This window comes from Borostomias antarcticus, assembly GCF_949987555.1.
Source record: "Borostomias antarcticus genome assembly, chromosome: 6".
Taxonomy (NCBI): Eukaryota; Metazoa; Chordata; class Actinopteri; order Stomiiformes; family Stomiidae; genus Borostomias; species Borostomias antarcticus.
The window spans coordinates 24,420,936-24,709,293 of record NC_140239.1 but is presented as its reverse complement, the minus strand read 5'-3'; the positions used below and the strand labels follow the sequence as shown (position 1 = coordinate 24,709,293).

The 288,358-nt window shown below is 46.3% G+C and overlaps 10 protein-coding genes across 12 annotated transcripts; 6 read left to right on the top strand and 4 right to left on the bottom strand.

Annotated features, from left to right (window-relative positions):
• The first annotated feature begins 67,583 nt into the window (after positions 1–67,583).
• On the top strand, positions 67,584–84,775 carry map3k7 (mitogen-activated protein kinase kinase kinase 7). 2 transcript variants are annotated; one of them, XM_084440254.1, is made up of 18 exons: positions 67,584–67,798; positions 68,598–68,734; positions 69,097–69,207; positions 69,297–69,362; positions 69,502–69,547; positions 70,040–70,178; positions 70,964–71,088; positions 72,156–72,284; positions 72,765–72,895; positions 73,073–73,154; positions 73,250–73,380; positions 74,909–75,059; positions 75,976–76,056; positions 78,300–78,367; positions 79,266–79,368; positions 80,654–80,715; positions 81,394–81,509; positions 82,085–84,775. In XM_084440254.1, the coding sequence occupies exons 2-18, from the start codon at positions 68,648–68,650 to the stop codon at positions 82,263–82,265; spliced, it is 1,809 nt and encodes a 602-aa protein (XP_084296380.1). In that variant the 5' UTR covers positions 67,584–67,798; positions 68,598–68,647; the 3' UTR covers positions 82,266–84,775. The 2 variants fall into 2 exon arrangements, with proteins under 2 accessions (XP_084296380.1, XP_084296379.1); XM_084440253.1 differs by having other exon boundaries at positions 70,964–71,092; positions 72,160–72,284.
• Positions 84,776–94,057: 9,282 nt separating this feature from the next.
• On the top strand, positions 94,058–161,254 carry bach2b (BTB and CNC homology 1, basic leucine zipper transcription factor 2b). The gene is made up of 5 exons (XM_084439563.1): positions 94,058–94,177; positions 143,106–143,360; positions 150,509–152,050; positions 157,986–158,192; positions 159,131–161,254. The coding sequence occupies exons 2-5, from the start codon at positions 143,118–143,120 to the stop codon at positions 159,644–159,646; spliced, it is 2,508 nt and encodes an 835-aa protein (XP_084295689.1). The 5' UTR covers positions 94,058–94,177; positions 143,106–143,117; the 3' UTR covers positions 159,647–161,254.
• Positions 161,255–165,339: 4,085 nt separating this feature from the next.
• On the bottom strand, positions 165,340–166,884 carry gja10b (gap junction protein alpha 10 b; the record flags this gene model as incomplete). The annotated part of the gene is made up of 2 exons (XM_084440091.1): positions 165,340–165,381; positions 165,484–166,884. 2 exons carry the CDS (start codon positions 166,882–166,884, stop codon positions 165,340–165,342), a joined length of 1,443 nt encoding a protein of 480 aa, XP_084296217.1.
• Positions 166,885–168,129: 1,245 nt separating this feature from the next.
• Positions 168,130–171,356, bottom strand: casp8ap2 (caspase 8 associated protein 2; the record flags this gene model as incomplete). The annotated part of the gene is made up of 3 exons (XM_084440089.1): positions 168,130–168,857; positions 168,961–169,060; positions 169,303–171,356. 3 exons carry the CDS (start codon positions 171,354–171,356, stop codon positions 168,795–168,797), a joined length of 2,217 nt encoding a protein of 738 aa, XP_084296215.1. The 3' UTR covers positions 168,130–168,794.
• A 1,310-nt stretch (positions 171,357–172,666) lies between these two features.
• On the bottom strand, positions 172,667–174,283 carry LOC311310578 (uncharacterized protein; the record flags this gene model as incomplete). Its single annotated transcript, XM_084440088.1, has 2 exons — positions 173,202–174,283; positions 172,667–172,671 (listed from the first exon to the last, which is right to left on the bottom strand). Exons 1-2 carry the CDS (start codon positions 174,250–174,252, stop codon positions 172,667–172,669), a joined length of 1,056 nt encoding a protein of 351 aa, XP_084296214.1. The 5' UTR covers positions 174,253–174,283.
• A 4,378-nt stretch (positions 174,284–178,661) lies between these two features.
• Positions 178,662–217,441, top strand: mdn1 (midasin AAA ATPase 1). The gene is made up of 102 exons (XM_084439814.1): positions 178,662–178,854; positions 179,172–179,398; positions 179,506–179,730; positions 179,848–179,955; positions 180,080–180,272; positions 180,382–180,591; positions 180,747–180,878; positions 181,000–181,103; positions 181,191–181,305; positions 181,484–181,689; positions 183,604–183,685; positions 183,875–183,970; positions 184,085–184,197; positions 184,913–185,061; positions 185,157–185,217; positions 185,331–185,542; positions 185,673–185,776; positions 185,968–186,112; positions 186,226–186,322; positions 186,436–186,549; positions 186,652–186,799; positions 186,893–187,000; positions 187,187–187,338; positions 187,792–187,970; positions 188,079–188,287; positions 188,377–188,523; positions 188,620–188,761; positions 188,903–189,037; positions 189,495–189,633; positions 189,749–189,887; positions 190,191–190,321; positions 190,426–190,564; positions 190,700–190,814; positions 190,912–191,172; positions 191,319–191,516; positions 191,652–191,860; positions 191,989–192,111; positions 192,262–192,459; positions 192,548–192,655; positions 193,036–193,224; positions 193,341–193,430; positions 193,551–193,814; positions 193,969–194,233; positions 194,373–194,532; positions 194,647–194,763; positions 195,040–195,248; positions 195,379–195,527; positions 195,933–196,132; positions 196,237–196,460; positions 196,658–196,771; positions 196,878–197,007; positions 197,098–197,204; positions 197,343–197,476; positions 197,568–197,728; positions 197,886–198,006; positions 198,117–198,330; positions 198,425–198,668; positions 198,790–198,913; positions 199,013–199,177; positions 199,278–199,492; positions 199,637–200,027; positions 200,176–200,288; positions 200,766–201,435; positions 201,580–201,741; positions 201,860–202,139; positions 202,283–202,521; positions 202,635–202,730; positions 202,875–202,969; positions 203,194–203,312; positions 203,431–203,586; positions 203,705–203,814; positions 203,940–204,013; positions 204,487–204,670; positions 204,878–205,031; positions 205,156–205,302; positions 205,488–205,614; positions 205,722–205,827; positions 205,937–206,052; positions 206,171–206,596; positions 206,737–206,966; positions 207,135–207,272; positions 207,850–208,052; positions 208,587–208,748; positions 208,908–209,045; positions 209,140–209,278; positions 209,382–209,557; positions 209,658–209,792; positions 210,080–210,218; positions 210,308–210,612; positions 210,693–210,848; positions 211,617–211,718; positions 211,940–212,138; positions 212,327–212,494; positions 212,617–212,777; positions 212,908–212,997; positions 213,236–213,351; positions 213,523–213,697; positions 213,801–213,874; positions 213,991–214,105; positions 214,269–214,335; positions 215,893–216,035; positions 216,188–217,441. The coding sequence occupies exons 1-102, from the start codon at positions 178,759–178,761 to the stop codon at positions 216,371–216,373; spliced, it is 16,647 nt and encodes a 5,548-aa protein (XP_084295940.1). The 5' UTR covers positions 178,662–178,758; the 3' UTR covers positions 216,374–217,441.
• Positions 217,442–217,544: 103 nt separating this feature from the next.
• Positions 217,545–218,868, top strand: lyrm2 (LYR motif containing 2). The gene is made up of 3 exons (XM_084439571.1): positions 217,545–217,632; positions 217,810–217,950; positions 218,379–218,868. Exons 1-3 carry the CDS (start codon positions 217,588–217,590, stop codon positions 218,496–218,498), a joined length of 306 nt encoding a protein of 101 aa, XP_084295697.1. The 5' UTR covers positions 217,545–217,587; the 3' UTR covers positions 218,499–218,868.
• A 191-nt stretch (positions 218,869–219,059) lies between these two features.
• Positions 219,060–240,867, bottom strand: ankrd6b (ankyrin repeat domain 6b). Of its 2 annotated transcripts, none has more exons than XM_084439569.1 (16): positions 240,545–240,867; positions 231,192–231,593; positions 228,525–228,623; positions 226,993–227,091; positions 226,580–226,678; positions 226,316–226,414; positions 225,802–225,900; positions 225,433–225,531; positions 224,727–224,804; positions 224,225–224,329; positions 223,959–224,072; positions 223,535–223,705; positions 222,099–222,251; positions 221,719–221,832; positions 221,196–221,493; positions 219,060–220,826 (listed from the first exon to the last, which is right to left on the bottom strand). In XM_084439569.1, the coding sequence occupies exons 2-16, from the start codon at positions 231,315–231,317 to the stop codon at positions 220,222–220,224; spliced, it is 2,358 nt and encodes a 785-aa protein (XP_084295695.1). In that variant the 5' UTR covers positions 231,318–231,593; positions 240,545–240,867; the 3' UTR covers positions 219,060–220,221. The 2 variants fall into 2 exon arrangements, with proteins under 2 accessions (XP_084295695.1, XP_084295694.1); XM_084439568.1 differs by having other exon boundaries at positions 219,065–220,826; positions 221,196–221,496.
• Positions 240,868–248,620: 7,753 nt separating this feature from the next.
• Positions 248,621–271,443, top strand: ube2j1 (ubiquitin-conjugating enzyme E2, J1). The gene is made up of 8 exons (XM_084439738.1): positions 248,621–248,887; positions 260,928–261,001; positions 261,147–261,278; positions 262,546–262,630; positions 264,878–264,983; positions 267,539–267,668; positions 268,144–268,272; positions 269,881–271,443. Exons 1-8 carry the CDS (start codon positions 248,857–248,859, stop codon positions 270,181–270,183), a joined length of 990 nt encoding a protein of 329 aa, XP_084295864.1. The 5' UTR covers positions 248,621–248,856; the 3' UTR covers positions 270,184–271,443.
• Positions 271,444–271,792: 349 nt separating this feature from the next.
• On the top strand, positions 271,793–286,317 carry LOC311310349 (gamma-aminobutyric acid receptor subunit rho-2-like). The gene is made up of 9 exons (XM_084439804.1): positions 271,793–272,181; positions 273,421–273,524; positions 277,690–277,757; positions 280,434–280,657; positions 280,810–280,892; positions 280,979–281,119; positions 281,310–281,462; positions 283,173–283,381; positions 283,553–286,317. The coding sequence occupies exons 1-9, from the start codon at positions 272,039–272,041 to the stop codon at positions 283,844–283,846; spliced, it is 1,419 nt and encodes a 472-aa protein (XP_084295930.1). The 5' UTR covers positions 271,793–272,038; the 3' UTR covers positions 283,847–286,317.
• Positions 286,318–288,358: the final 2,041 nt, after the last annotated feature.

The following is a 288,358-nucleotide window of genomic DNA, read 5'->3' as shown; positions in this document are numbered from 1 at the left end:
GACAGAACTGGCTCCATCTTTTTACGAGCCTCTGAGCCATTGCCAGAGATCATTCTAACCAAAGACATGCTGTATTTTCATCCCATCCATTTGGACAACCCTACATTATCATGACGCGTGTGTGCACACATACACCACTCCAATTTGCCATTATTCATAGTAATACCCACCCAGACTTCAGGAAACTTCTGTTCTTTTCCATTTTTTTGTGATTAGAGATGCAGCTCATCCCAGAGAAAAGTTTGTACAGTAAGTGTCTCTATAACAAAGGTTAGGGTTAGGGCTATAAAGGTTCTAAGTGTATCTATAACACCAATGCAATCTCAGCCTCATCAACGACAGAAATTGGTCACTGCCTTTGAGAGGGCACAGGTAGATCAATCAGCCAGGCAGGGTAAAGATAGCCTGGACACCCCAGATCATTCACTCATCAATAAAGGAGCAGGGCAATGGATGGTGGGGTCCAAACTACTGCTAACTACCCAGTAGCAACAGTGAGAGTGCTGCCCTTGGAGGAGTGGACCCTGCGGGACATGATTGCTCCTTCCCCCTTTCTTTTGGGCGGATGCACTCTTGCAATCAATAATACAGTGATGCTTAGGGCTAATAGATATGGGACCATTTTGGATGCCTGCCCCACCCCCTCCGGGCTTGTTTTTTGGCAGCAACACCAACATTTGCAATAACGATGGATGAATTGAGTGTATATTAATTTAGTCAGGATCCGTCTGTATAACCAGAGATTTTGCATAATCAATTTTTTCATAAATAAAGGTTTGAAATGAAATGAAATATTAATTTAGTGGAGTATCAAGGGGGAGAAGGAGGCAGTGTTAATGTGTTCACAGTCAACCATCCACTTCTCACCTATGGTCAGAAGCCAGATTGGTTACAATAGCATGATGCTGTAGGTGTCTCTTTGCAAAGATGAGAGGACTGAGGCCTCTTAGCAGAACTGATAACATCTTTGTCTGGTGTAACCAGCTAGTGCCGTGGCCTTGAAGCAGAGAAGTTGTCAGACTACAGGGGCCTGGACATTGTGATCCTCCTAATTGTTAGATTTCACAGCCATGCAACATCCCAGGCTTAACAAAGTGGATCTCAAAGATGGAAACCAGAGGGCTAATTATGAAATAGCAAGATTTTTTTCTTCTTTGCTGCTACATTTTTTGGCACCCTCGTCAGCTTCATTATCACAATGCCTATGGAGTGATTTTGGGAATCCGGCGAGTCCGAAGAAAGCTCTGTAAATCCCCTCCACTCTGCCACTCTGACACCCTAGTTGAACCCGGCCCCATTAATGCTGGATTATACTGTGAAGAGGCCATGTTTTCTTGACAGGGGAATGCAGCTGCATAGTTGAGCTGTGATGATATCATCTCCCACTTTTTAATTGCTGCAGTATCTCTTCATGCACTTTCAAGATGTGCCAGGAAGCTTTTCAGGTGCCGAGGGAAAAGCCAGGAGTTCAGCATAAATAGTTGTTACTGTACCACATGCTACTGCAGCATTAACGTTATATGGCCTAGAAATCAATAGTCCTCCTCACTGCTATGATAAGATGTGTTTGATGCTAAACCATGTCATAACTTACAGTGTCCTTATAGTAATGTGTTAGCATATTTCCATTAACAAGTGCAATCTCCGTTCAACTTGCCATGACATTTTTGCCCCCCTTACAGTACATTATACTGTGATGTACAGTAGGCTACTGTACAACCAACACCAGACCTGTGTGTGTTTACCAACCTGCTGCAACTGCAACCAATCTGTTGGTTTGAAAGCATCTTGACAGCAGAGGTCCCCTGTTGTATTAAAATTGATGTAGCTAGCTAGCTAGTAAGCTAATTTCAATTCCACTGTCGACAACACAGCTATGTATGTGTTGTGGACAGGGGACAACTTTCCTCCTAGGGGGATCATTAAAGTATCTATTTATCTATCTATAACCACTGAACACGTGCCTGTGCCATTGGGTACCGATTAATCATTGCACAGAAGACATTTACCTAGAAGGGAAGCTAATTAACAAGAAAGAATGGCAAGCTAGACAATGTAAACTATATAGCACCATAAGGCAATCGTCCACTATTTACTGAAATATCCAAAAGGTTCCTCATGGAAAGTGTGCTGTTTTCACAGTGTTGTAGACAAGACAAAGACTGCTCTCTGTGTGTCTGCCTGTATTAGCTGGGGAACTGATCCTGCACGAGTCCGTTCACTGCACGTGTTCAAGTCAAGTCAAACTTTATTGTCAGTCCATTATGCATGACGTAGCCTACATACAGGAAAAAAAAACATAATTTATCTCAGACCACAGTGAAGCACACACAAGACGACAACTGTGTGTTCAAGTCACCGTTTGTATCAACTGGATACAGTGCCGGGTTCTATTCGGAGCAGTATTTCTATTGGCTGGCTTGACTTCGGTGCATTAGATATGTATAGCAGTACATTGTGAAAGAATTGTCAGAACTCTCCACTCTACATTGTGTAGATACTCAGGATACAGACACACAGCATTATACACACACATCATAAAAGTAAAGATGCTTTTCATAAATACAGACCACTGAAAGGGTGTATCCTCATCAATGGAATGATGATATGTAATTACATAAACTATTGTACTGGGACTGTAGTTACAGTAGTATGCAACGATCATTCAGTGAGGCAGGATCTGTAATGAATACCTCATAAATGCAAGCCAAATACGCTGCTATCTTGATGTAAGATTAAACCTGGCATATACTGATACTGAACTAGTGATACAGTTATAGTACCTGAATCCTCCTCTTAGAGAATGTATGGAGACAACGTTGCTAATCTTCTCACACCCTCGTTAACTGACAAATTAAGAAGCACATTCTGTGCAATGCAAATGTTCCAATTTTCTTGTCCAATCCAATCATGCTGTCAGTGCGTACTGATGGGAATAACCACCAATGTACCCTGGATTGCTTGTGATGTAGGCTGCTGCTGATAGCAATAATGACAGCAAGTATGGTAGGTCAAGTTAAAACTTTCAAAGATTCATTGTAGATTCCCATATGTGCGGTGACTGAAGCCTTTGCTTGACGCTCCTCTATATTTCCTTTCGTCGTCGTAATTAAAGATTCCACGAGATAACTCGGTTAAAAATTAGAACTGTTTAGTTAAATAAAAAATGTTTAATACAATAGGCTTATCCTAAGAATTACAATACCAATATCAACGAAAGAAAATAATAACGATAGCGAGAGAGGTCTAAAAACTGTGTGGCTCCACTCTCTCCGCATGCCTAACTGCAGGCCTGACCAAAAACCCCCCAAATCCTTTTCCCGCGAGAGCAGGCCCATAAAAAGAGAAATCAATGTTAGCAACCACCAGACAACATCCAAAATAATACCAATTACTAGATCCAAAAACTCATAACTCAAAACACTGCATTTAGGCTCTTACATTACCGGCCCCTAATTGTTATCAATGTCCTTGAAACAATTACTCAAAAATAAATAAATAAGTAAGCTAGAGGAGCCTACATGCTGTTACTACGTTTAAATTCAACTATTTAAAGAAATCTTCTGCTTGTTCTTCGCCCCGTCCTAAACGAGGACTTTTCTTCAGAAGTGTTCATCATTAATCCTCAGATTCTTGAAGAAGACATAGCTTTGTTATTGGACGACAAAGCTCGTTGGTTTTGGTCTTGACTTTTACTTGACGAACAAAGCCTTTCTTGTCAGGAAAAGTCTCTACGATTCTTCCAAGAGGCCATGAATTTCTTGGTGATGTGTCATCCACAATCAGCACCACGTCACCGACACAGAAGTTTCTTCCAGGTGTGGACCATCGTTGACGTTCTTGGAGTTGCGTGAGATACTCTTTGCACCAGCGCTTCCAGAAGACATCCGCGAGGTACTGGACTTGCCTCCATCTGCGATTAGCGTATTGGTCATCTTTATTGAATACTCCTGGTGATAGCTCGGGCTTGACTTTGAGTAACAACAGGTGGTTGGGCGTTAAGGCCTCTAGGTCATTGAGGTCTGAAGATGCCTTTGTGATGGGCCTGCTGTTTATGACAGCCTCAGCTTCACACAGTAAGGTATGAAGACCTTCTTCATCCAAAGGTTGTTCTTTCACTGTGGTGTTCAAAACCTTTCTCACTGAGCGGATCAGACGCTCCCAGCTTCCTCCATGGTGAGAACCTGCTGGAGGGTTGAAGTGCCTTTGGACACCCTTCTGTTGCAAGTCTTTTGTAATCTTGCTGGTGTTCCATTCCTTAATTGATTTCTTCAACTCACAGTCAGCCGACCGAAAGTTTGTTCCATTGTCTGAGTACATCTCCTTTACTTGTCCTCTTCTTGCAAGGAATCTTCTAATTGCGTTGAGACAGGCATCAGTGTCAAGTGAAGAGGCGACTTCTAGATGTACGGCCCATATGGCGAGACATGTAAATATGACACCATATCTCTTTACCTGACTTCGTCCTCTTTTTACCAGGAAAGGACCGAAGTAATCCACGCCAACTCTTGTGAATGGAGGATCGTCGGGCAAGACCCTGCATTCTGGTAGATCTGCCAGGAGTTGCTTGCCAGCAGTCCCGTGTAGCCTTTTACAGGTGACGCACTTGGCCAAGAACTTTCTGATGGCTCCGTTCGCTCCTGGGATCCAGAATCTTTGATGAAGTTGAGCCAACATATGATTCCTTCTGGCGTGAGCTGTAACGTCATGAATGTGTCTCAGCACAAGCTTTGTGATGTGCGAATCCTTTGGCAAGATGGCTTGATGCTTGGAATCATCGGGCATTGCTGCTCGGCTCAACCTTCCTCCAACTCGCATGACTCCTTCCTGAAGTACGGGATTCAACTTGTAAAGTGAGCTACTTTTCTTCACTCTTTGATTTTCCTTTAGCATTGCCAAGTCTTCTTTGAAGCTTTGTTTTTGGCAGTACTTCACGATTTCTGTTTCTGCTTTGTTCAGATCTTCACAGGTTAGGTGTGTTCTATTGAAAGCTGTCTTGAACTGATTCATGCTGCTTTCTCCATTTGACACGCTTGGTTCCTTTCTCTTTGCTTTCAGTTCCTTCAACAAATCCTTCAGTTTCAGAAACCAGGCGACTGCACGTTTTAGCTTTGTCCAGGATGAGTAGTGGATCATCAACTGGTCTGTCGCATCTTTGGACTCTTGCGCCTGACTGACATGCACTTGAACTACTCTTTTTACCTCTGGGTCGTCAAGGTCCAGCATTCTGGGATCTGGATTTTTGGGCCACTGTTCTTGTGTGCAGAGCAGGAAGCTTGGTCCTGAAAGCCAGCTTTCATTCTTCAAGAATGCTTCAACAGTCTGTCCTCTTGAGACATGATCAGCAGGATTCAGAGTTGTATTGACATATCTCCACTGTGAAGTCTGAGAATGCTCCAGGATTGTTGAGATCCTATTAGCAACGAAAGTCTTGAATCTTGTGCTTTCACTGTTCAAGTACTTTAGCACAGCCGTGCTATCCGTCCAGAAGATGGAGTCATGGAGTTTCAGTTCAAGCTCTTTCTTTAGAAGCTTGTCCATCTTGATTGCAACTGTCGCCGCGGTCAGCTCCATTCTTGGTATGGTTGGAGACTTCAAGGGCGTGACCCTTGCCTTTGCCATCATAAGGGTGGATTGAGCTTCTCCAGATGCAGTGCGCAGCAGTAAGTAGCTTGTTGTCCCATAAGCATCTTCACTCGCATCGGCGAAATGATGTAGCTGTGCGAAGACTGGCGTACCCAACTGCTTTGTCTTGATGCATCTGTCGACTCCAAAATTCTCAAGCAGTTGCAGCCCAGAGATCCACCTTTTCCAGCTCTCAACGACGTTGTCTGGCAGGTCTTCGTCCCAGCCATACATCTGCCGGCATAACTCTTGCAGGATAAGTTTGGCGGGCAGCACTACAGGAGCGAGAAAGCCCAGCGGGTCAAAGATGGAACTGACGAGGGAAAGCAGGCCTCTCCTAGTGTGTGATCGATCTTTGAGGAGGATCTTAAATTTGAACTGATCTGATTCAGCACACCACTGGATTCCCAGTGCTCTCTCCATCGGCAAGTTGTCTTCATCCAAATCCAGATCTTGGAATCCTTGCGCTCTTTCCTCTTCAGGGATTGAGTTAAGCAACTCCCTGCTGTTGCTTGACCATTTTGTTGGTCGGAATCCACCTTTCGCCAACATGCCTCTCAGATCAGCGCAAAGGGCGATTGCTGTGTCTACATCAGTAGTTGACTTAAGACAGTCGTCTACGTAAAAGTTTTTCTTTACTGTTTTGGCAGCTTCCGGGCCAAATTCATCCTCGAAGTCAGTTGCGCATTGCTGGAGCGCAAAGGTTGCAACGCTTGGCGATGATGTTGCACCAAAGATGTGGACCAGCATCTTGTGTTCCACAAGCTCCTGTTCGTAGTTCCCACCGGGCCACCAGAGAAGCCTGCAGAAATCCGTGTCTTTGTCATGGAATTTAACACACAGTCTCAAGACTATTCAGATTCATATCTTTTCTTTCCCCTGCAACCTCTAGTTTCAATCCCTGTTGTAATTTTAAACACCTCAACTCTCCCTCTTTGTAAATGTAAACACCGCCTATCCTCCTCTCTTTGTTTAAGTCAGAAAGGCCACACCTTATGTCCTTCCGCCCTCCCTCAGACCTTTTGTTTTCTTTGTCTATATTCAAAGTGAGTTTCATCCCACATTCATTTCTACCACTGTGTGATATCCGTCACCTCACGATGACGCGTAGACAACTCAGCCAATCAAATCCACATCCTTGCTGTTGGCAGATATAAGGAGGATCCGGCGAGCTCATGATTTACTTCTCTGATAGAATCACTCTGTGTTTTTACTATTGAGGTCCGGTTGCAACCGTATTGTTTTCTTAATAAACCTGACTGAACATATTTTTGAGCGAACCCAGGCTTTGGCAAATACTTTCATTTTTAAGCAACTACATCTTCATGGCTGACTCTGACCTGGTGGAACATGGCCTCCACGTCAGCCATAACAGCCACGGTCTCTTGTCTGAACCTTGTGAGGACCCCCACTAGGGAGCTAGTTAGGTCCGGTCCTTGCAGGAGCTGTTGGTTCAGCGATGTTCCTTGAAAGCTTGCACCGCAGTCAAAGACAACACACAGTTTTTGCTTGACTGGATGTCGGACTCCGTGGTGAGGCAGATACCATGTGCGCCCTTCGATTGGCATGCGTTCAGCACTGCTGAGTTTCATCATGTAGCCTTTCTTTAGGATGTCATCCATGAATGCGACATATTCTGTATGAAGCTTGATATCCCTAGAGAATCTCTTCCGTAAGTTCAGTGCACGCTGCTCGGCGACTGATCTGTTGTTTGGCATACACAGTGACTTGTTCCTAATTGGAAGGCAAACACTGTAATGGCCATCCTCAAGCTTTGAAGATTGCGACCCCATGTTAATAAACTGGCGATCTTCTTTGGACATTTCGACATCTTCGTCTTGTCCAGCATCAGGAAAATCCTGCTTGAACTGCATTTGCCAGAGCTGTTCTAGCTTGGCTACTGAGATTCGATTCGCAGTGACTCCTGTCCATTTGTTTGTCTCCATATTGTTTCCACTTCTCAGTGCTCCATTTACTGTCCAGCCTAATATTGTTCTCACCGCGTATGGTCCATTGTTCATGCTGCTGACCACTTGTAGTGGCTCCATTGCCTTAGGAACATTCACTCCAATGAGTAATCCGATGTCGGCTTGGATAGAGGGAAGTTTCACCTCTTTCAGGTGAGGCCAGCGGTTAACATCCTCCTGGAGGGGAATATTATCTTTGGTTACAGGGATGGTTTTCTGTGAAAACACCTCTGAAAGTTCGATGAAATGGTTGCTGTCCATGTCCAGGCTACTGATTTCCATTCCTGTCACAATCCAAGTGTTCACAATGGATTCTGTTCCCATTGTTCGTAGCAAGATGCTTGTATTGCGTCCACTCATGCCAAGTTGGTTTATCAGTGACTCTGTAGTGAACGTAGCGGAGCTACCTGGATCCAAGAATGCGTATGTTGTCACTGTTTTGGTTCCCTTTTGTGCCTTTACACGTACTGGAATGACTGAAAGAGCACAATCTTCCTTACCGGCCCCAGTAACACCAAAAGTTTCTGTCATTTGTACAAGAGCACTTGATATGGATTGTTGTTCACAGTTTCCCTTTGATGTTTCTTCTGGTGAGTCCCTAGTTTTAATATGCAGCAGTGTGGGGTGCAGCCGAGAGCACTCTTGACATTGAACTTTCTCTTTGCAGCTGCTACTCATGTGACCATGTTTAAGGCATGCAAAACACAGACCTTTACTTCTCAGGAAGTCGATCTTTTCTTTATGTGGCTTGCTCTTGAATTTTCTGCAGACTGTGAGGCTGTGTTGCTCTCCATTGCAATAACCACAAGGCTTGCTGTTTGCATCCACTGAGACAGTTTGTGTTTTTGGTGTTGCTTGTTTGTCATTTTCCTTCTTGACTTTGTTTTCGATTCTGGGTTCATCGACAGATGTTGTAAATACCCGCTTTGGTGTCTCTAGTTTTGGTTTCTGTCGGACTGGTTCTTTTGTGCTCATGGTGGTTTCTTTTAGGTTTCCATAGAGCGGATGTAATAAGTATCTGACTTGCTTGTTGACGAAGTCGACAAAATCCTTGAACTTGACTCTTTTCTTTGTTTTATCTTGGGAATCGCAGGCGGACTTTCTCCAGGTTTCTTTGAGTTTGTATGGGAGCTTGTTAGCCAGTGCTTTTATGTTAGATGTGTTGTCCAAGTCTTCCATGTAACTAATGTCTGTCATTGAGTTGCAGCAGCCTGTGAGGAATATTGCGAAGGACTGTAGTGCGGCGCCATCTTCTGGCTTGATTGTCTGCCAATCCAAAGCTTCCTTTATGTAAGCTTCTGCTATCTTGTAGTCATCGCCAAAAAATTATTTTAGCATCTCTTTTGCTTTAGCATAACCTGCTGAAGGTTCCATGTGGATGCAGCTCTTCACCAACTGTGGTTGTCCACTTGTGTACTGCATCAAAAATTGTAGGCAATCACGACTGTCATCAGTGCGGCTTTCAACTCCATGTTCAATAGACCTGATAAAAGAGTTGTATTCAAGCGGGTCACCCTTAAACATCGGAATGGTGAGATCAGGAAGTAATGACGCTTTGTGATTCTTCACAAGGTACTCAGTGACATTGGCTTGTTGAGAGATTGCCTTGCATAGACCATCAAGCACTGGTCTGTCGTTGGAGTCTGTGTTCAGTACAGGTGAAGCTCTTTGAGGCATGGCTGGTGACTGAACATTGTGTTTAACATTGGGTGTAGGTGAGGCTTGCTGTGGTAGTGGTGGTTGAAAGGTAGCGGTCACCTTTGTTTCATTAGCCTGTTCATTCATTCCAATGATGCTCCTGTCCTCTTCATATTTTTGCAAGACCTCCATTTTTGCATCTGACTCGGCAAGAGCAGTCTGTATTTCATGCATCTCCTTTTTAGCCTTTATGGCTGCTTCTATTCTTTTTTGTTCAACCTCAAACCGTATTTCCTCAGCTTGCAGGTGAGCCTCCCTGCATCTTTTTTGTGCCAGCCACTCTGCTTCTTCATGTTCTATAGCTAACTTTTCACTTAAAGCTGCAGCCTTTGCCTTTAATGCTGCCCGCTCCATTTCTACCTTCATTCTGACTGAGGAAGATGACGATAACACACTTCCACATTGTGATTCAGATCTACCTGAGCGTTTAATAGTCCTATTTGTTGATGTGGACCTACTATCTATGGGTGTTACTTCTTTATCACACTCTTCAGCCTGCTCAGAGTGTTTCATCACCTCTTTCATCCATTCCTCACATTTCCAGAAGAATCCATGTACTGATTTATTTTTCGGATCAAACCAATTCTTCTGATCATCCAAAAATTCGTCCTCAGCCATAAATCTTTTCAAACCTGAATTTAGGTCTAAGAATTCCTGATGCACACCACTAAAGTCAACGCGCAATTTATTCTTAACGGCATCGACATTTGCATCATCTTCCATTAGCTGCTCAATTTGCTTTTCCATGCTAGTTAGCTGGGATAGCTTGTGCCTGCGTGCCTGGACTTGTCTGGCTGCGTGGTCTCCTAAAGCCTTCTCTGTCATTTTTACTATCCGTTTTTCACTGTCCAGTTCATCCATTATGAAGCAAGATTTCCCACACTTTAATTAGTAAAATGTAAAAGAAGCACGATAGAACGAGGCGATCTATGACTTGCGTTCCATTTCCTCATAAGCCCAAACGTGCAGTCCTCGTAGCTAGCTTTCCCTTAGCAATCCAGGTTCGCTTCAATTAGCGATCTGCGGCAAATCAAGCAAAGATATGACTTACAGTTTGTTGTCTTCTCTTCCCAAAACCACCATAATGTCCATGTAAACGTTTCCTTTTCCGTGAGTCAGGCCGTTCTCATTCCATTAATTCGTGAAGAGCAAGTTTTTAGACTAATGTAGATTCCCATATGTGCGGTGACTGAAGCCTTTGCTTGACGCTCCTCTATATTTCCTTTCGTCGTCGTAATTAAAGATCCCACGAGATAACTCGGTAAAAAATTAGAACTGTTTAGTTAAAAAAAAAAAAATTAATACAATAGGCTTATCCTACGAATTACAATACCAATATCAACAAAAGAAATAATAACGATAGCGAGAGAGGTCTAAAAACTGTGTGGCTCCACTCTCTCCGCATGCCTAACTGCAGGCCTGACCAAAAACCCCCCAAATCCTTTTCCCGTGACAGCAGGCCCATAAAAAGAGAAAACAATGTTAGCAACCACCAGACAACATCCAAAATAATACCAATTACTAGATCCAAAAACTCATAACTCAAAACACTGCATTTAGGCTCTTACATTCATCATGATGTATTGTAAAAATAAAAATAGCTCATTAAAATAAATGCTGTACTGTACGTTTCGATCAACGATCAATAATCACTATTTATTTAGCAATGTCCGTCTCATGCAACATAAAGATCCTACTCCTGTTGACGAACTCGACTGTCATTTTCAAATATCCAGTGGTCCAGTGGTCATTTCAGAGAGATAATTGATAGGAGCCTCGTTGACTTTGTATCCTTACAGCAGCCGATAATAATCTGCCGATTGTCTGCTAGGTCACGTTCTGTACTCATTCATTCGATGATTTCATCTTTTACCATATCCCAGGTGTGATCTCTTTTTTGCCTACCAGACAAAAGATTATCTCGTCTTCCTTTCATTACAGTACATCCACTTTTACTGGTCTGCTACACCATTATGGATTGTTATTCACTCAAATCCAGTATTTATCTTTAAGAATTCGATGAAGCTACCTAACAATGTTAGTGACATGGATTTCTGGAGTCCATGGTGACATTTTTTCCCAGAGAGAAACCGTATTCTCTGTCCTCTTAATTTAAAACAATGTCCCTGTTTGCTATAACTGGAGAGCCCAGTCACCCCTGGAGAGGTGAGGCTGGGAAGAAGCGAGCTATTTGTCATTCGACACCAGATATAGTGCAACCTTGGCAAAGTGCAGTACATGAGTTACAAGGCAGATCATCACAAACTAAAGTTTTTTACGAAATTCAATGACATTGGCCAGGTCTCTAGGGGGCCGAGCAATGCTTCAATGCACTACAGTAGAACGATAAGGGGGTTGAGAGTAATGAGTCTTCGGCATCTTTATTTCATAATATATACCGTGCATAGACATGCCCCTATCTCTGCTCTTACCAGAGAGGCAGACCTCAGATTAAATATTGAAAACATTAAAGAATGGAATACTGGACAACAGTTTTAAAAGTATTACATAATCATTGATCTTTCTCCCCATATTTTCTCATTTGATTTTTACTGAGAGATCATACTGTACTAATGAATCTTGTCAGAGTTCAAAATGACAGATGAAAGATTTTGCCTGGTAAGACAACATGCTTGGCACAGTTTCAGGATCACGTGGTAAGCCACTCAATAGCATGACCTTTTATGCTCAGCTTCAACCCAACATTATTTATGAGATACAGGGAAGTTCATGCTTGCACTGATTTTATGAAGCCTATGTATTCATCTCCCAGATCCTTTGAGATTTTTGACTGAGGGTGACATTAAACAATTGCTTTCATACAGTATACTGGAAACCCCAATCCCCTGGTTGTCTATCTAAAATCTCCCCTCTGCCTTTGAAAAATTAAGGTAGGTCACCTTAAAAGAATAGGAGCTATGGTAATCTGCTTACAATGAAGCAGAAATGGAAGAAACCAGCACCACATGGGAGCAAATGAAATGGCAGCAGATCATTGTGGTCAGTAAACAGATTGGTGAAATTGATGTTAGCCACAAAGACAGCTTGGATCTTTGTGTTCTTGGGATTTCTGAAACAATGCAGTATAGTCTCCAATGGCAAAGGTGGGTATTTGTGGCATGGTCCACCAAAATTATTTCAGGACTGAAAATAAAATCTGTATCCCTTTGCTAAGCCTCAAAAGAACAAAAAAAAGGTTTTTGAAGAGACAGTAAATTAACTATTCACCACTGGTCTCTGAAGAATGTCGACTTCTGGCATCGAAAATTACACCTGTCATCACTACTTATATGTCAAGAATTAAAATTGAACACACTGCTCAAAATTGGATCCAGTGGTGCTCATGAGACCTATGGTGGATTGGCTTGACACTGACCTGTCACTTACCATACAGACAATTACCCTTAGTAATGTACAGTCATAAATAAAGGGGCTACACTGTTCTATTAGATGTGATTAGTAGCTAATGAATGAGTGCCAACCTATGTTGAGGCAATTCATTAATCTGACTGATAGAGGTCTGGATCTCTTCGGGAAGGTGACCAAAGGAAATGTTTTATTAGTAAAGCCATATTAATGACAGGAAATTACCCTGGAGAAGAAGTACATTGTAGTTCTTAGTGTAATCTGTTCTCCAGGTAGAGTATCATTTCACCAAACATTGATTGAAAGCAATATTACGAGGAAACTCAAATGAAATGTTTACCAAATTTCAGAAAGTGTTGATTTGTAGGATACCATATCCCCAAACAGAGTGTGAACCTAGGAGCACTCAGGCTGGTGAGGCATTCATTGTCAATTTAAGGAGTACTTGTGTGTCCATCTTGGTTTGGAGAGAAAGCCAGTCGAACGTTGAAATTAAGTGCCCAGGCAAGGAGAAGCTGAAGATTCTGTCCAACAGACTTCAGTAAACAAGGTACACCATACTGTGTGCCCTATCTGCTTATTGTCCTATCTAGTTGTACATGAAGAGACACCAAAATGTAATACTGGGCAAGGTGTGGCTCTTCTGCAGCCAGATGGATTTGTAGCATAAAGTTGTTCATTACATGAGGGAGAAACATTATGTTTGTCTGGGCCACAGGTGCTCCTGTCGCGTCTCTGACACCGGAGTCCTCTGGCTTCCTCTTGTGTTTCAATCTGCCGGTGAATTGGTCCCTGGTTTATTTATTAGCCTGTTGGTGCACTGCCCCACATAAATCACTCTAACACACAGGGGTCAGCGTTCTGCAGGGCGGAAATGAATCAAAATCATCAAAGGAGAAGAAATGAACAGCTTGAATAGACATTCAAACATGGTGCTGTGTCAAAAAAAGAAAGAAAGGTTTGCTCCACTTTGACAGTGAAGTTTGTGCCACTTGAGTTTCCCGACAGTTAACACTAAGCATTGAATGCAGCATACAGTATACTGTAAATCACATCCTATGTAAAAATAGGGTATTTTGAATCCATGCTAGCATTTGAAACATTGTTTTCCCAGGTTCCTGGCAGGCACATATGCAATCGGAGCAGAGCAGCCTACTCCTGGACTTATTGACGGCTAATTTACAGTAATAAAATGAGACAATAAAGACCTAGGCAGACACTGGCGGAGTCTGAACCTCTCAAGGACAGAAGTGCTGCCCATCAGAAGGCCCTCTACACTGTCAAGGTCTGCAAACTTTACTCCACCTGACAACCACTATGCCAGTGGTTCTCAAACTTTTCTTATCCCTATACATAATTTTTTCATCCTTAATTAGTGTGGTTGCCCCGAAGGGCAACACACTCTAGTACTTGGTCAACTTTATTAGTTTGTTTGTTTGGTTGGTTGGTTTGGATCTAGAGCAACCCCAAACGTTTGCCACGCTACTCCTCCCACAGTTCTAACGGCACACACACAAGTCATATGTCAAGTCGACCGGCTTCATCGGGAATCAGGAAAGTTTAATTTATATTAATTTATTAGTGAATTAAAATTCCCCATTGACTTGAATGGGAATAGGGAAAATCTCCAGTTCTCGGATCTCGGAAAGCTTAAGGCCTACAGTTACAAAACATGGTAGAGAGGTTAACAGTCAAGAGTCCTCCGTGTGAAAAAAATAATTACACTGATGGGCCTCACGGTGGCGCTATAACAGCTCACTTTACCTTTTGGTCTGTAACTCTTGAACCATAGGTTGTAAAATCAAAATGTATTCTAATTAATTATTAAAATCAAAGCCATTGTAGGGTTGAATGTAACCCAGAGGAAGAACTAAAAGTGCATGCACACAACATCCAACACACACAAGCACACACTCAAGACACACACACACACACACCCAACATTAAGTAATCTGACAGAATGGGCAACCACACTTGCAATTTCCCCAAATTGCACATTTCTAATTAGTTTTCACTCTCAGCATTTTATTTTTTATTTTTGCCACTGACGTTTAGCATAACAGTATGATAGGGTCTGGCCTACTATAACTATTATTGTTATTATTATTACTATCATTATTATTATAAGAGGATGGCAACCACAACATTCAAATTACTTCATTTTTTATTTAGTACATCATCAGATACAAGCATTAGCCAACTTGGTAAATGGTAAATGGACTGCACTTATATAGCGCTTTTATCCAAAGCGCTTTACAATGAAGGCCTCTCATTCACCCATACATTCACGGCAGCTGCCATGCAAAGCGCTAACCTGCTCATTGGGAGCATTTGGGGTTCAGTATCTTGCCCAAGGACACTTCAACATGTAGTCAGGAGGAGCCGGGATTCGAAGCGCCGACCCTACGATCATTGGACGACCACTCTACCTCCTGAGCTATACAGCCGCCCCTGTTAACTTCTCCCTGCAGATCAAGAAGTGTGGACACATAGTAGCACCACTTAAGCTACCATACTTGAGGTACAGTCAGTGGCTAACACATTGTAAAGCCACAGCTTTGGCTGTTTTGCTGCACCTGGCTGGACGGGCACGGCCCCAGATGGTGCTGAATGGGTGCAACATTATTTGTTCTCTTAAGAAACTTATCCATATTTCCCCGTCATGTGGCTATCTGCTGACAGGCAACGTTAGCGAGCGCGTGTATTTTTAGTACATAGGCCTACGTTGTTTTCTTATGTCATATGTGATCGTCTTTGAGAAATATAATTCTCTTAATAGCCTAAAGACGTGGTTGTTTGAGATGCTATGGATGATTCAGTATGAACAAAGAAAAGCTCACAGCCGACTAGTGCTGATTTTATTGTCCTCTAAAAGACAAACCACACAAAAAGGCTCTAGAACATCTATTTTCTATTTGGCCAAACCTTAATTTGCTCTCTGACACTGCCCCACACCCGGTGCCACCTGCCTGGGTCTTCCCGTTTACTTGAGTGTGAATGTCAATACTCACAGCACTGTATTCCACCGCACATCCAACTCTCTGGGTTCACTCATTTGGACCTAAACTCCAGCTCTATTCCTCCCGAATGCATGGGCAGTCTGCAGCCAATCTACTGCCCACTTATCTTTTGTGAAAAAGATACACAAAAAAACACCCCCACAGGTAGCTGTATTAAGAGCTCAAAGGCAAAAACCTCTACTGAATTCAACACGTGTTGTAATAGAGAATCGACTTGTTAATTTGGAAACTGGCTTCATTCAATGAAATTGAATAGCCTGGGGGTTATTTGTTGTCATATCCCTATGGCAATAGTGTTGCTGCTTTGAAAAGAACAGCCTGATAACTTTGGCCAGTGGGTCACATTGTCTCCATCCCTTGAATCACAAAGGCCCCAATTAGCCATTATAGGTACAGTAGACAGAAAATCACTTGTTATTGCTCCCTTTGAATCTCATACCGTGTTTTAATGTTTGGGTTTTCAGTCTTTTTGAAGGGTAAGGAAAATAAATAATGCCAAACCTACCGAACAACAGACGTTAGCCTGTTGTGCCAGCAATGTTAGTGCGAAAAAACATGAATCAGTCTCTCTCTCGCTCTGCTTGTGCGCACACGGAAACAATGAGAATGTAGCCTACAAGACATCTAGTCCATGTTGGGGTTGTTTGGCCCATCCTCAAAAGTGCTTGCAAATATCCTTCTTTGTGCACAAGACTACCCTTCTTGAACGGGACTACATAGGTGCGTAGCTACCCAAGTCACAGAAACGTATGAATGCACACGTTATCCTGCTGAATAGAAGCATGTCATTTTACATGTATCCACTGTGTGACTAGTCTGGTTTAGCACTTTAGACATCTTTGATAGTCTGTCATATCTTAATGAAACAGGGTGAACCACAACAACCTGTGTAAAAAATGTATACTTTATTTTGGAAGTCATAGCCTATCAGTGCCTGTCCAAACTGCCTTATATTCATCACTGGTAACAATACTGCTATTGCATTACAATAAAAAGCTGCTTTACTTGTTCAGTTAAACTTAAAGGACAATGCTCGTTTTTGACAACCTGGACCTTATTTACGACATATTATAAAACGTTTGACTCACCGAGATCACTTTGGTGTAGTTCGGAGGCATGTAGAAGAAATTTAAAATCCAGCCACAACAGGCCTATGCTCTATGTAAGCACAACTAGCAATTCATCAAGACAGATTGATGAAAACAACCGTTTCGCGGCAGAAAATAAAACTGCATTCTAAGTGCCCCGACCACCGCCATTACATGGATATACTGGCTCGCGCTGGATTTTAAATTTCTTCTACATGCCTCCGAACTACACCAAAGTGATCTCGGTGAGTCAAACGTCTTATAATATGTTGTAAATAAGGTCCAGGTTGTCAAAAACGAGCATTGTCTTTTAACAGTATTGTTAAACTTAACAGTATGAGAACTGTTCAGTTAACTGTTCAGTCCTCATACTGTTATACTTAACAGTATGAGAATTACTCATTTACAATTTTGTTGAAATTAAATTTCATTGAATTTCATTTTTTTCCATTATTGTTGTCATTTTCAAAATGGTTTATGGTAAGGAAGCTCAGTGGCCTTGTGGTTAGTGTCCACCCTGAGATTGGGAGGTTGGGGGTCATGCCAAAGACTATACAAATTGGTACCCAATGCCTCCCTGTTTGTCACTCAGCATCAAGAGTTGGATTGGGGGTATGGCCCAATCCCAATACCCCCCCTTAGCCTTAGCCCTTGGCCCAACCCCTACATTTTGTGTGTTCCCGCGTAGGGTAGTGTGCCCCCATCCTTTCTGCTTTTAGGCCTAGGGGGCATATCGAGGGCTAGTGGATGTTCAAACAGCCCTCCAAAATGAGGGTTTTCAGATGCTGACTTGAAACTGTGGGGTAGATGAAAATTCACACAATGCTTTGCGAACTGAGGCAGTGATATGAAACATAGCTGCCAGTGCCGTGAAAAAACATGGGAAAGAATATCTTCGCAAATAATCATTCATAAATTGTAAAATCCATGGAATAACTTAGTTTAATGTAGATGCAAATGAACATGACATTGGATCGTTATGGCACATTCAGAAAAATGTACGATGTCAACTGCATTTCATTGTTAGCCTAATTTAACAGCATTTGACGTCCCAGTAAGTTACTTGTAGGCTACGTACGGTGCAATGTTGAATCTAATCCAATCAATAGAACTTTGTGTAAACAACGATTTTTGAGTGACAGTTGATTCCATGTCCCGTTTGTGAAGTCCGAAAAATAATCCAACAGCATTTTTTTTTTGTACTTCCCTGCTCATCTGATATCAGTGCATTTCTATGGGCAGGACATATGTTAACATAACCCCTTGTGGCTCCATTTTGAAGGGGCACTACCCAGTCAAGGGCACTCCAAAACTAGGGGCTAGGGCTAAGGGGAAGTATTGGGATTGGGCCTAAGTCTCTGCGACATACTAGCGTTATATCCAGGTGGTGTACTTGAACATCAAGCTTCCTCGCGCTAAGCAATCAGGGGATAGGCTCCTGCCCTATGGGCCACTTGGACACAGACTCAAGAACCATTGGTTATCAAGGCTACTTACTTATGGTAAGGAATGGTGAATCTATTTCATTTAAGAATGATTCATTTTGACAGACTGAAGTTGATAGTGAATCGATCATTCTCATTCAGATGCAGATCCTTGATTGTGAAAGTAAAGCAAATGCCTGTCCAGTGGGAAAAGCTTAAGTGCGGTTTTGTTTCCCTCTGATGAAATGATTGTTGAATTGTTGATTGAATTCATCTAATGTGGGATTGATTCTGGGGATAAAAACATAATGAAGACAAAATTGATCTTGTTTCTAAGTCCAGCACCTGCATTGACTCTTATGCACAGAACTTCCTGTTTCACCTGTTTTCCCAAATCTGGACATTCTCCCTTCCATGATCAGATCTGATGCAGTGGTCTGCCAAACTGTCCAACTGCCGTGCTACAGAGGCCTTTCACACTTTAGCCTGATTGTTATTGGAGCAGTGGAGCAACATTGCCATCATACTGTAACCATCCAGCAGAATGAACAACAAGCTAATGAAACTTGGACAGAGCACAGAATTATTATGTCCATTTATTGTTGTTCTCCTCCCGGTTTCAACAGCAGCGAAGTCTACCTGTAGGAGACTAAATGCAGATATACTGTAGAGAGTTTAGATATTCAGGCAATAATTTAAGTTCATATAATAGACATTACAAAAGTGATTTACATGGTTAATTTATTAGATTAGATTTATAATAGTAAGGATTATTTACAGTATTTACAGATTGATATGAGTTCATATTTACATTAATGCAATGTGCATCAGAGCTCATTTATGTTATATTTGTAATAGCCAGAAAATAGGTTATTATTTTTCATGTGTTCTAGCAATTGCGCACTTTGATTTCCCTTTGTATACTCTTGCGGGAAAATGTTTGGACTCAGTGTTTTTAGACCTCTCTCTTTCTCTCTCTCATTGTTCTTTCATAATTTTGATTGTAATTTGACATCTATGGAGTGGATATTGTATCAATCATGTTCTTTCACTGACATGTTCGATTTTTTACCACGTTTTTTTTACCACGGCCCCTATGATTATTGCATGACAGATTCAACTCTCTCCTCGGTTTTCAGATACAAGTCCATGAGAAATCACACAGCCCTGCTGTATAATTCACAATGAGTAGGAGAGGATGTGATCAACACAAGACTAAGGACAGGATATTCAAGCATTGTTTATTAACTGAATGGCTGACTGAGTTGCTGAGATGGCAGACCCTTAAGCTTGGAAATTCTGAAGAAAATCTCTAGAGAGTCAATTGATTTGATACTGAATGATGGACCGCACAGTGAGATGAGAATGAACTTCTAGCTGTTTATCATTCTGTTCCCAAACATCCTCTACTTTGAAACACAGAACAAAAGGACTGTTTTTTGTTTTTGCTATTTGAGGTGATACAGACGGCAGTTCGTTGTCTATGGGAGGTTTATGTGGTAGGATGATGTATCCAATCAGCAGCTTCTCTAGGTTTTGAAAATTGACCTTTGACCATCTTCTACAATTGGATTTTTGTAGAGAACAAACCTTCTGATGGGAACCCTCAGAGCATGAGTACTGTAAGTTTTGGATCAGTAAATCTCATCTAAAAAATGCAGAGGTGCCTAAGGTGAATATCAGCAGCTCACACTTGCTGCAAGATCGTGATCAAAGAACCTCAATCCCAGATACATCAACTCACTTTATGCAGACAAATGTTATGAGTTACATTAGGTGCTACGGTATATATCACCAGAAATGTGACAAGTATTCAGAACTGTTTGCCAGTTATAGTGTATTACATGACCTCTTTACACATTTAATTACATCTCAAGCAAGGTGTTAAGTTTGGACCATAAATTAATATCCTGCTTTGGACCAAATCTATAGTTTCAGAAAATAAATGGAGAGCCATTATAATTCCCACTTCAGTTTTCTGAAGTGTAAAGAAATGTGTTGCCTGGAACCCTCCCGTGCTGGGTCATCTTGGAAGATTAGCCAATGAGCTGAACGAGATCTAAATCAATCAATCTTCACACTTGTGTTGGAATTAAAAGTTGCTAAGAGTCGCAGTTGTTCACACATGACATGGTCATGCCTCGTAAACACCCCATGTGTTAGATGGCAAACAAAATCCACTCAGTTCAACACCACCAGTGGAGGCCCGCCTACTGTATAACATCAGGCACGTGATGACATCAAATATTCATAGAGATTTATGTTACATGAGGTCACACTGAATTCCTGATAAATATTAAGTGTTATTTCATAATTTACAACTGACTCAAAACGAAACCCAGATATGCCACAAATGTCGAAAGTACTGAAAAAGATGCCATGCAGAAGTGGAAGCTTCCTCTGCACAAACAGACTGCAGTGATTAGGTACTAAAATACTTTGGGGCAGACAGCCTATTATGGTATTCTCTTTCATGTCTTTGGAATTAACTTATCACTTTAATGCTCTTTTCCAGATCTCACATTGATTCACATCCCCTTCGGCTTGTCAGGAAACTTCAGATGGAGATGAAAAGAGACAGAGAATAAATAGTCTCTCTGATATTCAAGCCTCCCTAATCAGCCTTATAGACAAACAGTCGAAGTTCAACCAAAGGTGAAGCCGTGATGTGGGAGTGTGCCCTCATCAACAGATCCCCGTCTGGTCTGTTTCTGAAGCTGAACAGTGAAGGTGACCCTAAGATACCAACCAGCTGTTTCAAGCTTTGAGGCCTTGCACTGCATCTCCTATTGGCAATGACCTCATGAGCAACAGGCTTATGATGATGGGGACAGAATACCCAGCTAGGCAGACACCTGCTTTGTTCAATTTGTAAACTATTCACCTCAACTATTGTATTGTAATCCATACCTGGTTACTGCACATCAATGCCTGTTATTGAAACAAAGAGTGTCAATGATCGAAAAGAGTGTATTGAATACAGTAGCAAGTGTCCTTTTTATCAGTACAGTGTTGTTCTCATGGCAGGCCGAGGTCTCCATGGTTCAGATTTTCACGAGAGCAAACCCCTGAGTCTTACCTTGATCTATTTACCTGCCGTGTTTTTGAGATCTGATCCATGCTTTGATGAGGTCATACATATTTCTGGCTCACAACATGGCAAACAATGGCTTCAATCTGAAGTCCACGTCAAGGTTGACTGACATGGAAAACAGGATTTCCACTGCAGTGTTTCCATTCAGGTATCCTAATGTCATAAAGCTGAAGAATTTCTGCATTGAGGCGATCTCATGTGGGGCTTCGTGCACATCTGATAATTCCAGTTCTGTTAGATCAAGGGCCTTGGCTGCCAATTCCCTCCCATGCGGCTGGGGCTGGAATGCCAATTCCAGGTGAAGGAAAAAACGGCAGAAGTTTCCCATTAATCCTCACAGCAGGCCTTGGGCTCACTGGCTCACTGTGCTACAGGTAGTCCTCCAGCACCCCCTGATCAGCTCAGGACACAGGACTGGGTCACTTCCCCAGGCCTGACAGGACTCCTCTTACCTCAGAACTGGGACCTGACAGGAACACCAGGATCCCCTGGAGCTCAACGAGGCCCAATTAGTCATGCGACCCAACTGCAAAATGAGCAGAACAGGAGGGGGAAGTACATTTATTACTTGATAAAGATTGAATGTACTTTCTGTGTGTTTTTATGGTCAGTATTACTGTATCTTAGCTTGCCTCTCGGATTAGATCATTCAGAAAGAATATACATTTTGTGACTGTTGTAACTGTCTAATCAAAACACTATTATAACGATTAAGGTTTAATCTGGAGATCTGAAGAAGCCAAAGGCTAAAACGTTTCATATAACGGATAAGGAAATAAAAAATGAATTTCATATCTTATCTATATTTCCCCTGATAGATTACGGTGGTATCAGTAATTCTCTCTTTAATATGACTTCCTGGTCCTCAAGGGGGGTTGGCAGAGGAAAATCGTCCCAGCTAGGCTTGTAAATTCTGATGGAAATAAGGCTGGCTGGAGTACTCTGGATTTATGTCTCCCTGTCACACATAGGGTTATGAAAGCATGGTATAGGTTTTGTCACAAAAGCAATATTTACCTGTGAAAAAAACATTGTTTTTACAATGGTCATCAATTATAGCGGTCCAGTTAAACTTTTAGACACATTTTTCTTTGCTATATTATTAATTTGTTGCTCAGGGCAAAGTTATGTCTAGAAAATCCATAAAACGTGCACTGGTTACAATTAGGTGTAAATTAATCAGAGTCGCGAGCTTGCTCAGCCTGTAAGGGACAGATCCAGGAACAGCCTGTAAACCGAACGAGAGCAGGAAAGCACAAGTCAGGAGCAATTCACAGATCAATCAAAAGGCTTTTATGGAAATGGTCAAAAATGGGAAAGATCAATGAATACACTAGCGGAGGAGTGTTTGCAGGAATCGATGCCAAATAATTCATTTCTGAGGTCATGATGCTAGCAAGCTGAATCTCCGGGGAGTCGCAACCCTTTTATTTGTAGGCAATACTGCGTGTTCGATCTCCACTGTCCCTTCCCCAGGAACACAGACCCTTGACTGGGATGCAATGACACACAACTAATCGAGACACCAATAAACCTGTTGACACAAAGCTAACTTTTCAGTCCTCAGATATATCACACAATCACCTACTTAGTGGTGGGTGTAACAGTAACAGAAGGAGTCAATTCCTCACTAAATTAGAGCACAATGAAGCCGGGAGACAGCCCTTATCAATCAGGGAGGGACTTTGAGAGAACAATGGAAAAGAGAAACATGCATGTCAATACAGAAACTAATGATTACGACATCCTTTATATTATAATGCAGTCATTAAGCAGACACTTTTATCCCAAGTGATTTACAATAATTGCATATAACATAGGTAGTAAAGTGTACTCCTACTCGCCAGAACTCACAAGTGCATCTCGTTTTTTGACTAAAGTCAAAGTGCAAGAACAGCTACAAATACAATAGGTGCTATCTTGTGGCATCAGTGGCCAGGGCAGTGCAGTATGCCAGTAGTTAGAGAAGGTACAGTAGGTCTGGTACTGGATCTGAAGATCAGAGGGCAACGAGATACTGTAGAAGATTCCTCCAGTGAGTTTCTGCACCACTGTATCCTAACTATCCTCGCTCTGGGGCTTGTCGTCTTGCCATTCTACTCATTAATGCAGTGTAAATTGCAAGTGCTGTCCTCCACTTCAGCCCGCTCGCTCTCCCTGGGTTCTGTGCGAGATATGGTGTCACTCCTCTCCATGGTGTGTGTGGAAGCGAGTTCCCCTGCAGACCTGGTCACTGCCAGGCCACGTAATTGAACGGTTCTGCTTCCCAACTCAATTTTATTCAAAGTGAAATAAGCACTGAAGCTCCTGGGATAGCTTCTCAAGGTGCAGGGGTGTGATTCTGTCAGCTCGCTGGGAGGGGGTGTAACATCTTCACAGAGTATTGGACGGGAAATCTGGACAGGACCCATGTTTACATTTTGGTTGATATGTCCAGGCCTTTAGATTTGGTTTGGTTCATGTCTAATACAGTATGGCTGGTTTTCGCCACCCCTGGACATGTTGAGGAATTCATTTGTACTGCATTTCCAGCCCTCCCTGAAGATGCTGCCTAGTTAAATGAGACAGTGTAAGCTCTACACCCTCGGCTCCCTGTGTTGAAAACCCCTCACTATTTTTACCAGTCATTACTCTCGCATATGCAGAAAAGAGATCACCAAGGCTTCCTCTCATATTGCCTCTCGCTCTAATTGAATTAAGACACACAAACATTCTGAATATCAATTAAAGGATTCAGAGTTTTTCAATATTGCTTTGTTGAGATCTCATTCAGTGTGCCAGATGCCTTTTTCTCATGTTTGGGAGGGGGGAAATAAGCATGGGTTTTAAATACAGTAGCTTAATGTGCCCAAGGAGGTCCATAACAATTATATCCTGACAAAACATTTAATAATAATAATATTTATTTATATAGCTTTATTTATGTCCTTTCTTCGCTGACAAAGCTGATCTAGCAGGCTTTACTGTAGCTCTCCCAACACCTGAGCCAGGCACAGTGAACAAGAATACTGTATATCACTTCACCTCATCCGTTTATGCATGTCTGCAGCCTCAACTTAATGTAAAGTCAGGTAGACTCAGATATTGATTTAGCATTTAGAGGTATTTATTTGCCTCATGTAAGCATTTTATCTCATGGGTCTGCTTCAGAAAGCTCTCTGCCCTAAAATGCATGTGATTGTACACGATCAACAGCGATAATCAATGTGAAAGGCAGAGACACATCCATCAATCCTCTGACAGATAGGGTATGTTTTTTGCGCATTTCATGAATTCCTTATCCCTGTTTCTGTTGAGCATTTCATGAATTCCTTATCCCCTTTCGGTAGACCTATCACATTTTCCTTTATTTTAAAGAGCATCCACAAGGATCCTGTTTTGCACTCAGGCCACTCTCCGACTATTTTATTCCCCCTGCATCTTGGCAATAACTGAAAGCAGTAACTGTAAGATTACAACGAAGCAGGCCGTGTATATTTCTATTACTATGTTAAATCCCCCTGCCTCTGGCTTCGAGGCCCTCCATAGTCTCTGTCACCCGTGTCTAGACTCGTAGTATAACGTGGAAGCCTGATGGCCATCAGTTGAGAGGCTCTTCTGGTGGTCTTATACTCCCATCCTCCCCAGATTCTCCCCTCCAACCACAACTCTGGAGCAGGAAGAGACCTTCCCCAAGGAAGCCACTCACTGCCTCAAGCAATCCGGGGACAGCAGGTTCCGACACATGTACAGCACAGGCCAGGCTGTTGACGGTAGCTGCTTGTTTGCAGCAGTAGATTAGGGTGCCTTGAAGTTCCGCTCGCTGTGTGTGGCTTGTGATGGGGGGTAAACAAAGAGAGATCATAGACACTGTTGGATTGAAGAAAGCAGCGGATATGAGCCAGATGTCATCTCCAGTGGAGGGGCCACAGGGTATTTGTACTAAAGGAGCAAACTAATTGTGAGGGCAATTCTTAAATCTGTGATAATTACCAGTGATCAGGGATGAAATGTAGCAAACCAGGAAGTGTGCCCTGAAGGACAGTGGAGGTGGCTATATTTCAACCTGATGTGACCGCCAGCCCTGTACTGCGCACAGCACCACTGTGATCTTAATAAGAAAATAATAAGCAAATTACTTGTGAAAATGCCATGCCCCAGGCAGGCCTTTTTTCATCAGATTAGCCCTTTGGGGTCATTCATCCATTCTTCACTGGTCAAACAGATCAACTGTGGTTTGAAGAAAATACTGGATTGTTTATTCATAATGCCATGTTGTAAATGACAGGTTTATGAGCCAGGGGTGGACACAGATGCATTTATTTTCTTAATCAACCTCAGATGAGTCTGTGCTCACTCCTGCACCCCCTTCTCTTTCTCCCTCACAGAGAGAGAGAGAGAGAGAGAAAGAGAGAGAGAGAGAGAGAGAGAGAGAGAGAGAGAGAGGGAGGAGGGGAGAGAGAGAGAGAGGGAGGGAGAGAGTATTGTAACAGAATGCAATCATTAGCACACAGCCATATCATCCATTTTGTCAGCTCTGACAAATCATTTAATGGGATGCGGTCTGGTCATGGATCTGCAGAGTGATATCTCCTATTTAGTGTCCCCATTGCACGCTCCATGATTCGGCCCGTAAATTTGAATCAAACAGAGGTGAATTCTGAATAACCGGGAGAGAAGGACAGAGTAAGAGGGATTTTTATGTACCATATTCCCCTTTTATCTTCCTTTTATTTTCTCTCCTTTCTTCCTTGTTCATAGTGTGCCCCCTATAGGGGAGAAGGGGCATTGCAATTCCCATTTTGGGTTATAACCAACCCTTCTATCATCACACTGAGACAACAATTACAGGACAGTCAGATTATAGCATTAACATGCATTTCATGACACTTTTTAAAAAATGTTAGCACACATTTGATTGCAGACAAAGGATTTTTTTTTCATCAAACATTGGGTTCATATGTTTTTAGTTTTTTTTAAGAATCTCGATGTTCATATTTTTTTTATTGAATAACGGCGTGCACATAGACATTAGTAAAACAGCATCAGTTTCACATTACAAATGTGTAGTACATCTCCACAAAGCAATAACTGAGCATATAAACAGTTTGAAAAATGGCAAAAACAGAGTAAAAGCAAAAACAGAAAAAGAACCAGGGGGGTCACAGCATACTGTACATCTAAAGCAATCAAAAAAAGAAAGTGACAAAGAGAGTGTTCTACACAAGCAGCGTTAGGGGGAACACCCCAGTCAGACAGCACTATACAACAAGATCCAAACAGCACACAGCAAATTTGTCTTACATTTGTACCCTGCATTCTTAAGAATAATCCACCAGACCCTTCATCACAATGGCCGTCAGTCTGGCACCAGTATACTCTAGGAATGGGGACCAGATTTTATAAAATACCTTGACCTTACATTTAGACCTAAAAGTTAGATATTCCATAGGTAACAATCGAAAATAATTGTGTGCCATCCAGCTATTGTAGGGCGTTTGCAGTCAATCCATTTCGGCAAAATATTTCTCCTTGCATGAAAAGTAAGGATACATAGGCGCCTTCTGGAGTGCATCGTCTCTAATTGATTGTCTGGTAGCCCAAACAACAGCCATATGGGGTCCTTGTCAAATCTAACATCTAGGATAAGGTAGAGTTTATCTATTATGTCCTTCCAATAAGCATCTACAGTATATATCTACAGGTCCAAACACAATGAACAAAGCTCCCAACCTCAGCATTACACTGACTTACATTCTGATTTATTATTATCAATCTTATGCCTCCAGTAAGTTGGGGAGTAATATTTGTTTAAAAGTTGCATCATTGATATCTACAGTATATTCAAATCAGTATGCCAATTTTGGGGAATGAATGCAGGTTTGTCCTTGTCATATTTGGAGAGTGCTCTATATCCAAGCCCCAGTATGCCCCTCATATTTGCAACAGAAATTATTTTCTCCAACATAGAGAGTTGATGGAGAAGCCTCTCCCTTCGGCTGTTCAAAAAACTCTGTATCTGGAGATATCTAAAGAACTCAGTTCGAGGTATGTCATGTTTCTCACATAGCTGATCAAATGAGAGCAGTATCAGAATATACATGTCCAGTAGTGACAATCCCCTTGCTTTACCAGAGCTCAAAACCCTTATCTATAACACCAGGGGAGAAGTCTATGTTGCCACATACTGGTGAGAGGGAGGATATTTGACCCTCTAACCCCTCCAGTCTCCGTATATCCTGCCAAGCTTTAACTATCATATCTATTATCATGTTGTCCCCAGTGAAAGGTTTACTCTTCTTATAATCTTATGAGACCAAGATCGATCGACCTGGGAAGCTTCTAAATTCAACCACACAGAATCTGCGCTATCATTCTTAATCCACTCAAAAATATAATGTAACTATGAAGCCAGCTGATGAAGCCTAACATCAGGAACTGACAGACCACCTCTTTCCTGTGGCTTCATAAGCCTGGCCTGCTCATACGAGGTCTCTTCCCTCTCCAAATGGAGGTACTAAACCCACCGTTTATTTCTTTGATCAATTTCTGAGAGAACATGATTGGCCGCATCTGGAATGCATAAAGAGGTTTTTGAAGAAAGATGACAGAATGGTCAATTTGAGTAATGAGATCCTGCCTATGGATAGCGATAAGGAGTTCCATCTATCAAGATCATCACGTATATGCTTCAACAGAGGAATAAAATTACCTTTATGTAATTGTTGAAGTGATGGGGTTATCACTATACCTAAATATGTGAAACCTTGTACTGTCCATTTGAATGGGCAAGATTTGGAGGGGGGGGGGGGGGGGGGGTGTCACAGAGACTTTCCAAGGAGAGAGCCTCTGACTTGGAAAATAATATTTTGTAGCCCTAGAACTGAATGAAGCAACTGATCAGATCAAGAACAGCCGGTATTGAGACGTCAGGATTGGTGAGAAATAAGAGCACGTCATCAGCATATAAGGAAATCGTATGAGTCTTGCTCCCAGCTGATACACCTGTAATAGAAGAGGCAATTCTAATAGCCTTCCCAAGGGTTTAATGGCGATCGCAAATAAAATGGGGGACAGGGGGCACCCCTGCCTTGTACCACGAACCCAAGTGGAAATAAGATGACCTCAAGCCATTTGTTAGGACAGCAGACAGCGGGTTGTTGTAAAGTAGCTTCACCCAGCCAATGAATGCCTCCAGAGTGGAAAAAAGGTAGGGCCATTCGACTCGGTCAAAGACTGCGTCTAGGCTACCAACTACACAGTCAACTTTGCCAGATTGGGAGAGCTGAATCACATTGAGAGGTCTCCTCATATTACAGCACGAGTTTCTGCCAACAATAAATCCTGTTTGCTCCTTATTTATAATAGAAGGCAGGACTGTTTCCAGATGCAGAGCGAGGATCTTTGAGAGCCACTTAAGGTCAGTGTTCATTAGACTTATTGGCCTGTAAGAGGTCATAAGACATGTTAAATAAGAGTTGTATCAGTAGAGATTTAAATTCTTTATAAAACTCACAGCCCAGCCCATCGGGGCCTGGTGCCTTGCCTGATTGTAGAGAGTTCAGAGCGTCCACAATCTCCTGTTCTGTTATGGGTCTATTAAGCATTTCCTTTTGTGTATTTGTCAACATAGAAAAGCTCAAAGAATCTCTTACTACACACAGGTTGCTCACTTTTGTACAGTTGGTTATGAAATCCTCGAAAGAGAATCTGGAAAGAAGAGATTGGAAATTAATAAGGTCCTCCTCCAGGAGTCTGCCTTTTCTCCATTTACGCTCATCTTTTCCTACCTTCGTTCCTGTGTCATTCGTTCAGCTGTGTTGCAGGCAGCAAAATATCCTAAACTAGCCTATTCCTGATTTCTCTAAATCTTATGGTACGAACAGACGTCACCTAGAAGCTGCGTCAGTTATCGATTCATATCATTGTGGATGGCCACAAGTTAAAAATGCCCATTCCTTTTTCAACATAGGACTAATTTCACTATTCATTTCATTTAGGCTTCTAGCCTACTATATGCATTAATCAGTAAAGTAACGCAGTACTTTTTAGTAACTTGCCCAACACTGCTCATTATACAGCTCGGCTGGCACTCACTGACGCAATTTCTGTTTTTGTGTCTAGCAGCCTCCATGATTCACTGACGGTCGGCGAAGTTCTGGAACCTGACGATCATAATGCAGGATTGCTTAGACGTCACTGGGCCAGGTATACTGTGAGCCCGGTCGAACTTAATTCGACCAGCTTTGGTATTCATGTTGAGGGTCTGAGGGATCCACTTCTCCATAATCTCCACCACCTCACTGCCTTCTGTCTTTTCTCACAGTCCCAGGATTTTAAGATTATTTCGGCAGTCTCGGTTTTCATGGTCCTACATGCGTTCTGTCAGCTCCTTCACACATTTAGTTAGGAGATCCGTTTCTCGGCCTCTGATGCTGTGTTCTCTACCAACATTATCCTTTCCTCCGTTTCACCGAACTGCTCTCTGATCTGCTTGACATGCTGGGTTATATTGGTGTTGTATAATGCTATGTAGAATACTTTCAAGCTTTTTATCAATAACAGAGGTGATATTAGCCATCATTATCTCCATAGCTCTGGCCATGCCTGTGTCTAGTTCAGGTGTGTTGTGAGTGTCGCCGCCATCTTGGGCAGAGGAACTAGCTTCGGAGCCAGGGCTTTCAGTAGTGAGCGATTTCTTGCCTTTTCCGGGCATTTTGCTGACAGAACTGTCCCAAAAGAGCTCTAAAGACATTCTCCGGAGATAAAACCCCATAATAAATAAACCAGGCTGTCAAAAGTAATGATATACAATTATAAAATAATAGGATATGCCAAAGCTCTCGGAAAGCGTGACTACTCGTCGCTTGCATCACCAGAAGCCAATATTTTGTCTTTAATGAGGCAATCGTAATATCATTCTATATCACAATGAGATGTCAATACATTATATAACAATGAATACAAACAATTTGTAATGAACACCAATTTAAGAGTAAAAGTATTGAAGAATTCCTATAGCTGAGGCGGTGCAAAGAAATAGTGTTTAGCTGGAAAGGGACTACTGTTCCCAATGTGGTATTTTTTTTCTACAGTAGAAATAGCCTAACAAGAAATGCCCGCAGAGAAAAGTCCCTTCCCTCCCTGGTGTAATTGGTGTTACCTCTACTTGATCCGTCAGTCAAGGCAGTGCAGCATATTTACATCTTCAGCCGGTCAGGTTGCTACCCTGTCCCAGTTACTTCCTCTGCTACCTTTTTATCTCTCAATACCCCTCAATACCTCTCTCAATATTCTCTACACAATAAGGTCACCTGCTAAGTGAACTCATTCCATAAGAGATTCATACCCATTACTTGACAGGGCTTTCATTTGTACTGTTACGGAATGAAATGGCCAGTAATTATCTTAATTTCAACCTGCAACGATAGACCCCTGAAGTCTCTGAAAGGCTATTATCAGACACACACTGTGATAAGAATAGGATCCAGCTCTTAGATTGCTGGATTCAGAGTCCAGGATGAAAAGTGGACTGATTGATGGAAGGATGAATTATGTGTCCACATTAAAAGACGGGACTGGTTTGAAAAGAAAGCCTATCTAATCTGTTAGCATTGTGGTAAAATATATCCATAGAAAGGTAACCCCTTTTTTATGCAAGCCTTCACAGTACAGTATGTCACCTGGATTGGGGGAAAAAGTTTCACAGAGGAAAAGTTCTCCCACCACATTCAGTACAGTATGTATTTCGAGAGGATGCAGCAGTAATGGATTCTCCACTCCTGACTACCGTGTATGTGTATGATTAAAAACATTGGCAGGGCCTCTCAGCAACAGAATTCATCATTTAGTACATTAAAAAACTTAATCAGGTTCCCGAGTGGCTCTATAGGCACACAATGAGCCGATGGAGTAGAAATACTCCCAGTGTGACTGAGACCCATGGCTCACAAAGTAAGAACGGCAGAAAGCAATCGTGCAGTCAATATCACTCCGTAAAATGTCTGCGGGTGAAACCTACTTTCCTAAAGTGCTGCTGAATATATTCAGTTTAATAACAACTCAGGATCCCTTGGTACAGGGCTCTTATTGCAATAAGATAACAGACAATACATTCAAGTAAGTAGGTGGGAGATCAACACATACTGTAAGCCTTTCTTTTCTATTTTGGTCCCCAGGCCACCAGGGCACACCCCAGGAATGTTATCAAGATTCTTTGTAATTATTTCCAGCACCGGGAAACTATGGTTTGAACGGCGTAAAGTGGACACAGCGGGCCCTCTGTTAATCCTGTTTCCAAATGAGAGCCACTTGTCAAGGTCACTCAAATCCCCTATTAATTTGTCCCTTCACAATAACTTCCTGGGGTTTCCCCAGCCATCCTTCATCAGCCCAACCCAATCACTTGCCCCGCATGTTTACAGAAATCAACAGCAACAGTCACCCGCAGACAACCAATTGAATTTCGGTTTCTGCGGGTGACTGTTGAATTTTGAATTACTGGTAATTCTACAGACTGATTGCGTGGAGATGAAACAAAAAGGTGGTTATAGAGATACGACTGCCCGTTGTACATTCTATGTGAGATCACACACTAACTAATTCATCATAGCTGTCAATACACATGGAGTGTCTACAGTCTTCTGGGATACCACTACTTTGTCTTCTCCTTATGTGTTCTAATTTCCTCTCTTGCCATCACTATAAGAATTCCTGCTCCTTGTCAGAACCAATACTGCCACCTCACACATTTATGTGGCTTGACATTCTGGGGAAGCACACCATCAAATGCTGTCCAGCTTTGGATATTGGAAATGAGCCATGGAGGTGGGAGCAGGGGAGAGAGAGGAGAGAAAAATATACTGTATCCATAAGTTCCATCTGTGTGATTTGTGCAATGCATGTGTGTGTGTGTGTGTGTGTGTGTGTGTGTGCGTGCGTGCATGCATGCGTGCGTGTGTGTCATTCTCCCAAGTGTCCAGAAAGAAGACAAATAACAAATAAGTCATTTCGTGAATAAAGTGTGTTGTGGTATTAAACTTCAAAGGGACAGAGTCGTAAATCAGCACAGTGATGATGTGAATAACGCAGGTAGTGTGGAGATACTGAGGATAATACACTCACCTTACTCAAGATAACACGAGAGACTCACCACATATGCCACAAGACAACCAAGGACAAAGGATAGACTTTTTTTTTCCACTTGCTGTACAGTACAACTCATTCTGAAGAAACATCATGAAAGGACAAAAAAAAAAACATCTATATTGAGGTCTGAGAAGGTTTATAGATTTCCTTACACATTTATGAGGTAGCTCTCAGCAGTGTAGAAGAGGAAATAACTCTACCGATTCTGCTTTGCAGCACGTGACCTGGAGATACTGCAGTAGGCCTTCTCCTAATTTTGCAGACCTGATATTATGTTGCAGGCCATGGACCCATGGGGTGTAGAGCTGTCACATGGATAATATTCCAGACCACATTGTGAAATTCAGTTCTAGCTTTCCTGCATTTTCACAGCACATAATGGATGTCCTTGCAGAGATAATTCGAGTTCTAACTTCTTCTAACTTAACTATTTTAATTAATTAATTGGTGTTCCCGTATTGTACTATTGAGAGATTAGCCCTGGGGAGCAGGCAGTGTGAAAACACCAGTTTGTTTGTTCATTGATTAACACTCAGACCTGCAGGCCGAGCTGGCCAGGTCTGATGCTATCTGCTGTTCTGTTTGCCCCTCCCCCCGGCTCTGAGTGGTCAGAGAAACACTGAGACCATGAAAGAGTGTGGGGCTGCGAGGGCTTATCCCAGTGTCTGCGTTCAACCACTTGGGACACTTGGACCTACAGTTGAGTGGTACTGTAGCTCGTTGGACATACAGTAGAAGATCTTTCGTCTTCTTATTCTGATCTGTAGTTGATAATGTGAAGTACAGTAAACGAAATGGGAGAATAACCAAAACTGGGAAGTGATAGTGAATAGAGAAATGTAGTAATTGCATACTTTTGATGAGCACAGATGGGTCCCTGGGACAAAATAGTATTTTAGAATGAACTATTCATGATAGCAATTTTAATATTCGACTGTATATCTATTTGACTAGTGCCAAGACTACATACTGTACTGTAAAAGGAAGCGATGCTCACGGATAGTATAAAAAATATATTTATTCAAGTTCTTTGCACGGGAATGCTGCGGCAACAAACGTTTCGGCCAGGGGCCTTCTTCAGTGTTACACATAACAACATGTGTGTTCCCCTTAAATAGTCACTCCGTGTGTGGAACAAATAATGCCAAATAAAATACAAATCAGCTGCATACATACAGTACAATACAATACCCTGGAAATAGCAAACACACAAATTCATACTGTACTGTACCTATTGCTATTCTGAAATGTTCAAGTAGAGGTAGATATAAGGGGTAGATATAGTAAGGTGATGTATGTCTTGGGGGGGGGGGGGGTAAGATGACATGTGACTCCAGGAATCCAGAGTGATTTTCAATGGAGGGGGTGAGATTCCTCCTACACGCTGTCAACTGACACTGCTGCCTGTAGGCTCGCCCGAGTTGGCCTCTAATTTACAATCTTCCAATCAACATGGCCGCCTTGCTCGTTGATGGGAATAATTGTCCAACAGGTCTGTCATGACAGATGGTGAGATAGTTTCTAGCTTTCAACAGCTGGTGGTTCCTGTGGTGAGAGTGCAACTGCAGCAGCTGTAGATGTGATGGAAGAGCTTGTTGTTTTCATTAAAAACTGATAAAACTGGGCAGTTGTGTGTTGCTTATATCTTTTTAGCAAATGCACCGTCAAACTGTTTTCACAGAATCGTGTCAGTGTGGTATCACATCAAATGGTGGAGTAAACTATGGCAAAACAGATTCTGTTCTGCAATTACGTATTTGCAGATGGTGCACATTCACCATGGGCAAACAACGGTACGCTGTGAATAGAAGTCACGCGACACTGCCTGAAGTATTTCACCTTGAGTATTTCACCTTTCACAGTTATTCTGTAGAATGCTATGGGTGTTCCTCGATGGAATCTTGATAACGACATACATTTGTAATAAATCACTACCTGCCAATAAACTTCATCTCTGGCGAATGCCAATCGGAGACGCTAACGCATATCTCATTAGGCTGGCAACAATCACATCACCCACCAGCCAATATGTCAGGTATGAGGGACACCAGGCTGGTGGCAGCCGCTTGGTTATGAGGCTCTTTATGTCACCACATCTTCTTCCATTTTTATGGAGCATATTAAAAATCCATCTATATATCAAGAACTGCCTGTAGTGAAACTGCTCTCATGAGATGGGTGAGCAGCAGCGGTTAATTCTCTACGAAAGGTATCTCTTTTATTGGAGGTGACAACTTGAATGACATCTCTTTCACAGGCTGCTGAAACCTCTGTCTCACCGATGGCAGGTTCACTGCTAGAGGCACTACCTGCCTTACCTGCTGCCTGCAACCCCCTCAGTGTTAGAACTCTCACCCAGACACTGGCAGCTGAGGGATGCAGTGTAGCAAACTACTACCGCATGCAGGTCTCTATCTGCTAGACGCTATGCCACTCATACCAGCATGATTTAAATGGAGGTTCTTATGCCTAATAAAGAATTCATGTTACAGCTAATATGCCATTAATGGGAGTCCTCTCTTTGACTCTAATCTGAAACGGGGATGAGGATGTGATGGGAGGTCATCTTGTTCGTCTTCTCCTCTCAACGCTAACATCTGTGTGGATGAGACATGGCAGATGTCCTCACACATCCTGCTGACATCTTCACTTGCTGCTCACAGGCACTCTGTAAATCTTTTGGAAAGGATTATATTCTTGCCTTCTTTTCCTTCCTTTATGGGGGTTGAAATCACCATATTTTGGCTAGTGGCAAAATGCAATCCTATCCTTTCTGATTCAGTTAGGTACAGTATGCTCACCGTTGAATACTTTACACCTGGAGTGTCAGGTCTCTCTTGGTGGGTCAGAGCCTTTCTTGGTGGGCCGTGTTTAATTTCATGTTCAAAGTTTCTCCACTGTCTCATTTCCCAGATAGAGGCAGTTTGAAAAATGGGAAATGTGTTTAGTCGGAACTACTGTATTACCCAGAGGTCGCAGTGACAGAGGTTGAACCGTGACGGTATACCCCGTCATTCCATTTATAGAGCCACATGCGGCATGCTGTTGTGCAGGCTCATCCAAGCGGCAAGGGACCGCTGCAACTGGTGCGCTTATAAGGTGAAATACCTGCTCTGCCTCCAGGGAATGGGCACGACTGAGCAACTTTCAGAGTTATAACAACACACTCTGCCAAGATAGCAGGGCTGGGCCGGCCTCTACCTCCCATCTAATCACAAAGGAAGCTGCACCCAAAGTGATGAGCGAGCATTCCTTCCTCATTATTTTTTCAGCGCGACACCAGTTGTCACTTTGGCTCGGCAAAGTCAAAAATACAATTCTAGATTTTTTTCTCTTTTTTCCCCATCCCCAGACTCGCATAGTTTTGGGTCTCCACAGACATCTTCATTACTCGCTGGTGAATAGCTTTGCCGGCACACAAAGTTCCTGTTTCTGACAGTCCTCAGACTTTGTTCACTGAGAGCTATTCAGTTGATATAAAATATAAAAAAAATAGTGTGCAACATCCGATCATCTGTTCCATTGCCATTTATTTCAGATAAAAATTGAACAATTACCCTGGAGAATACGGTAACTTCTATTTCAGGTCATAATGTTCCTGGGAGAATGTGCTCATCAATGAACCAATAGAATTCCCACTTAAACATTCCCAGTTCCCTTAGTATACAGCAGTGCCAGAGCATCTAGATGGGATCGTTTCATGTTTATCTTTTGGAACCAATGCTTGAGCAGGTGAGAAAGCTACTTGAGGTGAGAGTGGGAGGGAGAGTCGTTGGTCCCTTGATATATCTGAAATTTTAATTAGCATTGCTAGCAGTTTGGGTCACCAACATAGACATCCATCTGAGACTGCTCAATATTTAATTAAATGGCTGTTGCTTTACACCTTTATTCTCCCAGGACACAATTCCCTGGTACACCTTTTATCAGGCCTCCAATTAATCAGCACTGAACACTTAATGAGAAACTGCTCTGTCAAAGCAAATCCTCAATACTGTATGTGACAAACTATTGTATCGCTGACATCAGTTTGCAAAACAGAAAATGTGATGGCATTATGCTATACTGGCACATAGCAGCATTATGCTATACCGGCTCTGCATATGAAGCACTCACTTTAGTATAATAGCACTACCCAGTACCCACACATGCTAGGCCTTTATTCTAGATGCTGTAAGTAATATCATATAGCCTAGTTATAATTATTTTCGTCAGATTGTTTCAGCAGTCATTTTGAAGGTCAGAAAAGGTTTGATTATTTAGAATTTTAGACAAGATGGTGCCGCGGATGGCCATAATGGTGTGCCATGTTCTGTGTTGTTTTCGTTAAACTTAGTGTTTTGAAACCAGTCCGAGCGCTCCCTCACCAGAGAGGACCTCCTGAATATCAGGGAAGCTACCCCTGTGGATTTAATTTGGGATTTTCTCATCCCGACCGTGGACATTTTGGACATTCTGGTCAAAGCTACGCTCACCTTTGTCCAGGCTTTCAGGCGGAAGCGGTGGAAGCGTGGGAAACGAGCTGGAGTGCTTGTCCGGCTTCGGAAATGTGGTTCACACAGAAAAAGAAGAAGAAGAAAACTTTCTTCATTAGTTCTGTTGTTATTTTTTACCCCTAATATCTGTTGCTATTGTTTGGGTGTCTTATGTTGGTCACTATCTTAATGGAGGCTAGCTAGAAACTAAAGTGGAGCAGTTTCCTGATGCTAATTTTGTATTTTGTATGGCAGAGATTAATACAAGGCCTGAGACCGAAAGAGAAAAATGTTGTCCGGCTTCGGAAATGCAGTTCACACACACCTCTACCTGGTGAACTCTAGCTACTAGTGGCGGAAAACAGAGACTTCTCATCATCCTCGATCCTGGCATTTACGGAGACATGGCAAGGTGATCATATCCAAGACGCTGCTGTACAGTTGGATGGCTTCCAGCTGTTTAGAGCGGAATGGGATCCTGCTCTCTAAAAGCTGTGGTGGAGGTATTTGTTTTTTTCGTGAATGGCTCGTGGCTCGCGGAACAGATTATAAGTGTTGAGTGAAACCAGCCCGATGCATTTGTCATGGTAGTCGGAGATTTCATCAAAGCTAATCTCAGTCATGAACTCCCAAAATACGGTTAGCAGATCAAATGCCGGACCAGGGAGGACAACATACTTGACCATTGTTACACCACAATAAACAATGTGTATCACACCATCTCCCGCGCTGCGCTGGGACTCTTGGACCACAAAACCGTCCACTTGATCCCTATGAGTACACAGACACTGTGATGTCATTTGTCAGCTACTGTGAGGATCTATGTGTTCCAACCCGCACCAAGGTCAATTCCAACCACGACAAGCCCTGGTTCACAGCCAAACTCAGGAGGTTAAGGAAGTAGTAAGGAAGGAAGGAAGGAAGGAAATGAAGGAAACTCTGAAGGAAGGAAGGAAGGAAGGAAGGAAGGAAGGAAGGAAGGAAGGAAGGAAGGAAGGAAGGAAGGAAGGAAGGAAGGAAGGAAGGAAGGAAGGAAGGAAGGAAGGAAGGAAGGAAGGAAGGAAGGAAGGAAACTCTGGAGAAGTAAGGAAGAGTGGAGATAAGGAATGGTTTAAAGAGGCCAAGTATGGGTTTAGCAAGGCAGTGAAGGAGGCTAAACAATGTTTATCCGAGAAACTACAACATCAGTTCTCACACGTCCTCTGTCTGGAAAGGCCTGAGAGGAGGGGCTCTTGAGTGTCCTTTCTTCTTTTTGATCACAGGGATTATTTGCCGGTTTACTCTGTTAAAATCTATTTCGCTTTCTCATTTAAGTTTTTATCATTTAAATTACTTTTTGTAATTGCCTTGGTGAATCATAAAATAACCTGTGGTGAATAGCTTTACTCTGCATCCACGCTCTCTCTCTCACTTGTGTTGTCCTTCCTATTCACTCTCAATAACAAGCAAACACAAAGTCCTCCAAGATCCCTGTCAGGAATTTAGCTCACTTCAAGTGTTTCACGTCGCTGTTGGCAGTCTGACTTTGATTTGCTTCTAGTGACACACAGCAATTTAATTTTGTTAGTCCTCTACATCAAGAAAATATTTACCAATTATTCACACAACCCATGGGAATGGGCTGTAAAAAGCAGACAGTGCTAACATGCTGGTCATGAGCCGGCACAGAAGTGTGTGTGTGTGTGTGTGTGTGTGTGTGTGTGTGTGTGTGTGTGTGTGTGTGTGTGTGCGTGTGTGCGTGTGTGCGTGTGTGTGTGTGTGTGCGTGCGTGCGTGCATGCGTGTGTGTTCGTTTGGCTGTGATGTAAGCCCACTGGAGTCATCCCGCCTTTGAGTTCCTTATCTTGTAGTTGCACATAAGCACTTTCACAACGTTCGGCTGCGGCATGGCTCCCTATTCAGTCCTGGAGAGTGTGTGCCGGAATGCCAATAAAGCGCAATTGCGTGAGGATACACTTATGTGCTGCCAGATATGCATTGATGTACCAAAGGCTGTCTCTTTACAGCTAGGGCCAATAAAGACATCAGCAGCTGCCAAAGGCAGAAAATTAACACATTTTCACTTATTTTCACAAGCTATCAGGACAATCGATATCTATCTATATTTGCACTATAAGTCCAGCTGAATGAGCAATCATGCACTTCACCACCTAGCCACCAGAGGGTGAAGTGGGAACGTCACAGAGAGACACGGTTTGGACTGGCAGAAAGGTCTTGTCGAAACGAACGCAGCAATATCAAACATGTCCAGCTTGCACGCACATGTGCGTACACAGCCAAAGCAATATTTTGAGCGAAGCCAGCTCCCCGTGTGGGGGCGCTAGAGACACAGGTTTTGGACTGGGGCGTGTGGGGGGAGAGCCCCGAGTGCACTGAACTGCTCCCCACCAGCTCCGATCCGAGGGGGGTGACACGGGGCCGCCCAAACATGGCCGCCCATTCACCTTCATTTATTTGGACTTGGGCTCAGGAGACGAAAATTCCCTCCATTCATTGTTAATGGGGGGGATTGAAACAGCCATATCTCAACATGGGAAGGTCGCATACACAAGGGGTTTGGCAGAAAGCTCTTGATGTAACAAACCCAGCAATACCAAAACATACATATCACACAGAGACAAAACTAAACTTTAAGTGAAGCCAGTGTAACATTGTTAGAATATAACTGTATGAAGAAATATAATTACATGAAATCTTATAATTATTTGATGTGTTGTTTTTTTTATTCATTTATTTTACACATGAGGAAACGTATTGTTATTCCTCCCTATTTGTGACCCCATTTCCTGTCTGTCGCCCCTTAAATGTTAGCATCCCCTCACCTCTGCCTCTTTCCTGCATGTGTGTTGGTGGAAAGAGGTATGTGTCTTCATTAGTTCTGTTGTTATTTTTTTACCCCTAATATCTGTTGCTATTGTTTGGGTGTCTTATGTTGGTCACTGTCTTAATGGAGGCTAGCTAGAAACTAAAGTGGCGCAGTTTCCTGATGCTAATTTTGTATTTTGTATGGCAGAGATTAATACAAGGTCTGAGACCCAAAGAGAAAAATGTCTGCCTCATCTATTCAAGAAGAAATACACAACGCAGACAGACACCGGTCACACCAGCTCCCCATGTGGGGGGTGCTAGAGACACAGGGTTTGGACTGGGGTGTGCAGAGAGAGAGCCCAGAGTGCACAGAGCAACCTCCCTGCTGGCTGCGCCCCGAAAGGTGTTCCAACGAGCTGCCCGAACAAGGCCGCCCATTCATAGATAGATAGATAGATAGATAGATAGATAGATAGATAGATAGATAGATAGATAGATAGATAGATAGATAGATAGATAGATAGATAGATAGATAGATAGATAGATAGATAGATAGATAGATAGATAGATAGATAGATAGATAGATAGAGTAGCTCCACAGGCACTCTGCACTAGTATAGAGACCCTTAAAATGTTAGTTTGTAATACAAGTATTGGGCAAATGATTATACATATGTTTGGAATAGCAATTTTGTTCCTCAAGGGAAAGCCTGCGCTGTCCTGCTGAAACAGCAAAACAGCTCTCACTTAAAAGAAGCTGTTGGGAAAAGAACAAATGATCCTAACTCCAATAAAATGTATTAAATCTTGAAATAGAGAGTTCTGAATTATACACCTCCCATCCAAAAAGTCATATATAAAACATAATAGGCAGAGGAAACTAAGCCTTGATTTAAGAGGGGGTTTTTTTAGTCCCCATGGGCACACATTACCTTAAATCAGAGCTTTCTAGAGAGCATAAAGGCTATTTTTATTACAATGTCCCAGAGTCAAGATAAGCCAGTGGATTAATATGGCATCAAACACTCTTAAAATATTGTCTGCACTCCAATGATAAGGGAGCAGTATGTAACAGCTAATATCAGGCACTTGCCATGTAGTGGAGGGGAAGAGAGTTCAGTGGTGTACATTATAAAATTGGGAGAGAGAGGGGGGGGCACAGATCTAAGGGCTGCCTCTGAAATGCAAGGGCCTTATGTCATGGCAATTAAAGACAGAGAGAGCTATGGGAGTTCACAACTATGGAATACCAAATGTGCCAAAATTAAATAGATAGATAGATAGATAGATAGATAGATAGATAGATAGATAGATAGATAGATAGATAGATAGATAGATAGATAGATAGATAGATATGGCTATGAAATGGATAAATATGGCTACAAAATAAATCCAGAAATAAATAAATGAGGTAACATATATATAAATCTTCAAATAAATGTGAATACAAATATATAAATGAGTTAAAGGGGAACGCCGCTGTCATAGCAAGTTTAGCTCAAATGTCGCTTTGTCCTCAATGAAACCGATCCATACACACCAACATTTAACAGATCGGTGCAGTAGTAAGCTAGCTCCTTTTTCCTCTATGCGCGCACCTGTTACGGCTGGAGTGTGGTGTATGTGGTGTCTCTATGGTATTCTTCCCCCCAGGTACTTGCCCTTCCCCCCCCCTGGTACCTGGCGGAGAGGTGTGTGCGCGCGCGGCTGGTTCCAATCTGCTGATTGTGGCCGGGGACATAAAAGAGGGAGAGAGGCACCAGTCGAGGCCCGTTGCCATTGCATAACGTTGTGCTGTTTTTGTGTTAGGGCCGAGGCCTGTGTGGCTTTCCTTTTTCTAGTTATTGTTGAGTCTGTTGAGACTGATTCTTTTGTCATTGTTACTCTCATTTTTTGGATTAAATTATTCAACGCATCCGTTTTTTTTCCTGCCTCCTTTGTACCCCCAGTTTAGTTTGTTCTGTGTTACTCCCCCCTTTCATGCCCCTAGACGCCTTTCATTTTGGGGGACGTAACAGCACCCCCTTTATAATGGAGGTCTATGGGCCTCTGCTGTCATGTGAAATATATCGCATTCTCAATATATTTATATCAATATCATATTGAAATAAAAGCTCCATTTGAGCCAGAACTATTTCGCCGAACGCACTACACCATACCTTTCGCACTGTAAACTTCCACCGCACGTGGTAGAGAGCGCAAGCATGCGCGTGCGCGGTAAAGCTAGATGATTGTTTACATCCTCCTAGCCATGCCTAACACGTCAACACATGGGGATGGCGATTCATTTCACAAGACAACATTCTACTGAGACCGGTAAGGGGCTTCCTGCCTTGAAAATGCATGTTTATCAGAGTTTTTATAGCAGAGGCCCATAGACCTCCATTATAAAGGGGGTGCGCGCACAGAGGAAAAAGGAGCTAGCTTACTACTGCATGGATTGGTTAAATGTTGGTGTATACGGATCGGTTTCATTGAGGACAAAGCGACATTTGAGCTAAACTTGCTATGACAGCAGCGTTCCCCTTTAATAAATAAATAAATAGGTTTTTATTTCAAAATGATGTTTTTCATAATACCACATTTATTTATTTCAGGGCATTTTTATTTCATAATGCCACATTTCATAATGAAATGCCACATTTCATAATGCATTATACTTTGCCAATCATAATAGTCAAATGAATGGGGCGTGGTTATCTAAGTCAGACCTAACCTTGCACCCAATACAGCATGAATCATAAAATGTGTGCTAGTTTAGCTGAGCGCATCATGGCTTCATCACGATATGAAGAAAAAATAAGTTGGATCGAAGGTGTGGACCCATACAAAATTGATGTAGCTGCCAAGAGTAAAGATCACTCATTATGGACAATTATATCCAGACATTTATAACTATATCTTGTGCATGCAGTGAGATTATCTACTGACAGTGATCATTCAATTAAAAATAAACCAATTCAGTCAGTACTAATACCGAGAAAGTTTTGGTGAAGATCAGTCTTGTAAAAAAAAAAAAAAAACTGCTAAAACATTAAATACCACCAGAGCTTTTCTCCACTTGGTCTCCTGATGTCTGTCAGAGTGATTCATAGTCACTTCGCTGACGTCAGCTGTCTGGGTTACAAGTCATGTGGAAACAACTCAAGATCACTGTGCTGTCCCTGCAGCTCCCTCACTTTACACTGAATTCAATTGTTTCAAATGAGAGCTGCCTGAGACTCTCTGCTGCAAGTGCCTCCTCCTCCTCCCTGCTGACCCCAGGGACGTATGTATGAACCAGACAGAGAGCCAAGTCAACATGAGCAGTTTTGTCAGGTAGGAGAAGAGAGAATGTGACCTGGTTAAGTGTTGACATTGGAGGCAAGCTTTCTCCAAATCGTATCACTGTGGGCCTGCATTCAACTTGGATAAACTTAATGTCTCTGGTGAGGTTATGCACTTTCCTTTTATTCACTTTGTAATGTTTCAACATCTTAGGGGTTTGTAACTAACTACAAAATGTCTCAATTTAGGCGAAGCACATATCCTCTTGACTGAACCACCCACAAGCATACAGTATATCAGCTATGCCATTTCAAATAATCAGATAGTATCCTAATCAGATACTGTACTAGCATGAGGGTCATCAATTGAATGAAGCATCTGGACATGATAGGGCCCTACAGAATGCCTTGGCTTTGTGCTACAATGAGGTCCTCCAATATTTGTGATATGGGCCTATGCCTTGCAGGCTGAGCTGAATGGAGCTGGGTCGGGCAATGAAGAGTGACAGCATGAAGGAGAGGAGTGCCATCGCCTCATCCTCAATTACTGTGAATTAATTTGGGTGAGATGGAGGAAGTCTAATCAGTCTCGCTGGATCTCCTGTGGATCCTGCTCTATTCACAACAGCAACATCTGCTCCAACTAGCACCGAATACGGCACTTTAGGGCTTTCGCTTTTGAACGTCGGAGCGAGAAACACACCCTCTGCTCTATTTCCTTTGCGTCTGTCAAAACACTATGTAATTATGTTGCGAAAGGATGTCACAATTTCAGAAAGGATGATGTTTGTTGCTATCTTTCCAGACGCAGCTGTTCTGGTAATGTTTTCGGAAACTTCCGAAGTAACAGCAGAACTAATGTAGAGTAATGCGAATACTACAAAGGCCAAACCCCTTAATTTTGTATTGGACATTCAAACCAATTCATGACTGGTATTCAGAGCATGATCTGCACGCATCAGCTGAAAAGTGAAATATTTTCCTGCAGGCATTACTTCAGGTAATTTGTTTGCTTTATTAAAAACATAATATAGAGTAAATTTGTTATCTGGTATCTCACAAGGGTGTATACAAAGACCTTATGTGTTCAATTCAGAGATATACAGTACATTGACACGGTCATAATTCATATCAAAATCAGGGTTGGACTATGTTCTCAAACTGTTGGCTGTCTGTTGAGCTATATGGTTGATATGGTAGATTCTTGAAATCTGTACCAACGTAGCAACACTGGGAGAGAAGAGCAACAGAAAGCACATGCAATCATCTTGTGTGGGCCCATTTTATTTTTCACAGAGATTAGAGTGTTATTTACTCCAAAGCTGCCTGGGCCTGATCCCCCCTCAGACTAAACATCTCTCCTCTCCTCAGCTTCTCACGTCCTCCTCACCACTTTCAGGTAAGGCTCCATTTTCCTCTATTGCAGCACTCAATGGTGAATGGTGTATTTACAGCGAAAGAACTCCAGCTCAACCACCTCTCAAACAGATGGTTATGTCAAAGAATTCTCTGGGAATGCTCCAACACGGCAGGGGCTGAACTACATGTCTCCCCAAATGAGCTCTTTATTCCAGGATGAACTGGAATTTACTTGTGCAGGCTTCTTATAACTGGCCATCAGTGAGATCTCCCGCTCCAAAAGAAATCCACAGAAGAAATGTGTTCTGTGCTTTCAAGTGCATATTGCCTGGCAACAGTTCCAGTACCTTTCCAGTCCGATTGTCCTCTGCTTCCACCAGAGGAACTTTTGTAATGACTGGGCAGAGAGATGATAGGCCATATTTTCTGTATGGGAATGTGTGGTAATTACTGGAGTTGGATAACAGGTGCGAGATGAATCACACTGCAGACCTGGAAAGACGATAACAACATACTGTAACACATGCTGCAATGAGGGACTATTACAATATTCTACATCAATACTTTTTAAATGATGGAAGTATGGGAAATCAAAAACATGGGCAGAAAAATGACAAAAAGGAAATCCCCTAATGAAATCCTCAATGTATTTGGGGAGACCCAGGGCACTGTACTCTTGGCCAGGAAGGTGCTATTGCTTAGGGATTGGTATCCCTGTGTGAGGGGGACCATACCTAGGTTGCATACCCATATGTGGTTCTCGGGGCAAGTTATAGGAGGTGGAAATCCATGTGAGGTTCTATGGAATGGTACAAGGGGCCAAACAGATCTTCTTACACAGAATCATCAAAATCTGTATTTTGGACATCCTAAGGATGGCAAAAACACAGATTAGAAAAAAAATAATAAGGGGGGTGCGCTTGGACCCCTCTGAGGTACCCTACTAATTAGGATGGTATTAAATTAGGTGGTTGGACCCATAAGCATGACTCACTGAAAAACTCACAAGGGCACTTTAATGAAGGGGAAAATGCCTGGAGGGCAGGGGGCAGGTGTAGAGGTGAAGGGACCACAGGAGGCAGGACAGTAACAGGGTCCTGAGGTAGAGGGAGAAACGGGGTGAGGCAGAGCACAAGTGAAACCAGGCGTATCGCCAGCCCTCATTCTTAAAGGGGTAGGCTCTTTTTCGACAACCTGGACCTTATTTACGGCATATTATAAGACGTTTGACTCACTGAGATAACTTTGGTGTAATTCGGAGGCCTGTAGAAGAAATTTAAAATCCAGCGCGAGTCAAGTATATCCATGTAATGGCGGCGGACGGGGCACCGAGAATGCAGCTTCTAAAAAATGTATTTTCTGCCGCGAAACGGTTGTTTTCATCAATCTATTTTTATGAATTATTTTTATGTCTGTCCAAGGTGCATTTAAATGCTCCCATGCTGCTGCTGTGTGCATATTTGCCATCCACAACATGTCAGTAACGGATCAAGATTGTTCGTGGAAAATGCCAGGACAATGTAAGAACATGAGGTCAGTTCAAGATTTGTACCCACCACCAAAAAAGTACAAGGCTTTGACAAGAGAGGTAACCGCTCAGGAGAAGGCAGACTTTCAAATGGGTCTGTCTCAGCTGGAGAGGTTCACTGCACTAGGGTGGATTATGTCACCAGCCAATTCAGCCACCCCCAATTGAACCTCCAATCCCAACAGTGCAAAGTGTGATCAAACAAAACACCAGGGTTTGGCACCTGTGCTGTCCACTCTTGTTCTCACAGAAGAGCAGCTTCTGGCTATGTTCTGGCTGCCAAGCAGAATCGCCCATCCAAGTCACTCTTAAGAAGAGTACTGGTAAAGACATGCTTGGAGGGAGTGAAGTCTATTTAGTGGGGTATTTCCAACGAAAAAGAGGGAATACAGTGTCTCGAGCAAGCTGTAGGCGTGAAGGTGAAACCATCTGGCTTGTGGCTCACCTGTTCCGGCATACTTGGGGCATCACCTGACGGGCTTGTGGGGGCCTCTGCAGTCGTTGAGGTGAAGTGTCCATCGAGGAGGCTGTTCAAGAGCCAGACTTCTACATCCAGAAAAGAGGGCCTGCAATACCAGCTGAAAAAAACCCATCCATACTGGCACCAGGTATTATTGTAAGGTCTACAGTATATTACGGCCACAGTCGTCCACATTAATAAGTAGATATTACATCATTACTAGATGACTGATGAATAGATTAAACAGACAAAAAAAAGGAACTGATTAGAATATGTGGCCATAAGAATCCCAATGTACAGTACTGTACCTTGTCTCCTAGTGTATATGGCATGTATATGCTCTATTCTCTTCTACTATAGGTACAGGGCCAATTGCATATCGCAAAGAGAGACAGCTGTTTCTTCATTGTGTGAACCACCAAGGGGTGTTTGGTGATGAGCATCAGCCAGGATGAATCATGGGTATCAAACATTTCTATTCTTGAGTGCTTTTTCAAAAGACACATGCTCTCATTGGTCATGGAAGACAGCTCTCTTGATGTGTGATTCTGACAATATACACGACGAGTTCCTGGTGATATGTTTTGATAGCATTTAAAGTGAATTATACAATAATCAATTACTGTAGCTATACTTACTGTTAACTCAATGGTTTTTTTTTCATTTGTAAATTTCTACTGTAACACTTAAACTTATTCAATGTTGGTTTGAAGCCATTCGAATATACTTAGTCATACCCTCTATGTGTGGGAAGTTTTTTTTGAGGCAAGACAATTCATTGCTGAACATTTGAAATAACTTAATCACAGTTGCTGTCACAACCAAGTCATACATTCATTTTTACTCTTAAAGGAGTAGTAAAAGGAAAATGCATGTTTAGCCCTGTTTTAAGGTTACTTATGATCATATAAAATGGTTCAGATCAAAACGTTGACAAAGCTAGCATTTTCGAGAAAGTTGATAATTGCTCTATCACCGTTTTGGTCATACAATGGATGTGGATGGGCATCTTGAAAAATCATTCAAAAACATGTTAAACTCTCGATTTCAAAGACAAGAAGCTCACCGAGGGTGTAATTGGTGTCCGTTGGTGTTCTGACATCGAATTCGCCGCAAAGTATGAATCCTGTAGGGTTTTATTGATCATTTTATGAAATCCATTGACTTGTATTGAAGCGACCGTTGTAGATGTGTAGATCAATCTGCAGAGGGGATTCAGGAAGCGGAACTACTTACGGTAGCTATTGTTATTGTTTATGTTGCTAGGCTACCTAGTTTTCAGAAGTTTACACACGTATGTGCTGCGACTAAATAGTTCTATTCTAAATATTTAAAAAAGCCTTTGCAGATTAACTTGAATCTTACTTTATTTTACTTGAAATAGAGAGTTTAACATGTTATTGAATGATTTTTCAACATGCCCATCCACATCCACATCCACATGACGGTGGAAAACAGGTCCCTTTGCCTTGCCTTCAGGGAAATGGCAGTTGCAGATCCGTGAGGAGAGGCCTGGTCTTCTGTCAGCTCGTCTGAAAGACAAAAGTTCTGATTTACTTTTCAAAATTATTACATTCACCCAACGCCTGTTATTTATTTTGCTATTTGGTTAACACCAGAGGGTGTTGTGGAATTTACATCCAAACACCTTAAACCTTTGTTCCTCTCTCTCCTTTTGTAATTCACCACCTCCCCCAAATATTCACATAGCTGTGCTAAACCTACAGAATGGCCTCCAGGAGGCCATACACTTTGAATCTGTCTACAACAGAATAACCATCCTTTGTCATCCTTTGTCCCCAATTGCCGCCTTTTTCTCATGTCACATGTCTGTACTCTTGGCCACGCCTGCCATTTCATATGACGTACAATGGAGTAGCCAATCACATCCTGGAAGCACCGTACCTGTGTTTTGATTGCATATAAGGCGCAGCAAGACCCAGGGCCGGCACTTGTCTGGATAAACCACTCTTGTTGCGTTGTCCAGAAAGTCCTTGCGCTCGTATGTTTTCACAATAAACCAGACTTAACCTTTTGAGCGAATCTTGGTAAATCCTTTTTTGACTAGATCAGTTAAATTCCATTACAGTTGGCGACGCGGATGTAAAGGGAGGACTACCTGTGTGTGGCTTCGGGATTCCAGTGGATGAATTGGTCGACAGACGTGTCGGTCCATAGCGGGCTTGGAAAGTCAATTTTCTCTCTTGCGCCAGAGCGCACGCTGAGATTATTTCCTCAGTTCTTCCACTGGCTTCTTGAACTCACAGGTACGTTTCAACGAACCCTCTTATGGTTTTGAGTTGTATTTGCCTTGTTTTCGTTTCGGATTGTGTTGTGGGTCTGGCGTATTGTTGAAGGCAAACTCCCCGGGGAAGGTGGTGGCGATAAGGCGTTGTTTTTAACAGTGGCAGTTTAGGATTGGTGATATTGCATTGTTCTCTGACTTCGTCCTTGTTTGGGCTACCGGGGTTCTCTTCAGAAGAGGTGTAATTTTGGTTCTGGGACTCGCTCCCTTACAGTTGATGTAGACTACAGTTTAGATTGTTTGTCGGCTCGGCTGTAGTTAAGAAGTGAGAGTGCACTTCTAGGATAACGTTTTGGGTTGCTTTAGTTCGATGTTCCAGAATTAGCACAGAAGGGAACCTGTTGAAGTTCGCAGTGAGTGCGATTTCCAAATTGTTGAAGTTTGCAGATAGTGCGATTCCCACAGGGTTGAAGTTCGCAGTGAGTGCGATTTCCAAATGGGTTGAAGTTCGCAGTGAGTGCGATTACCAGCTAATCTCCGGAGTGTCTGTTTTTGTCCCCGAACGGGGTTGTGTTGTCTTTGTGTTTGTCTAGCGCTATTTCGCCGGCTCAGTGGGATTTTTGATTGCATTTTTGAGCTTCGGCTCTTGCCTTGTATTGTTTGTTAAGCGCGCCTATTATCCAGGTAGGTATTGTTCACATTTTGTACACTGTTAAATCGTAACTGCTAGATTTCCAGTAGGCTAGCTGGTTGTCTGGGAGACAAAGGAAACAACAACTACTACTCCGCTCTCCCGGTGATCCCGCCCGAGCCAGAGGGACAACAAAGGACCAGTTGCTGGGTTGATGTGCCACACCTGGGAGTCGACTTCTCTCGAAGAAGTTGTTGACCATTTCCGCTATGCGGAGCGTCTTCGTGATCACATTGAAAAGAGGGAGTTGAAAGAAATGAAGCTAGGTGCAGCCAGATTGCAAGCTGCTCAGTTACGACAGCTGGACAATCAAACTGCTGGTGCGAGGTGGAACCGACAACGACCACAGTGGCGACAGAGAAACAATAGGAAGCGTTCTGGTAGGGTTAGGCGAGGAAAAAGGTATAATCAAAGTGAAGATAGAGACGATTCATGCTTCCATTGTGGTCAGTATGGCCACTGGATTGAACGGTGTCACAGTTACCGCAAGCTGAATGAAAAGGAAGAGCCTCAGATTTGGGGTCGAGCGCCACCTGCTGGAGTTCCCTTGAACAATCCACAAGGGAGATTTTAACTAGCCAAGATAGAGCCATATTTTTTAAGGTAAATAAACAGGAGAAGACAGATGTAGCTGAGGACGTAAGGTTTGTGCATGATGGTGGGAGGATAAATAATGTTTGTCAGTGTCTTAATCTGCATGCAGCATCTCCTAACCCAATTATATATTTTTAAATGGTTATGTTAAATATCTCATGTTTATAGTTTGAGGCACATTCATCGGGTCTGAGTGTTTTTCTGAGTGTTTTACAGACAACTGTCGTTCCGGGAGTGATGGGTGAATGCCGAACCAGGAGACGGGCACAGGACCGGAGGTGGAGATGGAGGTTACCGGCCTGCTTCCCTACAGATGGGCGACCTGTGGTTCGTGGGATGCAGGGCCAACGCCATGTCACCGACTCACCGTGAACGACAGATAAGTATGACATAGGGAAGAGACCAAAAGAGAAGAGAAGGTTAACTATGAGTAGGCCTACAGTAAACTGCCTCTTGACAATGTAGGCTATTATAAGTGTGTTCTCACAGCTAGCTAGCGATGAGTGGTACAGTTAGTGAACCATCAAAAGCAATGTAGCTAGCTCTCTGCATACAATTTGTAACTAATCTGCATTTTTAACTAATTACAACTAAATACCATATGTAGCCTATAAAAGTTATATTGAAAGTGATTTCTGTTCAGTTCACTTGACAATAAGTTAGCCCTACAGGCCACCAATTCACTTATGCAAAGCTGCCAGCTAGCTACATTATGTACACAGTGATAAATTTGGTAATTTTGCACTCGCTTTGAGGTCAGATCTTTTGTTGGCAGGAGGATTGTCTGTGGCATCTGCTGCATGTTTACAGTGCTGCTACTGTCTGCACTGCATGTGTTGCATTTCTGAGGGGATTATTCATAGGCATCTATAAATGTTGATAGGTTACTGTGGTAACAGTAACAGAGAAACAAATAAGCAAAATAAAAAAAGGCGCATAAATAGAGATGAGGATTTTGTTCTGAGAAATGAAACTTTGAACTAAATCAGTTCTCTGACCCTCAAATATAGATCTAGAAACTTGATTTTCTTATCTTTGCTTGCCTGCATACAAAAATATTAGGGGAAAATGGTCCAAGAAGTGTCCAAGATTGGCAATTTGGCGGCCATGTTGATATGCAAATTAGAAGGTCAAAAACGTTTGCTTGGGAACAGTTTTTTTTTTTTTTTTGATTCAGCACCCTTGAATTATGTAAAATACACCGATTCCCGACTTTTACCCCGAAATGCCTCTCACTTTCAAATTTTTCAGAAATATCTCTAGACTATTATCATCCGTTCAATGTTAATAATCATTGTCAATAAACCAGGGACCAATAGGCGAACGTTTCTCCTTCTTAGCATTTCACCCAAATCAAATGCTAATTAATTCCTAATTAAGCATTAGAAATGGCCTAATGGTCTCATATTCCTGCTCCTCTTAGCCACCAGTCGGTTGTAACAGGGGCTGACTGAACCCATAACGATGCTGGATACAGTGCACTGCTGTAGCTTGGCACAGCCCAGATTGTTCTTTAATTAAAATCATGCATACTGTATGCCATGATTATTATTGCTGAGAGAATCTGGGCTCATATCCGTTCCTAGAGCCTGGGATCATGATGGCACCTGCTTTCCCCCTCTGTCACTCCCAGGAACATAAAGATCATCCAAAACCACTTTTGGTCTTAAGGTTTTGTAAGCTCAGTTTGTTTGGAATATCTTTCCCAAATATCAGTTATTGGATCATTGCTGCTCAACCCTTTTCCTTTTAAGGTTGTTTCCACTTTCATCTGGTACTGTATTTCTCTATTGTTCACAAAAGCATACTTATGTGCCTCAACTATTGTCTACTGCATCATGAGTCAAGATCCACGGATCTCATTATCAGCGCAGGGCGAGAGGTTATGCTTTCAGTGGCGTGCATGCGTGCATTTGTTTGTGCATGCATTTGTTTGTTTGTTTGTTTGTAGCAGGATTACGCAAAAACTACTGGACTGATTTTCACGAAACTTGGTGGAAGAGTGTAGCATGGTCCACCTTACAAACCCATTTTGGAACAGATCCAAATCACCAGTCCGGTCCACAGGCCGGCCAAGCAAAGCCGGACTGGCCATTCACCCATTTGCTTGGGCGGCCCGTGGACCGGACCTGTGATTCGGATCTGTTCCAAAATGGGTTTGTAAGGTGGGGGTATCATGGGCAACCTTAGAACCCACATTTTGGAGCAGATTTGAATCATGGGCCGAATCCACGAATGAAAACAAAACCTAGAACGAAGCCAGCTCCCCGTGTGGGGGTGCTAGAGATGTAGGGGCAAATTCACAAAGGAATTGCATGGGTTTTTCAGCTGCTATACCTGTGAAAATAGCCCCAAAAATAAACCTTGCTATTCACAAAGCACACGCAAAGGGTGAAATACTGTGCTAACTGTGTTGTCATCATCACAGCATTTCACTTGTGCTATTTGCGGATGTTTATGGGAAGAAAATGTGCCCATTTCTATGCAAATGAGCCTCATTGCAAAAACAGTCCAATTTACAAAGATCGGCGCTAATTGCCACAGTTAAGAGTGAAATTATTTGTCTTCAGAGAGTTGGTGGTAATTGAAGCACATTCATGGCCAGCGTTTCCGGTGATCATGGCAGCAGGTATTTTAGCCAGCCGAAGACATCGTAATGCTAGGCATGCGGGTCGGTGGGTCGGTGCACAACAGCTACATGTTTAGGAATATCAGTCTGTACGGAATGATGCAAAACATGGATGACAATCCCTGGTTACTGGGTAAGAAAGTTGTTTTGAGAAAACGTTTGTGCTGAATATTATTCATTGTAAATGTGTGGGGGGAAAAGTATGTGCTTTGGTACTCACATGTTCAACTACTTAGGTTAACACAGTTCCTACTAAAGTGAAGTTTATTCATTATTCTACTAAAATACTATATGAGAGTAATACAGACATGTGATTGATGTAATACAGTATGATACAGTATAAAAAATATACTACAATACTATTGCGTTTGGAAACTGTGCTCACAGACTGGGATATTAAATCTCAAATATGGTTATTAGCTGTGAGTTTGATTTTTTTGCTTGTGAGGCATACCTGTGGAACACATCCATCAGGACTTCCAGTTCGCGCTCGGAAAAAAGTAATCTTTCTTTTGTGCGTGGCTGAAAGCCAGCGCACCATAGGTGCGTGGCTGTAAGCCAGTGTAGCATGGAGAGCAAATGTCTCGTTGTCCTTCTCTCCCTTCCCAATTAATACATTCCTATGTATTCCTTGTTAACCTGCAGTTCTATGTTGCTACCACAAGAGGCAGTGGTCCCAGAACATCAAAACAAAACACTATGACACCATAGAAGCTATATAAAAATGCGGTTACCTGTTGGTTCTATGTCAGTTATTGAATTTATGTGCAGTAATTGAACATATGAAATACTCCTGTTTTTAAATTATACCTACAATATGTGTCTCAGTAATTACCCATTATATATAGACCCTTTTACTGTTGGTAAACAATTAAGTGTGCGGGCGCATTTTGGCAACCGGTGGGGGCAGGTGGGTAGCCCAGAGAGGGGTCCACAGCCCCTGACCCAATATGACGCGAGGGGGCAGAGTCTTGCCACCACGCCACTGTCCACGCCACGGACCCCACAAATCAGCCCCTGAGAAGGCTAGAGAAACACGGTCTTCACTGGTGGGGGCAGGTGGGTGGCCCGGAGAGAGGTACACTGTCCATGACCAGCTCTGACCCGAGGGGGCGGAGTCTCGCCATCACGCCACTATCCACGCCACAGATCCCACAACTCAGCCCCTGAGTGGGCTAGAGACACACTTGTCTTCACCGGTGGGGACAGGTGGGTGGCCCGGAGAGAGGTACACTGTCCATGACCAGCTCTGACCCGAAGGGGCGGAGTCTCACCATCACGCCACTATCCACGCCACGGATCCCACAACTCAGCCCCTGAGTGGGCTAGAGACACACTTGTCTTCACCGGTGGGGGCTGGTGGGTATCCCAGAGAGAGGTCCACAGCCCCTGACCCAATATGACACGTAGTGGCGGAGTGGGCTAGAGACACAGGGTCTTAACTGGTGGGGGCAGGTGGGTGGCCCGGAGAGAGGTACACTGTCCACGACCAGCTCTGACCTGAGGGGGCTAGAGAGAGGGAGTCTTACCATCACGCCACTATCCACGCCAAGGATCCCACAACTCAGCCCCTGAGTGGGCTAGAGACCCACAGTCTTCGCCAGTGGGTGCAAGGAGATTGCCCATTCTGCCACAGAGCCGGCTAAATACAGCCACCCATTCCCTCCAGTAATTCTTACATCAGCCCCAGCGAGTCACAGGGCAGGTCCACAAGCCGCCCACGGATTTGGATTAGGATTGCACAAAAACTACCTGACGCTTTTCATGAAACTCTGTGGAGGGGTGTAGCATTAACTTTTGGCATGCACTGAGCCCCGAAATGCATTCAGGGGCAGAGGTCTGTGCTCACTGAGCACCATTTCTAGTTTCACACTGTCATCTCTGCACACAATATCAGTGACACTTGTGGAATGATAACCAGACAAAATAGATAATATTATTCATGAGGATTTGCTGCCCTCTGAACTACATCGTTTATGAGAGAAAAAGTAACGCCCGTTCTTGATGGTGCACTTCAATGGACATCAGAAATCCTCTAAACCCATTGTCCAACCTATAATCTAATGCGTGGAGTTGGGGGATTCACTCATAGTGATGGCCTCAATGCTGTCACATGGTGTTCTTATTAAGGATTAACAGGATTGTGGGCATGGTGTTATGCACAGGTTGCCCCTTCTGACTCTTCCAAGGGAATCCAAGGCTTCTATTGTGTTTCTTTCATGTCCCTAGACCAAAGTCTGGGTAGGATCCACTGTCTCCATCTCTCTCTCTCTCTCTCTCTCTCTCTCTCTCTCTCTCTCTCTCTCCCCCCCCCCCCCCTCCCTGTCATTCCCTTTGTGGCTGCATAATAAAAAGTGTGACATTTGAGATGTAACAAAGTCGCTAGATCTTTTTTGACACTCTTCCCATCTTCCTATATCCTAGTGGAAACAAAGGGAGGATTAACTTTTTACCAAGATTTAAACAGCAGTGTTCTCAGCCATAGTTGATCTAATCCCCAGTTTGAGGTTCACTTTCTGCCCCCTTGAGCCATTCTTTTCATGCAAATAGAACATGCTGAAACTTTCTGTGTCTGTCTCTCTCTCTCTCTCTCCCTCTGTCTCTCTCTCTAACTCTTGCTTTTGCTCATGCTGATGCTCGTAAAGGCGAGGCCGTTTTCTGTAATATTTTTAAGCAACATTGCATGTTTCATATATAATACTAAGCAACTGTTAGTCAAAAAATGTAACGATACTGGAGATAATCAAAGTCCACAAGCACATTATTACGTTACATCCAAAGCTTGGGCGAGAGGCTCCGTTGAAATTCACTGAAGAACTATTACTAAGATACAAATAGGTACACTCTATGCACAGGGGGGAAAAGCACACGCCTGGGCAGCAGCTTGTCAGCTTACACATATGTGGCATTCAGGAAATTGAACACTGATTTACATAGTCTCCATTTCTCAGCATGAGCCCGGGAATAATTAGAGGAAATGTTTCCTGTGCACACCCACGGTGGGCCTGCTCTGTGTTCGGAGCTGTCTGACAGAGAGGGAGGCACTGGAAACACAAGTGGCCTCAGAGACATACTCATGTGGGTAGCGTCTGTACACCGCACCCTAAAAACGCTCCAGAGAGAATAATTGGGTCCAGTCTAGCTGTGAATTGGGCTGTGGTACAGTTTTATCCAAACGCGGCAAATGCCTTGCGACTAGTGCTAGATTGCTTGGGATGTAATGTCTCTGACAACACGGGCTGATCGTCGTCTGTACTGGACCCCATCTCTTTTCTGGATGGTGGTAGAGGCAAGGTAAGGTAAGTCGTCATCACAGCAAAGTGAACTGGCTGTGTGCACATCCAACCTATACTTTAGGCCAGGCTGAGGATAATAAATGTGAATCTATAAATGCAAAAATAACCGCTCACTAGATTATAGCTTTTAACACTTTCTTTAAGCAACGTTTCAACCCCACAGGGTCTTTTTTTTCTTGACATTTTGCCTGAAGAGTTTGCTTATATAAACGCTGCTTAAATAAAGTGTTGGGGAGCTATAATCCAGTATGCAGATATCCTTTTCCATTTAAAGTCATCATCACACTCAGGGGAAAGACATCACTAAGCAACATCAATCAAAGAGGTGATGACATCTTCTCAGATGTGCCATGCTTGTCATTTCCAGTGGTCAGTGGAGATCATGTGAGGGCACTTTACAATCTGTGACAGTTATCTGCTTCTATTTTGGAGAAATGCTAAACATTTGCATAAACAGACAGTATGCATTGGAATGTCTAGTCATTACCTCCGCCCCAGCAGCAGCGCAGTGCATTTGTGCGTGCGTTTGTTTGCAAAAACTACTGGACCGATGTTCAAAAAACTCGGTGGAAGGGTGTAGCATGGTCCAATTTAGAACCCATTTGGTGCAGATACAACGCACGGGTCGGGTCTACGGGCCACCCAAACACAGACAGCCATTCACCTCCATTCATTTTTTTAACCAGGATTACGCAAAAACTACCTGACCGATTTTCATGAAACTCGATGGAGGGGTATAGAACCCATTAAAACCCCTTAAATTTCGGAGCAGATCCGAATTACAGGACGGATCCACAAATACATTTAAAAAATAAATGAATGAATAAAAAAAAAATAGAATGAAGCCAGCTCCCTGTGTGTGGGTGCTAGAGACACAGGTTTGGACTGGGTAGAGCGGGGGTAGAGCCTGGAGTGTACCGCACTACCCCCACCGACTGTGACCCGAGGGGGGCGCCACAGAGACGGCCAAATACAGCCACCTATTCACCTCCAGTCATTTCTACCTCTGCCACAGCGAATCACGGGACGGGTCCACAAACCGCCCAAACACGGGCCACACGGCCATTCACCATTAATTTTTTGGACTAGGATTACGCAAAAACTACCAGACTGCTTTTCATGAAACTCAGTGGAGGGGTGTAGGATGGGCCAATTTAGAACCCATTCAATTTTGGCATGCACTAAGGCCCAAAATGCATTCAGGGGCAGAGGTCTGTGCTCTCTGAGCACCATTTATAAGTTAAGATTTCTTTAGCTCAGACAACAACTCTCTTGAGCTTTCTCTCTGTAGGAGAGAAGTACACAGGTCATGTTTTGCTGGGACAAGTACCCATCTGGGATAATTGACATTTTATCCTATTGAAGCAGCAGGGTGTCAGGCAACGCTGATGGAGAACCATATTGTTCCAATGGGGTGTGGAGAGAACGTCTGTTTGCTATCAGTCAGTGTGTGTGTGTGTGTGTGTGTGTGTGTGTGTGTGTGTGTGAGAGAGAGAGAGAGAGACAGAGAGATAGAGAGGGGGGGGGGCGAGAGAAAGTACGGTATACTCGGGGAGTATGGACTCTGAGGAACAGAGTCTTGCAACTCACCATGTTACAAATTAGATGTGTTTCTCTAATCTAATACAGCAACAGCTTTTTCACCAAACAATTCTGTCCTTAATCTAAAAAGAGTTGAGTAGCAGCGGTAAGCTACCTGTGCTCTCCAAAACAATTAGCCACCTACCAGGTGTAAAGCTGTGATTGAACCTAGATGTAATGAAAAAAATATGACTCATTACATGTTGCTATGAATCAAGGGTGGTGAATATGAGGAAGAACATGGGAATCATTCACCTTCAGAGAGAAGTTTTTGTCATGGTAGAAATTAGCACAATTAATATATTCTTAATTTTAATAGCCATAGGGGTGAGGTCACAGGTGAATGCGATGAAAAGGAAGCTCAGATTGTTGTTGAAGGGAATATCGAGGCAACAATTTTTTCAATAGAGTGTGTTCTTTGGAGTACATAATCTACTTTTCATTTGAATAAAGAGCAGTTTCGGGTCAACAAAATGCAATCACGCAGGTGAGACTGTGGATCCATTTGAGGTTAATGAGAAACTAGAAGCCAAAGACATGTCAGAGAAGGAACTGTGGAAGGGACAAGGGTGCAAGAGCCTCCTTCCATCTATCAGACGGGGCATAGCAACAAAGAAAACATCAAAATGCTTAGGAGAAAGTTGGTTCGATTGATGTACTCTCTACTCTGCTATCCCAGAGGTCTTTCTCCATGTTTTGACAGGTGTGTTGTAATTCTATGACCGGAATATTGACTCTTCTGCAAAAATCTGCAAGAGCAAGTCCTGACAGGTTCTCTTAAAACCGCTGATTTATTGCTTTTACATAGGGGGAAAGATGTGTGCTCTTGGCCACAGAGAATACTGCACCTTGCCGGAGCTAGAAAATAAGCAATTTTGAACTTGGCTTCGGGCCTCCGTGTAGGCAGTGCTCGGTGTGACCTCTGCTTGACAGTTTTGCTGATGTGCTGGCTGAGGCTGGCATGTATAAATGAATCTCAATTTCCTTTATTAATTTCACATGTCACTATAAATTTGTTTCTAAGTGAACCTGCCCCGGCAATTCAGCTGGCTACAGTACATCGGCAAGTGCCTCCATCATTTTCCCTCATGCAACAGCATACACAATATTTTCTAAATGACATTGCTAGTATATACCTTTGACCTCAACCAACAAGAGCTGAAAACAAGTGACAGTCTCTGAACATGCAGTTTGAGTGACAAATGTAAAATGTCTTTTTCATATGTGATTTTACAAGACCCTAACTTCCAAACATGGCAGTGGCCATCTGGGTTCAAACACCAAACCATGGCATAACAGACAATCTTAGCGAAAGGGTAAACTTCACAAAGACCTTGCTTCCCAATCCCTCTGTTTGCAAAACAAATAGAAACTGATCTCAGAATAGCCTCCCACGTGACGGCCGATGGCATATATATTCCGTCTGCCAGAGCTGGTATGCCGAAGCAGAGAAGGGAATAACTTTATCTGAGATGTGATGGCATCTGTCTCTCAAGCAGGAGACTCCTCATTACAGGCAGTTTCTTTGACTGGTTGTTCAGACATCAGCTGTCACAGTTCATCAGCCATGCCAAGGTAGGGGCAAAATAAACAGCTGCCATGTGGCTCCTCAGCAGCACTGGAGCTGCAGAGAACTAAACACTGTGGCCCAGCGCTGCCCTGCAAATGCACCGAACCCAGTTAGAACATTCTAAAAAATAAATCCCAATTTTGATCAAACTAAATAGAAGAAAATTACCCAGGCATACTAAAGGCGTGTGGGCTTGTAGAGGGCGACGGGAGGGGTTGGTGTTTATTTGAGAAGCGCTGTGAGGAGGTCCAGCAGGAGACCTTGCAGTCCTCCTGGCTCCTCCCTGACCTGGCCGTCGTTTGATGCTCTGTCCGATGCAGCGCCTGCAGGCCCCCCCCCCCCCCCCCCCCACATCGCGTTGGCATGGACGACACGCTGCTCTGCAACAACTGGCCCTGCTCTGAACACCTCCCAGTGGTCCCAGACCATATTCCAAGAGCACGGGAAGAAAAAGCCGCGGCTTTTCTCAGACACAGGTGTTAAAGCAGCGGTCAGGCGAGAGAGATGGTGCAAAGGGGCGGTCATAATCCCTCTAAACCCCTGGAAGATTGTATACCTGACCCAATGGCACTGAAAATAAATTAGTTCCCCGCTCTGTAAAGATTTCTTTTTTTTTATGGACGTTTCAACTTGGCTTTGAGCTGTGCTATTACTGTCTCTATTTGTAATTTTTTCTTCTTCTCGCCTCAGTTGCAGCCAGGCAGAGCATTATCGGCAAGGGGGCTTGGGGTTTTCACAGGTGGGCACACTTTTTGACATGGTCCAACTCCTAGATAGTGCTATATAGTTATTAAGTGCCTGCTGCGAAGGCAGAGCACCTCTAGAGTAACCCTGCTGTGTGCGTGATGTTGTTGATTCGCTCACGCCCCCGTGTTCCCATTATAACAAACACGTACTGTATGCCAATGTATCACATAGCCTATAAACAAACTGATGCATATACCAACCACAATCAAATGGACTGTATCAATCTATGCACAAACAACCTACTTCCTGACATTATACCAAGTATAGTAAGTGTAGTAACTGGTTATAGACTTACAGTACACACATGATCTTCCATTGCTGCTGTCTCTACGGCAGGTCAGAAAACTGTTGCTTAGTGTGTGTCCACAGCGGAGACTAACATCCTGGCATTAGGCAAGGCAAGTTTATTTGTATAGCACATTTCAGCAACAAGGCAATTCAAAGTGCTTTACATGAGACATTAAAAACATCAAGACAAAGTGCAAGAAACGCATAAAGGTCATATAAAACGAAATGCAAAAAAGGACATTTTAATTTAAAAATAAAATACAGGAATAAAGGTTACAGTGCTGTGTATGAATGAATAATTATTTGATTTAATAAAAAAGCAGTGACAAAAAGAAAAGTCTTCAGTCTTGATTTAAAAGAACTAAGTGTTGCAGTAGTTTTCTGGAAGTTTGTTACAGATATGTAGAGCATAAAAACTGAATGCTGCTTCTCAATGTTTTGTTTTAACTCTGGGGATAGAAAGCAGGCTTGTGCCAGACGACCTCAGAGGTCTGGATGGTTCATAACGTAGCAGCAGACCAGAAACATTTTTTGGCCCCAAACCATTCTGTGCTTTATAAACCAACAGCAGTATTTTAAAGTCGATTCATTGACAGACAGGAAGCCAGTGTAAGGACCTCAGAACTGGAGTGATGTGATCCACTTTCTTAGTCTTAGTGAGGACTCAAGCTGTAGCATTCTGAATCAGCTGCATCTGTCTGATCAATTTTTTAGAGAGACCTGTAAACACACCGTTACAGTAGTCAAGTCTACTGAAGATAAACGCATGAACAGGTTTTTCCAGATCCTGCTGAGACATAAATCATTTAATCCTTGATATATTCTTCAGGTGATAGTAGGCTGACTTGTAATTGTCTTAATGTGACTTTTGGAATTTAGGTTAGGATTATAGTCCCCTGGTGATATGGTGATATAAATTTGTGTGTCGTCTACGTAGCTATGGTAACATATTTTGTTGTTTTCCATAATTTGAGCTAGCGGGATCATGTAAATGTTGAACAGAAGAGGCCCCAAAATGGAGCCTTTGGGAACTCCACAGGTCATTTTTGTCCGCTCAGATTTGTAATTGCCTACAGACACAAAGTAGTTCCTGTCTTTCAAGTAGGATTCAAACGAGTCTATCACTGTGCCAGAAATTCCCAGCCAGTTATCCAGTCGGCCGCGTAATATGTTGTGGTCAACCGTGTCGAATGCAGCACTGAGATCCAGTAATACTAAGACTGAAATTCTGCCATTGTCTGTGTTTAAATGGATGTCATTGAAGACATTAACAAGAGCAGTCTTGGACCCGGTGCTGTGGTGTGGTTGAAATCCATACTGGAAGACCAAGATCAAAACAATTATTTAGTGCCAGGAAGTTGTTCAGCTGTTGAAAAAATGCTTTTTCTATGATTTTACTTAAAAACGGGACGTTTGCTGTGGGCCTATGATTGTTCATTTGTAAAGTGTCTAGACTATTCTTTTTTAAGAATTAAGTGTTTGTGGGAACACACCTGAAAGAAGAGATGTGTTTACAATTTGTAGTAAATCAGAGTGATATATATTTTTGAAAAAGCTTCTAGGCAGAATATCAAGGCAACAGGAGGAGGATTTCTGATATTTTATAATGTCCTCCAGGGTTTTATGGTTGATCGGATAAAATTGTGTCATGGTATTGATTTTAAGTGGACACTGGGACAACACATATCCTGTACCTGATATTGAGGCACTGACTGCTTGTCTAATTTTCTGAAATTTTGTCAGTAAAGAATGAGGCAAATTCATTGCAGGCCCTGGTGGATAGAAGTTCAGTGGCTACTGACACAGGAGGGCTTGTTAGCCTATTGACAGTGGCAAACAAAGCAGGTGCATTGTTATTGTTTTTGGTGATGATGTCAGAAAAGAAGGACTGCCGTGCATTTCTCAGCTCCAAATTACATTAAACCAAGCAAGTTAAGCATTGAGTGGTTGGCTTGGCTAACTGTAATAGTCAAACTTGAATATTCCCAACCTTGCTGTGTGGCAGGGCCAGAAGCGCCTTGATCATGCTCGATGGAGTTGCCTGGGATTTGGAATCTGGTTGTGGTTCTGAGTAGATCCTGCAGTGGTGTCAGGTGGGTAAAAATACTGGGTAAGCCACAGACAGGCCTATTGATAGAATGTGCAGTGATTTATTTATTTTTTGTGCACTCACAAGTTGTGCCCTGACGGGAAGTTTATAAGTGTTTGTCAGCACCAGAAGGCCTGAGAATGGTGTGTAAGCATATACTCTCTTGCTACTGTTGTTAAATTAAGAACGCAATATTTAAAGGACAATGCTCGTTTTTGACAACCTGGACCTTATTTACGACATATTATAAGATGTTTGACTCACCGAGATCACTTTGGTGTAGTTCGGAGGCATGTAGAAGAAATTTAAAATCCAGCGCGAGCCAGTATATCCATGTAATGGCGGTGGTGGGGGCACCGAGAATGCAGTTTCTAAAAATCTATTTTCTGCCGCGAAACGGTTGTTTTCATCAATCTGTCTTTATGAATCGCTAGTTGTGCTTACATAGAGCGTAGGCCTGTTGTGGTTTTTCACATGCCTCTGTAATATGATCTTTAGAAACGTCTTTCGAAACGAAATAGCTTCCCCACTTGCTCCAGCAAGCATGCGCACAGCGCGCAATCGTTGCTCCAGCACGCTGTAAGGAAGCTATTTCGTGTCTAAAGATGTTTCTAAAGATCACATTACAGAGGCATGTGAAAAACCACAACAGGCCTACGCTCTATGTAAGCACAACTAGCAAATAATAGAATATAAATAATAGAAATAGCATGTCCTTATCTTTTTTGCCAGACAATTTGTATGATAGTGCTGTCGTTGAATAACAGTGTAGCAAAATATCATCAATGATACCTTGTTGAGTAAAATAATGTACTATGTCTTAGGTCAATTTTCAAAATAAATCTAAGTTTAAAATGGTTCTAAGTTCAGAATAGTTTAAAAAGTTACAAATAAATTCTGAGTCCAAAAAGAAAACAAGTTGAGTCACGCAGAAGTCCAATGCAATGACTTTATTGCTTTTTCAGAAACAAAATAGCAGTAAAGCCGGTGCTTCCCGGGAAAGAGACACACCCTTGTCTTTGTGTTTACCCCTTAAATAGTCTGCCACCATCCCCCCTCTTTCTTGACCACATCCCACTTTCCAAACCTCATCCCTACTTTGGCACAAATCCAATGGTGTCTAATATGCCGACTCAGCACCAACCTATGCCCAAATATGTCCCTTTAGTACGCCATTATTTCCGGCAAGGGGGGGGAAATAGGGAGAAAGTTGGGAACCCTATCGGTACATGGGAAATCGTAGACTGTTTTTGTAGACAAGACTGCAGTGCCAGCATAAATGTATTCAATCTTCTGACAGATCAGGGAGGAAAAGAGGAGAAAATTGGGAATTTAACAGGAAGATATCGGGGTATCTAAGCGGTCAGGGAGAGCAGACTATTCCAGCAGACTTAGACTGCTAGCCTCACCATCTATAAATCTTGACAGATCAGTTTCCTATGGCTACATCTAGTGGTCATATCTGATATTACTATTGAGCAGTTTATTATTGCCACATCTAGTGGTCCCCTCTGATATTACTATTGAGCAGTTTATTATTGCTACATCTTGGTGTTGTGGCTGTATAAAACAATCATACCATATGATGATTATGATTACAATATTATGAGATGATTAAAATGCAGGGGAGCTAAATCAAATTAAATCACAACAACCTCTATATCCAAAAGATCAGGAAATTCACATAAAAGCAATTCACAGTGAATGTCAGAAGATACCAAAAGAGCTATTTTTAGAGGCTATGACGAAAAGGATGAGAAGAATCAAACACAGCATCGCCATCAGGCAGCGCCATCGATTTTGATTTTGACCTTAAATTGTATACATAAATGTTCCGGATCCCAGACGCCTGGCCATGATTTAATGATATGTATTTTGTAATCATTTTGTGTGTATATTAAATATTTATTGTCTGCTATATTAAATGTAATGTCTATTCTATTATAATGAATTTGGTGGGCACAAAAGCCCATTGGTATTGGCCTCCTCCCCTGCTGTAGACAAACAAAACAACACTGTCCTTGATCTATGCTTGACCCCGTTCTTGGAGACTGGCACACTCAGTTCCTCTGTATTTTTGCAATGATACTGTCCATTTGACTCAAGGGTATTACCTTATCCCTGTCCCCCAGGCCTACTGACACAACACCAAAATGCTGTTTCTTTAGAGAGTGCTTTGATGTTGATTAAACGCATCATGTTTATCACAGCCGTGATCTTTATCACAGCCTGAATGGATGACTACAGAGTACCAAATGAGAGGATGAGCAACAGTGTGGGAAAAGAAAGGCAGCCACAGTGATGTTGCAACAGGAACATTCGCATGAATCAAACAGCCAGTCTATTGTAGTATTTTTTTATACTGTATTATACTGTATTACATTAATCACATCTGTATTACTCTCATGTAGTAATCATTTTATTAGAATAATGAATAAACTTCACTTATAGTTGGAACTGTGTTAATTTAAGGAGTTTAACATGTGAGTTACAGATCTCTGAGTCAGCATTCCTTTGTCCTGTCCTGAGTCAATAAGATAGCAAATGGTCGCCTCTGAAGTGAAGTAGATTACAGTTTGTAACGTGATCCCAGGAAGGACTCAACAGCCCCAGTGTCCGGAGAGGGCCAGAGCTCAGCTGACCCATTGACCATTTAGAATACTAGTTGAACTGTTCGTGACCATATCTGTGTTAAATGAACATCCCATGTATGCAAATTTGTTTGTCATGTGATTCCTGGCCTGAAGCCAGTTAAAAGCCAAAGTCACGACACTGAGAATTCAGTATTGCCGAAGTTCTGACCCAATGTAATAGGCTTGCTCAATAAATTGTTGATTTGACCGTTTTTTCCCCTGAAGTATACTGTTTGACTCAAAGTTTATGCATTCGAAATACACTGCACTATTCTCTAGCATAATTCTTAGCAGTTCTTAGAAATGTATGGTTAACATTGATTAATTGTCCTATCAGCATCTTTAGGGGAGTGATCTTGATCTCATCCCAGGGCTGTTACAGAAAGTTATTTAAAGCCATGCCATCTATGAGGCCTGACATACGAGGCCTAAGTCATAAAAACATAAAACATTTTGAAGCAGTGCACCCAACAGACATGAGTCATTTGATTCCATTATGATGTATTCAGCCTAAATAATCTCACAGACAGGCTTGTTGACCTACTGGCTCCAAATGGAAAGGGTGTTTACTGCTATGGACCTCGTGGGAAAACTTAAGAACGCTAATCTACAGCACTTGACATTGTCCATGAGTCTGAAATCTGTTTAAATATGATTGATCCTCTTTGAAATCAGATATAGGTACTCCGAACGAAATACAGGAAACAAGAGAGAAAATAAGCAGTCTTTCACAAATACCAGGGTGCTCTACTGATATCTAACAGGCATGTTTCCAGAAAATGCCAGATAATGGTGATGCCCAGACTGCTGGAATCTGGTTTCCTACACATACTAACACGCCATTCTCAGACATTCTATGTTCAAATGCATAGTTCCCTCTGTTGAATCATGTTTCAGTAATCCTTTACGTTTACTCAGAAATCCTAGTTTGCTGCTTTGATTGAATACTGTAAATCATGTGCAGTAAAAGGAATGCAGAAGTGCAGCTAAGGACATGCATTTTCCTCATTAAAATGCATTATTCTAACATGTCTTTCAATAAACAATTAGCCTCCTGTCAGGGCCACCTCTGAGAGATGAAGGCAATGTCACATTTTCATCGAAATGAAAATGTCACACGCTTCCCTCAGTTGTACCCTCTTAAAGCCTGAGCTGAGAAATGATCATAGAAGACAATGAGACAATGGAGGCCTTATCATTGGGATCTGTGAGGGGGCCTGTATGAGATGGCAGCATGGCACGGAGAAGGGGTGCTGTGCTGGTCCCTCAGCCCACACACACTCTGGGCCACTTATCAAGCGTGATGTATCCGAGCCCATGTGGAACAATCCGGAAAGGTCACTCTCAGCTGGTCTCGCCACTCAGCAGTCAATCTATGTATGGGTAAACAGCAGCCACCAGCTGTGCAGGGGCAGAGCAGCTTTGTCACCTGGCAGCCAGGGGGCCTACCAGTCTGATTCAAATCAACTCTGTGAAATAGAATAGAGAGCTCTCAAATAACAGTCTATTGTGCTGACTCCCAGATAAAAAAAGAACCCTGAATTATCTATCAATATGGCACATTGTATTTGGGGCTTTAAATCTGCCTTGCTCTAATAGACCTATTGGTTACAACTTCCATTCAGGCGGGCCTGTTTGACTCACAGGGCTATTCTAGTGGGTACTCAGCTTCCTCAGACTGCCGGCAGAGCACCTCAGACTAATACTAATTAGTCAGTGGGACTATTTTTCATCTGATTTATTTAGTCTGTCAAATATATTCAGCGTAAATGAATGGAGCATTTAGATAAAGTTAAAATGATTTAGCAAAATGACTGCACAGTGGTCCCTGGTGCCTGCAGTGTTTACTTGTCGGGCTGCTGGACTGGGTTTTGCTCTACTTACGGAAAATGATTCCTGTGAATATTTGCAAAGAGTGGTGTTTTTTTCCACCACTCTAATTAAACAATGTTAGTCTTATTGAGGACATAGATATCCATAATGCCAACCTAGAGAGCTGGTGTTACCTAAAAGCCATAAACAGAAGACAAATGTTCATCAGCTGCAAGAGTGTTATGCAATCTATCTTGAGACTTATTGGAGGTAACAGATTATTTCCACCATAAGAGTGCTGACACTAACATAAGGATATTAATGAACATATTCTAATTGTGTGAGATCTATTCATATAACCTAATGCCTGAAGTGTACCTGGCTGGTTTCACATGTTACTCCATAATGGGAGTAGATAACAATCAGGCCAGACCCAGGAGGGAAGCCTCCCGTTGGAAGTACACCAGCAGCACCCTGTGGTCTGAAAAGCCCATTACACACACAAACACGCGCGCACACACACACACACACACACACACACACACACACACACACACACACACACACACACACACACACACACACACACACACACACACACACACACACACACACGACCTCTTGGATTGCTAGATCACCTGCATGATCAGTAGCCCAGGTTACAGCCAAATTTAGGTTGATCAAGTGGGATTTTGTGCTTTCAGTTGTGCAACTACCCCTGAAGTCCTTATTTCAGTACAGGTAGTCCCAGCTAGAAGATAGTTTCAGTTTGCTTTGCAAAAGTCTTTGTGCCTACATCATTAATCCACTGAGAACTGTAGAAGTAGGGCATGCGAATCCAAGTTCTAAGCTACTTTGATACATACAGTAATAGACAGTAATAGAAATAACAGAAGCCTTAATAAAATAACATTGGGTCATATTCACAGCGGTACAAATGCCTTGAGGCTACGTTGAAATGATGACTGTAGTTCAACAGTGTGTGGGATCTGGTACAGTAGCAGTTGCAACCCCACAGAGCACAAAGCTGGTGGTGCCGCCGGCTGTGGGAGGGATCACGCACTTCCTGGGGGATGGTGAAGCTGCTGCCAGCGACAGTGGGGGAAAAGCTGAAGTGTTGCTAGCCAGCTAAAGCTACCTATAGCTAGCTATCATGGAAGCGGAGTCGTCATAAAGTTATGTCTGCTTGTCAAATGATTAGAAAAAGGCACAGTTGGAAAGAGGACACTTTTCTTCGGTTCCCCACACGTGAATAGAGAAAATCACCCCATGTCTCGAGCCAGCATTGCGCCCGTGGAGTTCACAGATTGCGGAGACAGGTTGGTAGCTACTGTAGCTAGCTTGCGCTACTAATGGTGCGTTCGTTTGTGGTCGGAGGTGGCAAGTCGCAAGTGGCAAAATACCTACCTCCGACCTGTGTGCATTCGAGCTATATACCATTATATCACAGTTACCTAGTTATATCTAGTGCATTCGAGCAACTGGGGGCTGAGAAACATATCCGAATTTGCGAAGAGGAAGTGCGAGTTCATGCGGTGTTTTATTTAATAATTCCTAGTAGCAAGTCGCAATTTGCCACCTCCCAGTTATAAACGAACGCATCATAACCTTAGCTAGAGCTAACCAACCAGGCCAGCTAGCTTGCGTTGGCTAGCAAGAATAGTTAGCTAGGGTTGCTAGGTTAGGTAGCTATCTAGCGGCCTGTGGAGCTGCCACTGGAGGTGTCAGTCCTGAAGTTGTTACTGCCACAGCCACCCAAGCAAGCTAGCAAAAAAAAGTGACAATAAACAGGCTGGCATTGTTGTTGATATTCATAATGTGATAGCCAGCTAGATATGTAGAAATGTCACTAGTAGCTCTCAGTTTCTGCTGCTGTTGTTGTTGTTGTGGTTGTTGGCTAAGCTAGCTATCTATCTGGTATCATACCTGAGCAATGGCTGGCAACTGAACTATCCATGCAAGCTAGTATTTAGCAGCACAATCACCCTGTGTCTTTTTCATACTTGTTCGTGGAAGTTAAGTGCAAGTCACTTTTCCTGAGAATGCTAGCTACTGTAGTTATGCGTGTCTGGAACTATAGCTGGGTAACGTTAGCCAACTAATCTTTGTTTTCCTCAGTCTTTTTTATTAGCCAATGAGAAGATAGCCAGCTAGCTAGCAAGCTAGCAATGTCTTTGCCATCTGCCGATATGCTCGAAACTCCACCTGGTTATCCCTTTGAAGAAATCGATTATGTGGATATTGAAGTTGAGGAGGTAAGTAATTTAGAGATGTAATATCTAGCTATAGTAAACAATAGTGTGTCTCTGACAGCTGTCATAGATATGATTGAAGTTCTCACACACATTGCCTATCATTGGGAAGCATGCTAGTTCTAAATACTCACTTTGTAACAGAACAATAACTACTGAACAAACGTTGTCCACTACACAGGATATGCAGATGCATTCCATTGCCTTAGAGACTTTGTAACATATATATTATACAACAAGTATACCTAATCATTAGCATCTATTAGTTATTACTAGACACAAATAAAAAGTGTGTATTTGTTAGTGAGAGAGGGCGAAATCTTAGTAAGAAGAAGCCATGTATATTAACTATATATTTTTTCCAGGTGGTGGGGAGAGGCGCCTTTGGTGTTGTCTGCAAGGCAAAATGGAAAGGCAAAGATGTTGCAATCAAGACCATAGAGAGTGAATCTGAAAGGAAAGCCTTTATAGTTGAGGTATGATTATTTTGCTGCCACCCCCAGTTCCCCACTCAGGGCTGGCAGACTGTGATATATAATTATATCTACATCTCTCTCTCACCTAGCTGCGACAACTTTCAAGAGTTAATCACCCCAACATTGTCAAGTTGTATGGCTCTTGCAACAATCCAGTAAGACGTTTATGTCATTAACGCTACTTCAAAATATCTCATTGCTGTCATCACAGCCCTTTTATGGTGCCATTAGAATACCTATGTGTGTGTATCAGTATGTATGTGATTATTTTCTCATACACAATGTCCTACCTAGGTCTGCCTGGTGATGGAGTATGCTGAAGGGGGGTCTTTGTATAATGGTGAGTCTCATTGCAATAAAAGACTTACATTGCATGTTGTTGAGTGGAGCAATAGTGTACTCCTATGGCCACCTAATAACAACACTTCTGCAAAATCTAAATTCGCTAAAGAATTCTTCCTATTAATATGCCTATTTATTGGCATGTGTAGCATTTAAGCCTGGTCTTATTTCTGAAAATTGGCTAGTCCACTCTCTGCACAGTGGCCTACACATAAGGAAGTGTACTGCTCAAGCACTTTACCCTCCTGTCGTCATTCCCCTGAATATCAATCAAAGTGGCTCTCAGGTTTCCTGTAAGCATAACTTTGATGTTATTCAATGGTTGATTTCATTCATAAGCGAATGTGTAGGCCTACCCTCTTAGAGGTAAGTATGTGTGGATGTGGATGGAGTCGGACAGCAAATGTGTTATTTGCAGTCTCTATGGAGGTATGTGTGTGTGGTGTATTTGAGGAGTCTGTGCAGTAGTGACTGTGTTCTCTGTTCACAGTGCTGCATGGTGCTGAACCTCTCCCCTATTACACTGCCTCCCATGCCATGAGCTGGTGTTTACAGTGTTCCCAGGGAGTCGCCTATCTCCATGGCATGAAACCAAAGGCTCTCATTCACAGGGACCTCAAGCCACCCAAGTATGCTCCTCCTCACCTCTCACTCTCATGTCTCCTGTTTCACTGCAGACAAACTGCCTTGTATTCCCACTCAGGGTTCCATCCAGTAGCATGTTTAATGTTGTAGCTACATAAGCACTAGAAAGTCTTGGCTACAGTATCTGACTTTGTGAAGCGAAATAGCAAAGGTCTTTGCACAAAATGGAAGTCATCTTCCATTTCTCTGTCGGGGTCTTATTTTCTGTTCCTCTCTGCCCTTTCCACCCCATTTCTGTTGGTTCTGGGAGGCCTGTTTTATATAGTGTTACAGATGGAGGAATAACATGGCTGTACAGGCTACAGAGGTTATTTATTGGGCTCTGACGGGAAAAAGTCCCTGGCAGAGATCTATGAGTGTGACCAGCTGGTCTATTTCCTAGAGAGGTGTCCTGGAGTTACTGGGAAGAACTGGGTCACGCTGGGTCATGCTGGGAAGAACTGGGTCGTCAGACCACCCGACCACACCGAATGCTGTTCAAAATCTGCCATCCAGTGTTCAAAAGTGTCGGTTGCCAGACCTCTGTGTTTGTATTGCTCTGCTTCTTTCAATGAGGTCTACTACATATTATTTGTATAGACTGGTTTTATCTGAGATACGTCCCTGCCGTCAAACCAGTGCAACACTCTCCAAAGTTTTTTTTGATAATGAGGAATTCTTGCATTGAAGCCCAGGTATTTTCAGTCACCATTCAGGTCTAAGCTACCTAAAGTAAAGAGTGTGACATGAAGTGGGCCTTTTTGAGTGGATGTCCGTTTGCTTGTTCCAGCCTTCTGCTTGTTGCTGGCGGCACCGTGCTGAAAATATGTGACTTTGGAACAGCGTGCGACATTCAGACCCACATGACCAACAACAAAGGAAGTGCAGCGTGGATGGCCCCTGAGGTGTTTGAAGGCAAGTATGAGCCGCATGGCAGAGCGTTCGCATCGCAGAGCCAGAGATGCCTGGATGACGGCATCTCAGAAGCACAAATCAGTCTGCCGAAGCAGCAAATTTAGACATGGCAAACAAAGTGAAGCCAGTTATGACAGATTGCAAAACAATAATATTAGTTCCATATGTTTTTTTTGTTTGTTTGTTTTTTTTAAACCCATTATTGCGTCCTTTCAGTATTGTGTTCTCAGGAATTTCAGTCAGTTTGCGATTACAGTAAATGTAACCCCTGATTGAATGTAACTGTGGTAATCTTTTAACATTTCCCCTTTGACTTTGTCAGCACCTCGATCACAGAAAACTAATTGCAAACAACACTTCTGAGTTGCTCTGTTCTCAATTTGTAGCCTACAATAATTATTCAGTCTTGCTGTCATTTTTTTGCTCCCAATTATCTCTAGTGATAAATGCCACTGATTATATGTATTGAGAAGAAAATGGAAAGATGCAATTCAAACAGTTCCATTAGCCAAGAGAGATTGGAATGTTGTTTTTGTCTACATTCCGATGGTAGTCAACATTCTTCTTTTTTCCCTTTTTTTACAGAGCATATTAATCTTATCAAGGGGGTCAGAAGAAAACACGATTTAGGAGATAGTCATTATTGTGTTTGCTTAGGGAGTAACATGACTCCTCTGCAATTTAACATCTAGCCTTTGCCCCTAGAATGAGCCCCTTCAAATTTCAATTGCATTACTTAGAAAGGTTATCAAAAGGTCGCAGCACAGCAACTTTTAAGTGTGTACTGTATGTGTGATGAGCACTTTAATTCTGCAGTAATAGGCACGATAAATGAAGCATGTCTTGCAGTCCTCGGCCAAATTACCTCCTATTTTTCATGGTATTGAAGGCGCAGACCAGATAAAAGCTCCTGTGCCTTACCAATCTCATGCCCCCCCATTCATTTTAAACACACCACAGGGGATTACTTTGTTCAGTCAATCACCTTCTATATGTCAAGCCACATCTTATTTCTCTTTCTGTTTTAAAGACCTTGAATGATTGTGTGTGTTACTCTGTGCTTTTAGGAAGCAATTACAGCGAGAAGTGTGATGTGTTCAGCTGGGGGATCATTCTCTGGGAGGTGATCACTCGCAGGAAGCCCTTTGATGAGATCGGCGGACCAGCCTTTCGCATTATGTGGGCCGTGCACAACGGTGAGTCCAGGGAGGGGAAGAGACGGCCGGGGAGAGAAAAGGAGGTTGGGGGGGGGGGGGGCGGGGGGCTCAGGGAGTCCAACGCAGCGCTGACATGTCAATCACCCCGGCTCCCAGAGCATTCTGCCCAGCCGGGCACGGTGGGAGATTAAATGAGTTTAGGGACTCGACGGCGAAGAGCGTTTAAAAGATACACTCGGCCGTGTACAGCCGCGCTCCACGCCGTCCCCCCACACGCAGGCAGATGGAGCGGAATGCTGATGGGTGACAGTGAGAGAGCGCACCTGGGGACAGACCACTGCGCCCGTCTATCTGGCACAACCCCCATCCATCATTACCGCCGAGGGGCTCTCCGTAATAGACCTTTGCACAGTTGTGGGTGTCGCTGTATCAGTCAAATTGTTGCTGATGACGGGTTTTAGTGTAACCCTTACCATTGAATTTGACTTATTACTGTCTGATCTTTGTGTTGATGTTCAGGCACCCGCCCGCCTCTCATCAAGAACCTTCCCAAGCCCATCGAGAGCCTGATGACTCGCTGCTGGTCCAAAGACCCCTCCCAGCGGCCCTCCATGGAGGAGATAGTCAAGATCATGACTCACCTTATGATGGTAATAATGAATCCTGTCACCATGATGAAGGGGTATCATCAGTACTCTTTTCATTCTGCTGTGTTCTTCTACTGCTCTGATGGACAGCAATGTTTTATTTAACCTTTACTGAGACCTGTCCAAGATGGCGGCAAACAGTAACATATAGAAGTACGTTTCCATCATCTCTTTCTACAGTACTTCCCAGGGTCTGAGGAGCCGCTGCAGTACCCCTACCAGTATTCAGATGAAGGACAGAGTAACTCGGCCACCAGCACAGGTACAGTAGTGCAACAACAGCTACCTGGGAATAAAACAGTTTAGACATCAGTTGACTCTTAAACTGGAAAACTGTTACTCCCTGGGATTCGACAGGTTCCTATGTGGATTACACTTGCACCAGCACTAGCAACAAGAGTGACGCAAACATGGAGCACGGCGACTCGCAAGGGAGCAACGACACTATCAAGATCACGCCTCAGTTTGCTCCTCATTTCAAACCAAAGGTAACGCTGCTTCCCACACCTGCTGAATTGGCAGTCTCTGCCTCAATGGCTAGCCTGAAAAACCTGTCAGGTGGAAAAACAGGAAACGTAGGGGAAGGGATAGATTGATTCCTAGGGGGGAAATTGTTGTGTTACAACAGTAAGCATGATCAGGACTTGATACAAATGTACAGTAAGTATACAAAATATATAAAATCACACCCTGGTTGTGAAGTAAGCGGTGCAAGAGCAATCTCTACTGCCCTCTGCTGGTGTTCAACAGTATTGGACGTGTTAAAACAAAGGATCTCAGTATTGAATCTCATGCTATGAACGTCACACACACTGACAGACACACATATTACTTATAGAAGCGGCTGCACCGCTTAAAAATTATGTACAAAATCTAAATAGAGGGAAATACAATAAACAGTAAATAAGCGTAAGGAACCTCGATGCAAACTTGAAAGTGCCCTTATATATATATATATATATATATATATATATACATAGAGATTACAATTTTAAGGAAAAACCTGAATAAATGAGTGGAGAAGCATAACAGATGCTTCCATATACTGTAGTGTACTGCATGATACAATTAAGCAATTAACATCCTATTATCCTCTCTGGCATGTATAACAATGCTGAGGAGGCCCAGTTGACCTTGATTTTGGATCAAGTTGGCAAGAGGAAAAGATCGAAGTGACTTAAGAGGGTTCATTGTTGGGGCACAGATGGCAGGAGCTTCAGTCACAGACTGCTGAACTGGCAGTATTTCTACATTCATCTAGTATTTCAATAGGATCAGGGACTAAAGTGGCATCTGTAATTCGATTCAGATCTATGGGAAAGACATTAGTATAGCAAATTGTGGTCAAAGGCGCACATTGAATGATCTTGTGCATTAGTGAAATATGTAAGGTAAAAAGAAATGGTGAATGGACTGTACTTATACAGTGTGGGGGGCATTTTCCTGGCATGGTTTGGGCCCACTTGTCCCCTTAATGGGAAGGGACACTGCAAATAAATACAAAGTTATTCTGAGTGATCACCTTTATCCTACAATGAAACATTTCTTTATCCTGACGAGAGTGGTCTCCTCCGGGATGACAATGCCCCCATCCACAGGGCACGAGGGGTCACTGAATGGTTTGATGAGTATGGCCATAGCCAAGTCACCAGCCAACCACCAACCCAATTGAACACCTATGGGAGATTTCGGACTGAAGTGTTAGACAACTCTCCACCACCATCATCAAAACTGAGGGAAATGAGGGAATATCATTTGGAAGAGTGGTGTGCCATCCCTCCAGTGCTAGAGTTCCACAGACTTGTAGAAACTATGCCAAAGCATAGCTGCCTTTACGCTTCCTATTAAATCTTTTGCATCAGAGCTAAGAGAGTGCGGCGGCCTTCATTAGTTGCAGGCTCGTAGTCACTCCTCACTAAGACATGTTCAATATATATATATATATATATATATATATATGATATTACTGTATGTGGTGAGAGATTGGCAGTGTTCTTTCTTTGGCTATGCTTACAGGGAGACCCATTGCGGGCTAGTCTGCCTCTGTCCAGAGGGGGCAGTGTGGAGAGCCTGTCGGGGCGAACCCAGTGCCTGGCCGCCTCCGACAGCAAAAGAATGAGCGCCGACCTGTCTGAGCTGGAGCACAGGATGTCATTTGCACCTTCAGGTAATGTCAGAATCTGCACCCCCACACACCACAGCTTAGAAATATGAACCTGGAGAAGCACACCGTCGTAAATAAACAGTAAGTCACATTCACCTAGACACACGCGCACCCCTTGGGTATTGCCTCATAAAAAGGCCTGAGAGATATTGCGCCGAATGCTCCTGGCATTGTGTAGGAGTTGCACGTACGGTGCTGTTGCATCAGCTACTGAGGCGTGTTTCATGGAAAGACCTCTCATCCTATCTGCTGTCCCCTCGCGAGTCAAGTCCCATTTCATCTGCTTACATCATTCCCAAGGTGATGCCTCTTCGTATAAGCGCTCCATACGCCCCTCAGCATCGAGTTGCATTCTGGCCATGGTGCCAATCATCTTCCCTCCTTCACATGAGCTGAGGCTCAAAGAGAATGTGTCATATTCATTCCTGTCATGTCCAAATGAACCTTCTGAAGCTTTCAAATACTGTAATGGCTGTTTTTTCATTTATTTGAGGTGAATCCTCTCCATGTTTAAAGCAATTTCAGATTCGATAGGTCCTCTGTCTGCAGTTTCCTCAGCAAGGAGCACAAATGTGATTCTAAGCCAAACTAAATGAACTGAACGTTTATCTGAAGCTCTGTCGGTGTGTATAAATATTCTGTTTGTGTAACAGCTTGGAAGCCGAACGTCTGTCATGTTTGTCCTGAGGTTCCCTGTGCAATGCCCGTAGCCGGCTGTCAGACAAGCCCTCGCAGGCCCTGGAATGGACTGGGGGTGCATGATGCCCTTGCATGTATGTGCTCTGCATGCGTGTTGTTGGAGGCGGCGGGGAGCAAGGAAGCCGCTCGTTCGTCCAGACGTTCATGTCCGGCTCTGGACCCTGTCTATAGTGTGCATGCCTTTGTACGCAGCTGTGTGTGTGTGTGTGTATTTTTGCAGCACGCCCCCCCTATAAAAGAGGCCACCGTAAAACGGCGTCATATGGCACCATTCTGGACGTTCCCAGGATCGTCGTGACAGGTACCAGCGCGGCCCTCCCGGTGCCTGGATGTAACTGGCTTGACTCAAATCAGCGTGTTGCTCTGCTCTGCTCTGCTCTGACATGGCCCTCTAGTGTCTGTTACTCCGGGTCATTAACAACACACTGCTCGTGCCAATCGGCCCTTAAACACTTCCAATCAGCCTTAACTCAAATCCAGTTCTTCCTATGTGTGTTTCCTACCTGGTGGGATAAACCCCTTTCACCAGTGATATCCTGTCTCAAATGAAGGTCTGTTGAATGATTTGATGAATGATAAACCCGGAGTAATGGACACAGAGTTCTGTTTACCTCTGTCCTTTGTGGTTTGATTAAGGGGCATGAGTTTCCGTCTTTCATTTTCATTCATTTCACCTTCTAGCCTCAAGATGCTGTTTGAGCCTCTTTAAATCTCAAATATTATCTTCTTTATATTCAATCCATGGACCTTTTATGTCACCGCTGCCCAAACATTAAGACAGCGCAGTTGATTTAGGCCACAGAAGGCTCTATGCAATCAGCATCTTGATCTCAGAGCGGGGAAGTGGCTGCGATAAGACGTATAACTCATGACCCCGCCTCTCCTTTGTCCTTCTTGCTTGACTGCAAATCACACCGAGAGAAGTACTGCGTACGAGTGGCGTGGCGCTCTGGATTTAAGCACGTCCTTGCCTTTCATGCATAGAGGACGTTGTGAAAGCTTGGCAGTTCTTTTTTTTTTTCTTCAATCTTTACATCCATTAACTTTGTAAAAGTCACTTTGATTAATTTCGCTCGCATTGAGGGTCAGGGCTATTATTACCAGCAGAGATATGGATGAAGGAAATGAGGACAGCACTGGATATCACAAAAAAAGGGCGTCTATTAGGAGCTGCATGAGACGCGTTGAATGAGCGCCTAATTAAATGCTCTGACTAAGTGAGTCAGCTGACGTAAGCTGTTATTAAAAGTATGACACAGTTGCAGCTGCATGTGCACACCTGTGTCAGTCATTTACACGGTTTAATTTTGTCCTCGTCTCGATTTAGTCTCCATCCAATTAGCGTGAAGTTCCAGATTGGCATTCCAATTACAAATCCTTTCCATGTTGCCTATAATTCATTTTCGTCTAAAGAGTGTGACTTAGGCCTTTTTGAACAGAGCATTATTCCATTTGGGATCGCCTCACTCAATAGCAGACAAGGGCTTATCTCTCTAAGACGAGCATTCATTCTGTAAAAAGAAGGTATCTTTAGAGAAACAATCACTGTGGGGACAAATGAGCTCATGTTTCAATCCAACATTCAGTGAATTGTTTGTGTGTGTGTGTGTGTGTGTGGTGGGGGGGTGTCTTGCCTATTCCTTAGCTATCTATAGTGTGTTTGTTGTATCTTAAATGTATCCCCTTTAATGTTCTATATATATACTGTACAACCTGTCTTGTCAGGAATGAAACACGAGTAGAACAACTTAGGAGAATTATAGGACCTAGAATAATAATATTACTGTAGTTAGTTTCCACCTTCATGTGCCTGATATTGTAGAAGTTCACGTGGTTTTGTGGGATTTGATAGCAATGAGTGGATAGAAGGTGGAAACACCACAATGCTCTCATAGCTAGATAATCCCCAGCAGGTGTTATATCGTGATCCTCAGACAGGAAGATGTGACTGCGCAGACATTGTTGAAGTTATCCTACATTTAGCAGCCAGCTGACTGGAACCTTTCCTGTTATTCGGAAGATACAATCAGGTATCTGCAGGACAATACAGGACAGGGCAAGGCCTGCTACAGAGTCACCCAGGACCCCCGGCTCGTTGGCCCTGTCTGTCTGAGGCCCGTGCCCGTGGTGTATCGGCCCTGAAATAGCACAGCCTTGACCGCCCCAACCCAAACAAGCAGATCTGCACGAAAACACATGTGGCGCGAGCCACGGTAGCTATTCATGTGGTAGGCGTGGTGCGTGCGTAATCCGCGTCTGTGCGCGCGTGTCGTCGGCTGTGCCGCGGTCACGTTACGGCCGTGCCGGAGCACATGTTGACAGGCCAGGGAGTCGGGGGGCGGGGGGGGGGTTAAATCTCTGCAGCTGTCCCCCCCCCCTGTGTGACTCTCACTGCGGAGCCCCCTCTTCCCGGCAGACACACGGGACACAGACGCGCAGTCCCCCCTCGGAGCCGCGGGTCTCACGCCGCTCTCCTCCCCTCCGCTCTCTCTCTCTCTCTCTCTCTCTTTCCCTCCTCTGTCGCTCTCTCCATCCTCTCCACAGCCACCTCGGAGCAGCAGAGGCGCAGGTCCGTGCAGGACCTCCCGGGGATAGGCACAGAGTCCGGCCAGGTAAGCCGCAGTCCACGCCGGGCCCAGTCGGTCTACGCCGCCGCCGCCGCCTTCACAGGGAGCCGACGAGACCGTTCACGAGTCTGCTCACTCTTCCGCTCAAGTACCGTAGAAGGTAGTCGGTTCTCTCTTTTCCCTTTTGTATCCCGTGGCGCGGCACCGATTCGGCACTCCCTGCGTGAATTGCTTTGCGTTTCTGAGTGACGGTTCATGGGGTGGGACCGGCCTCTCAACGGGACTAGATGCATGCTCTGTTAGGAGAGAGGTACCCTGGGGATTATGTCGGCCTACAGGATGTATCAGAGCAGCGTTTGATATGTCACGGTTTTGGAAGATGAAGATGTTTCAGGTGTAGGAAGAACATCCCTTCTAACCCCGATGGACAACCTTCAAATAAGCCCCCCCGGTCAGAGAGCTTCCTCCTCCCATCTTCCTCAACCCGTTTCTGTTCGTTGAAGGGCACATGTTCCCTGGTGCTGTGCAGTTAAGCTACAAAGCAGCAAAGTTCACTCCAAGTTTAGGAAGAAAATACATTACGAGGAAGAGAATAGATCAATATTAAATGATTTGTCTCACTCCTTTTGTAAATTGAAAATGAGCGACGGATATCTGTGGCGATCAACTTGGGAATGGCCGTCACAGTAGCTCGATGGTATTTGGTTGATATGTGATCTCGCCAGGCTCAGCCGTGTTTCTTACATGCGAGTGATACAACCACAGACTGTTTTTTAAGCGTTGTGTTGTATTACAGCACACTGACTTAGAGAGAGTACAGTTCTGTTTCCATCTGAAGCCATGTGACAACAAACCTTAGTCAATGTTGCCTGACAGTTGAGACCCCCCTCCGGTAGCCCCTGATTGGCGGTTGTGATGATTTCACCGTGTTGTGCTCTCACAGGGGAGCAGGAACAGCAGCAGATCCTCCAGTCCCAGTGTGAGAATGATGCCACCTGACAAGAACAGCAACAGAGGCTACAGCTTCTCTCCTGATGACCCCACAGGTAGTCTCGCTCACACACACACACTCACACACACTCACACACTCCGTGTCTCATTGTCACCACTGCAGTAGTATACTGATAGATTGTGTCTAATTTTCGTTGTGGAAGTGCACTCAAAATTAAGGGTGGGCATCACAGGGTAACTCACGATACGATAGCCTTAGGATATTTTGCCACGATATCTGTTATCTTTTATCACGATATCTGTGTTAAATGAAGAACAAATACATGTACAGTACCACTATGAAGGCAAAAAGATAGGAATTATGTTTTTTATTCATTCACTGCAGCATTGTTGTCGCAGGTTGAGGTGAACAATGAAACAAACAATACATTACATCTTTCTTACTCTTAGCTTGGTGTCTCTAACACACACACACACACTGACTGCAACTTGTCCATGTGTGCCGGCCATCATTGATAAGAGAAGAAAGGTCCGCACAATGTTTAAATAGCTCCCAAAGTGATTTAATAAAGCACAATGTTTCGGCCAGCATGGCTTTCTTCAGGTGCAAAAGGCCACACCAGCTGAAACGTTGTGTTATATATATTTTTGGTCGAGCACCTGTTACTGTTCATTCTTGGATGTGCATGCATTTCTCTGCTGCTGTCTGCCATCATTCCAATATAAAATAAAGTGCTAAAAGGCCCTGAGAGCAGGAATTAAAATGTTTAAAGGAAGTACTTGTTACTCCCCGGAAAAATCTGCGCTATCCGGCAACGTGTATCGATAATCGCAAGAGGCCACGATACGATGATCGCGGTATTGATATTTTGTCCCACCCCTACTCAAAATGGGCATACATTTTGAACGATGCCCAGGAGGAAACCTACAGCATTAGCTAGTTATCTCATCGACTTAGAGTACAAAGTCCTCAGCGTTTAGCAACATAGTCCAGCCTGTCGCTGAGCTTTACGCTTGCACGGCTGTGCGCCAGGAAGACTAGAGAGCACTGGGAACAAAGGAAGGTTGAATTTAACAACAGGTTTGATTGAATGAAGTCGTCGTCTCCCAGCCGGGGCTGCAGAGTAACGGATGGTGGAGTAAATCACTCGAGCAGCTCCGCAGACATTACGTCATCGTCATCAATGATTTAAGGCGCTGGGCTCCCGTCACCCTAGGAAGGACTGGCGGGGGGGGGGCAGTGGCTATTTCTGTTGAAGGACTTCTGGTGACTATTGATAACCGTGCCCACCAGACTCCAGCCCCCCCGCCCACCCCCGATGCTGCTGTCAGAACAAAAACAAACTGCCTCTCTCTCTCTCTCTTGCGTCTCATGTCCAGATACCAACGGCTCAGACAACTCCATTCCGATGGCATATCTCACCCTGGATCACCAGCTGCAGGTAAGGGATCCCCCCCCTGTCTCCACAGTCCTGCTCTTGGAGTGCAGCACTGTCTTGCATCCCATGTTACATCCTGTTCTGCGCCTGCTGATGTTAGCACGCTTTTTAAGCTATATTTTACCCTGGCTCCAGCCCCTGAATCGCACGCCCACTTTAATTTAACTTCGAAATGTGATACAGGGTCTGGAAAAGCTCTTGTTCAGAGTGATTTCCTGATCAGTGTCCTTTGAATGCGATGTCAAATGGTGATTGGTTAAGGAATGAACTAATTCACTGAGGAACCCCTCTTCGGCAACGCCCACCTCAGAAAACGGCTGCAGTAGGAGCTTGTTCAGGCTGATTAATGAAGTGAAAGGAAATGGCAATTGAGTCTGAGTGTCAGGCTGTATTTAGCTATATTTCAGATTTTTGTTGGTCAGACATTCAGATTTTCTGCCCGTCAAAGATGATTTGAAGGACACAATTCAGATTTTAATTAAGTTGGGAGTAATCCTGGTTTCAAGATGAGAAAAGGGTACTGTCTACAACGCGGGATGTCCATATATACACGTTGACAAAGTCAGTGAAACATTTAGTGTATTTTTAAAAGCTCAGACGATTCTGATTGCCGATATAAATATGTCTAACTAGCTATAAGCTCCTAAATCAGTTAATGACACCATGCACGGTTATTTCCAGCCCCTCGCTCCTTGCCCCAACTCCAAAGAGTCCATGGCTGTGTTCGAGCAGCACTGCAAAATGGCCCAGGAATACTTGAAAGTGCAGACCGAAATCGCCTTGCTGATCCAGAGAAAGTAAGTGAACATGTCCTCACGGCATTTCAGCTACAGACGCAGACACTGAGGTCATATTTCGTCGTTCATTTTGAACTTGTAAAGGAGACTTGCCATGCTGTCCAATGTGCAATCCTCTGTATCTGTATCCTCCGTATCTGTGCAACCAAGGGGACTTCACGTCTCCTTATATGAAAGCTGGGCAAACCTAGCAAGCACCTCCATATTCAAGAGCCTTCAGGATGGAAACGTGTGTTTGAAACGTGGGTGTCTGGATGAGTACGCAGAAATCCAAGACAGACAGCCGTCCTAAGCTGTGGAAGTAGGGCATCGTGGAACAACTGGTTCTGTTTGACTAACAGCTCATCTCATATTTATAGACCATGACTTGAGTGAGGGATCTAACATTGTTTGTGGAATCAGTGTTTTCACACAAGCTGTTCAATGGCTGCCAGCAGCCTCTCAGTGGCCTCTCAACGTGTCAGGACTGCTTTCCTTCATCTTCAGAAGTCGAGAGTATCCCTCTGCCCTCTATCTGCTCATTCTCTGCCTTGCGTCGTTATTTTCCTCACTGCTCCGTTCTCTTGCGTCTGCAGGAAAGAGCTGATCGCCGAACTGGACCAAGATGAGAAGGACCAGCAGAACACGTCCCGTCTGGTTCAGGAGCACAAGAAGCTGCTGGAGGAGAACAAGAGCCTGTCCACATACTACCAGAAGTGCAAAAAACAGCTGGAACTGATCCGGGCCCAGCAACAGAAGAGACAGGGCACCTCATGATGGCCCTTGTACGCCCTTTCACCACGCCCCACCCCCGCCGCGCCCCGCCCTGCCACGCCCGCGGTCTTGCTTCGGAGACTCATAGACTGGCCCCGTGTTTCATGCCCTCCCCTGCCACACACACACACACACACACACCTTTGTTGGATTTCACACTATCCCCCTACTCCTTGGCCCTTGTCAACCGACCCCAGCCTGGACCCAGCTGCCCCTTGTCCTGTAGGCTCCAGAGGGTCTTGTTTCCCCTTGTACTGTAGAGAGACCTGCTTGACTGTGTTCCTGCATGCTATAAGCTGGCTCTTACCGGCCCGCTGATTGGCTGGTTGGATATGACACTATATATATTTTTTGTCTCCAATCCAGTCCAGTCCACAAGTGCTCTGGGGGTTGATTTGGGAGCAGGCAGTACAGTGTGTGTTCTCTCAAACCCCTCCCTGAGTTCCCCATGGGCCACCGAGGGTGTCCTTGCGAATGTGAATACCAAGACGGCTTTTAGACGAAAAAGTGTGAATTATGTGCAGAATTTCCTGAGAATGAGATGTTTTTATGAATTGTGAGTGGAATCTGTTTCAGGCTTATGTTTGAGGCTTAAAGGAGTAGTAAAGGGAAAAATCATGTTTAGCCCTGTTTTAAGGTTACTTATGATCATATACAATGGTTCAGATCAAAAAGTTGACAAAACTAGCACTTTTGAGAAAGTTGATAATTGCTCTACCACCGTTTAGGTCATACAATGGATGTGGGTGGGCACCGTGAAAAATCATTCAAAAACATGTTAAACTCGATTTCAAAGACAAGAAGCTCACCGAGGGGGTAATTGGTGTCCGTTGGTGTTCTGACATCAAATTCGCCGCAAAGTATGAATCCTGTAGGGTTTTATTGATCGTTTTATGAAATCCATTGACTTGTATTGACACGACCGTTGTAGATGCGTAGATCAATCCACAGAGAGGATTCAGGAAGCTGAACTACTTACGGTAGCTATTGTTATTGTTCAAGCGGAGGTTTACACACGTATGTGCTACGACTAAAATGTTCTATGCTAAATATTTTAAAAAGCCTTTCCAGATTAACTAGAATCTTACTTTATGGCGAGTTTCTTGTCTTTGAAATTGAGAGTTTAACATGTTTTTTGAATGATTTTTCACGGTGCCCACCCACATCCATTGTATGACCAAAACGGTGGTAGAGCAATTATCAGACTTTCTCAAAAGTGCTAGTTTTGTCAACTTTTTGATCTGAACCATCTCAACCATCTTTACTACTCCTTTAACTTAGTGTGTTTGAACCTGTTTATGCAAAAAACAAAATCCACTCTTACATCTTTGTGTGTAGTTATCACCTTCTTATCCCCTTATTTGTTGACGTGAGCATGACCCCGTAGAAAGACCTTAACCTGTTGACCTGTCTGACAGTATTTGATGTATGTTGTATTCATTTTAATGGGGGATGTATTTTAGATACTGTATGCTTTTTACATCCATTACATGACACTGGCTAAAAGAGGAATGATGTGAGGATAGCTTGTTATCTATCTTGTACCTCTACTGGTGGTAAACTGGGTTTGCCCTTCATCAAGGATACAATATTTATCATCTGCTTTCATTATCTCAGCAAAAATCAGGCCTTTTATTCCCCAAACTTATTAAGGAATATGTTTGGGATCGAAAGGCCCAACATTTTTATTATGACTTCAGTATTCTTTTGTGTTTGATGTTTTGTCTTTTTTATTCAGTAGCTGACTTTGTATGATAATTAAGATATAATTTTTCCATTAGGAATTATACCTTTATCTGGTATGGTAATGCAGACATATACAGTACAAGAATGAGAGGCCTATCCCTCCATATATATTTTGTTTGTTTTTAGTTCACATGTTGCCTTAGAATTTGATTGCTCGCATTTTAAGTACCTGACAGGTTTTCTGCTTTATTAAGAAGAGAGGGGAAAAAAAGTGTTCACTCACACCTCATGTAATGTAATGGACAGTCAGGGGGAATGGTGTTTTGGAAGGATGTGCGTATTCCTCAGTCTCCCAGGGAGCAGAATGTCAAATGTATGATGTCATTGAATGAATGATGTCATTATGCCGCTAAGGTGATCATAATCAATCCCGTGATGGCCTTTCAAGGACCGATCCTTTTACTATCCTTTTAGCTTTTACGTTCCCATGTGGACAAAAATGCAAGAGACACTACAGCAAAGTGAGGATTAGACATGATCTTACTTTCAACGCGGCTCCTTGTTCTGTTTGACCAGACCTGACTTGGCCACAGTCCCTCAGAGGTTTTGCACAATCATATGGTTTTACTGGTCACATGTATAGTAACTTGCAATTGAAGTCTTCTACTTTTACCTTTCGATGTCAGGGAAAGACATCTGGGTGTTAATTTACTGCAGTGAGTTTTACCCCTATTTTTCACTCTTAAAATTGTTTTCATTAGATGAATTTATTTACCATTTTACTGTTTTTGATGTTTCTTAAACTATTGGGAACATGTATGTGGCAGAGAGGGAGATGTCATGAAATAAATTGAACAATGAGAAGTTCAACTGCCCTTGTTTCTGTGTGTTTTATCTCATCACAGGTGGGAGATGACCAGGGGGCCTGTCTCATGGGAACCAGAGCATCTCATTTCTCAAGGTATCAGGGCAATATTTAGGCTTTCCAAGTTGCAGACTGGTTCACTCATCGTCACATGAGCGCTGTTTCAAACCACCTCTGCTACATCAACGTCATACTGGGGCACTGCACACACAAACTGCACCTGTCCTCCCACTGTGGTGTCATGTTACATTTTGGCCAGGAGATGGCATACATGATCTAGACACGTTTAAGGTCCTCTGTCCAGGAACTCTGGCTGTTTTTCACAGACAAAGAAACTCAGTTTTGTTAGCTTTTATCAATAGAGGGGAATAAACCTGATCCTTATATGATGATACATGGCCCAGGTTAACCTAGTTTATTGATAGTGTGAATGATTGTTCTTTTGAAATGAGGCAGTGATGTATTTAGGACGGAACAAGGGTCAGTTACACAAATCAACAACAAATCTGGTCAGTTTAGCCTTTGATATTGCTCAGCTAATGATCTGATTTCTCTTTCAATGGTGAGGTGTTCCTACCTGGAGGTGTACGTTTCACTTTAGAAAAATCTCCATTCTGCTGACAAAGGGTTTGTTTTCATCCTTACAATGGGTTGTCTATTTAGTACGTCTTTGAAGTTGACAGCTAAATAGGGCACAATGAATCACTTCATTGAGGAGAAATGATGTCATCCTCCTTCAGCCAGGTATTGTTTGCTCTGGCCTGCCCATGTTGAACTGTTGAGCTCAGTTGAAAATAGGGAACTAAGCATATTGTTTCCAGCTATCCTGTTCTCAGGAGGAGGTTCTCATCAAGCGTCTGTTGTAGCAGAGAGGAAATGGATCATGAAGGCCTGTGTGTGACCAAGAAAACAAAACGGGTCTTCACCTGCATGTTGTGCTAGGTATTGGTACTGGTTTCCAGATGCCACATTTACGAAAATGGTAATGAATCTGTTGTTATAATAAACTGTAGGACAAATAACATTTATATTACGTGTAAACAGATGCATGGTGCCGTCAAACTGCTGCTTACACACAACTTTCCTTTTGTACACAACCATAATGTGTGTGTTTGTGTGTGTGTGTGTGTGTGTGTGTGTGTGTGTGTGTGTGTGTTTGTAGCCTACTTCTTGTTGGCAGTGCAACATGCAAGTGAAGATATGTTATAATTACATTAAATGTGAGTATATTTGAAGTCACTCATGGTGCACGGAAAAAAAACTACTAGAGTAGAAGTCAATTAATGTTTGGAGGCAGCATCATTCATCTTTACTCTCCCTGAAAAGGAAAGTTAAAGTTTCATTTGAAATGTGCATTCGATTTTATCTATCGCATGGTAGCCATGGAAACTGGGTGACATAAATAGGCTAGAAATGGAAGAGAGATGTTGCAGTTTTTAATAATGGACAGAATTTGGGTCATAATATCTTGTATGTTGGTCTATAAATTGCTCTGTGTGCCAGATTCGTATTCCATTAATCTGTATGAATCCCTGGTCGCCCTTCAGAGTGCCTGTGGGTTATTATTTAAGAACTTGTTGAGTTCTCTTTTACAGATTCAAAGGCATTATTAAGAAAGATGTCTCCTGTCTCCAGCAATGTTCTCTTTGTGTATTTTCTGAGAATCTTCAATATGAGAATGTAAGTAAAACAGATTTATTAGGACAGTTAATTAAATTCGGACACACTTTTTCCACAGAAAAGAAAGTGTCTAAGATTTCTCATGCCATCTATTTATTTATTTATTTATTTCAGGACATTATATTTTCATAATAGTTTACAACGTAGATGCTCATGTTTCTCCATTCAGAGAATGGAGTCTATATTTAGATGGATGCAAATGAAGACAGGGAAGGATTGTTGAGGTACCATCTCAACACCTTGATTCCACAATCAAACAGTCCTGAGATTTTTACTGCTGTCTTCTGGGAAATCTGTATTACCTCTACCCCAGCGACAGCGCAGGGCGAGAGGTAATGTTTTCGGTGGCATGCGTTTGTGCGTGCGTGTGTGTTTGTCTGTTAGCAGGATTATGATTATGGAAAAACTACTGGACTGATTTTCACGAAACTTGGTGGAAGGGTGTAGCATGGTCCACCTTAGAACCCATAAAATTTTGGAGCAGATCCGAAGCACGGGTCGGGTCCACGAGCCGCCCAAACACAGCCGGACTGGCCATTCACCTCCATTCATTTTTGGACTATGATTACACAAAAACTACCAAACCAATTTTTATGAAAATCGGTGGAGGGGTGTATTGTGGGCCACCACAAATTGAACCCATTCAATTTTGGAGCAGATCTTAATCATGGGCCAGATCCACGAATGAAAACAAAACTTAGAACGAAGCCAGATTCCTGTGTGGGGTGCTAGAGACACGGGGTTTGGACTGGGGTGTGCGGGGGAGAGTCCAGAGTGCACCGAATTGCCCCCCGCCGGCAGTGACCCGAGGGGGGCGCCACAGAGTCGGCCAAATACAGCCACCTATTCACCTCCAGTAACTTTTACCTCTGCCACAGCGAATCATGGGGCGGGTCCATGAGCTGCCCAAACACGGCCCAGACGGCCATTCATCTCCATGCATTTTTTGGACTAGGATTACGCAAAAACTACCAGACTGCTTTTCATAAAACTCAGTGGAGGGGTGTAGCATGGGCCAACGTAGAACCCATTCAATTTTGTCGTGTACAGAGCCATGAAATGCATTCATGGGCGGAGGTCTGTGCTCTCTGAGCACCATGTCTAGTTTATTTATAATAATAATAATAATAATATAAACCTTTTATTGATGAGGAGGTAGATTTTGTGTTGTTGTTGCTTTTACTGCGCTGCGCCTCCCTGGGCGTTGTTTTGGTATGGCAAGGTATGGGTTTCTAGCCAAATGTTAAAAGGAAATACGTTTTGTCATTTTTTGTGATTTTATCCGCTCAACTCAACCTCCCGGCTTCTCCTCACTTTTAGTACACCTCACCACCCAGCCTATAGATGCAAGTGTGTAATGCAGCTGCAGTTGAACTGGGAGATAGAATTTAATCGTTGTCTGTTATTCTCATTAATTCAGGCGGGACAATTTCAAATGTAGTATTCACGAACAATGTTGTGTCAATATGAACACGTGCTATGCTAGTTCTGAGTTATTTGAGTTATATGAGTTATATGTGTATATATTTGAGTTATATGAAAAACGTTTTGTTTTTCAACCTAAACAACCTATGGTGTTTACAGGACGACTTCAGAGCTTGGTAAGCATTAAACCATGTAATTCCTGAACTTGAAATCCACGTATATCATACTTTTTAGAGTTTTTCGAGTGTGCCCATAGCTAGCAACGAGCCAGGGTGCGCGCGCCGACGTTATTGACAGAACTCGGTAGGCTACTGCACAAAACAGAAATATTTTAACCTGTACTAGTCAGATACATGCCAGGGAAGCCAGGAATAGGCTAAACATGAAATTTAGTGTCCTTAACCTTTAACCCGCGACTGTGAAGCTAGCTACTTAATGGGTATGTCAGCCTATTCTCAATGATTTCACTAGTTTCAGTTGTTGACCCCTGTAGCCTACTGGGGCCATGTAACACCAACTTTTGTCTGAGTAATATGTTATATGAATAATAAGCATGTTTTGATACTGTCCTCCCACTTTCGCTAGGTGACTCAAAATATGCCGCAAGGGCGAAAAAAAAGAAAATGACATCCGGTCGTTAGTCAGAGGGCAACAGGGACACAGGTGAGTTCACGGTCGACAGCGCACCATTCAGTTCAGAATGTGTTTATTCTGTTGAACACACAGCCTACCTTAAAACTAACCTGACGCGCCAAAATGGTTATAGCTTCGCAAAACGAGAGAACCAGATGAGCTCTCGAGATCAGGATGGTCTCACGAGGCTAGGAAAATTGGCTATAAAATACAAGTTACTGTAGTTATCTTGTTTGTTCATTAATGTTACCTAAAATGTATGGAAACAACTCACCAAGATATACTATTGATGTAATGTGTACGGTTTGTACGTTTACATGCTTCAAATACTCTCCAAGGAGTTTCCGAATGGGTATTCGAATACTTTTCCTCAAAAACAGTTAGCCTTGGTGTTTCTGCAGTTCCAAATGGATCCCGTAGGTGGCAAAATGGTATAATAAGGCTATAGGCCTACCGGTGATCAGCAATTAAGAAAGTAGGCTAGCCCAAGTTCAAATGTGCAAGGCATGATGTTTGAAAAGCTGAAACAACAACACCAGTCACTTTCACAGCTATTTTTTATACAACGGGTAGCTCTGTTGATTTGATTGATTTATTTGATTCAGGGACATTGTACATTAATCAACAATTGTAATTTTTTTTGTAAATGTGCCAGGATTAGCCAACTAATTTTCACCTGTTGTCCCTGGCCTGATGTTAAAGCAGCTCTGACCTTTCAATCTGATTGGTTGAGCCGTTGTATATGTACAATATGCCACCTGTAAAGCCTTACAGTTCTATATGAATTATTACTGTGCCGCATGTTCTATTCTATCCTTGTGTAGCAAATAATGTGTCAGTATCATTAGCATCTAGAGAGCAGCAGAATCCCCACACTCATCGGATACATTGCTAATGTTTTGTGTTGGTATTCTAGGATACCCCTTGTTACAATGTCCTCCCTGACGGTGAAAGGCACAGACAGTTCTCTGTTCTTCTCATGCTGTGATTTTAACACCTTCATCACATTTGAAAATGACCCAGATCAGAAAAGGTCAAAGCTCTATGCGCTGTATGGTCTCAGAACAGAAGACATGCGCTGCTGAATGATTCAATTTCCAGGTCTGTTGACTAGTGGCTGCCGCCTACCAAGAGAGAGGCAGAGAGACAGAACCTACAAGGTGTATGAGACACCAGATGAAATGTGTTGTCATGGAAAGAGTGGTGCGAATGGAAAATGCTATACACAGGCTATGTTTGTTCCTGCGTGCCAATGTAACACCTGTCACTGATGTGCTGCTTTTGTAAACAGGATTTCCGAGTTACAGAACCTCCCTGCTGGAATGGCAGACTGTGACTATACACTGTGCAGTGTGAGTGGGAGGTGAGGCGAGGCGTTTTTGTCTTTGCGTTACATGAGCACTGCATGCCACATCTTCTCTCCAGATGCCCTTTCATATTAGGTGAGCATACGTGGGGAGAGGAGGTTTGCCAGTAGCTGTCACATTCAACAATAGGACGGTCAGATTTAAAAAGTGTATAGTGTGTGCATTTGTGTGTGTGTGTATGAGAGAGAGAGAGAGAGAGAGGAGGACCACTGAAGCGCCGAGTTGTGAGTGGGACAGTACGACAGCCTGTTATTACAGCCCATGTGACTGACAGTGTGTGGGCGAAAGGTAATTGCTGAAGTATGCCTGTGGTGACGAGGGCCTCGAGAGGAGCGGATGTGCAGCAGACTGAGGCGCGCAGCGACAGCGCGAGAGAGAGAGAGAGGGAGCTCAAAAGTGATGACTCATCCCTCACACCCCATTCACTCTGTTTACTCCGCTCATCCGCCGGGCAAACGCCGCGACGGGGCAGCGTTTCACACCGAGGGCCGGCCTGAAAGGATTTCACCTGTTAAGCTACACGGCAAGCAGCTCGGACAAGCCCAGGGACACTTCCCACATAAACCCCCCACCCCTCCCCTCCCGCCATCCACGCAGCCGGCACGGTGAAATCCTCTTCTTTCTTTCTTTTTTACCGCAGTCTTCTGGAAACTCCAGACGGCATTGTAATCTTTACAGTTTGTGAAGTCATCAACACCAGAACTGTGGCACGATCATGACAATTCCCTCTCGCTTATCTGATCCAACTCCCCTTTTTTTTTCCCCTGGGTGGATCTGGCAGCCGCTCAGGAATTCCTCGCCCTGCTCCTCACCAGCCAAAACTCACACATCAGTGGCAATAACTGCCAGTAAACAAAGCACCGTTATTGTCTGACTGTTTCGTTTTACAGCATGAGCTCATGTGCCAAAGCCCTGGTTTGGCGTAGGTTTGAACTTTGCAACCCCAATGAACAGCCCACGCACATAGCCTACACTCACTTGTCCACACTTGACAAACATGAAATAACAACCTGTCAGCCAGGGAGGCTCTGTCCTTTTTTATCTTTCCTCATCTCGGCTATATCGAAAGTTCCAACTTATATCACCTCAGATCTAAAACTGCCAGACTATCGTCAGAGTCCCGAGGCAGGGATTGACCTAACATCTCAAGTCATACCAGTCAAACAGTAGTGTTTTGGAGAAGACACCCAGACAGGGTATCAAGGAGAGTGCACCTGTGGTATTTTGCAATACGACTGTGTCTGTGCGTTCATCCCTGCTGCATGTGCGTGCCTGCTGCGGGTGTGCTTGTACGTAGTTCGTACGTCGTGTGCATGTATGCACGTGTGTGTTTATATAGCTTTGTGAATATTTCTATCTGTCTGTACTGGAAGAATGTGCAGTATATATGGTGTGTTTGTGTGTTACCTGTCCAGAAGGTAACCTGAGACAGGGAAGTTGGTCTGTGGCAGGCTTAGTTATGAATGGCGGTTAGGAAGGTCCCTGCGGCACTGTTAGAGTTGCAGTAATTGACGTAATCAAGGTATTTGGCTTTGGGTCCCATGCTGGCTGCAGGCTGACAACAAGGGTGCATTTACGTCTTTGTGCCTCTGCCTGGGCTTGCTGCTCTCCTTAGCCAGCAAATTCACAGATGTACTTTGGCTCCGTGTCCTATCACTGTGACCGCAAACCCAATGAATCTCTATGAAATGAGTCATCCTCGCTCTCAGATGTGACTCTTTGACCGACTTGCCTCTCACATTTTGTGCAGAGCTTTTGTTGTTGGTTTTACTCCGAACACTTTTGCTATGAGTCATCTATTTAGGCAAAAGCAGGATTATACATGTGTCTGCTTTGCTTGCAGTCCTATGTGGCCGGCTAAACTATACTTAGGCCTTCAATATAATGTGCATAGATTAGGTATATGCAAAGGATAAAGTATGCTCATACTGTAACTGTTACATCCAGCCTATTAAAAATGACTGAAACGAGTCTACCCTCTGCTGTCTTTTTGTACAGTAGTCTACAACAACTATCTTATTATTCTTAGCAATTGTGTCTGCATGCAGTGTGATGAGGTTGTACTTTATGAATATTATTAGCAGAGGTCCCCAGTTTGTAGTTATTGTGTCCTCAGGGGGATTTTCTCCTGCCCATTGTTTACCTCACACAACACAGAGCAACATTCCTCCTCTCTTGAGCAACACATGCAACTGCCTTGTCCTCACAACTGAGAGGTCATCATTTTTGAAACTCAGCTGCCAAGTTCACACAGATTCAAACTCTGTGCTACAGTACCTACCCATGTCCTGGCCCAACGGCAGACATTGCACATGCTGTTTTTATTAACTCTAATTAGACTTCCTGACATAAAAAACTGTCCACAGTGTGGGTGGGAAACCCATGCATTGCCATCCTCTGTAGACTGTTTTACCCCCAACCCCCACCTCCCCATCACAACAGCCTACCTACCCCCCCCCCCACACCACCCAACTTCAGTCAGCCCCCTTTGAAAAGGCCCCAGGGAAAGGTCACTGAGTGCAAGAATGTCACTGTGTGTGTGTGTGTGTGTGTGTGTGTGTGTGTATTGTGTAATGAAATTCTCCTCATGCTCTTAGCATTCTGAGCATAGGCAAGATGTTGACTGCAATAGCACCCGTGAGACAAAAAGATTGAGCCTTGACTCCCAATAGTCCTCCTGAGATACTGTGCTTGCTCTTTCTGAAGGCCCCCAGCACAGCTTTGGTGCTTAACCATTTTGGTTGGGGTATTAAGGTCTTCAAATGTCCTGAAGGCGTGTGGGTGAATATGAATGTATTCACTAATCTGGAGGATTAGCTGTAGATTGTCAAACGGTGTGTCTAGACCTCAAAAAATCTCCCACTCATTGATTTCCTGGCTTTTCTTTTTGCTATACTGTACTGTCATTTGATACTTTTTTCCTAATTTTCTCTAGCAGGGGTCATGCCATCTTTGCCCTATGACACTGATGTAAATACTGTATGAATGCTATTTCACTTCAAATTATAATGTCATGTTTTCACATTATCATGTCATGTTTGCTGTGCATTCCAAATTGTTTGGCTGCTGTGATCTTTTTTATTTCCCATTGGTTGTTTTCATTCATGAGAATAGTGTGCATGCCGAACTACGCAATACCCGTGCAATCCTTTGAGGTCTCCAGGTTCATCCCTTGCAGGGAAAATGTTTTATAGTTTGTGCTCTCATGCAGTTAGAAATATTGAGAAACATCTCCCAGTGCCCAGAACACCTGTGAAAATAATTGTGTTTATTGTTAACAGTTTTTCAGTTTCACTGGTCCAGTAACTCTCTGTCTTAGCTTCCAAAATGTTGTTACTGTTCATATTCAGTTCCCCTATTGCTCTGCTGTTGCTGTCACAACAAATGATTTGTGTGTGTTTTAATGTCAGTTGCACCAGTTAAGTTGAGCGTGGCAACATCGGTTGTTACGATTCTACTCCCTTGGAGTAGAATCTTACATTAGAAATCAAAATATTCCAGCCTACAACTATCTTTCATATGGTCACATTTATTTGTGTATTTATTTCACCTCGATTTCACAGCTCTTTGAGTTCAGGCCTTGAGATGTAATTTTGATCACAGCATCACCCTAATTACAGTTTTTATTGGTGTCTTGCATCACGGCCTAATGTTTAGCATAATATTGGTTTAGATATATTACTTTTAGATAGATTATTTTTGTGTAATTTAACTAAATTTCTATTCATCCTCTTTATTGAGCCCTACAATTCCTCGCTTTATCATTGACTGCAATATACAGAGTATGGGGTTGCTGTGTGCTGAACATATGGAGGGTTACGCGCTGCGCGCACTCGCTATACAGCAATTCACCATCTCATCTGCGGACATTTTTTTGAGTATGTGCCTAACTGCCCCGGGCGCCAACGCAATCTGCACCGCGTAATGTTGTGAATGAGGGATACAATGACGTCAGTGGCCGAATGTCAACAATGTAGCGATTGAGAGTAGGCGTTCCAGTCGAGTGTAACAAACAGCGGAGACGGAGCAGCACGCTGCACTGGATCATCACACTGACATTTGCCGAAGAAGAAAAACAACAGTTTTATAACCACATACCCCCCCTTTTTTTTAAGAAAGACACAACATAATTGTGCAGCGTAAAAGTAATCTCCCTGTAGCCGGGGGCTTTAGGAAACGACAAGGAAGTCATCATGTGAAAAAAATATTTGGTAAACGGAAAAGGGCTGGATTACCAGGAAAAAGGAGAAAGTTATAAGGTGAGATGCATTAATATTTTTACATATTAAGTGTACCAAAATTCGTTCTCTAATGGCCTTGTGAACTGAATGTGCGGTTTTCATACATTTATAATAGGACTTTGTATGTACCCTGGCAGCGAATGGAGTTATAAACTTGCACGTTGAGTGTGTAAACCACAGCATGTTCTGTCAAAGACGTTAGCCTACTCGCTCCAAAATAACCCATGCTTAAATCTCAACTGTTTGGTCGTGTGCATTTGGTAGTATTTGTTTTGGGTGTGAATTCTGGTTTAAAGAGTGAAACGTAAGGATACCACATCCTGTTATGCTCTGACTCAGTGAGCGCGCCGATCTGAGTGTTTTGCAAGTAGTGTGGATGCTTTGCTATCCCGGGGTGGAGGAGGCGCGTCGGAGTGTCGGGGTCAGGCATGGCCCTTGTTTTCTCCGAGAAAGAATCTCTGAGAGAAAAGACGCTGTCACTTGAAAAGACCTTGACCGATTAAGGGGCCGGGGCGATGCATAGAGTCCCAGTCTCACTTCCCGCCTTCATTCACTGCATGGCGATAATGAATGAACTCGGACTTGGAAAGTGCCCTGGAATTACTGCAATTGGGATCATGAGTAGCCTAGCCAATAAGTCATGAATTGACTTAGTTTTAGACTATATATTTTTATATTTTTTATTTTAGGCTTTTGGTGGTTATTGATATCGTTAGGCTATTATTGCCATAGGCCATTAGATTAGGTGTTACTTTTCCGTTAACCCATCTACCATCCGTTTGAATCTATTGAGCGAAGGGAAAATACAATCACATTTAAATGCATATCATGAACGAAAGCCTTTTCATTCTGCACGTCAAATTACACACTTGCACAATTAACATCCATCTTAATCACCCATTAATCCACATAAAAAAATCAGCAAAATATTTGCTGTGTAAGGGACGACAACCCTTATTTGGTTCAGCAGCCAATGCAATGGGCTCGGTAGCCAGAGGGTGTCATTTAAAGAACCAGAGCATATATTTTTGTGAAACGGCGATACCAGAACTATAATTTCAAGTAAGATCATTTGTAGCCTTTGTATGTGGACCCAAGCCTGGTATCTTTAAACAAAAAGCAGCGCCTTTACGATCGGTCCTCATGCATTGTCATCCCAGTAGATATTTAATTGGTGACTGTGTAAATTATCATTAGTTTGATAATGGAATGTAGGCTATGTTGAGGCTGCTCCTTAGCCCACATTTTGTTTTTTAACAACGGTTACTCTGACTAATGCGTTTTGTTGGCATCTTGAATTAACCGACAAATTATTTTCATCCGTACATACACACCCTCTCCATGCAGTATATGGGCAATTACGTTTGCCACTCATGTATCACCGGGGTGAACGAGCTCACGGCGCCACACAGTCGTTTTGGAATCCGATTCAATGATTATTCCTATAGCTAAACTTTAAAGACTGGATTGCATGCCTGGTATTGTTTCACTTTGTAATGCCTGAAACCAACGTTTCGAGTGGTGCTGAAATTAATGCAGTGATACAGCAGTTTATGGTAGAGTGACACCTAGCAGCCAGACATTCCTTTGTCTAGTGCTGAGCGAACGTGGACCGAACTGCTGATTTCATGGAATCTGTGCAGTCACTGTGCGGTGAGCCGACCGTGAATTTTGCTGTCGAATTAATTTGGCTTTTTCGACTTATTTGTGGTATTTGCAACACATTTTACATAAAAGGAAATTAGTTTTTAGTACAAATATGTTTTTTCCTATTACATTATTCTTAAATGGGGAAACTACAAAAATATAAGGGTAGCAGATGGCTATAATATAATAGCCCCAGTCTACCATGAGACTAAAGAGTAATTTCATCAGTCAATGGCGATGTAGTAAGGCACGTGCATCGACGTTCATGTGCTGCAGCCACGATGACGCCATTGTTCTATAGTGCCATATGTTCCCTATAGTTGTGTCGGGACTGTGCCTATAATTCCATGTTCCTAGGAATTCGATGCAAATTTGCAATACATCTGTCAATCATTATTCTATTTTCCCCTGCCTACACAAGTATTTTTGTGGAGAGCATAGGTCTACAGAGGCTAATAAGTTGTTCTTCGCTTTGTATAGTTATGATTTATTTATTTTAAATGAATATTTTATTCAGTATTCAGTATTTAATTGTTCTATAGCTTACTGTACATTTTTAGAGGTACAGAAAAGAAAAAAAAGCAACGCATGTCCTAAATGAGACATACAATTTGCAATTAATATGATTTTAATTGAACAGGACAGTTAAATAGTCACAGACTACAGTCACAGTCTCAGACATGAGTATTCATGAAGTGATGAGATTTCATGAAGTGATGACCTATGTAATAAGTTTGCTCAATTTGACCCCAGTTGTTTTGGGGATCCACACATAATTAGTCCCGCAGGGTTCCCAGCCACAGCTGAAATCTCACACTGGAACAGGATCTCTTCATCTGACACTGCTTGTCCCCCCTGCAGGCTTTCCATTCTGAACCAAGCGCAGAGCAGAACCTGCTACACACTTCTTCTGCTTTCCATTGCTCTATGGAAACCCTTTGATGTGCCTGCAATAAGGATGTCTTGCATAAGCGAGATGTCAACGTACACTTAATGTAATTAAAACAATGGTGTCAGTGAGAGATCACTCAATAGTTAATGATTCATGAAATCGCAGTCCCCAGTTCTCTTTTGTTCTGTGATTCTTATATAATAGAAAGCAGTGAGTAGAGTTCTACTCCACTGTGAACATTTTGTGAGCATGTTGCATGCACCTAGAATCTAGAATGTAGATTGCCGCATGGGAATATCACTGCGTGCTGGAGATTAAATGGATGCTTTATGAATTAGCAAACATGGAAAGACTATAAAAAAGCAATCTGTCAAGTGCAAGTTTTCACACATACTGTAGGCTACACCATGTTTTCTCCAGGTCATTAGGGGATCGTTCTTTTCACTGCAGGCATCTGAGTGGACCCCTACCCGGCAGAGCTCCTGATCTCCAATCAGATCCGCGAGTAGAAAAAACACGTTCCCATAGTTCTCCCACGTCAGCACAAAGGCATGTTTGACTCGGCTCCAGCCAGTGTGAGACATAGACGGGACAACGCTGCTGGGAGAAACCTAAGATCCCGCAGCTCAGACGAAGGGCTTTTGTTTTCCCTCTCTCACTCTCCCTCTCTCTCTCCCCCGACTTCTGTCTCTCTCGTCCACCCTCCATTGCTCTCTCTCTCACCTCCCTGCACCCCTCCCCTGCATCCCCCCCCCCCCTCCCTTTACCCCTTCCTCACTGTCCCGGGCAGTGATGCTTACTGGCATTATCACTCACCACGTGAAATCAGCCTGCATTACCCTGCCAGACCCAGCTCTCTCTGTGGCCGCAAAAGCCCTCTGTGAAACAGCGATGCCTCTCAGCTCTCCCCAAGGCTGCGCACAGGGGCGTTCAAGTGCCAAGAAGCTATCACTCTTAAAAGGCCACAGGCGGGATACTGATTGCTCTGTTTTGTTTGGAGTTTAATGTGCTGCCTATGAGTGATCATCGGGGCTGCTAAATCGCCCCGATGCTTGCGTCAGATGACTGTGATGATCCCCTGCGTCAGCCGCCTGGAGAGAGGGACTAGATCCCTTCCGAGAATTCAGGGGTCCCGGGCTTAGGGGCAGGATGGCCGGCAGAGAGCGCATTAATGCTAGTTAAGAACTCATCTCGTGGTCATACATTTCGGTTTAATGGTGCGAAATGCATTCTAATGTTACTCACATCTACTCTGGGTTGGATTTAAGTAAGAACAACAGTTTAAGGTTATGGGAGGAATTAAGTGGTTATCCGGGGAGGAGCTATGGAAACGCCAGCCGTGTAAAGAATTACTGTACAAGCTGGTGAAGTGGGACAGAATTGTGATAATCCACCTCCTTCAAGCATAAGTACAGTAGCCTCTAATGCAGGTCCTTAAGATCACATCAGTCTGCACACAGGATAAGCACAAGGTCATCCTTGTTTGCTCATCCTCCTCCTTGCCTAGTAGCTGTGTGTGTCTTGTGGCGAAGGTGTCCTTAGAGCTGTGTTGTGTCCTCAGAATAACAGCGACTACGGCACCGTAAAGCCAGCACAGCTGCTTCTTGGACACAGTGAGCTCCTCACGGTAAAGGCTCCAGCCCAGAAGTGCTCTAGAGAGAGAGAGAGGATTGTGCGAAGGAGTGGGCTGCAGTGCTCTCGACCTCAAGTAGCACCTCAAAGAGCCTCGAGGATTTGCCCTTATCAAAGGGCAAACATGGGAACATCTGGCCAAAGGCGTTATTTTCCAGTCGCTCTGAGCTCAATATTCAATCTGTGCAACTAGACACATTTTTGTTACAATAGAAAAAATTAGGAGGGTATGACTTCTCAGTAAAATTACTGAGGTGTTTTTTTTCCATCGGCAGGGATTTTATCAGGCATTTATACTGAGAGAAATGTCCGGTAGGTTTTGCTTGTGATTATTTGCCGATATACTTCTGCCATCATGCGAGAGCCTCGCAGTTCGATGATGCGGCATCACGTGCATGTTTTCAACTTCAGTCGCATTGTGTGTGGTCCTCTCCTCCATACGTTTGAGGACTTGGAAGAAGTGTGTGATACTATTCTTATTGTTTTTCTCTCGAGTCGACTGGGATGATGGCAGTGTAAGAACCACATTAAGGGCATCAGCTGTGCCAGTCATATTTGTGTCACAAGCAGCACCATTCTCATGCTTGCAATTCACGGCCCTAATGCATGATTCATCTCCTAAGAGTGTCATCTCGTCATAGTCGAGCACCCAGACGGTGGGGTCCCACCCTTATCATGGTGATAATGACATGCGTGTTACACACCTGATCTACTTAGGCCTGTTTTGCTGTGAATTCGGGGCGGAGCCGGCAGCGTATGTCTCTAGGGCCTGTGTGTATGTTTGTGTGTGTGTGTGTGGGTGGGTTACTGTGTGTCCTCAGGCGGAACTGTGAAGTGGGTAGTGGGAGTCTCATCTAGTTAAATTTAGCATCCTCGCGCCTGTCAGCGTTTTCCCTCTGCAGCTGCTGAGTCAAATGTAGAATGGAATCGGAGCCCCTTTGACCACTGACCACTTTTTCACCACCAACTCTCGCCGTCCCCGGCAACCTCCCTCGCATGCACGCACACACTCATTCACACATATCCATATCTTTTCATTCCTCTCAAACGGTCGGCCTTACAGTTGTCTTTTCCTGCGTAAAATGTTTTCATTCCCACTACAAAACAAAAATGTATACTCACAAACGATGATGAAACCCACCTCCACCCAAACAATGATAAAAACCCAGCATTAATCATTTGTTCACCGATGTGTTCACTGGCAGCTATTTGTGTTTGTCAGTGGAGGTTGTTCTCCATCCTTGTATGGTGGGCTGGATGGTTCAGCTGTTCAGAGCCCACAGCCTGACACGATAAGAGCCAGAAGAATGCCCTTGTCTGTTGTCTTCCTCTCCAGTGAGGTCATATCCTTACTCTTATGTGTGACAATCTCTTTTGTTCTGCTCTTCAGCATCGCAGGACTTATTGTTCTGGCCAGAGAATTACAGCTAACCAATGGTCTCGGGTCAGCAAAATCACCTGGAGACTTCTATCCCTCGCTGAGGTAACATGAGCAGGGTTACGGTATAGTCTGGATGTGACTGTCTCACACACACACACACACACACACACACACACACACACACACACACACACACACAAGGACCAAGAAAACCTGAGAGGAGACATGGGAGATGCATGACTGGTTGTGGTTTCTGAAGGCAGAGATGACTCATATAGGCCTCTGCATGTCAATATCATGCTCTGTCTTCACATACTGTAACCTACTCTGGTGTCTGCATGGATGATCAAGACTGAATGGCACCCCCTTTGATTAAAAATACATAGATGTTAAAGTGATATAGTTCTTTTTTAGACGGTTAGAGTTGTACTACGTCTGGGAATATGTGCAGGTCATTGGAACTGAATTATTTATGCTCATGGTTTCTTATTGAGGTGGTAGAAGTCATAAACAGTCATAATGCCAGTGTCTCTATGATCATCATTCTACAGTACCACAGAGATGGTACCAGGTGTTGAGGTGTTCTTGCGTTTCCTTACCTTTGGCAACCCATTTCATCATCGGATGCCTCACACTTCTGCCAACGAAAACTCTTTCACAGAAAACGCAGATCTATTTTTCCATGTGCTCTCAGAGCCTTATTGAATTACAAGGGTTTTGTAGTCGCTGGTGGTAATTTAAAACAATATTGGTTGAAAGCCTGAATGGACCCAAAGTCCCAGGCTTGCTAGAGGGCTTGACGTTTCCTGCCAAGGTCACTTTGTTTTCCCCTTTTTCCCATTTCTCTCCCCAGCCGATGGGAAAAAGGAGCAGCAGTCTGTCAAGCATATGAGAGTGGAAGGTATTTAAAACAATCAGCGGATTCCTGGTAGGGGGAATGAGATCATTGTTTTAGCGAGGGAGGGGGGCGAGTGAGCAAGGGAGAGCAGGGATGACCTGGTGGCAGGCTGTTGTTGTCTGTCTGCCAAGGCCACTCAACGAGCACGGCGAACTCTGAGGTAACACGGGCTCTGGCAAAGGTCAGAATTCCTGCTAGACTGATTTATTTGCACTGCTTTGCCCATCAGGAACATTCAGCGAAAACAAAACATTCCCGTTGTGTATGCGAGGGACGTCGAACACGCAGCTCCAACATCTGTGCCTGACGAATGGCGTACAAATACTAATGAGACCCTCCACCAGGGTCACAGTAAACAAGTCCCGACTTTAACGTTGATTATTGATAAATCTCTGGTTTTGCGGCCGCACCATGTTTGTTTTCATGCGTACTATATTGGGAGATTTGTCCCACTTTGAACTCCGAGCGTGTTCCGAGGAAGTCCAGCGTGCATGCTGTTCAAATGGGTTAAAAGTTAAAGGACTCACATCAGTCTTTAAACATTTCATACTCATGATATGACCATTTGCCTGTGGTTGAAGCACACAATTAGTCAAAGCGCACATCCTCCATTAAATGGTCATTAATTGCATACTGCAGTAGCAGCACCACTTCCCGTAAATATTTTTCATCATTGCCGAAGCAGCGGAGTGTAACAAAAGGAGAAAACATGTCTGATGCTGGGTTTTGGTGAGGCGCAGCTGGAGACGACTTGTGTGTGAGGAGGGTGTCGAGTCAGGGCGGGTGGGGGGTGGGGGGGGGGGGGGGGTCTGCATCCTGTGAGATGTTCACAGGTGGTTGGTGGGAGGGGAGAAGGCGGGCGTGATGGCGCAGGGGCGTAGTTCCCACTTCCTGGCCCAGAGCTGTGATGTACTGTAAACCAGTTGGCTCACAACCAGATCAGAACAGGATTCGCTTGCGGTGACTTCTCGCTGTTTCTCGCCGCCGTCGGTAGAACACTCGTGCGGTGGGGCTCGGTGACGTGCCATGTTCTTTTGTTTGTTCTTTCCTTGATGAAATGGCAGCAGTTGAAAAGACCAGAGATTCAAGATTCATGTTTTCCCCACCAAGAAAAAGCTTTGCATAGATATTTACCCCCCACAAAATGGCAGCGCGAAATGAGCAAACGAGAGTTCATAACATGGCTGACAGTGGATATTTCCATTTTGTTTGCACACATGTGGAATGGAAAACATGAGAGTACAGCACAGTAAAATGCACATTCGCTCTTGAGTATGACACGTGGAATGTAGCTCTTCCTGTGGAGAGTGTTCATAACCAGGATTCTTGTCTCCCTGCATTAGTTGACAACAACCTGCAATGGTTGTAAAATATGATGTATAAGCCGGTAGCAGCTGAGGCTCATATTTAGGGTAAAGGCTACTCATTATGCCCCTCCCCACGTAGATAATCACAAACACACACTAGCCTGTGGTGGATAAGCAGGCTCAGTGATGGTCAGTCTCAAGCCAGGTGTACAGAGGACTTATCTTCTCTGCTAACTAGACAGGAGTGAGTAAGCACAGACAGGTTTATGTGCTTGTGGTCACGTGTTGTGGTCCTATCTGCCCCAGCGGTGAGCCAGCCATTGGGTCTGGGTCAGGTGGTGAGAGCTGCCACCAATCCACTGAGGATTCCCTTAGACGGGTCTGTACATTTCTATAACATCATCCCGAGCTAGGAAGCCGCCGTACAGTATGTGAATGCATCCGACATAGTTGTGGTATTTTTCACATTTCTCCTTGGTTTGATAGACGGCTGGCAGAATTGCGCTAGTAGCTAGTGCAGAAGGGGGACATTTGTATTTGTTTAATGTAATTGAGCAGAACGTGCATGTTCCCTGTGCGCTTAAAGGTCAGCTATTAATCTTGTATTCTATACTGAAATAGACAAGAGAAGGAGGCTAGACACTGTACTAGACTCTTCTAAAACTTTCAAGATCAGTGTGGTCGAATCTCTGCTCTATGAAAATGAACAAATAAAGGGCAATACTTTCTTGTCAAGTCTTTATAAGGATGAATGGCTTGAATTTACATATGTCTGTGCTGTTAGTAGTTTGGCCCTGTTTCTTCACCCCTTCCGAAAACAATACCTCTGTTCACAGCTGCTTTCCCCATTATAGAGAGAACGAGAGGGAGAGAGAAAGAGAGAGAGAGTATGGGTTTACTGTGCCGCCTGCATGAAAGGCTATAGTGGCTGGCCCTGTAGATGGATTACAGGAGTGCTACATACCTTTCATCTCACACCCAAAGAGTCAGGAGGGAAGGAGGCAAATTGCTCCTCATCATGCTTAGCGTGCACTTTTACCTTGCACAGTAATGCAAACTCCATGATTTCATACAGGGTTCATAAGGTGGCACTTTCAGTCTCTCGCAAGACATTCTACCCCAATAACAACCACCATTACTGTAAGTAGCCTAATGGCAACTCTATATTTGAAAGTTGATATTGACATCAACATCCTGCATTATCTACAATGTGATTTATTCATTTGGAGGAGCTCTGTAGCATCTCAAAGTATGAATCATGAAGAGATGGCTGTCAACAGTATCAGGCATCTGAGCCCCAGTGAACAACGTCATATTGCGGCGAGGATTGCAGCTCCGAGCACATTTCTTGGTTCAGTGGTTTGATTATCATGTGCAGTTGACTCTGTTCATGTGCGTATACGAGATTTTGCAGCAGATTTTAATCTTATATATATGTGTGTGTATTTTTTGGGGGGTTGTAATTTTTCTCAGAATCTTTCCTTTTATCTATTACATGTATGTATATTATCTGTAGCTATTCCACTGTACTTTTTCCAACTGCTGAAACTGAAAAATTTCCTCCATAGGGATTATTACAGTATATCTTATCTTTCCCATCTGAAGAGGGATGATATCAAAGTGTAAGTCATCAGCTACTCAGATCTCATCTTAGATGTGGTGTTAGGATGGTACAGTACGTCACAGTTTTATCTCAATGTTTAGTGTGACATAAACCCACACATGCTTATCTGTTTGTGCACATTTTAAATGTTTCTGTCACGTTAAGATGTTGATTTATGATTTGGTAGTGTTACATCCGTGGGACAAAAGCAAAGTGCCGTCACTGTATTCAGCAACATGGGGTTTAGAAGAAGTCATTGTTCTGTGCCAGTGACACTGGGGAGGATGCTACAGGACGGGTTACCAGTATTTGGTGAAGCCCACGCTATGGCCCCCCAACCTGTCAATCATGTGGTTGGCAAGCACCTTCATGAGAGAGATTACCAGTGTCAGAGACTCACTTCTGGTGAATGACTGGTTACACAGTCACAGTCACCCAATGGAAGACCAAGCTGTGAGTACCGCACGCTCTCTCTGTCTACTGATGTTCTAAAGGTTTGATGCGTGTTGTCAGATTTTAGGCTTTAAACGCATTTGTTTTTCTGGTCATGGATGTATGAGCACAATTTTTGCTGCTGTGTGAAAAACGCATACAGTGCAGACCATGTTGAAGTCTGAGTTAGTGTATTTTTCAACATTTTTGTTAGTTTAGGTACTAAATTGTAGATATTGTCACCCACATAATTTAACACAAAGTACATATAATATGCCTATTAGTGATGTGCTGATCCAATGAACACTTAAATCTGTTAATGAGTGCTCAAGTTAACGAAAGTTCCTAAAACAGTATGACAAACCTACAACAAACTGTTGCAAAGGAAATAATGCTTCCTTTAGTGACTTCCTCTGCAGGTGTTAGACATTTTTGTAGAACTTATTAACAATTCATTTATCTGTTCATGATCATGTCTCTTCCCGTATGCCAAGGTGTAAATCTCTATTAATGGTCCAAGCTGTTCACAACACAGAGAAAAATGTGTGCTCTTATAAATGGCGTCTTTTTTCCCTCTTGAAATGTTCAAATCCAGACCCATTGAATGTGTTTTTCTAAAGGGGAAATTATGACTCTGTAATAGTAAAATGTGACTCCCAAATCTCTTTATGAAAGCTCTCACGTGTGCAATGTATGTATGCAAAGTCAAGGCTCATATCCCCTCTATATTGGACTATTAGCAGCACAATGGAATCCTCTGTCTCTGTGCTGTTAGTCTCATAGTCGAGGATCGTGGCCCAAGGTTACTCCATGCTGGAGTTAATGCCATCATAGTAGGAGTACAACTCTACAAGAGTTCTTAGCGGAGACCACGTGAAAGACTGGCTCCTGTGTGATGTGTCTGAGAAGAGCTCAGAGTAAATGTTGGGTCCTACAGAGGCCATACACTGCTCTAGTGATCCTGACTGGAAGCAACAATCCCCTGCAAAGTATCTCTCTGTCCAGATAAAAGGTCCTAAACTGTCAGCCTGCGTGTTTTTCCTCAAGGACAACGCTTTCATTGATGCCTATCTTTCAACGTGACTGTTTTGGAGGAACTGAACCATGTAATTCAAGTGCAGATGCCTCTAAGTAACAGTGACATTGCCTGTCGCTTGGCTCCTTTTCGAGTCTCTGAAGTATCCACATGCACTGTACAAGCAGTCTGCCTGTCTGGTTCCCATGATGCACCTCTTCACCGGCCGCATGGGGAAGCCAGTGAAAGAGGCCATTGTTCTTGTCACTCTGAGGCATGTTGCATGCACTTATGACACAGAGTGGGAGAAATTATTCCCATTATACATCTGGAATGTCTTTGAATCAATCAATTGTATGAGAACAAATATGTTTAGCATATCTTGCTTTTGCTGACTACAATTTGAAAGGCACCCACTCTTGTGCCTTTCAAATTGTGAGGATTAAGATGTTACTGTTTAACATATAAGTTTAAAGCAAGAAATGTGTTACAACACTGTAACAAAAAATACGATGGATGTCACAAAGAAAACATACATTTACATGGTAACTTGAAGAGTAAAAAATATGTTTAAAAATAAACCCAGAAGAATGGAAAAACCCAGTTCTCTCTTTAAAATCGACAGTGTGGCAAATCATTTTTCTTACTTCCTCATGAACAGAAGAAATAGCTCATTTTTGGAACATGACTCAGGGGCTTCTTGTTTATGGGTTTCAGAATGAAGTTGTGTAGACCACCTCCAGAGCCCAATTCAGATGTCTGATCCATTGACTCAAGCCTTCCGGTGATGCCTTGAGAAAACAAATGGCTTTCAGGGCTTCTGTTCCTCTCCCTCAGTCTGGTCTTTCACCAGGCATTGATTGATGGGCAGTAGTCCACTCTTGAAAGGCCTTCATTTTTCACAGGGATTTTTTTTTTTCTTGCACGTGATGTTTTGATTATCCTAAACATGGTCAAATCGCATGTGTATCACTGACATCAAAAGCAAAGACCAGGCCGTGTGAAAAGGAAGAATTCCACATCTTGACCACGTTGCCCGTTTAGACACCGTGGATCTTAATTGAACAGACACGGACAACAATGGCGAGAATGTCGGACGTGACCGTTCTCATGCGTAAACGGTATTTTACAAGGGGGGTAGAAGCGGTGCTTCTTACATACAGTAGTAGGACTTATTTCCAGTTGTTTGGGTGCATCTGTGTCTCGGGTGCACCTTGTGTAGTGGCACCGCGCCCTGAGCTGCGTTGTACGAGTCTGCCTAAGACGTCACCTCTGCAGGCGTGTAAACCAAGAGCGGAGCGCGGAGGTCATAAAAAACGTCCGTATCCGTCAGGCCGAGGTCTATTTCTAACCCTGCTGTATCACGTATCGCGCCTTGCCATTTTGGTCTTTTGTTAGGTGAGGAGGATATTTCTGGACGCTCTCGGGTAGCCTGTGAGGCAAGATGACAATCCAAGATTGTGTGTGCGTACGACGTATGCCTGTGTTACGGGAGGTAAATCGAGTATCTGTGCCTGACCTGTTGTGATCCCAAACGCCCTCCTTTATTCATTACCACAGCTCAACTGGTGTGTGCTGCTACCAGCTCTTTGACATCATCTGTACTTAAGCGTCCAGATAGGATCCAGATGGCAGACTGGAACACCCGTGCAGACCTCATTGGAGTTAAGCATATGGTAAACAGTTAAGAAATAGTTTAAAGGAGCCAGGGCATCATTCATTGTATTAGCAGCACACGGCAGGGCCTTTATCAGGGGGCTGCTGGTCCTAACACATGAAGCAGTGGCGGGAGTGTGTGTGTGTGTCAGGGCGACTCAGGCCCAGCCAAGGGAAATGTCTGCCGCACTGTTGTTTGTTTTGGGTTGGGTTATGATCCTCCCCGTCTAGCAGTCGGCTCTCATCGCACGGCTCTGTTTTGGACTGGTTTCTCTCTCGTACAAATCCGGAGGGGGGGAATGTGTGTGGGACGGGCCGAAGAAGGGGTCCTGGGCGTGGTGCAGAGGAATTCCCACTCGGTTGGCTCATCGCGTATTCGCCCCGCTCCCCAGCCTCACAGCCCCCTCCCCCCCCGTTCCCCTCCTCGTCCCCTCAGCCATTCCTGCTGTCGGGCTGGGAAAAGGGGGACGCTTGTTTTCGGAATACGGCGCTCTCAGCCGTGCCTGGCATCAGAACATCTTTGTTTCTCCCCCCCCCCCACCCCAGAGCCGGGTCCCGGGGACCCCGCGCAGCGCGGCGGCGAGCTGTCACAGGGGGGTCCGACCGCCAGGTTCATTCAGCCGCCTGTCACGGGCCCCGCTCTCTTTTTATTTTTAGCCAAATCCATCAGGCTCGACAGGCGGGTAATTTGAGCCGGGGCCAGTGCCCCTGGTCGCTTCCACAAAGTCATTCTTGTCCTCTCCTCCCTCCTGGGAACGACCGGGGACGGGCTAGTCAAGGCCCGGGGGTTTTGTCGAGTCATGTGACATCATGTACACAGAGGCAAACTAGCACACTGGGATGTGGGACTGTGGGGTTAATGGGGTGGCTGGGAGGGAGGGGCGAGGGGGGGTTGAAATCTGCTCCCTGACTAGGACAGGGAGGAATGCACTGGAGCGAGCCTTGTATAAGGTAATGTCTAGTGAACATGCAGGGGTGGGACGTGCGCACAGATTTATTTTAATACACTGCTGGCAGGGCCAGAGGGGAGGGACGTCAAGCCCGCCAGCTCGTCCCGGGATCCCACAAACACGCTCCGGACAGGACGGGACTTTTTATTAGGCAATTCACCGCAGAAGAGAAAAAAAAAACACTCAAAAGAGGCAAGTTTCAGCTGACGTTTGACCTTTTCATTTGCATGACCAAAATTGGGTTGCTTACTCGTTCTCCTGTATGGGGGGTTGCATTCCTTTTCCACGGGGTTCTCCGAGTCTTGAGAAGTTACCCCGGACACCAGCATGTTTTTTGAGTTAATTGCCCTCCAGACATACAGTATCTGGGTTGGGCATGTCAGTCTGGCGTTTAGCATTGCAGCGATGTGCTGTATACATGTATGTGTGTCGTAGCCATAAGGTGGTTTTATGTAATACTGTAGTGGTAGTTTAACGTGTTGCCCAAGATGACTTCAGCGTTCATGTGCTACAATTAAAGGCACAGATACATTATTGTGTAGATTATACATTGCACTCAACCCCAAAGCTTCTCTTAAATCATTTACAGTCGCTTTTGCCTTATCTTATCTGTTGATAGTAAATGGACTGCACTTTTATAGCGCTTTTATCCAAAGCGCTTTACAATGGCCTCTTATTCACCCACTCACACACACATTCACACACCAATGGCAGCAGCAGCTATGCAAGGTGCTAGTGCAAGGTGCCAAATTGCTCCTCATTGGGAGCAATTTGGGGTTCAGTGTGGACAGGAGGAGCCAGGATTCGAACAGCCGACCCTACGATCACTGGACTACCAGCTCTACCTCCTATTATACATTAATTAATACATAGTATTATGCAAAACAGAACAATTTTAAAATGTCTATTAAATAATTTTAAACTAAAATACCTTTTAGGTATGCTAATACCTATCTGCTAGTATAACCCAAAGCTTCCTCCAAAATTAGCTGTGAAATGAGAGAGACCACTGTCCTTAGGCCACCTCCCAGCAGTGGCAGCTTCGTAGTGACACATCTTCTACCTGGGATATGGTGCTGCAGGTGGTTCTGGGGCTAGGGAACGAGCTGTCCCACTGACCTCAGGGTCTCTGCTCACACCCCACACTCCAGGCACCCTCATCTCGGCCAGACGGAAGGATGCAGTGCCCTTGCTAAGGATAGCATGTCTCTCTTTCTCTCTCTCTCTCTCTCTCTCTCTCTCTCTCACTACTGTAGATAAATGAGCATTAACAGAGGCCTTATGCTGTAACCCAGGAACCATAGACTCAAGCTACTTCCACCATAGTTAATGCAATGCATGAACAAAAGCCTGTATCTCCGGTCTGTGTCCGTAGCTGGGACTGGGGACCTTTACTCTGCCGTGCCCCCCCATCCCCCCCCCCCCCCCGTCACGTCACGTCACCTCCGTCTCTTCCCCTCCCCCACCCTGAGAAGGACTCAAGGTCATCCAGCAGGGGAGTTGATGATCAAGCACTCAGGGCATCTTTAATGAGCCTTAAGCACAAGTGTTATTTAGGTTTCATTAGGACCCAGCCGCTCGCTTCCGTTGGAGCTGTCAAGAGGCCGTATATCCTCGTCCGTGCGCGTCTCCGTGTCAACGAGGACGGGGGCGGGGGGTGACATATTCCATGCACACGACTCCCGGACCGAGTCGGCCATGACACCCGCCGTGACACCTCGCCTCGTGACCCCTCGCTAAAGGGTTCACGGACAGGGTCGCCACCAGCTGCCAACTTCGGTTAGCGAGGGTCCGACAGCCAACAGGCCTGGGAGGGCATAGAGAGCTAGCGTGGGCGTTCCAGCTATGCCTCCGGTCAGAATGTCTCACACAGTTCGCCCATGTTTCCCCGTCCGTCTGTGACATGGCCAAGGCTGCGTCGGCTCCGCCTTGCTCGGCGCCCACCTCCTCATGCGATCTGACATGAATGCACTTGGCTATGTAGCTTTCTGAAAAGCTCTGCTTGTTTGTGGAGTTTGAGCTTCAATGCCTTCGTCCACTGTCTCCTTTCTACCGGTTCCCTGTTGATATTGTATATTTCAGACATTTCACAGTGCCCCCCACTATTGTCTGTTTTCCATTGATTGTCTGGTAGGATGCACTGTGAGGTCCCAGCAGAAAGCGAACAGCGCATTGTTAAGGCTTTGTTTCATGTGCATTCATTTGTCAATGATTCCAAAACGTCCTGAAGGAGGAACGATAGGATATTAAAACCGATAGTATGTGTGGTCTTATTTATTGAAACTCAAAACTCACAATTAGTTCAGCTAAACCCTTTGACTTGGATTGATCCTCTCAGAAATATTCAACCTTGTGATGTATAATCATTCCAAAATTATTCTAATGTGTGGTGCTCTTTTTAGCTCTGGGATTATGTTGAAGATTTTTTCTTGTAAGCTGGAGACCTCTGCTCTATTGATGCATGGAAATTCCCGCTGTGTTGTGAAGACCAGAGGCTGAAAGGATGCCCTTGGGAACATTCTTTCAGGATGTTTGGTGCTCTGGCCACTGCTCCTGGGAAAAGAAGAGAGATCTTTGGAACACAGACAAAAAGGAGCAGTCTTTTTTTGTAAACTGTAGTTTGCTTACCTTCTGACACCAAATAAAAAAGAGACCTGGAAAATCTTTCATAGTGGAAGTAGCAGTTGGGTGATTGTTTCTCCTGGTTCATTTCTGGATAGCAGCCCTGGATCTTAAGCCTGATTGCCATGGAAACCATTATGTGGGCCAATTGGCGTTAGAGCACTTTAGAAATCTCTTCAGAATATATTACTAGTTGAGTTGCAAAGACCCCTCTCCCCTCACCTTCAACCTCTCGCCATTGTCTCAGACATAGTTTACTTCAGTGGCTTTTCTCAGGATTTCAGGACAGGGCTAGGGAATGTGCACCTATACCCTAGTTCCATGTTGAAGTGGGAACTAGCCAACCTCTATGGGAAGCGGTCGGATATCTTTGACGAAAAACCTTACAAAACTCCTCCTCCTCCTCACATGCAGCATATTTGCCTTAGAAAAATTAAACCTTCATCAACTGCATGAGCAGAACATAGTCGCTAGAGTAACAGCAATGAGAATGTTAAGATGGATTTAGCCTTTTACATGGCATTGGCTCGAACTTCAATTTGGTGCCTCATCAGGGAAGTAAAGTGGCTTCTGCAACGGACCTGAATAACTACTCATCTTTTCCCTGACGTGGCAGAAACCTAAATAAAAATTTGAAGACTTCATTCAGAACAGATGTGCTGATATTCACATTTCACTGTGAAAGTGCTGCTCATTCACTATGTCCACTCTGTGAAGTGTCAAAGCTCCTTGATGAGTGTGTGTGTTGACACACCAGTTATTACCTCCGTCCAGGCAGCCAAATGGACTCTGGAGTCGTCTGAATATCCGAGTTCTAGCCCAATTCCTTTTTTGGCCTTCAGAGACACTTAACTATGCTATTATAGAAGCTTAGGTCACTCAAACGTAATAGACTGAGGAATCACGCGTGCTGGCTTCTGAAATGGATCGAAGGCGGCCATTTTCCTTATTGAAAAGAATGGGTAAAAACAATAATTCATTCCTGTTGCACCCCTATATGTGGACCTGTAATAAACATATTTATGGTGCAGGAAAACAAGCTTCCTCAAAGATCTGCTAACCCATCTGGCTGAGGTGATTAGCGAAATCCGAGGCAGATGGCGCCATGGCCAGATACTGCATAGCTTCTGGCGCGTATTAATCTGCATACACTACCACTGCCGACGACAGCCTTGTTTGACTCGCCCCTGATTATTTTAGTGTGCCGCACTACTAACTATGACCGAATGGGAAAATCTGAGGAGAAATACAAATTTTCCAGCGTTGGGTTTCTGGTGGAAGCGTCCCAGCAGCACAAGGCTCGTTTACTGCGGTGAGCTGAATGACTGGGACCCTCAGGATGTTTTTGTTAGGGACAAGGCGGAGGAGGAGGGCGGGCGGGAGGAAGGGCGGGGGGGGCGGGGAGGAGGGGTGAAGGCGGTATGCGGCCTCCCCGTGTGCAGTGAACACGCCAGACTGGATAAGCCACAGCCCTTCCACTGGCAGTCCCGTCTGGAAATGTTGACACACCAGCGGAGAGCAGCCCCAGAAACCCCAGGAATCCCCCCCGAGAAGAGACTCGGGACGGGAGGGCGAGGCGGAGCCTTGGAATGCACTCTGAGCAGTCAGTCACTTATTTACTAGCTGAACTTGGTGAACCCGGCCTGAGTCAGCGACTTCAACCCCCCCCCCGCCGCTCCGCCACCACCCACCCCTTCATTCTGTTTCTCTCCTTTTCCCTCTCCCTTTCCTCGTCGTCTATCTGTCTCCATCCCCCCATCCCCCTCATTGATCGAGACCCCTGCTACCGCTACAGCGTTGGCTGGGCTTGCCCATTTTGAAAACGGCCCCACCTCCCCCACCCGACCCCACTTTACTTGCCCTCCAGTCCCAGCGTCGAGGTCAAGACGAACACATGCTAAGGATGAGCGATGAAATATCAGTGCGAATGTGTAGCGCACAACAGCCACGGCCTTGCAAGTGATCAGCCTGGCAGACAAACGGAGCACATGCGTTCGGTTAAAGGGATATTAGTTTTGTGGACTGGAATGACTGTAGCCCCACCCATCTCTCAGCACAGTTTGTTAACAGGGTCATCTGGTCGGTGACCTTCTCAGTCACACTGCATACGAGTGGATCCTCATTTGACACTGAGGCACATCTGTGTATTGGTATAATATATTACAATAGATTGCAATGTTTTCTAATGCATTTGAGAAGCAAGTTGTGTTGATTTGCTAGGTTAAGATAGGATTATGGAAAATGCAGTGCACATTGGCCCGTGCACAATCAAATATTTTAAAGATCTTTATAATGCTATTTGGAGGCGCTCTCAGCCAGAGCAGACACCCCTTTGTGAATACTGGACCGTGGGAGTCCATTTACAATCAATTCAGGGTTGAATCAGATTGTGTTTGCTGGCTTTGTTTGTTTGCAGTAATACCCCTGCTCCCCAGTCGAAGAGAGAGGGAGAGTGTGTGTGTGTGTGTGTGTGTGAGAGAGAGAGAGAGAATGGTGTAATGATTAATCAGTCTCTCTCTCCCCGCTGATCTGATGGAAACGATAATCCATGACACTGCGGGAATTCTGTACAGTTGTCAGTAATGCTGCCTGAATGTCAATCACATTCACTGTCTGGGAAAATGTTGTTGGGATCCATCCAAATGGATCAGGAGACCAGCGGGTGCAAGGGTAAGTCAAACATGCCCTGCTACTGTATTGCAGCACGTTTTGCAGTTTGCATAGTTCTTTCTTGTGTGTTTAGTTTTCTACTTAAATGTGCTGGTGCTAATCTATCCAAAATGAGATACTGGTAACTTAAATCAGATTTCTCCCAAACCACACAGAGTGTGTTCTAGTGCACTTGTATGTTGGTTAGTTTGTTGGCCAATGCTGACGTGTTGGTGGATATTGAATGAACTGTCAGGAGACAAGCTGTTCTCTCATAGGCTGCAGGCAGCAAACCAGATAGGCGTATGTCATCAATGCGCGTGCGTTCGTCACCTTCCTCTGGCTGGGTTAAGCTGATCTATGACTTTGGCCTCCACTTTTACAGCCAGCTTTTCTGTGGGGTTTCTTTTGGTTGGGCGGTATTTTCCTTGGCCGGCTGCTAGACCCTGGTGGGTTGTTTGCACCCTGTGTGATTTCCAGCTTATGTAATGCACACAATTACAGTCAAAACAACTCAACTCCACAGTGCCAGGGGCTGATAAACAGGGTGTGGGCACAGTCAGAGTTCACAGGCAGGCAAACAGACAGACAGACAGACAGGCAGGCAGACAGACAGGCAGACAGACAGACAGACATGCAGACACACAGACAGAGAGGCAGGCAGACAGACAGGCAGACACACAGACAGACAGGCAGGCAGACACACATTCAGACAGACAGGCAGGCAGACAGATATGATAATTGCTCTACCAGTATGATGAAGGATTCCAACCCAACACACCACAAATGTTTTTTGATTATGTTTTTTTAGATGCCATGAGATCAAGTATCATTGTCCTGCTAGGATAGGATGAAAACAACTTGACTCCATGAGTTCCTGATGTTTCACCGGTACCTAATCCTGTTGTGTAAGCTGATGCTATTGCTGAGTGTCGCTTGTGTAGACTTCTTTGAGTGGCACAGGGGCCCTTTAGTGGTGCTGAGAATGCATTAGTAGTAATTGCATTGAGAGAGTCTCAGCATCATGATAATTGTGATGAGGGAGTTCTATCTTTATAAAAGCAGATCATTAGGCGCGGTCGGTCTCTCCACATGTTCAGTTATCACCGTTGAACCATTAAATCATTCAGAAAGTCTTTCTCTCTCTCTCTCTTTCTCTCTCTCTATGCATAATACAGAGATCCTTAGCTGAGAGACAATTTCAGTATTCATTGATGATTGTCAAAGATCAAAATAAGCAGCACCCCTGTCATTTTTACAATGTGAGCTATTTTGGTTGTTTCTTACATTTATTTATTTACTACATTGTATTAAATCAAGTAAATAAACTAGCATCTTAGCAACAGATATTGTTTTTTGTTGTTGTTGTTGTTGTTGTGGAGTAGGGAGATTCAGCAGTCAGAGAAGTTTAGTCTTGTCCAACCAGCACATTAGTAAAACATCCAATCAACGAATCCTTACACCACCCTTGGTGTTTCCAAAGCAAGCAGTGACTGGGAGAGGAGTATGTTTAAAACATGTTTTTATTATTTTCTTTTGACTCTATTCAGCCCAGCAGAAAGTAGGTCACGGGCTGACCGAGGTAAAGTATGAGGCAGCAGTTTGTCAGCTTGCCCCTCCGAGGCGGACTGCCTCTCCAGGAAGCTTGTTGCAGAGGAGACGTTAAACACAGAGTTCCTGTTTGACATCTGTTTCCACCGAGCCCAATAGGCCAGGCTTTAGGCTGGCAAGCAGCTAGGCAGGGCCTCTCAGTCTCTCTCTATCCGTTCTCAATCTCCCTTGTCAGTTGAACTGCTCTGTGACCCCTTCCTCCCCACCCTGGTGGAAACTGACAGGATTCTGATGACGCTCCTATTGCCTGACTGTGTGCCCAGAATAACGAAACCTCGAGATCAAATCAGGCAAGATAGGTTATTACACATACCACTAACCTGCCAGACTGCAAACCCTCAGGACAGTGAATAATTAACTGGCTGTAAATTCAGACAGAGAAACGATGCAACAGGCCTGCAGGTGTGCGGGGAGGTGACTGATTGCATTTTGCCAATTTACAGTTTCCCAAAAAAATCTCACTCAATCTCACTTTTTACTCAAACACAATTTACATGAAGTCACTTACCAAAAAAAAAAAAAACGTTGTTGTTTCAGATATTTGCAGTTGGAGGTATCTCTTCAAAAAGTGTGTAGAAGGCTTTCATGAACACACTGCATATCGCATAGCGTCAGATCAGGTCACTTGGAAATATATCTTATTTGTTTTTCCGTCATCAATATGGCCGACTTAAACCTCAGCCCGCCGCGCCATGGGCTTCCCCACGCGCGCAAGCGAGGACACGCGGCGTATTTTTAGCCCAGGCGATAGTGTGACCCGCCAGACACTAGAGGACCAATTATCCACGTACTACACCTTACTTTACATGAAACCCTAGAACGGGCGAGCGCGAGGCGGAGCCGGAGACTGCAGCGACGTCAGAGCTCAGGGTGAAAGACGACCCGAGTGGGTGACACAGCAAGGCCCGGGCAGGAGGCCAGTCCTGCAGGGAACAGCCACGCTCCCAGGGCCTCACGGTGAGAGGCGTAGCAGCAGCACTCCGCCCTACCTGGACTGGAAGTGCACATATGAAGAAACAAGACAGATCTATTCCAAGAAATATATTCTGGACTGTCCTCGCTCTGCCAGATTGGTGCGTGTGTGTGGGTGAGGGTGTTTGTTTTCAGTTATGAGATCCCAGTTCTGCTCTGTGTTGCTGCTGGTTACATACAGCACAGTACATACTCATCTAGTTACTCATCCTTATACTCATTAGGTATAATTGGTGCTTTAGTTTTTCCCTTTAGAAGGTGCAGATATCCCTGCACTGGGATTACAGTTTCTAATGTCATGATTATGTCATAAACCCAGTCAATTTTTCCTTTGTGGAAACACTGAGGGGTAGGTGCAGCCCACATTTCCACTGATTTTTGCATTCAATAAATGTTACAGTTATATGATTCAGACTTTCCATTTACTGTAGAAAGCCCTTGGCAGATAAAGATGCCTTTGTCTGTGAGCAATTTGTATGCTACACGGTGTGACACCACATTAAAACATTTTTTCTGCGCCTGGCAGCAGGGCAACAATTATCTTCACATCTGGTCAATTTGATATTAGCCTATTAAAAGCCAATGTCATTGCCACCGTTTAACACAGAAAAGTCACATACACATAATGTGTATTATTTCTGCTTATTTGCAGTCATGTGGACATCCGACAGCAGAATCAGCCTTCAGAGAGTTACCTTACAGAACAAAGGTAGCCTGAATACATGTCTGTGGAATTTAAAGAATCAGTATCAGAGTCCGTCTGCACACAACCTCTCTCTTTGCTGTCCATAAAGCTCAATCATAGTGGATAGATGATCATTAAACCTAGAACCTAGATTTGCAAGTGGAGATTTCAAGAGGAGAATCTTTCTGCGTACCCTGTCTGTGTGAGAGGCAGTTGGGGCGAAAGAGAGATAGAAAGCGCGAGAGAGGGAGGGGCTAACCGGGCTGTCGTCGCGGACGGCGGCACATCCCTGTAGGCTGAGATCAGCGTAATCAATAGAAGGGATAATGTGGAGATGAGTAGTATGACATCAATATTAGGCGCGCAGGCCCCAGGAGCGCCATTGTGTCTGTCTCTCCCTCCCTCCCTGTGCTGAGTAAACAGTGACTCCCCAGGGAGAAAGGGACTCATTGATGGCCGCCTCAGAGCCTCTGTCCATTGTTAATCCCTGAATGCACTGTGACCTCATCGACAGGGAGCCCTACCTGTCCTCACCGCTGAGGCCCGACCCAGGAAGAGGAAACAGTTGGGCAAGATTTATTCGATAACGCGATAAAATACGATGTCAGTGCAAGGTTTTTGACGTTGAGTACCACGGGCCTCTGGCGCTCGGTCGTTTTTTATTGGATCGTAAAAATAAGCGTTTTGGCCCAGAGGACCAGGGGGCAGTGTAGCGTTTCTCACGGCAGGTACAGTTTCACACGGCTCTGATGAGCATATTCAGGTGATCATACAATACCCTGCCGTTGACAACAGAGAGGAAGACCTTGTTCATCTCCATTATGAGCACGCTGCACTGCCACAAAACAAATCCCTTTCATAAAAAAAACCTCCGGGGCAAGATTAAAAATCTGTATCGGTGAAAGGAGATTTTCTATCGGAAAACCTTGGAACTAAATACACAACATTCCACCGCACGGTAACTCAATAATGCAGGCAGGAGTAAATTAAACGAGTCGATATTGCCGCGATGTAACATGGTGAGCTCTGACCCCAAAATATCACCTACTGCAGGCAGAAATGATCTCAGGCCACGAATTCTGCTCCGCGAGACCCTAAAAGACCTTGGCATCTGGCTGCCAAAAGGCACTGTGAGATATATTGGAGTTATGCGCTCCGTGTTTAGTTTGGATTATTTCAAGAAGGCCTGCTCTGCGATGTATATGACTGCCGGAGAGCCTGACTCTTATAAAATCACTGATACTTGGGCACGCAAGGCTGACAGCTTCCTTCAACACGTCGAACAAAAGGGCCCTTTCACTTGGAGCTATTATTCTTATTTTTTCCGGCTCTCTGCACCCGGCGTTGGGTGAATGGTATGACTAAGTTGACCGCACTTCAAACAGCGGTGCGCTTGTAAGGCTGCCCGATATTTGATGAATGGCTCCAATTCTCCCATGGCTCACATGGAAGCAGAAAGGTATTGTGGGAGTATTCCTCCTCCTCGTCCGCCTCCTCCTCTCCTCCCTGCAGAGAGAGCTGCTTCTTTGTAGTGCACTAAAGTCTCCATCTTCCTGAGGCTTACGGCCGACATAACTTACAATTACATTACTGCACAGCCCTGATATGCATGGAAGAGACAGGAGGCTGAGTATGACTTAAACCTTTATTCTTTATTCTATCTAGGCCGACAAGTAGTCTCAACCAACTGGTTATTGAGTTATCCTAAATGCAAAATTCAATCTCACCCCTAGTTTAATTTCTCATGTAAAATTAGGCAAGGGCATGTGTGTAGACTGAAGGATGTGCAACTGGCAGGCTGTGATATGGACCCTGGGGTAAGAGTGTTCCAGATCCCTACTGTACATCAAAGAGTGGCGGTGGTAGCAGAGGGACGTCAAGGTGCTCCCGTAGCTGTGTTCCTCCCTGGCCCTCTCAGGGGGAGCAGCTGTCTGGAGAGAAGCCTGAATCAATAATTACACAGGACCCTTCAAGTGCCACGCCCTCTCTGCGAGGCCCCAGCCTCTCAATGGGGCAGGGGATACCCAGTCTAATTGGAACGGCTTTGATGTGATGCACGTTCTCTAAGCCACTCATTTCGGCACTTAACAATACATTTCTCTTTCATCTGCAAAGCCAATTAATTTGTTGCGTGGAATAGAATTTCAAAGGGTAAAAAGAGAGGTGGTAGTGTGTGTGTGTGGGGGTTGCATATTGCCATGTTATATTTATTTCTAGTATTTTAAGCTTTCCATTAATCATGAATTAACATGGCAATCAGAAAGGGTCATTGGCATGGAATCCTACTTCTGTAACGGATGCTGTGAGCTCATGGAGGTAGTAATTAACTGATAAATAGTAGCAATAACAATAACAGTGCATAATCACCAGGCTCAAATTCAACCGTTTCATAAAAGTGATTTACCCTGATGAGAGAAAAATAGCCAGTGCGAAAATCATTCATGCAGCACTGAGAATGTACTATTAGGCTAGTGGAATATTCTCTGAGTCATTCCTGGCTTCCTCAACGAAATTATGACTCAGAGGGGAGGGAGCGAAAAAAGTTTCAGACATCAGAGCATTCTTGCTGTGTGTATGTGCGTCTGTCTGTGTGTGTGTGTGTGTGCGTGTGTGTGTGCCTGCGTGCGTGCGCGCGTGTGTGTGGGCGGACGAGCTGCGAGCTGTGTTTCTGTGGAAATGTGGAAGTGAAATACAGTCGTTCGGTTTTAGTGTGTGTGTGTTTGTGTTTACAGGAGAATGGGAGCTGCTGCCTCAGCCCTTCGCTGTTTACGACTTTCCTATTTAGCCTCTGGACCCCTCCGCTCTGCACACCCAGAAGGCATCGGGGACCCGGCACTGCCTGAGAGAAATAAAAGGCCACTGTCTCTATAGTAGTAGTATAGGGGTAGTAGGTTAAGGATCACCAGCAGCACCATGGAACACAATGTCCCCTTATATGTACTTCCCATTACAGTCAGCTAACAACATTCAGGTGCTGTACTGAGTTGGCCTCAGCGGGTCCAGGGAGCATTCTGATTGGCTGACGTCAGCCCTCCCCTCAGACGACCTCCAGGCTGCGGAGCGCTGATGAATCTACCATGACTCACCGCTGGCTAGCGCTCTGACAGGTGGAGTCTGGGCAGGGCGGTTTTTATGAGCTCTCCTTGCTATAGAGGTGAGAGGCGTCGAGGGAGGGAGGGAGGGAGGGAGGAAGGGAGGAAGACGAAGGCCCGGGGGGCTCACCCTTTGGCAGGACGACTCCTGTCTGCTGTGCCCTGCTGTATCCAACATGCCCGGGCTGGTCCGGGTACACAACACATTGCGCGTCTGGGGTCTTTGACTCGAGCCTTTGTTCACTGCGGTACGCCTGTGAACACATCTGTTGTTGCGACTTTGTTTTTGACGGATCGCCCTGTACGCACAAGTTTGACAGACAGACAGACGGACAAGGATGACTCACGTGTTTCCACCACAAGGCATGTCGCGTGTTATTGAGCCGCGTTCCAGGCTGCTGATCGATGCCTGGCCATGCATTAGGTCTATCTATTGAGCAGGACTGGCGGTCCGTGGAACAGATAGATAGATAGATAAATACTTTATTAATCCCCTTGGGGAAATTCGGGTGTCTCGCCAGGTAGTGTGGAGAGGCAAATATGATGACTTCAGTTCTTCTATTCATTCATAAGTTCTCAAGTTGAGCAACATGCCTTGATATAGATTCACTTCTAAAAATTTGATATAGATTCACTTCATTACGCAGCGTGTGCAACCGTTGGGCAAACGTGACCCCACTGTGGTCTGTCCAGCTTTCTCCTCTGTCCTGTCTCTGTGTCCTGACTCCATCACCATCCTTTGACTGCTAATCATCCATCCATCCAATCATCCATCCTGTGTGAGTCATCTGTCTGAGTCCCACTGCCCCCTGGGGCGTGACTACACAGCCTGGCAGCAGACAGAGAGCGGGATAGTTGCCCTTGCATAACCACCAGAGACGTTTTGATGAATGTGCCCCATGCATCAAACTCTGGGGGTATAAATCACCTGGTATCACTTCATGGCTGAGAGAATGCTCTTATCGGGCTGCCACGTGTAACGTTTCCTCCAGATCAGATGGAGATCTTACTTCCTCCGGTCTTTGCGTGTGACGGGCTGAGATCTGGAGTCAGTGTTACTGCATAAACATGGCATCTCACTGCTTACTGTATCTACACTGTTTCTCCATGACACATTTATTCACTGCCCTACTATTACTACTACAACTACTACTATTATTACCACTAGGAACTACTACTACTACTATTGTTGCTACTACTACAGTATACTACTACTACTATACTACTACTACTGTCCAGATTTTACCAGACTAGGCTACTCTGTCTAATAAACTCCCCTCTGGAAGGGTCTTCAAGAACGGTACGGCGGATTGGCTACAACTCTGGTTTCTTTGTAGTGACGTTTATTGCGCTCATGCACACGCACACATACACGTCTCCCACAACCGTTAGCTACAGTTGGTAACTTAGAAGAAATAGAAATCGTAGTTAGGTTGTAAACCTGCAATACAACACAAACACACAAAACATACTTGGTATTAATAACAGGAATTACAACAATTAAATCGTGTATATACATTTTGTGACCCGAAACACTAACCATGCTAGCCTCAACACTCACCGACAAGCATACCGGTCCTGACAATCAGGTTAAAATGAAAAACCAACTGAAGTTAACGTCACCTAAAAATCCCTACGCCCCGGCGAACTACGCATGTCCTAACAGCCTGGAGATACGATATAGTTCCAATAATTAAGAAAGCATAATCAATCATAACATAACTTATTCGTAGATCACTAACTTCCCTGGAAAGTTCTACACCTCCCACTTGGTCTACTGATTTTCTATAAATCCAAGGAGACCACTATAAGCAGTCCAAACAAACTATTAAACACAAATTCACCCCATACTCAGGCATATAACATCACATTCTCAGATGTGCTTCATCACAATATAAACAACGGTTCAAGGTAGCCTTAAGGTCCATAAACAACACACATTGTCCTTAACTTGTCCTTGACTACAACACTGTCACGTCCTCCACCGAAACACACCACCAGCCTCCGGGGAGGATAGTGGTGGGGAGGTCTTGGTCCAGTACCGAAACACACCATGGTGGGGATCCTTTACTGTCCACCAACCGAAACACACCATGGTGGGGATCCTTTACCGTCCTTTACCAACCGAAACACACCATGGTGGGGAGCCTTTACCGTCCACCAACCGAAACACACCATGGTGGGGAAGTCTATTGTTGCTCCTCCACTGGTAGTAGAACCACCAGTCTCCTCACATCTCTGTGGAGAATGGTGGAGGGGCATTTCTCCACCCCTTGTCTCCTCTTGGACTGTCCATCAAAAACCGGAAGGCTTTGGCACGTCCTCACCTTCACGTCTCGTACCACGCCCTTCTCATTCGAACACGCCTCCACGACTCGACCCAGTCTGAACCGGCCCCTCAGTGCATTCTGGTCGGCTAACCACACCAGGTCCCCTGCCGCGACGTTCCTAGCAGGCGTGTGCCACTTCTGTCGGATGAAGAGACCCGGGCCCGCCAGCTGGCTCCACCGCTCCCAGAACTTGTCGACCTCGATCTGGATGGCTCTCAGCCGTACAACGGGGTAAGTTGGATACTCAAACCCTCGGGTGTCCCCGCTTGGTCCCGCACGACCAAGCAGAAGGGAGTTGGGAGTGACGACTTCTACTGTATCATCTTGGACCTGGGCCCTGGCACCAATTGGTCTCTCATTCGCCAGGTTAGCAGCCAGGTAGAGGAGGGTCTGGAACTCCAACGCCGTCAAGTTACCCTCTTCACCAACGCTACCTAACGCTTTCTTGAGCACACGGACTGCCGCTTCAGCTGCCCCATTTCGGTGGGGAGAGTCAGCCGGATGAAACACCCATGACCAGTCAGTCCCTGCAGTCGCTGCCTTCTTCTGGACTTGATCCTTGTCCACGTTACTCAAGAACTCGTAAAGCTCTTGTAGCACAGGCCTGGCGCCAATGAAGTTGGTCCCTTGATCCGACCAGAGCTTCCTTGGGTGACCCCTGAGAGCTGTGAAGCGTTGGTACGTCTTCAGGAATCCATCCGTCGACAGGTCTTCCACGATGTCTCCATGAACTGCTCTTGAAGCCATACAGCTAAAAACCACACCCCAGACTTTCATCTTGGTTCGTCGTTTTGCCGTGTCTCTAACGATGTAGGGGCCGAAGAGATCCATTGCCGTGAACTCAAAGGGTGCAGCTGGTTCACTTCGTTCGAGGGGAAGCTCACCCATCACTTGTTTGCACATCCTCGCCCTGGTCTTTCTGCAGTGTATGCAGGAGTCAATAACACTCCTGGCGATCCTGGGTCCCTGCGCCACCCATGCTTTGGACCTCATTCGGAGGAGTGTACCAGCAACTCCTTCGTGGTTAGCCTCATGAGCCTCTCGCGTGAGAAGGGTGCTGATCCACACTTTGTAGGGAACCAGGGGCACACCTGTCTTTCCCTGGTTATCGGCCTGGACTCTACCATGACAGCACAGAAGCCCTGACTCTTCATCCCTACTGACAACGAGTCTGTTCAGTGTTGTCACAGGAAATTTCACTCCCTCTTGGGCAGCCAGGCACAGGTCATTGAACGCAGTTTCGAGTTCTCTCACTGTCAACACTACCTCCCACTTTGCTGACACAGGGGCTCTTCCTATACTGGCCAACCACTTCTTCACAGCCCTGCGGACATAGCCGACTACTCCACAGAGCTTAGCTAGAGAACTGTACTTCGTTGGATCTACTTGGTCTATGAGCGCAGCTCCCCACAGCTTCTCCTTTTCCTTGGTCTCAGTCGGAGTTGACTTTGCCTCATTCTCTGAGGACTCTGGAGACCCACTTTCACCATCTGTGACTACTGCACTCTCACCACCAGAAGTGACGGGGCTCAGCAGACTTTTGGCTTTAGCCCTAGTGAGCACTGCAGAAAAGGCCTTTCTCTGGAGTTTGCTCACCGTCTCCCTAGCATCGGCTGCCACTTCCGAGGCGGACTTCATGGGCCAATCTTCGACTGGACTAGACAAGAACCCGGGACCATTTTGCCATGCAGAGTCTTCCTCCAACAGTTCAGGAGAGCACCCCCTTGTGACAAGATCAGAAATGTTGACCTCACCTGGGATCCACCACCAGTCTGTTGTAGGTCCAGCCCTCTGAATCTCTCCGACTCTGTTTGCAAAAAACGTCTGGAACCCGTAACTCTCTCTTTGGATGGCTCCCAGCACTGTCTGTGAGTCGATGAAGTGATACCACTTCTCCACGTCCAGTCGCCCGTGCTTCAAGATGTATCCCTTTAGGCGTGCAGCAAAGACTGCCCCACAGACCTCAGACTTGACCGCGTCGCCCTTTTGGTCAAGGGGGGTCAACTTGGCCTTCGATTCCACCAGCCGGGTGACCACACCATCTGACGTCTCCCATCGCAAGTATAGCACAGCGCCATAGGACTCGCAGCTCCCGTCAGAAAACGTGATTCCCCAGGGTCTGCTCATCCAGCCAGGGGGTGTGAGGCTTCTATGGAACCGGATGCAACTGAGGCGAGCATACTCCCTGAACAGCTCAATCGCCTTCCTGCGGAGCTCGTCAGAAAGGGGCTGATCCCAGGTGTCCTTCGTAAGCTGGCCAGCTTCCTGGAAGGCTCTTCTCACAAGAATCACTCCTTTCTGTTTCACTGGTGTTGCTAATCCGATTGGGTCGTACAGACCTGCAACCTGGCTCAGTAAGACACGACGAGACAGTGGGTTTGGTGTCTTTGTTTCCACCTCTTCCTCAGTGAGGTCAATCTCCGTTCTCATTTTCTTGTTCCTTCTGGAGAAGTTGATAGAGACCATCACAAAGAGTTTGTCCTCTTGCACGAGGTAACCAACCCCCAGGGCTTTGTTTTCGTTCTCCCTTAGCTGGTTGGGTAATACCAGGGTCTCTGGCTTGGGCCCTGTCCCGTCTCGCCTCCCACTTTGACCGGACCTGACCCAAGGCTTGAGGTAGAAGCCTCCTGTTTCCAGTATCTTCTCCACTCCCTCTAGGATCTCGTCCAGGCACTGCGGGTCATTATGGGATGTGAGGAGATCATCGACATAGGAGTCTTCTTCGATGACCCTTCTTTCCTCTTTCATGTCAGAGAACTGGGGCAACCCAGCGGTCTCTCGCATGGCTACCTGCGCGATGCATCCCGCCGGTTTGTCTCCCATGTTCACTCTCACGACAGCGTAGTCCTCAATCTCGTCTTCTGGTGAGTCTCTCCATAGGAATCGATGCACATGAACCTCCTGTTCCTCCAGCCACACCGAATTATACATCTTGGTGATGTCTCCGATGGCCGCGTGTTCCCCCTCTCGGAACCTGAGAAGCACTGCCCTGATGGGATTAAGGACGTCTGGGCCTTTGAGCAATATGCTGTTCATACTCACTCCTCTGAACTCTTGACTGCTATTCCAGACGAGGCGCACAGGCGTAGATACTGAGTGGGGATTCGGTGCGGTTAGGTGGCTCACCCACCACACAGCACCATTCCAGCCGTCCATCACATCCTTGGTGAGCTTGATAGCGGCTCCCCTCTCCACCATCTCATGAACTTGTCTCATGTAGGCCTCTTTCCACACGGGGTCTTTCACAAGCCGTTTCTCCGCCCTCAAGAACGTTGCTTCCACAGCCTTCCGATTATTTGGGAGAGAGGCTGGGTCCTCCTTCCAGGGGTACTTTGCATCCCAGTGTGGCTGATTGCTGTGCTTGTCGCTCTCTCTGAAGGTCAGGCCTGCCCTTATTATCTCCAGCTCCTTCTCATCAGCCAGGGACATCTCCTTTCCTCCCGGAGGACACCTACCACAGCGACACCCTCCACAGGCAGGGTTGCAGGCGGCTCCTATGCTGTCCCATTTTAGCCATTCAAGGACCTCTGCATTGCATGTTGCTGTCGTTCGGACTTCCACACTGCTCCCCGTCTCTCCTATGAGGTGCTCTTCGACCTTGACAGCTACCGCTCTCATGGTGCGTGCGAAGTGTGTTTTTGAGTGCCGTGTCGTCACTTCCACTGCCTCGAAGAGATCTGGATGCGTACCACTCACGATCTTGCCAAGAGGACCATCCCACAGTACCAAGTCCCCCGCCCTTTGAAGTCTCTGCGGAGCTAACCGACCTTCTCTGGTACTGATCAGTAGATCGATCTTCTCTGGGCGAGCCAGTTCTCCTGATTTGACTCCTGGGAAAAACTGCTCCAGCCGCTCGGACGTCATCACACGATCCACCCTGGCGATGTCTTCCAGCCCGTAGCAGATCATTTCGTGGAGCTTCAAGGTCCCTTTTGAGGTCCACACTTTTATCTTCACAAGATATCTTTTCGTATCCACCTTCTCTCTCATCGTGCCCACACCATACACCACGAGCGAGATCGGTTCACCAGCCAGCCCAAGTCTTTCTGCAGCTTGGTGCGTAATGTAGTTGGTGTCGGAAGCGAGATCCACCAAAGCACCGAGGCTGTCTCCTCTCTTTGACGTGACCGGCACAAGCATCATGAGGACTGGATGCTCCTTTAAGCCACTCTGTCCTATCAGGCTCTCGCTGGAACACACAGTTGATGTTGTTTTGTTTGTACAGGCTTTGCGGACAACTTCAAGCTGGTGAGGGGTCAGTCCTAGCTCAGCGAACACAGCCTCTTGCTCCTCTGTTGGACCACGAGTTCCCCTCTTCTCCATTTTATTTTCCCCCTTAGCAGCCTCCTTCGTCTGTGCCTTCGGGCAGAGGAAATAGTGATGGTCCACTGAAGCATTGCCTTTCTTACACTCCTCCTTGCGACAGAGGAACTTTGGAGTGCAGGCGCCGTCGACCCCGTGAACATCCAGGCACTTTGTACACGCTCTCACTCTTCTCACCTGAGCTTTCCTCTCCGCCAGTTCGGCCTTCCTGAAGGTTTTGCAGCGAAACAGTTTCCCACCGTGTTTTTCATCTCCACACAAAGCACATGGCACCTGCTGAGAGTCTCTTTTCACTTCACTAGCTGTAGTCTTAGTGAACGACTTCTTCTCTTTCCACCTGTCTCCCAGCTTTTCTCTGTAGCTAGGTTTCTCGGGAGCATTAGCAGGCCATGGTTTGCTGGGCAGCAACTGCTCCAACCTCACGAGTAATGACTTTTGGTCTTCCAGGAACAGTAAGAGCCTATCAAAGCGGTTTCCTGGTTGGACATCATTGATGGAGTTTCTTACATACATGAGCCACTCTCGTTTCATGACATCAGGGAGCTTGCTCTCTAAAGACCGAATCACAAGCTGGTTCTGCAAAGCGTCTATGCACCCCAGGTCCATTAGATCTAATGCTGCTCTCTTCACTGTTAGGATCAACTCTAATGCCTCTCGTGGCTGATGGTTCTTTACAGCAGGTCGCGATTGTAGCTCCAACACAATCTCTTCTGCAGTTTGAGCTTTATCTCCATAACGGTTTTCTAGTTCCCTGAAGATATCGTATGCATCTCTGCAACGCAACAGCCTGAGTTCACTCTTCACAGTCTCGTCTATACTGTCTAGTAAATGTAGTTTCTTACACTCACGTGACCCCGTTGGCTCCGCTTGCGCCTGGATACTCTCCCACTCAGTCTTCCAACGCCAGTAGTCCCTCCTTTCCCCGGAGAACTTGGGCAGGCTTATGGGAGTTAGCCTTATTGTAGGCCGGGCCCACTGAGAGCTGCTATTAACCCCGGCGTATGCACCGGAGCCGCTGTAAGGTGCGCTACTCCCTTGTCCCATGCTGAGGTTGGCAGGCGGAGCAGCTGGAGCGCTCAGTGCTTGTGACGTGCTGGCGTGAGTCGGAGGTAGAGAAAACCCAATATTAAGTCCATCGTCAGACTGTCGTGACTGCGGGGTGGGATGTAATGTCTGTTGGGGAGTGCTATTGATGTTGCTTGCTCTTTCAGTAGAAATGAACTGAGGGCTTGTGACGTGTATAGTTCCCTGCCCGTAAACAGGCGGTGTGACATCAGCAGACTGGGTGTTAACGGGTGGAGTGGTAATAGCAGGAGTTCCAGATTGAGTAAAAGTAATATTATCTGCAGCTCTATGGCTGTCATTGGCTGCTGTGACAGGCCCGCTGCCTGCATTATCTCCTCCCACATCTTTATCCTCTTCTTCCTCACCCCCATCACCGTTACCATCATGCTCTGTACTGTCCCTTTTAATACGACGTCTGCATCCCCACTCATCCATCAGTTGCTCCTTGTCCTCTTTCAATGACAAATAGAGCATCCATTGTTCCTTTCCGTGAGGCCAATAATCTTTCCACAAACTTACAGTGTTTCTCAGATCATGGAGTTTTCTATCCAATTTGTTGGTTTCGACCCCTTGCTGCATCCATGATACTACTCTGTCTTTCCCGAGTGCCTCAGCCTGATTAAAAGCCGACTTGAACTGTTTTACAAGAGTGTCTATGTCTGGCGCTGCATACTTGGACCACAGCATGTCCATGATCGTGTCCTCGGCTCCAAGGAATTTCTCCTCACTGGCGTCTCTCCTCGCCAGGGCATCCCGCATCTCAGTGTCGTTGCCTGATGGATCTGCTTGTCCCAATGCATCAATATAGTCATTATTGGCATCAAGGAGTTTGTTATAATCATTCCTCAATCTTGCTAACTCATCTGATAAATCACCTTCACGTAAACGGCCAGCGCAGACACTTAGCCGGTTTATTTGTGTTGTGAAGTTTTGTTGCACATTTGAACGCCTCTGCTTAAGTGTCTCTAGGTTTGACTTGTCCTCCATCATTGTTTTCCCCAGATGAATAGAACCACCAGTCACTTTGTTTCCTAATCACTAGAATTACTTCAGTAAAAAGAGTCGTTCAAAAGATTCAAATCGGGCAAAAAGAATCGTTTAAACGATCCGAACCAGGCAAAAAGAGTTATTTAAAGGATTCGATTCTTTTGATCAGCCGTCCGGTTAGTTTGTCCAGAACGCAATTAGCCCCGACAACAGTCAGTTTTTAGCGTTTGCGTTTATACTGTCCACACAGCCTTATCTACGACTGGAAATTACTTCAGCCTTTCGGCGACTTACTGCCCTTTAACGGCCCCGTTAGCTCTTGGCTCCGGCTCCTCCGTTGTGATGGCGTTGTTGACGGCCGCTGGGGATGGTCTCTCAGCCTCCTGCTTCAAGCCTCTAGTCCCGCGACGGTCTTTTCGATGTCCGCTCGGGCTCTCGTACTCGCTGGCACGGCTCCGACGACGGTTTACAACTGTCCAGATTTTACCAGACTAGGCTACTCTGTCTAATAAACTCCCCTCTGGAAGGGTCTTCAAGAACGGTACGGCGGATTGGCTACAACTCTGGTTTCTTTGTAGTGACGTTTATTGCGCTCATGCACACGCACACATACACGTCTCCCACAACCGTTAGCTACAGTTGGTAACTTAGAAGAAATAGAAATCGTAGTTAGGTTGTAAACCTGCAATACAACACAAACACACAAAACATACTTGGTATTAATAACAGGAATTACAACAATTAAATCGTGTATATACATTTTGTGACCCGAAACACTAACCATGCTAGCCTCAACACTCACCGACAAGCATACCGGTCCTGACAATCAGGTTAAAATGAAAAACCAACTGAAGTTAACGTCACCTAAAAATCCCTACGCCCCGGCGAACTACGCATGTCCTAACAGCCTGGAGATACGATATAGTTCCAATAATTAAGAAAGCATAATCAATCATAACATAACTTATTCGTAGATCACTAACTTCCCTGGAAAGTTCTACAACTACTACTATACTACTACTACTATACTACTACTACTACCACTAGGAACTACTACTACTACTATTGTTGCTACTACTATACTACTACTACTACTACTACTACTATACTACTACTACTACTACTACTACTACTACTACTATACTACTACTACTACTACTACTACCACTACTACTACTACTACTACTACTACTAGGAACTACTACTACTATTGCTGCTACTACTATACTACTACTACTACTACTACTACTACTACTACTACTGCCACTAGGAACTACTACTACTACTGCTACTACTACTACTACTACTACTACTACTACTACTAACACTAGGAACTACTACTACTACTGCTGCTGCTGCTGCTACTACTATACTACTACTACTACTACTACTACTACTACTACTATACTACTACTACTACTTCTACTGCTACTACTACTACTACTACCACTAGGAACTATTACTACTGCTACTACTATACTACTATGACTACTACTACTATTACTACTACCACTAGGAACTACTACTACTACTACTACTACTACAACTGCTATTACTACTACTACTAATGCTGCTGCTACTACTATACTACTACTACTACCACTAGGAACTACTACTACTACTGCTGCTACTACTATACTACTACTACTACTACTACTACTACTACTACTACCACTAGGAATTACTACTACTACTATACTACTACTACTTCTACTACTACTACTACTAATACTACTATTACTACTACCACTAGGAACTACTACTGCTACTACTATACTACTACTACTGTTACTACTACCACTAGGAACTACTACTACTAGGAACAACTACTACAATACTACTACTACTACAGTACTTGGTATTTCATGTTGTGCGTGTGTATCGTATCGTCTGATGCTGAGAATGATGCTGTGAGACTAGACAGCTTCCAATTGGATTAGGGCTGACTCATTAGCCAGACAGCAGCAGACGGGGCATGTGTCTGTCCTGGGCTCTGTCATAGCAGGCGAGGGGCCGAGGAGCTCGCCAGCCAGGGTGCGTTCGTTTGTGTCTTCGGGGCTTAATCTCGAGGTGGGAAACGCCTGGCCTGTAGAGAAGCAGCAGATTATCTGGACCGCAGTGTGTGCGGGACGCAGGAGGAGTTACGAAAGAAATCGGTGAGAGATGGACGGAAATGCTCCGAATTAAAATGCAGTTGTTTGGGTGATATCCCTCTTCACACACACTGCTTCATCACCGGGGTAGTTGTCCCAGATAGGTCATACGACACCATGGATCTAAATATAACAACGTCTAGAACCTGAACATTTGGTGCAGGAAACCAAAGGTACTGGAGCTGTTGTTTTTTTAAATGTGAATTGCGTATGTTTAAGGAGCTAAGTAATGACAGATCAGACAAAAACCCAGGGTACTCTTTTTTTGTACTCTTGTTTTTTCATCTGCAAGGTCTGGGCCATTATAAATCCATTGAAGGATTAGTCAGCTAAAAATAGCAGCTTACAAGGGGGGTGGGGTGGGATGGGGGGGGGCTTAGTGCGCAGCCTGAACCATAAACAAACAAACGGGAGTTGCTCTGCTGCTCCGTCTGCCTGCGTTTCGGGGAGTAATTTGCGGTTCGCCAGAGGTTGACCTCGGTAAGGAAACGGCGGTTGGATAAAGCGGGGCCGTTTAGCAGCAGGGCAGGCCTCCTCGCAGGGCTGTGTCCAGTGCGTTGGCGCCTCCGGCCCACAGACGGGGCTGAAACGCTTAGGATGCAAGACCATGGCCCGGCCCGCGACGCGCATCAATCAGGCCTTCCAAGAACCGCGCGCCGCTAGGAAAGCAAATGTCCCGCTCCCTCCCGTCCGCAGACCTCCATCCAACGTGTCATTTCAGCCAGCTCCGCGCCTCGTCTGTAAATAGCACTGGCCCTGCATGTGCCCCGCCCCCAACCCCCCCCCGGGGCCCCAGTAGGGAGATTGAGGCCTTTTAACCGGCCATTGTTGTGTTTGCTCTGCTGTGCACTTGACTTCATACAGAGTGTGAGGAGACATAAAGAGAGTGGCCTTTGGGAAGCATGCAGGGACAGGTATAGCCACCACACGACAAGCAGCGTGAGAGCAGTTTAGAATCTAGAGGGTGGTTGACTAAAGCCTGCCTTATAAACCTCTCTGCTCCATCTTCTCTCTGGCTGACTGATGGGAAAATTGACTTTTCTGTGTGATGTAGGTTAGCCTGGTAAGGTTGGACTTTTTTTTTTTTTTTTTTTTTTACCTCTTTCCACCACCTACTATCACTTTAGTTTTGTCGCACAGAGAATAGATGATTTGAATATGAGTTGTGTTAATTCCCCAACATGCATAGTGAATATAACAGGGAATAAAAAAAAAAAAAAAAAAAATCCCTCACTCTCGCCCCCGTTAGTGTTTACTTTGAACTGGAAACGAGCGCCTGTAAGAAAAATAACCTACAGTATATAAAAAAAAAAGAGAAATTGAATTGGTTTAGTTAGGAAATACCACAGATCAATTCATCTGACATCAGTCAAACTTTTACTCTTCAACGTCAGACAGTTGAGTTCTTGTTCCTGACAATGGTAATCAAAGGAGGCTCGTCTGCAAAGCAGAATAGAGTAATGAATGGGACTTCTCCACTTGGTATTGAACTACTGAGTCATTGAAAAACCCAGACTGTAATAGAATACTCTCACAGCCATTCACACAGGCTCCAGATGAATGTACTGTAGAACTGTGCTGCGGCCGTCTCATTCTCAGTGTGTTCATTTCATATACAGTCACAGCTTGCCGATATATACACTGGTTGGCTGAAATGTACAGTGCAGAAATAAAATGATTTATTCAGTCTTGTTCATTTAGGTATTTGTGGCAAATCTCAACATTTTCAAGGGCGGTGGTGGGGTCGTAGAATCAATGTGAAAACATTTTCCAGGGCCCTACTAAGGGGGTCTTGTGTAAGTATATGGTTATTGGATTTCGGTTATTTTAACCAACTATGGAGGAAAAATCAATCTCCTATGATGTGTTAAAGTATGAAGTTTCACCACCTGTAGTTCGCTGTATTGAGCTGGCATGTTTCTCCAGTGTTCCCTCTCAGAAGACCTTGGTTGCCCTCTGCGCACTCTCTCCTTGGACTTGTTAAGATTCAGTGTTTTAATCAAGAAGAAATCAATAGATCCAGGGGGATATATTGATCTACCAGGCTGGAGTGTAGCAGTCATTTGGCCACTGGCCCTATTCTAAGGCCAGACAAATGGATGCTGTAGGCTGGTTTGAACCTGGGGACTTCCCTGGTGTACCTGTAGGCTGAAATATATGCAGATCAAGTTGAAGTTCAACTGTGTTGCACCATGTATCATTTCTCATATGCCCACAGCCTATTTGCCACATAGAGCAATGTTAACAATATCTAGATTAGAATGGAAAAAGAAAATACTGTCAAAGGTGGGTGATAACCACAAGATAATATCAGAACAATACTGACAAATGTTTTGACCTGATTTATCAAATCCATTCACTGGCAGCGCTGACACAATATTACTACGGTTAAACGGGGGAGCGCTTGATACAGTATTTCCACCGTGTCTCCGGGGGCAAAGGGTCCAACTGGTGCATGCGCGTCGACTTTCTATTCTCACTGTGACTCATCGTGACTGCCGAGTCAACCCACTAACCGCAGTCTGTGTGTCACATCTGCGCATATTCAAACCATAACCTTTCATTTTCTGCCCTCGTAATTTATTTCAGACACATGTGGGCTGTGTTTACGTAGCTCTGTATCTCTGGCTCGGCAACACTTCGAGGTTATGATTGCCTCTAGTTGACCTTTTTTTTGTGTTGCATCTTTTGAGTGTGCAGAGAGCTGCCAATACCAGCTCCATCACATATTGCAGTAGTACCGATATGAGCTGAAAACACCACATCGGCATGCTGATACATGATCATATGAATATGTGTAAAACCCACAGCTGCTTAATAAATGCTAATATGCGCCAGGGTTTTTTAATGATGAGATCATGATTTTGCACCTTCTAGCATACTGTCGTGAGCACCGCCCTCCCCCCTCAACACATTCACCTTGGCCATCCACACACACATGGATGTGTACACATGCAGCAGCCCCACATCAGCTCCCAAATTAGCTGTCTTACACTCTGCCAGGGCGGCTGCCAGCAGGTCCTCTGACCCGGTACGAGTAATGTGAGCCGGCGTAGCTTGGCAAGGGACACTTCACGCGCTTGGGAGTATGTGTGGCAAAGCAACCCCACCCACACACACACACACACACACACAGACACACACACACACACCCTGCCAGAGCCCCGGCCTGTATGAACTGACAGCAGCGGGTGTTCCATGTATCCCTAGAAATCACTGTATGACATGTATTTATGTGACCTGTCCAATTACCGGCAGCAGAGGAGGTGTGATCGGCGCGGCGGCCCTGACAGCCAGTTGGCTGGATATAGGTGGACCGTGCAGAGTTATTGTGTCTCCTCCGCGTTCGCCCTTCCATTCCCTTCCTTTCTTCTAATGAAGGTTTTTCTTCTTCTTCTTTATGTTGACTACTTACACAGACAGGTACTGTGCATGAGATTCCATTTGTTGGTGTAAAGAGGAAATGTCGGTGTCAAAAATGAACGACAGCCTCACTATCGGTCCCATTTGAGAATTGTGAGGCTTGATAAGAAGAACTTCATCTGCATTCATGAACAAGCTAGTTTTCTGGTTTTATGAATGGGTGAAGTCCGTTTTGGAGAAATTGTTCTTTTGGGCTTTCTCTCCATAGCATGATATTTCCCTGTGAGGCATAAAATGACAATGAGGCATCATATGACAATGATAAATAGCCATGGAAATGCAAGGATTCTCATGTCAGTGTGACTCGTGAAAATGCATCACTAGCCCGGGTTTCTCAGAAGTGTATATGTCTCTGTGCTCGACATAGATGCATTATTACAGTCAGTCACATCCGTGATGATGTCATTCATCCCGCACCCCCTCCAGGCGGCCTTGGCAGTCCTTTGATCTCAGTTGGAAATCTTGAGCATGGCTGTGGTTGGCCCATATATGCAAATACAACAGAGGGCACTGCTATTTTTTCTAACAGCTATAGATATCACACCTACAAGGCAGCCAAGCGAATAGCTCTTTTTTCACTTCCATATCTACGGTTACGTACCCCTCAACCCACTCCCACATGCGCACGCACACACATGTTCACACACTCACACACACATACACACACTGACATACACAATCTCAACCTCAACGTGGGTGGTTTTTCTTTGTCACCTCCCTCCTATGGGGAGACTTTCCATTTGTTTAGTTTTTTCCATGAGTGGTTGAAGTTTTATTCATGGACAAACATCTCATTGATATGTCTGGATGCCTTTACTCTGTATTTGTTTTATGTAAAGCCCCCCCATTCTACAGCCCCTTCCATTGGGCACCATTAATAATGCAGCAGATTATCCCGTCCCTGAAGCTGTCTTCCCAGCAGCCCCCTGGCCTGCCAATCACAGGCTTAATTAGCAGAATGGAGCCGAGGCGCCGAGCGCCAATCCACCAGTGCTCTGGCGCTGAAATTCCTGGCGGTAACCAGATTCGACTGACACATAACCCTCCGCCCCCACCACACCACACCCCACACACACACACACACACATCCCTCCTAGCAGTTTCAGGCCAAGGTTTGAAGTGTTTTGCTGACATCAGACCTCAGTGTGGTTAATGTCAGCAAGGTGTTGTGGTCGAACAGTGAAATTCAGTTGAGGCGTTTCCATGCTGGCTGAACTATTGATGATCACACAGAGACAGAGATTCAACAAAGATTGGGGCTCAACAAAGAGGCAAAGGAGATGAGAGAAGAATTTGCTTGAGGTGAAGATTAGAGCTGCTCAGTAATTACTCTGTCATTGTTACCAATGCTAACACACTCCTGAGGGAACAGACACACAAACACGTGTCACCAGTCAAGTTTTTAATTAGGTATTTCAAGAAAATGTTGAGTAATCATATAACGGTAAATTACATTTTAAACAAATTAAAAAATATATATATAGGCAGCACGTTATATATATAACGTGCCTATATTTTTTCTTATATCCATGAGTGTCTATTGATTTGACAGTGTTATTTACATTTTAGATACAGCAGGCATACTGTAGGCCCCAGGTCTATAGAAAACCCAGTGTTTCTGTCATGTGCTGTCTTACCATATAAGACAGCTATATGACTCACCCTTCTTTCTGACCTACAATGTGGGAAGCCATGATTCATGTAGGCTGCATTTAAGCAGGCAGGGACCAAAATACACGTCACACACACTCATGCGTACAGTATACTCATGCGTATGCAACTACTTCACACACACATACACACACTCTGATGCGCGCACATGTTCGGTAACACATTGTGAGACATCGAGTTAGCGGTGCGAGAACTGGATTAACAGGATGACTCTGTCTGGTCCATAGTCCCTCTGAGGTAAAAGTAACGGCACATATCGTTTGGTTTATAGTTCAGTTCAGTCTAGGTATAAGCAGTCGAGCTGTTAACCTGAATTTCTCTCAGGATGTGGTGTGGCTGAAGACTTGCTGTGTTCTTGTTTTTGTGAAGCCACGCGATTTTGTCCTCAAAGCGTTTGTTGTAAAGTTGTGAACAATTAATGCTTGGCAAAGCATGAATTTGCTCAAAATGTCTTAAAAGTTACTCAGAATGCCTGCTTGGAAATGACGGCACACTAGATGTTAGATTCACAGCTACCAGCCTGTGCTGTTAAAGCCTGACTGCTTTCTGTTGTTAGTGATGTGTTAACTGATGTGTTAACATTGTAGATTTTAATCCCGTCGTCTTTGATAGAATTTTTCACTAATTATTTCTCTAAGAGGGTAAATCCCTGCAGTGTCTTTTAGTATTGATTCGCATGGTTAAGGTTATGGCCCACACGGATGAAGAGATGAACTACCTCTGGTGTTAATTAGAGGGCTGAGGAGTGTCCAGGTTCTTCTGAGCTCCTACAGATGTGCAGATGAGATCTCCTCCCTCTCTTACACTCTCTGCTACCAGACAGACAGTCTCATTCATCACTGTCAGCCAGGCTGGAGCACCATGGTCTGGTCTGCAGAGCTGTAAAGAGGCCCCTGGGGACTCATCCCCGGACTCGACACCGGAACACCTGGCCATGCCTGGTCCGAGCGTCAGCGAAGGCCACCACACCTGTAAGCAGGGTTTGTAAAGTCGGTTTTTAGAACCAAAATTGTATTATTTCATGACTGCCAATTTGGAACGTGGAAAGTTCTGCTGTTTTCAAGAGTCGACCTGTCAGATCTTTACGGAAAGAATGAGTAGAGGCAAACTTTCTAAAACTAGAGTCTCGACGTGGCTAGTGTACTACTGTATGTCAACCCGGCTTAAGACCTACCTGCGTTAGGGTCTAACTATTGAACAGCTGGAGTATCTCTCCTCTCTTATCTACTCACGTTGTTAATTATGAACAAAACCTTAATCGTCAGCCAATAAAATCCTAAACATGAATATTTATGCTCCCAGGCAGCCCACCGGTGGAAAATTGATATGCTGTTTTTGCTTGAGTCCAAGGATCGAAGTGTGGAGGAGAGAGTATTGATTTCTGTTCAGGCGAAAGGCTGTGGATCCATTTGTAGATTGAGCTAGGCTTAATGATTCCAGACGTAGCCTGACTTGACTCTGTCTTCAGCGCTAGTCTTACTTTGAACCTTCAGACCCCCCCCCACCGTCCTGAATGCCCACTTTCTCTGCTGCTCGCAATGTCGGCCGTATCCGTGCCCACTCAATAGGGGCTGGAGGGAACATTTCAGGCATTCACGCTTCGCACTCTCCTCTCCGTTTATTCGATACACATTTGAATTTAAGATGAACCGTCGTTAACGAGGACTCGGATACAGCCTCGGCCACCACGAGCTCCTGAATGTAAAGAACCTGTGAAATGCCAATTTGTACCAATTCACTTTCAGAAGCAGCATGGGGATAACAGGGTGAGGTGTTTTCTGTGGAATAACATTTTCATCACTGGTGGCGTGAGCTCTGTAAAGGTCAGCAGAGATGCGTGTCTGACGTCCGTGTCTCGCATACATGATCTCTGGAATCAATATGAGCACCTGGTTGACCTCCTGACATCCAGATAGTCTGGCCTTATCTCCAGTCTGAGTGCAACGGACCTCTCTGGCCTCTGATGTCACTGACCTGTCTGCGGTCGCAGACTCAGCTGGAAAACCCCACTCGGAATCCAGCCTTCCTTTCTCTTAAACGACATGTCCTCTCCCTATGAAGGTATATTTGGTGCAAAACAGCTGAGCACCTGTAACAGTGAATTTGTACTTGTAGAAAATAGCTACACATGTGTAACAGTAAATTCGTAGTTGTAGAAAAAAGCCACACATGTGTAACAGTAAATTTGTAGTTGTAGAAAATAGCCACACATGTGTAGCAGTAAATTTGTAGTTGTAGAAAATAGTTGTAGAAAATAGAACTTGCAATTTGTGACTCGTAGCAGCAGATTCAAGCGGTTGTAGTTAATGACTTGTATTTATGAGAAAATATTCTACAGGTGTGCAACTTTCCCTCTGTGACTATGAATTTACTGTTACACATGTGTGGCTATTTTCTACAACTACAAATTTACTGTTACACATGTGTGGCTATTTTCTACAACTACGAATGTACTGCTACACATGTGTGGCTATTTTCTACACGTGTGGCTATTTTCTACAAGTACAAATTTACAGTTACTCATGTGTGGCTATTTTCTACAAGTACAAATTTACAGTTACTCATGTGTGGCTATTTTCTACAAGTACAAATTTACAGTTACTCATGTGTGGCTATTTTCTACAAGTACAAATTCACTGTTACAGGTGCTCAGCTATTTTGCACCAAATATACCTTCATATCTCCCCCTCCTTCTCTCTCTCTGTCTCTCTCTCTCTCTCTCTCTCTCTCTCTCTCTCTCTCTCTCTCAGTGAAGATCCTTTCTGTTGACAGGCAGTATCAGACATGGATAGAGATCAATGTGTGATATGTTTGTTTATGTCTGTGTGTGTGCGTGTGTGCGTGCGTGCGTGCGTGTGCCTACATAATGGCCAGAAAGACATCTTAAGGTCAGATGGAGGCCGTAGTGGGGAGTCCATTGTCATTAAGAATCTCTATTTGCCGTCTGATACTATAGTGATCCCCTTTTCTCCCAGATCCTCTATATTCTATAATGAGGCAGTATCAACTCTCTGATCATTGCTGCATTCTGTGAGATCGGCCGTCATGGGAGTGATTATCACAGTTATTGCTGAATATTAATGAGGCCGATGTGTGAAGTCAACGCATCACTGTTCTCTTGCTAGATCCTGCCACCACCTTAAGGGCTTAGGAGTCTGCACCCAAGAATGATTCCCTTTCATTAATCTACACAATTAACTTACCTAAAGCCCCAGACCAAATCCGTTTAACAGGCTGAAGCAATAATTACCCTTGATGGCCGAGAAAACACGTAGCAATGGGACCTACCATGCCAACATAATTTCAATATAAGATGTAATAGATTTAATATAAGCAATTATAATTACCCACAACCCCCTGCAGGGGGGATGAAGAATGCTATCGTTCCCCGTGGGAGATAAATAATACAGACTAGTAGTATCAAAGGACAGAGCAGTATCTGAGATCATTGAAATTAGGAAAATGCCACTTTAGGTATAATGACAATGGCCATCATGGCTGACCTTGAACTTGCCTGGTAGTGTTTCACTTGTTCACTCAAGATAAAGGATGACAAGGTGCCAGACAACATTTTGCGAACTAAAGAGGTGAAATCTCTTGAAACATCTGCATATTTCATTTCTCTTGGAACATACAGTATCAGTAGGTAGACTTTCCTACCAGTCATTGTTTGTAACAGTAGAGGTTTCGCCGCTTTGACATTTGCCTCCACAACACTGAGCACATTTGTAACTTGGGCTTAATTTGGTAATTGCAATTAAACCCATGCTCATCCCTGGAGTAATTGCAGACATCTGGTGGTACTCCTCCCCTCCCGGTTGGTACAATGTAACACAGTGTTCCTGCGTCTCTGCTCCAGTCTTAGCTCTGCAGCACTTCAGAACGGGCGTTCTACTGGCCCCCACCAAGGAGCCGTTTTGTGAATGAACAAAACGTTTCCAGGGGTAGAACCTCTTCCACGTTTGAGACACTCTTTGTTGTCCTTGATTGCCCATAGTCTGCGGTGTGTCTTCTGTGTCTGCAGCGCTGGTACGCACACGCGCCTCCAACAACGACAACACAACCGTCAGTCAGTCGGCTACGCGAGGACAGTCTCATGATGAAACATGTCAAGCTCCATCTGCACAGTGCCATATTATATGTGTGGTATTAATGCCCGTGGATTGGAAATAATGTGAATTCCGCATTAAACGGGTTTAAGGAGAGCCCCTTGTTATGTGCACTGGCGCTGTCTCTGAATGGGAATTCTTACCCGTGAGTCAGTGGAACAAGAGCATTTGTCATAGAGTCCTATGATTAATGCCTAGTGGAGCTTGAATGTAATGAGCCATTGAGTCTGATTCTCTGTCAGAGCGGCTGAAGGAAATGTTTTACTGCACGCTAGACTGGCATTTCTAGCCAATGAAAAGAGCCCAGTGAGGCCCATCTTTTAGAGGAAACGCCTGTGAAGATTGTGTACTGGTTACAGGGCTCTAGGACAACCGTCATGGAGTCGTCATCAGCTATGCTTACTGAAAATGCAAGTAGGCTTATGGTTTTTGCCTTCATTTTAATGGTGGATGAATGACAACTGGATTCTCAGCCCCAGACTCTCATTCCTTGCTGGCTAGGATACGGCTCATACACATACTATATACATACACATATACATATATATATATATATATATATATATATATATATACACACACACACACACACATACTGTACACATGCTGTATACACATATACGTACATATATATGATGTGCCGTATCCTAGCAAGCGCCATATATATTTATATATAGGGTGGAAATGGCTGGAGAAGCATGTCTATCGCGGAGTGCGTTGTCATGGCATCCTGCTTCTGACATGAGTCACGTGACCTCTCCTGTCTTGAGTGCGGCGCTCGTGGCTTTGTTCTGCGGCAAGAGACCCGCCAAACCCGCCCCCGCTACCCTCGCCATCTTCTCCCTCCGCCCTGTAGGGCCTCGCACATCGCTCCTCCCAGGAGACGGGGAGGAGGGATGGAGGAGGACACACTTCGCAGAGCCCATCATGACGCTGTCACTCCCCCTCTCTCCCCCGAGCCAGAAGACATTGCATAGTGCAGGCGGAGGTGACAGGAAGCGACAATGGCTTAGTCCTCTATGGAAGGTGTTTTTTTTTTTTTCTCTCAGCACCGCAGAGGGCTTCAGGGACAGATGGGAGTTACTATGTGTGTGTGTGTGTGTGTGTGTGTGTTGGGGGGGGGGGGGTCCTGTGTTTGTTAAGGCCTGTAACGGCTGGTGATTGCGCACCTGGGTCGATGCAGATGTGACCTTTTGGCAGGTGCGCTGTAGTGACCGCGTGAGATTGAGCAGTCAGTTGAAAGGCCTTCGCAAGCGAGGAAAATCCTTTGTAGTCCCCATGAGATGCCGCCAACGCTCTGCATTCAAAAGCCCAAGGCCGTGGCAGGCCGCAGTCAAGGCGGCGTCCATGAAGGGTGAAAGTATTGACAGTGTGAAGTGTGTATGGGTGTGCGTTGCCCGCCAGCAGCTCCTTTCTCAATAAAGACAATACCGACGGGCTCTGCTATGGATCAATGACAGTTTACGTGTGGGCTAAGCAGAGTATAACCCATTAGCCTGCTACCTTAGCGGGTGTGGTGGGTGCAGCATGGAACGCAGCGCTAACTCATCGCAAACCATATCAGTCTTAATCAGCGTCCCTCGGATCAGCAGCCCCGAACGAGCTGCTAAGCCCCTGAGTCAGCGCCGTCGACGGGTGTCAGAAACCCGTCACCACACACTGCTCTTTTCATCCGAGCACGAATACCGGTCACAGAGCTGGCTAGCTGCGGCGGGTTAGCGCAAAAAAAAAAACAGCAGACGGGGAAAAATGCCCTTGGAAGAAAAAACAGCAACAAACACAAAAAAACAAGTCAAGAGAGCATTGCGTCCCTCAGCAGTTCTAATCAGAAAGCAACCATAACCCCTATTTTGTGGTGCGCGTGTGTGTTGGTGTGTATCATCCCTGCATATCCTTCCCCCACTGGCAAACGGGCGTCCTGAAATCCAAGCAGGGCAAGATGCACATTCCAGGGTTGAAATAGCATGTTTGGATTGTCATGAACCTTGCAACCACATCTGGAAACATTATTCTTGGAAGACAGGTCATTATCTACCCGAGCCAACTGCAGAAAAAAAATGTTTTTGTGGAAATAAAAAGAAGAACTGAACGATAATTGGGACTGGCCACTCAGACAACCACTGCAAAATGTCTGGACAGACAGAGTGGTTCCAAATCTACCCCCGCACTGGCCCTGTCTGGCCAGAGCTAGGTTTGGAGGCCAGTCTCAGCGATGATGGCTGGTACATAAAGAGTGGTTAGGTCTCCTCAAAATTTGATTTGTTTTTCAAAGCTGGAGATTGCAAGCATACAGAAGTCTCTTCGTTTGATGAAATCATGTCAGGCTTCAAGACCTGTTAGGTCATTAAGTGGAGGAGATGATCGCAAGATATCTCACATCCTTGACAGGACAGACGGGTCCAACATCAAGCCAATAGAACTTTCCCGTTAGCCTATACTTTCCATCGATCACAAAACGTCACTTTGTTCCCCATCCACTTCCAGTTGGGTTCTAGGACTTTTAGATTTTTCAGTGGCGGGGACGCTACCATTTGCGCAGGGGGGGGGGACAGGGTCTCCATTTTCACGCCAGCCGTAGTAGCGAGTGAGGCAGTGCGTTGGAGCTGTATGAGGATACAGGATATAGTCGCAGACTTGGAGCCAAGGCTCCCAAAGTGGCACCGTTTCAGAAAGTCATTGAAGGCACGCCGCGGTCACGAGGGAGCGCATTTAATGTGACTGATCACCGTATTTACAAAGTGTTCTGTGTTGAGAGGGAGTGTGGAGCAAGGAGGAAGTAAGCCAGCCCAGGAGGCAGGAGGGTGTAACGTGTGTATGGAGTCATCGAGGGAAGACAACTGCCTGTCTGTCACCACAGAAGGAACAGAGAGACAGAAAGGAAAGTTTCATGGAAACATACAGCCCATTCCCAGTGCAGGGCTCCTGGGGGTGTGTGTGCGTGTGCGTGTGCGTGCGTGCGTGCGTGTGTGTGTGTTTTTGAGATAACTTTGCAATCATACAGCTCAGATGTGAAAACTCATAATGGGAAGGAGCACAGATTGGCAGGAACTCCATGCTACTGCTAGTTTCTCTTTGATATTTATGAGGCTCTTCTCTACGTCTTTTACTTAAGTCTCTTATCCTGTACGGACCGTAAATGTGTGAGAGCAGTGATAAAGGTACTCCTTCACAGAAAACCAGTTTCAATTATCCTCGCCCATGCTGTTTAAATGCATTTGAATATTCTGAAATTATACATTTTGTCGCTTGAGTAAATGACTACAGTATGCACGTGGGTGTGGAAGAACCAAAGCCAAATCTCTTTAACGATTAAAACCTGTATACACCAGCTTGGTTTGTACGAGAGCGCCTGAGTACCATTCTTAGATTTCAAACACCTGTGGACCTTCTCCTCAGTAGAGGAAGAATAGCAAAAACCCTTCAGATCAAACCCACGGGAGACTGTTTGATTATACTTATAAAGTTTGAAATAACCTGTGTCTGGAGAATGTGGTTAAAATGTGTGTGTGTGTGTGTGTGCGCGCTTGTGCGTGCATGTGTGCGTGTTTGCGTCCGTAAAAGAGGATATGAACAAGTATGAATGTGGAAGGTCCTTACAGACGGTGTCACACTGTGTGTGTGTGTGTGTGTGTGTGTGTGTGTGTGTGTAATGTGTGTGTGTACATAGGGGCAAGAGCGTGGAGCAGGAGGAGGCTGTCATGGTGTATGTGTTGAATCATGGGGCTGTGTTGGGGCCGGGGCAGGGCTGATGTCAGCCGTGCGGTATGCGCTGGCCGGCTGCCCCATTGGGCCCTCCGCTGTAAGCTGACCCCCCCCCCCTCTGTTGTGCTTCTATTTCCAGGGCGTGAGCGGAATGTCCGTGGATGAGAAGCCTGAAGCCCCCATGTACGTGTATGAGTCGACGGTGCATTGTACCAATATCCTCCTGTGCCTGAACGACCAGCGGAAGCAGGATATCCTGTGCGATGTGACCGTCCTGGTGGAGGGCAAGGAGTTCCGCGGGCACCGGGCCGTCCTGGCGGCCTGCAGCGAGTACTTCCTGCAGGCGCTGGTGCGACAGGCGGAGAATGGGCTGGTGGTCAGCCTGCCCGAGGAGGTACGTCACCGGTCCGCGCACGCACGCTCGAACGACGTCGGCATCCGGTTCCCGCCGTGGTTTCGGCGTCAGGTTCTATCCGACGAACGGATAGAGTCGACAGCAGTTTGGTTTTGGTTTCGCCGGTGTCGTCTGAGAGCTGAGGGGTGGCTTGGGGGGGCTGGGCAAGGGAAGTGTTGAACAGCGACAGGGTGATGATGCAGACCCGCGCCTGCCAATTAGCACCTCTCGCCTCGACACTCAGTAAGCAGGTAGCACTTTGCTCTGTGAATGGCGCCTCCTCCTTCTCTCTACACCCCCCCCCCCTCCAAAGCCCCCGTCACCGCCCCCACCGCACATGATGAAAGCTCTCCACTGACGTATTGATGTCTCACACACACACACACACACAAACACACACATGTGCCAGCAAAACTGGGGCGCACACCACATGTGCCGGGTAGCTGCGCTTCCTAGCACAGGCTAGGCACGCATTAATAACGCAACGCCTGTCAGAAGACTTTGTCACCACGCTCACTAGAAAAGCAGTCATCATCATCCCACCATCGCCTTGGAGATCTCACTGAGAGATCAATCGGTTTCTGCCTTATGTAAAGGGAAGATAATAGTCTTTTTTTCCTCCATAACTCTGAGAAGTCCTCAAGGGAGCGGCTTCCCAGCCCTCAAAGCAGAATCCCGTTTGTTCACTGTTTCTGCACGTGAATAATGCATGAGCTGCTGTGTTTCAGGTGTGAGAGTAAGTGTGGAAGATCTGCATCTGACAGAAGCGCGTTTTCTGTAACGCGCCATTGAGAGAGTTAGTCTTGTTGGGGTTTCAAGCCAGCTTCCCTTCATCCAATTGCTTTTTAATTTGACAAAATTACAGAAAAGCATCAGTTAATGTACTGTAAATGAACAGACAATTATACAGATAATGAATGACTTACATTTCTGTACCATGAAGAATTTCGGAAGGAAAAGTCTACAGTGTGTTCAGTTATAAACAATTTCTATTACAGTCAGCCTTTGTTATGAGCAATTATGGGATGGCATTTCTCTGTCGGTCCCCCTGCGAGTAGATGATATTTCTCTCACGTAATCCAGACAGGTCACTGTCTTGTAATGGAGAAATGTCATTTCAACAGTCATGTCATGACTCAAGTTTTAGGGTCCCCTGTCGTGCCGGTCTTTACGGTCCCGAGTCTCACAGGCGATGACACATGGCTGTCTCTCCTATAGAGTAGGAGGCTCTGGGGTGGGGAGGGGTGGGGGTGGGGGGGGGGGTGATGAGTAGAGAGCCCCCCCCACCCCAAGCCCTGTACGTCTGCGTCAGCACAACGGGCTTTAGCTGTCTGCCTCCAGCCATCCTCCCAGCACTACTGCCACCTATGTGCAACTGATCTCACTGCAGGCAAGGAGAGAGACAGAGAGAGAGAGTGAGCAGATATAATGTCAAACAAAGACCCTGGTCCCCCTTCGCCTTATCACTCCTCCCAGATGACCTTGCTGTTCCAGCGCTGCGGCGTGCTAGTGACATCATCTGTTTAATGTCATGGCGGGTCTCAGAGACCGGGGGCCTGTTAATCGAGGCTTTGTTGGGAGGATCGGATCATGAGAACCCAACAATTACGCCTTGTCTCCCTTTGCGCAACGTCCCCCTTAACCAGCGAGAGAGGGACGGGGCGGGGGGGGGGGGCACAGACAGCACCGCGGTTTGCGTTGGACGGCGGAGGCTACACTCACATTCGAGCGCTTCTCTAGACCACAGCGCCGGCCAGCAGGAACAAAGGGGGATTCATGCCCTTCGCACGAGCTAAGGAGAGGCGCTTTCAAAGAAAGAGCCCCCCGCCCCCCCCCCTCTCGCCGGAGAGGGGCCGTCACGACTGCGGTGACGGCCCGCGTCGACCAGCTCGCCTGCCCGCGGCTCTCTCACATGATGAAACCGCGTGCAAGTGCAGAGTCTAGTTCAGTCGGCGCTATCAGTCGCGCGGCGCTGACCTACTTGTCCCCGATCGCCGCAGCCCCCCTCCCTCTAACCCCCCTAAACAGATAGGGGCCGTGGAAATATCGCTGGCAGCAATTTCATGCCTGCTACTGAGGGTGGGATTACTATTTGTAGATTGCATTAGGAGTCTAATTCACTGTTTAATTGGGATTTGGATCACCGAGTTACTTAATGGACTGAGTGGATTCAAACGTTCATTCGTACAGTTGCTGGTGCGCCCCGCACTTGTTTGTGCATTCCTATCTGACCTCGGCTTGGGAAAGCGCTCGGCTAGCCTGAATAGACTCACAGACTGGTGTGTGATTGATTCCAGACCGGCGGAGGGGAGGAGGAGGAGGAGGCGCAGGGCTCTGGTCTGCCCCGTGCAAACAGGAGAGGCCAGGCAGTGATTCAGCAGAGGGCAGCTTCACACACAGACCTCAAACCACCTCCTGTTTGTCAGCTCTTCCCTCGGTCTTCGCCGGGACCGCCGCACATTTTTCCTCCCCACAGAAGGAAAGGGGGAACGAAAAAAAAAAACACACACAAAAAAAAAAGCACATAGCATTTTGCAGTCATTTGAGCGGAACAACAAGGTTTGAGGGCCCGTTGCCATGAGAGAAAGAGCTATTCTGGGCAGGACAGGGCAGGTAAGGGGCTCAGAGAGCCTCAGGGGCTGATGCACAGATAGCTGACGAGGTCGGGACCCGAGGACGGAAGGCCAATCTGGTGGGGGCCAGGGGCCGAGGGGAAGCGGTAGCAGGCCGACACAAACAGCGAGCCCAACCAGAAGCCTCTCACACATTTACAGCTTATTAGACAGATGGCGGGGGCCAGGAGACCAGCTCTGTACTGCCTCCCCCTGCCAAAGGTGGGGGTGGAGTGGAGCGAGGAGGGGGAGGAGGAGGAGGAGGGGCGAGCAGTTACATCCTGGTGTGTAGGCCAGTGCTTATGCATAGCCCCTTGGTCCTTTCCTACAAGGGTACGTCTCAGCAACCGACAGCTGACAGATAGGACACAGGCCTACCCTGTCTGCCTGTGCGTGAGAGACCGGCTACGTGAAGCACCTCGAATCTCACCGCCAGACGAAGCGCACCCCGCCCGAGAGCACGCAGAGTGACCCCCTGTGTATTTACGGCTCTCCCGTCTATAACTCTCCAGACACAGACAATTAACCACTCGCTGGCTCGCACACTCCTTCAGCGCCCGGGGGTGTCCAATAGGAGAAGACAGGTCATACAGGAGGACGCCATTAAGAGCCCTTTGGCGGAGAGGGAGATGGTATAATGTCCCCGGGAGTGTCGTCATGTTAAAGACACGGGGTCACGTCCTCCCCATTGTCTCGCCACATACGATAAGCCTCACTATGAGCGGATTAGGAAGTACAGTATCTGTTTTAATCCACTGTCAGGGAAGGGTTTACTCACAGACCGGCTCAGCACTCTACCCGCCCGAGTGTCTGATGTTTGTTGCCGCACGAAACGCCTTGTTGCCCCCCTTTCGGTATCGCTGTTATGCGAGATTATGCGCTCATGTTGGCTATGAGAGATCGGCTTCCTGTAATTATCGGGTAAATGGCTTCAGGTCGACTTTGAAGCTTTGTTGTTCTGCGTCAGTTCATTGTCCGCCGTGTCTCCGCCCACCCCCTCCACCCCCCCGTCCTGCGTAGTCGAGCGGCGGATGCGGGGGATCGGTAGCGTACCCGTTTTTCCCATCTGTGTTGTTCGTGACTCAGACTCCACTTAGTTCGCCCGGGAAGCTAGAGGTTACCGTCGGGTTACTCAGCAAATTTGAGATTTAAAAGCAGCGTGGGCTGCAGCCATCTCCTCCATTGGAGATTTCGTTTGGTGCGGGCTCCTCATTAGGATGCATGACATGCAGGAATTCGCCAGAGCACATTTGCATAAATTAGCAGTCCTCCACTACAGAGAGGCCGATGTAAGAGCTCCGAGCTCCGCCAGAGAGAGAGAGAGAGTACAGAGGGCGACTATTCCCGACTGTTTATGAAATGATATCTGGCAGGTTTCCCAAAAATGGCATGTGATTCATCCGGGTCTGTGTTCTACTGTGCCTGTCACTTCCTGCTCTGTAACAGAACCGCCTCGCTAGACGCTAGCAGTGCATGGCTAGACCGGGCCCAGAAGTCCACATTAGCATAAAATGGCCCAGATCTGTCACTTTGATGAATTTACCCCTTTGTCTTAACTCAAACAATAAGTGCTACTAACGGCTGGAGCGCTTCATACGTCACAGTCTACCTGCTAATGACCAGGAAACAGCCGTTATATCCGCTGTCTCTTCTCCCACCTCTTTCATTTTATGTCCCTTTCATCCTCCCAATCTTGCGACCATCTCTCTTTCTCCCTTTTTTCTCCCTCCGTTCCTCCCTCCTTCCTTCCTTCCTTCTATCTGCCCTTCTCTCTCTCTCTCTCTCGCTCTCTCTCTCTCTCTCACATTCTTCATTAGGCTGCTGTGCCGGTCGAAACACCAGAGCAATCACATATGGCGCAGGGGCACACGTAAAGATGCGCTCCCCACAGGCAGCAGCTGCTGATACAGGCTGAAAATAGACCCGGGGCGCGGCCTGCGCCTCTCCCCCCCCCCCCCCCACCCCAGCGGGCTCGTCTGCTCGCCGGCAGGCCTGGAAACGGCGCGGCCAACGACCGCACGGCCTCTACTCGAGCCTCTTAAAGAGTCCGCCCTGCCCTACCTGCGTGTGTGAGGAGGGTGAGAGTGTGTGTGCAGAGAGGGGCTGTGCTGCTCACCAGTATTACATTACATTACATTACAGTCATTTAGCTGACGCTTTTATCCAATACTACTACTTGCCAGAACTCACAAGTGCATCTTCTTTCTAAAACAAGTGACCAAGAGCATAATCTAGTGCTGAAGGCAAAGTGCAAGAATAGCAATCTAAAGTACAGTGCAATACAATACAATACAATACAATAAGTGCTTAGGGGCGGACACAACGTCCAGTTGAAGCCTTTCCCCTCCCCCAGCCCGCCACACACACACACTCACCCACCCACTCAGCGCACAGCACACCCCACCACCACCCCCACCCCCCCGCCCAGAGATGGAGTCAGCAGCTTCCTCTCAACTATGACGGATGGGCACTGAGCTGTTGCGATGTCCTGGTGAGCAGCCTCGCAGGGGGGCCGGCGGACCGGCTGGCTGACCGGCCGGATGGACGGCTGACCGGTCAGCTCGCTGCAGGCAGGGTCCTTCAGGACAGAGACAGGCTGTGCGGCCTCAGCCCTGTGTACTTGGCTTGTGGGGACAGAGGGAGTCTGGAAAGGCATCACTGGAGTCTCTGTCCTCATGGCAGATCATGGGAAATATCCAAATAGAGGCTGAATATCTGTGTTTGTTTGCAAACAGATGTGTACTTAGCATAACGAACATCTGTTTCGGTGGTGGATGAATTCCTATTTCAGATAACAATAAACAGTGAACATATGCCTCCCATGTGCCTCTGCTTTTATTAACCAGAGTATTAATGTAAAATGTTTAAAAGCCTTTGAGGCACGTTGTCTTTAGTTCTGATAAACGGAATGCCCATGTTGCACAGTGGATGTTTATCAAAGGGTAGGGAATATTTGCAGACATATGTAGTGTGCTGGCTGCTTGTGGCGCATGTGCTTGTGCTTTTGAAACGGTGATATAATCTGTCCACTATAATCAAAACCTATCCTTATGATTTGATTCATTCCGCAGAGGCTGAATCAGATGACCTCAAGCCTGTTTTTCCCTGCCTGTTTGCTTTCCTCGTACACACGGGCCTGCTTGTTTTTCCCAAACGGAAAAATCCACAAAGCAAATTCTGTGGTTTTGGGAACTTGATTTCTGAGGAGGGAAAATCCTGTTTTACTAGCAGGGAGTCTGGCATGGAGCTGCCGCTGTATGGCTCACAGAGAGAGACAGGGAGGGAGAGAGAGATGGAGGGAGAGAGAGAGTGATGGGGGGTGGAGGAAGAGAGATGGGAGAGAGGGAGAGAGATGAGGGAGGGAGAGAGGGAGAGGGATGGTAGGAGAGGGAGAGAGAATGAGAGAGAGAGAGATGGGAGGAGAGAGAATGAGAGAGAGAGAGAGATGGGGGAGGGAGAGCTAGGGAGAGGGAATATCCTACCATTCCACCTAGAGGTAATTCATCTTGCGTTATTCCCCGCAACAATAGAGCGAAACAATCAGTAAACAGGTCGTTAAAATCTCGCCTCCCTCGACGCGTGGCCTGTTAGCCCTCGTAGGGACGGCTTCACATCACTCAGGCTCTGAAAAGGTGCTTTGTCGAACACACAACGGCGTCCCGGATTCAAAGTGAAGTCGTCGTAATTGCGTTGGCGCACGGCGCACCTCGCCTATGCGCACGGCTTGATCACACCCCCGCAGCCTGACAGGGGCGCTTTTGTCGGCAGAGAATGAGCCGGGCTGCAGCGGCGCGATCGGGCGGCGATTAGGGCGGCGCGCGCTGATTAGGGCCGCGTGCGCATCCGAGAACACGCTGTGCGCACGGGGCCGAACACTGATCTCTAAGCCGCAGACAGGCGTAGTAAACAGTAAATAGTAAACAGTTCCTCTGCGTGTGTCTCTGCTCCACAACAACAGCAATGGGGGGGAGGGGGAGGGCGTCCGGGCTTGTGCCGGCTCGGGGGTTTATGTCATTATCTAGCATTACAGTAAGTCTAAATGGAGGGCTCCCCCCCCCCCCACCCGCTCCACATGGCGATGAGGATCAGCCGCCCGTCTGACCGCTTCACCCCGGCCCGGTGACGCGGAGGGAGTGACGCAGCAGCGGCGTCCGCGCGGGGCGTGTTCCTGTACACGACACGACCAGACACATGTCCGTTGACACAGTATGGGGGAGGGGGGCGGGGTCTCGGTGGGGGTGGAGCGAGAGGCTGACAGTAGGGCAGGCCATGGTGAGCCGGGGGAATGTCACATGGGCTATTGGGAGGGGGGCAGGGGGGGGGGGGGCACAGAACCAGCGCCCGGCCAGCCCAGCACCGGTTTTATTTACCCCCGCATATAGAATGTTCGGTGCTGACCCGATGAAAGATTAACTGGTACTTTACTGGTGTTTGTCTTTGGCCATTGGAGCTGTCGGGTCGTCTCACCACACTCCAAGGGCTCTGGACAATGGCAGTGCTGATGGTAATGCTGGCAATTTCCCTGTTTGTCCGCAGGTCACTGCCAGGGGATTCGCCCCATTGTTGCAGTTCGCCTACACCGCTAAGCTGCTGCTCAGCAGAGACAACATCCAGGAGGTCATCCACTGTGCCCAGTTCCTGCGCATGCACAACCTGGAGGACTCCTGCTTTCGCTTCCTAGAGGCCCAGCTGCGCAGCGAGGACGACCCCCGCAGGGCGCCGGCGGGCGGGAACAACTCGGAGGACGAGAGCATGCAGCCGGAGGCCGCCAGGGCCGCCTCCCCCAGGGCGCGGCGGCGCGCGGAAGCCCTGGCCTCGGCCGCGCGGCGCCCCCAGCCGCGGGAGGAGGAGGAGGCGGCGGCGGCGGAGGAGGAGCAGCAGCTGGGCGCGGCCGTGCCCGGCGACTTCTCGGGCGGGCGGCTGGACTTCGACCGGCACGGCGCCTCGGACCTCCCCCGCTGCCCCAAGTACAGGAAGTACCAGTGGGCCTGCAACAAGCACAATAACGACACCTCCTCAAACATCAGTACCTCAGGTTTTCCAAGCACATTAAAGGAGAGCGGCGGGGGCGGGGCGACGCCGCCGGCGGCCCAGATCAAAGTGGAGCCGCGGGCCGAAGAGGAGGCCGTCTCGCCGGGCCGGTCCGGAGACGAGCTGGACGGCCAGGACCGGGACGGCGTGACGGCCATGGAGATGGACGACCCGGCGGCGGCGGGCCAGGCGCAGAGCGGCAGGTCGCCCGCCTGCCTCCGCGCCTTCTTCAAGAAGGGGGCCGAGCCGCCGGCGCCACCGCCACCCGCCACGCCGCAGCCGTTCGCCGGCAGACTGGGCTTCCCCGCGGACAAAGGGGCCTCTCAGGGAGATCACACAAAAGACTTCAGGCCCTCGGCCGGGGAGCCGGGCCCGCCCGCCGCCTCCCCAAGGGACGGCGACGGCTTCCCCGCGGGGCCGCCGTTCAGGTCAGCCTCCTGCGACGGCGTCTGCAAGCAGGAGGCGGAGCTGGACCGCCGCAGCAGCGTCATCTTCTCCTCGGCGGCGGCTGCGGCGGTGGCGTGCGACCGCCTGGGCACCCCGGCGCACTCCTACCCCGGCGGCAACTCCCTGGAGACGGAGCTGTCGGAGCACGCACCCAAGGGCCTGTGGGCGGGCGCCAGCCAGTCCCTCCCCAGCTCCCAGACCTTCTCCCCGGCCCCCGCCGACGCCCCGCTCCTCTGCCGCCCCCGGCCCAACACCAGCTGCCCGGTGCCGATCAAGGTGTGCCCGCGCTCGCCGCCGTCCGAGACGCGCACCCGCACTTCCAGCTCCTGCTCCTCCTACTCGTACGCCGAGGACGGCAGCGGCGGCTCCCCCTGCAGCCTGCCCCAGTTCGAGTTCTCCTCCTCGCCGTGCTCCAACGCGGTGCGCTGCCTCCCCGCCGACCAGCAGGGGGAGCAGGGGGTGGGGGGCGACGCCCTGTTCGGCCAGGGGCGCCCCAAGATCAAGTGCGAGCAGTCATACGGCACCAACTCCAGCGACGAGTCGGGCTCCTTCTCCGAGGGCGACAGCGAGTCCTGCCACGTCCAGGAGCAGGGGCCGGAGGTGAGTGGTCGACGCCCCTTTCTTTTGCACGTCCGTCCGTCCGTCCGCGGCGCCTCGCCTCGGCTAATCGGCTCCTGGTGACCCGGCCCCTCCAGGTCCGTGTTAGCGGTCGCCGGATTAGCGTGTAGCGGAAGCGACGGCGCGTCGCGGAAAAAGGTTTACCGCTGCGCCGCCGAAGGGCACAGATGTGCTTTGATATTATTAATCTGCTTCACGCACTGCTGGATATCGGTGTAATGAGTCTGAATATGAGAGTCCAAATGCGCCCAGAAACAAACGGGAGCGCCCTCTCGAGAGGAGGCGACGGTACGGAGAGTGTGTGTGTGTGTGTGCGTGCGTGCGTGCGTGCGTGCGCGTGCGGAGATCCGTCATCTACAGTCCCATCAATATGCATATTACGCTCATTCTCAGGGTGCTGAGCTGTGACATTTCTGGTGGATTGCCAATTAGCCGCAGCAGTGACGGGCGCGTTGCGAGCGTGGCCAGAGTCCAGGCGCTGGCGGAGGGACGAGCCCATCGGAGGTTCGGAAGCCGTAGACGGGAGAGAGGAAGCGGGCGGCGGAAAGGTCCGGCGCGTCGTGTGGGCGAGGCTGCGCGGGCGGCGCGCTGACAGGGAACCATCGGCCAATCCTTTAATCATCTTTTAATCCACCCGAGCAGACGTCCTCCAGACCGCCGCGGCTGTTTACTCACGGTCGACGAGGACGGAGAACACAGCTCGCTACTGTAAACATCATCAGGATGCAATGAAACTGAAGCGGGGGTACAGTATGGAGGGGGGGGGGGGCTCAGCCGAAATGTATTGCATCAGTAGCACATGCTTTTGTTGTAGGCAGAGTTAATTTTCTTTGTGCCTGGAGGAGAGAGACCTTGAAGAGAGCAGGGAGCCTTGTGTGTGTGTGTGTGTGTGTGTGTGTGTGTGTGTGTGTGTGTGTGTGTGTGTGTGTGTGTGTGTGTGTGTGTGAGAGAGAGAGAGAGAGAGAGAGAGAGCGGGCGAGAGAGAGATAGCAGAGCGAGAGAGGGAGAAACCGGTGCGTTGCCATGGCAATCAGGTTCAAAGAGCAAGTCCCCGTGTCAAGGAGTGACGTGAAGGAATCCGGTCGCCGTGAGGCACAAACAGAGCGGGCGAGATAAACGGGTAATTATTACCTCCCTGTCACGGCAGTCCCCCCCCTCCCCCGTCCATATTTACGGCCCGTTTGAAGGACCGCTGAGCGCCGCCGCCGTAAACAACACGGCCCCAACGGATTTACAGGAGTCGGGCCGTCGGCCAGCGGAGCCGGCCCCCCCAAAAAAACGTCGGGGAGACGTTTCAGTTCCCCCTTATTCGTCACGCCGCGTGACTCAGATGGTCACTCTCCGGGCTGTAGGTCCTGCCCCTTTCACGCATGTCACACAATAACGTCCGCCGTCAAATCTACATTGACCCGCCAGGAGTTATCTGCCTGCCCTCCGGTCACTATGACCCGCCGGTGATGGCCGGCTAATATTTATTGCAAGCGAGCGAGCGCACCCCCCAGCACTCAGGTGCCATTGGCTGTATGACACGACCTAATCGACGAGGGCAAAGCGCCGTACTTACATAATCGCCGTCAACAAACCCTGACCTGAGTCCCGGCCTCAGTCTCATCTGTTAAGAGAAATGCTACCTCATGCTTCCTGGGGGAGGGGAGGAGGAGGAGGAGGGGGGGGGGAGTGTCCCCCAAGTGAATCGTCTGTACAAACAAACAGCACCTCCATGGAGAAGCCTTCACCATTCCCTCTGTGTGTGTGTGTGTGTGTGTGTGTGTGTGTGTGTGTGTGTGTGTGTGTGCGTGTGTGCGTGTTCGTGCGTTTGCCGAGCAAATGCTCTGCCCCCACCGAGGCAGAGTAGTGTTGGTAAAAAATAGCTGTAGCCCAGCGCTGGAAACAATGAATCCAGGCAAGGAAGGAAGTTGTTAAACTGGAGGCTAGTCTGACCGAGGCGACAGTCATCCAAGGTAAAAACCCGAGTCACATGAGGTCTTTGGGCAGCTCCAGCTCTATGGTTATGGGGTGTTGCAGACACATGGTATAAGCAACACTTTCACATGCAGCCTGCCCTACCCCATAGGGGGTCCGGCTCGTTTAACGGCCACGATTTTACACCTTTACTGCGTTGTGCTGCTTCTACGCCGCCCCCCTCACCTCGGAAAGTGGGGGCTGAAGAGTGCCTCCCGACCCCGCCCTCTGTCTACAATGTAGACCAGTGTGTTCAGCACAGAAACAGGTTCTGAGATGTATCTCACAGTCATAAAGGAGAACGTAATGGCTGATACCTTGTTATCACAAGCACCAGGATCTCAATGGAGGATCTCTGAGCACCCGCCCCCTCGCTCTCTCTCTCTCTCTCTCTCTCGCTCTCTCTTTCTCTCCTCGCCTCCCGGCGTAGGTGTCGAGATCAATATGGCGCATACGTCTGGTCACAGAGGTGCAAATATCGACGGCGCGGCGAGTGGGAGTGATTCCTCAGCACATTGTTCTCTCTACATGCGATACGCGTGTGAGATTTCACAGGAAGTATCGAGACACAAATATCAGTTCCTGCCGCTCTCCTACGGTCTGTAGAAACCCTCGCTCTCCACTCCCGGTATGATGCGTCTGTGGTCGAAAGATATCTATTTGGCGCTCGTGAGTCAGCACAGTCACAACAGTTGTGACTGTTTTTTTTTAAAGATATTTTTTAAGGGCATTTCTGCTTTATTAGGATTGGACAGTGTAAGGACAGACAGGAAAGGTGGGAGAGAAAGAGAGAGAGAGAGGGGGGGGAAGAAGAAGCAAAGGTCATGGGCCGGATTCGAACCCATGCCGCTGCGGTAAGGACCAGCCTTTACATGGTACGCGCCCCAATGACCCATTGAGCTACCGGGGAGCCCCTAGCGACTGGCTTACTCACGCGCTCTGACCGGGGTCTGGCCGTACGGGCGTGCCGCGGTGAGCGCCGTCGGAGTAAGGAGGCTCATTCCGAGAGCCGCGATGAGAGCAGGTCAGCGAAGCGGACACGCATTAGGACGCCGCTACGACCTCACGTCGGGGAGTCCAGTAGCGGTCCGCCATTGGTCTCGTCTGCAGAGTGTACGTGCGGCGGTCAGGTTGCTGTGACGACGCCCGGTGGAGATGGAACATGCTGGGATGGCCGCTGAGTTTCGACCGGCTCTGTGCAGCAACCTAGACGAGCGCACGCACACACACATTTACACACCACCATCCCCCAGGACCTTACATCCTGTGGTACTACATTGCACACACACACACACTCTCCATCAGTCCTCAGGGTATTCTGGTAGTAGTGTTTATGCACAGGGAGAAGGCTATAACTAATGAGCTCTTTCATGATGTTATCTTACCCCAAGATCTACAGTATACAGTAGCTACATAGGACATGTGATGTTTTATAATCTCATTACACATCACATTAGATTTATCACAGGGTTCATCACAAAACCAGGAGCATACTAGATTCAGCACAGATATACGTTCTGTTCACAATGATTCATCTCATTTACCATAAAAGGCCTCTTTTATATTCAGAGATAAAGATGTTTAGCTGCAGCACTATACAGTAAGTGTTGGCAGGGAGACAGGTTGCGGGGGCGACCATTTTAGAAAATCGCTTCACCTTTTAAAGGAAATTGCTGAGAGTATTTATTGTTTATCGCCACGGGGCCTGTGTCAATAGCTGGTGCTGGAACAGAGTGGGAGCACAGCTGGGAACAGGAGTCAGTGTTGTTGCGCTTCAGAGTTCAGCGGGAGTCACGGCCCCGCAGGCGGTCCGGCCCCTCAGAACCCGCCGACCCCCCACTGTCATCCGTCAGTCGTCCCTTCGCCCCCCCTCCCCGCCCCCGGGCGGGACCCGGGGCCGGGGCTTCCAGAGGCGGCCAGCTGCCCAGCCTCAACCTCAACACACCGCTCTGGGACTGAGGGGATGCCGGGGGGGGGTAGGGGGTCTGCACCAACCAGGCGGGCGGTGAGTAACAGATGAGCCCTACTTTTCAATCTGGACCCATTTTCAGCATAATGACCCATAGAGAGAGAGCGAGAGAGAAGGTGGAGGAGGGAGGGAGGAGAAGAGGAGGGAGGAGGAGGAGGAGGAGGAAGGGGGGGTGAGAAATGAGAATCCAGAGCAGCATTGGGGTCTGAATTTATGGTTGCCGTGGAAGCGCAGTCTGTCATCCCAGCCTTGTTACTGGACTGGTTCTCCTGGCGGAGCGGCTAAATATAGACGCCCGCCGCCCCCCCTCACCTCCCACTCACCCGCACATGAGCGCCAGATGAAAGAACGGGGGGGGGGGGAACCTCGCAAGGTCGCTGTGGTGAGGTGGCTGCCCCGCCCACTTCCCCCCCGGTCCCCTGGCGTCCTCCCTCTCTTCTCCAGCCAGGCTCAGTCCGGGAGCCCCCCCCACCCTCCCCCCCCTGGGCAGTGCGCCCCAGTCCGTCCGACTGACCACCGGTCGTGGCTTTCAGAAGGGGCTCTGTAATCGAGAGAGCCGTCCTCCCCTCCACGCACGGCGCCGATGGCGGGTTATTCTAGCGCCGGCGGCGAAGGTCCGCTGGGGGCGGGGACGCGAGTCGAGTGGCCTTGAAAGCTCTGGCCGTTATTAATTCATGTGTCTGCATGCAGATGTAGCGCCGTCGACACGAGAACTGGGCTGAGGTTCTGTCTCTCCCGCTCTCTCCCTCTCTCTCTCTCCCTCTCTCTCTCTCTCTCTCTCTCTATCACACTTTCTCCGTCTCTCTCTGGGAGAAATTGATGTCTAGATTCGCTCTTCAGACGAGGGCAATTCCGATTCTATCATGAATAGCTGGCCTTATCCCCTGGAGTGCAGCACTTACCCCAGGTGCTGCCTCGCGCCTGCGCTAGTGGGGGTAGTAGTAGTAGTAGCAGTAGTAGCGGGGCACTGAGAGAGAGCATCCAGTACACTGTCGTCCCGCGGGGCTCCGTCTGCAGTCAACCGAGGGGTCCGGATGCCCCAGTGAGCACCTGGACCCAGCAGGTACACAGGGAGGAGGGGAGCTTTTCCCCTCTCCTCTCCTCTCTCCTCTCCTCCTACTCTCTCCTCTCTCCTCTCCTCTCGCTCCGTTTGACTTTGTTCTCCGCGCGCCCCAGAGAGGCAGCCACAGGGAGAGAGGGGGGAGAGAGAGCAGCAGCGACTCTCATCTTGCCAAGTTCTCTGGCTCTTTGTTAAACCTCCTCTCTGCCATCCAGCCACCCCTCCCCCCCTCCCTCCCCCCCTCCCTCCCCCCCTCCCTCAGGCTACGGCTCCCTGGCATAGGCAACTACCGGTGGGGTATCATCAGCCTGCAATGTGGTTATCAGAAGTGTTGCCAGCACCTGGGGGAACACAAACCACGCTATCTTGGAACGGCAGGAAAACGCTCGGCCCGAATATAGTCAGTAAATGTATGGAAGCACCAAATTGAGAACCGCACCGGTTTTCACCGCAAGGGCTTTACACTACGTGTGTTGTTGGCATTTCAGCGATTCTGTTTTTCTGCAGCACTTGTGGACAGCACAAGGTTGATGTATATTCTGTCGTACTCCCCTTCCCTCACAGAATTGTGTGATATGAATTATCTGACACCAGAACAGATCACAAGTCACTGCTTGTCTCCCTTCAGTCGGTCAACCTGGGTCCTCTCCAGACCGTCAGGGCCAGATGTAAAGACTCAGTTCTGGGATCACCTCTTCCCTTCTGCTTGAGAATGGGTCAAGAGCTACATGTTAAATATTTGAGGTTGAGAGAGATGTGAACTGACTACACTACATGTGTGAGTCACTCTCTCTGGGCCTCAGAAGCTGGTCCTCTATCGCCACCCTGTGGTCAAAATGTGAAGATATTCCACAATTACAAAAACCACACCATTGATAGGAACAGTTTTGGATTGAATGATCATTCATTCTTTGTCTTCTCCGCAGGTAAAGCTCCCTTTCCCCGTAGATCAAATCACAAATCTTCCACGGAACGACTTCCAGATGATGGTCAAAATGCACAAACTCACCTCCGAGCAGCTGGAGTTCATCCACGACGTCCGGCGACGAAGCAAGAACCGCATCGCAGCGCAGCGCTGCCGCAAGAGGAAGCTGGACTGCATCCTCAACCTGGAGTGTGAGATCCGGAAACTGGTGAGTGGGATCGCAGAACGGGACCGCTCCACGCCCTCTGACCTTCACGCGCTCACAGCTCGGCATAAACCGCGCGCTTTCTGAATGTTTCGCCGAGATCAAAGCTCCATTTTGAATAACCACACAGTCACACGTCAGCGGTGTAGTAAACATTACCTTGCAATAGGATAATAGTAATTATATCAACGCCATTGTGTCAGCATTTTCATGCCAGCCTATTGCCCCCTAGCTGCCAAGCTGTCAAACAGCAGCAGTGTGTAGGCTGTTTGGGGGGGAGGGGGGTCAGAGCCCTAGTACAGCATCCCCCCGTAGTGAGCTGTCTCTCCTCCCACCTTCTCGCCCCTGAGTTTCCATGGCAGCACAGCAGGCGGTCTCTCACAAGCAGCCCCCACATTCTTTCCGCGCCGGGAGGCGGTGCTTTGATGTGTTGTGTCAGCCGCACGCATGCAAGCGCTTCGCACTCCCTAGACACAATGGATGGGCCTCCTCTTGTCATCCAACATCCTGAATGTGATATCATGATTATGTCCAGCCTTACATACATGGCTCTTTTTATCCTAATAGTGTAGCTGTGCTCTTCTATTCAAATATAATTGAAAGCAAGCTCTTTGTTACAATAGCATTTGTACATTAGCTTAGGGAGCTTTAGTTTACAAACCCCATCCTTAATGTGTGTGTGTGTGTGTGTGTGTGTGTGTGTGTGTGTGTGTGTGTGTGTGTGTGTGTGTGTGTGTGTGTGTGTGTGTGTGCGCGTGCGCGCGCGCGTATGCACCTGTGTGTATGTGCGCCTGTGTGTGTGCGTGCCTGTGTATGTATGTGTGTGCGTGCCTGTGTGTGTGTGAGTGTGCGTGCCCGTGTGTGTGTGTGCGTGCGTGCCTGTGTGTGTGCCTGTGTGTGTGCGCGTGCCCGTGTGTGTGTGTGTGTGTGTGCGTGCGCAGGTCTGCGAGAAGGAGAAGCTGCTGACTGAGAGGAACCAGCTGAAGGCGTGCATGGGGGAGCTGTGGGAGAACTTCTCCTGCCTGTCCCAGGAGGTGTGCAGGGATGTGCAGCTGAGTCCGGAGCAGGTCCAGTCCCTGCACCACTACTGCCCGGTCCTACGGCCCGCCAACGCCACTGCCAGCGACGACGCCCCCACCACCAACAACAACAACAACGTCGCCCACTCACAACACGGCCCCGCCGCCACCAGCATCGACCTCACCACCCACTCGGGCTCCGCCACGCCCGAGCCCGGCTTCCTGAAGTCGCCCGGCCCCTCAGAGAGCGAGGCGGACTCGGCCATCGGGAACGGGGCGGAGGGGCCAGGCGCCGACGTGGACGGCCAGGTGCCCAGCCCCTTCATGGAGTCAGGGTTCTCGTTGGAACAGTCCAGTCAGACGGTCACGGTAGACTTCTGCCAGGAAATGACTGATAAATGTACAACCGACGAACAGCCGAGAAAGGACTGTACTTAGTAACGGTGGTGTGTTTGTTTGTTTTTTTTAATTTAATTTTCGTTTTACTCTTCTGACGAACCCTCTCTCGGGGTTCCTGAGATGGTCAGCCTCTGCCAGTGTTCTTTGAAAACAAGTTTTGTTGGTATTTATGTGTTTTGTTGTCTTTTTAAAGGTCGACACTACAGTTGTCTTAACAGCAGCAATACTGTTCTCCAGGTATTCTCTTCATACCATGACAGAGTGGGATCCTCTCACCAAACTCTCACAATGGTGCTACACTTGCCCCGGCAGCAACCTCCACAGTGGAAACACTGTTTTCTTTTTGTATTACAGTCTGCTCACGACAGGGATGGGCAGACATCACACCTCAGAGTCGAACCTCAGTGGACCTAACAGCAGCTCTCTCTTTGTCCTCAGTCTCTCTGTATACTTACGGTATCTATCTAACTATCTATCTACCTATCTCTCTCTCTCTCAAAAACATACACACACATACATACTGTACACACAAATGCTCTGCCCCACTCTGTCTCTGTATTTTCTATAGATCTATTTCTACCTCTCTCTTTTTCTCTCTCTCTCTCTCTCTCTCTCTCTCTCTAATCCTTTCACTATCTCTCAGTGGCCCCGGTCACAGCAATTCAAACTCAGGAAAATCTTCTGAATGTTCAACATGATTCATGGAAATAAGAATACAGCTTCTGTACAGGAGAGATTTATGAAGCAGTTAGACTGTACATGTTCATATGCAAAAATGTCTTCTGTGTCACTTGTTTGTGTCTCACGCAGCAGACCTTGTGTACAGACAGTACCTGTACCTAAACATTCCTCCTTTGCCTTGATCAGCACTGAAAAGAAAGAAGAAAGATTCGACAGGTGGTTAAATAGTTAGGCTCCCACAGATCAGCAATACCATTGTATTTGGATGTTGTTGTGGTCATTTCAAGTGCTTGCTTGGCAGAATGATAATGTACATAGAGCAGCGCATGGTGACTGTTGCAGTAATGTTGTACAGGTAGAGGCTTAGACTTTTCTTTTTCTCTGGGGTTATATCAAGCACCTTTTTGCTAAGGGAAAATATTTTTGCTTTGCTGTTTCCTGTCTAAAGGAAAATTCCCCATAAGGGTGGGTGTTCTTCAACTCAGGAAATCAGCTTGATACACACAAACACACACACAAACATGCTCACATAGAAATACAGCCACATGCATGAAAACACACATACACACATATTCACTTTGGAGCCCCTTGCATGAAAATTGGTTGAAAAATGTTCATGATAAGGACATTGTAAAGTACGTAACTGGTGGCTCAAGCCACATCCACTCAAACGTTGACACCTCTTTAAATGTGAAAAGAGTTTTGGCTTGTGTTTTTGAGAAAACCTTTTTTCTTATCAGTATTTAAAGATGCTATGATCGTGAAACTCTCACAGAATCCCTATGAATTTCTCCAGTGTTATATTTTGATGTTGTCATTGAGTGTGGACACCTTCTCAAGCTGAGAGAGAAATATCTCTCATTTTCAGTTAGTGACAAAGAGAAGAAAGGCAAGAAAATGCTTCTATTTGACTACAAGGATGATTTCTCCTAATAGTTAGGCCCTATTCTGGCACTTTCTGTCCAGCACCAGGCACTCAGAACTGGTTAGCACTTCATATAGGGTCTATATCAGAACCCTGGAAAGTCTGGTACTGGAGCACTTAAATTGGCACTTAAACAAAACATTATTGATATGTTTATATTGATATACAGCAAATATCTCTGTGAAGAGCATACTATTAAAAATAGACAGGTCTATTAATAAAAAAGGAAGCTAATGTTATATAATATGAGAGTGTTCACATCTTATATTTGTATTTCTTTAATAATTGAATAAGCTAATCCAGAATTCAGTTGATGTGAAAGCCGTGTATGTGTTGTCCAACTGATTGAGTAACAATCAAATGAAATAGTAATGCCCTTATTGTACATTTGTTGAAAACATCCTTCTGTGACGTGCTTGCATGCAGCCTGTATATCTTACCTAGTTAGTTTGTCTAGCTTGTTTGCCTCTAATAGTCCTCAGCAAAAGGATTTTGAATAGAACATTTACATGTTCTATGTAAATACAGAATCCATTATCTTACCTGTTCAACAGATATAAGAAGCAGAGCCATAACTTATGGTGAGGTGTGAATTAAATTGGAATATAAAGCTTTATTGATAATTTTCAGGTTAGGGTGAAATGCTACAGTATACATTCTGTGGACAGATAGCATCATGTGATATTCTGCAAAGCCTCTTTGCGGTTGCTTTCTCCCTCCTCTGACACCACTGCTGAGTCTTGGTAGATCAAACGTTGTCCCGATTATGACTATAGAGTTGTTTCAGTTGTGTAGCTTTGCAACGTGTGTCTGTGCTTCAGAGTGTGTTTGCTAGTCTTATCATCTTACAAGATTCACACGGCCACAGACACTCGCACGCACACACAGACGCACAGAGAATATCCAATGACATCCTTGAGTAGAGGACGCTGAAGTGTAGAACAGTTGTGATGACCTGTTGTAATTGTTGTGTGTGAGGTTCTTTTTCAACTTCAGGCTTTTTCCCATTCATACAGTATGCTAGTCCCGAAGTGGAACAGTATTCACCATTCTGAAAGTTGTATCAGGTACAAGACAGGAAACTAAAGATGAATGGTTTAAGAGGACATATGCAATTCCTACATAATTGATGTACTTTTTCTTACTCGTTTTTGAAGTAACGTGGAAAGCATGAGGTTCCATGGGAAAAGCACACACTTATTAGGCTTCATTTTGACAAATATCTTTGTCTACCTGATGACTGGGGGGAAATGTATTTAGATTCATGACATTAATTGTCCTCCATCAAAGCTATAATATTAGGTATCGCTTGATATCTGTTTTTAAATGTCCTTATGCTACTATAAATTACTATTGATGTTGTTCTTTGGATAGCAATGAGTGCATAACATATTTCTGGTTTGTAGGCCTACAATATGTAACATTTCTAATTCCTCATCATTGTTTTGTTCTACCTAAAGAGACCCAGATTCATAGAAAGGTTAAAGGATGCAGATAGGAGGTGATAAAGAAGAACGATGGGCTTTCAAGAACCCCCCCCCCTTAAACAGTTCAGTCCTCTTAGCCTTGAGAGAGCTGCTCTACAGTCTACCTGCTGCATGCGGTGTTCAGATGGTGGTTGAGAGTCACCTCTGGTCACCTCAAGCGTTACGGGCCACACAAGCTGGTGTGTCATCATCTCAATCACACATTGATGAGTGGGCTTTAGGTAACTGAGGCTGTCATATTTTCACAGTTGCTCTTGTATATCGTCTCAGGGTGCCAAGCATTTGATCCTCCTCCCCTAAGATCTGGAGCACACTTTTGTACTTTAATATGGTTTGTTTGATTCCTTGTTTTGCTTTTATGTTTGGTTCGCTTTCAGTCTGAAAATTTAGCTCTGCATCCCACAAAATGATAAGATATCCCCAAGCTAATGTTTACCAATGCAAACGGCAATTAAGCGTTGCATAACACAGCATCAAGCCCACTAAGAGCTACAGAGAGAATTACATAGTGAAGTTAATTCAGTAATTGAAATATGTTTTGGGAATTGAAATTGGGGATCATTCTCAGGTCTCTGTAGGTTTTTATAAGCTTACATACTCAAAAAGGCCATGTAATTTGTTTTAATTGTCAATGGATTAGATGGGTAGCGTTAGATAGATCTGATTTAATATTGATCTTGCAAAGCTGTTGCTACAAATCTAGGAGAAATGTAAGGCTCTTATCTTTTCAAAGGCTTTTGTTCTGTATTGTTGTCTTGTGTTTTTTATTACTTTTTGTTGCTGCTTCTCTGAAACAAACACTGGCTCTTCAACTCCAAAGGTTGTTCTTTGAAAATATGAACAAAACTTGCCTTTTTCACAGATTGCTCAACTTTATAACATACTGGTATCCCGATTGAATGCACAGTCTGAGATCATTGTAAGAGTAAAAGAAAATCAGAAATATGTTTACAAAAAGGTGTCACATGTCATGTGTCCATTAAATTTGCGATGTATATATAGTGATTGCTAGGGTTAAATTGGACATATGGATAAGTGTTTTGTAAACAAACTATGCGTTTTCCTCAACTTGTCTTTCCATCCAACTGGGATGTTTCAGCGTTACATGAATACAAGTGCACCTCCGATATTTGCCTTAGAACTTGCAGAGGCCATAGTTCACATTCAAGTGAAGTGTGTGTATGCAGGGGCCCATGCACCCCCATCCCTGAGTCACCAGTGCAGACTTTCTCACACTTATCTACCTGTGAAATCCTCCATACCTCTCATAACTGGTCAATGACTGTATCAGCAAACTGCATCAGGTGTTTTTTCTACATGCTTTTTACACAGATTATATGGATTATTGTATTAGTAGAATTTGGTGCATCATTTTTAATGTAATAGCTCTTAAGCTTGTAGTCACACAGTTGTTTTTTTCTCTCGTTTTTCTAGATGACTGTTTTGTGTTAATATTGTCAATTTGAAATAGCTGTTATTTGCTTATTCTCTACTAAGAGTTCTTACCTTTTTCATTTTGAAATGCTACATGACCCTAATGAATTAAAATGACTTAACCATTGTAAATACGGTATTGTGCAAACCCCATTTTCATTCATTTCAATTGCTAGTGTTATATAAATGAATTTTTTGTCTAGACACCATTTCTGTTTATGAAATAAAGAAACATATCATGCATATGATTTTGTCTTTTTATGTGTCTCTGAATTGAAACAAATGACACTAAACACCTTAGACAAAATTAACAAACTAAACGAATACACCATTTAATTCATTACATCCTACAGCACTATCATTCAAAACAATAAGAGGAATGCTAATGAAGACATTGTGTTTAATAGAAAATGCATTTAAAAAAATCACTGAGTATGATAAACAATATCAAAATATGCTATTTTATCTCTCATAAGTGAATGTACACTACAGTCTTACACTACAAAAGGCTTTTGTCTCATTTTATGAGAATGCCTGTAGTCCTTTGGCACCAATAATGATTGAATAATCAACACATTGCCCTTGTTTTATTTTTGTACAGTTTAGTTGAGTGAATGTTTTTGGCAACAATTTGTCATTTCACAAAATCCATCCATCCATCCATCCATCCATCCATCCATCTTCATCCGCTTATCCGGGGTCGGGTCGTGGAGGCAGCAGCTCCAGCAGGGGGCCCCAGACATCCCTTTCCCTAGCAGCATCAACCAGCTCTGCCTGGGGAATCTTTAGCCGCTCACAGGCCAGTGCGGAGATGTAGTCCCGCCACCTAGTCCTGGGTCTAATTTCACAAAATGTAAAATATTTATTTTGAATCACCAACCTCATCTACGAATGGGATGTGGGTCTCTTTTACCCTGTACTCTTTGAGCATAATGCCATTTTGACATGTACAAAAATCTTCCTAAAAGCTTGCATATCACATATTTTAAAAAGGCTGAAATTACACAAAAAGCAATTTGATCTGATACTGTATTGTTTGCAGAAAGCGAGATTTTGACAATCAAAATAAGTTCTTTATAATAAGAACTACCCACAACACACAAATACAAATACATATGTCATTATGAATTCAATTAGTCAAATGAATAAGGGGAGTGTCGCTTTGCGATCAGTATGCATCCCTAAGTGCTAGGTCCCTCTGGTCTTCATGTCTTTTTCATGATTGAAGACAACTCCAGAATCATGCTCTGAAAGAGTGAAATACAAATAACACAGCTAATCAGTGAGTTGATTGAAACTTTGATTAAAAAACAAACATTCTCTATCCTCGAAAAGTTGTCAAAACTTACCATCGACATTCTTCGTCCGCTAGCTGGAGGTGGAGTCATGGGTGGACTCTCACCTTGGTCCAGGCGTTTTGCCCCTGTGTCTGACCCACTTCTGGAGCCCAGGCTGTCGGGGCTATTCAGCCTGCTCTCAGAGAGTCCCCGGGACATGAAACTAGCCTTCCTGGCTGTGGGATAGTGGCCACTCTCATGAGAGTCACTCGTATCACTGTAATCCTTGCAAGTGCTGACTCTGCTCTGTTTGCGTAGTGAGCTCCTCTGGGCAGCTGCTTCCTCTATGTGACTGGTCAGAGATGGCCGTGGCTGTGCTTCGCTGTGTGGACGGCCTGAGCCCTTAGGCCCATTGGAATCATCACTGCTGCATGAGTGGTTTCTGTTGTCCAGAGTGTAGCGGCGCTCCGCTGCCCCAAGCTCACACAAAGTGTGGAGCTCAACCTGGCTCGGCCGGCGCAGCTGTCCGGGCTGTGCCGCAGACCTGCTGGTCCCACCGGTGTTGCCAGGCGCATCGTGGTTATGAGGAGCTGCTCTGGGCACGTATAAGGGCAGAGCATCAACCTGGCCTTCAGGAACCACTGTGTAGTCTGTCTGTGGTGAGTTTGTGAGAACACAAGCCTGTTGCACCATGGAATTTTTCTTGGACCTACATATGCTGTCATCATCTCCAAATTGACTTCCATACACACTTTGTTTAATTTTTTTAATCCCCAGGTGGAATATCTCAAGGAGATTTAAGAATAAAGACGCACCAGCAATGACAAACATGAAGAGCATGAAAATATTCTTCTCAGTTGGTCTTGATACAAAACAATCCACACTGTTAGGGCAAGGGAACCTCTCACATTTATACAAAGGATCCAGTCCAATACCATACAGAGCATACTGTCCAACTATGAAACCAACTTCCACCACCGACCTGATCAAGATATGGAAAACGTAGGTGCGCAGCAAGGAGCCCCGAAGTGGCGCTTTCCTCACTCTCTTCTGCTCTTCCAGTTTTCTTAGCTCTCTCTCTATCCTCTTGTGGTTGTTTTGAACCGCCTCAGTCCCCTCCAGCTCTGCTTTCAGAAAAGCTTTCTTTTTCTGTCTCTCTTTTTCAAGGGCCCTCAAATGGTACAGTGCATGTCCCATGTACACCAGAGAGGGAGAAGACACAAAAATGACTTGTAAGACCCAGTACCGGATGAGAGAGATGGGGAAAGCATGGTCATAGCAGACGTTGGTGCACCCAGGCTGCTCTGTGTTGCACACAAATGCACTTTGCTCATCGACCCAGACATCCTCAGCTGCCACACCGAGAACCAGCATCCGGAAGATGAAAAGGATGGTGAGCCAGATTTTTCCCACGATGGTTGAATGAATATGTACCTCTTCCAAAATACCACCCAATAAATTCCAATCCCCCATCTTCTGTCACATATCTGAATTCTGTGAAAAAGAGTTGACATAAATCATTACAGCGTAAATCATTAATGAGTAAAACAAATTCTCTTTTAGGTTAAAATTCTAGGCTACATTCTGTATTGTATGTACTGTGTTCAATTTACAGCCATCTTTAAACACAGCACTTTAATGATCTAACTTTAAAAATAAACTTACTTATCAACTAGGGTCTACGTTCCACTTGCTTCAGTGTATAGCCATTACAAATGAGCAGCTTGTTCTCTTGTGGTAGTACAGGGGCTCCAGTCCCGTCCATTGAAGAGAGAGGAGAGGAGACCCCTCTCTGTGCATCACAGCTCCCCGAGTATTTCAAATCTGTTTCAAACAGGACTCATAAAATGCAAGGATCGACCCACCAAGCGATAGGACAATGGCCCGAGGCTAGTTTTAACACAATTGTTGACATCAGTACACTACACAGGACATGTTACCAATAGGACCCACCAGCCCATGGCCTAACTCATGATGTCAATACATCCATTGTTTTCTATTTCCAAACAACTTGCTTATTATTTACATTTCCTGAAACACCATCTTGTTAGGCTTCTATACTGTATGAATCTACATAGAATTAAAACAGAGTTTCTGAACCTACCATAATTGACCTATACTTACTGTAGAACCAGACAAAATGATCAATGAGTCATGTCCGATTACATAGTTAACTGCGTGACAGGCTATTTTGGGCATTCTACCAGACATCCCCCAAAACTCAGGGTCCCCAGTGGGATCTTGTCTGGAATTCTATCGAATAACATTCATGTCATGCAGGATGAAACCATTGTATAAGTTGAGGTTAGCACTGGTGGGCAAGCACACCCTCTGGCAGTGACCTCAATTCCCATACTTTGTGGCCCAGTTTGTGAATAATCATGTTACTGGAGCAAGCACTACCTTGAAACAGCCTCCCAGATGGCTCTCTGCTGTATGACAGCCTTCAACTAGTGTGGTATGGGTGCACATTCTCACATATTCTCTGTGGCCGTGGCTGTCAATCACTGTTGAACAGGAGGAAAATTATATTTGATGACACTGAGTCAATATAATATGGTATGACCATCTACAAATAAAATTGCACTGGCGTTATATAAATAGACTTTATTTTCAGATAAGAAATATATACAATATTCACAGTATATTTCTTAGAAATATTGTCCTACATTCACAGACAACTAAAGAAAAAGGCAAACACAACCACTCATTAATTTCTATAAACATGTAAACATATAAACGTTCCTTACTGAATTTTCCTATATATCCCATGTGAATCAGTACAATATAAAAAAATGCATTAGATACAATGACCTCTCCGGTATTGGAACTGTAGTTCCAATCTTCAACTTTCAAAAACAGATGATTGGAGTGGACACATTAAAGAATTGAAAGAAAACATTTTTTGTATAAATTTGAATACAATTGGCACACATTGCTGTACTCCATACGATCCATACACTCATGAGGTTCAATTCCCAGTATGCTAAAGGAAATATTTTGTCGAATGTATGATTACAAATGTTTAACTATATTCTGTATAGTCTTCTTTATGCATAGTTTAAATGATAAGAAATGTGACATTTCACAAGATAAAATAGTATGTAAAAGAAAACCAGTGCACCAACTAAAATTATACCAGAATAGCAATATCAAGAAACACTATATTCATTGAATTGGTCTTTCCAAGAGCAGATGTTGAATGTGCTTGAGATTCATATCCTTACTGACCACAAAACTGTAAAAGTTACACATTTCCGTTTTGACACTTCAAAATGACAGGATGATCTTCTTCCCAGGGTCTGGATGATTTGCTTCTACCAGGTAATGTTACTGAATACTAAAACTTCAAATTATTAAAAGGATCCTCATGAGGGCCAGCTTTAAATCTTCTCCTTCTCCTTCTTCTTAAAAAGCTTCATCAGCTGGCCAAATCTCTCTGCAATCTGCAAGTGTAAGGGAAAGTTATTAACCATAAGAGCATATTGGATTGTGTGATTCCATTGTTTTCCTCTTATGAAACAATTGAAGATTCATGGCAAGACATACCTGAGCTGGAGACTTGTTCAGCTTGTCTGATAAGGCAGTGAATGTATCTGACGAGGCACCTTTCGTCTTCAGTTCTAGGAGAATGGCTCGATCATCATCCCTGGAAGGGGATTTTTTTAAATCAGTGACCATTTCAAGGGATAGTTCGTTTAGTACTGTAAATAGCATTATTTCACCCTTACATTGATTCCTTAATACCAAAAAACCTATCAGGGAAATCCATTAGACAATACCTAAAGAGTATTTGAGGAACCATTTAGTCAAGGTTAAAGCAAAATAAAGAAAGACATTCAATGTGTCGCGATTTGATTTGAGCAGACAAGAATGTGAAGACCAACTCACCTAGTCCACGTCACCACAACTTCACCCTTCTTCTTGATAACATTTCTGGCAGACAGGCTGTTGGGTGACAACGGCACTGAAGGAGATGAGACCTTTCTGCTCTCTTTCTTGGATGTTCTGCTCCTCTTTTCTCTGGAGGCCTTCTCCTGCTTGCTTCTTTCCTGGATAACCTCATTTTTAGCCCGCTTCGCTTTTAGTTTGACTTTTAGGAACTTTTTACGTTTTGTACCAGTCTCACGATCCTTAAGGCTTTTCTTTGGAGTTTCACAGGCGTCTGCAGTGGGAAGATTTTTCCCAGGAATGCTTGAATCCTCCGTGTCATCCCCTGATGATTCTGACAGAACCTGATTGCAATTAACTGTTTCAGTGCTTGCAAGAAGGCTGGGGGGACTGTCCTCTGAAGGAGCTTTTGAAGGACTTGTATGAGGACTTGTATTTGTATGTGCGGTGTTGCAATGTTCCTCTTCTCTTGTTGGCGTTTTGGTCAAAGTCTCCTTGCCTCCTGGATGTATGCATGGGCTGGGGGCTGCTTGTCGAATCTTCACAATGAAGTGGTCATTTGACTTCTCCATCACCACTGCCTGCATGGGCAAGTGAGGCTTAAAGTTAAATAGGGGAGGACCGGCTGTCTCACTGTGCCTGCCACTGCTTGAATCACAGCTGTCTGTGTTGTCTGTGTCCAGGGTGAGGTGAATGTCCTGCTCAGTTGCATCCTCCTCATCCAAGAGGGCATCCTCACTAAAGTGTGCACTGATGACACTGTCCGGAGCAGACATGGGCTCCCGACTGACCGGGTGTAAAAAGCTAAGGTGGCTGTCAGACTTGAGAGGAGAAGGTATCGTGAGGGAGACGGCCAGATCTTCCGCCAGAATGGAATAGGACCTCTGTGAATACATACTGCATTGCGGCGTAATTCTGTCTTGTGAAAGGTCAGATGGCACCTCTAACAGGCAACTCTCGTCCAACACCGCCGGGTTTACTGGGGTCTGAACTTTGGCATTTGGAGAAGAGAACATCTTACGAGGTGAGATAGACGACCATGTGGCGATAAGTCTAGAGGGAGAACCATCTTTACTTGGGGTGGAGATGCCCAGGACGCGTTCTCCAGAGGGAGCCTCCTTGCGAGGAGTTCCAATGGGCCAGCCGTTACAGTCCACGGCAGAAGAAGGCGTCTCCAGCAGATCGGATCCCTGTAAAAGACACTTGAATATCTCTCCCATTTGTACGTCTGCAACCAGGTTGAATGTCAAGCTGGACGCTTGCTGTTCTGTGAGTATCTCAAATTCAGACTTGTCCAGGACTGAGCCATTGTGCGACAGCCGGCGAACCAAAGATGCTGCTTTCGCAGGTGTTGAAGGTATATTTTTGGGTGGTAACATCTCTACAACAGTTCGCATAGAAGAGTGATCTGATATTTGTTTCTTTGGTGATGTTGTCGCCTCCTCCTCCGCCTCCAAGGTCATTTTGATATTTTTGCCCCTACTTCCAAGCCCGACAGCGAGACACCCGCGTTTATTCATGTTGGTTTCAACCGATTCCTCCATCCCCTGTGTCCCTCCAGGTCTTGAGGTTGTGTTTGAAGGTGACTTCAACTGCTGTTTTCTGGAGGTTTTGCTTACAGGTGACTTCAGCTGATTGGTTTTCTTACTTTTGCTGAGCTTCTTGCCCTTGACTGTTCTTGAATGAATGCTTACCGCTGAAGCTTTGCAAACACTTGACATTGCTGTCTGAATTTCCTTGAACATGAAGTCTAGCTGTCCATCTACAAATTCCCACAGTTTTTGCTTCAGAAGTTCCGATTTCTGAATAAAGATGCGATCGACTATACCATTTTTAGATATTTTAATCAAAACAGATGATATAATGGTCTTCAGTTTGGCTTTAAGATCATCTCCTTGGTCGCATAATTCACTAAAGCTTGTTCTGTCAAGAAAGTCTAAAAAGGAGACCTGGGCTTTCCTCATGATAGAATAGTAGCTGTTTATGGGGAAGATTTTGTGAAGCTTCATGTACTTTTTCCTGACCTCATAACGAATCTTCCGAAGCACATCCATAACTCCCTCTGTGGTGGAGAAAGAAGTTGGGGTTGCAGGAGTAGAATCTGTTTTGGAGCAAATTCTATTCGAAGAGGGGCTACCACTCGTTGCAGCCATGGTTTTACCCTTTGTTTTAGGACTCTCCAGTGAAGCAGCAGGTTTCCCCTTTGACACCCTATTGGATAGCCTGGGAGATGACTGGGGAATAGGCTGAGTTTTAACTGGCCCCGCAGGCCCAACTGTCTGGGATGAAGGACGATCAGAGGCTGGAGGTTCTTCTTCCTCGCTTTCACTGATTATTTCGCCCTCTTCTATTTCATTCTCCAAATGGCTGGAGGGGAGCTTTGTGGCGTGATCCGCTGTACTTTGGGTGAGATGTTTTTTGGGGCCAGGATTCTTGTTCTCTTTGTTCACATCCAACTTGACTGGAGTAGCATTGACGACTTCACTAGAAAGCTCTATCAGACAAGAGATAACAAACAATAGAAAAATAATTACCAATTAGCATAATTAGCAAATTAGCATACTGTACATGGTACTGTTCTTTAACTAATCAAATAATCAGTATATGACTCACGTCTTAAAAGTATATATTTCTATCACAATTTAGATTCTTATACCTGTGTTATAAGGTATTCTGTTGTTACCAGTTTAGGTAGAAATATAAACGTGGACTGTAGCAATGCATGTATCTGAATGTTATTACAGTATTTTTACAAACCTATAAATTAATATATATTTGTGCATAATACAGACATTTCAATAGACATTCAAATTGAGCTTTACCTTTCCCAAGACTTTTCACAAGAGCGGGCCTGTTGGCTTGACAAGGTGGCTGGCTTCTCTTAATCGGGCGGACTGGGCTCTTGAGAGGACTTAAAGCAACTGGAAAGCTTCTTAGACTATTCAATGTCTTACTCATAGACTCCTCATCATAGGGAAAGGGCATGGAGCTAGAGGGCTCGACATTCCTTTCTTCATTCTTTGTGCAAATTGAGTTAGTTTTGCAGGACACCTTTGGTGACTGGGCCAAGCTCCTACTGTGGTTCACTGATGGTGCTACCTGATCTGTGGTACTGCTCACCTTTGACACTGCAATGCTGCCCACAGGTGAACTTTGTTCAGCTGCAGTTCCCCCTACTTCCTCATTATCCATCAGTTTGATATCACTAATGGCCTCGGATTCAAGTTTATCTTGGGGAGGAACCTCAATGATTATTGTACTGGACACCACATCTGCATCTTTTGAAACATCTTCCATATGTGGAGCCTCTGCCTCATGACTGCAGTGTTGAGTGACGGAGGTGGACTGTTGCTGTTGAAAGCCCTCAGGCTGGATGCGGGATGGAGAATGTTGACGTTCTGGTTTCGCCTTTCCATCATCCTCTTTTTCAAGAGGATCCTCCACACCACCAAAATCAATTTCAACCGGCGGACTTTTGAGAGTTGCAGCATTTGAATTAAGTGCACAACTGTCAATAACACCAACTGATTTTCCTGTTCGATTGTCTGGGATTGGCAAGTTAGAAGAGTGGCAAATTCCGCTATCTGAATTGTCTCCATGGCTGTCCGCTAGACATGTTGCAGCAGTCTGACGCTCAGATTCTACCGTATGGCTGGTGGACGTTAAGTCTATGCTTTGCAGAGTAGTTTCTAGAGCAACCTCGCATCTCTCCTTGAGTGGTTCTGGTGCTTCAGTCTGTGGATCCTCGGGGACTTTTGCGAGTTTGTTTCTATATTTCAGACAGTCTTTGACAAGCTCATCATTCAATCCCAGTTGGCACGCAGGTTGCTCATTGACCACTGTAGCCTCAGTCAGAGCTTCTGATATGTCATTCTTCTGATGTGGTTCATGGTCTATACAGCCATCCTTGATGTTTACAGGACCTAGAGGCATTGGAACATCTGAAGAGGCCGGCATGGCATTGTCCACAGAGTCCTCTTTGGTCTCTACCATAGCTTCACTACTGCTGATATCCATGGACTCATTACAGCCGACTTCATCTATGACATAGAAATCGCCAATGTCCAGCGGCCCACTGCTTTCCGCCAAGTTGCTGTCAGCAACCTCTTCCGGTGATGGGTCTTCTGGCTCCTTGGCTTGAGTGGGCTGTCCTGGCTTTTTTACCGGTGATAAGGTGAGATTCAATGTTTCCATGAAACTCAATTTTCTGTTTGGACTGTTTTCCTCCACAGTCCTTTTCTCAGCCACGTTAGGCTCAGTTGGAGGAAGATCCGACTCCCTACGTGTCATCCTCTCCTCATTTCTACCGATGGGGCCTGTCATCCTCTCCTCATCCCGACCGATAGGGCCTGTATTCGTCTTCTCATCTCTACTGATGGGGCCTGTCTTCCTCTCCTCATCCCTACCGATGGGGCCTGTCTTCCTCTCCTCATCCTTACCAATGGGAGCCATCATCCTCTCCTCATCCCTACTGATGGGGCCTGTCTTCCTCTCCTCATCCCTACCGATGGGGCCTGTCTTCCTCTCCTCATCCCTACCGATGGGGCCCGTCTTCCTCTCCTCCTCCCTACCGATGGGGCCTATCATCCTCTCCTCATCCCTACCGATGGGGCCTGTCTTCCTCTTCTCATCCCTACCAATGGGGCCCGTCTTCTTCTCCTTATCCCTACCGATGGGGCCTATCATCCTCTCCTCATCCCTACTGATGGGGCCCGTCTTCCTCTCCTCCTCCCTACCGATGGGGCCTATCATCCTCTCCTCATCCCTACCGATGGGGCCCGTCATCCTCTCCTCATCCCTACCGATGGGGCCCGTCATCCTCTCCTCATCCCTACCGATGGGGCCTGTCTTCCTCTCCTCATCCCTACCGATGGGGCCCGTCATCCTCTCCTCATCCCTACCGATGGGGCCCGTCATCCTCTCCTCATCCCTACCGATGGGGCCCGTCATCCTCTCCTCATCCCTACCGATGGGGCCTGTCTTCCGCCTCCGACTTCCTTTTGCGTGTTCTCGCTCATGCTCTTTGCTTCCGTCCATCAATGTGCCTCTTTTTTCCCCTCCCCGTCTGGTCTCATCCTCTCTTCTCCTCTCTTCTCTCCTTCCACGGTCCCAAGAAGAACTAGTTCCTCTCTTGCGATTTAATGATTCACTGGACCGTTCTGTCAGGCTGTGCTGACTCGAATTGACCTTTCTCCTTTCTGTAGAACTCAAATCTTTACTACTGCTGCTGCCGTGCCCATCTCTGTGCTTAGCATGCCTGAGTTCTCGACTACTGCCTTTTGACTGCATCGCTGGAGCACACTGCTCGTCTTCAGACAAGCCTTTAGACCCAAGGGCAGAGGAGGATGTGCTGTGTACATTGTCCGATAGTGGGCTTTTAGTCTTCTCTGATCTCTTGTGCCCCTCATTGTCTGGCGAGTAGTAATTGCTTTTGCTTGACTTGGGATCATGTCTTCTAGACTCTCTCTGTGATTTATGTGACCTGCCCCTCTCCTCTGCCTGAAATTCCTTGCTGGGATCCGGAGCCTTTTTATGTTGTTGTTCTGCTGAATCAGATGGTCTAGGATTTTCACTTTTGCCTTCTTTGCGCTTGGTGTGCCTATGTTTGTCTGATAAGCCATGCTTAGATGAGTTGCTGCAAGATTTGCTAATGGAAGAATCTGTGGGTTTCACTGGAGCTTCATTTTCTCCTTCAGTGGGACACTTAGAATTGACGTGAGGTGGTGGTCTTGAATTTCTTGTGTCAACACATGAGACATCCAAGGGGCAGGACACATCTTTTTCTTTACAGGGGGGTTGAGGAAGAGGAAGAGGAGGAGGAGGAGGGGGGGGAGGAGGAGGAGGAGAAGAAGGAGGTGGAGGAGGAGGAGGAGGGGGACAGTTGTTTGAACTATGGCCTACTCCTGGTCCTTCAGGTTTGGTTGGAGGAGATGGCTTAAAGGGTCCTAAAGAGGTCAGTCTGGGTGAAACTGGAGCTCTCAGACCGTTTATATGAGGTGGATGACGGACGTTGGCTCTCCCTGACCTGTGAAAACAATTGTGAACGTGAAATCAATTACATGTTACACTCTCAGAAATGTAAGGTACATTTTAGGGTACCACGTTAAGACTGTAAGGACCAATTTATTTTTCCAGTGACAAGCGTTTGTACCTTTTCAGGCACATTTTTGTACCTTTTTTTCTGAGTTTAAATACAGTGTGAATGCAAAACACAATCCAGTCATTGCACTTACCTTTGGCTCAACCAGCTTATTTCCTCATCTTTCCGAATGATCTCCCTTCGAGCCGTTTTCATGAGTGCAGAGATGTTCTTCCTCAGAAGGCAATTCTCACCGTTCAGTTTAATATTCTAAACAAATAAAAGCACACACCATATACAAACAATGAGCACACAAAACATATTTTGCATGTGATTTGATTTCATTTTGAAGGGCATCAATGATGACATAACTGACAAAATAATATGGTGTAGAAGCGAGCAAACCTGTGTTTCCATCAGCTCCAATCTCTTTCGCAATTCTTCAATTTGTCTCTGTGCTGCACTGAATCTTACTTGCAACTGTATGAAGAAAGATCCATTTTGATTAGATTAATGACAGCATGAACAGTATCAGTGATGAGAGGCATTCCATGATGCATTCCAAATAGAGACAGAATGCAAGAGTAAGGGGGCGATCACACCTGGGAAAGACGCTAGAAACGAGACGCTAGTAAAACAATTGATTTCCTATGATACGGCACGTCTGACTGGCGTTCCAGCGTCTTTTTCGATGGGTGTCTTTCAAGCGTCTTTTCTTGCAGGCGCGTCAGTTGTGACGCGCGTTTGTAGACGCTGAATACATTTTTTTTTTTTAAACAATTTTCAACTTTTGAGCGTTAGACGCGAGAAGCGCCATTTCGTCATTGTCATATTTGGACGATTTCAAGCGTTCAAGCGTCTTTGAAGCATCCGTGTTTCTAGCGTCTTTTCCAGGTGTGATCGCCCCCTTAGTCATCAAGGTAACAAAACAAACCTCATTGTGGGACGCCGCTTTGCTCTGTTGTTCCTCTGTGACGATTTCTTCATATAAATCCATAGATTCTCTCAGCCGTGGTGAGAGGAGTGCGCAGGACTTCTCTAATAAAATACAATTAAACTTAAATCAGTGATCACATTGAGTAACACTAATTATCTATCCCACTGCTCAAAGAACTGTCGGTAAGGGTAAAGGCTGAAGCAGCAAAGACCGAAGTTAACGTAACATTATGCACATCACGACCCTGGCAACCAATCATCTCCAACACGGTAGCCAAGGCAAGTGACTAACACCACACACACACTGCAGAGAAAGTGTAAGACCCAAGTACTAGTAAATATTAGAGAAAAAACTGATTAGCCTATGAAAATTAGATTAGCCTATGAAGAAAGTTAGATTAGCCTATGAAAATTAGAAAAACTGATTAGCCTCGAAATCCGCCCGTCTGCAAAGCCAAGCAGGACAGAGCCCATTGTGTCCAACACGAGGACCAGGGAAGAACTACTAACACCACACACACTGTATATAAGACAAAGAACGACTAACACCACACACACTACACAGAGAAATTGACATCAAGCACGGCCTGGTACCACCTACGACGGGAAAATATATCAACAGGAGTGAAGCCCGTAAGGGGCGGAGACTCTGACATAGAACCGCACAGTTCACCAAGAACATCAAAAGAGCATGTCAGTAGGGAAACCGCCACACATCATCAAATACATTGTGGAATCATACTGAACGGATAGTTACCTGCATCACTCCTCGGACTGGTATCCAAACCAGAATAGATATCCAGAGAATCTTCGTTGCAAGCTGCTATGGAGTCTATAAAGGTTAAAATATAACAAAGTAATTCCCATATCTACTCCAATAGCAATCAGTGCATCACTGACTGTATTAATTTAAAGGCACAGCTTAAGCAGAATTAACAGACTAGCATGGACTGTGGTGTGTCCAACAGACAGTGGTTGAATCTCAATCTCTTTAGTCGATAACTCATGTATTTTCTTCACAAAACACAGAAGAGAGGATATGAAGTTGCACCTCTAAGCTTCTCTACTGTGTTTTGAAAAAGACGTAGGGAGAGTGGACTGATAGATCAGAGCAAAGAGTTAACATATATTAATTGTATTTACTCACGATGTTGGTCTTGGTTTAAGTCTCCATACAGCGCATCTAGTACATTCCTCTCCATCCTGCCTGGACTCAATCAAAGCATCGATGGCATTCCAGGGAGTAGCTGAAAGGTAGGTTACATACATGGAGGGGATGTCAGTGTTAAGTGACGAACACACAGCAAACGTTTCTATAATAATAAGATATGAAAATAAGTTTAAATAAGATAATCATAATTTGCTGCTAAGTCGAATGCCATTTTTCCAGCCAAGTAGCTAACCTTACTGTTGGGAAATTGTGTTTTGTTGAATACTACTGAAGACGTCTAGTCAATAGGATGAAAGGTAGCAAGCAAACAAATAAGTTCCAGCTGCTGTTGAGCCAGCGTTAGGGCAGACTTGATTCAGGTCTCGGGTCTTAAAGAAGACATGTTGGCTAATTTATTCGACTTGTTGAGCTAACCTAGCTACCTAGATTACTATAGTATATGCCTGAAAGAAATCAGGTTATTATGATTGGAATAACAAGCATCCTACGTTATAATAATGGAATGACAGAAAGCAACCCCCCACAGGCAAACATCTAGCTAGCTATCGCAAAGTTCAGCACTTTCATTTAGCTATGCATCTTCTGCCATTGTTAGTTTAGGCGTTTTGTGTTCTGAGGACTAGCTAATATAAATAACGGTCTAGTAAAACCGCATAATCACCGCTAATTCAGTCGTACGGGAATATCCGATTTACTCACCATATGAAAAGGTGTCTCGTGTATAACAGTTTGACTCTGGTTAATGTGATTCCTTTGTATGTTTACAACCACTGTCGCGCGAACACAGCAGCCCTCTTCACTGTGCAGGAGGATATAAGGACATTTTCCCGCGGTCTGTCGCATGAAGAACGTTGCCTCTTCCGGGGACCATGAACTCCCCTCAAAACTGTTCGCTAATTAGTTCAATGCCAGCACAGCACGCCCGCTGTGTGCTCAATTTGTTTTATAAGCCAGCACTAACGATGATATTATACAAATTCTTCTGGATGAGACTTCTGAAGGAATCCGAATCTGCCGTCGCTCTCTTCCGCGTCATCCAGGCGACATTGGCAGACAATCGACCCGGAAGCGTTTCTCATTTACTCACATGTGGACTGGATTTTTAACACTGACGGGAACGTGCTTGCTGTGTTGTGATACAACCTAGATAGACAAGCAAGTGATGTACCCCACAATTTGGTTAACGAAGAATATAACAACATATTACATTGTTGCTCATTTGTCGCATATTTCGTTGTAGATCGCTGTTCTACAAAGGACAAATGATACGATGGAAAATTTAGAATTGAGCTTGTCATCACTGGCTACCATATCCAGGCATATTGATAAAAACCACAACGAACTAAGCAAATATTTGGCAAAACAGGTAAGATATATTTCTCACTGAATAATTGGAAACTGAATTATGTGTTCGTAATGGGTTCCATTCGATTCATGAGTAGAAAACGCACCTTCATTTGATAATGTTCATTTGACCCTATATTCAGTTTATTTAGTGTCTATTTATATTTTAAGCAATCAGTTAACGCATTCACACACCATCAGAACAAATAGTAATGCATCCTAATTGTGATTTTGTGTGCTCAAAAAGCTGTTTGGTAAAAATGTCTCCTGGAAGTGAAAGGTGTCAGGAATCAAGCAGGTGTCAATTTTGAGACTCACTTGATTTGTCCCTGTCTGCAGATATGGAGCCAACAAGACAGGCAAAGTATTTTATCATGTCTAGCTCAGCTTCTGTTGGAGAAGGACTATACCCTTCTGATCGCCCGCCACCTCCGGCCGCTCATCCTGGACCTGCTGGAGAGGAACTCCGACCGGATCAAAGCAGATGGCAGAATAAACCATGATCTTCATGAGCGCCTGTGCGTTGCCCTCAGCAAACTCATCGGGGTCAGTCCTGATGCACAGGCGTAAGTGAACCCCGCTCTTCATCACTGAGATTGTGCCGTGAACCACTACACGCCATCAGTCTTTTTACATCATCTTCTTAACCATTGTTGCATTCCCTCTTTTACAGGTTCGCTGCCAGATACTTTGATGCTGCCCCTCCGGTTTTTCAGAGGCTCTTTTTCACCAGCGAGGAGTCCTCTAATGTCCAGTATGGGCCCCGGAGAATGAAACTGCGGGACCTCATGGGTGCTACCCTGCGCTTCCTCCAGAGTGACTGTGCCAAGTTCAGAGTGCTCTGGGACTGGAGTGCCTGTGCGTCTCAGCTCCTCACCAGTGACGTCATGGTCCGAGGGTGGGTATCTGGTTTAGATATTTCTTTAAGTCATATTTTGTTAATGTTATGTCACCCTTATATTATTCACGATCAATCAAGATGCTTAATTGTCCTGTTGACTATGTTCCTGCCCAGTTACACTGCCCAGTGTCTGGCTCTGGTCTCTCACATGACCGACAATCAGAAAACCATCTTCCTGAGAAAGGTGCTGTCGAGCGAGGAGATCCTGCATATGAAGATAAAGTACGTTCATTTTGACAGATTCATTGTTGCTTATCATTTGATTATATTCCAATATTCCAATAGAAACATTACATATCATTCTGCCGGTGTCAAGTAATGATTTTTTGTTTTTGTCTGCCTGTAGGTCACTGGAGGAAACGCAGCAGTTGGCAGTAGAAAAGGCCCTGGTCCTGGCCAATCAGGGCACTGTGATGTGGCGCCAGGAGAAAGCGAACAAGTTCACCAGGGGTCATGTGGTGTCAGAGGACCTGTCCCAGAATGTTGTGGCTGTGTGTGGAGTGGTGTTACCCAGGGTCTCCCCCAAACAGACAGAGCCGGTACGACATTGAGGGATTTCTTAGCTTGCAATACATTTATCAATTATCACTTAAAAAAATCATTGGTGTTTTAATGTGGTTTTGATGATGTTGTGATGCTTTTCTGTAGGGCAACCCAAAAGATCTGGTGCTGGTGGATTCAACCTGTCGTAACATGCGGAGACTGGCTATGGCTGTTGCTACTCAGAAGGCTGTTCTCCTTGAGGGGCCCATTGGATGCGGTAAAACCGCCCTTGTTGAGTTTATGGCTTCAGTCACTGGACATACGAAAGCCACTGAAATTCTCAAGGTCCAACTTGGAGATCAGACCGACAGCAAGGTGAGAACATTAACTGAATGTGTCAGAAGTAAAATCATTTTCCTTATCAATCTAGCTACATATGGTGAGGGAGTCACAGTATGAACTTGTTTTTTAGCTGGACACAATTTCCTCACACATCCTGAATCTCTAATCATTTTGCTGTCACGTTGCAGATGTTGCTGGGGATGTACCGGTGCACAGATATCCCAGGGAAGTTTGTTTGGCAGCCTGGCACCCTGACACAAGCCGTCTCCAAAGGTCACTGGATACTTCTGGAGGACATTGACCACGCCCCTCTGGACGTGGTGAGGATTTGAGCTGAATAAGACGAGGGGGAAATCTATGGAATATGTAAACTGTATTCTGAGGGTTTACCTTGATAGTAGCATAGTGTTTCAACCTTACGGGCTTGTATCATTTTTGCAGATATCTGTTCTCCTGCCTTTGATGGAGAATAAAAAGCTCATGATTCCCGGACGGGAGGACTGCATTGATGTTGCACCGGGCTTCCAATTCTTTGCCACGAGACGGTGTGAAGGACATTTGTTTTTCAAAATATGACTGTATTGCCATCTTTGTCTTCAGAGAAAACAAGAATGGCTTTTGTGTGTTTATAGGATGTATTACAGCGGGGGCAGTTGGTACAGGCCACAGAACACCCATGCGGCTCTCTTGGACAAGTACTGGACCAAGCTGCAGATGGGAAACATGGCACGAGAGGAGCTAAAGAAGGTAGGCTGTCTCAGGGGTTGGAAAGGAGTTTGAGTCAGTATGATGGTCTGTGCTCTACCATCGGATCCACATAGCTGTGTACTGTATGCACGTCCCCTTCTTGAGAGAACGGTGGTTGTATACTGTAGTATACTTAACCGTACTGTTTTCCTGTGTGTCCGTTCTTTGGTGCGTGCAGGTGTTGGTGACCAGGTACCCCAACCTGACCGTTGTGGTGGAGCGTCTCCTAGACATCTACTGCCAGCTGACCGGGGAGAGGCACCCTGAACACCACCCAGCAGCTCTGGGCCACAGCCAAGCGGGCAGCCTGCCAACCCCAGAGGTGTCCCCGCAAAAGCCTGAGGACAAGACCACGTCCCTGGAGGGGAGAGGCCTGTCACTCAGGTGATACAATCATGTTTCTATTCCATGTTCGCTATCATCCTGGGGTTCTGTCCGGACCTTCTGGAAACTTTTGGGGAAGTAGAACGCCGTAATGTTTTAAAACCATGAACTCTAGTCTACCTATCAATACAGTATGCCTTTGGCAAGCGAATGAGGATAAGCTTCATTTTTCATGAGTGTGATCGCCCCACATTTGTCCAAAAGGAGGCTTGTGGGTGTGCTCGCTCCCCCTCTGTGAAATGAGCAGCCATCCTGCCCGCCTTCCCCGAGGACATTAATTAGCTTTCCACTGGGTGCTGCTGCGCTCGATGAGCCATTGATTGGACTGTCCTTTAGACAGAGCTTGAACCACTGATACAAGGTGTCACTATAGGACAACCTCATTACATAACATAAAACCTCCTCATATACTACAGTATAGTCACTCCCCATTTTGCCCATAAATCAACTACATACCTTGACATGAATCAGGTTAATAGAATTTAATTTTAGCACAAGGATGGCATTTGCAACTGTCCAATCAATATGTAAAAAAGAAAAGAGTTGTGCTCTTCTCAAATAGTCCAAGTCCTTTCATCAGGTGCATAAGCCGAATGCATATATGAAATATAAAAAATGTTTGCACACTGATATAAAACAAAGTGAATGTCCATACTGAGGTTTAGGGATGCAAAAAATATTCACACACTTAATCTAATATCCAATCAATCTGTCGACAGTTTCCATACTGTGCCACTTCAATCGTGTACAGTTTTCATGGATCAATGCAATTAATTTATGTACAGTAGGACCCCACTTATCCGAACCCAACGGGACCGAAGGTCGTTCGTATCTCTGAAATGTCCGGATGACTGAAACATATGTTAAAATGCACCAAATTCAATAAGTGGTATACTTGTTTCATATAGACTCATAATAGAACAATAAATACCCTTGTGAAACTTACTTTATATTACTTGTGAAAATGCATCAAAATTGCAATCAAACACAAGAACTAAACACATATAGCCTATAATAGACCTACAGTAGCCTATAATAAAATAACCGAATTTCCACTTGAGTGCGTGCTTTGATCAAATACAGTACTTTATTTTCAAATGAGGCGTACGCTGCATCGATAGGCTACTGTATTCGCAGAACAAAATGGTATAGCCTAAAAACAACCCAACATTAGAACAATTAGAGCAAATGATAATCAATAAATAAATAAATGAAATGACAGTTGTCGTGTCTTAGGCTATTGTAGCCTAAAAGAAAGTCTCTAAAACAACCGATGTAGGCTAACGTGGCCTAGGCTGTAGGCCATTATTTAACAAATACAGTAGGTCTAGTAGGCTAATCTACATGCCCACAACACGTCTGTGTTCCTGAAGTCCATTAACTGGGAACGAAAAATGACTCGATGCTCCTCTGCTTCAGGTTGCTGACGCGCTTTCTGGCTACCAAGGAATGCAGCTCTCGCGCAGCAGACTCGCTTGCGTTTTGCGCTCGACATTAGAGTAACAAAGAAATGAAACGTGACAGTAGGCTACAGCCTACAGAAAACATGTAGGTCTACATACAGTTCTGTTTTTATTCACAGTAGGATACAGTACTGTAATGAAAATCACACCAGTAACCAGATAGCAGGCTAAAAATAAAAAATAAAAACGTTTTTTAAGCCTGTCCGGTAGACCGGGAGGTTCGGATCTCTGAAGTTCGGATGAGTGGGGTCCTACTGTACTGCCTTTAAACTTTGTTTATAACTTGGTCTACAATGCTCTTATGTAGGTCACAAACACATTATAAAAAAATAAAGTATTCTTTAGAACTCAAATTATTCACACTTTTTAGTTAGAATAGCATTAATAGATGAATAATCCTTTATCTTGTCCAGTATTTCACATGCAACCGTTGCGTGTCTTTACGCCACAGGGACTTGTTGAAGTGGTGTGAGAGGATCAGTGGGAACTTCGACAGCAGCTCGTCAGCCACAGCGCAGCACGTCTTTCTGGAGGTGAGCGTTCATCTGCACTGGCTGCCAGCACTGGCATTGGCTGTCATCACAGTCACCATCTTCTCTTTCAGTACTTCATTAATGGATCTTTACTAGGTCCGCTATACTGTAGATCAGACACAGTATTATAATACCAACGATTTCCACGTCATGGGGGTTTGACCGAACTGTTTGCTTTCCACCCTCTAGGCCCTTGACTGTTTCACAGCCATGCTGTCTCGACCAGAGAGCAAACTGCGGATGGCTGAGGTCATTGGGAGCAAGCTCAACATTTCCAAAGAGAAGGTACCCGTAGTATTCCTGAAAGCCGCTTGCTATATGCCCCTGTCATAGAACTCAAACATATTTTGTCTGTTCCATAAAGTATATTTTTTGACATGGTGATTGTGTGCCCGCCAGGCCCAGCATTTCTGCCAGATGTACCAGCCTGGCATCTCTGTGACCGAGCTGGAGGCCACGGTGGGCAGAGTGGCTCTGGTCCGAAAGCAGAACGAAGTGGTCCGGCTGTATGTGTAAGTTGGGCATCCCCTCTGTCCTTGGTCACCTCTGTGTTTACTCAGTATACGTGCCAGTCACTGTGCCAACATTTAGCGAGGGGAACAGGCAGATGGACCATTTAATTGATTCTTGACTACACTAAAACAACAACTATTCCAGCCCTCTGCAAATGCCCCAAAATCCTATTGATTCTTTCCTTCATTACCTTTGCCCCAGCAACAGCGCAGGGCGAGAGGTAGATATCACAGCTTTGCCTACTTGGTTAGTTCGTTTCATTGATCCACAGACTACATAACATTTGCTCCTCCACCATACTTCCACAGAGAAAATAGGTCCCCACAAAGTAAAGGATTCAACGATAGTTTGACTTAAAAAATGATGGTATAAACACACAAATTTACCTCAACAGACTGTCCTCTCCCATTTTATTAGCTTTGGGTGCACTGTGGAGTGTTTAAGAGAGTTTGGTAGTTGATGTAACCCAGGTACCATTGCGTTGCGCTAGCATTAGCAAGGCGTGTATGACCCCAGCATGGGAGCAGCTGAAAAAGATCTCAATCAATCAACAGCGTAATGGCTAAGTCGTATGTCCAAAATTCAGAACTACCCCTTTAAACAGGACACGCTTTGCAGGTTTAAAGTTGGTGTGAATCTGACGACGAAAAGGGAAGATAAGTACGATCAGATAAGAAGCATACAGAATGTGTGTTCTCTTGTATTTGCTCACAGCGAGAAGCAAACCTTCGCCGCCACTCGTCCGTCTTCGGTGCTGTTGGAACAGCTGGCGGTGTGTGCCGTTAAGGGTGAACCCATCCTGTTGGTCGGAGAGACCGGCACCGGCAAGACCTCGACCGTGCAGTACCTGGCTGGACTTACAGGTGAGCCACACTGTCGCCCGGTCACAAATTCTCCTCCGTGTCCTCCAAAAAAAAACCCCACACTCAACAACACGTCCGCTCTCTGTTTCCTCCAGGACACAGGCTACGAGTGATCAACATGAACCAGCAGAGCGACACAGCCGACCTGCTGGGAGGGTGAGGGAACGGAAGTTCCAGTCTCGTTCTCTTACGACCACGGTCCGGGTTCCGACCCATTCGGAACCGGGTACGTTGCCTTGGATTCCTATCGAACGTCTGTTTTCCCCCAGGTACAAACCAGTGGACCACAAGCTGATCCTGCTGCCCCTGCGCGAGGCCTTTGAGGACCTGTTTTCTCAGACGTACTCCCGCAAGCAGAACCTCACCTTCCTGGGCCACGTGCAGACCTGCTTCAGGGGCAAGCGCTGGCAGGACCTGCTCAAACTCATGGACCACGTCTGCAAGTCGGCCCTCACCAAGGAGCTGCAGGAGAAATCCAACGGTACCACAGACACATCAAACATTAAAACAACCTGCTCTTTTTATTTCTTAAAAAAAAAGGAAATCCAGCTTTCGCTAGGACTTAACGTACTACTGTTTAATATTGTGTGGGCATTTGTGTGTCTCCACAGCCGCCTTGCTGCAAGAGCAGTGGGAGGCGTTGGCTCTGAGACTGAGTCAGACTCAGCTGCAGATCAAAGCCTGTGAGACCGCCATGGTGTTTGCCTTCGTGGAGGTAATGGCCGTTAAATCTTCTCCCTTTACACACTTCTCTGTTACTCACCCATTTATTACACTGTGATACTAAACCTCGCCTGTGTGTGTGTGGTGTGTGTGTGTGTGTATGTACGTGTTGTGTGTTGTGTGTTGTGTGTGTGTGTCCGTGTGTATGTGTGTGTGTGTGTGTGTGTGTGTGTGTATGTGTAGGGGACTCTGGCCCAGGCTGTGAAGAAAGGAGAGTGGATCCTGCTGGACGAGATCAACCTGGCGGCGGCGGAGACCCTGGAGTGTCTGAGCGGGCTCCTGGAGGGCAGCGCCGGCTCTCTGCTGCTGCTGGACCGCGGGGACACAGGTGAGGGCCACACCAGGCTGGGACGATATCCCCGCCCAACCCGGTGCCGGCCATTTAGGTCACATGATCCTCCGGCTGAATTGAACCCCCCCCCTCTCCTCCTTTTCGCGCAGAGCCCCTCGTTCGCCACCCCGACTTCCGCCTGTTCGCCTGCATGAATCCGGCCACCGACGTGGGGAAGAGGAACCTGCCTCTGGGCATCAGGAACAGGTGAGCGGGACCCACCGTGGCAGAGGGGGTCCGGCGGTCGCCTGAAACGCCGTTAGCCGTCTCCACGCACGCCCCCCTCACTCTGTCCGCCCTTCCGGCGTTTTCTCCCCCAGGTTCACCGAGCTCTACGTGGAGGAGCTGGAGAACGAAGGGGACCTGAGGATCCTGGTCTCGGACTACCTCCAAGGCCTGAACCCCCCCAGGAACGTGGTCAACGGCATCATAAGGTCCGTCCACACACCCGTCTTCCGTTAGGCACGCGGTTTCCGTACCACGTCGGAACGGTAATGTGATATTCGATTGACGAGCCGAACGTGTTTTCCGTGTAGTTTTTACCTGGCTGTGCGCAAGGAGGCTAACTCCCACCTGGTGGACGGGACGGGCCACAGACCACACTACAGCCTGCGCACGCTCTGCAGGGCACTGAAGTACGTGGCGGCCGACCCCTGCTACAGCGTACAGCGCTCTCTCTACGAGGTGAGAAACTTAACCCCTCAGTTACCGTGTTTCTTAAACCGCGCGGTGCGCAGTTCCGACGTGACCGTGCGCTCCCTGCCGATGTCTCCTCAGGGGTTCTGCCTGAGCTTCCTGACCCAGTTGGACAGAAGCTCCCATCCCGTGGTCCAGAAGCTGGTGTGTCAGCATATCCTGGGAGGAAACGCCAAGTGTCTGAAACAGGTACCGCAGCACAACAGTCGTTTAAATCTGCTGGCTGCCGTGGGATGCGTTTCCTGAAAGTTCTTTGGACTTCAAATGTGCTCAGTGCAACAACAAAAAAAGCTTTCAGGACACTTAAGCCCCGTCATGAACGACCGTGCGTTATCACACACCGTGATGTGACACGCCCCCTGTGTTTTCCTCCAGCCTATCCCACAGCCCAAAGGCCGGCCCTGTGTGGAGATGGAGGGCTACTGGGTGTCCCAGGGGGAGATGGAGCCAGCGCTGGACCCCAGCTATGTCCTCACCTCCTCTGTCAAGCTTAACCTCCGTGATCTGGTCAGAGTGGTGTCCGCCGGGTAGGAAAACTGACCCGCGCTGCCCTGCCCGCAAGAGATCGATCAATAGGCTAATTGATTCCTGTGTAGCCAGTCACTCTCCCCGGGTTAATTATGCTCCCCTGACAGGGAATTACAGTGTCAACAAGTTCACACTCCGTAGAAGAGCATAACTCTTCTGACAGGCGGCTGAACGTACTACTACAGCACTACTACAAATAAAGTTGACATCATAGTTGTTGTGACTAGTTTAGGGATAGTGGACGGATGGCTTCACAGATCCATTGTCCTAACTAAGAGGTAGTTTTTCCTCTAACCCCTATTATGAGGTCAATTCAGTCCTCTCTGGACACACAAGCTCTCATGACCTATTATGGTCAATCAAATTCAATTGTTTCCCTGGACACCAATTAAAACACTCACACGCTTTTTTTTCTTTTTTTAAACCCATTCCAATCCGCTTCCGTTCTCCAGGACCCATCCCGTTCTGATCCAGGGAGAGACGTCGGTGGGGAAGACGAGCCTGATCAGGTGGCTGGCGGCGGCCACAGGGAACCGGTGTGTGAGGATCAACAACCACGAACACACAGACATCCAGGAGTACATTGGCTGCTACTCCTCTGATGACCGGGGCAAGCTGGTCTTCAAAGAGGGTATGTCCCAGATGGATAACCCCCTCCATGTCTCTCACACATGGTTCTCCTTCTAGTGCCGCTGGCAACTTCATAGTGTAACATGACTGTGTGTGTTCACCCCTGTAGGCGTGCTCATTGATGCCATGAGGAAAGGCTACTGGATCATCCTAGATGAGTTGAATCTGGCCCCCACTGACGTGCTGGAGGCACTCAACAGGCTTCTGGATGACAACAGGGAGCTGTTTGTGGCAGAGACACAGGAAGTGATCAAAGCCCACCCCAGATTCATGCTGTTGGCTACTCAGAATCCTCCTGGCTTATACGGCGGTAGAAAGGTAGGTCTTGTTCTGGCGTTGCTCACATGGGGACAGTGTAGTTCGCAAACAGCCAACTACAGATTGGGTGTGTTTGATTTCGTCTCCAGGTGCTCTCCAGGGCCTTCAGGAACCGTTTTGTGGAGCTGCACTTCGACGAGTTGCCCAGTGATGAGCTTGAGACCATCCTCCACCAGAGATGCAGCCTGCCGCCATCCTACTGCACCAAGCTGGTCAAAGTCATGCAGGATCTCCAGGTGAATGTTAAATGCACATATATTATCAACATAGTATCAACCCTATCTGGCACGCAGACCCAGTCAGTCAGGTAATATTGCGATCGTGTTGTCCAGTCCCTGCGCAGGGGATCCACTGTGTTCGCTGGGAAACACGGCTTCATCACCCTGAGAGACCTCTTCCGCTGGGCTGACCGCTACAGGCTGGAAGAGCAGACGGACACGTCGCGGGATTGGCTGCAGCATTTGGCCGACGATGGTAATTACATATCAACGACCCTCCATTCTGCCTCCTTCAACGACCAGCACCACAATTATGTCTAACTATGGCTAAACCTACGCCTGCGTAGGTTTTGATACTCTAGTCGTTTTAAAGCGGGGTCGTTTCTGCGTACCCTAGGCTTCATGCTACTGGCCGGCCGGGTGAGGAAGCCGGAGGAGGCGGCCACCATCCAGTCCATCCTGGAGAAGCACTTCAAGAGGACGGTGAACCCCGACGCCCTGTTCTCAGAGCAGCAAGTCACCACACAGTTCAGTGAGTACAGCAGAGCCCAGCCAGAGCACAGCCCCTCCCAACCCGGGCTCCCACTAACGCGCCCTTTTAGCCCCGACGTTACAGGCCGACCCCTGGATGACCCTTTTTCCCCGCTCAATTTACACTGCACAAGCTGCGGTGTTTCCACACACAAAAACATTGAACTGCACTTTACTGAAACCGCTCAGTACGAACTCAGTATGAACTCAGTATGAACTCAGTATGAACTTAATGCTTCACTTTAAAGGTAGCGTATTGATGTTCAAGTTGTGTTTATGTGAAAAACAAAAGCATCACTGTGTTTTTACGTAGCTCGCAGTCTACACTGTAGTCGATAAGTGTTTCTATTGACTGTGAAGAGCATTGCGTGACTGCAGTGTTGTTGAGCCTTTGCATGATGCAGCAAGCAGTGGGATGTTTTGATTGGCTCATTTGGACTGTGTGGTCGACATGGCAGGTCCCTTCGTCGACAGCATCGCTGGCGTGCCAGAGGAGTTCCGTCACGTGGTGTGGACCCACGGCATGAGACGGCTGGCGGTGCTGGTGGGCCGCGCGCTTCGGTTCGGAGAGTCGGTCCTGCTCGTGGGAGACACCGGGTATTTAAAGACACAACTTCTCGTCCTGTCTCGTCAATCTCCAAATCAATCGTTTTGAACGGGTCGCACATCTGAAGGAAAGGTGATCACGTGTCCCTTTTGGCCGTCTCTCCAGGTGTGGGAAGACCACCATCTGCCAGCTTTTTGCTGCCCTGGCAGGACAGAAGTTCTTCTCCCTAAACTGTCACCTGCACATGGAGACATCCGACTTCCTGGGAGGCCTGAGGCCTGTCAGACATACTGGGACACAACAGGTACCTAAGAGCTAAGGACACAGACGCAAAATAGTACTACTAATAATATAATTAACCTTTATTTAGGCAGGGAGTCCTTTTGAGACAGACCTCTTCTGTAAGTAATAATAAATGATAAATGAGTAATAATTTAATAATTAATTAATGATATAGTAAGTAATAATATCAGAATTAATGAATGATATACTAAGTAATAATGAATTAATGATATCGCAAGTAAGAATAAATAATACATTATGTAGTCTAGTAATATAATAATAAGTCCTCGTAACTTAACCCCTCTCTGTTCCTGTGGTTGATCAGGCGGATGCCGAGGACGGCCGTCTGTTCGAGTGGCACGACGGACCCCTGGTTCTGGCCATGAAAGAGGCAGGGGTGTTTCTCATGGACGAGATCTCTCTGGCCGATGACTCTGTACTGGAAAGACTCAACAGGTCGGGACATGCTTGCTCAGTCTCTCTCTCTCTCTCTCCTATGACTCTCGTTAGTGCAGAAGTGTACGGCAGTTATGGTTAACCCTTGAGCCTGTCCTCCTCAGCGTCCTAGAGACAGAGAGGTCCCTGTTGCTGGCGGAGAAGGGCAGCGGGGACAACGAGGACGTGGAGCTGATCACCGCGGTGCCCAGCTTCCGTCTCGTAGCCACCATGAACCCCGGAGGAGACTTTGGCAAGAAGGAGGTAAACTCTACCTCGAAATACGCCTTCAAAGAACATCACCACCTTTGCGTTTAAAACATATTCTCTTGTTTCTGTGTGTGTGCGTGTGCCCGTCTGTGTATGTGTGTGTGTGTGTGTGTGTGCGCGTGTCTGCAGCTGTCACCCGCGCTCAGGAACAGGTTCACCGAAATCTGGTGCCCTCAGGGTAACAGCCGCAGTGACCTGGTGCAGATCATCCAGCACAATCTGCGTGCTGGCCTGGCCATCGACGGTACTGACCACAGAGCGCCTCTCACCGCCCAATGCTTTAGCAACTCCATTCTGTTTGACATCTGACTGACGATGACCCTGTGACTCCCCCAACGCAGGCGGAGACATCGCCGAGCTCATGCTGGACTTCATCGACTGGCTGACCAGTCAGGACTTCGGCCGCCGCTGCATCCTGAGCGTGAGGGACGTCCTGTCGTGGGTGAACTTCCTGAACGTGGTGTGCGAGCGCGACGTGGACGGCTTCATGACCATGGGGGCGGAGGAGGAGGACGAGGAGGCGGAGTGGGACCTCAGACTGGACACAGTCACTGCCTTTATCCACGCCGCCTGTCTCGTCTACGTGGACGGCATCGGCTCAGGTCAGAGCGCCGAACGAACCGTAACGACGATGTTGTCCCTAATGAAAATGCGTCCGCAGAACATAACGCACACGCTCTAAGAAAGCGCTAGGATCATGTGACCGAAGTCTCCCCCCCCCCGCCCCATTCCTCCCCGCACTTAACAGGTACGACCGCGTCGTCCGCCGAGAACGCCCTGGTGGCACGCCGGGCGTGTCTGGGCTTCCTTCAGCAGAGGCTGAGCAGGGTCACCCAGCTGGACCAGGAGATGCTGGACGCCCTGCGGGTCTACGACACCAGCCTGCCCAGGGAGCCCCAGTGGGGGGACGACTTCTTCGGCATCGACCCCTTCTACGTCGCCCTGGGTGCGGACCCTCATCTCATTACACCTCCCGCGTTAAGATTCACAGTCGCCGAATGCGTCGTAAGCGGCGCGACCGAGCGGAATACTGTCTCAACGTTTGTAATTTTCTCCTCTTTTCTTCCCCGCTGCCCGGCAGGCGTCGGTAGCGAGAGCCGGAGCCTGACGGACTACGCCATGGCGGCGGGGACCACGGCGGTGAATGCCCAGAGGCTCCTCCGAGCCCTGAAGCTGCAGAAGCCCGTGCTTCTGGAGGGCTCCCCCGGTGTGGGCAAGACCAGCCTGGTGGCAGCCCTGGCGAAGGCCTCCGGCAACCACCTGGTCAGGATCAACCTCTCCGAACAAACGGTAAACCGCCATCGGCTCTCGGGCCCCCAACCACCGCCGCTGCGTAGCGTCGCAGAAAAGACCGGCGGACTACTAATCTCACTCGAATCTATCGATTATCTGATTTCCCCCTCCCCCCGCCCGAGCAGGATGTGACGGACCTGTTTGGGACAGACCTTCCCGTCGAGGGAGGGAAGGGCGGAGAGTTCGCTTGGCGTGATGGCCCTCTTCTGGCCGGACTGAAGGCCGGCCACTGGATAGTCCTGGATGAGGTGTGAGATCCCCCTTTATCAGCTGAACCAAGGAGTGAAATGCTTCCTGTTGAACATCAGTCTCATAAATCACGTCCATAATAAGTCCGATGTTATCGTATTGTAGACGTACATTGGACGCCCATTCTGGTGCTCTCTCTTCTCCTGTAGTTGAACCTGGCCTCCCAGTCGGTTCTGGAGGGGCTGAACGCCTGCTTTGACCATCGGGCAGAGATCTATATTCCAGAACTGGGCATGACCTTCCAGGTGCAGCACGAGAAGACCAAGATCTTCGGCTGCCAGAACCCCTTCACACAGGGAGGGGGGCGGAAGGGACTGCCCAAGTCCTTCCTCAACCGATTCACTCAGGTAGATAAGAGCCAGCCGAACATATTAAGGACAGTCACAGCAACTATACGGGGAATGTCGTTGGATGACCTTTTCCTGTCTTTCTCAGGTGTTTGTGGACCAACTCACCAGTGAAGACATGGAATTCATCGGTGACTCCATTTTCCCCAACATCGAAAAGCAGATTATCTCTAAAATGGTTCAGTTCAACAACCGGGTAGGTTTGCGCTCCACTCTCCCTGAGCTTTGAGAGCCTCTCTCTGTGTTCAATTATTATTTTTCCACCACCCTAATTTATCTCTTTGAGACCGTGTATGTACTGGGTTTGACCCCAAGCTCAATGCCCGCCTATGTAGCCAAGAACATTCTTCCTGATTTAGAGCCATTAGTGAGTGGAAAGTGACACACTCTCTACCTGTTACAAGGTCACCGTGGTCACCGTTTTTGGGGACGTCTTTGAGATGGAATCGATCATTTTAGACCCGTGTCTTTCCCACTTCAGCTTTCTGTGTAAATCATTTTCTGATTAGACAAGCCACTTGCCATCTTGAGATTTATTTTCCCCTCTCTCTCTCTCTCTCTCTCTCTCTCTCTCAGCTGGTCCAGGAGGTCTCGGTGGAGAGGAGGTGGGGTCAGCGAGGAGGCCCCTGGGAGTTCAACCTGCGCGACATGTTCCGCTGGTGTCAGCTGATGCAGGCTGACCAATCACCTGGGTTCTTCAACCCCGGTCAGCATGTGGGGCTGGTGTACGCCGATCGGATGAGGACGGAGGCAGACAAGGCCCAGGTACAGACAAGTTCGACCCCTCTGTGTGTTTTCTACCATCGGTTGTTGCGTTGATCGTCTAACTCAAAAACTTACAATGAGCTCTTATTCCATCTTGCGAAACCTCTTCCGTCCAGGTGTTGTCCGTGTTCAGGAAGGTGTTCGGAGAGGACTTTGAACCCTACACCGGCTCAAGGCAGTTCCACATCACTCCGCTCAACCTTCAGGTTGGTCAAATGGATCTCCCTCTTTAGCGTCAGGTTGAAAGAAATGATTGTGAAAATATTGTATGACTGCCCTGTAGTGAGTACATGAACCCTCCCCCCCCCCCTCCCCCGTCACCCCAGGTGGGGTTCTCCGTCCTCCAGCGCAGCGGCGGCGCCCCCGTGGCGCTGGACCCCCCCCTGTCCATCACCCACCAGGCCCTGCGGCCGCTGGAGTCCGTCATGAAGTGCGTGGAGATGGGATGGATGGCCGTGCTGGTGGGCCCCACGGCCAGCGGGAAGACCAGCCTGGTGCGCCTGCTGGCTGTGCTGACCGGTCACCGCCTCAGGGTCATGGCCATGAACAGCGCCATGGACACCACCGAGCTCCTGGGAGGGTTCGAACAGGTAACCGCACACAGGCCCCTGGCGAACCCCTTTTGAGTATCGACAGCGACGGGAGGCCGCGCACACCCCCCCCCCCCCCCGCACGACCTTACAGGGTTTGTCGGAACCGGGCTAGAGCGTGTCGCTGTGTTCCCTTCTCCCCCCCCGTTTCCAGGTGGACATCATGCGGCCGTGGCAGCAGGTGCTGGAGACGGTGGACTACGTGGTGGCCATGGTGACGCGGCGCGGCCTGATGTCCCTGGACGGGGCGGTGCAGGACACGGAGTTCCTCCTGAAGACGTGGAGCCTGTTCTGCCGCTGGCTGAAGGACGAGGGGCTGGAGAGGACCGGGGGGACGGTCACGTCCGACGCCCTCAACAAGCTGGAGGTCATCATCCTCCTACTGCAGAAGCTCAACACCAAACTCAAGGTCTTCACGGGTACGGATGTCAGCACGTTTAATGTTTTTTTGGTTTGTTGAGGGATTTCCGCACGACAATTCAGTTCAGTCGCCTCCTTCATAGTCGGATCATCACCGCGCGTCGGTAGTTTAAACTGCCCTGTCCGTCTCGTCCCCAGACATGTCCAAGCTGCAGATGGACTTCACCCTGCTGAAGGAGCGCCTGGCCCAGCTGCAGGACGGCTGGACCAACGGAGGCTTCGAGTGGCTGGACGGCATGTTGGTGCAGGCCCTGCAGGCCGGAGACTGGCTGCTCATGGACAACGTCAACTTCTGCAGGTGAGGAAGGGCTCAACCAAGGCCTGAATCTGAGGCAACGAGGACTGCGTCTGAGCATTTAATCGAGAATCAAGATATCAGCGAACAGGCTTATTTGAAACGTTTTGTGTTCAGCCCCTCTGTGCTGGACCGCCTCAACGCCCTCCTGGAGCCTGGTGGGTCTCTGACCATCAACGAACGAGGAGTCATTGATGGGACCACCCCTAGGATCACACCCCACCCCAACTTCAGGTACTTGACGTTACGCAGAATAAACTGTTAATCCCAATAAACACAACATTTATTTAGTTTAAATACTTCATACAGTTCACAGCCATAACACCCAAGTAACCGCAAACGTCACCTCCGAAAAAGCACACACGCACGCGTCTCCACGATCAACCGGAGCCCCAGAAACCGTATTTTACCATAATGAACAAAGTAGAGGGGATATGCATGTTAAAAATGCAGCATGTCCTACCTGTGGCGGGCAGTGTCCAGTGTCAACGGTTCTGCGCGTTTCTCTAGGTTGTTCCTGACCATGGACCCTGCTCACGGAGAGATCTCCAGAGCCATGAGGAACCGAGGGGTGGAGATCTACGTCCCGGGGGAACACGAGGGGGTGTGCTGGGACACTCTGGACCTGAAGACGGTGCTGCACACCGCGGGAGTGACGGGAGACTGCGTGTGTGACCTGCTGATGGAAATACACGGCGACATCAAGGCCTCCATCTGGGGTAGGCGCCTACAGGAACAAAGCCCGTCCGTTTTTCTCGCCAATTTCTTCAAATCAACCAAACCGGGGAAGATTGAATCTTACAACGGGTTCTCTGATATTAATGTCCTCCGCTCTCTCCGTCCTCCCAGATTCCCCTGCGTCTTCCGTGGCCTCCCTGCTCCACGCCGCCGCCCTGCTGTCCTGCCAGCTGCAGCGAGGAGTGGACCTGCCCAGTGCCCTGCAGCACGCCTGCGGAGAGGCCTACTCCCTCTGCCAGCGCACTACGGCCAGCCAAAGGGTACCAGCACCACCCTGTCAATACCACCCTCTTAGGCTCTCAACTAAGTCAGCCTGTCAGTCTGTTACTCCATCAGTGCGTCACATATACCAGTCTAACTGTGTGTATAAAATCAAACTTTATTTGTATAGCGCATTTCATACACGGAGGCAACACAATGCGCGAGGGAAGCAAAAAAACAGTTTCACCCCGTGGCCAGAAAAGTGAGCTGTAAAAATTCTTCCCTGATCTCTGTCACCGAGATGATCGAGCAAGCTCCTAGAAAATGTTTGTCTATGGGCTAAGAACATATACAGAGCAGTAAACATGGGCTAAATATGTGTAGCGGTGACTCAAGTGGTTTAACACAGTCTAGAGCTGTGGCTTTGACGCGTTTTTACCCCCCATGGCTTTGTTTCCCTCCAGCAAGCCCAACAGGTGATAGAGAGACACCTGGCCATCCTGGACACCGAGGACTGGGGTAGCACCCTGCTGTGCGCGGGGGTGTGGCCAGACGGCTTCCCCTCCGCCCTCCTCTCCACCGAGGACTCCTGCTTCTCCTCCGTCCTGCGAGACGGACAGGTCCTGTCCTTCTGCCTCAACACGCTCAGCCTGCAGGGCAAGAGGTGAGACCAGGACGGACACCGCCGTCTAGGAGGTAGCGCAGACACGATTTAGCCAAAATGCTAACGTACGGCTCGTTTCCCTGCCTGTGTGTGTGCGTTTCCAGGAGTCGTCCCCTGAGCCTGAGCGACCTCCAGAGGGCGCTGCAGAGCGGAGGGGTCCACGAGGGCCTGGTGTTCTCTGGAGGGGTGGTGGACCTGGAGGACGGGGACGCCCTGCGCCTCATCCCCACCGCCGTCAGACTGGTCACAGAGAGAGCCTCTCACGGCGACTGGATCCTCCGGAGCAGCTGGCTCTCCCACCTGGGCAAGAGCTACAAATACGCCCCTGGTAGGAGAACTGGCTGCAACAGAAAACTAGCCCTTTTCTAAGCACTAATATCAGGGTTATCAGGTCTTGACAGTTGACTCACCACTTTAAAGACCATCTGTGTAAGCAGGGAGCTTTTTTCATAATGGTTTTTTCACAGTATAACTACTGTGTGCTTCGCCGTGAAGAGTTGCTCTGACGTCTGTACGTTCTCGCAGATCCAGCACTGGTACAGCTGGAGGCAGGAAATCGAGCTCTGAAAGCCGTGTTCGCCAGCAAGTTGACCGTCAAGGGCAAGTGCCTCACCGAGCTGCTCCAACCTCACAGCACAGGTAGACCTACCACACAGTAGCCACTGCCCGTTGATCAAACGGTCTCATCAACTGTTCCAGCCCCAAACCTTGTTTATTTCAGCGGCCATGTCTGTCGTCTTGGTAGATGACTACAGGATTCTGGTGGACATGCGTTGGAACAAGCAGTACCTGGACATCCTGGCCAACACGTGTAACTTTGAGGACGAGGAGAGGTATATGGAGTTTATGGAGGCTCTGAACGCAGTCGCTAACAGGTACGGGGCCCCGAAACAGCAGCTTTGCACAATGGATGATTTTGCGATCGGGGATGAGTACGTTTGACGCGATGTTTGTTTGCTTTACAGAATTGTTCTACTGATGGACAGAGAGGAGAGGTCAGTCGTTTGTACCTGCGCCATCAATGCGTCGGCGCACAACAGTGCTCTAAGACTGGCCACAGCTTTCTCTAAAGGTACGCCAACACACGCGGAGGGCTCGTAACGCGGTCGTCCCACAATCCAACTCAGACGTTACACATCCCACGACCCGGTAACGGTTTGAGGACGGCTATAAAGGTCATTCATCTAGAATTGTTCTTTCGCTACTCAAGGCACGGTGGACATCGGCCACCTGCCCCATCCGGTGCTGATGCACCTGCGCTCCTTCTTTGACCTGTGGGACGCCTTCATACTCCAGGCCGTGCAGACGGGCCAGCCTTACATCTCCGACCACCTCATGTTCGAGGTCAGCCGCCCTAGCCACTGTCGTACACACTCTGATTTAAGTGACTATTTCGGTATCTTAACGGCTGCCGCCTTTACGTGCGTCCATCCAGATCCTGCAGCTGCTGCAGTGGCGGGACCGATTCTGGGACGTGTGCAACACGCTGCCGGCGGACTCCCAGGGCGTGTCGGTCCTCTCTCTGCACTGGCAGTGGGTGCAGAAACACCTCATCCTCCGGCTGCCTCAGCTGCTACTGGGAGACAGCACTTCAGAGTGAGCTACCAGTTCCCCCTTTACCTTGAATCGAATGCTTTCCGATGCACTTTCTAGGTAGTTAGTAAGACGACCGACTTTGTATTGTGATAACGGTGAGATGTTCTGTGTTCTCGGCCTGGTGTGTGACCGTCACTGTGTTGTCGTTCTGTCCCAGTGGCCAGCAGGAACTCCAGACGGTGTCTGCCGCTATCCAGACTGTTCTGTCCACCCCAGTCACCGTGGCCACGGCGCTTAAGGGCATCCAGAAGACCCTGGGAAAACCGCTTCCTTTCAAGGTGGAGAAAATATTCAACCATCGGTCTCTACAAGTCATGCACTGCTTCCGTGAGGTCTACGAGGGTCGTAACGCTGTATATTTACCCGTCTCCCTCTCATCCTCCTCCAGTTGGAGTCGGTGGCTGAGTGCGCCTCTCGCCTGAGGGTCCTGTGCAAGGCCCTGGACGTGGGTGACCTGCGACTGGACCGCACCGCTAGCCTGTGGAAGCAGGAGGTCCTCCGCCTCCAGGGAGCCGCTCTGGGCCTGGACACCAAGGAAAGCCTGCTGGAAGCCTGGGGCCTGGTCCTGCTCGCCAACAACCAGCTAGAGCCGCAGAACTCGGGTCAGCCGACGCACACTACTGAGCATTTCGACACTCTCGCGTTTTCCTCTTTCTTCCCCGCTCTTTATGCCACGGCTCCTTTTCCCAATCCCAGGGGTCTTGGAGAGGTTGGTGTCCTGCGTGGAGCAGCAGCAGGCGCACATGACTTCCTGCGGTCTGCTGGAGACTCGCGCAGCCGCGACCGGAGACGGGGACCCGGGGGACAGCGCCCCTCCCAGCAGGGAGGTGTTACAGCAGCTCAGCCGCAGGGCCCAGCTCTGGCCCCTCACGGAGCAGCTGGCCGTGCTCAACCAGCTCCGGCTCAGCGCCGACCTGCTGCGCCTGGCGCTCGCCCAAGGGTAAGGGAAAGGATTATCTCGCCGCGTTCGCGGATTACGTCGTTATTCTCCCCGTCGCCGTTTTTTAAGGCGCACGGCGCGCTATCCGGTGGCGTCGAGTAATGCCGTTGAACTCCCTCAGCGACCGGGATGCGGAGGACAGCATGCGTCGCGAGCTCTCCCAGCACCTGCGCTTCTGCCTCCAGTCCACTCCCATGAACGTCAGTCAGCTCCAGGCCCTCTGGTTCCTCCACAGCAGCGATCGGGTCAGTGAGGAACCGTTTCACTCTTGGCGTCGTTGTTCCTGTCCATTGAAAGTCTTGGTTTTTTTGTGTTGTTGACCGTGATGCTGTTTCCCCTCCCAGCCTTCGGAGGAGCTGCAGTTTGTCTGGTGCGAGCTCCTGTCCGAGGCCCTGGCGACTCTGTGGAGCAGCAGCGTGACCTCTGACCCCGAGCGCTGGCTGAAGTGGGACCCCCTGTCTCCCGAGGGCCAGACGGCAAGCAAGTCATCTGTGGGAGCCGACGGCACGGTACGGCAGCGAACGCAACCGTCCGCTAGAGACCTCTCAGGAGAGACCTCTTGTGTTCGGAAACGAAAGGTAGCTGACCTTCTCTGCGTCCCCCTTCCAGGGTCCTGGTATGCTGAGTAAACCGGTGTGGTCCCGGTGCATGCTGGGAGTCCTGAGCAGCAGCGAGGTGGGGGGCCGCTGGGACCCCTCGGGGATCTCCCTCCTCACGTCCTCCCGGGTCAGCCTGGGCGAGTGGAGGGAGAGGGTCCAGCAGCTCCAGGACGTCAGCGCCCTGCTCTGGAACAACATGGCCATCCCTGCCCTGGCCGAGTACAGGTACGGTAGAGACGCTACTACAAAGAGAATCCCGGACGCTGGGCAGCGTACGCATTTCGATCCGGCGAGGGCTTATGGCGGCCATACTGGATTTTTTTTCATCGAGTCTTCTCCCCCCCCCCCCCCGCCCCCTCGTCCTTCCAGGAGAACCGATGGCAGGCTGCAGGGCGTGGTTCTGCGCCGGCAGCTGCAGAGCATGGCCGACCTGCTGCCGCCCAACCTGCAGGAGGGCTACGCCGAGAGCTGCGAGAACCTGGTGGACAGCCAGGACCCGCTGGCGGCAGCCCAGGAGATCCAGACGGCCCTGCGGGACTCCCTGCCCGCCGGCCTGCTCCCCGAGGGCCTCCTGGACGCCCTGCTCACCGGCCTGCAGCAGTACGTCCAGAACAAGGCCCAGCCCGGCGCCAGCCCGCAGGTGCGCTCGGGGGTGTTCTGGGTCAACATGGGCCTGGTGCACATGAAGGTGTGGACGCCGCAGACCATCTTCGACCCCGCCGTGAAGAGGGCTTACAAGCTAAGCTACGCCCAGGAGGAGGTACGCCTGCCCCCCCGACGATGGTGTTTCGGGGATGGCGCCGCCGTCGTCGTTGACGCGCACGTTGATTTCTCAGCTCCGGAACGGTGTGGTAGTCTCATCCCCTTTGCTTGATATTAACAGAGTATAAACCGCCTCTTTTTCCCAGCTGGCTTTGCTGCAGGAGGAGTGGCGCGGACGCGGTCTGTCTTCCCAGCTGCTGACCGGGGTGGAGCTGGGCGAGAGCAGCACCACCGACGGCTTCCAGCACCCTCGCATCAGGTCAGTCGGTAGCCAGTCTCTCTCCAGACTCAAATGTTACGTTGAATCGCTGCGCTCTGCATACTACATAATAATCTTCCACTTCGCCGCCCAAGCTGGTGTTCTGGGGGCGTATCGACGGGTCAAAATTGAGAGAGTGACAGGTCGTAGCAGCAAATGAGAGACGCTAGCCCAGGTTAGACGGGCGGGGCATATCTATGGGTGGGAAAGTCTGATCGTGAAAGTCGTTACTGATTGGTGTCGCAGGGATTCCTGCGAAACCAACGAATTGCCCGGATTAGAGCACCAGATTTTTGCATGAAGTGCCCCCAGACCCATAGAGAGATCTGCAGAATGCAGAAATGCAGTTAGCGTATCAGCGAAAGAACTCTCACGGTCCGGCGTCGAGACTAGTCGGTAGGTCCTGTGACGACGCACGTAAACGCAGAGCGCGTCGACGCTGACGAGATCCCCCCCTTCGCCCCGCGGCGGCTGCAGGTACCTGTGGATCCGCATGCTGCAGGTGAAGGAGCAGATAGCGGAGCTGTCCAGGAAGCAGGCCTGTCGGCCGAACGAGCCCCAGTACGGCAGGCTCTTCCAGGAGCTGCAGCACTACCTGTGCAGCATCGGGCAGCCGGCGGCGGTGGAAGACCTCCTCTCCCACCTGCTGAAGGCCCTGCAGGGGTCTGGCTCCAAATCCAGGTCGGGGATTCAGGGCCTGCTGAAAGAGGAGGCGGTGTGGCAGGCCTCCCAGCACCGCTTCGCCCAGAGGCTGGCTGAGGACTACCCGCTGTACCCGGATGTGGTGGGTCCGCTGCGCACCGCCATCTTCCAGCTCCGGCACGGCATGAGGCTGCTGGCGTCGCAGGCGGCCTCCGCGCTCGCCCCCGCGCCGGGGCTGCCCAAGCTGGTGTCCTGCCTGCTGGCCTTCCCGTCCACGTCCGCCGCCCTGCCCTCCTACCTGACCAGGGCCGAGCACCTGTGCTCCCGGGCGTGCGCCGACGCCCTGCGCGGGCTGGCCAAGCTGCGGCCCCAGCAGGACCCCGAGCGCGTGGTGCCGGAGCCCTCGGGGCTGCTGCTGAACGCCCTGCTCTACGTGCAGTGCCACGCCCTGGCCACCGGGCGGCTGGGCCGGGACACGCGCGAGCTCTTCAGACACATCTGCCAGGTAAAACTCTCGTCGTCTCCGTCTCGTAGGCCGGCGTGCCGCGCCCTCAGGCGGCGCGCGGGGGTGTTAGCGGATTTACTGACGGTCGGAATCGGTTTGAGAGCGGGTGATGACGGCGTGTCCGAATGTGTCCCCCCGTCCCAGGCCGTGGTGAACGAGTGGGACGAGCAGGAGAGACGCGCCAGGGAGAAGGAGCAGCTGGAGGCCAGTCTGTACCGCCACCGCAGCCGGCTTCACGGGACGGGCCTGAGCGAGGACGAGCAGGAGGAGAGGGACTTCAGGCGCCGCTTCCCGCAGTACGACAAGGTACGACCCTTCAGAGCGCCGTCCGACGTCCGTCTTTTTCCGGCCGTATTAACGCGCGTCTCCTAGTTGGCTTTGCGACCGACGACAACCGATGACAACCTTCTCTTTCGCTCCCCAGGACTTCTCTGACATCATCGCCCAGCCCAGTTTGGAGGGACCGGCGGACGGAGGTATGGAGGAAGAGGAAGTGACCGAGGAGCCCAGCGAGCCCGGCTTCCTGTCCCCGGCCTGTATGAGCACGGTGGTTCAGATCCACCAGCGCCTCTGTCTGGGCTACGCCCGGACGCTCTGGTACCAAAGCAAGGCTCCGACCAATCACAGCAAGGATCACATCAGAGCCCTGGTCACCTCTTATCAGATCACGGCCCCTGTGATGTCACGCTTCTATCACCTCATGGGTGGGTGGCATATCTGAATCATGTCATTTAAAACCTATCAAACATCTTACATTTGTCTTGATATTGAGTGATGAAAACAAGCTTGTTATTGCGATTCGAAATTGTTTTCTCTGTTTGTTTGTTTGTTTGTTTGGTCTGTACAGACTCGGAGATGGACCAGCAGTTGGCCTGTACCCAGCTGCTCCTCAGCACGCTGCTCCAGAACACAGTGCAGGGGGTCGGGGGTTCTGATGGCCTGAGCGTGCAGCCAGACGGGCCCTACGACTTCTACCAGCATCCCAACATGAGCGAGGCCCGCCAGTGCCTGCCAGCGCTGGAGCAGCTGGGCGCGGCCGTCAGACAGAGGCTGGACGAGTGGCCAGAACACCCAGCCCTCGTACAGGTGAGACCCATAACGCCTGACCCATGGGGGTCACGGAACGCTGTAGGGATGGATGCCGAGTTGGGGTGTATCTCATCTTTTTTTTTTTTTTCCCCTCTCTCGTGCGTGTTAAGCTCACGGTAGTGATGGAGAGGATCATGGCGTTCAGTCTGGCCAGCCCCCTGGCAAAGTTCCTGAACGGTCTGGAGATCCTGCTCAGCAAAGCCCAGGTCAGTTCAACTACCGCTTTTCCCCAGGCCTCATAAACTCTCTCTCTCTTTCTCTTTCTCTTTCCTTAACCGTAGATAGCGTATACAGTTTAGGTGTCATATCTGCGGTGCTAACCCCGGTCCCCCTCTCTACATCTCTGCCAGGACTGGGAGAACAACGCCAGTCGCTCCGTCTCTCTGAGGAAGGAGCTGGAGGCCATCACTCAGCTCATCATCCAGTGGAGGAAACTGGAGCTCAGGTGAGAAACAGCAACCCGACCCTCTGCTGGTCACGACTGGCATTGCGCTCAATAACTGTGCTTTTAATTTAGTTTACATTATTACATGTATTTGTCAGGGAACACATACAAAAACATTAATCTCAAACACAAGGAGAAGAGATGCATTGTACCAGATTTAGCTACTAGCCACACGCCATTAAACTGGTCATTAAGCCCAACTCGATTTGTTCCCGGCATCCTAGCTGTTGGTCAAGCAGTCTGGACAACGCCCTCAAGCGCCACACAGACAAATCCACCAAGCACTGGTTCTCTCTCTACCAGCTGATCGAGAGGTACCTGGAGGAACAAAGGATGGACACAGGTAACCAAGGAAACCCTACTAGCCCCGCCCTGCCCTACCGAAAGAACCCTACTGATAATTCTGCGATCTTTAGGGAGAAAGACACGTTTTAATCATCTGCCTCCCGTCTCCTCCCCAGTGGAGGAGGAGGTGGAGCCCCTGTCCCTGTCCTCGGTGTCGTCCACCCTGCAGGCCTACATGGAGGGCTCCACCCTGGGGGAGTTCCACACGCGCCTGGCCATGGTGCTCAGCTTCCACTGCCACCTCCTCCTGGCCCCCAGCCAGCAGGGACAAGGTCCGCCTTCAACCCCCCCCCCCCTTAGTTTATAGTGCTGTTGTTTGATTCTTCTTGGCATTTAAGTTGATTTTTTTTTTTTGCCGGTTGTGAATAGTGTTTATTTCTGGCTTCACAGAGCCTCTCTGGAATCTCCTCTGGAATCTGCACAAATACTACACCCAGTTCTCAGAGGGCATCCAGACCAAACTCAATCAACTCAGACAGCCCATTGAGAAGGAGCTGAAGGTAAGTCGGCCGAACGTTTTAACTGTCGTCTTTTTCCATAAACTAGAGTCTGTCAGTGTTTTCTCATAGATGCCATTATATCATGCCATGTAAAGCCAACTGAGATGCCCCCGTTCCTCATTCAGGACTTTGTGAAGATCTCCAAGTGGAACGACGTCAGCTTCTGGTCCATCAAACAGTCGGTGGAGAAGACCCATCGGTAAGGATCGCTTCGCACGTCCTCGGACGTCCTCACAGCGCAACCGCCGTCCTCCTTTTCGCTCCAGTCCAGAGACCGTTTTAAAACGACCTCTATTCTCGCCCCGCTCAGAACTAGGGATGTTAATAGTTGATCGACTATCAATTAATTGCCGATAATAATTTACTTGAGTAAGATTTGGTTACTCGATTAATTGCTTGTTAATGGAACAGAACTTTTTTGGGGGGAACAAACGTTATCAACGGGATTTAACATGATTTAAGGTCTGACTGCACAAGAGGGCGCCCCGCCATGTAGTGAAGGCTAATTGGGATGCCGGGAAATTTCAACAACACAGCGGAAGAAGACAAAAAAAATGAAGCGAGCAAAGCGCAGTCCGGCGCGGGACGTTCTTATCAATTAACCGACTATCGTTTGTTAAGGTTAACAGTTATCGATTAATGAAATTCCTTGAAATTTGCAACCCTACTCAGAACCCTCTTCAAGTTCGTGAAGAAGTTCGAGGCGGCCCTGAGTGGACCGTGCGCCCCGGCGCTGGTGGAGCAGGGCGGCGACGCCAGCCTGGACAGTGTGGACGCCAACCCAGAAGAGACGCCGCTGCACCGGGTCCACCGGGCCCTGAAGATCGCCCTCCCTGGCAGGGGCAGAGACCTGCAGGTACACGCCAGGTCACCACAGACCGTCAGTCGCACAGAAATTTAGGAGGACATTTGTAAAGACCTTATATTTGAGTATACTGTATGGTTTTAATATTAAAGCCCAGTATGTATGTTTTCGGTCTTTATTGTTTGGACTAGTATGGCGCGCCCCCCTTGTCTCTCTCTCTGCCCGCGCCTGACCGCGTGGTGTGTGTGTGTGTTTCAGAGCGACGCCCCCGAGGAAGGTCATGTCGGGGTAGAGCCCTCGTCTCTCCAGTCCCGCCTCCCCCTCCTCACCAGGAAGATGAAGAAGATGTGCGTCCAGCTGGTGAAGAAGAACCCGCTGCCCGAGCTCTCCGAGGACTTGGACATGTTCACCGGTAAGAGCCGAGGAAACCCGGGCCTAGAAAGAAAAAAGAAAGAAAGAATCCCTTTAGGACTTAAAGAGGGATGACTAGAGTCATCGGCCGGTGTTGATCAAACCTCCGTGTCGTCGTCTTTTAGGTGAGATCATCAGCAACCTGCGCGACCTGCAGAGCTTGACGGTCGACATGTCGGCTGAGAAAGAGAGGCAGAGGTCGGAGGTCAAGCACATCCTCCAGCAGAAACAGAGGGCCCTGTCGGACCTGTTCAAGATGCTGGCGGAGATCGGTGAGTCTCCCGGCCGGCCGGCGTCCTCCACGTGTCTGACCGCAATCAAAACTGTCCCGCTCTCCCATCAGTAATCAGGGTTTTACCCTAGTTAGTCTTCTTAAAGGGCGCTTTTCTCCAAGCGTGCGTAGCGTGTTTTGTGTGAGAGGAGGGGCCATCGCAGTGATGCTCTCTGGCGTCCGCAGGCCTGTCGTACAGGAAGGGGCTGACGTGGAACAGGACGGCCGACCCCGAGGAGACGCTGCATCTGCAGCCTCTGGAGCTCGCCACCGCCCTGTCTGCCGTTAGGACCCAGGAGCAGGCCGAGAACACGTAAGACGCACACGCACACACACACACACACACACGACAGCGGTTCATCCAATATGGCCGGTGATATCGTAACGGGAGTTTCACTGCGGCGGGTTTTTTTTTTCTAGGCTGTTCGCCGAGCTGACAGCGGCCTGGGACGGTTGTCAAAAGTATTTCTACCGCTCGTGGGCGCGGAGGACCACTATGCAGACCGCTCTCCAGAGCGCCGCCAAGGTGAGAAGCTCGACGCCGTCGTTACGCGATCGCGTTCACGCCCCCGGCGTTGTAAAAATCCCACCGAGGGATCTCTAGCTGGGTTTCTGACCTTCTCTCCGTGTTCCAGGAGGTGGGCCTGGGGAACATCGAGCGCTGCCGGGGATTCTCCTCCCACCTCTTCAAGCTCCTCCTCCGACAGAGACGGCGCCTGGCCAAGCTCACCGAGCAGTGGGTCCACCTCAGGTCGGACCCCCGAACTACACCTCGCACCTTTAAAAAAAAACAAAAAAAACAAGCACCCCCATACTCTCTTTACTTTACATCGAGTCGTTCTAATACACGGCTGCTTTTCCTAACGCAGGAGGCTAACGACCAGCGTGCGGGGCATCCAGGCGCACCTCCAGAGCCACGGCGCGGACGAGGGCGGCCTGCCCCCTCAGGGCCCCCTCCGGGGCTGGGTGACCAGGGGCCAGGGTCTGGCCGTCCAGTGCTCCACCCTCCTCCAGCAGCTGTCCTGGGTGCTCCAGTGCTGCCCGGAGAGCGAACACCACCACCCGGGGGTCCAGCAGACCGAGGGGGCCGGCGGGCAGAGGGACCCGGGCCTGAGGTGCCCCACCCCGCTGGCGGCCCAGCGCCAACCCCTCGGCTGTCTGATGAGGAGGGGGGAGCCGGCCTGGTGCCAGCTGAGCCAGCGCGTGGCTGCCATGTCGACCCAGACTCAGGCGCTGAAGGAGGAGCTGGAAGCAGTGGCTCAGCAGGGGGCCACAAAGGGGGCGCTTCACACCTGGTAAGACCCCCACGTGCGAAATAGCGTCGAGCCGACCAGGTTTTCACCCGTTCTACGCTAAAGCGCTAGGTTTAGACCTCTTAACGCAACGATGTGACTGCATCATCCCAAAAACCCTCCTTCACCTCAATCCCCTCCAGGGGCCATTTCGCCACGTGCTGCGCCGGCTTCGACCAGCTGGGCGCCGTGGCGGCGCAGATGCCTCCGGTGGAGCAGATGTTCACCCCGGCCGGCCCAGAGGGCCCCGTCGACGCCCAGCCCGCCCTGGCCAGCAGTCTGCAGTACGTCAGGAGGGAGGTGGAGGCCGGCCTCACCGAGTTCACCACCTGGAAGACCCAGCTGCTCTCGCTGGGACACGGGAGCCACCAAAGTGAGATCATCACACCACCGCGTTCCAAGATCCTGCTGCTGGTCGAGCGCTAAAGTAACGGCGCTCTATTTAAAAAAAGCATGTTTTAAATGAACCCCCCCCTCTCTCTCTCTCTCTCTCTCTCTCTCTCTCTCTCTCTCTCTCTCTCTCTCTCTCTCTCACACACAGGCCGCCAGCAGGTGTTCAGGTCCGAGTTCTCTGCCGAGCTGGAGAGGACGATCAACACGGTGCTGTGTGCCGTCCAGACCCTGGTGAAGAGGAGGGAGGGGGAGACCAGGGGAGAACAGCACGCCGCCACCAAGAGAGGTGAGGAACACGGACATCTGCCGACACGTCACCAACACGCCTGTTTCCGGTCATCAAGGTCGGAGACAGGGGTGACGTTGGGGTACTGACGTTGGGGTGTAGTATTAAGAAATGGCTCCTGGAGAACCAGCAGTGTCAACACTGATCTGTTGTGTGCGCGTGTGTGCGCGCACGCGTGTGTGTGTGTGCACGTGTGTGTGCACGCAGAGTCATTGAGAGTGGGGCGTGTGTGTGTGGCGGGGGGGGTTTATGTAGGGTTTCTACTGTGTGTTTGTAATTGTGTATTGTGAATTATGTATTGTGATTTTTTAAAATTCTGCCATCAACCTGACAAGGGACTACAGATGAAAATTAGCCTGTTGGCTATATCTGGCATATTTACATGTATATATGTATTTATTTTAATGTTTATTAATATGTGCTGTCCCTGTTTTAAATAAATAAACAAACAAACAAACGTTAACCTCCCGGCGCTTGGAAGCAAGATGACGGGGAGTGTTGACACACTAGTATGTAAGCGTAGTGAAGTGGTCTCCTGTTGATGATGTCATTGTCCTGTGGGTTCTGCCTGCTCCAGAGAGCGAGGAGGAGGAGGAGGAGGAGGAGGAAGAGGAGGCAGCAGAGGACTTGCTGAAGCCCGGTCACCTCAGCCGTCTACTGGAGGAGGAGCTGGAGTCTGAGGTGACCGCTCTCTCTCTGGGAGAGGTCAGCACGGCGCTGGAACAGCTGGTGGACAGACTGGCCGCACACAGAGACACCTGCTCTCCACAGCAACTACAGGTACACCAACAACACACACACACACACACACACACACACACACCTGCTCCCCACAGCAGCTACAGGTACACCAATAACGCACGCTAACATACACACACACACCTGCCCTCAACAGCAGCTGCAGGTACACACACTAGGGATGACACGGTGAGGATTTTCGAAGCGTCTGCTCTGCTCTGTCCATGTGCATCATTCTTTGAACGGTTACATTTGAAGAACAACATTCTCACACACACACTGGCTGTGCTCATGTGGAGGGAGTGACAGGAGCAGAGCACACTGTCAATTTATAACTGTAGAGTCCATCAAGTACAGTATACTGATAGAACGTTTTTTTTCATTTGACGAACGTAGGCGCTGATACACGAAAATGTACTAAATGTTTTTAAAAAGCAACACGACAGTGGACTAGTAATGAAACGGTGAATGACCGGTGTATGTCCGAACACTGGTAACACCAACAACCACGACAACACACATTGAACTCCCCCATCTGCGTGTTCCTCCCCTCCCCCCCGCGCATGTCGTGTCCAGGAGCTGAGCGAGGCGTGCGGGCTGCTGGTCCGTCTGGAGCCCATGTTGGGTGTGTACTCCGAGCTGGTCCGCTACTACCTGGCCGTGTCCCTGGGAGCCCACCGGAGCACGGGCAAGCTGCTCTCCGTCCTGGCCGCCATCTTCACCCAGCTGGCCCAGAAGGTAACGTACCGCGGCTCATCCCGAGACCGAAAGCCGGCTGAAATCTTTCTCCCTTTCGCCGCCGCGCCCCCCCCCCGTGTGAGAATGCGTTTCAGAAAAAACGCAACGCGTTTCTTCACCCCTCATCTGTTTTCGGCTGCCTCTCCCTTCCCTCTGCAGGGCTTCTGTCTACCCCAGGAGCTGATGGCGGGCGGAGACGCCGAAGGCGCCACGGAGTTCCATGACTACGAGGGTGGGGGCATCGGAGAGGGAGAGGGCACCAAAGACGTCAGCGACAAGATCGAGAACGAAGACCAGGTGACGCCCGCCGAAATGACGGCGCACGTCTTGCGGATCCTGTAACCGTCCGAGTAGCGTTACTCATGAAGGTGTTCTGCCGTTCGCCCCGTAGGTGGAGGACACGTTCCAGGAGGGTCAGGAGAAGAAGGAGGAGGAGCAGGACAAGAGGGACATCAAGGAGGAGGACAACGCCATCGAGATGTCCGAGGACTTCGACGGCCAAATGCATGAAGGGGACGAGAGAGAGCCAGGTGGGCCGCTCCTCCTCCTTGAACCGGGTCAGAACCGACTGGGGGCGGTCGATTCTCTCGAGCTCGGCTCTCATCCGGAATGTTCTTTCTCGTCCGTGTGCAGGTGAGGATGAGGAGCAGTCGGACAAAGAGGATGAAGAGGAGCTGGATAAGAAGATGGGCGACCTGGGCGAGGGCCAGACGGACACCCTGGACGAGAGGATGTGGGGGGATGATGAGGATGATGATGAGGATGAGGGCAGTGACAAGGAGGAGGAGTCAGGCCAGGGAATGGACCAGGTAGGTGGGCGGGAGGCTAATTCAAGGCCCTTTACTAGAGGGTGCATGCTCACTCGAAGTGTGTGCTTATTCAGGCGCTTGCTTGCGACTTCTGTTTCAGGGTGAATCGGAACTGGTCGCCAAAGACGACAACCTGGACGCGGCGGACCCCAACAAAGACAACAAGAGAGACCAGGACAAAGACCAGCCACTGGACGACGACGAGAAGGAGAAGATCCACGAGCAAGGGGACGAGGTGAGGCTCGGCTTGGAAAAACGTCTCGGATCGCAGGGTGTCATTACTTGAGAAAGTGTGGGAATGGCAGAGGGGAGGGGTGCTGCTTGACTGCCGGCGGTGATGTCACAGTATCTCGAAGATGCTCTATGACTGGGTTCCATGACTGAGTTTCCAAGAAGAAGATCATGGCACTCTTCCATAAAAAAATAAATCTTTATTCTATAACGTACTTTTTTTTTGTGGGGGGGGGGGGCTCACTTGAGAAAGTGTTTTTGCGTTCTAACCGCGCTGATTCTGTGTCCCAGCGTGAGTTCGATGAGAACGAGGTGGACCCTTACCACGGGAAGCAGGATAAGAAGCCAGACCCCGAAGCCATGGACCTGCCTGACGACCTCAACCTGGACCAGGAGGACGACCAGGCCGGCGACGAGGGCGAGGGAGATGGTGAGGGCTCAGGGGTCAAGGGTTAACACTGGGGTTAACTGGTCTCTCAGACAGAACCTAATCGAGATTTTGACTGTCCCCCCCTCCAGAGGAGAATCCTTTAGACATAGAGGAGAAGCCCATGGATCTGGACGGGAAGGAGGGAGGAGAGAAAGATGGAGAGGAGGAGGAGGGAGCGGAGGAGATGGCCGAGGACGGGCCAGGGGAGGAAGGCGGCGAGGAGCCGAAGACTGAGGAAGAGGGGGAGGAGGGAGGAGCAGAACAAACCAAGGATGACAAAGAGCCCGGGGGAGTAGAAGAACAAGAGGAGGAGGAGGAAGAGAAGAAGGAAGGACAGGAGCCGGGCAAGGAGGAGGATCAGGCAATCCCCACGGACAAAGGCCAGAAACCAAAGGTAGTTTTTACCTCTCCTTTCACACTCACACGAAACGGCGTGCGTGCATTTCCTAACACCACCCCTCTTCTGTCTTACAGGAGGAAGAGGAGGGGACGGGTGAGGATGAAGAGCAGCCAGAGTCGGCCGAGAGGAAGGAGCACAACACGGACGGTCAGACCGGGGAGGACAACGTACAGAGTGAGACAGCCGTGGAGCTGGCGGGAGAGGCGTCTGAGAGAGACCAGGCGAAAGAGGTACGGTACACTCACTAGGGTCCTCAAAGAAATATTCGAACTTCGACTAGTCGTAGACTCTGGGGAAAAAATGCGCAATCGATCATAAAAATGTCGATTCGATTAGTAGCGTGCGTCACACAGCCTCCCGGGTCCCACCCTATCTTCTAATTACGCTAGTCATTCTTTTCAACATGGCCATAAAACAGCCAAGCAAATATATCTACAGTATCTACTGTATTTATCTAAGTGGCAAGGAAATACTTTACTTCCTTAAGATCGGAGCGTGTCTTCTCGGCAGCCGGCAGGCAACATTGTAAACAAGCACTGAATCCGATCAAGTGGACCGGATATTCCTCTGGTTTTGTTTTCAGGTGTATAGGCCTAATAAAAGGACCCTGTCTGCACTAAATGTCACCCATGTTAACTGGGAATTACTTGAATACTTGAATCCTGTGAACACAGAGATGGACATGAAATATTAGTGCAGTTGGTGTTTGTTCTTGACAATTACGGTGAGCGCCCTCTTGTGGTTAGAACTGGTGCTGGCCAGTTCCATTGTGTGTGTCATTTTCTATGCTAAATTATATAATACCAATAATCGAATATATTTGATTTTCAGAAAATATTTAAAAGGGAAAGTCGAGTATCATTTCTGAGCTCAGTTGGCAGCCCTAACACCACACACGCATACATATACACACACACACACACACACACAGATACACACCACCCATAATTGCTTGACACGGCAGGTGCTTCAACCTCTTGTTATCGTGTCTCCCACAGGAGCATGGCAGCGGAGCAGCTGATGCCAATCAGTCAGAGGGCCACGAGTCCAAGCTGACAGCCAGGATGTCCTCCCAGAGACAGAGCCAGAGCAAAACGCAGGTACGAGTGGTCGAGGTGAAAGGGCGACATTGGGTTTAGAGAAACATGAATAAAACCACACTGCAAGTTTTCTCTCTCGGACCATAAACCCCTCCCCGTCCTCCTCCCCTGTCCTCCTCCCCTGTCCTCCTCCCCTGTCCTCCTTACCTGTCCTCCTTACCTGTCCTCCTTACCTGTCCTCCTCACCTCTCCTCCTCACCTGTCCTCCTCCCCTGTCCCAGAGCTTCAAGAGGAAGCCGGGGCGGGCGGACAACGAGCGTTCGACGGGAGACTACAACGAGCGCGTCAACAAGCGGCTGCGCACGGCGGAGAGCAGCAAGGAGCGGACGCCGGACGCCAGCCAGCCGCAGGTCCAGCAGGAGTCCGACCTGTACGAGCACATCAGACAGGGAGAGACGGCCTACGACGCGCAGACATACGGTCAGCCACGCCCCCGGAGCTCAGGGGTGCACCGCACAGTACACGATGTAACACGAGAGCTCGTACGACGGCCTGCTCGAATGATATCGGGGGAATCCAAAATTAAGTAGCCACTCTGGAGGAAGTCGTTCTCACGCAACGACGACCGAAAGCTAACCGAGCCCCCCTTGACCTTGTGTCGTCCACAGATGTGGCCAGCGCAGACCAGCAGAAACCGGCCGGGGCACCGCAAGGCTCGGACGACGAGGACGATGACGTCGCCATGGATACGGGGGAACAGGAAGAGGACCTGCAGGCGGTGGAGGCTGAGGAGCTGAAGCCAGAGCAGCTAGACTCTACCAGAGGAGCGCAGAAAGGTGCTCTATCCATCGCCCTCGTCATCTCCCCCGTAGACAACGGCTCCAGCGTGACTTGAGTGTGTGTGTGTGCGTGTGTGTGTGGGGCCACCATCACCTTTTTGACGTCTTCCTCTCGGTAGGTCTGGACAGGGGAGAGGCGGAGACCCAGAGGCAGGGAGAGGAGGAGGAGGAGGAGGAGAGGAGGAGAGACGGACAGAGACCGGATGACGAGGAGAGGCCGGAGAGGAGCACAGAGTCCACCATCCACACAGTCCCTGACCTGCTGATGGACACGCTTCAGGTACCGGCAAGCTGAACAAATGCCAGCGAAGGCTCAGTATGAGAGAGAATGATCCTGGTGCGGTTTGTATCAGACGAGCTGATCGAACGTGTGTGCGTTTGTGTGTGTGTGCGTGTGCGTGTGTGTCCAGCAACCGGTCCGTGACCCCGAGGAGCTGAGGAGGGAGATGGAGCTGCAGCTGGAGGCTTGGCAGAAACAGGCCCCAGGAGCCCAGGAGGAGGTACGGTGTTCACCCCCCCGATAGACCCAAATAATATTCATTACCACTCCTGCACAGTACCTCACACTAACATGCTACTTCCCCATTCTCTATCTCTGTCTCTCTCTCTCGCTCTCTCTCTCACTCTCGCTCTCTCTCTGTCTCTCTCTCTCTCGCTCTCTCTGTCTCTCGCTCTCTGTCTCTCTCTCTCTCTCTCTGTCTCTCCCCTCTCCGTCGCTGGGTTGTCCCGGTGTACCAGGAGAGCGCAGCGGCGGCCATGTGGCACCAGTACCAGACGCTGACCTCAGCCCTGTCCCAGCAGCTGTGCGAGCAGCTCCGCCTGATCCTGGAGCCCACGCAGGCCGCCAAGCTCAGGTCAGTCCAGGACCCAGCTATGACCCGACTACGGCCGCAGCGAGCCCCACAGTCTCTGAGCTCCGCGGTCTAAAGCGGATATAAAAAACGCCCACGGAAGCTACCTATGATCACACCGCTGCGAGGTGGCTGTCGAGCGAGCTCATCTCCTCTGTCTTCTTGTCATCGCAGAGGAGACTTCCGCACGGGCAAGCGTCTGAACATGCGGAAGGTGATCCCCTACATCGCCAGCCAGTTCCGCAAAGACAAGATCTGGCTGAGGAGGACCAAGCCCAGCAAGAGGGAGTACCAGATCTGCCTGGCCGTGGACGACTCCTCCAGCATGGTGGACAACCACACCAAACAGGTAGGTGACCCCCAACCCCCACCCACCCCCCCGACGGCGCCTCGCGATGCCTCGTCGGCGTCTCGCCCAAAGCCTAACGTCTTGTCTCCCGTGTGCGGCGCAGCTGGCCTTCGAGTCCCTGTCGGTGATCGTCAACGCCCTCACTCTCCTGGAGGTCGGCCAGGTGTCGGTGTGCAGGTGAGCGGACGGCTTGGTTGGTTTTGTATGGATACCGATATCAGGTGATAATGTTATTGTGATCCCCGGGCAGCCGGCTGACCCGTACGAACACGTTCCTCCGCCCCCCCCGTCAGTTTCGGAGAGAGCGTGCAGCTGCTTCACCCGTTCCAGCAGCAGTTCAACGACCAGTCGGGCGCCAGGATCCTGAGGCTGTGTCAGTTCCAGCAGAAGAAGACCAGGATAGCCCAGGTGGGGAAATCCGTCTTCCATTTTCTGTTTTCTTCGGATCCTTTCACGAATTGAATCTCTCAATTTTCCCCACTATTATACTGGTATATTTTTGTAAGAGATTTGTTTCACAATAAGCCGCCTGTTCTAGACTGACGTCCGTAGTGTGTTCTCGTTCCGGCAGTTCTTGGAGACGTCAGCCAACATGTTTGTTGCGGCGCGGAAGCAGACGCCCGGAGCCATGAACAGAGGTACAGATGTGCTGCTGGCTGCTGCATCTCCCAGTATTCGTACCCACAAGCTCACTATCCATCATCCATGTTTTTGTCCTTTATTATTGGCTGCTTGTAATTACTACGCTTTTCAGCTTTTCAGAGTAATAAACTGCCTACATTTTGGTGGGAGTTTTCATGGGGGCTAGAAAGCTCATTACTCCCTGACAGTGTTGGACATGTTACTGAAAAGTAGTAGTAAAAAATACCATTACTAGTTACTTATTTTCAAAAGTAATTGAGTTACTTTACAAATAACTGCATATAAACAGTAACTAATTACTAGGGCTTGCTTGTTTTGCGTTGGAGTGTCTCCGTGTCCTTGGTCAGCGACGCTAGCACTGGGGTCTTTACATTAGCTTTGTAGAATCGTGTTATTTTACTAGGTGCTTGTGAAGATTATAATTACTATTCTTTGATGTGGAGAAAGTTCACACACCTGCACATAGACTACACTTCTGTGTATGCTAGTGATTGAGTAATTCATGGTGCTACCTTACCTTAAAGCAATTACAAGGAGTTTTCAGTTTGTGTTGATTTTTTTTTGTGGCACCTGTGGACAAAAGCAGTATAGTTTTCCCGGAAAGACGACTGCATTTCCCATGAGCACCACTGCTTCCTGTCGTTAAGATCTCTCGCCTAGCGCAGCATTTGTTTTGGATGACTAGCGAAATACACTACTTGTCAGGATGGCTAGCGATGAGGTTAACCGATCATTTCATCGTTTCTGGACGACACGACCAGCCGAGCAGATATCTATAGAATAACTACATAGAAACAGCAAATTTTCTCGCTGATGACCGCATTTGTTAATGTAGGTAATTTAGCTGTATCAGTATTAAAATTAGACTCTTTTATACACCTCGTACTTGCTTTAAGCTCAGGTGACGTTGAAACATAGCATAAATCTGTTGTCTGCGGTTTTCACGTCCATTTCGCAACACAAAAGTAACTAGTAACTAGCCCATTTAAAATTCTGTAACAGTGTTATTAATTTGGAAGAGTAATTAGCTACATTACTAGTTACTGCCAAAAGTAGTGGAGCTACAGTAACTAGTTACTCCCAACACTGCTCCCTGACCTCCAGTAATGAGTGAACACATATTCATGAATGCCCGCTGATTGAATTCACTTCTGTGCCTTTTGAGTCTGTGGACCATGTTATGGTTGTATCTGATGTCCAACAAACAATACCTGCCTGGAGCAGTGGGAGAGTAGGGGCCTACGAGGGCAGAGCCAAGTCCTTTTATTCTAAGCCAGGGTATTGTCCCCTGCTACAGTGGCCCACAGTGAAGCTGACATTTCCTCTTAGTGGAGCATCAGTGCGGATCAGTGTAGAGCTGGTATCCTACTCCCTCTGAACTCCCCGTGAGCTGGCTCAGACACCCAGAGGCCTGTAGCTAGACCCCCAGAGGCATTGTGGGACGTACAGTGTAAGCTGACCTTCCTCTCTCTCTCTCTCTCTCTCTCTCTCTCTGCATCTCTCTCCATATCCCCCCACCCCGCCCGCCTCTCTCTCTCTCTCTCTGTGTGCAGAGACGGCCCAGCTTCTGCTCATCGTCTCGGACGGAAGGGGGCTCTTCCTGGAGGGTAAAGAGAGGGTCACGGCAGCGGTGCAGGCAGCTCGCGGTGCCAACGTGTTTGTCATCTTTGTGGTGCTAGACAACCCCAACTCAAGGGTAACGGACACTCATCGGCTTACACCGTAGACACCATATGAAGCATGAAATATCACACGATGTTAACAATTAGAGATGTCATTTTGGGTGATGAAACCCCAATGAAAGTTGAATGCACTTGAACAAAACCACCTCTGATGTGTCCTCTGCAGGACTCCATCCTAGACATCAAGGTGCCCATTTTCAAAGGCCCGGGAGAGATGCCGGAAATCCGCTCCTACATGGATGAGTTCCCCTTCCCCTTCTACGTCATCTTGCGGGACGTCAACGCCTTGCCTGAGACCCTGAGCGACGCGCTGAGGCAGTGGTTTGAACTCGTCACGGCGACCGACCAGTAGGCCAGCGAGAAGCCATCCCAGGTGGCTGCACCCAACTGCACAAAGCCACTCTGCTGCTAGCCTCCCCACGTGAACTCAAAACTCGGACTCAAAAGACGGACATGCCGCTGTACATGTGCCTTTATTTTTTTTATTTTGACTCTAATTTTAGTAGACTCTGTAGAGTTCGATGGCAACCTCTGCTGTTTCGTCTTCGTCATCAGGGGTATTCTGGAAGTTATTTTGTAATGTAATAAGGATTGCTGTAACTTGCACGTCTCTAAAAAACGATAGAAGCAAATGTGATTCTGTGTGAAGAACCTCAGTGAAGAGAAGGTAAATACCTCTTTCCTCTGTACTATATCCCCCCTTCATGTTGTATGGATGTTTCAGTGTTACATTGCTCATCTTCTGTTTAAATGTGAACACATCAACTGAAAATGGAGACTGACAGGAGCTGAGAATATTTTGTTTTTCATACAGTTTGTAAAAGAAGCACCACCCCTTCATGGCAAACCATAAGCAAAAAGAATAAAATAAGCATGTTAAAGTGGTCTAGATACAATTGAAATAACCTAAAAAATGTGCCTTGAAGAAATATTGCATCTCATTGTACACCATGTTCTCAAAAGATCAGCTGTTTTCTTTCAGTAAACGGTTATGGGCCCAAATTTATCATTCTAACCAAATGTGAGGCCTCACTATCGCTTAACATCTATGTAAAGGTCAAGGTTTTTAGAAATCCAGTTCTTATGCACTTTGAAGCACAAGGACTGCTAATACCAATTTTGATAAAGTTCCCAATAACCCATTTTCTGGTCAAGAAATATGATTTTGATATTGATATTGAATCAATGATATTGATTTCATCAGTTTGACTTCTGTAGGAATGGAATTAGTAAATTCCATTGCTGTTATCACAAAGAATAGTGCTGTATTATTAAAAATACAGAATGTGCATTGAAATGTTTATCACCAAGGTGTTTTGTAGCGTGGACATGAATATAATCAAGCGTAGATTAAATTCAAGGAAGTTGTTTCTTCATACCATCCATCAATTAAATAATGTCATTACACATGATAATAAAATGTCCCAAAAAACAAGTTTGTAGTTCTTCGTACCACTCCAGCCCACAAGAGGGAGGCATAACTATACTTAGTTGGATTGTCTTCCTTGACATAAAGAGACTAGCTAGCTTGTTAGCTAGCTCTGCAGGAGACGTTTATTTCACATCATGGCCACTTCAAGGTTACTACCTGCAGCCCTTTCATTGAAACAGGTAGCTAACGATCTTAAAATACAATTATTCATCTCCGAAGCCATATACCCTGAAAGTAGAGCTCATTCAGCACGTCTTGTCACGCTGCCAGTCTGCAGCTACAGCTATCTTGTAATTTATGCTTGCTACGTTAGCCGGCTTGGAGATTAATGTTGATTATCTTGCTTTCTTGGGCAGTTTTTACAGAGGCAGAAAGTCATACGTCTGTACAGAAACATGTTGAGGACCATAAGACAGGTGCCTAACGAGGGAGACCGAAAATACCTGAAGGACTGGGCAAGGGACGAGTTCAAGAGAAACAAGAATGCCACAGACCAGGTGAATCCATGAAGTCATCATCATCATAGAAGTTTGCTAGTTTATCCAACTTTTGCTAGAATAGAATACAAAAGTGTATTTGCCATATATAACCAGTACAGGTACATTGGAATTCTTGTAATCGCTTGTCTTTACAATATCTGCACTAATCCATTAAAGCTCCTAGTTCTCAACTAGACGTCCCCAATCTGGCAATCGTGGATGACTGTAACCGTAATACCGTAATAGAGGCGCCACAATTATTAAAATTCAAGTCCAATTCATTATACAGTTCTACAGAGTCAATTAGTCAATCTTGTATTTTGTTGTCTATAGGGGTTGGGGGGGGGGGGGGGGGTCGTCTAATGGATCATGAGGGTGGGGGGCTATAATCAGTCTTTTCTGAAATTTTGCTTGGTGGCTACTAATGCATATTTCACTTACCCCAGGACGCCATCCGAATGATGATCACACAAGCAAACAATCATCATGAAGAGCTACAGACATCCCTTGCATTGGCCGGTGTTCCGGCAGGAGCTGACGTTAAAGCGGAAGAGCAAGTGACATGAATTCAGTTACTTGAGTTGATTCACCCTATTTGAAGTGAATGGGTGAAATGCTTATCGATGGGGGGGGGGGGGGGGCTTTGGTACTCTGCTGGACTTAGGATGTGTTGATTGGAGTCAGCAGGGCTAGGACGTACAGTAGGACTCTACATACCATGGATGCACCATGGCCTTCATGCCAGGGCAACGGCTGCACCAGGACCCCTCTCCAGTCCAACTCATTGGCTTTTGTTACCCCCTTTCTGTCCTATACACAGTGTGATTTGATTTGAAACTTGCTCTCATAAAATCTCTCCTAGTCAACATTTGGTCAAATGTCTGTTGTAGCCTTCAACATGTAGCCTGCCAGTGTGTAAGTTTAGATATCTTGGAGAGTACAATTACATTTACCAGTCATTTAGCAGGCACTTTTATTCAGAGACTTAAAAATAATTGCATTTAACGTAGGTAGTCGGTGTACTACTAGGCTACTCGCCAGAACTCACAAGTGCATCTCCTATCTAAACAGGTGATGAAGATTATCTAATGCTAAAGCCAAAGTGCAAGAGTATGAGTTGATAAAAGGCAGGAGACATGATTTCTGTGCACCTCGCATAGACGTGTGGAATATTCTGGAACAGTATATAATTATTATTAATATTTATTATATTCTTTTGCCATCCAGTAATGTGGTTATGTTGGTTTGGCTGGCCAGCTGTTTGTGTGACCTTATGCACTGCATTCACTACCTTGAATAGTATAACACAGACATCACTGTCGATCTCTTTGTTTTTTACAAAATACATTTTATTTAGTCTGGCTTTGTCACTCATAATCCATATTCAATATACAACTGACCTCCAACACAGAACAACAAAACAAATGTCTCAAAATGACAACTAGATGAAAAAGCAGTAATACTTTTGCATAGCACATAACTGCTTTTTTGTCATGCAAACTATCTCAACAGACTCATCTTATGCTGTAGGAATGCATTGGGATTGGGATGATTTTACTATCAAGGAAAAGGGAAGGACATAGGCCTTAATGTGCCCAAATACTACCAGTGTCTTATGAAATATCAAGTTTTCTTCAGTTAAGACATTACCAGTTCGGCTGTATTCACATATGTTTTTGCCCTTTAAGTCACATGAAAGCTTTAGTTCCAGCATGCAGTAGTTGTATGACAAGCTTATTCTACTGTAAGTTTCAGCATACTTCTGAACATCTCATTCTATTAAATACAAGTCTTTCATGGTTCAGTCCAATAAAGGTCATTAAAGACATCCGTTGACAGCCATACATGTTTTCTCTCTTCAATTTAAACTGACTTGTGTGTGTGTGTGTGTGTACCAGTGTATTAATGCCTCACTCAGTTTGTGATAATATTGTCATCGTAAATAATGATGGCACTGTGACTGGTCCATTTCCAACAAATACAGTGTTACCTCTACTGGGGTTGTACATAGCACAGAACACAAAAGCTGCTCAGATAAAAAAATATTTACAACGCATCATCAAGTATCATGCCATACATGTGTCAGTAATAAGTTATTGTCTACTGTGTTGATCGAGATGATTTTCTCACCGTTACATGCCATTGTTAACTGAAAATGATTACCACAGGTTGCAATAATTCATGATCTAATGTCAAATGGATTCACTGAATTCAGTTCATCATACTCTTCAAAGATCTCATGTGATTTTAAAACAGTGAGTGCTCTACTCTGGGTGACCTTAGCGCGTGTTAGCTATCGTCTTTCCTGTTAGTCCTCAGCATGCGTAGCTCGTCCTCCAGGTAGGTGATCCTCTCTGTGAGGGCCACCCGATCGGCCTGGGCCCTCTGGTCGGCATGCCAGCGAGTCTCCTGGATCTTCCTCTCATACCAGCGCTCCATCTGGGTCGACACCGCCTCAAAGAAGTACTGCGTCACCTCCAGGGCATGCATGTTCTCCCTCTCCTGGGCGAAGGAGGGCTCCGGCGCTCTCTCTCCAAACACCCCCAGAGTGTGACCCGCGCCAGCCTGCCCTGAGCACCCCTTGGCCTTAGTCCTGCCCTGGGAATGCTTCTTGTGGTGCTTGCCCCGGTCCTGTCCCCTCTCTCGGGCCCCGTCCCTATCGTGCCTGCTGCTGCAGCGTCTCTCCGTGGCCGGGGACAAGCTGCTGGCCCTGTTGTCTCTGCTCCTCCTGCAGGGGTCCGGCTCAAGCAGGTCTCTGTCATGCAGTTCCTGGTGTGGCCTCCGGGGGTCAGCAGAGGCCAGTGAGCGCTCTTTGGGCCGGACCACTCGGGGAGAAGGGGAGAGGGACTTGGCTGGAGTCTGTGAGATCTCAGGCTGGTGATGTTTGTCCCCGTCTGTAGGATATCCACGGGACAATTAGTGAGTTAAATTTTTTACTTCCATTTCACAGGAAATAATTTCTGATCATTCAAATTAGTCCTGTAAGATTGCTAATAAGCATGCAGTGTGAGTGTGGCGATCATAGCTAATACAGAGAGTGCTACATGCTACCATTTAAAAAAAAAATATCTGTAATAATTTAGCTCTTTAGCTGCATCCTCTTATTTACTTCAAAGCATGTCAGGACATAATGTACTTGGATTACATAATGACAGTTACATAAGCCTGTAACAGCGTGAAATCAGTCTCCTCCCATTGTGTGTGTGTGTCTGTGCATGATGATGAGTGTAGTGATGCACAAACGAGTTCACCGCGCTCTGTACCTGGAGAGCTGTCCGCCTGAATCACAAAGTAGTGTTGGGCTGAACCGTCCTCTGAGGCGCCCGCGTTGGGGTCTCCCTCGGCGGGATCGGGCCTCGTGGGAGGGGCCAGGCACTGGACGCTGCCCCCGGATCCGGCAGACGGCGCGGCGGTGCCGCCCGGGTCCGCCGTCTCGCACAGACTCTCGGCCATGGAGGAGGATCGGCGCAGCTTGGCGTGGTGGGAATCTCCGGCGAAGCGCACCTCGATGTTCTGCAGCTTGGCCATGCACCAGCTTTTCAGCTCGCTGACTACTGATGCCTGCTTAAAAAGGCAGGGACACACAAGAGGGGGGTGGAGGGATCTAGTGACGCGCACAATTTGGGGGGGGATACGGTCTATGTGTCCTCATGTGTGAAAGTAGCTGAAACATGCCTTACTTAAACTCAAATAAACAACAAACACAGCCCTGAACCACTTCTTGACCAGGTTTAACAAACCCTCTCTTGAAAAGTTGAGTGAGGTCAGGGCTGCCGTTGGTATTACCTGTCTCCTGTCCCCCTCCTGCCTCTCCTGCTGGGCCCTCTGGTCGATCCTGTGGAGACACTCGGTCCTCTCCGCCGAGACCCTCTCCACCGTCATCTTATCAAGGGCACGGATCTGGACACGGTGATCGCAGACCACATCGAGTTAAACGGCTGACAGGGTACGTCAAAAGGAACGCAAGACGGCACTTGCGACACTTAAGCTCACAGCTAATTTCTTTTGTCTACCGGGACGTACAACATTACAACATTACACTTAATTTTGCGGATGCTAGATCCCAGACCCATTATGCATGCATGCATGTGTGTGTGTGTGCCTGCATCTGGCACCTGGTCCTGAAAGGCAGATGTGGCGCGACGGCGTAGGCGCCTGCGCTGTACCTGGTGCTTGTTCTTGCGGTCCAGCTGGCCCATCTTGTTGTTCATCAGGTCCTGGACGGTGTGGATCTCAGTCTTCATCTCCTCCTTGGTGGCCTCCAGCTGGTTCTCCAGCTTGTTGATGAGCGGCTCGCAGCGGCAGCCGTTCAGAGGAGCCTGGGGACGCAGAGGCAGCGGCTGAGTCTCTGGCAGTGAAGGACTTCCTTGCACTTTGCCTCCAGCACTAGATTATGCTCTTAGTCACTTTAGAAAGGAGATGCACTTGTGAGTTCTGGCAAATAGAAGTACATTGGCTATTCCTACGTTAAATGCAATAATGTAAATAAATAATATATATAAAAAAAGTAAATAATGTAAAATAAAATAAAAAATAATAAGAAAAGATTTAGTATGTACTGTACTACAGCTGGTCTTGCAAAGTACATACTTTGCATGCAGTATGCATACAATTGGGACATTACTAGCCTACTGACTAGATACAAGTGGGACTACTAGTGCAGCCTAGTACAAGAATTCCAACGTACCTGTACCGGTTACACATGGCAAATAAACTTTCTACTCTATTCTACTTCAAGCTATATCACAGAATGCATTCGTCACCAGTCGGCGGCGAGAGGAGATTTTAAAGCAGGCTAAAAGCTTTTTTGGATCTCGGAAGTTAACAAATCACTTTATTAAGTTTGAATATTGTTTCAGGCGAGAAAATAACCATGTAGATTCCCTCATGTGGTTGGTTTATCCAAATAACCCCTGTAATTCTGTTCCTCTTCTGTTAAATGAGAGGAAAACACAACTTGTTCATTCATCTGAAGCTATAAACGGACCGTCACTCGTGTCTGGATGGCGACAGGCAGTCAAAAGAACGTATCCAACAAGCTTAACATTTCTTTGGGCACACATAGCCGGCTGGCATAACCAGTTTGTTGGCATTTCGTTTTGACAACTGATACTGTAAATTGCTAATGATGATACTACTGTAGAAATACAGATAGAAACACTCATGTTATGCTACCACGTCATCACTGCTCTTTCTCGGCAGCTCAGTGGATGTGACAGATCTTCTGCTGTGCAAAGGATTGTGGGTCAGAGTAGCCAAAAAAGCATGCTGGCTTGCATACAGCAAAATGCAACAAGATGTGCTAGGTCATCCTGGTATTTTTGGTATACTGCATGTATACTATGTATTGGAACATACTAAATCTTTTTGAGGCATACTGTATAGTATGGAATTATGCTATTTGGAACACAGCCCAACTCAAACATTCATTACAGACCGTTGCATCTATCACAGTGCGTTTGTCACAGAGAGTCTGTTGGAGCGTATGTCACAGTGTTTTACGTCACCATATACAGTAACACTGTCATACCATCACATACACAGACTGATCACAGCCCTGAGGACCGAGGGGTCAGATGTCAGCGTCATCATCATACATTACCTGCATGACCTTTCCGTTCTTGCCGCGGTACAGAGTGTACAGCTGATAGGCTTTGAAGGCGTGCGGGGGGACCGGGGGCTGGGGGGAGGAGTCACGTGGTTTGCCCTTCCTCTTCCGCCCCTCCTCGGCGCGTTTGTTCTCTCTGCGCCGGAGGGGGTCTGACAGGGAGGGCTGGGAATCACGCCACGCTGCGTCAATTACTCAACCTCTTCAATATTAAAGGAAGTGATATTTCACTAATACTAATACTACTACTACTAATAATAATATAATAATAATTCATTATATTTATAAAGCACTTTTCATTAAGAGACAATCTCAAAGTGCTGAAAAACTGTTTAGCTAAACATTTAAACAGATTAACTTTATACAATGGGTGTGGTATTCGGCGTGTTGTGTCAGTCGAGCCGAGGTAATAGCTGACCTTTTCTTTCAGCTTCCTGCTCTTGCCCTTCTTGGCGCTGGTCTCTGCGGCCTCCGTGTGTTTACGAGCCGCCCGGTCGCTGCTCTGGGTGTCATCGGCAGCCGACGCGCTGTCCTGGGAGGAGCAGAAATAACCAGAGTGAGTTCAAACTCAAAGGGTCGCCAGTCATGAATCAAGCCACATTTACATTTCACGTCTCTTTCTGACTGAGGGAACCTTTTAATAAACCGACGGTCAGGATTTGGGTTTTTGGCGTCCCGCTGTACCTTAGAGGGCAGCATCTCGTCCCTGGGCACTGACTGGGCTCGGCCCTCTGCCTTTAGTTTGTCCCTCCTCTTCCTCGCACTCCTGCCACGGGTGAAGCTCTGGACCTGGACGAGACACGCCGATGGAAGAGTGTTCGTTTCAGGACATGGAGGAAATCTCCACAGGATGGAGGAGGGGAATACTAAAGATGCAGGAATATTGTAGCTTCAGGTTTAACGTCTCAGCCGGCCCCTCTCCCCAAAGTGCCGGGCACCACATGTCTATAGTAGGACTCTGCCTGTACTTGAAACATTCTTTGCCGCCAGCCCAGAGGAATGATGTCAGATTAGCATTACGGCGATATGCACACATCAGAAAGATGAAAAGCAAAGTCAAAAACTCCAGGCTTGGAATTCAAGTCCGAACAGCGACATGACATTTTTCTAGAAATATCCGAATTGCATGATTGATGAAACGGTAAAGGAAACCCCTGTTTGTAAGACGTGGAAACCCTGTGTTCACCTGAGGGGCTTTGGTCAGGAGCAGAGCTACATCCGGGTTGTTGTTCTCTCTGGCCTGGTCCAGCGCAGTCTGACCTGCCTGTAAACACAAACACAGAGACACAAGGATCACTAGTACTACGATATTGCACTATATACAACGGTTAGTTCTGGTTCTTGATTCTGATTGGCCGGAAGCCGTGTTAAAATACTTTGTAACACACACCTGGGACCGCATATCATTCCATTTTCAGTATTAATGCGCCTCCCATTTGATCCAATGCATTGTAGTTGTTGTTGTTGCTTGGCAACCCATTTGTTAGGGGAACTATTTTGCTCGGCGGAATTGAGGGAATGATGCTTCGTTTTGAATAAATGTTAATATTTTACATTGCTGTGTGTTTATTTTACACTAATAGCTGTAGTAACCGTTGTATAAAAGCAATAAACCACTCGAGGCCGTGTGTTATAGTGATTTTATAACAGCTATGGGGTTTTTAGGCACTCCGCTTGGCGTCGTGCCTAACAACGCCCCCTAGCTGTTATAAAATCACTATAACACACGGCCTCTCGTGGTTTATTGCTTAAATATACACCATGGCATTTCACGGCAGTACCGCGGCACGAGTGCCCTAACAAAACCAGTGCGGTGACTATTACGCGTGATTAAGCGTGAAGAGCTGATCGGCGTTGACGTGGCAGAGCGGAGCTCCGGTGCAGTCACTCACGTTGTTGCGGACGCTGCTGTCTGTTCCCGCCTCCAGGAGAAGACGCGCTGTTTTTTTATGATTCAGCGCGGCTGCCAAGTGTAGCGGTGTGTCCCCGGCCTGACAGAGACCGGCAGAAGGAAAGAGGGAGAGATGGAGAGAGAGAGAGAGAGAGAGATATTATATTCTCACGATTGTAGGAACAAATAGAAGTAAGAACGCCATACACTAAATAGCCCACCACCAAAACCATGACCATGTCCAGTGCCAACCATTGGCTAAATTAGGGTTTCCCTAGAAAACGACCACGAATCATTGATGTTTTCACAGTTACAGCGATATTGTAGAAACGGACTTATGACAGTCACGCGGTCGCGCTTGCCGACTGACCTGGTTCCTCTCCGACACCGAGCAGAAGGCTCCCAGGAGGATGCGGATCATCGCCACGTGGTTGTAGCGGGCGGCCACATGTAGGCACGCGTCACCGGCCTGGAACACAGAAAGACCGCCAGCACAGTCAACGGACCTTCAGCGGTTGAGAGTTTCTCCGCCAGGCGGAAGACGCCGAAGCACTCAGACAGAGAGTATGGGCACCGGGATTGTATTCGGGGACTAAGGATAAAGCTACTTCCTCCTCGGCTCCTCCTCAATGAGCAAAAGCATGGCGCCCGCCGGGAGACGGCGTTCGGGGTGCAGACGCGGGGCGCGGCGCGTTTCATAACCACGCGACCACTTAGCTGCGCGAACTGAGGAGGTCCCCGAGAACACGGTTCTACTGGCGAGAGGAGTACCTGACCCCGAGGGAGGGAGGGAGGGAGCAGGGGAGGAGAAGAGGAAGGGAGGAGAGGAAGAAAGGGAGGGAGGAGGAGGAGGAGGAGGAGGAGGAGGAGGAGGAGGGACTCACATGGTTTTTGCTGTCCGGCCTGGAGCCACCCAACAACAACACCTTGGAGCTCTGGGCGTGGCCATTCTGACAGGCCAGGTGCAGAGCTGTGTTTCCTGCCTGGGGAGGGGGCGGGGAAGGGAGAAAAAAAAAAAAGGGGGGGGGGGTTGTGAGAGAGAGTGAGAACGAACGAGAAAGAGAGCAGAGCTGCAATCACCTGAGCGCAATATGAAACACTGAAGCGAATCGCACACCGTACATTGACCTGCCACTGCACTGACGCACCTTGTTCTTGGCGTGGACGTTGGCTCCGGCCTTCACCAGCAGCTTGACAGACTGGCTGAAGCCGTGCCACGAGACCTCATGCAGAGCAGTGTTACCGTCCTGTAACACGCAAACACACGCACGCACGCACAAACAGTAGAGCACGCTGTCATTACAGTATGAACTGTGCTGTGAAAGTCAGCAGAGTATGCAGGAGATTAGTGGAGAAATAAATGTTGCATGTGTGGATGGGTGTGTGTGTGTACAACCATAAACTTTTTTTTCTTCTGTCTGGACAGACTTATCTCTATATCTCTACTGAGAATGGGGTTTAAGCAGATAAAGACTGTGGTTTTAAGACCACTGTAACCTTGGGTTGAATACAATGGAGCTGTCAGCACCGGTGTGTGTGTCTGTTTCTCTTTGGTCGTTACCTTGTCCTGTCTGTCCAGAGCACACCCTTCCTGGATGAGAGCAGAGAGAACGTCACCGTTTCCCACCACGGCAGCCCGGTGTAAGGCTGTCTGCTCCCCCTGCCAACCACAGTCACATGGGAATGAGGCGCTGCTCAGTTAAGGCCTTCTGATAGGCCTACACACAGCCCCAGAGGACCACAACACACACAGCATCCACACACAGCATGTTAAGCACATCCAAGTCCACTGCGACTGACATAAGATCGCCATGATCGGTGGGTGTTTTAATAGGCTCGCTGACAATGGCCGCAACGCTGTACAAGCCCTCCGGTGTCCAAGCTGTTTTTACAGGGCACAGCTGGCATACCAACGATGTTATAACAACTCATCCGGCGCGGGATTATCACCGATAGGGTTCTGCGCCATCAGGGCCGCCGCTACGGTCCGAATCATCCACACAAAGCAAGAGGACAGGCAGCCACACAAAACACGCAGCCACGGGCGATAAAGCACTCAGCTCGGCTCACATTTATGCCGCTGCCATAAATGGAAACGCAGATAAGGAGAACCCCGCTCGGGCTCGGGATTAGTAGAGTGACGCTCAACAGGCCGGGTTTGACAGGGGGAGGAAGGGTAGAAGAAGAAAAAAGAGGGGGAATCGGGGGGGGGGGGGGGGGGGGGATAAGAGGCAGGCACCAGAGGCGTGCAGTGGTAGTGGGGGGGGGGGGGGGGGGGGGAGCAGGGGAAGGATTTCCACTGGCTCAGAGTCGGGTTCTCTAACCTCCTTCACTCTCCCTGATCTTCCAGGCTCTCTCCCGGCCTTCCTCCACTGTCGTCTCTCTCTCCTCCCCTCCTCCTCCTCCTCCTCCTCCTCCTCCTCCTCCTCCTCCTCCTCCTCCTCCTCCTCTCTCTCCTGCCTGTGTCTGCGTCTGGTCTCCCCGGCCGACACCGACGCGCCGCGGCCCGCACGGGAGCTCACCGACCAGACGGAGAGAACCCGGGAGCACCACAGATCTGCCGCGGGGAGAAGGGGGGGGACCGCGCCCGGCATGGGGGGGGACCCCGGGGGAGGGCCGCCGGCTCCCTCTAGCTGGCAGTCAAAATAATCCCACTCTAGGCCACTGGAGGTCATTGCGCTACTGCTGGCGGGGCGCATTCTCAGGGGCGTGACGGACGGACGGACAGGGGGGTGCCGGCAGGGAGACGGCGCTCTGCAATCACACAGCACCGGCCACTCACGGTCTGCCTCCGAGCGTTCGCTTTTAACAGATGCAACATGGCCACCGCAGTACATTGAAGCATAAGCACACGTGAAACATGAATCTACAGTATGGTCTGATGAATGACTCTGCGTGACGCACAAACGGTGATTCCTAATTCGGACACCGCGGGTCATGTTACAAACCCACGAGCCCCCCCCACCCGCAGGCGTTCGTCGTCACAGCGGCGCGACCACGGTGCAAGCTGGATGTGTGTGTGTGTGTGTGTGAGGGAGGGGAGAGAGAGGATGGCAGCCTTGAGGCGGGGGGTTATCTGGCGGCGCTACTCACATCGTCCTGGATGTCGAGGTCGCAGCCGGCCTTCAGAAGGACGCGCACCACCTCGATGTGTCCCTTGTAGCAGGCCAGGTGCAGGGGACTCCTGCCGTACTGTGGGAAACAAAACACCGTCTCACACACGCGCGACGCACAGGAGCCGAGCTGAAGTCCGCAGACGAAACACACACTTTGGCACACACAGAGAAACAGAAGGCCCTGAGCTGACGAAGGCCTCACAAAACATGCACACACAGATAAGATCCACAGGCGGCCGGAGCCAGCCGAAGTCCACCGGACCGTGACGCAGGCGGAGAGATACCGTTTAAGAGGGGGAGAGAGAGTCGGGATGTGCCGACCGTAACGGGTCAAGACACATCGCCCTCTGCCACACGTCAACACTCATGGCCCCGCCTGCACAGCGTCATCTGAAGTGGAGCAGAGCGCCGTTCGAATATCGAGTCGCCCAGTAAACAAACAAATGTTTAATCCGCGGTTTACGAGAGGGACATTGAACCTGCTCAGCCGATTATGCGACGCGCGCTTTAGGCGGGATAAACCCTGCATACCGACGAGCACTTAGGCCTGGAGCAAATGGATGGTTTCAGTCAGGAGAGCTCTTATCTTTCCAAGGAAACGGAATGTTTGCCGGCCATAAACACTGACGGTAAATCTTCACAGTATCGCTGTATTCGAACCAAAACAAGCAGCTGCCAACAGGAGCTGCCTGCTGCACATTATGTCTCCTCTGGTATATGTAGCTGCTGGCCATATTTAATCGTCCATCTACGCTAATGCAAGGTAATTATAGGTTGTGTGTGTGTGCTCTGAGAACGACGTCAACACAACCCATCTTATTAGCGCCTTCTCCCGTAATCCCTCCATTAGACCTGCAGAGACTAACAACAAGGGGGGGGTGGGGGTTTGGGCTTTATGTGCACGGCCCTGCCTCTCCTTTGCCCTGCCTGGCATTCATCTGTACCCGGGGTGTAGAGTTTCCCAGGGCTTGGTTTGGACGGCTGCCACAGCACCGGCTCAGGTAAACACCGGTCAGGCCAGGCTGGCAGGGAGGGAGGGAGGGGGTGGACTGTTCTCTCCAGGAGACAGGACAGGCCCACTCCCTCATCTCCTCTGCTCTGCAGCCTGGCCAGACCGGGGCGAGGCTTCTCTTTATTCTTTCTTTTTGTTGCTCTCTCTCTCTCTCTCTTTCTCTCTCTCTCTCTTTCTCTCTCTCTGTCTATGACTCACACTCTCAGTCACCCTTTCAGTCTTTGTTTGAACCGCCTCTCTCTTTCTCTGACCCAAACCATCCAGCATTTGACACTTTGCGCCCCACTCCTCCGGTGCTACCCCGTCTCCGGCACCAGCGGAGGAATTTCCACCTGAAACTCGATCCCCACGTTCCTGGATGAAGGCTTTATCATGGCAACCTGCCAAAACCGCAAAATACCAACGGCAAAAAAAATATCAAAGGCACATAAAGAATAGACGTAACTGATATTATTCAGACCTTGATCGGATACTCAAATTAAATTTCAGCCACACTCAATTTGTTGTGAATTTGGTTTCCCGAACTTCAAAAAAATTCCCCGAATCAATAGAAGGCACAAGCCATTTGATTTACAGTAGTGGACTGGGAGGTGAAATCAAAGCACATAATGAGGACTTGTGGGTCCAGAGAAGTGTCCTGTTTTTGCATTGATGAAGTACATTTACAGTACGTGGTCTGGAGAAATGCCTGGGCCTTATCTTATCAGACAGTGTCACATTGCAGCCCGTAAAGATAAAGCTACAGTACATCTGAGGCTGACCTACATTTTTCAACACCTCAGGTCTGTCGTCCCTGCAGCAGCTGCTTTGACACACAAAGACAAACTGCTCACTTTCACACGAGGTCAATCACTCACATCTGCCCAAATGCCTCAGCAGCAAACCTGACAGCACACTAATACTGAACATTCACCACATACCGCAGGAGAACATTAAAATGATGACGTCGTAATGTTGTACTGTGGATGTTCAACAATTACACCTCCTGTGTAGTGTCCAGGTCTGGCAGAGGTTTTCTGGTCCATCTGAAGCGCTGGACTGTGCACAGCATGTTCAGGAAACCTACTATGCCAGTGTTGTGTCACGGGTCATCTCAAACGTTTACGGTCACTGGCGTGTTTACCCAGATGTGTGGTCCAACTGACAGATGGACTGCTGATTAAGTCCCCTCACATAAGTGACACACACACACACACACACACACACATTTCTCCCAGACAATAACAAAACTAGCCCTTTCCCTCTAAAATCCCAGTTATAGCACTCCCTCTAAACATAACCATTTGTTGTCCTTGGGACACTCGGTGTAAATGTCTATAACCTCACATTGGCACTGCTACTGAACACAGAACAGGATTACCCTGCGCCTGCTACCCCAGGCCCACTGACCGCCTGACAACGCTGACTTTCTGTTCGGACCAGGAAATGCACATGTGCCGCGTGCAACGCCGCGTCTAATCTGACGCGGCTATGAGAGACACAGTATGAGCAGAAGCACGCACTCTGTCCACAACAGGAGCGCGGGAGAAAAACGGCCAGCTATCCGAGCCTGGAGGTCGCCTGTCCGGCGCCATAAACCAACACGCACTCGGGAACGTCCCTCAGCCCCTGTCCGTCCGTGCGTCCACTCACCTTGGTGACGGCTACTTGGGCGCCCTTGTTGATGAGCTGCACCACGTTGTCGGCCTGGCCCTTGTGGGAGGCTACCAGGAGGCGCTCGGAGAGTGCGAGGACCGCAGCCGCATCCTGCTGGCTCATGGGGGCAGGGCGAGAGAGGGGGGGGCGTTCTCCAGACGCGGCGCGCCCCACGAGGAAGGGCGGGGTGGGGGGAGGGGGACGGGGAGGGGGGGGGAGGGAGGTGCGGCCCACAACCGCTAACTCATGACCGTCCCGGGGACAGATGCCGGGTCAGAAAGACAGGAGAGAGAGAGAGAGAGAGAGAGAGAGAGGGGAAGAGAGAGAGGGCGCTGCTGTTGCTGCTACCTCCATCAGGCGGACAGGCCCAGAATCCCTCCCTCATGTCATCCTCAGCTCCTGTAGAGAACAGGAAACACATGGGATGAGCGCCAGCTCGCACGCGGCAAACAGGAAGGCAACAGGGAATGGGGAACACAGATTGAGGATTGGACGGAGATTGCGTCACCGCTACGGTGCTATCTAGTCCACTGGAGCCCAAGGCAGAAAAACAAGTGTTTCCTGCTTGGGGAACAACAGCTAGCTAGCCTATATACCAAAGATCTGTATCAAAGAATCTACAGGTTGAACTGGGTTAATCGTTGACTGTCTGTCGGGAAAAAGAGTGTGCCATCCATAAACACAGCAACACCGGGCATATGAACTCAGCCATAATCATACACGCTAGAACAGTGAGAGTTTGAGTAACCGCAGGCAGAGTGACTCACAGGAAGAGGGCTGCGTTTCCAGGCCTGTCTCACCTGACTTGTTACCATCATTACAACCCGTCAACATGCTGAGCTGTCAGGCGAGTCAGTGTTTCACCTGACTCAGAAGAAGTGCTGCACAATTATCCATGACTCAAACCATCTCAAACCTCCCCATCACAGCTGTAGAAAGAAAGACAAGCCTGGAAACACAGCCCTCTTCCACATTTCCCACACTTTTCCCTACTTGTTAAAACAAACTGCCAACAAAAATTCTGTTTACATTTAACATTAAGTGTCTGCGTGTGTTTGTGTGTATACAGTATGAACAGTATGAATTAGTATGCTGAATTTACTGATAGTGGCTTGCCAGCTTCCATAATGGTCTGTGTTCCATCATGGTGACAGATGCTGGGCAAACCTAGCCCTCATTATCACATTGTCTTACTTGGTTTGACAAATAAGACGAAATAAATCTCTCTCCCTCCAACTCAATTTGACTTTTACTTGTTATTTTTTTCTTAATCTGGAGGGAGTGTGTGTGTGGGGGGCTTCATCTACCTACTGAAAACCCCCACCAGGGTACAACACTAATCGGAGGTCCGGATGATGTAAGTGTTTTACATGCAGGGATGGGAGCAGCTGGGTGTCCAGTCTGATCTACCATCTGATCCCCCTCCCTCCACCTGAGTCACGCGGGGTTTCTGATTGGTCCAAGCGCTACCCATGCCTGTATTGTTTTTGTTTGATTCTTTATTAATGTGTAATATAATCCATATGGGATGGGACACCAAGTGGCATGAAATAAAATATTTATTCATTTATTCATTAACTACAAAAATCAAAGTTAGTCCGAAAGCCCCAGGTATATTAAGGCAGGAGATGAAGAGCGAATGTCATAAATATTTTCAACCCAGGTTGGCTACTTTTCTCTTCAGACTTTCACAGTACCAGGATCAACTCCAAGGCATTACATAAAAATGGGCGGTTACGATTTTTAGGTGAAAACAGTGGCTCCTTGCATGTCCTAACTTGAGTCCCTATCTGATTACAGTAACATTGCCTCCACTTCATGTTATTGGTACTGGAAGTAGTAGAGGCAATTGTTTGGGGATATTGTGTTACTGAGTGAAATAATATGAGTGTATTTCATTGGCTAGTAATTCTCAAACTATATTGAAAAGATATCCATGCAGATTTGTTAAAGTTACCCCTCCACATAAATAAAACAAGACTCAACCAAATAAGTTGCACAAACTGTCAAGTGTTGTTGAGATAAATGGGTTTAGGCTTCGTGGTTCCCCTATAAACAGTGTTTGAACACTGTGAGGTTTACACAACACAACGTACCTCACTAATCCTCACATAGATGCCCTGGGAGAAGCCTGGCAGGCCTTTCTTCACAATATCTGTTGTTATGAAGGGACTGCTGGAGCTCTAAATCAAAAATATGCCATTTATTTAGATAGATACAGTATATAGATTAGAAGATAGATAGATAGATAGATAGATAGATAGATAGATAGATAGATAGATAGATAGATAGATAGATAGATAGATAGATAGATAGATAGATAGATAGATAGATAGATAGATAGATAGATAGATAGTTTAATGATCCCCCTAGGGGAGAAGTTTGCCATTTTCAGGGACAGTGAGGATATCTTCTGTATGGGTGTCAAGCTAGCTGCTAGCCGGAGCCAAGATTTTGTTCTCAGCAGGGGCTTCTGGTGGAACTGTTTTCTTTTGTCATGGCTAGGAGCAGGAGGTGGGAGCTAGGAGCGGTTGTATGTGTGTGTGTGGGGGGGGCTGGCCTGCTCCTCTTCCAGTGTTTTTAATCTTTTCTCACAGTCCCTCACACCTCCTCCAATAGCTGGGCCACAATTAACAGGATTCATGTTGGTGTATAACACAGCCCTCAGATTAAAGAAAAGACCCCCGCGGATGCTTCTAATCCAGGGGGGCATCTGATCCGTTTAGGTGGCTGTATCCTGTAATCTCTCTCTTCAGTCAGTCATTATGACCAGGCTATAATTTAACATCCTCACTGTCAGTTCCCCTTTCCACATAATTCACGTCACTGACATACAGTAGAGGAATGTTTGATGGCGAGTTAAAATGTAAAAAACAATGTAAGAAATCAATCATCCTTGGGATTAGCACATTTTGCAAGGGAAGATTCCCTTGTTCCGGGGAACCTTAACATGTCAGAGGATCCGACTCAAGAAACCGGAGACAATCCTAGGCTCATTATTGACTTGAATAGCCCTCTTTCCATAGGAAGAGACATCAGAAACACAAACAGAACTATTTTTATGTGAGCACTCATTGTTCAGCTCCAATCTGGTGAGGAGGAGGCATGTCTGATCTGATCCCCACCTAATCTACTATGATAACTACTGTAATGACGGTGTTTCATTCTGCAATGACAGCACAGTGTTCACACACACACACACACACACACACATTGGCTGTGTTGCTCGTGTGTGGATAGCAGAGAGCATACAGTAACTCATTAACATGAGACAATATTATCACTGGTACACTGGAACCAGATCATAGTCATAATTTTGTACAGCTACAGACATATATTATCAAATAAATAATAAAATACATAGAAATACAACTTTGAACTAAGATGTGGTGTTTTGTAAACTGGAGGGTTGGGTATAGGTAAGGACCTCACCATATGATACGTATAACAATACATGGGTCACGATATGATACGTATCACGATACATTGCAATACGAAACGCTACAATACATATTGCGATACATTGCAATACTCATATTACATAGTTTACTGAAAATGTAAAAATACAGCTGAAAATAAAACTCCATCCCCTGCTCCCTGGAGGTGATCCTGCATCTATGACTGAATTCTATCCTTAATTTTCTATATGAATTATTTATTTTTTACTGTATGGATATGGTACCGAGGAAAATCAATAGTATCGCGGAAAAAATATTGCAATGTATCGCTGTATCGATTTTATTGCTCAGAACAAGTAAACTGCTGTGACTGTAGCCCTTTATTTAACTGGTGGGGCTGTGGCTCAGGAGGTAGAGCGGGTCGTCCAATGATCGTAGGGTCAGTGGTTCGAATCCCGGCTCATCCTGTCCACATCGAAGTAGGCTAACACCTTGCATGGTAGCTACCGCCAGTGGCGTGTGAATGTGTGGGTGAATGGGTGAATGAGAGGCTATTGTAAAGTGCTTTGGATAAAAGTGCTACAGTATATAAGTGCAGTCCATTTACCACAATCAATCTGGCTGGGCTTAGTGGTTTGAATAACTGCAATTGAGTAACAAAGGAAAGCAATATTGAAAGGATTTCATGCGAGTTTACAGTGTGGCCAAAAGTCAATCTTATTACACTGCAGCTTCAGTGAAGCTGGTCTATTTGTCTGCTGAGGGTCTATGGTGTACCAGACAGTCCAGACCCTCCTGTCTTGTCTGTGAAGGTCAACTCAGAATGAAAGGTCAGGGGGCAGGGGTCTGTCAGTGTCATTGTCACCCCCAAAAAATCAATGCAATATGTAACAATCTGTCATGCACAAGCGTTTCAACACATCAGACAGCTGATGTGACAAGAGGCTAGTGAGCAACAAGCAAAAGTTTTAATTTGTAGAAGGCAGGCCAAAAACCTCTCACAGAGCTAAATTGAAAATCCACGGCTGTCTTCAAAATGGCTATTCTATACAAGACTAGAAACAGTCAAAGACGAGGTTTTTCAAAACACTTTGGAGTGACCATTTCACTAGAGCTGAAATTGGTGCCCATGCACTATGGTAACATTTGAATGACTCCCTCCTGCCAGCTGAGAAATGAATAAGATTAAGGTGGGGGGGGGGGGGTTCTCTCCCCTTCCACATTCTTGTGGAATCTCTATAAGAGGTCCGCTCAACCAGATAGCCTCACACAAAGACTGGCAGAGCGGGCCTCCTTGCCGGCAGCTAGGCAACGCGGCTTTTGTGCAACTCTTCAGGAACTCAGTCAGGACTTGGGTTCAAAAACAAGAAATGCCAAGCTCCCTCGCTTTTCACATGGTTTTGAGAGGAGGCCCCCGAGACGACCTCTTTCAAAAAAGCAGGGATCTTTGAAAAACTTGTTTTCACAGACGTGTCAGGATTGAACTCTCTCACTCTGGGTGTTCTGTACCAACATTGAGAGTGGTCATGAGGGAACCCAGGTGTCCTGAGGGGGGTCTCCACTCCGATGGGAATATGGATGGGCTTGTCCACTCCCACGAGCTAATGTTCTCCCCACCTAGGAGCATAGTCTGGGGTGAAACAGGGGTCAGAAGACAGGCAGGACTGGTCTGACCAGGTTGGGATTTCTTTGACCCCTGGCTAGTTTTTTTTTCATTCGACAAAGCATCAGATTCATGCATCATACCTGTATGATATGTGGTATCTGACAAATAAACTAAACTGAAAACGTATGCAAAAAGACTCCCGGGCATAAGCATCTTTCAACTCTACTGTAGATCACAGTCATATCAAGTAGGCTGTGCAAGTTTCACTTTGGATTTGGAAATATACTTTTAATATAAAATGATTGCATTGGAGCATAGGGAGTGTGTGACCCTCTCTCTCAATTTTATATTATATTATATACCTTTGGGTCAGCACGATCGGGTATATCACTTGCCATTTCTATTGTGGGCCATAGAAAAGCTTAGGCTCCTCAAAAACAGATGGCTCGTCTTTAGTTGCACTGATCCACAGAACTGAAATCATTAAATCCAGACAGAACAAATCATATCTGACTAAACCCTTCTTGACAGAGTTCATGTGCACTGTACAATGGTATTACAAGAGGGTTCTGTGAACAGTTTGTGTTAACACATACCACATTTTCAAGTGGAAAGTGGTGGGTGAATGGTGAGTACGCTTTTTCGAAATAAAGCTGTCAACACAAATCAGTAGCAGTCAGCGTGAATGGCAAGTGAGGAGAACTTCACACATACTTAGAAACAGCACAGCACTTGATATCCTACGTATATTCCTGACAGGAATGCTGCTACTAAGGCCTGCCAGCGAACGTAAAATAACCATCAAAAACCCATTCAGCGCATTCATGGTCTGTTTCAGACATTTAAAGCGCTTTGCTGTAACGTGAGCGCTCATCAAAACCAAGTGTCTTGATGTTTAGAGAAATGAGAGATTACCCAGAGAAGGCAGTCAACTGTTTTTAGACACCTGGCAGCAGGAGTAGTGTGAGTGGCCGTTCATCCAGGCTCACTTTTTATGCTCACCTCCACCTGAGACCAGCACACAGGATGGAGCAACTCCACACAAACACATAGCATCCGCACAACCAGATGGGGAACGAACACGCTGGAGTTAACATGAGCGCTCTAAGCTACCACGGCTTGTCATACATTCTGTCCATTACGTGGAGCTTTTTCACCCTCCATTTATGTGCGCTCACAGAGAGACTACAAAGAAAGCGCATTTGCTTTATTGTGCTCTGGGGCATAACACACAGGGATTTAAACTCTTGTGAACCAGCTGCAACACTACAACCAGAGGTGATCTCTCTTACATAAACCTCACTAAACAACTATGCCAGTAGGGATACAACAGAGGCTTACATAAGAAACTCGGCCACAGCAAGAGCCTCTGGAGGAGATGGGAAGGCTTCAGTTCTCCAGGGTTAATTGAAGCTGGACCAGTTTCACCAATGTACAGTGTTCCATGGCCGCTCCCTTACTGCAAGCTGTGTTGTTTTTTTGCTAATGAGGTTACCAGAGATAATTCCAGAGCCTGACTGAGATGATATACAGTCTCTTCACTTCTCATAACTGTGTGTGTGTGCGCGCGTGTGTGTATGAGGCTGTGGGCCTCCCCTGACTGGAGGGGTGTTTCCCAGACAGTTTTGAATGAGGGTTCAGTGACGCGATTGGACGAGGATGGTGATGAGTGAGGAGAGGGATTGTCAGTCAGAGTCAGTGAGGAGAGGGATTGTCCATCATCAGCCCTGGATTGTGCTCAAACACAGCCATCTGTTTGTCCCTACACCGCCACCAGCACACAGAGGGAGAGAGCAAAACCCAGATTAAAACAAAACTTTGACCCACTAATCCCAAGATAGTGCTTGTGTTGCATGCTCGCTGCAGACGTGGAGCAAAGTGAAACAGAGGGAGCCAGAGGGGTCAACTCATTGTCATCGTCATATCCTGGCAAATGCACAATCGAGAGGATTGACGCATCAAGAAGAGGGCGCCAGCATTTCAATTCCTTACGCACGTAGGCGACAATCAATCACGGGTATAGTGACATTGTCACAATGTCACTATGTCAATGTCAACAACAACAAGAACAGTTCTGTCTGTCTGTACTGTAAGACGTAAGCTACTGCTGTGACTAGTAGCTCTCCGCTTTCTTGTTCAGTACCAAGACTCTGGCCAATCTAGTTATCATAATTATCTGCTTTGCGTTCATTGTCCAGGGTGGGTCACTGAGCAGAAAAGACCCCTTGTGTTCCTCAATGTTAGAGATTCCTCTTAGTGGTGTCCTGAAATACGAGTTTCTCCGTTCATAGGCCTATTGATATATTCATGATTGTACACACATTCAGGCACAAACCCATACTGTCCATACATGGCTATGTCTCATCAGTGCATATTCTCTCTCACACACTCTCTTACACACACACACACACACACACACATACACACACACACACACATACAGACACAAATATCCACAATAAATAATGAATGGAGGACAGCCTGGGGGTTGCTGCCAGTCTACCACCCAGTCTCCAGCTGGAGAGGACTAATGAACAGCAGTGTCTGCTAAAGGGACAGCCCATCTCCCCTGAAGAGACCCCCCAACCCCCCTTCACACACACACATACATACTTTGCTTTGTGTGGAGATGATCCTTTCAGACTGCTTCTCAAAAGAAGGACCAAACATCAATATTTCCCTCTTCTTAAATCCTCCGTGCTAAAACACTTAATGACAGCAGATGTGGTCGCACTGAAAGAGCAAGGAGCTGAGGACAGGCCTTTATTGTTTCAAGGTACCAATAAAGACATCCTAGAGCCCCTGCAAGGCAAAACGGGCCTAAGAAAGCTCCCTTTATTGCACAGCTAGTCAGCTAGGCTATTCACTCTGCTTTTAATGGCCCACTAGGCATCTTGCCTATGACTAATAGCCCAATAATCCTGTGGATTTTCCCAATTAAAACTCCAACTGACACTGATTTAGTAGACTGATTTATGTATAAAAGTACTTGTGCATTATACTCCTCATAGCTTTTATTTTACAATGTCAACAAGGAAAAGGGATCCGGATTTCGGTGGGCCCCTCCCTCCTCTCCCTGCACTTGTCTTGCTCCAGTAAGTCCATAATAGGCATTGTCTTACCACCTGGGAGTAAAATTAGCAATCAATGTAAAAAATGCCCCATCCACAGTTCTGATTTCTGGGTGTCTTCTCAGAGTATAATGGACTCCCGTCATAATTTGTCCATTACACACCTGGTGCCCCCTGGCCTGTCCATCACTGGTCCTCTAATCAGCTCCCCGGGGAACCCAGCAGACGGACAGGCGTGTGAAAGGGGTGGGAGGGGCTCTCACACACGCTGCACGCATGGACGCATTCACCACCAAAACATGGGAGTTGTGGGCACTATGCTGTAAGCCTACTCCCATCATACCTACAAAAAATGCATCGCGCCCTAAAAGATGTATAGCCCTATCTCATTCAAATGTATAGCCCTATCTCATTCAAATAGGATACTATAATCAGGTCGTCTACAGACGGGCCAGCATCTATCAAATTAGTTATTTCTCTAAACACCTTGAAGAACGATCTCTACCGACAGTTCCCACTGCTATGGCTGGTTGTTGAACAAGATTTTGAGTGAAAATACGTGGGGTGTTTTGGAGATGCACCGGACTCCCCTCCACTTCTTTGCAAACAAGTTGTTTTCAGCATCATTATGAAAAACAGTACGCCTATTGATTATAGTCTACTGCATGTGAGAAAGAAACGACTATAGTCGTATAGTATGCTAGCATACTTCATCTGCGCCTTAAAGTCGTATTAACAACTGGGGATCATCCAGTGGGCACTGGGGATCATCCATCCTAATTAGGCTACATTTGTATGAAGTTTTTGTGTGGCCTACGTGAGATTTTCTCATTATTTAACTCTGCACGGCAATTAGGGCTACACTCGACCTAATTGTCTCTGGCAAGATCTTTATACACTTTTTACATTCCACCGGGAGGTCATTGTTGGTGATTTTTTATGACTGCTATTTTTGGCACAGTGCTGAAATAATTCATTTTTATTCATTTGGCCAGGAAGGCCTGCATGCGATTGAACCGACAAACGCCAACAAAAAGTCGCCTCTAGTGTAGCCTACACGGTAGCCTAAAACAGATTTCGATATGCGCACTCTAAATTTATTTTAGAGTAGATTAGGCCTATTGCATTAGACTATGTGGTAAACTGATGTAGCCATACACAGCTTACTTGTAAGTGTTTTGCACATGATCGAACAAGAAATACAATAACCTGACGAAAGTGAGTAGGTTAAAGGCTCGACACGTGTAGACTATATAAGCATTGCAAGAGTCATACCAAACTGTTCGTTGAAAATCGCCAGACGAAGTTGATAAATCGATAAATCCTCGAAGATAATTCCAGTTACAGAGCAAGTAGACGCGGTGGGGTGAGACAATCAAAAGAGTAACAGCAAGTCAGTGGCAGTTATCGACGGAGGTCTTGATCAGTATTGTCCAGTCAAATAGGCTAGTTGAAGTGAAGAAAGTAAAAACACTTGGGGCGGTGCGTTTTGGAGATGCACCGGGCTCCCTCCACTGTCCAATTAGCATGTCAATAGCGCCTGCGACAGGCTCTGTTGAGCGCATACGATACAACTTTCCAGAAGCGAAACGCATGTTCCTTCACTACAGCCCGACTGGTCCGTCCTGTGTTCTATTTGCAAGGAATTTAAATTCTCCCCCATATGCCTGACCGAGTCGTTAATTATTGACCTGGCTAGTCGTGTGCAATATTTTGGTCTTAGTCTAGGCTACTTACTGCCACTGGTAATGACAAAACTTATAAATTAAACATACTTGCGTACGTCAAAGTATTGGAATAGTGCAATGTATCTTAATCTGGATGTACATAAAATAAACTAATGTAGTATACTATACTCCCCTTGAGTTAGGCTAAAGTTCAGAACAAACACATGTTTATTATAACAAAGGCTATATGTACATAAAAAATAACTGGTAGTGAATCAGAGGATGATGTGTCACTGTTGGGGTCAAAGAAGGGTTATACTAAATGAGCTTGCTTGACCTCTGGAGAATGTTTACTGCACTCTCACCGTGATTTAGGAATCTCACATTCCAGCCTCTGTCTCCTCCAGTCACCATTCCCACTAACACTTATTCTAGTTTTTATTTAAATGGGTTTGCAAGGTGTCATTTTGAGCAGACGTTTGTGCAACAAAAATCTGAGACACGGACACAGTATAGGATACATATAAGACTGATAATCCATTAGTTTTGAGGAGTACTTTTACTAGCTCCCTGCAATGAGAGAAAGAAACAACGTCATATCCCATTATTTATTTAACTAGTCAAAGTCTGACATTCAGGTATAGGCTATCCCTCTCCATTAAGAGAAGCAGGCATATGATGACATGTGAACATGTTCTCTTCTCAGTTATCTAGCTACCTGCCCCCAGGGCATTGAGACCAGAGAGAGGCCCGTCCAGGGGTAGAAGGGTGTGTCTGAGAAAACCTGGACACGTCTAGCCTCCACTCTTTGTGTTCGCTCATGGAGATTAAGACAATGGAAAAGCCATTTGATATTGAGGGGAATACGGATTGAGATATTGAAAAGAAATGCACCCAGAATTCACATTCTTATGTTTGTGTTGACAGGCGAGGAGGCTGTTTTGAAATTCCTTACGAATCATTTATCAATGATCAGTCATGATGATTCAAGCCTACCTAACCAGTACATACTAAATCTGAATCAAAACAACAGTGGAAATTAAAGTAAACCTCACCAAATGAGTCAGAGGGCTTCTCTTTGTGTTGCTGCATGGACCTAAGGGCTTGATCTGATCTGATCTAACCACAAAGCAATGAGCCATAGCAGAACCTGATACACTGAGCTGTCAAGTATCTCACTTCTCTCTATTTAAGGTGCTACGTCTAGATTTCACAAGGTGAAAAATAGCAAAATAATTCACTTCAAAATGACCTGAAAGGTTTTGAATTTAAAATGGGACACTGGGAGAATTTTTATAAAGAAATTAAAGTAAGCCTAGATAATGACCTCACCCATACTGTCCTTTCATGTCTGGAGTTTGAAAAAACAAACTGGATTCCTTGCATTTTTTCCTTCAAAGGCAGTCTTAACATAGCCTACATCTAAATTTATGGGATTTACAGAGATAAAGAACAAGTGTTCCCACTTAATTCATAAACAATGCAAGATTTGTTACACTGTTGAAATTGTGACAAACTGCCTATGCTACCATTTAGGCTACACATAGGCTACATAGAAACCCATGCTGCATGAGACTTGACACCAGAGATTACTCACCCTCACCATGACAGACCTGTCAACATGGTGTGAACACGGTCCGAACATGCTATCAGGTGACTTCCTGTGCTGCAATTCCAGCATTCCTCGGGAGAGGGATAAGTAATGGAGAGGGTGAGGTGCCAGGATATGTCTCAACCCTGCTGCTCTGGACACAGCCTCGACACGGCCATGACAGGCAGTCCAGAGAGTAGGCTATAGGCTACCATTCCTGAAATCTGATAAACAGCCCAGACCAGCATCTTTGAAATAATGGTGGCAAGAACAAATGGACCATTTTTACTGTTAGTTAGAACCTCTGTACATTCCAGGCGAAAAGTCACCAAAAGGAGATGCTTTCCCTCTCAGGATGGATGTTCACATTATAACACAGAAACCAGAGAAAGGAGAGTGAGACCCCATGATGGGACACTCAAACGCAATATGATGCACGTGCAATGGGAGGACAAGTCTCTAGTGATTCTCTGCTCTAAGCCCTGGAGTGGAGAAGGTTGTAAGATTACCTCTTGGCAACTCTGTGTTTATGGGTGCTGACATAGAGCCACATGTATTCACCTCCTGCTGAGACTATAATAGGCTCAGTAGTTGTCAGTTCACTTCAGACTGAGTGCCAGTCTGGGTGAGATTAACTTGTTATGTTTACCCATCCTAGTGAAAAAGAGTGCCCTCACAAATGAAGCAGAGCCCTCCTGATGTCCTCCTGCTTCACAGTATTGACTCATATTCTCGGTGAGAAACATGACTCTGTATTACCACATTATAACCACATTTTGCCCTGGGTCATCCATACCGCCCTTTGTGTGTTATGACAATGTATAAATCATCTCAACCTTTGGAGACGTGACATTCGATGCGGTGCACCACATGTCAATAGCAGCCTACCCATGATCTGAAGAGGGTCAATCAATACCTCTCTCTGAATTTACAGAGTGCTGGTTACTTGATGCAGGCTATTCAGACAGGCACATGTCACTTTACAATATAGACACCCTAGGGCGCAGAGGCTGAGGCTCTTTGAAGACAAGTAACAGAAAAGGTCTGCTGGTTCTTACAAAACTTGCATGTGTGTGCAGCCATAACAAGTATCTTAAGGGAACCTGGTTTCACTTTATACCAAAGAGGGTCCTATAAATCTGACATTCAGATAGTGAAATCCCGGAACAGAGATGGAGGGAATTTCAGATAGGCCCAATAGGAGGATGCCAACCCAGTAGTCACCACAACTCCAGCCAATGGAGCCCTATTGGCAATGTGCAAAGCTATAAGCCAATGGGTTTAACATATTTTCGAGCAGTAGGCCTAGCCAAGGTGTATGCTGCACATATGACAGTGTGTCAAGTGAAATTGATGCGCCACTCATCTACAACTTTACGAATGAGAAAGACTCGTAGCCTATAGACTCTGAATAAAACCAAAACGTACCATAGCGGCGAATTTCTGTGAGAATTTGGGTGTTTCGGAGGGTCAGAAATTCAGACTGGGAAATAAATGTTGACAGAATATTCTGACGGGCATAAAGCGCCACCAGGTGGACGGACGGGTCATTTACTTTCCGAAAGGCGCGTCTGAGGTCAATGCCGTTTTTTCCACGACCAATCACAACAAAGAGGTCCTGTGTGGTGAAAAAACATACACAAAAGGTACTTTCCTGTCTCTGGAGATTTACCCACCAGACCTGCATACCAGGAAGTGGAACAGCCAACCACTTATTGGCAGTGCCCCTGCAAGGAATATCCATCCGTCTGCTGCTGTTTATTTCACAGAGTTAAAATGCTGAATCTGCACATCGCATAAATCTGAATTAGCCCTACCCTACCACCCCCCGCCCCCCGAGTGAAATAAGAACATTTATTATTATACTTATTATAATTTATACTAAACATTGGACTTACCACCTGTCAGCATACATTTTCTGCTATATTTTGCATAATTGGCACTCTCCACAGGAACACCTGCAAGTAGCCATAACATTACGTGAGATAAATTAGCTACATACAAATTGTATCCAAATAGTTCAGGTGGGTATTAGGTAATGACATCAAAAACAAAAATTGTTACAATCACCCCCGGTCCTACCCTATTTCACCTGCACAGATCAACACCTAACTAGGTAATCACAGAGATGAACCGCAATAAACCACTGGCCTCCTCTCACTCCTCACTTTAAAATTCATCACAGATCACTAACAATATTGTTTAGGCTCATCTGTTCTAGAAAATAAACACTGCAAAATTCTTACTATGATCCATGGTACAGTAAACCTCAAACAGCAGAGGTCAGCAAAACACAAACAACAGAGATAGAGAGGGGCTGATGTGACTTAAGGATGCAGGCTAACCTCAATAATTAATTAGGGTATATAAAATGTCTTCATGATTTTGTAGCCCATGATGTAGGCTAGTTGTATTATGTATTTGTATTTTGTTTGAATGTATAATGTTTTTATATTTGCCTGTAACCAGGGCACCATTGAAAATGACACCCCGGCCTTAATGGCCTCCCCTGGTGAAATGAAAGGTAAAATAAAAAATAAACTACAAATGGTGCTCAGAGAGACGAGACCTCCGTCCCGAATGCATTTCGTGGCTCTGTGCCAAAATTGAATGGCTTCTAAATTGTCCATGCTACAACCCTCCACTGAGTTTCATGGAAAGCAATCTGGTAGTTTTTGCGTAATCCTAGTCCAAAAAATGAATGGAGATGAATGGCCGTCCGGGCCGTGTATGGGCTGCTCGTGGACCCGTCCCGTGATTCGCTGGGGCAGAGGTAAAAATGACTTAAAGGAGTAGTAAAGGGAAAATGCATGTTTAGCCCTGTTTTAAGGTTACTTAATCCCCACCCCCTCCATAATTCCTGTACCACACAGGCATATAATCCACTATGTCATGGCAAGTGTATTTTGAATGGGCATAAATCTTAAGATAAATCCTAATTTAATAAAAGCATAAAGGAGTAGTAAAGGGAAAATCATGTTTAGCCCTGTTTTAAGGTTACTTATGATCATATAAAATGGTTCAGATCAAAACGTTGACAAAGCTAGCATTTTCGAGAAAGTTGATAATTGCTCTACCACCGTTTTGGTCATACAATGGATGTGGATGGGCATCTTGAAAAATCATTCAAAAACATGTTAAACTCTCGATTTCAAAGACAAGAAGCTCACCGAGGGGGTAATTGGTGAAAGTGGTTTTCTGACATCAAATTCGCCGCAAAGTATGAATCCTGTTGGGTTTTATTGATCATTTTATGAAATCCATTGACTTATATTGAAGCGACCGTTGTAGATGTGTAGATCAATCCGCAGAGGGGATTCAGGAAGCGGAACTACTTACGGTAGCTATTGTTATTGTTTATGTTGCTAGGCTACCTAGTTTGCGGAAGTTTACACACGTATGTGCTGCGACTAAATAGTTCTATGCTAAATATTTGAAAAAGCCTTTCCAGATGAACTAGAATCTTTCTTTATGGCGAATTATATGTCAGAATGCCAACTAACACCTAGGTGAGTTTCTTGTCTTTGAAATCGAGTTTAACATGTTTTTGAATGATTTTTCAAGATGCCCATCCACATCCATTGTATGACCAAAATGGTGGTAGAGCAATTATCAACTTTCTCGAAAATGCTAGCTTTGTCAACATTTTGATCTGAACCATTGTATATGATCATAAGTAACCTTAAAACAGGGCTAAACATGCATTTTCCCTTTACTACTCCTTTAAGGTGAAAGGGTCACTGTATTTGTACAACACACCCCATACGTCTCTTTTTCAAAAAACATATTGTGAATAAAGTCACATTTTATCAAAATGAGAATGAAATTACTTATAATGCAGTGTCATGGACTTATTATTCCCCTATGGCAGGTGTGTCAAACTCTGGCCCGCGGGCCAAATTTGGCCCACAGTGTAATTATATTTGGCCCGCAAGGCAATACCAAATGACTACTAGAGCTGGCCCGCCAGTATTATACAGTGCATTCACCGCTAATACTACAAATCCCATAATGCTCTGCTGTTGTTTTGGCGCTTCAATCAAGACAGGACCCAGAAACGCCCTCTCTTCTGTGACAGTAGTCATAGCAATCTCATACTACAACTGTAACCGTGTTACCCCTTCTTAAAAATGGCGAAAAGAAAGGCAGAAAACAGAAGCTACGTTATGTAACGTCTCACTGTGATAGAGACACCTGTGTTGACCTACAGTAGCCGGCCGCTGTGTTTACTCTGTTCCTGTTCATTCAATCCTGTCTGCCTTCTTGCCGGCCTGTCTGCCTGCCTGTCTGCCTGGCTGTCTGTCTGCATGCCGGCTGTCTGTCTGTCTGCCTGGCTGTAGGACAGTTAGGGTTTTACAAGCTTCTCTACTGAGCAGATGGAGCACCAACACTTGTGTCTGAGGGCGTATTCACATATGTTAGTGCACACCATTGATGCGCACCAAAAGCGAAAGTGATAAGTGCATATTCAATGTTAAAGCAAAACTTGTTTGGGTCCATATTAAAATTTTCATTTGTTCAATGTTGGCCCGCGACTTTGTTCAAGTTTTACATTTTGGCCCACTGTGTATTTGAGTTTGACACCCCTGCCCTCTGGGAACGCTGGCAGGGTGAGGTGGTAGACAGCTCAATAAAAAACAAAAACAAGGATCCCAGAATTTAATGACTACGGACCCATTAACCCATTTGAGTGCCTTGTATAAACCATCAAGGATCCACTCATGGACCTCTGGCAGTTTGCCTACAGAGCCAACAGGTCTGTGGCAGGATCCTGTTTGTGGACTTCAGCTCTGCCTTTAACACCATCCTCCCGGCCAAGCAGGAGGACAAGCTCTGCCAGGTGCACGTGCCTAATCACCATCTTCCTCTGACAGAAAGCAGCATGTGAAGCTGTGGAAACACATTTCTAACATTCGGATCATCAGCACCGGTTCCCCACAAGGCTGTGTCCTTTACTCCTATCCCTGTATACGAACAGCTGCACTTACAGTACTTACAGAAACACTCCTGAAGTTTGCTTACGACACCACCATCATTGGGCTCATCTCTGATGAGGATGAGTCTGCCTACAGGTTGGAACTTGACCATCTGTTGTCCTTGTGGGGCCAAAACAACACAGAGCACTTCATCATTGAGTCCATTCTCAGTTCTCACCTCCTCCATCTCCTTCTGTTACGCAGCTACCACTGCCAAGGACAAGAGCAGACATTAGTGTGTCATCTGGTCTATTGAGAGGGTAATTGGCTGTAATCTGCCATCCCTCCAGTACCTGCACACAGAGCCTTGAAGTGGGCCCTCCCACCCTGGTCACAAACTCTTTGAATCACTCCCCTCCAGCAGGAGGCTGCAGTCCAAAACCTCTAGGCACAAAAACTCAAAGTTTCTTTTCAGAACCTCTAGACACAAAAACAGTTTCTTTCCAACTACAACTGGCCTCATCAACAAGACCCCCACTGACACTGTCTAGTCTGTACATTTTTGCAATCTGTATTGTATATTGTATTTTATCACTTTGTATTTTGCACTGTCCTGTCTTGTTCTTGCACTATGTTGCACTATATTTATTGCACCAACAGAGACAACGGCCCCCCTTTCATTTGAATAGAATGAATAGAAAGTTTATTTGCCATGTGTAAGATGTAGTAGCCTACAGGTTTTTTTGTGCTTATTTGTTTTGTGCTCTCGAATTGTTGTTGCTGTCTGTACAATGTAGCATTTCTTATTTGTGTAGGATGTTTGTAGGTGTAGTGTTGACATATCTGTCTTGGTTGTCGTTGTTCTTATTATTGAATTTAATTGAAATTGAATTGAGAGAGAGAGGCTTGAGGGAAGAGACGGAGAGAATGAAGGTTGTCCGCCCCCACAAAGCACACTGAATGAACCACCACCGGAGCCTTTCGGTGAAGTCAGAGCAAAACAAATAAACATATTGGAGTCAACATTGATTGAACGATTCAGTTGTAGCCTAGGCCTACTCGATTTAGTATGAATCCCGCCGATTAAACTGTTCCGGACCGGCGAACGCCGGCGTTTAAAACACAAGTCGTATTCGACAGGTCTACTTCCTGTTTACTTTTTTTTTTGCCACTGACGTTTCTAGTTTGGAACAAGTCATCGCCCCACTTCGAAAGAAAAAGGAGTCATAGATTGTGCCCACGACTTAACTACTAGCTGACTAACTGATATGACAGCTGTATAGGGTGAACGGAACACGTTGTTAGGATCTATTTAGTGGCTATCTAGCTAGCTTGAATTAGCTAATAAGGACATCGGCCATTCAGGAAGAGTAAATCACCGAGTAGGATTTTGTATTGTGGTGACTTGTTGACATGGAGAACAAATACAACCTCAAGAGTCCAGGTAAGTCTGTCAATAGAACCAAGAGGCTGGTTACTAATCGTGCTAGCACTAGCAGGACTGTACTAGCTAGCTAGCTAGCTAACGTTAGCTTGCTAGGCTAGGGTGGGCAAGTATCGCTAAATTAACATTAATCTTGTAACATACGTTAGCTGAGCCTCATCTACATCATTCCGAGTCAGGACCCAGACTTCTTAATTCTTCTACTTGGTCATAACAAGTCGCATCTGCTGTCTGTTTAGCTAACGTTAGCTTAGGGGGGGGTATAACAATGATAGCAATGTAGAATGTATACTGTAAATCTCATGAGATTGTGCTATAGTTCATATATCGGCTTGCTGGCAGTTTACGTCTTCATATGGGTCATCCAGGTTATAGACAGCTAAGGTTTGTGTTAGGTTTTGCACCACAGAAACGTGTTTTATTCATATGATTTTTTAGAAAAAGCATCACTTGCATAGTGTTATTGCAAGAGTTGGCCCTGGTTAGGCCACGTACTGTAAGTCATGTGATATTCACGGTTTGTTCCTGGTTCCTGACACACACACAGACACAAACACACACACACACACACACACACACACACACACACACACACACACACACACACACACACACACACACACACAAAAACAAACACACACACACCTGGCTCTTGCTGAATTCCCCTCCTAGGGGATCTGGACTGGGCTGAATCAAGCATATCATGAGTTTCGTTCTGTAGTTTCACAAAATGCAGAACCTGGTTTAATGGGGCTATTTGCATGATAATGTAAACTACTTTTCATATGAATTTGTGTAACCGAGTTGAATTGCTTAAAGTCGCACTGAAATGAAAAAAGCATTCTGTCCCATTTTGGTTCACATAATTGGTCATAGTGTTCACCTATTCAATGATGTATTCCAAAAAAATTACAAAATTCTACTTTTGTTGTAATCTTATATCAAAGTATATAATTTCTTACTTCCTGGAAAACGGTAGGTCACGTGCAATGACGACAACAGGTACCTTAGATTTTAGGCCAATAATCTCACGACATCCACCCGTCAATCAACGCTATCCTTCTATCGAATCTGTCTAAAGTTCTTAAAACCCGTCCACTTGTCAATGTTCCAATCAAATTCCTCTAAACATATGTTCCACCCTCATAGCTTGTTTGCGTCGGAAATACGTCAAACTAGGAAGTTAGATGATCTCAAAAGTCAGTGCGACTTTAAGATCATTCCTCAATAGGGAGCCAAAGTGTAAAACTACGCCCTCTACTGGTTGGGTTCGTACCCGCCCTATCTTTTGCATGGGAGAAAATGTTGAAATAATTCTAAATCGATATCAGGACAAAACCTAACGACAACACATACCATTTTGGATAGATAAAGCAATAAACTACTGACTATATAAACTTCCATCACAATAATGTGTGATTTCTCAAAGGTGCTTTTTATTTATTTTATGTTATTTTACAGCGAACTACGCATCTGGGTACTCTACTCTGCCGTGTTTTGAGCACTTCACTGGAGAGTGCAGCTGACCAGAGCACTATGCTGGTGTGTTTCGTAAACATGAGACAATTGCTCTTGAATTAGAGCACATTGCTAGATTATATAGGCTGAGAGGATTCCAGTGATGTCCACTTCTTGAAATTTGGTCAAATTTACTGACTGCTAGATCAATAAAACTGTTCTAATTACTAATGTTGTTAGCATAAGTGAACGGAGTAGAACGTGGCGATAATTAGCATCACAGTGTACATTTTCTGTTTGGCAAGTCCCGTATGAGTCTGGTTTGACTAACATTAGAAAGCTAGCTAGCTAGCTATCTACTATTGTGTACAATGGAAGGGTGGACAATAGAATGCGACAAATCTGACCAAATTTGCAGGACAGAACAAGACAGATTTATCTATTGACATAGCCAGGAAAGCATATCGGCTATTTCTGTGTAGCAGCGACACGGGAGTGTATGTGTATCATGGGAACTGTAGTCAGTCAGTTTACACCCAGCTTTCCCAAAATCTTTGTAAAATGTTTGATTCTGTCTTTAATTGCACAAACATAATCAAAATCGATAAAATTACTCAATGTAAGTGCCTTAGAAACGATGTGAATAACAATGCAATTCAGGCAAAAAATATAATTTTTATTTAAAAATTGCAATGCATTTTAGTACAACGGTTTAAACCGTACCACTAGAGGGTGCTTTGTCATTTTACCTCCCTATATCACCCACTCATGCCATTGAAGAGCTAGCTTTTCGGTGGTGTAGCTGGCGGTGTTTATGAGAGGTGGCCATGTGCATTTGCAAATCAGAGGACCCAGGTTCGATCCCAGTATGAGTTGCGGGAGGAAGTGATACTGACGAGCGACGCACACCTGTTAGATTTGGACAAGGTTGAAGCCTTGTTTGAGAGATCTGATTTGGAGTGTTTAAAGTGGTATCATATTCCAAATTTGTATATTACACTATATGTAGTGTAATATACAAATTTGAAACATGATACTGTAGTCTGGATAGGGAGCTTTATCTCTCATCTCAGAGGGCTGTAAGCTGTGAACAGGTGAACACTTTCTACATCTCCCCCAGACTTGGGAGAGGGCAGTCAGGGGCCCCCAAGGATCCTATCAACAGTCTCTGTACACTAAGGCTGTCCTGAATACCATTTTACAGACTTCAAATATTCTTTGGTGTGTGAACAAACGAATACCGAATACTATTTGTTCTCAACCCCTAGATGGCAGCATTGCATCTACCGGTGACAAACTGAGCAATGCGCCAGACAGTCATTCCCTTGTTGTGCAACTTTTGCCTCCTGCTACTTGTAGATTGTAAGATTGCTAGATTGTTTAGCTTGCTACCTGAGTATTTGTTCATGATTTAATCATGTGTGGGTTTATTTTATCATTGCTTGACTATCAGTTTGTCCAAGTTTAGGTTTCACTTTCACATTCTGACAAGTAGCCTATAGGTTTCATTTTTGCGTTCTGGCTACATCCATAAACTCTTGAAAACCATTTCTAATTAAGTTTTATAAAAAAATATTTTCTACCAGGATAAACTAGTAGGCCTACCTACCAAAATCAATCAAAGGTCGAAATGGCTTAAAAAAAACCTTTTGGGCTGTTTGCTACCAAACGTAGCAACGTCATCCTAGTCCATGCATTGCTTGCTCCAACTCTCGACCCACCAACGTACTTATGTCACATTACATTTTAGCGCCCGTCCCCATTAGTCATCATGTGTCACTCGCGTCAATTTCCGCGTCCAATTCAAAACCAATGGAGAGCGGTTGCCGGAAGGTGGAGTCGAATGATCCTCCGGTCGCGGAAGATCGGGACTCGCAAGTCGCACAGTGTGAGAAGGTGTACGATCTGCGACGAGGCACGACCTCCCGACAAAATATCTGGCATGTCAGATATTTTCGTCGTAGATCGCAGATCACATAGAAGTTTAGCCAAGATGAATCGTGGGCATAATCGTGCCTGACAGAAATTGTATAGTGTGAATACAAATCGTATAGTGTGAATACACACGTCGTATGGTCATATGGTCTTGAGACGGAGTCCCGGTCGTACAGTGTGAAGGGATTCCCGATCTAAGATTTTTTCAGTCGTACAGTGTACAGAAGGCTTTAGCTCGAAGCCCGAACTTTATCCCTTCACGCCCACGCAAGTGATGAAAAGTGAGTGACAGATGACCAGTGGGGATGGGCCCTTTGCCTGTCTCTCCTCCACTCTGGGGCTGTCACACACGCGCGCATGTGTGCAGAGGTGAAAATGCCTAAGTTGACAGCCCTAACCAGAGACCCACAGAGAGTGTTTTGAGGGAGAAAACACAAGCGTGAGTCACTCAGTGTAATGTTATGACAACATTGGTATCGGTTTGGAGTATCGGGACACAAAATGAAGTTCCAAATGCTGAATTGAGCTCTGAATACCAACCTACTGACCGAATAGTGGAATACTCAAATGACTCGGGCCAGCCCTACTGTACACCTACATTTACTTTAATAATTTTGCAGATGCTTTTATCCAAAGCGATTTACAATAATTACCCCATCGTATCTTACTGTGTGAGTTTAGTTTTATTACGTAACCCCATCCCCCCATCTCGCCGGTGTCCCCCCATCTCACCTCACTGTCAGTGAATCATCCCCAGCAAACGCTAAATGTGTTGCGCAAGATGATTTTTGTATGGATTATAATCCTATTCCCTGGGGGCCGCCGACCGAAACCCTGCCTGCCCGCACAGCGCTGGGCTCAGTCAAGAGGCACATGTGGGGGCAGAGGCTTTTCTTGTGACTCCCACTGACTGTCACGACGAGAGATGGCTAAAAAGGGTTCCACATCTAAAACTCAACAGCGCTTGTGAGTCCCCCTGTCAGAGCGCATCCGGGAGTCCACAGTGACAGCAGCAGCGATCCCCAAATCCCGTTGCTGCTGGCCTCCATGTTTATCTCCTGAATCCCTTCCTGTTTACAGTCAGTGACAGAGCATCAGCATCCTCAGGGGGTTGGCACACATGTTGCTTCACTCACACGTTCATATGGCCTCTTTCTAGTTCACCATTCTTGGTAGCTTATTATTGTTGAGTGGTGGTGGTGGAGGTGCTAGGATAGTTTGACTGGAGCTGGTTTGCTGATTAGCCCCTCCAAAACTGTTTTGGGAAATCAGGTAGACATAGTTAAGATGAGGGATAACATGTGGTGAGTTGCTGTTGGAGGATGAGAAAGAACCGCATTTCAACTCTCTTCTTCGCTCTGCACCACCAAACTGATTTGACCACCCACATCAGGCATCTTATTCTCTTTTACTTTGTCTCTTTCTACCCAGTACCCACCGTGGAGAGCCGAATCTTATTGAAACCTGCGGCATCTCTTTCAGCTGTAGCCAAGCCAGAGTAATCCGCAAACCAAATGAAGTGCATTAAATTGTTCTAGTGTTCAGTGGCGCCTCAGGTTACATTTTGATCTGAAATGAGTTCTACCATGGCTTATATTTAATCTACCTCTGTGACAGTGCAGGGCGAGAGGTAAATGTTTTCGGTGGCTTTGTTGGTTGGTTGGTTCATTTATTTGTTAGCAGGATTACACAAACACTACCAATTTTCATGAAACTCGGGGGAGGGGTGTAGCATTGGACAATTTAGACCCCATTCAATTTGGGAGCGGATCCGAATCACCGTCACGGGGCGAATCCACCAATTAAAACAAACTTTGAGCAAAGCCAGCTCCCTGTGTGCGGGCGCTAGAGACACAGGGTTTGGACTGGGGGGTGCGCAGGGAGAGCCTGGAGTGCACCGATTTTTTGTACTTTTCATTGTCAATGGGGGGGATTGAAACGACGATATGGAGGTGAATGGAGGTGAACTCGACATGGACACAGGCTATGAGACACAGGGTATGGACTGGCATTAAGCTCTCGATGTAATGAATGCAGCAATACCAAACATGTCCTGCTCACATGCACAGAGCCACAAAATGCATTCATGGGCAGAGGTCTGTGCTCTCCTAGCACCATTTCTAGTGTTAACCCAAAGTCTACCAGAGCAAGCAGTTACTACAGAAGCATCACCAAACTCTTCAGTTTTAGGCTACATTAAGTCTGTGCCAGGATGTGTAGTCAATATAGGCCAGTTATGATTGTGGGATGTAACAGAGCATAATTTAAGCCAGGGTCAGTCTGTGCACGCCATGTTTAATTACAATAATTGCAATAATGACACAATTTTCATCTTAAAAAAACATGGTCAGGTTTAGGTTTTCCAGTCTTGAAAGGATGTGTGTGTATGCTCTGTTCACCCCTGGCTTTAACATACATCTTGGGTGATTCGGTTACAAGTGAACACACCCAAGTACAGGTGTGAACACATCCAAGATGCATTGAGGACTCGTTGAGATCCGATCGCTCAGACCACATGTGGAGGTGGTCTGGGCCGCATATGGCCACATTCTTGCAGTGTGTATGCATCCTGGGTCACATAAGGACCGCCTGCTCAACTGACTTCCTCTGCGTGAAGTACGTACTCATTTGTGTTTTGTGCTGTCTACTTTTGTTCCTCCTTTTTATGCCTCCGCCCGGCACAGCCGTGGCCAGATGGCATTATGTTTCCGGTTTGTCCGTCCGTACGTCCATCCGTCCCATTCTTGTTAATGCGATATCTCAAGAAAGGCCTGACGGAATTTCTTCATATTTGACCAGAATGTGCAGTTGGACTCAGGGATGGACTGATTCAATTTTGGTGGTCAAGGTCAAAGGTCAAGGTCACCGTGATGTCACAAAAGGTGTTTTTGACCTGGTGAACGTGATATCTCAGGAATGGCTTGAGGGAATTTCTTCAAATTTGGACAAAATGTCCAGTTGGACTCAAGGATTAACTGATTAGATTTTGGTGGTCAAAGGTCAATATTACTTGACTTAACGTCAAGTTCACAAAACATGTTTAGAGCAACCTGACTTTTGGCAGAGGAATACATCCGCAAAGGGTGGAGGCATATATCTGCAAAGCGGTATTTCTAGTTCTAGTATCTCAAGTTAGTTCTCCAATCGCGTAAGCTGGCTTTGTCCATGACCACGTCTGAAAATTTCATAGCCCGTAGAGATTACGAGTGTGTCAAACATCTTGGGAAATTTGGTTGCCTGGAATATGGCAAGGAATAGACAGTCTATCGTTTTTATTTCCTCTTATAATTTCCGTCAGACTAGGCACAGGAAGTGCATTGTTTACCTCCCGCCGGTTAAAAACAACGACCACCACACCATTTGGTGTTTGCAGACGGAAATGATGTACGTGTTTATTTCCATGTAAGTTAGAGCAGGGAAGTGATATCCGATCAAAAGTAGCCACTCGAGACACATGTGAAGACGCAATCTAATGCCAGATGTGAACTCCAAGGCAGTAGTAGGGGAAACACTGTACTTAGAGTTGTCCACTTGCGATTGGATCACCCATGTTAAAAGTACGTAGAGCTGTCCACTTGTGATCGGATCACCCAAGACGCATGTTAATGCCAGGTGTGAACATGCACTGTCTGCATGGCTGTATACTATAGTGCACTGCTGCAGCTGTCCCATCTTTATTTCATGATAGATAAGGGGCTGCAGCGATCATGACCCCACAGACATGCTAGCCTTTCATCTCATTCAAGGGAAAATCTGTCTTCCAAATGTAATGAAATTACATTTGAACTCCACTACTGTATGTTTTATTTTGATAGTGAGTGGCTCACCTCTTGCCATAACCCTGTTGTCTGAGTGTCTATCTAGAAAATCTTAAACAGCTTAGTTTGTCTGGAAGCTGTTGAGAGAACCACTGTGGAGGAGAGATGGAGGGGAAGCCAGACAATACGATAGAATATTGTCACTTGTTATGTAGGGCTGTATATCATCTTGGATTTCGCGATACGATACGCATCACGATACACAGGTCACGATTCGATACGTATCACGATACAGAGGTCACGATACAATACGATACGATACGATACGTATTGCGATACACACATCATTTACTGAAAGATTTTAAGTGTTCAAGACTGAAAACTGAATGGCTCAAATGCACTATATAGATAACTCAAACTCAATGACTGGACAGAGAGCTAGCTAATAAATATTTTACATTTGATATCCATGCTTTTTAAACTGTCAACATTGTAGTATTTATGGTTTTTCAAAATTATTTATATGTATGCTTTTTTAACTTAATATTGTAGAATATGCTTTTTAAACTGGATTTAAAAATTAAATAAAAAAAATTTAATTAATTAAATTTTACAGCGCCCGGCTGTATCGATACTCCGGGCTGAAAGATCGATACAGTATCGCGAGACTACGTACCGCGATGCATCGTTGTATCGATACAATCCTACAGCCCTATTGTTATGGGAACAACTGAAATTTGTCTTTCTCAACTGTCGGCTTCCCCGGGCATCTTCTACCTTGCATCCCCCACATGGAGTTAGTAGACTGGAAATGCAATGTGTCACTGCTACTTGCTGGCCGGACTACTGTTGACCACTGCCTTGGCTAGGAGATGAGGCCTGTGACTGCTGGAGGGCTTAGCGGCACAGGCTGAGTCTGAGCTGCCATTGGCATCCATCCACCACGATCAAAGCTGGAGCCGTAACACTCCAAGTGCTCTGTGTGCCTGCCCACCTCTGATAGTCTCACTCACTGTCTCACCTAAAAACGTTGGTAGCACCAGTGCCACCTGTGGAAATTGTTATTTTTGAACCCTGACAGCATGAGAGAAGAGCTACAAACTCATGAGACGACAGCCAGGCAGAGCATCCTATCTCCAGACGGTTTAGATGTGTTCCTTCTTTTTTGTAGACTAGAAAACACAGTTTCACACTCCAGGGATTTATGGTACAGTACATTGCTGCTAGGGAAGTTTGTGTGTGTGTGTGTGTGTGTGTGTGTGTGTATTTGTTTGTTTGTGTGTTAAGGCCTGCTGGGGAGTATTGCCCCATTTTAGACTGTGTACTATGAACTCACACAGTGCCTGTCGGAGCAACTGACGCCACACATCATCCTCATTGTCACCTCCGGTCCATGACACACACACACACACACACACACACACACACACACACACACACACACACACACACACACACAATCAATGCAGTCTATAGGCTACTGTAATCTTAAGTGTCATGCAGTTGTTAGCCTACTTATTCAGGCTTTTTCCTGGCTCAGAATGGATCTTTGGGGGGTGATGCGCACACAATTTTTGGGGGAAACCCCCGGTTTAAGCCGAGTAGCCTACCAGCATAAATATTCTTTGCTGTCGTTCTGACTGAGCTCACTTTTCACAATTGCGGGAAATCTCCCGACATGACACAAAATGGATATGAAGACAAAATATTTAAGATACTGATAACCTGTATATTAATCTGTCTATTAATTATCTAGATTACTAGTGGTCCAAACAATGGACAATGCAAGAAAGAGGGATGGGCTGCACTTGAAACAAGATATCAAACAAGCTATCAAACACATTTGGAGAGGATTTGAATTGCTATTTTTATTCTAAATTTTTAGCATTTTTGCACTGGTGATTTTCCTTTGGCTCTGACTAAAATCTCTTTGGGGGGCGCCAAAAAATCCCTTATGCAGGAAAAACCCTGCTTATTGTACGCTAAAGGCAGCCTCAAGCTGACGGCCTATTCAACCTAGTTACAGTGTGTTTCTTGGGGATATGTCTTTTTATTGATTAACATTTCTGGAACATAATTCCCCACTAATAAGGGGTCTTGAAAATTCATGGTAACCAGTGTGAGTAGTTTCATAGGAATGGATTGAGGTTTCCAGATAAAGCTGTGATTAGCCTTATTTCATTGTTTCTTCCATATGCCATGGTCCGGCAACTTTGTTGTATTGCAACTTTCTGTTGAAGCTTTGCATTTTTGAAATATATTTTTTTAACAGATGTGCAGAATATTTTCCAATTTGATGTTGTTAAGGCAGTGCATTGATGCTCTGATACAGTGTCTGGTCTTAGACATACTCTATTGTCTCAGATCAGGAGTCAGGACTATTCTATATATTCTATGTATCTATATCTGGTGATAATGAAATCAAATCAAACTTTATTTTCTATTTTGCATTTCATACACAGAGGCTTTAGAGAGCCTCTAAACATGTGCTTTAGAGAGCAAAGGGGGGGGGGGGGGGGGTGGACATAGATCCTACCCCTACATTTTCCAGAGGGAAGCAAAAAATCAGTTCACCCAGGAGCCGAAATAGGTGAGCTGTAAAAAAGTAATTGTTTGAATTAATTGATTTAAATTACAGATGCACCGATTGCAAAATTCAGGGCCGATGCCGATGTTTAAAATAACAATACGGCCGATGCTGATGGCCGATGTTTATTTTATTTATTTTTATTCCCCCTTTTGTGCCAGGGAAAAAAAGAAATGATGTCTGCTTTTCAAATGGCCAGTTAGATTTGATGTGTTAAAATCCTTAGCTGTAGTACCTCCTCTTGAAATGTCACTTGAACAAGTTTTACAAGTTGCATAGCGCATATCTTTGTCTGAGATGGTGAAATATTCCCACAGGGCCGACATTTTTATTTCACTTTAATTTGAAAGCAAACTACACGTGCGTTTGCGGCGTTACGTCACGGATCTTCTCTGAATCTGCAGCTGGGTAGGCCACGTTCTGCAACAAAAAAAGCCGTAATTGTTGCGACATAACATCGGCCACTACCATCGGTGAACATCATTTTATTTGCCGATGGGCCGATGTCAGTCAACAAGGCCAACATCGGCCAATGCCGATGTTCGGCCGATGCATCGGTGCCTCCCTAATTTAAATCCATTATTGGTCATGGACCGGTACCTTGTTTATAGGCTACATTACACAGACAGAGCAGGCTTTATTGAGGTCCATTGATCCCTATGATGACCCTGTGTACATCTTCAGGTTTGGGTAAACAAGGGTGGGGGTGGTCATCACAGAACTGTATGTTCACACTGTCTGACTCTCCTAGCTCTCTCTCTCTCTCTCTCTCTCTCTCTCTCTCTCCCTCTCTATCTCTCTCTTTCTCTCTCCCTCTCCATCTCTCTTTTTCTCCCTCTCTGTCTATCCTTCTCTCTCCATCTCTATCTATCTCTCTCTTTCTCTCTCTCTCTCTCTCTCTCTCTCTCTCTCTCTCTCTCTCTCTTCCCAGGGCAGGATTACTGATAGCTCCATCTGAGTGCCTCCCCTAGGACTGGATCAGATGGAACACGTGCCCGGAGAGCCTCCTCTACTCTGCTCTCCTCTCTCCTCTCTTCCTCTCATCTGCCCTGACCTCTTCTCCTCTGCTCCCCTAGCCCCCACTCCTCCCCTCAGCTGAGCCCATTTCACAGACTAAATTCTACTCTCTTCTAACCATAGCCGACTGCGCTCAATTGGATTCCAAAACCATTCCATTTTGTCCAAATACCTCTTAGTTCCACTTCCCTTCCCCAATTACATTCCAATTCCAGCACTATCTTGCCCTCTTCTCAGTAGACTGCTGGGATAGCCGTAAAACAAGCCAATAACAGAGGAGCTGACACAGAGATCACTGGCCTCGCTCGCTGCCGACTCGGAGCTCTGTGCCTTTGAAGTGTGTGGCGCAGTTAGCATGATGTTGACATAACGTTTTCACACTGGAACACTGTGGCACCTGTTGTGCCTATATGACCTTGGATTGGAAGCACAGGGCTGACGCTAGCGTTAGGATCGCGGCCATTAGTGCTGCCTTGATTCCTCCCCACCAGTCTGGCCAGCAGCAGAAGCAGATTCAGAGAGCATTCAGGGCAGGCGGTCTTCATTAAGTCAAGGAGAAGTCTGACATGTCCTTCACTCTCAGGGCAGTGAGTAACCAGCTGCAATAGAGCGACTGGCACTGGGAGCTCTAGCACTAGCCTGCCTCTCTACACACACACACACACAAACACACACACACACACACACACACACACACACACACACACACACACACACACACACACACACACACCACCTCTTTGTCTGTCCTTCCCCAGATTAACTCTGTTGGCAGGCCCGGGCGTGTGCTACTTGTCCGCGTGTCACAGCTGTTAATGCAGGCAGAAGTTTCCAGAGCTCTCCATTCCCAGAGCGTGTCACGTGTATAGCCGCCGCAGGTCACAATTCACCTACCGTCACCTCCCCAGACTGGTTTAATTCCTTACCTTTTCCCCTTAACCTCGATTACAACTTCAGACGCTCTAATTTGGTATTTCTTTTGTGCCTCCTGCTCCAGACCAGTACCTCTTTCCTCCAGGCCTGTCTCCCTGTGCTATAAAATACTTTCTGAATCCTGTTCAAACTGAGGGAGAATTTAACCCGGTCTGAAGCACTTATCCAGCCCCCGCGTATCTCAGGCCAGAGTCATGCCCACTGAGAGAGCTGGAGGTGGGGATCCATGCAGACGGGAGAGTAGCCAGTAGCCTTGAACGCCGGTGGAGGTGGACTCCAAGCACTGGGGATGTCAGCCGTTGTGACCACAGCCACTAACCATCTTGCTTGTTTGTTTTTCATCTGTTCACAGCTGTGAAGAGGCTGATGAAGGAGGCGGCGGAGTTGAGGGACCCTACAGAGCACTACCACGCTCAGCCACTGGAGGTGAGAGCGACGCCCACAGCCCCTCAGCGCAGAGGGCTCGCCCTCAGAGCCACGCATGTGCGCGTCTCTCCTGTCCTACTCGTTGTCATTGTACAGTTTGAGCATTCTCGTGGCTGAAGAGCTCCTCTGACGTTTGCCCCTGCAGGACAATCTGTTTGAGTGGCATTTCTCCGTACGCGGTCCCCCTGACTCCGACTTCGATGGAGGGGTCTACCATGGCAGGATCGTGCTTCCCCCAGAGTACCCCATGAAACCCCCCAGCATCATCCTCCTCACAGTAAGACCTCCCACCCCTGGACATTCCTTTCTCAGTCATATCCAATTATGTGTTAGATGGAGTAACGCCGAAAGGCAGCAGATCAAATGATCAAAAGCTGCAGGATAGACAGCTTGTCATAACGCAGGGCTGGTTGCATCACACAGAAGGACTATTGTCAGAACAAAGGCTGTCATTGCACTTTGTCACGGGGGATTTCAGTGGTTTTGTGGGAATAAATGGAATTGGTATTTTTCTCTTCTTTCCTTGCATCAGCCGAATAAATTCTGCGCCAATCACAGCTTGATTAAAGCTTGTAGGCAAGTTGGAAAGGTTGTGATTGGAACTCTGCTTTTTTTCTGTGCAGTGACTGACTAGTGTAAGTGACTTTCAACAAATTTGAATAGCCACTGAGAAGCGAATGGAGTGTGCCTGTTCGGACGGGTGTTCAGGGTTCCACAAACAATTGTCCAATGCATTTTGTATCTTTGGACGCGGTGATCAATTTATTTACAATAACAATAGTTACATGCTCACCAGCATTGCCATAGGGTAGGTAACAGTTTGTCCGTAATCATGATTTTTCCATTCATAGGCTTGTTAATAGTAGCAGCGGGGTAGCCACTCCGACACCGTTCGCTGTGGAGAAATTGTTTTCCGATCAAAATTTTCTCTATCGAGAATATCCAGACTGCGCATAACAATGTGAGCTCACAACATCAGGTGGATGGAAGGCCTGATGGGGCCAACTGTAGGTGGATCAACTATTAACAAATACTTAACAAGTCATTAGTAAGTAGTTTACTAATTGCTTGTTCATGATCTATTAACTATTTATAAGTCATAGTTCTAAATCATTGACCAACTTAAAGGAGTAGTAAAGGGAAAAAGGCATGTTTAGCCCTGTTTTAAGGTTACTTATGATCATATACAAGATCAAACATGTTCAGATCAAAACGACAAAACTAGCACTTTTGAGAAAGTCTGATAATTGCTCTACCACCATTTTGGTCATACAATGGATGTGGGTGGGCACCTTGAAAAATCATTCAAAAACATGTTAAACTCTCGATTTCAAAGACAAACATTTAATACACAATTAATAACTCATTAACTAACAGTTTAGGTAGGATCTATTAACTATTTATAAGGGGTAGTTATTTTAAAGTGTTACCAAGGTGGTTCCCCCTCCCTCCTCTCACTCTAACATCTTTCACTGTTCTTTGCTTATTAAGTCTGAGTCTGGTATTCACAGCTATGGATATAATGCTTGTTTCTTTTCCTCCAGCCCAATGGGAGATTCGAGGTTGGGAAGAAAATCTGTCTGAGCATCTCTGGCCACCACCCGGAGACCTGGCAGCCATCTTGGAGCAGTAGGTATCCCTGCAGCCAAGCCCCCCTGGCAGTGCAGACACAAACACAAACACAGACACACACACACACACACACACACACACACACACACACACACAGCTCTCCTCACTTCCGCTCTACCCCCTGGCTCTCACAGCACTGGTTCTCCAGCTGCTACTACCCTAAATTTAGTATCCCGTCTCTCACTAGTTGTCTGCCTGGTGTGGACTGAACAACAACAAATGAGAGATTGGCTGACTCAAATTGAAAGGAATTGGAAATGCAAATGAGTTTTGCTTGGGTGTTTTTTGTCCTACATTGTTCTCTCGCTCACTTATCTGGCCCCCGGGTGATTACTGTTTTTTTGCTTCCCTCTGAATATGTAGAGAGTGGGTCGTATGCCCACCTCCCTTGTTCTCTGTAAAGTGCATTGTGTTGCCTCTGGGTATGAAATGCGCTATACAAATAAAGCTTTGATTGATTGATTGATCGCTGGTTTTAGCCGGTGAATTCAAAGAGTCGAAAATTGTAAAGGGTTGAAAAGGAGATTTCACAGCAGAACAAAGTCAATGAGAAAAGTGTCAATAAAGACGAGGGCATGTACTTTATATTCACTCACAACATCCTATTGTTGGCAGGACACTATGTTCCTACCTCAAGTCTGAGATTTAGATTCCTCCCTTGCCTGCTTTCAGATACCATTGTTAATCCATCCTGTTACTGAGCATTTCCTTCACCTTACTTTCCCAGCATGAGAATTCAGTGGGAGAATGTACTGTAGATCTCTCCTTCTGCTTTTATTGATTTTTGTTTGTTTCGTTATACTGTATTAATCTCCCCAAGAGGAAATTGGTCTTCTGCTCTTCTATCTCAGTGAATTCAATAGACAGCGGGGGAGCAATAGCCTGGCTTCGCCAGATCCAATTTGCAAGAATGCGAAGGGTCTGGAAACTCTTAATTCTTTTCGATTTCCAAGGGGCATAATCAACAGGCGTAGATCAAAATGCCTCTGGATGCAATTGGACAGACCTACAGTATAACCAATGAGAGCAATGGAATGTGTGGAGTGCGCTCCTCTGTACAGTCATTGTATCCAACCAGTCCCATATTGGATAAACTGTTGGGATTGGCCCGATCAGATATATGGTCAGGTGGAAATCAGTTTGAACTGGTGCATTACCAGACTGATCTGTGTGAGCTCACGTGATCAGGATGTGGACACCAGGCTAGGAGACTGATTCACACTGATGGGCTCTATGGGTGTAAAGAGAGAGTATTTCTCTGGGGGGATTGCTAGCCGTACCCCCTCTCCCTTCCAGATGTTTTCTGCCAAATCTTTACTACTGAAATTAATCAGATTCAGTTCCCAGTTTAAATGTCATTAATTTAATGATTTTTTGTATACTTTTTTGACTTTCTATTTGAACACTCACTGATGCTCTTACACTGTTACAGAAGTTCATTTTAGGTGAATTTTGAGCTCAGTGAAAGGTAAACCTAGCTACTGTAATCGTATCACTGACATGCCCTAGATGCCGCGAGCCTCATCCGTACAGTGGAAGGTGTTCTGTGTCAGCCGGAGGATGTGCGGGGGGATCCGTGCATGACGGATGTCCGCAGCGAGGCTGGCTAAATCCAGGCTTACCCACAGAAAACACAGCATTAATGTAACAGGGATGCTAGACTGGACAGAATGCACCGTGTTTCATCGTGTTTCACCGTGTTTCACCGTGTTTCACCGTGTTTCTACGCTAACCCCCTGACCCCTCAGGTCCTCTGGCTCTGGCCTCTTAGTGGTTCCTTGGGAGAGGACTAAGGAGTACGGCGAAGTGGCTTACACTGTCTATGGTCCTCAGCCTGCCAGAGAAGCTGAGGGCACCACAATCTGAACACACTTTTAAACGCAATCTCAAGACTCATCTTTTTAATCATTCTCTTAATCCCTTTTACTTTATTTGAATCTACCGCCTTTTATTGTGCCTCACTGGTTTCTCAGTTTTTACGTATCATATTTTTACTGTATTGCTTTCTTTCTTTCATTGTATTGTTGTATTTTCATTATATTGTTGTATTTTATTGTATTTTGACCGTTTTTATTGCCCTGTGAAGCACCGTGTGCACGAAAGGCACTATATAAATAAAATTTGATTCGATTTTGATATGATGTGATCTAAGCGACTAATTTCATCCACAGCTTAAGAAATTGTATTTTCCTGTTTCTGACGGTCTAATTTTTGGGAATCCTTCCTTGTCTGTTTCTCTTCCAGTAAGAACTGCACTTATAGCCATAATCGGATTCATGCCAACCAAAGGAGAGGGTGCGATTGGATCCCTTGATTACACCCCTGAAGAGAGGAGAGCCCTCGCCAAAAAGTAAGATCTATTAGATGAAAGCCCTCTGAAGCAGGGAACTTTGCTGCAAGCATGTAATGTAATTAACACTGGGACCACAGAGAACATGCTCTCTTCAAAAGCAGGGGAATGGGTGTCTGGCTAGCTCATGTTTGAATCAGTTGTTTATTTCCACGCTGTTTTGGTCTTTCCCACTGAGGGAGGGGGGGCGTCAGATGGGGCCGAGAGTCCTGATGAGTGACCAACCGATTAACACGTGAAGATGGGTTTTTTAATGGCTGGCTGTTTCATTATCACCAGAAGATGAGATGTGACAGAGGAACATGTCTTCCCCTCTATAATGATCTCCCTGATGGAAGGGCTTCCAACAGGGCTCCGGCTGAGATGACACTTCCCTTTGTCTCTCATCTCCTGTCTGCTCCCTTGGTAATTGTGAGAGCTGTCAGTCAGAAAGAGTCCCCCAGCACACTGTCCATGTTTTCATAATTCACCCAGTTCCTGACAGAAAAGTAAATTGCCAGAGAAGTTTGAAGGATTCTGCTGTTGGTGTATGTCACACAGTATTCATGTAAAGGTTTTCTACATGACACACAGGGTCTTGGAAGCAGATACTACTAGTACTAACGTTTGCAAGCGCAGCATAAACATCTCCTAGGACAGTCCGCAGAAAGCGCCTCAGTTTACGGTGGATGTACAAAGCCTGCGCCTCAGTGTGCAATCACCGCATGTTACCGCCCTCAAACTGTAATGTGCACGGGGAAAATATAGCGACCTGCAGTACTATGCAGTCTTGCTTTGTCCATAATTAAGCTTCCTCTCTGTAATTGACTTCTTTAAATTATGAGGACTGGTGTGGTAGGACTGGTGTGGTAGGCTATCTTCAGGCTGGCCATTGCTGTTGATGGTTTACGCAATGATCGCATCGGCCAAGTATCTTATTTGCAAGTGCATTGTAGGCTATCCCTGGCATCTATTCACCTTCTAAAGCCAATTGTTTCCAAAACCTTCTAGACCTGAATGGTGCCAATTGTAATTAATGAATGTCTGTGAATGTGAATGCTCCAGTTTTGATCTACGTAATAGGCCTTAGTACATCGAGACATATTAAATCTATCTGAGACCTTTTGGTTAGTGGGCTATGCAACCTCGTCAGTGTTGCACGAATATCGCATCACCAAAAATATTGAATAATAATTTCTCCCCCATGCATGCAATTTCACCGCGAAACAGACATGTGCTTTACCCCGCAGTTTTCATACATACGACAGGATATTAATCAGTCTCTCCTTGTGCATCTCCTCCACGTTTTGTGCGCGTTCACACCCACCTCTCCCTCGACCCTCCCATGAATGCATATGCATGAGTAGGAAAGCGCAACTTGCCCTGTGGTCCTGCGCCAGACAGAATATGGTTTGACCATTTGCGGTCAGTTCGTACCATGTTGTCAGGCGCACTAGCGAAATAACGCTAAAAACAGGCGCTAACATTTTAGCACATCTGTCCCTTAATGACATTGCACACTTTCTGCCAGTTAAAACATGATATTGGAGAAGTGCAGCAACAGCAGCTCTGCACAATTGTGCAGAACTTAACAAACTTAATTTCGTATGCTATTTCTGTATTTTCAGTATCAGTGCATAATAGCTTATCCCTCCAAGCGTAACAGAGTTCCTGTTTTTATCATGACCGTCTCCGCGGCTTGTCACATTTCCATTCATCTCTGCATGGAATCTCAGACAGTTGAATCAACGTCCACAGACCAAATCTGGAGTCGTTGTAATGCTCCCTAATGCACACATCCATCCAGCCTTTCGTTGACTTTGCTATGAATAAAATGAGCTGCCCTCCTTTGTGAATACACACTTACATACTATTAAGCCACCCTTTCTCTACCTATCAGCCCGTCCCCTGCCTGGAAATTATTGTTGTTTTCAAGTAAAATAGATTAAAAGAAAGGATTTTACCCTGATGCTTAAGCCATTTCCTGGTTCTGCTTTGATCCTCCTGTTGGATGTGAAGCTCTGTGGTAGATAGTTGGACTGCTCTATGGGTGGACTGAGTCATGGTGTGAGGGTACTTGGGGCAGACATGTGAAGCTCAGTGGTAGATGTGCTCTGAGTCATGGTGTGAGGGTACTTGGGGCAGACGTGAAGCTCAGTGGTAGATGTGCTCTGAGTCATGGTGTGAGGGTACTTGGGGCAGACATGTGAAGCTCAGTGGTAGATGTGCTCTGAGTCATGGTGTGAGGGTACTTGGGGCAGACGTGAAGCTCAGTGGTAGATGTGCCCTGAGTCATGGTGTGAGGGTACTTGGGGCAGACGTGAAGCTCAGTGGTAGATGTGCCCTGAGTCATGGTGTGAGGGTACAGAGGACAGACATGCAGGGTTGGTGTGTGTGTCAGCGGCTGGCCAGGTGATTTTGTGGGTGAGTCAGAAGCAGGCCAGCAGAGGGAGCACACACAACCAGGGGGACTCAGACACACACACACACACACACACACAGTCACTCAACATCACTTACCCACCCTTGTGCACTCACGCGCTTGTTTGGGGCTAACACTGTTGACCATCTGATAGATCCCTGGACTTCAGCTGTGAGGCGTGCGACTGCACCATGCGCTCAGCCCTCCTGGCCGTCTCCCCCGACAGCAAGCCCAGCCCTGCCGACAACAAGGCCAAAGAGCTCGCCCAGCAGATCAATTTCAAGGTGACGTGTTGCGTACTTGCCTGCTGATTCTACACCAGCCTTTTGGCTGTGATGTTCAAGAGCACTTTTACCTCAGAAGCTTCTGAGCTGATGGCGTGGGCTGGAAATGCGTTTCTAGACCTTTTCTTAGGTCCTTAGACCCATTTCTACAACAAGCTAATGCAAGCTTATTTCAGTGTTTTCAAGAGAGCTAGAGATTCAAGATTCCTTTTCTTTGTCACATGTAGTGTCACAGTGGAATGTTGCTACGAGCTCCAAGATTATGCTACAGATAATAGTAGATAATAGTCAATTACAAGTTACAAATTTACAGAAATTACAATTTTACAAAATAACACTAAAACACAATATGTGTGTGTGTGGGGGGGGGCATGGGTTATTTATTTATACATGAGTTATGAACATAGTATATTGTGGATACACTAGAGTATATTGTGGATGACCGCTGTGCGTGTGTGTGCGCGTATGGCTGCAGGCAGAGTCCAGCACGTCCAGACAGGCCAGCAGGAGCGGCGAGGTGGAGAGCGAGTCCTCGGCAGACCCCCAGGGTGAGAGTCCCTCCCCGGGGGGACAGGAAGCCTCTGAGGAGAGCCAGGCTCAGCAGGTGAGAGACGGAGCCAGTGCAACACCACCAACTCCCACCCACCCATAATTACGTTACTGAGCTGTGTGTGTCACCAACGTGGGCAGAGGAAACATGCCAGAAAAAATTAGCCATGCCAAGGGGGGGATTCTTTTTATTTCGGCGCTAGGGCTATGTCCGGTCCTTGCCAGACGGCTGCCGTGGTCGCGCACGATTAAGCGTCCTTACCAGTCGCGTCTGCTGGTAATTTCTGAGCTATTAAACCCTGTTTCAAAAGTTCATCATGAGGTGCTGTGGAGCCGACTGGTTGGGGGGAGGGGGGGCAGATCTGAGCATCTGGTTTGGTTTAGTTACTTGCTAGCTACATTAATTAGTTTACTTCTAGATGCTATCATAGACAACTGCCACTGTTGAGAACTGCAACCGTTATGAAATGCTACACTGTAGTGCTGTCTAAACTAGGGGTGGATCCAATTAATCGTTCATGACGATCATTGTAGATTTTTGTTCACTAATCGATTTTGGGCAAATTGGGGTTATCATTTTTTCTTCATTCAAATAAACACTAATTTTAAAACGTTGGAATCAAATCTTTCGAATGTCGGCCAAAAAACGATTAATCAGTTAATCAGTTAATCGTTCATACCACCCATTGATTAATCGACTATGAAAAATATGAGTTGTGCACATCCCTAGTCTAAATGTTAGCTAAAAGTTGTGTTTTTTTGGAGGGGAAATGCATAATAACGGTTCAACAAAAATAATCGCGATCACGTCAAAAAATTGCGGTTTGACAATTATGTAATAATTGTTACAGGCCTAGTTGTTGTTTACGATATCGGTCTCCACCAATGAAAGGTACAGGGAAGGGACTTTGGAGAGGAGGATCAAGAAAGTAGGCTCTATGTAGATGAGTATGTACTGTAGTCCCTCTATCGAAAATGAATTAAATAATGCGGACAGTAGGGAGTGGGGTGGTTAAAAATAAGACTAATACTTGCTGTGGGGGAAACAAGGGACAGACCCTGTGCCGGATCCATCCGGCATCACGCACACACACACACACACACACACACACACACACAAACAGACTCAAGCACACACACACTTACTTCATTGCTATGTCTCACTGTCCTTATATACAACCAGGACATGTGATTACTCGTTGTTTACCTCTTCCTGTTCTTTCCCATTGTTACAGCTCCTCCCCCAGCTGTATTCTGATTGGTTGGAATGTCCTGTTTCTGTGTAAAAACCTGAGCGCTACCATACTACTCATGGTTTAGTCATCATCCTGAGATCTGCTCCGAATACAAATTACTCTCCCTGTAAGAGAGCTAATGTTAGCTTCTTTAGATACTGAGTTGAGTTGAGTTGAGTTGACTAATATCACATGCATAAATAAGCTTGAGCGGATGACAAGTTATTTTGAAGTTCTTGCTAATAGGCTTTTCTAAGAAACTTGTGAGTTTGACACATTTTTTACTGTGAACACTATGAAACCAAAAGCAAAAGTCTCTGGTGAGTGAAACAGCTGTGCTTTTGTGGAGCCTGTGTGCTTGTGTGTGTGTGTGCGTGTTTGCGTGTGTGCGTCCACTCTGATCATCTGTGATTTCTTCCTCCCTGTAGGCAGAGGCAGCTCCAGCTGCCAGCGAGGAACAGGCTTGCCCCCCGGCTTCCAGCGCTCGCTCCCTGAGCCCCCGCCAGCGCCGGTCCCAACAGCAGAACAACCGTCAGGTCCTGGGCCAAGGCCAGAGAGAGCCTCCCAGCAGGCCCACCTTCCCCGCCTTCCCCGCGGCCCCGCACCCCCCTCAGGACGCCAGCCGCACCGGCTCCGTGGTGCTCATCGTGCTGCTCACCCTGGCCCTGGCCGCCCTCATCTTCCGCAGGATCTACTTGACACAAGAGTACAAGTTTGACTATGAGCTGTGACGACACCCACTAACCCACCACTGCCACCCAACGCCAAGCCCTCCCCCCACCTTCCCCCAAAAATCAGCCACCACCCCTCCTACCACCTGGCACCCAGGCTGGTACAGACTGTATCACTGATGTGTCGGCTCAGAGCTCTGGAAGGCACAGTACGGACACTAGACAGCAGCTCCTCTCATGACCAGAGGCGACTGTTGGCCTTGGTGACGTTCTCTCCCAGTGTGTGCAGAGGGCTTGGTGTACAGTAAAGGGTCTCCTGCATTCCTGTGGAGGTCAGGGTGGACTCGCCACAACACCTCCACAGTGTCTTTTATTACTTTGCTCTAGAGTGTGTGCTGTGTTTTTAAGAAAGTGAGTGTGCTCTCCAACCTCTACAACAACACACTGTGTACAGTATCGCTGTCCTGTTCATTTTTGTTGATCATAGGGCTACCGCTTGCTCTCAGTATTCAAAGTCAATGGTATAACATGTAAACAATGAAGGCTAGTCAACTATATTTTGTTTGTCTCCAATACATTTTATTTAATTGTTCCATATGAAGCAATATGCAATGAAGCAATATGCACATTCAAGGTCATCACTTTCTGCTCAGCCATTATGCCATTGAATGACATGTTGGTCAGTCAAATATCTTTTTCCCTATTTTAGAACATCTGAAGTACTAGATGATTCAGATGCCTATTGAGCCTAATTCACACACATGTGGCTCTGCTGGTGTGCAATGGTATTGCGATCTTAATCTCATGCTTCGAGTGGATACATGGACGGACACACATGCCACATATAGAAGAGGCTGCACAGCTTAAAAAGGGAAACATCCTGTACCATGGATTCAGCATTGGCTTGGTTTTAACTTGGATGCTATACAGAGAGAGGTGAATAGGTTATCAACTGCTATCTTTAATTGGGAGCTAATGTAAAGCTTGTGACGGTGTGTCCATTTTCGCTTTGAAAGACATTTTTGGACCAGAACAAATAGTTCTCTCTAAGTACTGTTCTCATGATATTCGAGCCATCTATGCAGCAGGGAGACCACTGAATTGGCCACAAACCCCTCTCTTTTAAATAGAGAGCCTGCAGACCTCTCAGCAGACCTGTCCATTAAATAGAGAGGGGGTTGTGGCCAATTCAGTGGTCTCCATGTTGCATAAATGGTCTGTGATCATGTTTATGGTCTGTGATCATGTTTTAGTCTATCCTTCAGGGTAGGAAGATTCCATTGACCAACAATTTTATTGTTTTCTGATATAATATCCATTACTATACATGACACTTATTGAAAATAAATTCCTTGAATAAATGTCAGTTGATCTCAAATCTCTCCAGTTTTCTTCATTTGAACTTTTTTGACCACGAATTCCCAGTGAAATTATGAAATTATTTTGCCAGGGACCTGGGCCGAAATTATTTGTAATCAATCTGCTCAGCCTCCCACTGTAAATTACAAACATTTCGACCAAATTAAGAGTACAAAATTAATTTTATACACGACTTTGTTGCAGGTAACATGCACATGGTAGCGTAGGCTACCTGCTGTATGCGAGGAGATTCCACATAGACGTCTGTGTAAATCCCAGTGTGGTGCGTCAGTTCATAGAGGGTCCTGGATGCTGTCACGTTAGTTGGACAGAAGCTGCGTGCGGTGCCTTGGTCTAGAGTCTGGAAACCGCTCGAGCGAGAAGACCAATCAGCAGGCGATGTACATTGCTTGGCATAGTTATTAGACTCCCGTCTTTAGTCAACCGGTAGTTTGTTATGACATTGCCCGTTGTCGCACATTTTATGTTTAGTGCAAAACGACGCTACAATGCTCAAACCGTTGCAGCGGTGGACTAAACGAGGTCCTCTCATTCGATGACTATTGAGTTTGCACGCATAATGCTATTTTCTACAAGGTTCTTGTTTCTATTTTTCTGCTTGATACTTATCGGGGAGTGCCAAAAACATAGTAGGAAAAGGCGGTGGTCTGAGAAGCTGCAATCTCACAAACCTGGCACGTAAGTACTCAAATCTTAAGTGTATGTGACACCATGAAGGGACACCAATGATTTCGCCTTGATGAAATCGGCGCCAATAGTGTCGACCCCGTGCGTAATAGGCTGCAGTGTGTGTTGCAACTCAGTGCACATAGTTTAATTAAAATCAGCCGTTGCTATGTTCATTACTATACTCATTATAGGGTAAATGTCGATTCTAGGATCATATGATCATACAATGTTTGTCTCATTCTGGTGTTTTCTTTCTGGTGTAATCTTTCGAATTGGCAACGGGAATTGAGCCGTGCGTAAAAGCGCTGAAGCGCACAATTGAATCTTGCGCCTTCCATCTTTTGATGGAACGTTTGAGTTAACTCTGGGCCGTGGTTAGAAGGTATGAGACTTTAAAAAAAATAAAAAATAGGGAAGTCAATTGAAGGCAAAGCCCTCGATTACAATGACGCCCTAGAGAATAATAAATACATAAGAAAAACAAAATAAAAACATAAGAAAAACATTTGCATTAAATGCATACAGTAAATAAATAAAACAAAGCATGTGAACAAAATTTATAAATAAAATGTAGAAGGGATACAGCTACAGTCGGTGTATAACTACGGTAAAGGCTAGTCCCCATAAACGCAGAGGCCATTAGGCGAGCGACTTGGGCGACGAGAGCGGCCGGCAGCCATCATTCTCAATGGAAGCTGGCGACATAGGTCGACGGACGCCTCGGCGGCAGAGAGCGACGCGATACCAGCGATCTGAGCATAGATTTGAAGTTGGGCAGAGTTCAACTTTATGCAAATTGGCAGCGACATCACCGAAGCAGCAACCAATAGCAGATCAGGTTACCTCAGAATGGCAGTAGAATACATCTTCAATAATGTGAGTGACACATGAATGACCCGCCCCCCCGGCCTCTGCAGCTCTTGGCTGCCGGGGAGCATGGCGATGCGATGTACGCAACCAGAGCGACCACTGTCGCCCTAGTCGCTCGCTGTCTGAGTCTACAGTTAAGGTTAGGGTTTGACCAGTCTCTGCATTTATGGGAACTAGCCTTCTACAAAGGCCGTAGTTGTATCCCATCTAGCCACAACCGCACATCCGTCATGACTCATGTTCTCAAGGGACTTGCCACTGTGTTCCACTTCTAAGCGTTATGGTATGTTCATGATACCTGACATGATCATGACATGACATGATCATGATATCCGTGTCCAGAAAATCTAGATTACTGATGAATGTTCTCCTTTATAGTCCCATCAAAAAGGTGGTTGATGGAACTAAATCTCAGAAGGTGAAGACAAACCACTTGCTACGTGTGGATGACCATGATTTTACCATGAGACCAGCCTTTGCAGGTAAGGACTTGCAGGGGTCGTCATCCATCCATCCATCCAAATATAGTGTAAGTCTCTGTATCTACTCCTGTTGGGCATGTTCCGCATGGGCCCGGGACAGACAATGGCGGGGGAGGATGTTGAATTAATTTACGATTTGGATAATTTTGGTTCGGTGCAGTCCAGGATCTCCCTCTGCACCCCCCAGTCCAAACCCTGTGTCTCCTGCACCCCCGCACAGAGAGCTGGCTTCACTCAAAGTTTCATTTTAATTTGTGGATCCGCCCTGTGATCGGTCCAAAATGTAATGGGTTCTAAGTCGGCCCATGCTACACCCCTCCACGACCTCATGAAAATCAATCTGGTAGTTTTTGCGTAATCCTGATAACAAACCAATAAACAAACAAACAAACAAACAAGCATACAGCGCTGTTGCTGGGACAGAGGTAAAAATGCAATACCCCCTGTCGAATTACTAATTATAAATGGAATACCTCCTGTCGGCTTACCACGGTACACCAGAGACAGAGAGCACACCAGCTTAGGACCTCTTTCTTGTCCTGTTCCTAAGTGAGACACAGCCTTGTGTGCCTGGAATAGAACTGTCATATTCAAACATTAAGAGAACCTCCTGATGCCTTAGAAATTGTCTGAATTCATCAGCTTTTGTGTTTCCTCCTGGCTTCAAAAGGAGCGGCCGTAGCCTAGAGTATTACTAATGAAAGCCTCTCACGCAGCCGTTGGCACTGTGGCAGGCCAACGGGGTCTTAACACAGTAGAGAAGAACAGCCCAAACGCAATCTGATGATTCCCACTGCTGGAGCATGGCATTCAGTTGTGCACAATGGACCAGATTTGTGGAGAGTCCTTATCACAATTAACATGCATTTCTCAGAGAAAAGAAAAGTTTTTGTAGGCAGAAGCATTCTTCTGCTTCTGTAGCATGTGCCTGCGGATGTTCTTAAAGTTTGTGTGAGGTCTGCTTTGCAGGTGAGGCCTTGGATAGAAATGAGATTCTCTCAAAAAGCCTGCGGCTGAATGATCATTTTAACTTTGATAGGCACAGACTGGAAAATGAGAATATTGCGTGGCGCTGAATATTATATTGTCACAAACATGAAGTTCAGATATGCAGGGTGCACTAGGCCTATTTTCAAACACTTTCTTGATTTCCTCAGGTTTAAAAGGCATCTGAGGAGTGTGAGGCAATACTGTATGGCTTAATCACATTTGCATTACAGAGGTGAGCCTGTTTCACACCTCATCTCATTCCTGTGATTTCCAAGAACTTCATCAAGAGGAATTCCATCAGAGGGATTTCTTTTAGGAGTGAGCAGTGGTGGCTAATGCATGGGCCTGTCCCACCCTAATCTGGCCAGTTGGATTTATTGCGGTTGCTAATCCAGGAAAGGGAGAACACTCTGATAGGTGAAATGGATAGGGGCTGTTATTATTTTGCATGCATTCTCTTTTAGACGTTAGATGACAGGCAACACTCTTTAATTGCATATAACTAAGATACTGTCGCTTTAATTGTCAGGTATTTATTTTTAAGCGCATATTTAATTTGTGATTTACTGTAACCTACATGGTTAATATATGTTTTTAGTCACAGATCTTGTGATCTTGACAATGTCATTTTGGTATTTCATAGAAGCATTCAGTGGTTATTATGTAACAGTAAGTACAATAGTTGCACATCAAGACAGCAACAGCTTGTGTTCATGGAAAGCAATGAGTCTTGAGGCTTATTGATGACAGGCAATGACTCATGTATATTCAACAATGTGATTACTGAATAAATCCACCACATGTGCCTAAACAGGAACCATTGATTGCATCTTTACTGCATATTCACTTCACACCCATAAATTGATTGATGGGTTTTCTTTGTCCCTTTGTGTTTTTTTTTTATTCTAGAGGTTTTTGCTCAGATGTCCTGTACTATGCTTGACAAGCAGACTCAGAAACAAACACAGAATTAGGGGCGTGTTCTGGCATTTGTTGTTTGGTGTTGTGCTCTTTTGACAGCTCTGCTTAACAAGCTTCATTAGGCCTGACAACTGTTTACCCAGCCCAGAGTAGGCCCACACTCTATAGAGCAGGGGTGTCAAACTCTGGCCCGCGGGCCAAATTTGGCCCGCAGTGTAATTATATTTGGCCCGCGAGGCAATACCAAATGACTACTAGAGCTGGCCCGCCAGTATTCGATTTTGCATGTCTGCACTATTAAGTTATATATTGTATGGTAATAAGCGTTGCTTGTTCCATATTCAATGTTAAAGAAAAACTTGTTTGGGTCCATATTCAAATTTTCATTTGTTCAATGTTGGCCCGCGACTTTGTTCAAGTTAAAAATTTTGGCCCACTGTGTATTTGAGTTTGACACCCCTGCTATAGAGGGACATGAAGGAACACATCTAACATTATTTGTGTGACTAACCCAGAGCTCTGATCCGATTGTCAGTGACGAATAACATGGCTGTATTTGAAAATGGCAAAGAAAGATAGGTGGAATATTCCTGGCATTTTATTCATCTGAATACCAAGAACCTGATCACTTATAAATGGAAGGTCAAATATACAGTTATCTCTGCACTGGACAGGAGCCCAATCAGGCCATTCTAGTGTGTGTGTGTGTGTGTGTGTGTGTTTTGAGGCAACCCCGGGGAAAGGGTAAACCAACAAAACCCTCTAGAACGGCAGCGCGAGTACAGAGATAGCTTACTCTAGGCCGTGATCAAATCTTTAATGTCAAACTTTGCAAATAAGTGCAAGAGGCAGCTCTCTCCTCCCAAGAGCTCTTCTGGCATGGTTTTAAACAGTCCACTCAGCTTGGCCCTGGCTGATTGCTTAAGCTGCTCAGGTGTGCAGGATTGCCCAGGTGCAAGCACTCAGTTCCCAACCCACAACCTGAGGGGTTCTGGGAGCTGTAGTTCCAGGGCAGGCGTCCATTTTGTCGACCATAGATCCAGGATGGTCATTTTGGGGAGCAAAAGCCCCGGGGTTGCCACAGTATGTGTGTCTGTGTATGTTGTGTCATCAGTGTGTGTGTGCATCTGTGTGTGTATAAGTATCCTCAGTGTGTGTGCGTGTGTGTGTGTTCAACATGCCCTCCTGTGCACCGGCATGGCTGCAGCAGATGGAGAGCACATGTAATCACTATGAATGAAAGAGAAATCTCAGCCTCTAAATAACAGCCTAATCTCCAGCATAATCTAGAGATGAGACTTCCCTCCGGGGGCCAGTATGCCAGGCTATTCTACCGACAGAAAGGCAGGTGTGTCATCAATGTGGGGTGGTCCAATGATCGTAGGGTCGGCAGTTTGAATCCTGCCTCCTCCTGTCCACCTGTCGAAGTGTTCTTGGTCAAGACACTGATCCCCAACTTGCTCCCAATGAGCAGGCTAGCACCTTGCATAGCAGCTGCCGCCATTGATGTGTGAATGTGTGTGTGAATGAGAAGCCATTGTAAACCGCTTTGGATAAAGGCGCTATATAAGTGCAGTCCATTTACCATTTACCATCAACAGTAGTCATCCAGTGTAGGGATGAAGGGGCCGGGCCTTGGCCTAGTCTGGAATCTGATGGTTGACGTGTGGCGTGAGGGATGAGGAGGCACACAGCTGGCACAAGGGGATGAGTTTTAACATCCCAGCTTCCAGGTAATATGCAGCTTTGCCAATCGATTACGTAAGAACGCAGAGAGCCTGGCACCACCACAGAACAGATAAAGAATAGGGCAATATGGAGGCACACGTCACAACTGGCTTGTGAACTTTTCATTGAGGGTGGATCAGACACAAACATAACCTAAATATTACTCTTAATCCTCTCAAATCTATTTAAAGGGGTAGTGTGCTATTTTGGACATTTAGTCCTATTTGTGGTCTGTTTACCATGAACCTGAAACAGAGACCATCATTTCACTGATCGTTCCAGTATTGAGCTAGCTGCAGTTTTTATGCAGGCTCTCACTGGGCTACAATGGAAGTCAATGGGGCATACGTACATGCATTGAAAAACTATGATGAATGTGCTTTTCTGCTTTTCCCTTTAATACTGAAAATATGAGCGGATATGCCAAAATTAGTATTTGGTTTTACCTTGATATTGATCCTGATGTTTTTCTCTTATGAAAGTTGAATTATGTTATCTACTTAATTGTGTGAATGTTGATTCGTAGGCCCGGCTATCCCTGTAGGAGTGGATGTGCAGGTGGAGAGTTTGGACAGCATATCAGAGGTGGACATGGTAAGTGTTTTGATGACAACATACCCTTACTATGCACAGTTTTTTAAGTCATTAAAATATTGCTTTAATGAGTTTGGCAGCAGTGCTGCTTATCAAAACTGAACCACCTAAAAGATATGAAGTGGGCACCCTATAAGCATTGAAATGACCAAGATGGGTCCAGCCCACTACCATGGCCAATGCATGCTGTTTATGTAATTAGATGGGCCTTCTGTCCTAAGCCACAAAATGGACTCTAAACTGCAGCCCTGGTGTTCTGTAAGCTTTTGCGAGATGGAAGTAAGGATTACATTTCAATTTGGATCTCAGTACTTGGCATATAATTGTATTAAAACAGACATGCAAATTAAAGATTTCAGATGGTTAGCCATCTTCCCCAAATGTCAGACTATTGAATCATAGTGCACTAAAAATAGTTTCAGTGGTATCTTCAGATTAAATCATTTTACAGAAGTCTAAATTTGTAGAAAAAGTGCCAAAAATTGAATCTTATGCAACACTATAAGGAACCTGTCGTTGGGAGCCTTTATTCTGAGCATATAGCCTATGGAGTTATGTAATACAGTACTTTGAAGAGAATGGCACTGTAGATGATCTTTTGTTATTATGATGGAGAGTGGTACAGTTATCAATGTCGAACTGATCTGATCTGCAGGAAGAATAGCAGGCATACTGTCGAATCCTGATTATCTAAACTAATATTAAATGTCCGATCGAACAACCACCGATTAAATTTGCAGATTTTCAATCCAAATGACTCGATTTGTGGTCGCCAAATTGGCCAATTCCAAAAGCCAATCTTTTAAGTATGTTCTAGCTGGTTAGCTTGACATACTTGGAAACAAGTAGGCCTACAAACTTGGATGCTACAAGCTATAGAGTGGTGGGTCAATTCAATTCAGAACGTGAAATAGTGACGAAAAAACAGCAAGCAAGGGTATTAATACAGAACTTTTTCGATGTAACATAGCTTGATCTCGAGTTGAATAAGGTCAACAATGTCCAACATCCATCCCAACGCGAGTTTTCTCCCGAGATCTCTTCATACAAAGTTTTTTAATACAGCTCAAATATCTCCAAACCTGCTGCTGCTAACCACTTGTTAACAAAATCTCTGAATAGCTGTAGTTTGGGACATTTATGCGGTTTAAAATTAGGACACAGCACACTACCAGTTGCTCTTCAAGCAATGTAAAACAAAACATATGTTTGGTAGTCTCAATGCCAGACCCATGAGAGTTCTTTCACTGATACGCTAACTACGTAACTGCATCCTGACGATCTCTCTATGGGTCTGGGACACTTCATGCAAAAATCTGGTGCTCAAATCCTGGCAATTCATTGGTTTCGCAGGAATCCCTGCGACACTAATCAGTAACGACTTTCGCGATCAGACGTTCCCACCCATAGATATGCCCCACCCATCTAACCTGGGCTAGCATCTCTCATTTGCTGCTACGACCTGTCACTCTTTCAATTTTGAACAGTCGATAGGTCCTCAGAACACCAGCTTGAGCGGCGAAGTGGCACAGACTCTGTTATGTAGTATGCGCAGCACAGCGATTCAACGTAACATTTGAGTCTGGAGAGAGACTATGGCCGCATTTACACTGCAGGTCTTGATGCCCAGATCTGTTTTTTTTTTACCATAACCGATTTTTTTGACCACCTGCTTACATAAACTTTTTAAAGTGACCCATATCAGATACCTGTACTTACACGTACATACTTGCTTAACACTTGAAACAACCCGCATGCGTACACAAGGGTTTGATTACCTTACCTAACAACCGTAGAAGGAGCATGCAATACGACTATTGCCACTCTTGCTGTTGTGGTCTTTGGCCTCCTATTTATTTATTTATTTATTTATGTATTTGTATTTAGCTTTTCGGGACTTCATTTTCGTCGCTGACACTGCAGCCACGAGCATTTAAAACCTTGCTCTGCCTTTGCGGCTGAAATTTCCTCATAAACGGCTCTGTTTCGGTATAAACCAGTAATTTTGGCTTGCACTGACTCTTCGCCCCAAAGGCTCAAAAGACAGGTTACCTTGGCAGGTGTCCACTGACCCAAACCTTCGTCCTCCATTTTCTTTTTAAGCAGGATAGTTGTGACAGGTGTTGATGGATGTGGTTGCGCTGTGCGCATGAAAGTAACGTTATACGTCATTAAAATGCGAAAATTCTCATTTTCAATGACGTGCAAATTGCAATGACAGGGAATATCCGTTCTGTCCGCTTAGACGACAGTCGTATTAGCAGATGTCTGATTCATATCTGATTTATTTCCACATATGATTGAGGCCTGAAACGGATCTGAAAATATCCAATTCCATGTGCTTTTTTCCTGCTTACACGTACATAATACATATCTGATAAGTGCCACATGTGAGCAAAAAAACGAAATTGGGTCACTTGAGTCAGGCAGTGTAAGTGCGGCCTATGCCTACTAATTTACACTAACCAATGAGCCTTCATAACAGTGACCAATGCAAACTCTAATATCCACATTAATTATAGCTCATGTCAAATGACAAAAGTGAAATGCCCTGAACATACTGTATGTGCCGTGTAACTCCGGGCCAGGGACCAAACCCTGGTAATCCCAAACTATGAGCGCACATTTCCGGAAAAGGAAAAGATTCACCCAGAGCATGTCCTCTTTGTTTTCCAGGACTTCACTATGACCCTGTATCTGAGGCACTACTGGAAGGACGAGCGCCTGTCCTTCCCCAGCTCCACCAATAAGAGCATGACCTTTGATGGGCGTCTGGTAAAGAAGATCTGGGTGCCCGATGTGTTCTTCGTTCACTCCAAGAGGTCTTTCATCCACGACACAACCACCGACAACATCATGCTGAGGGTCTTTCCTGATGGGCACGTCCTCTACAGCTTGAGGTGAGGAGGAGGACACACTGGGTCGATGTCACTCCTGACCTCTTCACAGCTCCCAGTGGGTGGGTGGGGGGGGGCTTCCACCATGGTGGACATTTTTTATTGTCTCTATGAGGACATAACATTTCAATATGTTATTTTTTTAAATCCCACAGGGTCACGGTGACTGCAGCCTGTAACATGGACTTTAGTCGTTTCCCTCTGGACTCACAGACCTGCACATTGGAGCTGGAGAGCTGTGAGTTCTCAACTACTGTCTTTGGCCTTTGTGTTGTGTCACAAAGGGATGTTGACAGATTTTAAACCTATGACCCTTGTCCTCAGATGCTTACACGGATGAGGACCTCATGCTGTACTGGAAGAGTGGGGATGAGTCACTAAGCACGGATGACAGGATCTCCCTGTCCCAGTTCCTCATCCAGAAGTTCCATACTACCTCCAGACTGGCTTTCTACAGTAGCACTGGTAGACACTCCTTAATGCGACCTGACAACTGTGAAGAGTTATTGTCCAACCACCATTTAAATTTTTTAATATATATCGCATCCTTATGTGTTGCCAAACCAACAAATCTGCCTGTAGGATCTCAGCAGGAAAATTATGAATAATATTATTTGTGGGGATTCATTATGTGTCTTTCTTCCCTCCCCTCCAGGTTGGTACAACCGTCTGTACATCAACTTCACCCTGCGGCGCCACATCTTCTTCTTCCTGCTCCAGACTTACTTCCCCGCCACCCTGATGGTCATGCTGTCCTGGGTGTCCTTCTGGATCGACCGACGGGCCGTACCCGCCAGAGTCTCATTAGGTACGATGCCATTAATCACATGTGGCCTTTCATGACCCCTTCTTGAATTTAGCGTTCTCACCGAGACTTGTTTATGTTTATTTTGGATCCCATTAGCTGTCGCAGAACGACAACTAATCTTCCTGGGGTCCACAAAGATTCAACATTTCATAAATTACAAGACATGATACACATATACACATACGAACATAACAATGTGACTAACATCACATAAGACATGCATATTCTACACATAAAGACATAACTACAAGAATGACATGACACCACATAACATCAAGCAAATAGACATGTATTGTACAAAACACAGAACATGTTCTGTTGTTACGCAGGACGTAACAACAGAACATGTTCACATTACTCTAAGACTCAATTCAGAGGACAGAAGTGAAACTGGGAAGTGATCAAGGGAGTCCAGTCGTATGGTCGTCTGGATGAGGTATAATTTCAGACACTTTTTTTAAAGATAAATGTATTTTGTGTGCTTGTGACTAGAGAGGGTCTTTTTGTTCCATCTTGTAATTGCTCTGTAGATGACAGTGGATCTTAGGAAATATGTTCTCGTCCTACGGCGTAACAGGTGACCCAGACTGACACTCCTTGTATGGTGATTATGTCTGTAGTTTTTTTTTAACTATTTGATTTTGCAAGTTTTCTGGTTTCTTTGTAAGTAATATGTTCTTGAGAAACATCAGTAGACTTACTGTTCAACTTTGAGCCATGCTAGGCGTGAATGCATGTAATCAATGTTTTGATGCTTTGAACAGTGGAGTGCCATTCTAGGGGCCCTATTTTGTACAAGCTGGAGTTTCTTTATTTCCTTTTTTTGCAGATGACCATATGACTGAATTAATACTGTATCTGGGACAGGACAAGTGATTAGTGTGGAGGGTGTTAAATAAGCAGAACATTTCCATATGATTACAATTACCTTCCCCATCTTGCTGACAATGTTTGAAATGTGATCTGATCAAGTCAATGAGTCGGAGTGGACCTTGAGCCAAAAACTATACATTTTGTTTTGAAGATGTTTAAAACCAACCAATTTCTTTCCACTAATTCCCTGCTCAGTACCTTGGTCAGTTCATCACATGTTGAGGCAGCACTATACAGTGTGGAGTCATCAGCGTACATCACTGCACTGGCTTCTTTTATGGCAGACGGTAAATCATTGGTGAATACTGAAAATAAAAGGATCTAAGCAGCTTCCCTATGGAACACCGCAATATGTTTTTGCTGTCTGCATAGTTACCATTGAAAAAGACTCTTTGTGATCTGTTAGACAGATAGCTTTCCGTCCAAGAGATCGTGTTTGAGTTGAAACCATAGCACCCTATCACATGGTCAATAACATCAAAGGCAGCACCAAAGTCCATTAATATTGCTCCGACTAGTTCCTTGTTGTCATTGTGTTAACCAATTGTCTGCCATTTCAGCTAGTGCAGTATTTGTAGAGTGACTCTCTCTTTAAGCATGCTGTGAGCCAGTCATTAGCCCATAGCATGAAAAGTAATCCAGAATTTATAATATCTAATAATCTAATCTAATAATGGGATCATTTTTTATTCTTTCCAGATTTTTGGGCATACCCCTCTTGACAAACATGTATTGAATACATGGCATATTAGAATGGAGACATAGGTAGCAGCAATTCTAAGTAATTTGGCATCTAGATTGTCAGTCCCTGCCTCGTGCGTTGTCTGTGTCCTCCAGGTATCACCACGGTGCTCACCATGTCCACCATCATCACTGGAGTCAATGCCTCCATGCCCAGGGTCTCTTACATCAAAGCCGTGGACATTTACCTCTGGGTCAGTTTTGTGTTTGTATTCTTATCGGTGTTGGAATATGCGGCTGTCAACTACCTGACGACGGTGAGGGACGGGAAAGATCGGAAGCTCAGGGAAAAAGTCAGGGAGCAGGTAAGGAACCCCTGTTCTGTTCATACTGAAACTGCTCTTCAAATCCTTTAAACCTATCACCTGCCCTAATCTGTTTTCTTTGCCTCTCTGTCTGTCTACCTGTCTCTATGTCTGCCTACATGTATGTATGCCTGTCTCTCTCTTTCTCTCTCACTCTCTCCCTCTCTCCAGGCCGTTCCCTGTACCTGTGGCATGTCCCACACCAGGACGATGATGCTGGGTGGGACCTACAGCGAAGCAGACACCAACAGCCTGGCAGGCTACACCAGGGCCCCCATTGTGAACGAGGACCCTCCGGAGAAGCAGGAACACATGGTGGTCCACCTGTCCGCGGGAACCAAGAAGAAGGGCCTCCGCGGCTTCCGCATCATCCAGAACACCCACGCCATAGACACCTACTCCCGCATGATCTTCCCTGGTGCCTACATTTTCTTCAATCTCATTTATTGGTCTGTGTACTGCTGAGTTTCTCCAAGACAGCCCTGTTTCAGAGGAGCATGGTTTTCATGTACCAGAACTGAAAAGACAGTGATTATGAGCGTGGTGGTGGTGGCGGTGATGTGATGATTCTGTCTTGTACAGTGAGGAAGGATTTGAACACCCGTTGCCCCTATGGCAGACTTCATGGATTTATGGATCTTTTGATGAGACTATCCTCACCTCCAATTACAATAATCTTAATATTTGTCTATCTGTTTGTACAGCTTTCCTACTATCTGGGCCCCATTCACGAACAAAGTTAAGAGTTTCTTAGGAAGTATTTATTCTTAAACTCCACTTACACCATTTCCAAGAAGATTCTGGCATTCACATTGTTCTCACATGTGGGAACTAAGAACAGAATCTACAAACACGGAAGAGCAGTCTTAAGTAGGCTATGGACTATTCGTGCAAAAAACATGTTCATTTAAAATGATTTGTGATTGTGTTTACTTCAAATCTAGAGTTGTATAACATTATAGGATTGCAATACAATAATGTCTGGATAATTTATAATATCTAATGGTTTTCATTATTTTACAAAGCGAGACTGCTGTCTTTCCAATAATATCCCCGATGAGCCAGGTCCAACTGTGTGTCCTTCCCCGGATACAGCGTTCACTGAAAGAGTAGGCTAATATCATCCCATGCATCTTACTGACACTTCCAAATATAATGGTTGGAGTCCGGTCTTTTATTTTCGCTTGGGCATGCCGCATTGACAGCTGTGTATTTTATATACATTTTTGTAGACTTTAGGCTATTGTATATTGTATTATATCACTGACATTTTGCACTGTTCTGTCTCAGTATGCTCATGCATCAAGGTAAATTCCAGATAGTAGGAAGCCTACTTGGCTAAATTAAAATTGGATTTTGTTTGCCTGCGCTGGATTCGACCTGCCGTTTTCTGACTTACCAACGCATCACTGACACAACTCCACCTAAACCATTATGCTATTGAAAAGTTGGCGAGTTGAGAGCATGGATGACTGGTACTCATTCAGAGAAGTGACATCTGCGCACGACCCTGTAGTTGCATGTCCTTATACAGGACTGGCAGGGAGTTTAGTATGCTTATCCGGGTGTGCGGCCACGCACATTCAATTAGTGAAACTATGGGATTCATCATTTTGAGAAGGCAGGTGCAAACACATCCACCGGTTTACGAACATGCCGTGAATCAAATTGAAGCTTTTTTAGAAACATTAGGAACAAATTTATGAACAGAACTTGGTGAATGAAGCCGTGCGTTGCTACCACAAGAAATGAACGCAACCAAGTAAACGATCACTTTTCCCTGAATTGTATTGTGATCTCTGGATGCAATCCTGTCCCATCATGGTGATGACAGTTAAATCAAAGTATATGTCTGCATTACAGAGACTGTAAATGTTGGTGTGGACTATATCATAGATGGACTAAATGCCCATGCTGGCATCCTAACAGGTGAACTGGATAATTCCCATATCAGGCTGTATTCACCCTGACACCAGGTTCATTTGAAAGAGTATGTAAACAATTGTAAATAAAGTTGAGAGGATCATATGCTGTACTACACAGTGTTTTTGTATTAGTCGATCTGATGATCGAGCAAATCACATGAAAATCTGATATTACATTATGTATTGTACATCACAGCAAGTCAAAATTATTGTCGATGAATAACATGTCGAGCTAATTTATTTATCTGTCTATTTTTCATTCATTTGATTATTGATTGCTTTACATAATTACTTTTTACTGCACTGATTTTTATTTATTGTACAGTTCATACATATTTCACTGATAGATTAATATGCCATTATACCTTAACTTGTGAAAGATTATTGGATTGGATGGAACATACTGTCTGCTTTTATGTCTGGTCAGAAAAGATGTGTAGGGTGCATGCATCCCTAATGCTTATTTGAACTGGCGTATTGTTTTTGGGGTGAGATGTTTCTGTTTGTGTATTGCTAAGAAGGGGTTTTAAAGACATATAAAGCTTTATCAGTGACATATCAAGCTTGAACAGCCTTAAAGTGTACTGTTCATTTTTTTTTATACTGCCATGGTTTCACAGTTATATGTTTTTGTTTTGTTTGGTTGATGGTTTGGATTACATGACTGAACACATTGTTTCATGTGATTTCTCTATCCATTACTCTATTCAGACAGTAGCCTATTAGTGAAAATTGTACTTAAAGTAGTAGATAGCCTCTCTAGCATAAACTGCATTGACCAGGTAGTGATGTCACTCAGAATGCAAGAAAGCTCACACATCACTATTATTGCTCACATCACTATTATTGCTGTAGACATGTCAGCATGTGGAAATAACTCTGTGGAAACCACCTCATACAGATATTAGCCTATCAGCTCCCGAATCAACACTGATTATTGTTGTTTCATCACAAATGTTTAGAATGTATGCTTTTGGAGCAGATTTTATTAAATACAAGCTTTATTTAAAAGCATGTTTGAAGAAAATGTGTTCAATCAATTTTAAGTAAGGGAGAAGAATGTTTAATCCTTAATGAACAAAGTAGGCTAACATTTTCTTACCCTCTGTGAAAAAATTAACAATAGCTTACTTCACCTATGTGTTTATATAGGTGTCTACTAACATATCTCAATTTATTCCAATTCGACCGCAGCGACCTCAGAGTGATGGGGCAACCTGTCGCCCCGAGGTAGCAGAGCGTAGTGGTCGGGAGAGGGTGTAGGGTTTGTTTGACCATGACCTGGAGGAAGCTGTTCCATTAATTACCCTGTAGGATAGTACCAGAGTTATAAACTGGATGCGAGCTGCTACAGGGAGCCAGTTTAGAGAACGAAAAAGGGAAATTGTGTGGGAGGACTACCACTTGATTACTAGTTCAGTGCTGGACAGACATCAAGAGGCTGTTTACATTAGAGGTAATTCAGAGCCAATATAAATGTGAGAACCCTATACTACATAATGAAACAGTAGGATAGAATAGGTGGCTGAGATGGATGTTCTACTGTAGAACATGCTGTATTTGACTATCAATGTAGGGCTGTATTCACTGACATGCTTTTCTTGGTCAGTCTGCATTGTTATTTATAACCAAGGAGCCACCAAATGAGAAAGGTTTCCTCTTGAATAAGCTTGATCATCCCTCCCCATCACTGTGAGTAACTTTCTTATGACCTGTTAATTTTCCGAGTACAATATAACATTCTATGATGATAGTGATTCTGTTCAGTACCCCCAACACCATCCCTCCATCTGTACATCAACTGAGGAACCTACCCTACACTACTTGTAAAGAGCACAAGTAACTGTACAAAAGTATAGAGCCAAATGCACAGCAATTCAAAGTTCAGCAATAGGACTTGGTGCTATATGTATCAATTGACTAGGCGCGTCAAGCTGACATGGCATGGGTTGACCCGGTTGACATGCCAAGACTTGACAAAAATCCCTCCAGCTGGCTCTGAGATTCAGTCTAATACAGCAAAACAAACTCCAAAGTATTAGTATTCAAGGCTTGTTGCGGGTGCTGATGCAGGTGTCAATGTTTTCAGTGGAGGTATTGTATCATCCCCATGCATAAAACATTTTAGTATCAGGCATACTGCCTGGGCCTCTACACATAGAGAGCACTTCCCTCCTGGTGATTAGCATTAAATGCAAAATTCCCATCCCTGTCTTGTATCACTTGTATCTATGTTTACCCCAGCAGCTGGTTGCTCTGCCGCTTCTTGACAGGGCCCAGTGTCAGGGGAGGACAGGCAATCCTTCTGCAATCCTATAAAGAAGCCCAAACACCTCCAGGGAGCCGTCCCAGAAATGCAACTGCTAAATAATATGACAGGACTGTCATAATCAAGTAGTTTATTGCCTCATTTCCTCATTTCTTTTCCAATGTAGTAGCGATACTTTAGCAGTCCAGCTGCCCACTTAATGTGAGTGACTTTGAATTATGCTGCTGCTGATGGGTTATTAATGATAGCCTATACCATATATTGCTTTAAACATTTTGAGTATTTGTTGTGTAATTCCCTCTACTATCCCCAGTATAGAAGAATAATCAGATGTGTCTTCAGTAGCTTTGTTGATCTTCACAGACTAATGTTAGTTATCTGGGCTTCCTGGGCAAATCTGGTGAAGGATGATTTCCCTCTCAACTGCTTAGTCGGTATAATTATCTGTAGGTTATCGGTAGGCCTACAACTTTATCAAATCACCTTAAAGTATTTTTTAATCGTGGGGACTGCGGTGGTGTAACCATCAGGTTCCGGCAGCTGTCCACCAGGGACCTGGGTCCACCCCCTGGTCTTGCCAGATCTGAATATGGCACGATCCCATGGCTGGATCTCACAGGGGCTGCCACTCCCGAGGGTGGTTAGTTTAATTTCAGAGTCGACGACCTTGGGGGTTGTGCAACAGACTCTCCACAGCAGCGACAGGGGACTATTGGACAATAGGTCGGGTGTGATTGGCTACCTAATTGAGAGATTGAAAAAAACTTTATGTAACTTAATGCA

Bases quoted from the DNA above. Each gene is read 5' to 3' on its own strand.
- map3k7 (XM_084440254.1), top strand. From the start codon at position 68,648: ATGTCTTTGCCATCTGCCGATATGCTCGAAACTCCACCTGGTTATCCC. The intron at 73,381-74,908 runs GTAACGCTGCTT...CTATGCTTACAG, and splicing joins CTCCTCATTTCAAACCAAAG to GGAGACCCATTGCGGGCTAG. The intron at 75,060-75,975 runs GTAATGTCAGAA...GTATTTTTGCAG, and splicing joins GATGTCATTTGCACCTTCAG to CACGCCCCCCCTATAAAAGA.
- bach2b (XM_084439563.1), top strand. From the start codon at position 143,118: ATGTCCGTGGATGAGAAGCCTGAAGCCCCCATGTACGTGTATGAGTCG. The intron at 143,361-150,508 runs GTACGTCACCGG...GTTTGTCCGCAG, and splicing joins TGGTCAGCCTGCCCGAGGAG to GTCACTGCCAGGGGATTCGC. The intron at 152,051-157,985 runs GTGAGTGGTCGA...TCTTCTCCGCAG, and splicing joins TCCAGGAGCAGGGGCCGGAG to GTAAAGCTCCCTTTCCCCGT.
- mdn1 (XM_084439814.1), top strand. From the start codon at position 178,759: ATGGAAAATTTAGAATTGAGCTTGTCATCACTGGCTACCATATCCAGG. The intron at 186,800-186,892 runs GTGAGAAACTTA...ATGTCTCCTCAG, and splicing joins TACAGCGCTCTCTCTACGAG to GGGTTCTGCCTGAGCTTCCT. The intron at 188,288-188,376 runs GTAGGTCTTGTT...TTTCGTCTCCAG, and splicing joins GCTTATACGGCGGTAGAAAG to GTGCTCTCCAGGGCCTTCAG.
- lyrm2 (XM_084439571.1), top strand. From the start codon at position 217,588: ATGGCCACTTCAAGGTTACTACCTGCAGCCCTTTCATTGAAACAG. The intron at 217,633-217,809 runs GTAGCTAACGAT...TTTCTTGGGCAG, and splicing joins CAGCCCTTTCATTGAAACAG to TTTTTACAGAGGCAGAAAGT. The intron at 217,951-218,378 runs GTGAATCCATGA...CACTTACCCCAG, and splicing joins ACAAGAATGCCACAGACCAG to GACGCCATCCGAATGATGAT.
- ankrd6b (XM_084439568.1), bottom strand. From the start codon at position 231,317: ATGAGCCAGCAGGATGCGGCTGCGGTCCTCGCACTCTCCGAGCGCCTC. The intron at 227,092-228,524 runs GTGAGTAGCGCC...TGTGGTTGGCAG, and splicing joins ACCTCGACATCCAGGACGAT to GGGGAGCAGACAGCCTTACA. The intron at 223,706-223,958 runs GTCAGCTATTAC...CGTGATTCCCAG, and splicing joins GCAGGAAGCTGAAAGAAAAG to CCCTCCCTGTCAGACCCCCT.
- ube2j1 (XM_084439738.1), top strand. From the start codon at position 248,857: ATGGAGAACAAATACAACCTCAAGAGTCCAG. The intron at 261,002-261,146 runs GTGAGAGCGACG...TTGCCCCTGCAG, and splicing joins ACCACGCTCAGCCACTGGAG to GACAATCTGTTTGAGTGGCA. The intron at 262,631-264,877 runs GTAGGTATCCCT...TTTCTCTTCCAG, and splicing joins CTGGCAGCCATCTTGGAGCA to TAAGAACTGCACTTATAGCC.
- LOC311310349 (XM_084439804.1), top strand. From the start codon at position 272,039: ATGACTATTGAGTTTGCACGCATAATGCTATTTTCTACAAGGTTCTTG. The intron at 280,893-280,978 runs GTGAGTTCTCAA...CCTTGTCCTCAG, and splicing joins CACATTGGAGCTGGAGAGCT to ATGCTTACACGGATGAGGAC. The intron at 281,120-281,309 runs GTAGACACTCCT...CCTCCCCTCCAG, and splicing joins GGCTTTCTACAGTAGCACTG to GTTGGTACAACCGTCTGTAC.